The 288358-nt window shown below is 42.6% G+C and overlaps 3 protein-coding genes and 1 long non-coding RNA gene across 6 annotated transcripts; 2 read left to right on the forward strand and 2 right to left on the reverse strand.

Moving 5' to 3' along the window:
* Positions 1-51917: 51917 nt before the first annotated feature.
* Positions 51918-132285, reverse strand: NPR3 (natriuretic peptide receptor 3). Of its 2 annotated transcripts, none has more exons than XM_061393785.1 (8): positions 130922-132285; positions 122540-122662; positions 106648-106814; positions 70677-70812; positions 62822-62916; positions 60934-61069; positions 58792-58876; positions 51918-57786 (listed from the first exon to the last, which is right to left on the reverse strand). In XM_061393785.1, the coding sequence occupies exons 1-8, from the start codon at positions 131676-131678 to the stop codon at positions 57675-57677; spliced, it is 1611 nt and encodes a 536-aa protein (XP_061249769.1). In that variant the 5' UTR covers positions 131679-132285; the 3' UTR covers positions 51918-57674. The 2 variants fall into 2 exon arrangements, with proteins under 2 accessions (XP_061249769.1, XP_061249768.1); XM_061393784.1 differs by having other exon boundaries at positions 58792-58879; positions 130922-132280.
* On the forward strand, positions 131412-177527 carry LOC133233706 (uncharacterized). Its single transcript, XR_009731808.1, has 2 exons — positions 131412-131495; positions 175022-177527. It is a non-coding gene; the product is annotated as an uncharacterized LOC133233706 (long non-coding RNA).
* LOC133233703 (uncharacterized) lies at positions 132278-133506 on the forward strand. Its single transcript, XM_061393786.1, has 2 exons — positions 132278-133103; positions 133285-133506. Exons 1-2 carry the CDS (start codon positions 132531-132533, stop codon positions 133411-133413), a joined length of 702 nt encoding a protein of 233 aa, XP_061249770.1. The 5' UTR covers positions 132278-132530; the 3' UTR covers positions 133414-133506.
* Positions 177528-206432: 28905 nt separating the features above from the next.
* SUB1 (SUB1 regulator of transcription) lies at positions 206433-228438 on the reverse strand. Of its 2 annotated transcripts, none has more exons than XM_061393787.1 (5): positions 228332-228438; positions 225713-225785; positions 222127-222249; positions 211126-211234; positions 206433-209446 (listed from the first exon to the last, which is right to left on the reverse strand). In XM_061393787.1, exons 2-5 carry the CDS (start codon positions 225782-225784, stop codon positions 209367-209369), a joined length of 384 nt encoding a protein of 127 aa, XP_061249771.1. In that variant the 5' UTR covers position 225785; positions 228332-228438; the 3' UTR covers positions 206433-209366. The 2 variants fall into 2 exon arrangements, with proteins under 2 accessions (XP_061249771.1, XP_061249772.1); XM_061393788.1 differs by lacking the exon at positions 228332-228438 and adding an exon at positions 228077-228166.
* Positions 228439-288358: the final 59920 nt, after the last annotated feature.

Here is a 288358-nt window from a genome sequence, read left to right on the forward strand (position 1 = left end):
AAGACTAGAGATCTCTTCAAGAAAATTAGAGATACCAAGGGAACATTTCATGCAAAGATAGGCTCGATAAAGGGCAGATATGGTATGGACCTAACAGAAGCAGAAGATACTAAGAACAGGTGGCAAGAATACACAGAAGAACTGTACAAAAAGATCTTCATGACCCAGATAATCACAATGGTATGATCACTCACCTAGAGCCAGACATCCTGGAATGTGAAGTCAAATGGGCCTTAGAAAGCATCACTACAAACAAAGCTAGTGCAGGTGATGGAATTCCAGTCGAGCTATTTCAAACCCTGAAAGATGATGCTGTGAAAGTGCTGCACTCAATATGCCAACAAATTTGGAAAACTCAGCAGTGGCCACAGGACTGGAAAAGGTCAGTTTTCATTCCAATCCCAAAGAAAGGCAATGCCAAAGAATGCTCAAACTACCGCACAATTACATTCATCTCACACACTAGTTAAGTAATGCTCAAAATTCTCCAAGCCAGGCTTCAGCAATATGTGAACCGTGAACTTCCAGATGTTCAAGCTAATTTTAGAAAAGGCAGAGGAACCAGAGATCAAATTGCCAACATCCGCTGGATCATCGAAAAAGCAAGAGAGTTCCAGAAAAACATCTATTTCTGCTTTATTGACTACGCCAAAGCCTTTGACTGTGTGGATCACAAGAAACTGTGGAAAATTCTTCAAGAGATGGGAATACCAGACCACCTGATCTGCCTCTTGAGAGACCTATATGCAGGTCAGGAAGCAACAGTTAGAACTGGACATGGAACAACAGACTGGTTCCAAATAGGAAAAGGAGTATGTCAAGGCTGTATATTCTCACCCTGCTTATTTAACTTATATGCAGAGTACATCATGAGAAACGCTGGACTGGAAGAAGCACAAGCTGGAATCAAGATTGCTGGGAGAAATATCAATAATCTCAGATATGCAGATGACACCACCCTTATGGCAGAAAGTGAAGAGGAACTAAAAAGCTTCTTGATGAAAGTAAAAGAGGAGTGTGGAAAAGTTGGCTTAAAGCTCAACATTCAGAAAATGAAGATCATGGCATCTGGTCCCATCACTTCATGGGAAATAGATGGGGAAACAGTGGAAACAGTGTCAGACTTTATTTTGGGGGGCTCCAAAATTACTGCAGATGGTGATTGCAGCCATGAAATTAAAAGACGCTTACTCCTTGGAGGGAAAGTTATGACCAACCTAGATAGCATATTGAAAAGCAGAGACATTACTTTGCCAACAAAGGTCCATCTAATCAAGGCTATGGTTTTTCCTGTGGTCATGTATGGATGTGAGAGTTGGACTGTAAAGAAAGCTGAGTGCCGAAGAATTGATGCTTTTGAACTGTGGTGTTGGAGAAGACTCTTGAGAGTCCCTTGGACTGCAAGGAGATCCAACCAGTCCATTCTAAAGGAGATCAGTCCTGGGTGTCCTTTGGAAGGAATAATGCTAAAGCTGAAACTCCAGTACTTTGGCCACCTCATGTGAAGAGTTGACTCATTGGAAAAGACTCTGATGCTGGGAGGGATTGGGGGCAGGAGGAGAAGGGGACAACAGAGGATGAGATGGCTGGATGGCATCACTGACTCGATGGACATGAGTTTGAGTGAACTCTGGGAGTTGGTGATGGACAGGGAGGCCTGGCGTGCTGTGATTCATGGGGTCGCAAAGAGTCGGACATGACTGAGTGGCTGGACTGAACTGAAGGCTGTATTGGACCTGAAGCCTCCTGAATTTCGCCTACTAGCTTTTTTCTTCCAGAGACAGCTAACATAATTTATGGGTCCCGATGTAAAGTGAGTTCCTTGTCCACAAAAGCAGAAAAAAAAGGTGTTTCTTCTGTGGTCTCTCTCTCATTCTGTTAAGGTGGGTTTATTTCTTTTTTATTGGCATATGCAACCCTGCAGTTTGAGGTGAATAGAGAGCTGCATAGGTGTCTAGAGCCTCGTCCCACAATATGGGTTGCATATGCTGACCCTAAACCTCTCTCTACCACATCCATGCGCCCACCAGAGGTAGAAGACAGAAGCAATAACTGGGCCATCCTAGGGAGTGGGAGGCCCCAAACTCGTCCAACAGAGGTGGCAGGAGATAGGAGCACAAGTAAATTAAGGCTCCAAGCCCCCCGTGCAGGCTCCATGGTCCCACTGGACTTCACTTACAAAACACAAATTATAACAGAAAATTAAGAGTTTCAAGATGGCGACCACATGTGGAGAAAAGGGAACCCGCTTACACTATTGGTGGGGATGCAAACTAGTACAGCCACTAAGGAGAACAGTGTGGAGGTTCCTTAAAAAACTGGAAATAGAACTGTCATACGACCCAGAAATTCCACTGTTGGGCATACACACTGAGGAAACGAGAATTGAAAGAGACACGTGTACCCCAGTGTTTATCACAGCACTCTTTACAATAGCCAGGATATGGAAGCAACCTAGATGTCCACTGGCAGACAAATGGATAAGAAAGCTGTGATACATATACACAATGGAGTATTACTCAGCTGTTTAAAAGTATGCATTTGAATCAGTTCTAATGAGGTGGATGAAACTGGAGCATATTATACAGAATGAAGTAAGTCAGAAAGAAAAACACCAATACAGTATATTAATGCATATACATGCAATTTAGAAAAATGGTAACAATGACCCTGTATGTGAGACAGCAAAAGAGACACAGATATAAAGAACAGTCTTTTGGACTCTGTGGGAGAAGGCAAGGGTGGGATGATTTGAGAGAATAGCATTGAAACATGTATGTTATCATATGTGAAATAGATCACCAGTCCAGGTTCAATGCATGAGACAGGGTGCTCAGGGCTGGTGCACTGGGATGACACTGAGGGATGTGATGGGGAGGGAGGTGGGAGGAGGGTTCAGGATGGGAAACACATGTACAGCCATGGCTGACTCATGTCAATGTATGGCAAAAACCACTACAATATTGTAAAAGAATTAGCCTCCAATTAAAACAAATTAATTAATTTTAAAAAATAAAATGAAAATGCCTAACCAAAACCCTCTGGGGAGCTTGAGGTTGTTTAGAGCATGAGGCACCCATCTCCTTGCGTGGCCCTGCTCCAAACTCCAACGTTTCGATTAGTTTGGCCTCGTGTGCCTCAAACACACACACTTGGGCTACCATCATGACCTCATCTAATCCTAACTATGTCCCCAGAGCCGTTCCTCCTAACACCATCACTTTGTGGAGTTGAGTTTCAATATAAGAATCTTAGCAGGACAGAAACATTCAGTCTGTAGCAACTTGGAATCTAAAATAGTCAAATAGTTACAAGGAATCTAAAATAGTCAAACTCATAGAAACAATAAAATGCAGGTTTCAAGGAGGAAATTGGGAGCTGCTCAAGGGTAAACAAATTTCAGTTATTTTATACAATTTTTGTCGTAATAAAAATTAAAGCCCAGAAAGAAAGAAAAAAAAGATGGTGACCACAGAGCAGTAAACTCCAAGCCAGAGCCCATGTGTGGACGCAGGACCTTGCGTAACTTCACTGGGCACCAACTCACGAAGCCAGCCCTGTTTCCTTAGAAAATGGGAAATATAGATGTGAAGCTAAAAATTACAAGCTTCTCTAAACATATGGATTTAGATAAACAGAGGGTACATGCACTCATGTGTGTAGAACTGACTCTTCCCTGTATTGTTCTCTTAAACTAGTTGCTCACATGTAGGATTACTGAGACAAAGATAGAAACTGGGGCTCTGGCTGCGTACTGACAGATTATGGGGTGTGGTGACTTCCAGCAAATCCCATCAAGATACGTTGACTATATATGCTTTGGCATGGGGGATGGGGTGGGGATTACTTCACAATTTTTAAAAACCAACATTTTTTAAATTAAAGCATGCTATTTATGATGTCATGCAGTAGACACTATTTTAAAATGTCACCCTTCATGTTGATCTTAATGAGCGAGGCTGCATCCGGCAGAAGAGGAAAGGAGAGGGGAAAAAGAAGAGAAAAAACAAAAGGAAAAGAAAAATTAAACCTCATCAGGAAAGTATCTTACCTCGAGTCATCATTGCGAAATGTTGCAGTTGCATCTATCGCTTGTTATTGTAATCGGGCAAATGCATCTGGTCTCACACCTTCATTATCCGTGTTCATCCTAAGTCCTGTCTCACTTGCTGCTTTTACTGTGGTTACTTTTATGTATTTTTCCCCCCATCTTTTCACCCTTAAAAAAATTATATGCCCCCTGGATTTTCTGCAGTTCTGCATGATCCCACAATGCTTGGCACAGTGACAGGTACATAGTTGTCACCAGACTTTCTGAAAGCATCAGGAAAATTCAAACAGCTTATATAAGTTGAAGTCCCCCACCCTATCCTCTCATCCTTATGTGTAGCTATTCCTTAATTTATGAGTTTTAGGCAGAATTATATCATAGTCATGAATGAAAAGATAAAGAGACAAATTTGCTGCTGCTGCTAAGTTGCTTCAGTCGTGTCCAACTCTGTGCGACCCGATAGACGGCAGCCCACCAGGCGCCCCTATCCCTGGGATTCTCCAGGCAAGAACACTGGAGTTGGTTGCCATTTCCTTCTCCAATGCATGAAAGTGAAAAGTGAAAGTGAAGTCGCTCAGTCCTGTCAACTCTTCACGACTCCAAGGACTGCAGCCCATCAGGCTCCTCTGCCCATGGGATTCTCTAGGCAAGAGCACTGGAGTGGGGTGCAATTGCCTTCTCCAGAGACAAATTTAGAAATATATATATACACAGAAACACACAAGAGAATGACATTTTATGAAACTGAAATACTTGCAGTATTCAGAGCACACAATAGTGACATTTTTACCGAAATTGCTTCCTAATTAATATCTAAATTTAGGAAATTTAATATGTAATGAAGAAGAGCTTTTAATTGGCAGATAAAACTATGAATATATTAAAAGTTTATAAATACAGTATACATTAAAAAGTTATAAATATTATGTTGAAGCTAACAGAAAATTAACTTAAACATATGTATGTTAAAATATTTTAAATTGAAATGCTTCCCTTTTTCTTAAACCAGAGTTGAAACCAGCAATAACAAATGTAGACAACTGAATACAAGACACTATACAAATGGAGAAAAAATGTTCTTAAGGAGATGTCACCAAACAGTGCAGTTACTACACACAAGTGTCCTGGCCATTTTGAAACTCTGAATATAAATATTGATGTAAATACAATATAGACAGATATAAAGATAAATTATGGATAATTGAAAGGATTATCATCACTGTGTTCTCTGAAAACAGGAGGTAATGTAAAAATACTAATACAAGGTTTATTGAGCCGTGTGAAAGGTTTGCTAGATTATTTAATTCTTCTAACAATCCCAAGGAAATAGAGACTGTTATCTGCTGTTTTGCAGAGGAGGAAACTGAGACTCAAGAAAATGAACTAAGGGACTTCCCTGAAAGTCCGTTGGTTGAGACTTTGCCTTCCAATGCAGGGGGTGTGGGTTCAATCCCTGGTTGGGGAGATAATATCCCACATGCCTTGTGGCCAAAAAGCAAAAAAAAAAAAAAAAAGCTCATAAAATAGAAGCAATATTATAACAAAAATTCAGTGAAGACTTTAAGAAAATAGTCAACATTAAAAAAGAAACAAAAACTTTTTTTTAAGTGAACTAAGCTAGTAAGCAGTGGAACCAGAGCATGAACCCAAGCAACCAAGTCTTGCTTTAGCGTCTATGTTTGTCTACCTTGCAAGATCCACTATCCTTAAAGGCTGGACCACGCCTCCAACTGCTTCTTACCTTGGAAGCTGGCTTGTGGGGCTTGCCAGATTTAGCACATTAAAAATAGAGCATGCTCAGTTGAAATCGAACTTCAGATAAGCAATGAAATTTTTTTTTGTATAAGTATGTTCCAATATTGTGCAGGACATACTTATATTGAAAATGATTCATTGTTTATTTGAAATTCAAATGTAACGTGGTGTCCTATATTTTATCTGGCAATCCTACCAGCTTGCCTTCTCCCAGGACCTCTGAGTAACCATCACAGTTTCTGAAATGACAGCAGTGTGGCTTTTTGAGAAAGACAGAAGAGTAATTATTGATTAAAGTTGGCATCAGGGAACAAGGACAGACCCTATTTCCATAGACAAAATCCCCACTTAATAGCAGCCAGAATGAACATCCCTCTTAAGCTTGCAGACTGGGCCAAACAGCCTCATTGAACCTTTCCTGTCCTAGACCCTGAAAAGCTTAATCTATGTTTACAGAATGAGGGCCTTCTGACCTTCAGACTTCTTACCTTGTAAATAATGATAATTTTTCACTGTGTTGTTTTGAAGGTCAAGTGAGGTTATGTATGTAAACATTTACTGTAAAGGATGTTTTGAGACTCATGTTTTCGGACATATGAAATTAAGAGATTATGTCATTTTTTCCCCAAGAACCAAGAATAAATACTGTTAATCCAAACCACTTTCAGTGAACATGTAAACCAGGAAGCCTAGTATTTAAACAGATTAAGATAAAAACTAACATACTTGAAAGTGTATTTTTTAAAAAGACAGATTTAAATTCTGAAATCAGCTGTACAAATGACTTGGGATCTGCTCAAGCAGTTATGTACAAGCAAAAACAACCTTTTTAATTCTTTATTTCCATGATAACAGTGTCAACTATTTTTAAATAATATGTTATCAAAAGCAAGTAATATTAATAAACATCATCCTTTTGTTTCTTTTTACCTGAAGAGTTACCAGAACACAATTACATATAACAAAGATTTCATTAAAGATGCTAGCCTAGAGTAACATGGGAAGTTCAGTTCAGTTCTGTCTCTCAGTTATGTCTGACTCTGCAACCCCATGGATGTAGCATGCCAGGCTTCCCTATCAATCACCAACTCCCAAACTTGCTCAAACTCATGTCCATCAAGTCGATGACTGGCATCAACATGGGAAGAGGAAAAGTAAATATGTTACACATATACAAGGTAATAATGAAACAAGGAATTTTGAGTGAATATTTTAATTTACCAACTTTTTTCAGATTTTTGCTCTTATTTTTTAGAAAAGTCTTAGTTTTTAAGAAATCCCCATCTTATAAATGGGGATTTCAACTCTGTTCTGCCCAGAAGAAAACATATTTATTAAAAAAAAAAAAATAAAGAAAAGTTCAGTTCAGTTCAGTTCAGAGGCTCAGTCGTGTCCGACTCTTTGCAACCCCATGAATCCCAGCTCGCCAGGCCTCCCTGTCCATCACCAACTCCCGGAGTTCACTCAAACTCACGTTCATCGAGTCAGTGATGCCATCCAGCCATCTCATCCTCTGTTGTCCCATTTTCCTCCTGCCCCCAACCCCTCCCAGCATCAGAGTCTTTTCCAATGAGTCAACTCTTCACATGAGGTAGCCAAAGTATTGGAGTTTCAGCTTTAGCATCATTCCTTCCAAAGAAATTCCAGGGCTGATCTTCAGAATGGACTGGTTGGACCTCCTTGCAGTCCAAGGGACTCTCAAGAGTCTTCTCCAACACCACAGTTCAAAAGCATCAATTCTTCGGCACTCAGCTTTCTTCACAGTCCAATTCTCACATCCATACATGACCAGTGGAAAAACCATAGCCTTGACTAGACGGACCTTTGTTGGCAAAGTAATGTCTCTGCTTTTCAATATGCTATCTAGGTTGGTCATAACTTTTCTTCCAAGGAGTAAGCATCTTTTAATTTCATGGCTGCAATCACCATCTGCAGTAATTTTGGAGCCCAAAAAAATAAAGTCTGACACTGTTTCCACTGTTTCCCCATCTACTTCCCATGAAGTGATGGGACCAGATGCCATGATCTTCGTTTTCTGAATGTTGAGCTTTAAGCCAACTTTTTCACTCTCCACTTTCACTTTCATCAAGAGGCTTTTTAGTTCCTCTTCACTTTCTGCCATAAGGGTGGTGTCTGCATATCTGAGATTATTGATATTTCTCCCGGGAATCTTGATTCCAGCTTGTGCTTCTTCCAGCCCAGCATTAGTTGAACAGAAATCTCAAATATTCAAGTTGTGTTGATCAGCAGAAACAATTTGTTCCTCCAAATTCCTTTGTAGACCACCATACCTCAGTCTGACCAGGGTTAGTCTACTTGAAATCTAACTCCTTGTACTAGAGATTTCTGAAAGAGGAACTTAAGGAACTCTAGGGAGTTTGAGGAGAAATGATGGAGCTATAAGAGGGAAATGGTTGAAGCCTGTGGACCAGAATGTATCCTGTGGCTTCAAGAAGTATGCAACTGAGGAGATAGGGTTGTAAGAAAAAGAACAGAGACCTTGCAAGGCAGGAAAATCTGAATTCTTGCCCTACCTCCACTGCTAACTTGCTTTGTGATGCTGGGCATATCACTCAATCCTTCTGAGCCTCCATTTTCCTATCTTCAAAATGGAGATGGTAACACCTCACAGGGATGTTCTGAGGAGGAAATGAGATCAAAAATACTTTTTAAAGTTGACAAATGGTTGTTATAAACAGCATTCTTGCAATACTCATAAGGGAGTAGAACCTAAAGCCTAGATGCTCAGGAAAGAAGGGGTTCAGTGAAGGGAAATATAAGAAGCAGAATTCAAAACTTTCTACAGTTGAGTACATGTGGGTACAAAGAGAAGAAGCCAAGGATGGAAAGGTGATATAGAGGGCAGAAGAAGAATGATAGTTCCTGAAATTTCTGATGTTAACTGGGATGTACCTGCGTGCATGCATGCTCAGTCACTTTAGTCGTGTCCAACTCTTTGTGACCCTACGGACTGTAGCCCACCAGCCTCCTCTGTCCATGAGATTCTCCAGACAAGAATACTGGAGAGGGTTGCCATGCCCTCCTCTGAGGGATCTTCCAGACCCAGGGATCAAACCCAAGTCTCTTTTGTCTCCTGTATTGGCAGGCAGGTTCTTTACCACTAGCTCCACCTGGAGGCCTGTTAACTAGGACATAGACCTGGATATTATTTATTTATTTTATTTTATTTTATTTTTTTTTAACTTTACAATATTGTATTGGTTTGGCCATACATCAACATGCATCCACCACGGGTGTACACGTGTTCCCCATCCTGAACCCCCTCCCTCTTCCCTCCCAATACCATCCCTCTGGGTCATCCCAGTGCACCAGCCCCAAGCTTCCTGCATCCTGCATCAAACCCGGACTGGCAATCCGTTTCTTATATGATATTATACATGTTTTAATGCCATTCTCCCAAATCATCACCCCCCCCCACAGAGTCCAAAAGATTGTTCTATACATCTGTGTCTCTTTTGCTGTCTCGCATAGAGGGTTGTCATTACCATCTTTCTAAATTCCACATATATGCGTTAGTATACTGTATTGGTGTTTTTCTTTCTGGCTTACTTCACTCTGTATAATAGGCTCCAGTTTCATCCACCTCATTAGAACTGATTCAAATGTATTCTTTTTAATTAGCTGAGTAATACTCCATTGTGTATATGTACCACAGCTTTCTTATCCATTTGTCTGCTGATGGACATCTAGGTTGCTTCCATGTCCTGGCTATTATAAACAGTGCTGCAATGAACATTGGGTTATACATGTCTCTTTCAATTCTGGTTTCCTCGGTGTGTATGCCCAGCAGTGGGATTGCTGGGTCGTATGGCAGTTCTATTTCCAGTTTTTTAAGGAATCTCCACACTGTTCTCCATAGTGGCTGTACTAGTTTGCATTCCCACCAACAGTGTAAGAGAGTTCCCTTTTCTCCACACCCTCTCCAGCATTTATTGCTTATAGACTTTTGGATCACAGCCGTTCTGACTGGCATGAAATGGTACCTCATTGTGGTTTTGACTTGCATTTCTCCGATAATGAGTGATGTTGAGCATCTTTTCATGTGTTTGTTAGCCATCTGTATGTCTTCTTTGGAGAAATGTCTATTTAGTTCTTTGGCCCATTTTTTGATTGGCTCATTTATTTTTCTGGAATTGAGCTGCAGGAGTTGCTTGTATGTTTTTGAGATTAGTTGTTTGTCAGTTGCTTCATTTGCTATTATTTTCTCCCATTCTGAAGGCTGTCTTTTCACCTTGCTTATAGTTTCTTTTGTTCCTGGATATTATCGTAAAGACTTCCAATGTCTGTGCACTCAACACTCAAGTCAACATACGTGTAGCTGGTCTCACACAAGATCTCTTCACACAATTATACCCCCATTTGTGCTGTGCCTGAGAATTGAGTGGAAACAACCCAAGATGGGAGCAATGACTCAGGAGAGAAGAAAGGTCATGGGTTTGAAGGAGAAATATATGATTGAATGTGATAGAGGAAACTTTCCCTAGTGTCAACCAAACCAGATATATGCATTCTGCCTGCATGAGTTCACATTTTGCAACGGTTCCAAATTGGAAACAGTTGGCAGACAGAGAGGAAATCAAGTCAAATTAAATCAAATCAAATTATGTGTTCAGTCTTGCTCTTTCCTCTGCTGCCCTGCAGGTAAGAATGAGGAATGAATGAGATACCAGGTACTGATGCCCCAATTTCCAGTGGATGTGTTAAGGATCATCTGTGTGATTTTCTTGAAGTCCCCTCCTCCATTTGGCTTAGGGTGAAAGAGAGTATTCTCTGCCCCCTACCCCAGGACAGGGGTTATCCCCATCATGTGAAAATCTTCTCCAGGGATGTGCTTCTGCTAATCTTGTCAATCTCCTCATTAATTCATAGCCTTTTTAAAAAGTATATATAACCTCATATGAGCTAATAATAGCAAATATGGATCACTCACTTTGCAAGTCCAGCAAAAACAGTCTGATAGCCTTACTTTGGAATATAGGCATTCACATCTATTGTTTCATTCTTGATTTTATGAGCCTCTAGGAAAACTGAGACATCAAGAAAATTCTCAGTTAACATCCCACTTCATTAGTATATTGATGGAAAAATCTAAAGGAATACACACAAAGCCATGTATAGTGATTTTCAAGGAAGTGGAGGTAATCAAAAGAGACTTTAACTTTCTGCATGACACAGTTCTACTAAGTTCAGATTTGTAGGTGTATGTCTTATTTTGCAATATGAAAAAAGTCATTAATATAAATGTCCCAGGTTCTTAGGTCAAGATATTTACAGGGAATGTTGAATTAAATATAAAGTCCAAGGAGATGACGGACTCTGGTTTCAAGGCATGATGAAGCTCTAGATTCAAAAGATGACATCAGCTCCCTGCCCTCTCTCCCTCCAAAGTTTGGCTTTGCCTTCCTCTGAGTTGGCTTCATGCCCAGGCAAACTATCTCTGTGTGGAAACAAATGGGCCTCCCAGAAGTTTCAAGTTCAGCTGTGAGCGCCAGGAACACCAAGTTTCTTGGTGCTCACCAAGTTGGGAATAAGGAGAGTCTCTCCTTCATAGAACTCATGTTCATCTCCCCCACCCCAAAGATTCTCAGTAGTTCTGCTGGGGCCTCTGGATCTATCATTATGTTCAGGGAGTAGAGCACTTTGATTAGCCAGCCTGAGTGAAGTGGCTACCAAGTGATGAGATATTATAGACTTTATGGCCTTCTTAAACTCAGATCAGATTTGATCAGTCGCTCAGTCGTGTCCGACTCTTTGCGACCCCATGAATCGCAGCATGCCAGGCCTCCCTGTCCATCACCAACTCCTGGAGTTCACTGAGACTCACATCCATCGAGTCAGTGATGCCATCCAGCCATCTCATCCTTTGTCATCCCCTTCTACTCCTGCCCCCAATCCCTCCCAGCATCAGGGTCTTTTCCAATGAATCAACTCTTCGCATGAGGTGGCCAAAGTGCTGGAGTTTCAGCTTTAGCATCATTCCTTCCAAAGATCACCCAGGGCTGATCTCCTTCAGAATGGACTGGTTGGATCTCCTTGCAGTCCAAGGGACTCTCAAGAGTCTTCTCCAACACCACAGTTCAAAAGCATCAATTCTTCGGCGCTCAGTCTTCTTCACAGTCCAACTCTCACATGACCACAGGAAAAACCATAGCCTTGACTAGACGAACCTTTGTTGGCAAAGTAATGTGTCTGCCTTTGAATATGCTATCTAGGTTGGTCATAACTTTCCTTCCAAGGAGTAAGCGTCTTTTAATTTCATGGCTGCAGTCACCCACAAGTAACTGAGATGAAATTGAATTGACTTGTTCATCCCATAAGGTTACCGCTCTTGCTGAACCAGAGATTCAAATTTGTAGTAGCCACTTTACTTATATTATTTAATTTGTCTTCAGGAAACCCTTTGATGTAGGGCAATGGTTCTCAAAGTATGGTCTCCACAATGTTAGCATCCCCTGAGAACTTGCTAGAAATGCATGTCCTTGGGTTCCCCCCAAGACTTACTGGGCCAGCAATCTGTGTTTTAGCAAGTTCTCCAGCTGCTTCTGATGCATACTAAAGTTTGGGGACCACTGATGTAGGAGACATTACCACTAAAGAATTTATTATATGATATCAGATATGGGATCTTTGAGGTCCCTTATAGCTAAAGTTTCTATAATATATTCTTCGCAGTTATCAAAGGTTTGGTATTCAGAGAAGTTTAACCCAGGCACGCCTTGGGTACAGTGAGATTCCATGTCAGATTCTAGTCCTCTGACTGAAGCTAAACCCAGAAGCAAATGGCCCACCCAGACCTTTCCCCAATGCCACTCCATCCTATGAAAAACAATGCAAGGCATGGCCAAGTCAAGGACACCATCAGAAAGCAATCAGCAAAACAGGCAGAAGAGACAAGAGCTTTAAACTTGAGATGCTTTCCTCTCCAAAACATCATGTTCCTTCTCTCTGCTTCACCCAACAGTTTCTGACCGAAGTGAAATCCTTATCTCGGCTTCCAAGAAAGATTTATGACTGAAAAAGAACAGACTTTACCTGGCAGTGGGTGCGTGCGAGGTTTGTTCTCTTTCATGGCAGGCCCAATTGCTCTTTATTTTGCAGATGCTAATATTAGACTCAGTTAATCATGCACATTCCTTTTATTAGGTGAGGAGCTACATTCTTGAAACCACTCTCAGGAAAACAATCCTTCCTTTCCAGACCACCCTGAGTTGTAGACTTGGGGTTTCGGCAGCAGGAGCACCGCTGGGCCATGTGGCAGACGTCTGGGCAGCCCAGAGACATCTGTTCCTCAGCCTCAACCCTTTGCAAGTGGTTCAGGAACTTCCTCTTTTCTTGTTCGTTTGGCCCAGGGTTGCTCCTTCTACAAACATCCAGAAGGTGTTAGTACCACCAGAATATCAGACTTTATTGCCTCTTTTCCTATGGGCAAACTGGCCTGTGATGAGGGCAAGCCTGCTGGCATAGGATGTATTCAATCTACTTTATTTGAAGGTCCTAATTCAGACAAGTTACAACCATCTGAGTTTTGTGCAAAAGCTAAAATAGCTTGGTTAGCTCTCAGTGAATATGTCTTGATTCTAAAAGTCATTTCTAAGTTGATTATTGGCAAATTAGGAGTCAATTTGCCCTAGAAACATTGTGGTTAGATTCTGAGCCAACCTCCAGAATGCTTCCTTAACTCATTTTGTGCCTGGAGTGTAGCAGTCCATTAACAGCACCATGAAATCTCATCACCACGTTCAACACTGCTTTTGAAATAAAAACATGGCAAGTTCCAACTCAGGACATCAGGAAGCAGTTGCTGGGACTCTCCTGTTCCACCATGGTAGTCTGTGGGACTCGCAGCAGTGAGGTGGCAATCCCGTAAAGCAGAAATGGGATCCCATGGGGAGACTTGGAGCGATGGCAGCAACAGAAGCTTAGGGCCTCAGTGAAGTTTGGCAAGCAGCAGCAGACGTCCATTATTTCACGACGGTCCCCATCCTTGGTGAATGAAACAGTGGAGGAAATGGCAATTCAGGAAACAGGAGGAGGGAAAGGTGGCTTCTCACAGAAGTGGTGATGCTCGCAGGGAGATCAGCCTCTGGCTGGGCCTCCAAAACAGGAAATACTTCAGCCCTGAATTAGGAAGTGGTCCATATGATGACCACAGCAGAACAAAAGAGCATGCTGCCAATAAGATCCTACTTCACACACACATACACACACACACACACAAAAGTAAAGATTTATAACTGGCAGATTAATTCAAAATATAAATGCTCCACTACGCTTGAAACGAATTCATCCCCTTAAATCTTTTAGCACCTACTTCTCCACCCACGCCCAGTTTCCATGATCAGACCTCACCCAGTGACCATTTACTGAGTACTTACTCTGTGCCAAGACCAACCTCATGTATCTACTCTTAGTTTGCACAACCTGCAAAACATCTGCTGTGCATTGGATGTAGACTCACTTGCCTCGTTTTTTCCTGCATAACACCTTCGGGGCCTTCTCCCCTCCTTTGCTCTTTCTCTTACCTCTCTAAATTCACTCCATCTGACCAGCTCTCCTAGGGAGACTTGTGGATTCTGCTCATTAAGAATCCTGCTCCTGATCATACCCCAGATGGAGAAGATCCTCTCTGCTCCCCAAACAAGGAAGCAGACCTCAGTCCCTGCTGCAGCCTGATGGTGAAGCAAGACAAACAAAGCCTGCCTCTGTTTCTGTCTGCATTCTCTTTTCTAGGCTCTAACCGCACTTACTTCTTTATACTCGCTTTTTTTCCTTCCTTTCATTTTTTCCCTTGTGTCCTTTTCTTTCCCTTCTTTTTCATTCTTCCTTCCTTCCTTTCGGCCTTTATCCTTGGAACCAGTGCATTCTGCTAAGCGGTGTTGGGGAGTGGGTGAAACGTTACAAGTACACACATCCAATTCACACAGAGAAGTGATGCGGAGATTAGGCTCCAAGTGATGAAAACAAGAATCCAGAATTACATTCCCAGAATAATCCTACTTGAAAGAATCCTTACAGGCATTCATGGAAGTTTCCAGCCTCTTTGAGTTCGTTTACATTTCATAGCTTTTACTTAATTTTCTTCAACTGTCTCTCCAAACATACCTCTTGGGTTCATATATCATTTCCAGTGAAACTTGAATAATATCTGATATAATTCCTATAACTTTGCTAGAATATGAGACAGATCATTCATTTCTTTTTTTAATTTTTATTTTATATTGGAGTATCATTGGTTAGCAGTGTTGTATTATTTTCAGATGTATAGCAAAGTGATTCAATAATACATATACATGTATCTATTCTTCTTCAAATTCTTTTCCCATTTAGGTTATCACAGAGTATTGAGCAGAGTTCCCTGTGTGACCATTCATTTCTAAGCAAAAGTGAAAGTGAAAGTTGCTTCAGTCAGTCAGTCAGTTCAGTCGCTCAGTCGTGTTTGACTCTTTGCAACCCCATGAATCGCAGCATGCCAGGCCTCCCTGTCCAGCACCAACTCCCGGAGTTCACCCAAACTCATGTCCATCGAGTCGGTGATGCCATCCAGCCGTCTCATCCTCTGTCGTCTCCTTCCCCTCCTGCCCCCAGTCCCTCCCAGTATCAGAGTCTTTTCCAATGAGTCAACTGTTCGCATGAGGTGGCCAAAGTATTGGAGTTTCAGCCTCAGCATCAGTCCTTCTAATGAACACCCAGGACTGGTCTCCTTTAGGATGGACTGGTTGCATCTCCTTGCAGTCCAAGGGACTCTCAAGAGTCTTCTCCAACACCACAGTTCAAAAGTATCAACTCTTCGGTGCTCAGCTTTCTTCACAGTCCAACTCTCAGATCCATACGTGACCACTGGAAAAAAAGTTGCTGGAAAGTGAAAGTGAAGCCCCTCAGTCCTGTCCAACTCTTTGCGATCCCATGGACTGTAGCCTCCAGGCTCCTCCATCCATGGGATTTTCCAGGCAAGAATACTAGAGTGGGTTGCCATTTCCTTCTCCAGGGGATCTTCCCAACCCAGGGATCAAATCCAGGTCTCCTGCATTCCAGGCAGATTCTTTACCAGCTGAGCCACAGGGAAGCCCAAGAATACTGGAGTGGGTAGCCTATCTCTTCTCCAGGGGATCTTCCTGACCCAGGAATCGAACTGGGGTCTTCTGCATTGCAAGCAAATTCTTTACCAACTGAGCTAACAAGGAAACCCTATTTCTAAGCAAACCTCTACTTAAAAGGTTGTCTTTGCCATTTCTCAGTCAGCATTGTCAGTGGTGATCATCCTGCTTCCTGATAATCATGATGGTCTGAATCTCCTTAAAATATTAATAGTGGTCCCTGCAACCCTGCTTGCTACTTTTAATTTCATTGCTTCTTTATAAGCATTTATTCATTAAACTGTAAACAAATCTGTTCGAATTGCATGGGGCCAAATGTGCGAGAAATGCTGTAACATGTTATATTCCCAGCCCTCTCCAACCTTGTCCTTATAAGTAAAAAAAAAAAAGTCTTTCCTACTAAAATTTAGATAACAGGTAAGACTTAGAGACAGCATGGACCTAGAGAGCGTATTAAAAGGCAAAGACTTCACTTTGCTGACAAAGGTCCATATAGTCAAATGGTTTTTCCATTTGTCATGTATGGATGTGAGAGTTGGATCATAATGAAGGCTGAGTGCTGAACAATTGATGCTTTCGGATTGTGGTGCTGGAGAAGACTCTGGAGGGTCCCTTGGACTGCAAGGACATCAAACCAGTCAATCCTTAAGGAAATAAACCCTGAATATTCATTGCTAAAAGAATGCCAAATGATGCTAAAGCTGAAGCTCCAATACTTTGGCCACTTGATGCTAAGAGCCCACTGATTGGAAAACACTCTGATGCTGAGAAAGATTGAAGGCAAAAGAAGAGGGCAGCAAAGGATGAGATGGTTAGATAGCATCACCTACTCAGTGGGCAGGAACTTGAGCAAACTCTAGGAGATAGTGGAGGACAGGGAAGCCTAATGTGTTGCAGTCCATGGAGTCACGAAGAGTCAGACACGATTTAGTGAGTGAACAACAACAAGGTTTAGAGGTGACTTTTTCCAGATATGGAATTTTCATTGGGGCCAATGTAAGGTGGAATTTCAGGAAGGGAGCATCCAGGTATGTTCTGAAGCTTGTGAAATATTAATATTATAACATTAAGGTAACCACTTACTGCCCTGGTCTGAGGGCTCTGAGAAATTAGATGAATTGCTAATCACCACGGCTCCTTGGTGGCTCAGACGGTAAAGAGTCTGTCTTCAATGCAGGGGATCCAGGTTCGATCTCTGGAGTAGTAAGATCCCCTGGAGAAGGGAATGGCAACCCACTCCAGTATTCTTGCCTGGAGAATTCCATGGACAGAGGAGCCTGGCGGGCTACAGTTCATGGGGCCACAAAGAGTCGGACACAACTGAGTGACTAACCCTGCTTCCTGGAATTCCAGGGTTTTCTTTTTATAATTTTTATTGGAGTATACTTGACTTACAATGTGGTATTAGTTTCAGGTGTACAGCAAAGTGAATCAGTTTTATGTGTGTGTGTATCTCCATTCTTTTTCAGATTCTTTTCCCATACAGGTTATTACAGAATATTGAGTTGAGTTCTCTATGCCCAATATGTTATACAGTAGGTCCTTATTAGCTACCTATTTTATATATGGTAAAGTGTATATGTTAATCCCAGTCTCCTAATTTATCACTTTCCCCATGTTTCCCCTTTGGTAACTATAAATTTGACTTTGAAATCTGTAAGTTTATGTTTTATAAAAAGTTCACTTGTGTCATTTTTATTAAATTCTACATACAGGTGATATCATGTGATATTTGTCTTTCTCTGTCTGACTTACTTCACTTAGAATGATAATCTCTAGGTCTACTCATGTTGCTACAAATGGCATTATTTTGTTCTTTTTTATGACTGAGTAGTATTCTATCTTGGAGAAGGCAATGGCACCCCACTCCAGTGTTCTTGACTAGAGAATCCCAGGGACGGGGAGCCTGGTGGGCTGCCGTCTATGGGGTCGCACAGAGTCAGACATGACTGAAGCGACTTAGCAGCAGTATTCTATCTTATATATGTACCACATCTTCTTTATCCATTCCTCTGTTGATAGACATTTCGGTTACTTCCTTAATGTCTTGGCTATTGTAAATACTGCTGCAATGAACATTGGGGTGCGTGTGTCTTTTTGAAGTATGATTTTCTCTGGATATGTGCCCAGGAGTGGCATTGCTAGATCATATAGTAGCTCTATTTTTAGTTTTTAAAGGAACATTCATACTGTTCTCCATAATGGTTGCATCAATTTACATTCCTACCAACAGTGTAGGGTGGTTCCTTTTCCTCCACACCCTCTCCAAAATTTATTGTTTGTAGATTTTATGATGATGACCAGTCTTACCAGTGTGAGGTGATACTTCATTGTAGTCTTGATTTGCATTTCTCTAATAATTAGTGATGTTGAAGATCTTTCCATGTGATTTTTAGCCTGAGCGACTTCACTTTCACTTTTCCTTTCATGCATTGGAGAACGAAATGGCAACCCACTCCAGTGTTCTTGCCTGGAGAATCCCAGGGACAGGGGAGCCTGGTGGGCTGCCGTCTATGGGGTCGCACAGAGTTGGACACGACTGAAGCAACTTAGCAGCAGCAGCAGAAGCATGTCTTCTTTGGAGATATGTCTGTTTAGATCTTCTGTCCACTTTTTGATTGGGTTGTTTGTCTTTTTGATATTGAGCTGCATGAGTTCTTTGTATACTTTGGAGATTAATACCTTGTCAGTTGCTTCACTTGCAAATATTTTCTCCCATTCTGAGGTCAATACCACTGATGAACATAGATGCAAAAATTCTCAACAAAATACTAGCTAACCAAATCTAACAGTACATTAAAAAGATAATACTCATGATCAAGTAGGACTTATCCCAGGAATGCAAAGATTCTTCAACATGCACAATTTGATACACCACATCAACAAATTGAAGAATACAAACCATAAGATTATCTCAATAGGTTCAGAAAAAGCTTTTGGCAAAATTCAACACCCATTTATGATAAAAAAAAAAAAAAAAACTCTCCAAAAAGTGGATATAGAAGGAACCTACCTCAACATACGAAGAAGGCAATGGCACCCTACTCCAGTACTCTTGCTTGGAAAATCCCATGGACAGAGGAGCCTGTTAGGCTGCAATCCATGGGGTCGCTAAGAGTCGGACACGACTGAGCAACTTCACTTTCACTTTTCACTTTCATGCATTGGAGAAGGAAATGGCAGCCCACTCCAGTGTTCTTGCCTGGAGAATCCCAAGGACAGGGGAGCCTGGTGGGCTGCTGTCTATGGGGTCGCACAGGGTCGGACACAACTGAAGTGACTTAGCATAGCATACCTCAACATAAGAAAGACCATGTATGACAAACCTACAGCTAACATGATTCTCAATAGAGAAAAGCAGAAAGCATTTCCTCTAAAATCAGAAATAAAACCAATGTGCCCACTCTCACCTCTAATATTCTATACAGTTTTGAAAGTCCTAGCCATGGAAATCAGAGAAGAAAAAGAAATTAAAGGGATCCAAGTTGGAAAAGAAGTAAAACTGTCACTGTTTGCAGATAACATGATTCTATACAAAGAAAATCCTAAAGATGCTACCAGAAAACTATTAGAGCTCTTCAGTGAATTTGGTAAAGTTTCAAGATACAAAATTAATACAAAAAAATCTCTTGCATTTATAAACAGTAAAAACAAAAGATCAGAAAGAAAAATTGAGGAAACAATCTTATTTACCATCACAACAAAAATAATAAAATACCTAGAAATAAACCTACCTAAGGAGACAAAAGGATCTGTACTCAAAAAAACTATAAGATGCTGATGAAAGAAATCAAAGATGACACAAACAGATGGAGAGATATACCACATTCTTTTTTTTTTTTTTTTTATTATTATTATTATTATTTTATTTTATTTTATTTTTAAACTTTACAATATTGTATTAGTTTTGCCAAATATCGAAATGAATCCGCCACAGGTATACCTGCGTTCCCCATCCTGAACCCTCCTCCCTCCTCCCTCCCCTACCCTCCCTCTGGGTCGTCCCAGTGCACCAGCCCCAAGCATCCAGTACCGTGCATCGAACCTGGACTGGCGACTCATTTCATACATGATATTATACATGTTTCAATGCTATTCTCCCAAATCTTCCCACCCTCTCCCTCTCCCACAGAGTCCATAAGACTGATCTATACATCGGTGTCTCTTTTGCAGTCTCGTACACAGGGTTATTGTTACCATCTTTCTAAATTCCATATATATGCGTTAGTATACTGTATTGGTGTTTTTCTTTCTGGCTTACTTCACTCTGTATAATAGGTTCCAGTTTCATCCATCTCATTAGAACTGATTCTAATGTATTCTTTTTAATGGCTGAGTAATACTCCATTGTGTATATGTACCACAGCTTTCTTATCCATTCATCTGCTGATGGACATCTAGGTTGCTTCCATGTCCTGGCTATTATAAACAGTGCTGTGATGAACATTGGGGTACACGTGTCTCTTTCCCTTCTGGTTTCCTCGGTGTGTATGCCCAGCAGTGGGATTGCTGGATCATAAGGCAGTTCTATTTCCAGTTTTTTAAGGAATCTCCACACTGTTCTCCATAGTGGCTGTACTAGTTTGCATTCCCACCAACAGTGTAAGAGGGTTCCCTTTTCTCCACACCCTCTCCAGCATTTATTGCTTGTAGACTTTTGGATCACAGCCATTCTGACTGGCGTGAAATGGTACCTCATAGTGGTTTTGATTTGCATTTCTCTGATAATGAGTGATGTTGAGCATCGTTTCATGTGTTTGCTAGCCATCTGTATGTCTTCTTTGAAGAAATGTCTATTTAGTTCTTTGGCCCATTTTTTGATTGGGTCATTTATTTTTCTGGAGTTGAGCTGTAGGAGTTGCTTGTATATTTTTGAGATTAGTTGTTTGTCCGTTGCTTCATTTGCTATTATTTTCTCCCATTCTGAAGGCTGCCTTTTCACCTTGCTAATAGTTTCCTTTGTTGTGCAGAAGCTTTTAAGTTTAATTAGGTCCCATTTGTTTATTTTTGCTTTTATTTCCAATATTCTGGGAGGTGGGTCATACAGGACCCTGCTGTGATGTATGTCGGAGAGTGTTTTGCCTATGTTCTCCTCTAGGAGTTTTATAGTTTCTGGTCTTACATTTAGATCTTTAATCCATTTTGAGTTTATTTTTGTGTAAGGTGTTAGAAAGTGTTCTAGTTTCATTCTTTTACAAGTGGTTGACCAGTTTTCCCAGCACCACTTGTTAAAGAGATTGTCTTTAATCCATTGTATATTCTTGCTTCCTTTGTCAAAGATAAGGTGTCCATAGGTATGTGGATTAATCTCTGGGCTTTCTATTTTGTTCCATTGATCAATATTTCTGTCTTTGTGCCAGTACCATACTGTCTTGATAACTGTGGCTTTGTAATAGAGCCTGAAGTCAGGTAGGTTGATTCCTCCAGTTCCATTCTTCTTTCTCAAGATAGCTTTGGCTATTCGAGGTTTTTTGTATTTCCATACAAATTGTGAAATTATTTGTTCTAGCTCTGTGAAGAATACCATTGGTAGCTTGATAGGGATTGCATTGAATCTATAAATTGCTTTGGGTAGTATACTCATTTTCACTATATTGATTCTTCCAATCCATGAACATGGTATATTTCTCCATCTATTAGTGTCCTCTTTGATTTCTTTCACCAGTGTTTTATAGTTTTCTATATATAGGTCTTTAGTTTCTTTAGATGGATATATTCCTAAGTATTTTATTCTTTCTGTTGCAATGGTGAATGGAATTGTTTCCTTAATTTCTCTTTCAGTTTTCTCATTATTAGTGTATAGGAATGCAAAGGATTTTTGTGTGTTGATTTTATATCCTGCAACTTTACTATAATCAATGATTAGTTCTAGTAATTTTCTGGTGGAGTCTTTAGGGTTTTCTATGTAAAGGATCATGTCATCTGCAAACAGTGAGAGTTTTACTTCTTCTTTTCCAATTTGGATTCCTTTTATTTCTTTTTCTGCTCTGATTGCTGTGGCCAGAACTTCCAAAACTATGTTGAATAGTAATGGTGAAAGTGGGCACCCTTGTCTTGTTCCTGACTTTAGAGGAAATGCTTTCAATTTTTCACCATTGAGGATAATGTTTGCTGTGGGTTTGTCATATATACCTTTTATTATGTTGAGGTATGTTCCTTCTATTTCTGCTTTCTGGAGAGTTCTTATCATAAATGGATGTTGAATTTTGTCAAAGGCTTTCTCTGCATCTATTGAGATAATCATATGGTTTTTGTTTTTCAATTTGTTAATGTGGTGTATAACATTGATTGATTTGCGGATATTGAAGAATCCTTGCATCCCTGGGATAAAGCCCACTTGGTCATGGTGTATGATCTTTTTAATGTGTTGTTGGATTCTGATTGCTAGAATTTTGTTAAGGATTTTTGCATCTATGTTCATCAGTGATATTGGCCTGTAGTTTTCTTTTTTTGTGGGATCTTTGTCAGGTTTTGGTATTAGGGTGATGGTAGCCTCATAGAATGAGTTTGGAAGTTTACCTTCCTCTGCAATTTCCTGGAAGAGTTTGAGCAGGATAGGTGTTAGCTCTTCTCTAAATTTTTGGTAGAATTCAGCTGTGAAGCCGTCTGGACCGGGGCTTTTGTTTGCTGGAAGATTTTTGATTAGTTTCAATTTCCGTGCTTGTGATGGGTCTGTTAAGATTTTCTATTTCTTCCTGTTCCAGTTTTGGAAAGTTGTACTTTTCTAAGAATTTGTCCATTTCTTCCACGTTGTCCATTTTATTGGCATATAACTGTTGATAGTAGTCTCTTACGATCCTTTGTATTTCTGTGTTGTCTGTTGTGATCTCTCCATTTTCATTTCTAATTTTATTGATTTGATTTTTCTCCCTTTGTTTCTTGATGAATCTGGCTAATGGTTTGTCAATTTTATTTATCCTTTCAAAGAACCAGCTTTTGGCTTTGTTGATTTTTGCTATGGTCTCTTTTGTTTCTTTTGCATTTATTTCTGCCCTAATTTTTAAGATTTCTTTCCTTCTACTAACCCTGGGGTTCTTCATTTCTTCCTTTTCTAGTTGCTTTAGGTGTAGAGTTAGGTTATTTATTTGACTTTTTTCTTGTTTCTTTAGGTATGCCTGTATTGCTATGAACTTTCCCCTTAGGACTGCTTTTAAAGTGTCCCACAGGTTTTGAGTTGTTGTGTTTTCATTTTCATTAGTTTCTATGCAAATTTTGATTTCTTTTTTGATTTCTTCTGTGATTTGTTGGTTATTCAGCAGCGTGTTGTTCAGCCTCCATATGTTGGAATTTTTAATAGTTTTTCTCCTGTAATTGAGATCTAATCTTACTGCATTGTGGTCAGAAAAGATGCTTGGAATGATTTCTATTTTTTTGAATTTACCAAGGCTAGATTTATGGCCCAGGATGTGATCTATCCTGGAGAAGGTTCCATGTGCGCTTGAGAAAAAGGTGTAATTCATTGTTTTGGGATGAAATGTCCTATAGATATCAATTAAGTCTAACTGGTCTATTGTATGGTTTAACGTTTGTGTTTCCTTGTTAATTTTCTGTTTGGTTGATCTATCCATAGGTGTGAGTGGGGTATTAAAGTCTCCCAATATTATTGTGTTATTGTTAATTTCTTCTTTCATACTTGTTAGCATTTGTCTTACATATTGCGGCTCTCCGGTGTTGGGTGCATATATATTTATAATTGTTATATCTTCTTCTTGGATTGATCCTTTGATCATTAGCTAGTGACCATCTTTGTCTCTTTTCACAGCCTTTGTTTTAAAGTCTATTTTATCTGATATAAGTATTGCTACTCCTGCTTTCTTTTGGTCTCTATTTGCATGGAAAATCTTTTTCCAGCCCTTCGCTTTCAGTCTGTATGTGTCCCCTGTTTTGAGGTGGGTCTCTTGTAGACAACATATGTAGGGGTCTTGTTTTTGTATCCATTCAGCCAGTCTTTGTCTTTTGGTTGGGGCATTCAACCCATTTACATTTAAGGTAATTACTGATAAGTATGATCCCGTTGCCATTTACTTTATTGTTTTGGGTTTGAGTTTATACACTGTTTTTGTGTTTCCTGTCTAGAGAATATCCTTTAGTATTTGTTGGAGAGCTGGTTTGGTGGTGCTGAATTCTCTCAACTTTTGCTTGTCTGAGAAGCTTTTGATTTCTCCTTCATATTTGAATGAGATCCTTGCTGGGTACAATAATCTGGGCTGTAGGTTATTTTCTTTCATCACTTTAAGTATGTCTTGCCATTCCCTCCTGGCTTGAAGAGTTTCTATTGAAAGATCAGCTGTTATCCTAATGGGAATTCCCTTGTGTGTTATTTGTTGTTTTTCCCTTGCTGCTTTTAATATTTGTTCTTTGTGTTTGATCTTTGTTAATTTGATTAATATGTGTACCACATTCTTGTATTGAAAAATCAATATTGTCAACATAACCATACTATTCAAAGAAATCTACAGATTCAATGTAATCTCTATCAAATTACCAATGGCATTTTTCATGGAATAAAAAAAAATTGCAATTTGTATGGAAACATCAGTTCAGTTCAGTTCAGTCTCTCAGTCGTGTCTGACTCTTTGTGACCCCGTGAATCACAGCACGCCCGGCCTCCCTGTCCATCACCAACTCCTGGAGTTCACCCAAACTCATGTCCATCGAGTCGGTGATGCCATCCAGCCATCTCATCCTCTGTCATCTCCTTCCCCTCCTGCCCTCAATCCCTCCCAGCATCAGAGTCTTTTCCAATGAGTCAACTCTTGGCATGAGGTGGCCAAAGTTTTGGAGTTTCAGCCTCAGCATCAGTCCTTCCAAAGAACACCCAGGGCTGATCTCCTTTAGGATGGACTGGTTGGATCTCCTTGCAGTCCAAGGGACTCTCAAGAGTCTTCTCCAACACCATAGTTCAAAAGCATCAATTCTTTGGCACTCAGCTTCACAGTCCAACTCTCACATCCATATAAAAGACCTCTTTTACTAGGGCTTCCCTTGTGGCTCAGATGGCAAAGAATCTGCCTACAAGGCAGGAGACCCAGGTTCAATCCCTGGGTTGAGAAGATCCCCTGGAGAAGGGAATGGCAACCCACTCCAGTATCCTTGGTAGAAAATCCCATGGACAGAAGAGCCTGGTAGGCCACAGTCCATGGGGTCACAAAGAGTTGGACATGAATGAGCAACTAACACAGACATAAAAGACCTCAAATAGCCAAATCAATCTTGAGAAAGAAAAATGGAGATAGAGGAATCAAATGCCTGAACTTCAGACTATACTACAAAGCTACAGTAATCAAAACAGTATGGTATTGGCACCAAAACCAAAATATAGATCAATGCAACAAGATAGAAAGTCCAGAGATAAACCCACACACCTGTGGTCAGCTATTCTATGACAAAAGAGGCAAGCGTATACAATGGAGAAAAGATAGTCTCTTCAACAAGTTGTGCTGGGGAAACTGGACAGCTATGTGTAAAAGAATGAAATAAAAACACTCCCTAACACCATACACAAAAATAAACTCAAAATGGATTAAAGACCTAAATGTAAGGATGAATATTATAAAAGTCTTAGAGGAAAACATAGGCAGCACACACTCTGACATAAATCACAGCAATATCCTTTTTTACCCACCTCTTTTGTTGTTGCTGTTCAGTCACTAAATCATGTCGGACTCGTTGTGACCCCATGGACTGTAGCACGCCAGGCTTCCCTGTCCTTCATTATCTCTGGGAGTTTGCTCAAACTCATGTCCATTGAGTTGATGATACCATCCAACCATCTCATCGTCTGCCATCCCCTTCTCTGTCTTTCAATTTTTCCCACTATCATGGTCTTTTCCAATGAGTCCGCTATTTGCATCAGGTGGCCAAGTCCGCTCTTTGCATCAGGTGGCCAAAGTATTGGAGTTTCAGCTTTAGCATCAGTCCTTCCAATGAATATGAGTAACCTCCTAGAGTAACGAAAATAGAAACAAAGATAAACAAATGAGACTTAATTAAACTTAAAAGGTTTTGCACAGCAAAGGAAATGGTAAACAAAATGGAGTTTCACTTTTTAAATGATCAGAATGTAGTTAGGAGGCAGCCTCAGCCATAAAGACCACCTACAACAGGGAATTCCACCACAAGAGACAGTCACTCCACCTTCTATCATCCTGAAAAACACACAAAGCCATGCTCCTCCTTAAGTCACCTGGGAGAACCAAGTCTCTCTTCTGGAAGTCTAGCCAAGGAAAAGAATGTTTTGTTAACCACACTCAGTATCAATTTTGCCAAAGAATTGAAGGTGGGAGGATTGTGGTTTTTGTTTTGGGGTGAGTTTTGGTTTTTAGGGGTGGGTTGTTCATTTGTTTGAGGGTTTTGCATCTGGGTGGTACAGATTCTGGGCAAGTTACATCACATAAGCAACCAGTTTACAATTCTGGATGGTTTCCCTGGAGCAGAAATTCTCAAACATGTCCTCTGAGTTTCTGGTGGGATCTATATCACCTTATACCTAATAGACTTGGCATTTTCAGTCATCCTCTTAACCTGGTGAAATGGAATTTTCCATGTGTCTCTTCAGAGCTCAGAAAGCTTTTCTGAAAAAGAAATTTTCTATAGCCTATTATTTTCAGATGCATTTACCCTAAAATGGACAAGTGATTTAAAACTCTTCTGTGCATTCTTCTGCTCCCATCACCTGGTACTGTGGACCCGAGAGATCGCCTTGCCTTTGCTTTTGGGAACAGGGGAATGCTCTGTGATACTAACCCTCAAGATTAGTTATTCAGTGACCTTATTTGATTTAAAGAGACCCCATTGGTTTTTTGCCTTCAACAAATGGAAACGTCCAGTAGGAAATCCACATTCACTCTTGTGAATGGCAGAAATGCACTATCGACTCTAATCCTCAAAGTCTCTTAGAAACACTAAGTCAAGTTTTCATCTCTTATAATGGTCCCTGGGGAAATCTCCGGCAAAAATTATTTGCTTAGGTAGGCAGGAAACAATTGTTAGTATTTCATTTTGTTTCATTTCCTGAGAGGACTTGGAAAAACTGAGAGACTTCTGCTCCTCTGTTATAGGACATAGAAAAAAAATCAAAATATTCTGCTTAGAATCCACAACAAGCCAAGATTGTCCCAATTCTAAGAAAAAGCCAAGAATTCATTCAGATGAAATCAAATTGTACATTCTAGAGGATAAACTTAAGACAGCATTTTTCAAACTTTTGTTTTTACTGTAACCCACAGCAAAAATATAACTTTTATCATTTACATTCACATATATATTTGCATGAAATATATTTTGTTAAACATAGCTTACCTTTATTACATGCTATAAACTCTGATATTCATCTCTTGTATTCCACTGTATTCAATTACATTTCATTCTTTTAAAAATTCTAGCTGTGACCCACAAAATTGATTTCCCAATCCACCACTCTCACAGTGTGAAAAAAACTCTTAGGGTGGGGGATAAAGAAGCAGTCTTTATCACAAATCCTCTTAGTCCTCTCACTTAGAGGACTAAGAGGATTTCAGAATTTCCCACTGAGGATGTCATTGCTGTAGTTTAGTCACTAAGCTGTGTCCAACTCTTAGCGATCCCATGGACTGTAGTCCGCCAGGCTTCTCTGTCTGTGGAATTCTCCAGACCAGAGTACTGGAGTGGGTTACCATTTCTTTTTCCAGGGGATCTTCCTGACCCAGGGATCAAACTTGCAACTCCTGCATTGCAGGCGGTTCTTTTCTACTGAGCCACCCTGGAAGCCCTTGAGGATAAAATAGCCTCTCTAATTAAAATGTAAATGAACACTGTATGGATAAGAGGTTAAACCTGGTCTGTCATGTACATCTTTATGATTCTGAGTCTATTCCAATACATCACCCCACATCCATCATATCATGCAGTAGAAAAGGAGGTCAGGTAGGATAAGGGAGGAGGTGGGAGTGAGGACGTGAATGCTCCAAGGAAGCAGTGGGTAAAGGGTTTCTTCTGAGGAGGGTGGGGCACCTTGGTGACCCTAAATCTTTGCAGTCTCCCCATATGAAGGTGGGGATAAACCAGGCTGAAGACCTCCTCAGTATACCCAGAGTTCCCTGGCTACCCTCCTCCTCCCCAGCATGTATCTTGGGACAGGAATGGGAAGTGCAGAGGGAACTTCCTCAGGCTGTGGAGCAACCGAGGAGCAGAAGCTCTCACCACCCTGCCCCCAGCCCCACCTCCTTCTCTTACCTCCACTCTTTCTCCCTCTGGGACTACTCATCCCATTCCTCTCCACCTTGTTCACCTTTTCCAATAAGAAGGTTCCAACTCTACCAGCCCTTCTCTGGGCCCCAGGAGCACTTCCTGCCAGTACCACTCCTCTGCCCTTTCAAAGCGACATGTGCATACATCCATCAGAGCACTGCATACAAGGCAGCACCACTGTTCAATCGGTTATCTTGGTTGTTGAGATGTGTGAGCTCCGTGAGGCTCCTATGGCCATCTCTAGTACCCAGCCCAGTGATCACACCATCTGCTCATTCGTGTATTCTTCAATTCAGTTAACAGACATTAATATAGTGTTAGCACTCTAAGTAGTGCAGTGGTGAGCTGCTTTGTAGAACTCATTGTCTATTTGGTAATGTTGTCTATTCATTAATGAATAAATATTTGCAGAATAAATGAAGGGTTGAAGGAGCAAATAAATGAACCCAATATTGCCTCATGTTGTTATCCCACTGCTTCATCATATACCCCCAACCATCCAGGACAGCTTTACCGTTGAGGAAGTCCTGATGCTGAATCAAAGCCTATTACCCTGAAGCTTCTACGTACTAGTCCATAAAGAATCGGAGCAGCTAACGACAGCTGCCGTGTTCCTGTGCCATCTCCTCTCCAGTCTGAACATCCTCAGGGTTTTCAGGGGCTCCTTGAGGCAACTGCATGAGGAATAGCATGGAATTGTTTAAGTTGCCCCACCAATCTTCTTGCTTCCCTCAAAATGCCCTCTGTTTGATCTATAACCTCTTCTGAGCATAACTCCTATAACAGAACCCCGGCCTCCAGGTATACTGACCTCAGCACCTCAAACTCCACATCCACAGACCCAGCCTCTGGCCACATCAGCTTCACTGAAAAAAAAGCGTTCTCTCTCTGACTTAATATTAACAACGTTGACCACACACTTATGCTTGGACTATAGGGGGCTATTTATCCAGAAACTCCCTTTACTTCTTGAAATTTTGGAATTTAAATGGCTCTTTTGAGAACTGCCCTTTTTAAACATGATTCTGTTTCCGTGGTTACAGGAGAGACCTTACCAGGTTTTCTATCAGAAAGCTTCCACAGAATTTTTCTGAGCCTCTCTCAAGTCCAATAGCAAAAGTCAGAAGATTTTTAAGCATTTCGGGGCCATGACCCTGCTCAATACAAAAGGATGGTCTGTAGTGAGAGAGACGAAAACCCAAAGGAGAGTGCCACCCAAAGAGAAGCCAAGACTAGAATGTAGAGAGCCCTGGAGTTCTCGTGTCCCTTGCCCCATTTATTCCTCAAACCCCACTGCTTCCCTTCCTTCTTTCAGTTTGGTTGTTCTTGGAGTCTGAGAGCCGATAAATTCCCTTTCTGCACTTTTGCCTAATTCCAACTGGGCTTCTGTAAGTTGCAACCAAAAAATTCCTGACTAATACAACCCCTAATTTTTTCTTCCTGAGTGTTGCCGTGTAGCTCCTAAACCAAATATTCGCATCCTGTACTTACATATTTTTGAATTCAAAGGCAGGATCTTACATTTACTGCTGTGGAACATCATCTGGTTTTATGTGATTCATAATTCTAGTGTAGCCGGTCACAAATTTGCACACACTACCTTCAGTTGCGCTAAGAAAATGCAGCTTTTGTAAATTTTTGGTAACAGAGCTAGTCACCCTCATAAGACCCTGCTGGGTAGCAAGAAAAAAAATAAATTTTCCGGTAATGATGTCTCATTAAAAAATATTTTTAAGCCAGAAGAAACTGACTCGGTTCTTTTGAGTAAATTTTCAGTCCTTGAGGGCACTCCAGTCCCTTTTCTCCCAGATGCCCACTGGCTGAAGGAATCATGAGACTTTACGATGATGGAAAAGTGGCCCCAAGTCCACATGGCACTCTCTGGTTCCCACTGGTCTGTACCAAGGAGAAGCTTGTCCAGTGTCATCCCTGAGAGATCGATTGCCCCAACTGAGCCTGGAGTTACCTACCACACTGGCATTCCCAGCCGGATCAGTAGCCATTTGCCTCTGGCCACAAACTTGCCATTTGCTATTGTCAAATAAAAACAAATCCAGACTTAGTAAGAGGAGACTTAATCTGAAAGGATTGTTGCAAAAGGGGGAAGGGCTATTGCAGGAGAAGGAGCTGTTGCAATAGGAGGACTTCTTGACCATAAGTCTGCAAGCCTCTCAAGAGTTCAGCAAGAATTTTTCTTTTATAGGCAGGAGTAAACAAGGCTAAAAAGAGCTGGATGACAGGGTGGTGTGGGGGAATAGCCAAGCAGAGAATGTTATTATACCCTGAGGCCAGCCTATTCTCAGGAGGGGTTGTTTGCTGGCTCAGGCTGAGGGCTGGCCAACATTCAGAGACCTGAAGGAAGGAGAGAATCAGAACTCTAACTAAAGGTTGCTTAACAAGTTATTTTGTTGCAATTGATCTGTAGACACAGCCAGTTTAGCTGATCCTTTATGAAGCAAAATGAGACTGTGGCGAGTGTGTGTCTATTCTTGTTGCAGATAAACCAGGTAGCATCAGAGTCTTTTGGGGGACTTCCCCAGAGGTCCAGTGGCTAAGACTCTGCTCCCAATGCAGGGATCCAGGTTTAGTCTCTGGACAAGGAACTAGGCCCCACATGCCGCAACTAAAAAACAACCGTCTTTGCTAGGTCCTATGAGGGAGGGTGTTTCTTTGCAGCGATCCCTTTCCTAGAACACAAAAGGATAGATTTCTTATACTTCACTTGTTTTTCAGGATCACAGGGCTTAGGTGAGGTCTAACATTGTCACTGCAAACTTTTGTTCTAAGCCTTCTCAGCTGCTCCATGTGCCCTCTTTGGGGCATAGGAGAATGTCTGGGCTCTGAAAATGACCTGAACAGATTATAGGAGACCAGTGTGGTGTGTCTGATCCTTCGGTCAGCCTCTCTGTCGGGGTTACCCCACATTAAAAATTACGACTGCCCAGCCCATTGCAAGGCCAGTTCCAGAATTTTGCAAGTTACCTCAGGCTTGTTGTTGTTCAGTCACTAAGTCTCTTTGCGATCCCATGGACTGCAGCATGCCAGGCTTCCCTGTCCTTCACCATCTCCCAGAATTAGCTCAAACTCATGTCCACTGAGTCAGTGATGCCATCCAACCATCTCATCCTCTGTTGCCCCCTTCTCCTCCTGCCTTCAATCCTCCTTAGCATCAGGGTCTTTCCAATGAGTCAGCTGTTCACATCAGGTGGCCAAAGTATTGGAGCTTCATCTAAGGAAACTGATCAATCATCCCAAAATGACTAGGTTTCCCTATACTTATCTGGATATTTGTGCAGCCCTTGAATTTTGGGCTTTGAATACAGTCCCCAAGGCCCTGACATCTGACCTCTGTATCTTATTCTAGCTCTTTCCTCCTTCCCACAGCCCTCTGAGGTTGCAAGTGATGAGCTCTCCTTCCTTTCTTAATGGAAGAGGCTTCCGAGACCTCATACCTAAGTTCCCTCTGCCCTGTTACTTATAATAAAACTCAATGATCTGACACCAAAGCTTGAAGAGGAGCAACCGAACTCCTAGTTGTATATCCAGGAGGAATAAAACCTATGTCCATGCAAAAATCTGTTCAGCAATGTTCAAGCTGCTTTATCCATACTAGCCAAAAAACAGAAACAACCCAAATTTCTATCAACTGATGAATGGATAAGTCAAATGTGGCCTGTCTTACAAGGAATATTGTTTGGCAATGGAAATGAATGAACTGCTGACCCATGTTACCGCATGGGTAAACCTTGACTACTATGCTAAGTGGAAGAACCTGGTAACAAAAGACCACATGTTCTATCATTTCTTTTATATGTAAGTCCAAGATGGGCAAACCTTTAGGGACAAAAGTAGGGTTGCCAGGAGCTGGGGGAGAGAGGGGGAGCCTGCAAATAGGTATAGGGTTTCTTATTGGACTAATGAAAATGTTCTTGGGAGCTAAAGAAGCTTAGACAATCTATTCCTTCTCACCAAAGCTCCTTTCAAAATACTGTCAATCTGTAAACTCAAAACTTCCATTTTGGAATTTATAAATTCAGCATCACTTTTGTCCTTGCACCTCTGCTTCAAAAATTCTAATTTTCCCCAAAGCAAATGGTACCTCTAGAGAAACAGGAGGTCACATACCAGAGAATTAAAATACCACAATTATGTTAAAATAAATGAAAAATACTATTCCCATTACACTAGCATCAAAATAAAAATGGGCCATAATTGTGTCAAATTATTTGCTAACACTCTTATCTCTTTCACCCATAAATTTGAGCTTATCTTTTGTATCTTCATGGAGTCATTTGTAAAAAGAATAAAATCATTGAATGAGATAAAGGAGGAGTTTGGAGACACACCACAGAAACATGTTTGCGAGTTGACAGTGATCCACAGTGAAAATATTGTTCATGTGGAATTTATTCCTATACCAGCCCAAGCAAATCATTTGGGGTTGTAGTGGACAGACAGTAAAGTGAACCCCACAACGTTCCTCTTCTGGTATTCACACCCTTGTATAATCCTCTCCCATTGAATTTGGGCACTACTTGTGAGTTGCTTCTAAGCATTAGAATATGGCAATGGTGATGCAATGTCACCACTTGACTGTTAAATTATGTAAGACTTTAGCTTGCTACAGACTTCCTCCCTTCCTGGCTTTGAAGAGGTAAGTGGCCATGATAGAAAGGCTGCATATCAAAGGGGTGAAGATGGACTCTAGGAGCTGAGGGTAGCCTCTCTGCAACAGTCAGAAGGCAGGTAGGGCCTCAGTCTCACAGTCACAAGGAAATAACTTCTACCAACAATTTGAGAGAGCTCAGAAGAGGCTATTTCTCTAGTCAGGCCTCCAGATGAGAACACAACCTGGCCAATACTTCAATTATTACAGCATGAATCCAGAGAATCCAGCTAAACCTTGATATATATTCTTGACCCATAGAAATAGTAGATACAAATAGCATATTTTATATATATGTATATATATATGTTTATATATATAAATAGTGACAAGGTACATGTATATTGTTTTAAGATACTATGATGAGATTTGTCACAGCACAGAAAGCTAATATAGGGTCATATAGTGAGGGAACCAGAGGCTTCCCAGGTGGTAAAGAATCTGCCTGCCAATATAGGAGATGCGAGAGACTCGGGTTTGATCCCTGAGTCGGGAAGACCTGCTGGAGTAGGAAATGACAACCCATTTCAGTATTCTTGCCTAGAAAATTACATGGACAGAGAAGCCTGGCAGAAATCAGTCCATGGGGTAGCAAAGAGACAAACATGACTGAGTGTGCAACTGCCTGGCTCAGTGAGTGAAGGAACAAACTATTCAGACACGTGCCTTTATTCGGATCTCTGCTTCAAATTATATTGCCTTTTTGGTCTGGTGGCTGAATCAGAACTCAGGACAGCTAAGATCCTATTAAGTTGTGACCAACAATTTCCTTCCTTTCCCTTTGCCTCGTTTTCCTCATTTGTAAAATAGAAGACATCATAGTGGGTGAACTCTAAGGAACGTTTCAACTCGTTTTTTATGTCCTATGGCCCCCAAAGAAGAAGGTACCCTTGAAATGCATTTGAACTGAAGTGAAGCAGAAAAGGATGAAGTTTGGGAACAATGGAACAGAAATGAGCGAGTTTGAAGACTAAAAGGAAATTTAGCTCAGAATAGAAAGTTTAAAAACCCATATACTGATGGCTCCATAGAAATCAATGAAATGCCCCCAACTAATTGCAGATATGATGCTGGCACATGCAGCCAAGTGGGCAATGGGATTAATACTTCCCATCTTGTTTCTATGAACCTCATTCCAAAGATATCTATTATTTGGGAGTTTTGTTGTTGTTGTTGTTGTTTTAATCTAGATCAAATCTTTTCCAGTGAAAGAAAAAACAACTTACCTTTAGCCCAACTCTGAGACTTGGTGTGAGAATCCTCTTCATGTTCTCCACCTCTAATAACAAGCATCGCTCAATTATTAGACCACTGTCATGACTTCTGGTTAGTCGGAAGAGCAGAGCCAATGTTCCTAGAAGTAAACCAGAGTAACAGGCTTATGTGAAATAGTTTTGTGGGTCTCCATTTTCTAATGCTACATAAAGAAAGGCTTTGAATAGTGCTGGATTCTGGGAAGAACCATGGTGAGTATTTTCTAAGATTTCAAAGTCAATGGGGGATAAAACTGAGAACATAAATTCTAAAACCATCATAAGCTGAATGTTGGAAAAAGAGAAGCAAGTGTTCTTTTCAGTGTGGAAGAAAAAAAAAAGCTCATTAGGGTCTTAGAATGAATCTACTCTTACAAGTCTAATCCATGAATAAACTAAGAAATAGAACTTTGCTGAAAAATTCCTCATGGATTTACAAGTTGCTATAAGTCCCCAAGGAGTGGGGTTTGAGCTATAAAGTTGCCTGAGGTACACAAGTCTGTACAGTGTAGTAAGAATTTGGAAACGGACATCTGTCCACAACAAAGACACTACTGATACCAAAAAGCAGACCTATCTGGCTTTCTGTCCCCTGTGTTACATAGTACTTAGTGTGGGTTTAAGAGTAACTTAATGTTGGCTGGCTTAAGAAAGAGGGAATTTTGAGGGGCTGTTGGATGTGTGAAAGCAGAAGAGCCAAACTAGATTTATTAAAAACCCAGGACTGTAAATCATTTAGTTTAATTTTTATCTTAAATTTCTCATGTAATTGGACTAGTGATTTTCAAAATTCTCAACTACCTATTAACATATAGGTAAAACCAGAAAACAAATATACATATACTTCTTTTCCTCTTATCAAATGAAATAATACTATTAAAAAGCCCAGCAATAGAAGGTATCAATAAATGTAAGTTTCCAACAAGGACCTACTGTATAGCACAGGAAACTATATTCAATATCTTGTAATAATGTGTAATGGTAAAGAATCTAAAAAATTATATATATATACATATATGTATGCATGTATCTGAAGCAATTTGCTGTGTATCTGAAACTAACACAATACTGTAAATTAACTATACTTTAATTTTTTAAGTTAAATTTCTTAATTTAAAAATAAAAACAAATGTACGTGTCATCTTCCATTCTGCACTTTATTCAAATGTCCCATAATAATGGATCAATTCTTTGCCAACTCTTAGATTTTATAATGAATTTAGCTGGATGTTAAATGTGCTGTTTTGGATGGACATCAGCTAAAAACACAGTCACAAAGCAAAACTATAGTAAGACAAAGCTGAGACTATTGACTTAGATTGCAGATTATATCAGTCTCTGATGCTCCAGCCATTTGTGAAGCCTGCTTGGTCAAATGCAACATCCCTTTCTTACTCATTTGAGAAAGGATCTAATTTGGAAGACTACAAGAGATAGAAAAATGAGAAATTTGGGTGGGGGGCTATAAGATTGCCATGGTCAAAGTAAAGATTATTTTATCTCTTATATATCTTGATAATTAGACTGAATCAAAAATCAGGAAGCCAATAATTTGTAGTGATCTTACCATCTTAAACAGACAGCTAGCTGCATGCTCATCAGAGGGAAGACTTGAGGGAAATGTTTCATGACCCTAAGATCTCTTCAGGATGGGCTTTTTCTTTTATGAATCTTTGAGTTTATTTAGACTTCCCCCTTAAGCCTGGTTCTCCTTAATAGTTAAACCTTGTATTCCTCCTTGGGCTTTCCCAGTGGCTCAGTGGTAAAGAATCTGCCTGCAATTCAGGAGACACAGGAGACATGGGTTCAATCTCTGGGTCAGGAAAATCCCCTGGAGAAAGGCATGGCAACCCACTCCAGTATTCTTGCCTGGAGAATCCCATGGACAGAGGAGTCTGGCGGGCTATAGTCCATAGGATCGCAAAGAGTAGGACATAACTGAAGTAACTTAGCACACATTCTTCCTTAAACCCCTACAACCCTGTCTCCACACACTGAAATTAGATCATCTTTTTTCAGCTTGTGGCTGACCCTGTCACACTTTTCCTGAGATCCCTTAACAGCTTCCCATTGTTCATTCATTAAACACCAAACCCTATACAAGACTTCATGACTTAAGATGCATTTGGCTGCAAATAACAGAGAACACCCACTCAACTAGCTTAAATAATAGTAATATCACCTAACAAGAAGTCCCTATAATGGTGGCCCCAGATGGGTCATCAGCTTCTTCAAGGACCCAATTTTCTTCCATCTTTCTTTTCTGCCACTGATTTTTTTTTTTTTTTTTAAGATTTCTGACTTATGTTCACCATTGTTTTAATCATGAAGGAAAAATTTTCTTCTTATATCAATCCCTCATTGAATTGTTATTTAAAGTGTCTTCACTTTATCCTTTAATTACAGTGAGGGCATTTTTGAAAGGCATTTTCAAGTGTGAATAAATAGGGTGCATGGGATACATTGCTTCCCTAAGGTGTGTATTTTTGAGAACTACCACCCTGGTCACATAACCAAAAAGTGTCATGGTCCCAGATTAACTTATCTATAAAGTCCCAGCCACCAATGAGTTTCAAGGTCAGAAGCATTCAGTTGTACTTGACTGAAATGTTTAATGGTGTTGGGTCAAGCATAGCATGGCACACTGTTTCCTTCAGGCTATCTCCAATAAGATAAAATATTCATGGATTGTGAGTCATTAATTCTCCCCTTGCCATGTATTTTGTTGTGTTGAATGAGTACAGAGCTGAAACTAAAGAGATAATAAGAAAATAAAGGGGAATGTAAAAGGTTTAATTTCTCATTTCAGAGCCATGCTTTGGAGAGAGTCACACCAGGCAGAAAACACCATGAGATGCCCTCCTTGGAAATGGCATGATGCTGACAGGAACCAGCTTGCCAAGCTAAATCACCAGGTTCTAATCCAATATCAACTGCAAATGAAATTTGATGAACAGAAAGTCTTTTGCAGTAAAAATGCTATGTTGCTTGTAGTTGTTACTTAAAGGTAGCCAAGGCAACCTTTGTGACCTCCAAAAAGAAGCCAACAATCCCGGACTGAGAAGAGAGATCAAGAATGAAAATCAGAAGGTAATGGACTCCTATAGTTCTAGTCTAGTCCAAGCATAAATAAAAACACGGCACAAGAAAAGCAGAAGCCAATACGAAAAGGTCTTTCCATCATTAGGAAAACACACAGAAGGCTTGTAAGGAGAGCTCTATAAAACTTATGTAATGAACCTAGGTGGAATTTGGTGGTGAACATTAATTGAGTGATAATTTTGGATGGAAAGCAAACGTGAACTTTCTAGATGTTTTTACTCTTGATCAGAAAACCCTTAATTTGTAACAACTTTTTTGAATTTTGAAGATTATTTGAATCCCCATCACCACTGAAAACTGAACTGAACAACTAGAGGTTGACTGATGGGATACTTTCAAAACATCCATAATTCCAGAAACTTTATGAAGAAATATAAGAAAAACTTTGCCACCTCACATCCATTAGGATAGCTACTGTAAAAAAAAAAAAAAAATAGAAAATAGAAAATAACAAGTGTTGGCAAGGATGAGGAGAATTTGGAACCCTTGTGCCCTATTGGTGGGACTAGGCAGCTGCTATGGAAAATAGCACAGAGCTTCCTCAAAAAATTAAAAATAGAACTACCATGTCAGGAAGGGTGGCAGTGAGGAGATATCCCTCGTACAAGGTAAGGAGCAGCGGCTGCACTTTGCTGGAGCAGCCATGAAGAGATACCCCACGCCCAAAGTAAGAGAAACCCAAGTAAGATAGTAGGTGTTGCAAGAGGGCATCAGAGGGCAGACACACTGAAACCATACTCACAGAAAACTAGTCAATCTAATCACACTAGGACCACAGCCTTGTCTAATTCAATGAAACTAAGCCATGTCCGTGGGGCAACCCAAGATGGGCGGGTCATGGTGGAGAGATCTGACAGAATGTGGTCCACTGGAGAAGGGAATGGCAAACCACTTCAGTATTCTTGCCTTGAGAACCCCATGAACAGTATGAAAAGGCAAAATGATAGGATACTGAAAGAGGAACTCCCCAGGTCAGTAGGGGCCCAATGATTGGGGGCAGGAGGAGAAGGGGATGACAGAGGATGAAATGGCTGGATGGCATCACTGACTCGATGGACGTGAGTCTGGGTGAACTCCAGGAGTTAGTGATGGACAGGGAGGCCTGGCGTGTTGCGATTCATGGGGTCGCAAAGAGTCGGACACAACTGAGCAACTGAACTGAACTGAATTGAACCATGTGACCCAGCAATTGAAAGCAGGATCTCAAAGAGATATTTGCATCCACATTTATATCAGCAATATTAGCAATAGCCAACCCAGATGTTCATTGACAGATGAAAGTAAAAACAAAATGTGATGTGTTCCCACAGTGGAATATTATTCAGACTTAAAGAAGAAATTCTGACACATACTAAAACATGGATGAACCTTGAGGACATTATGCTAAGTGAGACTAGCCAGTCCCAAAAAGGTAAAAATACTGTATGATTCTACTTATATGAGACATCTAGTAGCCAAATTCATAGAAATAGAAAAAAGAATGGTGGTTACCAGGGCCTATGGGGAGGTGGACATGGGGAGTTGTTGTTTAATGGGTATAGAATTAAGATAAAAAGATTTTTATCTGGAAAGATAAAAAATGTTCTGGAGATCTATTTCACAACAACATGAGTATGTTTAACACTGCTGAACTGTATTCTTAAAGTGGCTTAGATGGTAAATTTTATGTGGTGTGTTTTTTATCACCACCGCAACAAAAAAACATTGCCATTCCCTTCATTGACAATTAACTTCAGGAGAGATTGGATGAGAGGTTTCCTCACAGGTAAGAGGAAGATGGAAGGGGGGAAAGAATATGGAGAATTTTAAGGGCTCTAGACTTGTCCTTCCCTGTAACTTGGATATTACTGAGGCTGCAGAGAATGAAGGAAGAAAGAGCACAAACAGTAACCTTGGATATAAAAGGGATTGAAAGGCTTATGCAAGACCTCCTGTCTACTAACTTCAAGTCTCCTCAATTCTGAATCTCTTGGTAGATCTGCATCTTTTGATGCCACAGACCCACTCCCTCTGTCCTCCTTAGAATCTGTACTACCCGACCTGTCAAAGCAGAGTCTTCATATGCTGTGCCTTTGTCTGTGCTGGGGAGAAGACTCAGAGAAAGTGCTGCATCCTGGGAGCTAGAACACTGGAGCGGGTTGGGACTCGGGAGCATTCTAAGAGTGGAATAGCATGGTCCTTTAGCTTGGAGCAAGGTGATGGTTCAAAACATTCAGGCACAGGATAAGCAAAAAATGAAAAGAAGGCCAGCCAGTGGGTCAGAGTCTAAGAAACAGGAACCAGTAGTCTGGTCCGTAGGCATGAATAGCAGCCTCCCTTCCCCAGGTGGGAAGTGTGACCAACAGACGTAGTCTAGGCAGCAGATACAGAAGCCCCGCACAAAATGTCAGAAAACTCCTCGAAGGAGTAATACAGACCACCCATTACAGAAATTTACCTTGCCTCAAAGACCTTGATTTGGGACGTCATGGTGTCTGACACTTTCTACTAAAGGTAAGAAAGCACATCCATTGTTGATCTCTTTCAGTTCCCTTTACATCAGATTTCAAAGACTTCACTTCTGGTAGTACGGAAGATAGGATTACCTGGAGACTTCCCACTGCAGAACAGTTAGAAATGCTGGATAACGCTAACAAACATTCCTTCAAATGCATACCTGAGCTCACCAAAAAAATCAGTGGAGAGCTCCAGGGGTTCAAAATGCATAAGGAATGGAATGGACGCTGGAGCAGTAGAAGCATGAACCCTGGTACAAAGAGGGTAGGGATTTGCCAGTTTACAGAAACCAGGACTTGGGTTTTCACAAACAGAGAATGAAAGTTTCTGAGAAAATGTGCCATGACTTGGTGTCTCTCTGGTGACCTTGTAGCCTTCTGGCCAGAACCAGCACCCAGATCTTTCTTCCCATTGACTAGTCCTGAGGAAGGACAGGGTGAACTTTCTTCAATGGGTCTTCTGGATATGTTTATCTTTATCAGAAGGCAGAGGGCATTGAAGCTACTTCAGTACAACATAAAAAACCCTAGAGACCCTCAGAGTCCTCTAGCTCTGGGCATTTAGTCTCTCAGGAGCCGTTAGCTCCTTATTGTCTCACCCAGGTTCACAAAGTTGATGGTTACATCTTTCACTCTTCCTGCCTGCCCCACTACCAGGCTCCTAGAGCCTAGAATCTGTAGCCCAGAGGGTCCTGAGACCAGAGCCTACTCTGCCTTAAAAGGAATAGTCAAGACTAGAATGCTCTTTCTGAAAATTACACAATTATTCCTTTTAGAAGGAGGGAGTCTGTCTGCTGTTAAAGCCAAATGTGATGTGTTTCCTTTAAAAAGTCTCCATAGTGACAGTTTTGGTCATGGCCCCCTCAAGTCTGGAACAAGCATCTGGGAGAAATATTGGAGGCCTCAGGACATGGCACCAAACTGTCAGGTCAGGAAACCAGCAAGGCACCTTGGAAGGAAAAAGGGGCACACAGTTACAGTAAAAGCAGAGTTCCTTATCGGTGATGTTCGCTCTCCTCCAACAAGGAATTCCGTGTTTCCCTGAGAAGGTAAACATGAGGTTATTAGCCCTGAGATGACTCACTGAAACGCACCCAGAGTAGCTGTGTGTTCACTGGGAGACCCCCGTTGGCAGCTCAGGCTGTAAATTATGGTCATTCCTAAGAGGTAACAAGAGAGGTTCTGTCAGCTGTGCGATTACTTTGTTTTGGCAGGACACTTTGGAGTCAAGAAAACATTGGCTGGAGTTCAAGGCCAAGATTTTGGATCAGCTGCCACCATAATTTTTCAGAAATGTGATGACTGTTCCTCAAGAAATAGTTTCCTAAGTAGGCTACAGGAATGTCTCCTGTACATGTTCGAATGGGATTTAAAGAATGAAGCCCTTGGGGACCAACGAGTTGAAGCAAGTTACCATGGGCTTCTCAAGCAAAGGGTGAGGAGCCGAGGTCATATTGGGGATCTCCTCCCCAAATGGAGTGAAAGAATTAGAGAGCGATTTTCATTGAGGTGAGCCATGCCTGGACGCTCTATCTTCTACATGATATGTGAGAACAGCGATAGAAAGTCTACCGAGGTTACTCAGATAGATTTCTCTTTAAGTTCTGTGTTATACTAGCAGTGTAAGCTTCCAACACTTCCCCATATCCTGGTTGTATGTGATAATAGTAAAGAGGAGAATCGTGAACATCTAATTTGCCCCATGCCTACAGAGGGTACTGGATTGCACTCACTCTTTCATGCCTATTCACAGTCCTTCATTTGTGCAGCAGAAACCATCACTCATACCTGAAACTTCAGGGGATCATTGCAATCTGAATACCCGAATATGAGTCCATGGCTTGGCTTGGCGCGAAGAACATTCCCTGCTCTTTTTTATTTAACATAACATTGCATCTATGTGAACACCCTATTAACACTGTACATTGAGCTCATCAACAGGAACATTTACAATGTACCTGAGTTCCTAAGAAAGAAAAGGAGGTCAAGTTTGGATGGTTGGAGGTTGGGTATAAACTGAGAGTCGAAAACTGAGTCAGAAATACCATTATGGAAGCACAGATGCGATACCTGTGGAGAACTAAGCATTCGTGAGGGAAGAGAGAAGAAAATGTCAGTCCTTTGAGGCAGCAGCTGGGCCATGCAGATAATAACCTGGAAATTGACTTATTATGTTATTGTATTCATTTTGTTGACTTTATGAGGGTATATTAAAAACACTGTTTGCTCTCTAAGAGATTAAAAAAAGATGGTAGCCAGTCTCAGAGTTTATGTCATTCACACAAATGGTTTCCAAGGTGGAGGCTGATGCTGGGTTTCTCATTTTGTTTAGGAAATTGTATCCATTACTCTGGGCTTCCCCAGTGGCTCAGTGGTAAAGAATCCACCTGCAGTGCAGGAGCCACAGGAGACATTGGTTCAATCCCTAGGTCAGGAAGATCCCCTGGAGGAGGGCATGGCAACCCACTCCAGTATTCTTGCCTGGAGAATCCCATGGACAGAAGACCCTGGTGAGCTCCAGTCCATGGGGTTGCAAAGAGTTTGACACCACTGGAGTGACTTAGCATGCATGCATGCATTCATTACTCTACGGAAGCCCTGAAAATTATCTTTGCTCTACTATGAGTGTTCTTAGATAGCTTCTACACCATGAAATTAAAAGACGTTTACTTCTTGGAAGGAAAGTTATGACCAACCTAGACAGCATGTTAAAAAGCAGAGACATTACTTTGCCAACAAAGGCCCATCTAGTCAAGGCTATGGTTTTTCGTCATATATGGATGTGAGTGTTGGACTATAAAGAAAGCTGAGCACTGAAGAATTGATGTGTTTGAACTGTGGTGTTGGAGAAGACTCTTGAGAGTCCCTTGGACTGCAAGGAGATCCAACTAGTCCATCCTAAAGGAGATCAGACCTGGGTGTTCACTGGAAGGACTGATGTTGAAGCTGAAACTCCAATACTTTGGCCACCTGATGTGCAGAGCTGACTCATTGGAAAAGACTGATGCTGGGAAAGATTGAAGGCAGGAGGAGAAGGGAACAACAGAGGATGAGATGGCTGGATGGCATTACCAGTCAGTGGTGGTTTTGGACCAAACCCAATGGACATGGGTTTGGGTGAACTCCGGGAGTTGGTGATGGACAGGGAGGCCTGGTGTGCTGTAGTTCACAGGGTCGCAAAGAGTTGGACATGACTGAGCAACTGAACTGAACTGAACACTATAATATAATATCAGTACTGAAAATGTCACAAGAGATAGTGGTGTACAAATGATATAGACTGCTTCTTTGGAAGGCCTACTTTATTTCAATTGTTTTGAATTAAATTTTTATTTTCTATATTTTTTATCATGTTCCCAACTTTACCACATGTGCTACGTGATGTGTGGAAGTGGGTGTACATTTAAAGAGGTGGGAAGGGGCTCTAAAAAGTTCAACAGCAAAGTTTCCAATTATCAAATTCCCACTAAATCTTACCCTTTTGTGTCATTCTCCCCATTGTTGTTGTTGTTGCTCAGGCACTTGGTTGTATCTGACTGTTTGCAACCCCGCAAACTGTAGCCCACCAGGCTCCTCTGTGCATGGGATTTCCCAGCAAGAATATGGGAGTGGGTTGCCATTTCCTACTCCAGGGGATTTTTCCAACCCAGGATTAGAATCTGTGTCTCCTACATTGCCAGGCAGATTCTTCACCACTGAGCCACCATGGAAGCCCAAGATTTTAAGTAGAAGGCTTACATGATCAAATTTATGTTTTCAAAAGATTACTGTGACAGCAGGAGAAAGAGTTGGAGGGGATCCAAGAAAGAGTCATTGTGGATGCCAGAAGTCCAGAAAGTAAGCTGTTGCAGTAATAGGCGAGAAATGATGGCAACCACTCTGGCCACCAATGGTAACTAATGACTTAAGTTCGTGTTAGTGCAAACAGAGAAGTGACCATTTCAATAGATACTTCAAAGACAAAATGAAGATCTGGTGATTAACTGAATTGATGGAGTACTGGGGAGATGAACAAGAGCGGGGTTTTTTTCTTTTTTCTTTTTTTTTTTTTGGTAAAAGAGTGGTATTAAGGGCACTGATCCCATCATAGGGGCTGTACCCTCATGCTCTCTTTTAATCCTGATTCCCTCTCAAAAATCTCATCTCTTTTGTCATTCAGTCACTAAGTCGTGTCTGACTCTCCTACTCTTTGCAACCCCATAGACTGCAGCACATCAGGCTCCTCTGTCCTCCACTGTCTCCCAGAGTTTGCTCAACCTCATGTTCATTGAGTCGGTGATGCTATACAGCCATCTCATCCTCTGTTACCCCCTTCTTCTCCTGCCCTCAATCTTTCCCAGCATCAGGTTCTTTTCCAAAGATTCAGCTCTTTGCATCAGGTTGCCAAAGTATCGGACTTCAGCTTCAGCAACAATCCTCCAATTTGCAATGCGTACACAACCTCACCAAGATACTGAGGGACAATTGGGAATCTTAGCTGAGATCACAAAAACATATTCATATTTTAAGGATTTCCATTAAAGGAATCAAAATCTTTGATCTCCCAGCAGACGCTCGGGGCAGAACTCTCACCAGGGCTGTTATTAAGCTGGGAAATTTATCTTAACATTCAAGGTTCTTTTTAGAGCATGGGGTATCTTTCATCTGCTAGTGTAAAAAGTAAAATAGACTTTTGAAACTCTGGTTTTTAGACCTGAGTTTACTGTTTAGTTACTTTACAAGCAGCTTCTGTAGTAAGACAGATCACTACTGATCAGCTTATCATAATAACAACAATCAGGATAGTGACAATCATGCAACAATATGTCCACTCCACTCCACTTAGTGTATCCTTCCAAACCATCATATTGAAACCTAAAAGCAAAATGGCTGTCTGGCGAGGCCTTACAAATAGCTGTGAAAAGAAGAGAAGTGAAAAGCAAAGGAGAAAAGGAAAGATATAAACATCTGAATGCAGAGTTCCAAAGAATAGCAAGAAGAGATAAGAAAGCCTTCTTCAGCGATCAGTGCAAAGAAATAGAGGAAAACAACAGAATGGGAAAGACTAGGGATCTCTTCAAGAAAATCAGAGATACCAAAGGAACATTTCATGCAAAGATGAGCTCGATAAAGGACAGAAATGGTATGAACCTAACAGAAGCAGAAGATATTAAGAAGAGATGGCAAGAATACACAGGAGAACTGTACAAAAAAGATCTTCATGACCCAGATAATCACGATGGTGTGATCACTGACCTAGAGCCACACATCCTGGAATGTGAAGTCAAGTGGGCCTTAGAAAGCATCACTACGAACAAAGCTAGTGGAGGTGAGGGAATTCCAGTGGAGCTATTCCAAATCCTGAAAGATGATGCTGTGAAAGTGCTGCACTCAACATGCCAGCAAATTTGGAAAACTCAGCAGTGGCCACAGGACTAGAAAAGATCAGTTTTCATTCCAATCCCAAAGAAAGGCAATGCCAAAGAATGCTCAAACTACCGCACAATTGCACTCATCTCACACGCTAGTAAAGTAATGCTCAAAATTCTCCAGGCCAGGCTTCAGCAATATGTGAACCGTGAACTTCCTGATGTTCAAGCTGGTTTTAGAAAAGGCAGAGGATCCAGAGATCAAATTGCCAACATCCGCTGGATCATAGAAAAAGCAAGAGAGTTCCAGAAAAACATCTATTTCTGCTTTATTGACTATGCCAAAGCCTTTGACTGTGTGGATCACAATAAACTGTGGAAAACTCTGAAAGAGATGGGAATACCAGACCACCTGACCTGCCTCTTGAGAAATGTGTATGCAGGTCAGGAAGCAACAGTTAGAACTGGACGTGGAACAACAGACTGGTTCCAAATAGGAAAAGGAGTTCATCAAGGCTGTATATTGTTACCCTGTTTATTTAACTTATATGCAGAGTACATCATGAAAAACGCTGGACTGAAAGAAACACAAGCTGGAATCAAGATTGCTGGGAGAAATATCAATAATCTCAGATATGCAGATGACACCACCCTTATGGCAGAAAGTGAAGAGGAACTCAAAAGCCTCTTGATGAAAGTGAAAGTGGAGAGTGAAAAAGTTGGCTTAAAGCTCAACATTCAGAAAATGAAGATCATGACATCCGGTCCCATCACTTCATGGGAAATAGATGGGGAAACAGTGGAAACAGTGTCAGACTTTATTTTTTTGGGCTCCAAAATCACTACAGATGGTGACTGCCACCATGAAATTAAAAGACGCTTACTCCTTGGAAGGAAAGTTTTGACCAACCTAGACAGCATATTCAAAAGCAGAGACATTACTTTGCCAACAAAGGTTCGTCTAGTCAAGGCTATGGTTTTTCCTGTGGTCATGTATGGATGTGAGAGTTGGACTGTGGAGAAGGCTGAGTGCCAAAGAATTGATGCTTTTGAACTGTGGTGTTGGAGAAGACTCTTGAGAGTCCCTTGGACTGCTAGGAGATCCAACCAGTCCATTCTGAAGGAGATCAGCCCTAGGATTTCTTTGGAAGGAATGATGCTAAAGCTGAAACTCCAGTACTTTGGCCACCTCATGTGAAGAGTTGACTCATTGGAAAAGACTCTGATGCTGGGAGGGATTGGGGGCAGGAGGACAAGGGGACGACGGAGGATGAGATGGCTGGATGGCATCACTGACTCGATGGATGTGAGTCTGAGTGAACTCCGGGAGCTGGTGATGGACAGGGAGGCCTGGCATGCTGCGATTCATGGGGTCGCAAAGAGTCGGACACGACTGAGTGACTGATCTGATCTGAAGCCTTTTTAAACTTAGCTGCTCTAAGTTCAGCATTGGAGACTGGTTTGGAGAAACAGCTATGAAACCTTTGAAGAAACGAGCTTCAGTCTGAGAGGTTTGTTCTGCCAACAGTTTTGGTTTGAAGATAACTTGTTAATCCCAACTAGTCAGAATGTGAGGGATCACTCAAAGGAAGGCAAGATGAACTATCAGGAACCTGCATTGGGACACAGGTTTTGTGTGGCCCTTTAAAGAGTCAGCCAGTGAAGATTTACTCAACAGATATCTTTAAGCTCCTGGGATGCACAAAGGAGATGAGCGGAGGCTGGCCCAGAAGACAAGATTTAGTCTCACACTGTGTGTGTGTGTGTGTGTGTGTGTGTGCGCGCGCGCGCACATGCATGCACTCACTCAGTCCTGTCTGACATTTTGTGACCCTATGGACTGTAGCCCACCAGGCTCTTCTGTCCATGGAATTCTCCAGGCAAGAATACTGGAGTGGGTTGCCATTCCCTTCTCCAGGGGATCTTCCTGACCCAGGGATCAAACCTGAGCCTCTTGTATTGCAGGCAGATTCTTTACCATCTGAGCCACCAGGCAAGGTCCATGCCAAAAGACCCCATGGTCTCAGTTTATGGCCAGGCTTCACCCCAGGAACCCAAGAACTTGAGATGTTAAATAAAGCTGCCTCATGAAGATAGTAGCAGCTTTGATTTATTGAGCTTCTGGTCATATCAGGTGCCACGTGAACCCAATGAAGTGGTTATTATTCTCCTGATTGTACAAAGGAGGAAACTGAGGCTTGGGAAGGCCTCACAGCTAGTGAGGTTTGCTAGGCCCCAAAGTTAGTAATAGAAAAGCAGGAATTTAAGCTCTAGAGTCCTCCTTGTGGGAGATCATTTAAGAATATCCCAGTTTTAAAAATTTTCACAAAGCAGAAACATTATGTATTGAATATTAACATTGCAAAACCACACTTGGGGTAATAATTCCCCTGGGACAGGAAATCTTTTATTTCAGAGTCACCTAGTACTTGACAAAGATGGTAAAGGAAGAGAAACAAATCCAAGTGTCAGAGAATTCTTTGAAGACCAGCAACTTGGAAGTTATGATGCTGAAAAGATAAGTAAGGTGGCAGTAGAAGGGATGCTCCACGCGGTTACCTGATTAGCTGTACAAGCAGAGTTTGCAAGCCCCAAGAAAACTGGGTGTAAGAAAATCAAGAGTGCAGGGATCCGGCAAACTGGAGAGCATTTGTCCCATCTCAAAACACTCAAATTTCTTTTTTTTTTCCCTGTCTAAACACTGACTGGCCAAACACATCTGTAGACCGCCCATTCATAGCCCCTGAGACAATAAATGTCACAGAATAGGGTGGAGCTCAGCCTAGCGAGGGTGGATGAGGGAGCTTACTGAGGACCTGGGATGTAAACCGTAGGTGAATGATGCATGGACCCAGTTACAAAGCAAAGCGTTTTCCAAGTGGGAGGAACAGTGGGAATAAAACACTGTTGGCAGGAAAGAGCAAGGAATGTTTAGTAGATGACAAGTAAATCAATTTGAGCAAGTCAATTTCAGCACCATTTGACTGAACAAGAGGTAGTGAATAATAAGGCAATAGAGAGAGACTGAAGGGGGAGGGCTGGGCCACCAGGCACAGAATATGCAATCGACCTCTGAGGATGGGAGTTATTATAGGTTATCAAAGAGGACAGGAGTGTTATCACAGCAGTATTTTAAGGAGACTGACAGGGCAATGGTGAGAAAAATGAGTTAAAAGAGGAGAGCTTAGAAATCAGAAGAGTTAGGAGGCTTCTCCCTGCTCATGTGGGGTGAGGTTATAAAGGCCTTGTTTCATGGCAGTAGAAACAGAGAAGAAGAGATAGGGAATTTGATTGAACAGGAAAGGTAATGAAGAGGGCATGAGGTCTACTGATGGAGACTTAATGTGATCACCAGCCACAAGTAGACTGATGATCCTATCACAAGCCTCGATAGGATCACCAGTCTGCCTTCAAACCCCAGCCTTGCTGTGTAGTAGCTGGGAGACCTTCGGCAAGTTACTTAGTCTCCCTGTGCCTCAGTTTACCCACCTCTAAAATAACGAGGGGGCTTCTCTGGTGGCTCAGACAGTAAAGAATCTGCTTGTAATGCAGGAGACCCAGGTTCGATCCCTGGGTCAGAAAGGTCCCTTGGAAAAGGGAATGACTACCCACTCCAGTATTCTTGCCTGGAGAATCTCATGGACAGAGGAAACTGGTGGGCTACAGTCCATAGTGTTACAAAGTCAGACACGACTGAGCAACTAACACACACACACAAAGTGAGGGGATGACCACAGTCCCGCTTCGTGGGGGTGACATATGGATAACCACGTCTGGTGAAATAAACAATCCCAGTGCAGGTGCTCGGTGCAGGCTTGGCTTGTAGAGTGCTCTCCATAAACAGCCACTGGAATTGGAGGGGGACGGGCACGCAGTTGTTGCTCATGCTTCATTTTCCTTCTGAATAAAATGCGAAGAACCGCTATCAAGGTTACATAACTAAGACACCAGGTGGCAAGTTCTATTTAGATAGTCTCTGGCCAGATTTTTGTCTGAAAGCATCAAATACCTTTGACGGCACTGAAGCTGGCCCCCCCAGGGGAGTATAGCTCTCACACACAGCTGGTGCTTCTCAAGCTTTTAATGGAGCCTATCCACCCCTCCTCCGCCCCACCCCCCCTAGAGGGTGCCCTGCACTGGCTCCTGAGAGAAGGGATGTGGAGGAGGTGACGGAGCCTGGAATGCAGCCTCCCAGACCGGCCTGGCTGACTCCCCGCACTTGGCAGCCTTTGGGGAGACCGCCCTGTCTTCATCTGGTCTCTGGGGCCCTAGGCCTGGGGTGAGAAGCCCCACAGGCGCCAGGAATTCTGGGCCTTTGCTGCGGTCACTTTCCACCAGGCTTCATGATGCCTGGTCTCTCTTTGGCTAACTGAAGTGGTAGTGGAATCAGAACCCCCTTTCGTCTACACTGGCAAATCCCCCCATCCACTGACACACTTATGAGGTGCCGCTGTTGCATTTGGGACAAGATCCCAGCCTTCGCAGGGAGACCAGGGCAGAGGGCAGCCCCTGGTGGGAAAGATGTCCTTCAGGACACCTGAGGGTCCTTTTTCTTGGTGGGATGGGGAGCGGGGGCTGCTCTGACTGATCCCAAAAGCTAGTGTCATGGTCCAGGAGGCTGAGTCCAGGGAGGGGGTCCTCAGGGCCCTCTCAGTGGGGGGTGGGAAGCAGGACATGTGTGACAGGTGTGATGCACTGGTCCAACTGAGGAGAAAACAGGCTTAAATGTGACTGCTCTGGCCCTGTGAGAGTTTTGCAGGCCGTGAGGCTGGAACTGTCCCCTCTAGGCCTTGTCTGGACCCTCTGTCCGGGGGGACAGTGTACAGAAAAGGGACCTCTTTCTCTTCACAGTCTCTGATTTCATCCTCTAAGAGGGCAGGACTAGATATTGTCAAACCAAATTGTCTGGAAAAGCCTCAAAAATGGCCAGCTGAGGGTTTTCCCTTCTTATCCAAAGAAGCGGGAGAGTGTAGGGATTGTTCTGTTGATGGCTTCACTGCATGCTTAGGTTTGAAGTCCTCACAGCAGCCCCATGAGCTCAGCACCGTTGTTACGCAGGTGATGTGAGCCACAAGGGTCAGAACCCAAATATAAACTCCAGGAGGCCGGCTCCATGAGTCCTCATCTATGAAGTGCAAACGACGTGGCTTCAGGAGCTTTAACAGTCAGGGGTGCATAAAGTCTGCAAAAGGAATTCTTTTTCTTGGTTCTCCTTTGGTGATGAGATGGTTTATTAAGCTGCCATTCTTGTAAAGACGCACAATAGCAGCTGCTATTTAAATCAACCTCAGAAGCCCAAGATTTGGGGTTAAGATAAGGCCCTAAATCAATGGTATGCAGAACTCCCAAGGCTTCTTCCAGAGACACAGCCTCCCCCCACCCCTGCCATTAGCCAGTCATGAGGCATCTTTGGCTTATTGTGGAGTGTTGGGTGTTCATGAAAAAATTCAAAATGAGCAGGTTGGAGAATGGAAAGATTCAGGAAAGCCATGGTCCCCAAAGTGATGGAGGAAAGTAGTGGGAATACACTGTGTTATGGACTGAATGTGTGTGTCCTCCTCAAATTTCATATGTTGTAGTCCCAACCCCTAGTGTGGCTGTATTTGGAGACAGAGCCTCCAAAGAAGTAATTAACATTAAATGAGGTCATAAAGATGGGGCCCCATCATAGGAATAGTGTCCTCATTGGAAGAAACACCAAAGAGCCTCCCTCCTCCCCATTCTCTTCCTCCCTCCCTCCCTTTCTCTCTCTCTCCACACACACACACACACACACACACACACACACACACACACGAGAGGCCATGTAAGGACACAAGAAGAAGGAAGCCATCTATAAAGCAGGAGGACAGACCTTACCAGGAACCAAACGGGCCAGAACAATGAGACATACGTTTCTGTCGTGTAAGCCCCAGTGCATAGTATTCTGTTACAGCAGCCTGAATGGACTGAGACAACCTGTGTTTCCTGGAGGTTTCCTGGCCTCACCCTTCATTCCCGCAACACCCACCCACATCCCAGCCTCCCATTCCCACACCCCCACCTGCTGCAGAATCTTCTCAAACTCTGGTACCCAGTGTGAGCGACATCGATGGCACTGCCAGGGGACCTCACTGGCAGTGGCGGCAGCAGCAGAAGCAGGACCTGGGGCATACTGATCCAGCCCTAGAATCACTGTGTATTTCTTGGGCTTAATGTAAATCATGACTAACCTCCCAGAGAGTGAAGCAACTTTTTACAAACCAGAGGTGCCTGCAAATGCTTGAGGCTGTTGACTTGTCCAGGACACTAGAGCCTGAGAAGCATTTTAGAGGGACAGAACTGACTTAGGACCTTGTCAAAGTGGGCAAGGGACACAATAATACGAGTCAACGGGGCCAACACATAGCTATGCGTTGTTCTCAAGCTGCAAAGACTTAAAATATCATTCACAAAGATTTCTTCCCTTACCTGACAATTCAGGGTTTACTCCTCATTCTAATAATATATCCTCTTATTTCTGCAAATTTCCCTTTTCTGGAAAGAAATTCTTGAGTTCTTTCATGGGTATCCCTGAGAGAGCCCAATTCATCACATCTGCTGAACATTCTTGTACTTAAACTGTGGCTTTCCTGGTAAATCAGACAGTAAACAATCCACATGCAATGTAGGGGACCAGGTTTCGATCCCTGGGTCAGGAAGATGCCCTGGAGGAGGGCATGGCAACCCACTCCAGTATTCTGGCCTGGAGAATCCCATGGACAGAGAAGTCTGGCAGGCTACAGTCCACAGGGTCGCAAAGAGTCGGACACGACTGAGCAACTAACACTTCCACTTTCTCTAAACTGGTCCTAGGAGAACAGGAAGTCCTCAGAGAATATGAATATTTGCAGTGTATATTGGTTAAATTATAAACAGGAAAAGGTTTCAGTGGGATGTATTTTTTAATGAGAACACATTGTTATCCTGTGAGCATGTGGCATCCTTGCTTAACAGAAACATTTATAAGAACACATACACGTTTATATCCAAACACCAAATGGAGATATCTTCAATGACCAATTTGCACCAGAAAGAAAATATATTATACAAAACAGGGGTTATATCCACAGTCATTAATTTTCATTTTCTACACAAAACAACAATAAATTAAATCACATTATATGCAGATAGTTCTACTTACATTAGAATAATAAACTGTATGTAGCTGTCAGCTTTTTACTTTCGTTTTTCTACCAGACTCATGGTAAGTGTATAATGTTCGGTAGTCCAATATGTAAATTACTGATGATAATATGGCCCAGAAGACAAGGGCTGCAGAAGTAATTGCCCACATGTCTGTTCTGTGTCCCTTGGATTCGATTATTCACCATGCACAGGGAACAATGCTCAGATTCCCAGGATCCAGCGGAAAGATCTGCACACTCACAGCATCTCCAGGGCGGTAAGGGCACCTCACTGCTGTTTTGTAAGGCACACCACACTACACACTTTAAGATCTTGACATTGAATAATAAATAGGACATCGTGTCTCAAAATCCAAATGTGCCTGTTTCTCAACCTTCTCTGCCTTGGTATTATGTGCTATGACAGCTTTGTTCTCCCAGCAAATAAAAACCACTTCAGTAGCCTATGTTGTGACTTACGCTGGTGAATGGGCCCTTTATTCCTTGCACATAGAAATTTAGGTCTTTAAACATGTGACTCAAAGCAATGCAGCACTTTTTGCTAACTCTTAATTCTGCTTGTTCAAATATGTCCCCTGGGAATCACCGCCTAGTACATCAAAGAGCTATTATAACATATGGATTTTTACTTCTGAGCCTTGGCTCCCATTGAAACCTTTTTACTGTGTTTGAAGTAGCTTAAAATATGAACATTAACAGCATCAGCTGGTTTAAAATTGCTTTGGTATGAATGAACATTAGTGGTTAATGAGAAATCTGAACAAACTCCAATCCGGCACCTCTTGAAAGTCATTTTAATCCTAGGGTCTAGCTATGGGGGCACACCTGCAAGAGACATTTGCGAGAGCTCCACGCTGAAAACTGAAGCCAGTTTTATTGGAATACATGCACATCAGAGGCTTGAACTGCCCCAGGAGCACGTGGTCAAGTTAGGTAAGGGTTCTGATCAAAAGTCAGCCACATTCTTACAGCCGGCACATTGTCTTCTTTCTGCCCTTTGAAAAAGTATGGAGGTCCTACTCACAGGCTGCTACCTGCATGGCATGAAGCTGCTATCTTTGGAGCCATGATGGACAGTGGATGGCGGAGGGGAGAGGGGTGGTAAATATGGCGGCAGCTGGCAACACTGGCCTCTCCCATTTCTTTTGGAAGAGCTTGATCCTGACTCTTCTTGTGGGAGAGGAGCTGAATTACAAGTGGTTCTACAGGTGAACCTATAGGTGATTTGGAATTATAGGTGGTTCTAAAGATGCACTGAAAAAGAAACAAGTTCCTCTGAACAGCACCATCTTGCCCTGTGCTTTCACACTGCTCCCAAAACATATTCCATGTTATTAGTTTCCTATTTTTTCACTAAGGAGGAAATTCAGCTCACCCTCAGCTTTTTCATGAAGCACTGAACCACAGGGCATAACTAAACAAAACCCATGAAAGGGACTTGATTTTCGTTGGTGTTTGGCCTTATGACTGCATCCACTCAGGATCTGAATGCTTTGTGTCCCAAAAAGTATAGGTAGGTATTCCTTTCTGTTTACAGACACTCCCTGAATACCAGTGGCATAATATTCTATTTGGTCTCCCAAAGAGCTTTCACAAAAAGACACTTCATGCTCACTCACAAGAAGGTGGTAAGGCCACTGGACCTACTCTGAATTCCGGTCTCTATCTGTTTAAGGTCTATACAATGGCCTTAATTGCATGGTCAAGGACAAATATCACATTCCCAAAATCAGCAGCAACCAGAAGGGAAGTGGCCAGTTATGGGCACAAAAGGCACAGGAGCTTTGAATTAATGAGTGATCCCAGGATCCTGTGAGTAGGGAGATGTGACTAACATTCCAAAATAAGTCTTTGAATTTAAGGAAGAGGAGAAAAGAAGGCATCAATTTTCCATATGTTTCTCTCCTCCCTGAAGAGTCAAGAACCATTTTAAAGCCTGCAGAACTATGTCTGTGGTTCAGGAAAGGAAAAGCTGATGGTTCTTCTGAGAAATGAGTGTTTACATGGATTTCCTCGGGGAACCTGTGGGGGCAGATATACACTCTATACAGGAAGTTCTTTCTGGATAGAAGTGATCATTTAGAGAAAGCTTTTATTTCTGAGTCCAGCAAAGAAAAAAATCTAAAATAATGATGATGACCATAAAAACCTAGACTTATTTCCAATACCAAGAGTCAATACACTAAAAGTATATACTCATTTTGACCTGTATCGGTGACAACTTATGTTAGACCTGATGAAAAAATACTGATAAAGTATCCCCTTTTGGAATATGAACACCCTGGATTTCAGGGTAATAATTTATAAAATGATCCAACAACTACAGTCTTGTTTATCTTACTATATGATATGTGGCTACTGGCAAAGTGACTAGTTGTCAAAGATGTTAGTGAGTAGTTGTGAGTGCCTAGATGTGAGTGACTAGTTGTCAAAGATGTTAGCAGTTAGAAAATTAAATCCTGAGTTGTAAATCTCCAGAAGTCTTAAACCAGGGTAACCTTGAGCCAAACACCTACAGCTTTAGCAAAGGTTTTCCAACTTTTCATGACAATTTCAAGGAAGAAAGGATAGACAACAGATGTGTAAATAAGCAATCAACCTCAAGAACTGTAGAACTGCTTTAAGATTGGAAGAGAATGGCATCCACATATCATCTCATGATTGGCTCTACCATTTTTAAAAGACTAAATTATCCTTTAAAACTTTTAAGATTTTATGTGGGAATCATAATATTAAGTTTACTACTATTCTTCTACCTGAAATAGAAATAAAAGAGATCTGCTTTAAAAATACTAGAGTTGTTATATTCAAATATCTTTTGATATTGATCTCTAACATAATTCCACAGTAACAAGAGAACATATTCTGCATGATTTCAATACCTCTAGACCATCAAATTTTTGCACCTGGTCTTATGTCCCTGGCTGTGTTCCAATGTCTCCTAGTATATAGTCTATGGGAACTTGAATAGAATTTGTATCCTACTGTTGTGTGAAAATTGTATAAATCTTAATTATGTAAAATTGGTTCATAGTGCTTTTCAGGTCTACTATATCCACCTACTTCTCTGTATATTCATTCTATTAATTTTTGAGAATTTGATATTGAAACTCCAACTAAGAATCTTAATTTATCTACATAAAAAATAATTATAATATATAGTGGAACTACATGTAACTTTGTTCTATATTTTCCAAGTCACCTATAAATGTGTTATCATGCTTTCATAATTTAAAAAATTTTAAAAAAAATTAGAGTTAATCACCCCTATAAAAATTCTAGAAAGGTTAGAAATGTTTCCACCCAAAGACTGCAACCAGGTAGAGAGTTTTTTCCCTGTAATAAGTACACAGGCTCAAATTTAAATGTTTTTTTACAAACACAAGATAATAGAAAATGAGTACTTCTAAAATACATGGAAAATACCACTGAAAAATAAAAATAGAGAGAAATAAACTCTCAATTCACAAAAATAAGACAGATGCAACCCTTCCATTCTGTTTTCATGTTGAGCAGTCCTGAGATGCTACACACTTTGTTTTCCTGGATTTCACTTCCCAAGCTCTCTTCCTATGTTAGAATTTCTGGAGCTGGCCTCTCTTGCCTTCTTTTTCCCTCCTGTTTTGATTCCAGCACTCTTTTCACTGCACTCAGCATGGAGAGCTACAACATAGCTCTTTCAGTTGATCAGAGTTCATCCTTTTATCGTACTCTCCAGCTTCACGCATTCCATTTTTAAACAGTATAGGGGAAATGTGCCTTACACGGAAATAATCCATTCACTCTGACTGGCTGAAATAGAAGAGACAGATGCCCCCAGGGAAGCAAGCTCAGGCCAACTTCCAGGACAGCTCGCACATGCCCCACCTCCACCTCCATTACCAGTGTAAACCACAGCTTTCATCACTACCTAGGAATGGCTCCAATTTCTACCCCCCTGTTTTCTTAAGCTGTCCTATTTTCCTCTTGTAGATGGTCTTTTATAGACATTAGGATAATCTTTAACACTATTTTCCAGATGCTCCAAACATTATTGAGGAAGCACCTTCATGATATCATTATAAGATAGTACACCGATCTGGCAACTTCCCATTCTTCCCTCACTGTCTATTTTCTCCACAAATTATACATGAAAGTGGCAACCTAAGCTTAAACCTACCTATACACAGAGTACTTGGTGCAAAGTTGAGATTCGGCAAATAATTATTCAACCTTGACCAATTCCTGATATCCGTACCCAACCCCTGTTACACAAGTTATTAGTGGATGACTGCAAAGTTCTGCGGTGTTTACTAAAAGGGAACATAGTAGCTGTTTAGATTCCCTCTTTTAACCAGAATCATAATCGTCAATTTTGGTAAAATGTCATTTATTAAATTATCATTTCTATACGTACTGCCAAGTTCTAACTCTCTATAAAGTTCTTCTTGAGAAAAAAAGGTTGCCTCCCTTTATAAAACCTGACTTAATTCTAATAAATTTCATCCTTTGGCCAGAACTGGAAGGAGACTATCCCTAAAATAGCTTGCATTTAAAACAAGTAAACTGATGTATTCCTGTAGAGTCTACAATCCGAACACATTTCTAGATCTCTGTAGTTAAAGCAGCAATTCGTATTGGGCTATGGCCACAGGGAAGAGGGAAACAGGGAGAAAAAAAGAGAGGCATCTTTCATCATTATTGGTTTGCTGTACACATTACCCATGTTTTTAAAATATAAGTGAAATTTAATCTTCAAAATGAAAAAATAGACACATTTTCTAATAGGAAAATATAAGATTAAAATACTTAAAAATAAAATGTTAGTGTGAAATAGGGTTTTTTATATTTTAAAAAGTGAAATAGTTTAGATTTGCTTTTTCTGCATAAATCCTCTTATCTCATTCATAATTACAACTTTCCAGAGTAGCTCTTACAAGACACTGAAAGAGGTGGGGGAAATTCTTCTTCAAACATAAAGTCAGGATGTGAATGCATATATCAGATAGAACAGTCCTTGACCTCAGATCTCTCCACCAGCTCTAGAGAGAGGAATGCTGCATTTTCAACCTTGAGGTTTTCCATTACATTTTCTTCTTCTTGGGGTTAAATCCTTTTCAATAATATCCTATCCTACATGTAAAAATGATTTTATTCTAGCTATAAAACATCTCACTTAAGTAAAACACATTTTATAGCCTTGTGTAAAATGCCCCCAAACGCCACCAAGATATGGAGACCTCAGACTTTCAGAACATAAATCTAATCATATGCCCTTGAAACAGAATCAACATTTAGCAGTGATGTTATATTCTTGTGTTTGTTTGTCATGAGATGAGAGGCCAGCGGGCATATGGTGATTAATAATAGTTCCTGAGCTTCTAAAGAAATTTTATAACAAAATTACTAACTGCTGAAAAGAATGAGTTTTTCAAGAGCGCCCCTTCTATTCCATTGATGTGTTTCATCCCATCTATCTCCTTAAAGAATCTCAAGCCAAAAGAACAGACTTCCTTTTAAGCCACCGAAAAGTGGGATCTGATGGAATCTTCCCGTAACTCCCGATGTTTTCCAACGTTGCTTTCTTCTTGCTGGTTTCGCCTCTCAATGGTTATTCTGTATTTCTTCCTGGGTAGAGGGAAAGTGAATGTAGTAATAAAACCTTACTTGGCTACAAAATACTATGGTTTCTCTTACAAAGAATGCCCTCGAGGGACGTCTGGGTTTGGGTTGATAAATGAGAAGTGACAGACTCTGAAGCCCTGGTCAGAGATTAAAGTGGGATGCCCCAAGGCGCACTGCCCTTATTCAAGGAGGAAAATTGGCCTGCTTCCCCAACACCATAGAACAAGCCTTCCCGTTCTTCCCTGAGTGCCTCACGGGTTAAGTCCTGTCTGTTCTGCCACATTTCTCCCCCCAGCTCCCAGGATATGCCCTAGATAAAGATCAGATGAAGTATACAGGAATGCAATTGTTCCCACCAAGAGTCATACACACCCAGAGTTACATTACCATGCAGAAATGAAAAAATCATGGTCCAATGACTTAATAAGCCTCAAACTCAACCCCCAAAGATTACAAAGGAATGGACAGCCCTCAAGAGGTGAAACTATCAGTATCTTGAACACACATAAATATTACAAGTTTATAAGACTCAGGGCTTAACCACAGTGGGCACGAAGCATATGGGCTCTCAAAGACTGAGCACAGACCTCCTGAGAGAGTGGACTGCTCAGAGTCACTTCCTTCTCTACAGAAAGTGAACTCACCACCTATTTCTGAATTGGAGGAAGCCTGAGCCTGGGGAAGTTGATTTCCCCTTTGTCTAGATTCTGTCTCCACTTATGCATGTGGTGGGTGGGAGGAATTCAGGTCAGAATATTTGTGAGCAAAAGATTGCAATGGTTTTGTGGCCCACAGTGGGATACAGTAGAAACCCTGATCCACTGCCTCATATGCTAACCCCCTGACCACCAAACCAGAGTCACACCAATGGAAGGTTTAGCTGTTTCCACTACCTTGCTTTCTGGGTGAGCACAAGATATGGACAAGTCACAAGGAGGATCGTGCAAAGGCAAATGACAAAGGCAATTAAGGAGAGTAAATTTTAAAACTTTATAAAGCAGTCCTAACCTGAAGAAGTAGAAGGCCATTAGCAAACCAGCTCCTAGTAAGGCCCCCACAACAATTCCTGTCACCGCTGATTCTTCTAGGCCACCTGCTTGAAAAAGAAACATAGATAATCTGAGTTCATTTTGAAAAACAGCTAGAAATGCCTCACTCTGACTTTTCATTCACTGAAAATTTTCATTCATTAGAAGATATTTTGCGGTTTACCATTTGAGGCGAATTTTCCAATTTTCCTTTCTTTTTAAGAAACTTTTTCTAGGCAATTCTGTTCATTGTTGTTGTGGTGGCGGTGGTCATATTGGTGGTGGTGGTGGTGGTGCTGGTAGTTGCAGTGGTGTAGTCGTGGTCATGGTGGTTGGTGGTGGTCGTGGTCGTGCTGGTGGTGACAGTGATGGCATGGTGGTGGTGATGGTCATGGTTATGGTCATGGTGATGGTAGCGGTGGTGGTCATGTGGTGGTGGTACTCGTGGTCGTGGTGGTGGTCGTCGTGGTCATGGTGATGGTGGCAGTGGTGGTCATGTGGTGGTGGTACTCGTGGTCGTGGTGGTGGTCGTTGTGGTCATGGTGGTGGTGGTGGTGATGGCAGTGGTAGTGGTGGTCGTGGTGGTGGTGCTGGTGATTTCGTGTGGGTTTTTTTTGTTGTTGTTCACCAAGTGCAAAGCTTAAAAGCACTTAAGAAAATACTAGATGAACAAACTGTTACAAAAACAGTGAGCACAATGGGAACAGAGCAGGTTCGAGAAGGATTTGAGGACAACTGGAAACTGAAGTTTTCAGATCTATGCACATTCTTTTGAGTTTCCAGTCAGAGAGGACAACCATCTGCACCATGGGACTGAGCCGGCTCCCCTCATTTTCACAGATGGATGATGACACTTCCAAGTGCTGGGAGATTTGGTGAAAAATCTATTGGGTTAATGTTCTGTTTTTAGATGTTCTCTCACCAGAGCCAGAGTTTCACGTCAAAATGTCTTATAAAGCTTTGTGAAAATGTAACAATTTGAAACAATCAAGTTCTGTAGTGTCCCAGATATTACGTAAAAATGATAAATAGCTAGCTTGTGTAGAAGGAGTTTAGGACACAGTCTTTAACACATTCTTGTATTTAATCCTCAAAGCATTCCTGAGAGTTGGGTACATTTCTTTCATTTTACTTCTGAGAAAACTGAGGCTTAAAGAAATGAAGAAATGATCCTGAGGTCACAGTAAGTGACCACGATGGGATTTCAAATCCGGGCCCAGTAACTCCAGAGACTGTGTTCTTAACACATTTATGCCTTTCCACTTATTGCATATACACAGATGCATCACAGTTTGAAGACTGTTCCCAAAACATAAGGAGCACACATGAGTGAGTGAATGAGTGAGTGAGTGAGTGAGTGAAAGTTGCTCAGTCGTGTCCAACTCTTTGTGACCTCATGGACTGTAGTCTGCCAGGCTCTTCTGTCCATGGGGATTCAACAGGCAAGAATACTGGAGTGGATTACCATGCCCCTCCAAGAGATCTTCCTGACCCAGGGATTGAACCCAGGTCTCCCTCATCGCAGGCAGATTCTTTACTGTCTGAGCCACCAGATATTAAAGTGAACCACTTCCCTGAAAGATCGATATTCACTTAATTCTCCCACTTTGCTTATCAAAGGGTCTTTCTAAAGCAATGATGTCAACCACTTTCCCGTTTGTAAGCTTCTTATAAGAACCTCCACTTGCTTCCACATTTATGACAAGGCTACATATTTTACATTTACTTGCTAATTGTAAATTTTTAGGTGTCTAAGGAACATTGTTTGGTTCTGGGTGGGTAAGAGAATAAATAAACTTTGAAACAATAGATGAATAGTGAGTGACATTTAGTATTTGATATTTTAATTTTCCCTAAAAGTATAAAACCTCAAATAATAACAGACTATGGTAAGAGATGTAAAGATAGGAAGACACCTTCTACCATCTTGGAAAAGGATAGAAGGGAAAAAGGACCTAGAAGCCTGTAATGAAGGTGGATGCCAGTTTGTGAACTGTTGCCGTGGATTTTACCACATCAGAGACAGAAATCTGTTTTTTCAGAACAGGAGCTCCTGAATGACCCCTGTGTTATATGGATACTGCAGACGATGAAACAGAGCGAATTAAGTCTCTAAACTTACATGCTTTGCAAGGAGAGCTGTTCGTGTGCTCCACCATTCTGGTTTCATCTATTCTCAGTTTTAAAGGTCCCCAAGGATATTTGACATTCGGCCGCATTTCAAAACGACCTTCTTTTCCAAAGTAATCACCAATAACCTATATAAAAGAAAAAAAATGCACAAACTGAAAGGTCGAAGTTCTCTGCAAAGGAGGCCCAGAGTAGGCCCCCAGACCCTCCAGGCTGACTACAATAGTGAGTTTCTGAAATCTTTGTAAATCAAAGTACCAACAGTGCTTGTAAAGTGAGCATAATTTAGAAAGCACAGGCTTCCCATGGTGGGGAAGGTGGTTATGCAGAAAGCAGTAACCTCGGAAGGTGTGGCTTTCCCCTTGCTCCTGGGAGAGAGTGGTGCCCCTCCTGCCTGCAGGTCAGCCATCTGTCAGGCCCCAGTTTGTTCCAAGAAGAGGGAGTTCACGACCCATCTTATTCCCGGGTCAGTGAAGCCTGACACAGAATTCAAGCATCAAAGAGCCTCTTTAGGAACCTTCCACTGCACCTTCCTCTGGTTTGAAGGCTCTTCTCCATCTTGACTTTGAGGGTTACCTTCTCCTCTCTGTTGAACACATCCTATTTGCACCCCACATCCAAGCTGAACTCTTTTCAGTTAGTTCCTGTGGCCTCTGAAAAATCAGTATTCTTTTATGGCTCAGTTCAAGTGTTACCCTCAGCTTCTGGTTTAAACAACTGTTTCATCAGCTACCGATCCCTGATCTAGCACTACCTTCGCACCCAGGTTCTCAGGATCCACCTCCCTACTGTCTGGACAGCAGCACCCTGCTCCCGGGGGACGGTGACACCCCCTGCCTTCTCTCTCCTGAAAGAGGCCCCACAGGCTCTCATGTTGGAATGAAAAGAATTCTAGATAATCACCAAACTCCAACAGTCACTGGCATGTACTGAGCATGTACCAAGTACTTTACACACATTCACACCTGAGTCCTTACCATGACCCTCTCTATTACTAGCCGCCTTCTATAGAGGAGAGACTGGAATATACATGAGACTCAGATCATCGAGGGTAAAAAAATCTTACAGCGAAGGTAGCCAGTACAGATCCTGGTGGCCTGGCCCCTCCCATAGAGGCCAGGTCCCTGTGGACAAAGAGAAGAACAGCAAGTCCTTCATGCCAGGTCACAGGAAGTGTGACAGCAGTCATCAACCCTGGGTGAGAGCCATCAGAGAATTAAAGAAGGAACTGCATCATCTGACCTCAAACACGGTGGATTCACATCCTCTTTATATATTTATCATGCAAAATTTATATAATACTTCTTCAGATTCCATTTCGTCTGATGCTCATGACCACCATGTGAGGTCAGCAAGGGAGATATGACAATCTCCTTGTTACAGCCGAGGAAGCTGAGGCAGAGAGCTCATACCCGAGTAAGTGTCAGAGACTCATCTCTATGTCCAGGGCATCCTTTTCTTTCTAGTGATGCTATACTGAAACTCCATCATCTTTTGACATACTAATGCATGGTCCAGTTTGTAACTACTCCCTGCCAAAAAAAAAATCTTTTTTTCAAATTTTAAGGGAGGAAATAAATACACAAATTCACTTTAAGTCTCTCATTCAATGACACTGTCCTGCATCTTAGGGCTGAGGTGTGATTCTCGGCCACCTGAAAGGTAGGATGTCTCCACTTAGGATAAACAAGGAACCACTTCCTAAAGCCTTCCCTGATACCCTCAGCCAGAAGGAAATCCCCTCACTTGGAAACTCTCAGTGTTCAGCTCATTTTTATTTGGAAGCTGCTTTGGGGGCAGCTGTTTGGATACCAGGACAAATACATTCCTTGGAATCTCAACAAGCAGAGGAGGCTGGGGTGGAGGTCCCATCTGCTTACCTCCTGGGTACCCGCTTCTGTGTCAGTCATGGCGATCACAGAGAAATCCCCATACCGGTCTCCGTTGGCATCTATGGAGACCTGCCCAGCAATACCTAGGAGATGAGATGCAAGGAGCTCCAGTTGGTTATTTAAAATACCTCTGTCCGCCAACAAAAACAAGAAAATGAATTGACAGGATTTTTTAAACAAACTCATGCCACAGGGAATCTCATCAGACTCGGAGCATTTTTGTTGGCATTTAGAAAGACATTGTAATTTCATCTGTGTCTGCATTCCTAAATTCTTAACATTTCTCCATTTAAAAATGAAAAGAAAAAGAAACAAATGACCTTTTTGGGGGAATATGTTAAAGAAAAAAAAAAAGGCTAAGGCTAATCCTGAAAGCAGTATGCTTATCCCAGAGTTTTGTATTTTTTTTTTTTAAATGCAGAGTAAGAAGCAGAGGTGTAGCACGTTCCGAGACTTGTCATGGGTTCATGTTATCACTGGACAAACATTACAAAGGAAAACCTGTTCCAGGGCCAGGATTCAGTGAATGTGCTTCCGTGTGGGCTCCTTGAATGCACAGGAGAGCAGAGGGCCTGCTTCACAGGTCACGGGAGCCGAGAACCAAAGAAGAGCTAGTTTATCCCACTTGTGTTCATGCATCCATCCTTTGAGGGGCTTTATCTTTGTTTTCCAGTTAAATTGAGATGTAATCGACGTATCTCACTGTGTAAGTTTCAAGAGTCCAGCATAAAGGTTTGACAAAAATATTGTGAAATGAGTTTAGTTAACACTCATCATCTCCTATAGATACAATAAATCATTCATTGTTTATCCAGCAATTACTAGGGGCTGGATTCAATACTGCAGCAGAGGCAAAGATGAACCGGACACAATGTCTGCTCAAGAGACTGGACTAGGAATTTATCTTGTTGGCGCGGGAATCTGACCACCTGCATCTGAATCCCAGCTTTCACATTTCCTAGCTCTGTGACCTTGGGCAAGGATTTAGTTAGACCTCTGAGCCCCAGTCTCCAGAACTGGAAAAAAAAGCAGGATAGTACCTTTCTGCCAAGAGGCTGCTGAAAAGATTAAGGGAGCTAACACAGGTAAAGTACTTGTGGGTTTCAGAGAAGTCAGTTGTTTTCTTCTTTTGTTATTACTATCGCTATGCCTGGAATCTGGGAGAGGACCTAGGATGGTGTCCACACCATTCAGGGGACAGGCTGGAACATCTAGCTGGAAACTCACAGAGGACCCAGTAGAAGAGCAGACCTTTAGTAGACATGTTGGTGAAGCCTCTGATTTGGACAAGCAGCCAGCAGGGTGTGGGAGTGCTCTAGGCAGAAAGGCAGCCTTGCAAGTATTTACAAAGGCACAAACACTGAAAGGAATCAAGGGGACAGAGGGGTTTGGGGGGAGGTGGCTCATGTGTATGGAAGGGAACAGTGAGCTGTAAACCTCGAGCAGGGAGGCCAGAGCGTGGAGGGCCCGGACTGCCACACAAAGGGTTAGGCTTGCTTAGGCTAGCAATGGTGGCTTACAGAAGCTAATCAATAAAAGCGAAAATGTATATATCATCAGCTGATATTCACTATGTCTATATTGTCATTTTCCTTAACTAAGTAAGAGAATATATGTGTCAGCCACATCCTAAGTATTTGTTTTCTTTCATTTTAAACTGTGGCAGAGTTCAGTAGAGTTCTTAATTGGGGTCTCTATTGATTTGGTTCTCACCGGAAATAAAATGAATGTCTGGGAAAAGGAGTCCCAAGGGAAAGTTCCATCCTCTAGTGTGGTTTGGAGAGAGCAAGTATTTGGGTTTGCTCTCCTCTGGGTTGTGGTTTGAAGGCCCTCTGATTTTTCCAGACTTTGGTCTACTTTGCCGGAAACAGAATGGAGCTACTATTCATCCTAATTTGGTTTTTTTTTTTTTTTTTGTCTTCTTAATAGAGACTGCTTACAGAGGATACACGTATCTCAAGCTGGCTTATTCTTGACAGTCTATACAACTTTTAAGTAATGAATGTCACTGAAAAATAGATACAGATGTATCTCCAAAGATACTGGCTGTCCAAAACCATATGCTGTTCTGTTTGGAGGTGTTTATGATGGTGTGTTCTGCTAAGTGTTTTGCAGAGTATTTTATAAGACAAGGTGGCCCTAGTAATCCAAGACCTCATTACGCTTTAAGCTATTACAGTTCTGCCAAGAAATGGGGTGTGAACCCTCAGGGTGGCCAATTAGCAAGTGAGACTTCACCTGAGAGTATTCTACATAAGGTGAGAGCATCAGGCTGACAGCAGAATTTTCCTGTACATAAGTAATTAGACTTCCTACCCTCCTTTCTATTGGCCTGCAGTGGAGCTCAGGGTTTGAGCCACAGTCCTATTTACCCTGTCACCCTGACCTCTCCCACAGTGAGGAAATTCAGCTTCTTCCCAGGCCATTTATTGAAAGTCTTGAGAGTTGGTCATAAGTTTCACGGTAATAAAATCCAAATTTGTCAAATAACATCCAGAGTATTTTTCCCTTGACAACTTAGTGGTCACTTACAGTGACTATTAAAATTTTAATTGTTTTTAATTTTAGAACAGTTAGGGATTTTTTATAGTTCTTTGGGGGTTTACCCTCAGGTTGATCATTGTTTAGCAAATAGAACGAGCTCCCCAAACAATTCAAGGTCAACACTTAGCTTGGCTTCAGTTATCTTTACATTGGACAGATGAGATTCTAAGTTTGGACTGAACTATACAGCTGATTATTCTGGGACTCATTTAGTATTGTCTGTGTAGACCAGCTCTAGAAAGGAAGCCTCAGATTGGCCCACAGGAAAATTTAGTCCATGCCCTTTATGCAAAACTGAGTTCCAGCCATCATGGGCACCTGCCCTTCCCTTAACAACCTCCCTTGGAAGACCAAGAGCAAATGACCACACCATGCAGAGAGGAACAGCTAGGAATGGGATGTGGCCTACCAAGGTTGATTCCACACATGCCAGCTCTCAGGGCATGGGACACAACTTCTGGGAAATTTGATTCTGTCCTAATATGACCCTTGACTGATCCCATTTGACTTCAGCTCCTCAACTAAAGCTGTCAGAGGTCAAGCAAGACAACCCTGAAGGGTTATTTGATTTGTTCACATCCCACAATCTGTTCAAAGTTAAAGCAGATGCCACTCTGGGTTAGAGTAAGACGTGGCATCTACTAAAACTAGCAAGGAGAAATGAAATCCACCAACTGTCACCATAGCTGCTGCCCAGATAATTCTCGCTGGAACCTGACCCCTCTATACCATCTTACCCTTTCTAATGACCAAGAACAAGGTGAGGCAGTAGAGTAGAGGAGAGTCCTAAGTGAGAAACACAGTATGTGCCCCGAATCGAATCTTGGTAAGGCAGACAGGCACAGCCCCAGTACATTCAAGGGCTCAAATTGTTGGCATGATGCAGAACTGAAAGGGCCTTTGTCAGTCATCAGCTGATCCAACCCCTCCTGGTACAGGTGACCAAGGAGAAAATGAAAGGACTGAGGTGACAGTCAGTGGCTAGGATGCTGGTTTTCTGACCTGGTTAGTGACCTGTATGTCAGTGGTCCTCAGATGATATCCATCGGCATTGCTGTTGTTCAGTTGCTAAGTCGTGTCCTACTCTTTGTGACCCCATGAACTGAAGCACACCAGGCTTCCCTGGTGTGTCCTTCACTATCTCCCTGAGTTTGCTCAAACTCATGTCCATTGAGTCAGTGATGCCATCCAACCATCTTATTCTCTGTCACCCTCCTCTCCTCTTGCCATCAGTCTTTCCCAGCATCGGGATCTTTTCCAATGAGTTGGCTCTTCACATCAGGTGGCCAAAGTATTGGAGCTTCAGCATCAGTCCTTCCAATGAATATTCAGTGTTGATTTCCTTTAGGATTGACTGGTTTGATCTCCGTGCTGTCCAAGGGACTCTCAAGAGTCTTCTCCAGCACCACAATTTGAAAGCATCAATTATTCAGTGCTCAGCCTTCTTTGTGATCCAACTCTTAGATCTGTACACACCCTACAGTTTATTTTCCACCCAGATCCCAGAGGGCTCCCTTTTAAAGACTCAAGATAGATCCTGTTTCCCTTGACACCCTCTGGTGGCTTCCATCTCATTCAAGGTCCTCAATGTAGCTTCCAGGCCCACAGAGTCTGGTCCTACTTCACACTGTCTCTGGCTCACTTCACACTGCAACTCCCATACTGCTTTAGCCACACAGGCCCACAGGCTCTTCCCAGGGCATTCGCCACTGTTCCCCAGCTACACTCAGGGTCTCTGTGTTTGCTACTACCTCTAGACTATTCTCTCCTAAATAGCTGTGTCATGTATCTCAGTTCCCTGAGGTCTGTACCCAACTGCCACTTATCAGAGAGAACTTCGCTGAACTCTATTTAAATTAGTAGCCCTACTATATCCCTCCCATAACTTTCTATCTCCCTTAACTTGATTCACTTTCCAGCCCCTGAAGTGGTGTATTTATTCCACAGAAGCTCAGCTTACTGCAAGGAACATCTTTAATTTACTGCTGAGTTATCAGCTCCTTAACCCAGTGCTTACTTCTTGGAAGAAAAGTTATGACCAACCTAGACAGCATATTCAAAAGCAGAGACATTACTTGGCCAACAAAGGTCCATCTAGTCAAGGCTATGGTTTCTCCAGTGGTCATGTATGGATGTGAGAGTTGGACTGTGAAGAAAGCTGAGTGCCGAAGAATTGATGCTTTTGAACTGTGGTGTTGGAGAAGACTCTTGAGAGTCCCTTGGACTGCAAGGAGATCCAACCAGTCCATTCTGAAGGAGATCAGCCCTGGGATTTCTTTGGAAGGAATGATGCTAAAGCTGAAACTCCAGTACTTTGGCCACCTCATGCGAAGAGTTGACTCATTGGAAAAGAGTCTGATGATGGGAGGGATTGGGGGCAGGAGGAGAAGGGGACGACAGAGGATGAGATGGCTGGATGGCATCACTGACTCGATGGACGTGAGTGTGAGTGAACTCCGGGAGTTGGTGATGGACAGGGAGGCCTGGCATGCTGCGGTTCATAGGGTCTCAAAGAGTTGGACACGACTGAGCGACTGAACTGAACTGAACTAACCCAGTGCCTGGCACATAGGAAGTGCTCAAGAATACCTGACGAATGAATGAATACGAGTGAGTGAATATGAAGTTGATGTCCCCAGGGCTCCAGCAACTGGGTGTTCTAATATTGAGTCTCATCCTCATTTTTGACTGATGGCAGATCGGGAAGCAACAGTTAGAATTGGACATGAAACAACAGACTGGTTCCAAATAGGAAGAGGGGTACTTCAAGGCTGTATATTGTCACCCTGCTTATTTAACTTATATGCAGAGTACATCGTGAGAAACACTGGGCTGGATGAAGCACAAGCTAGAATCAAGATTGCCGGGAGAAATATGCCTCACATATGCAGATGACACCACCCTTATGGCAGAAAGTTAAGAAGAACTAAAGAGCCTCTTGATAAAAGTGAAAGAGGTGAGTGAAAAAGTTGACTTAAAGCTCAACATTCAGAAAATGAAGATCATGGCATCTGGTCCCATCACTTCATGGAAAATAGATGGGAAAACAGTGGAAATAGTGGCTGACTTTATTCTGGGGGGCTCCCAAATCACTGCAGATGGTGATTGCAAGCCATGAAATTAAAAGACGCTTCCTCCTTGGAAGGAAAGTTATGACCAACCTAGATAGCACATTAAAAAGCAGAGACATTACTTTGTCAACAAAGGTCCTTCTAGTCAAGGCTATGGTTTCTCCAGTAGTCATGTATGGATGTGAGAGTTGGACTATAAAGAAAGCTGAGCACCGAAGAATTGATGCTTTTGAACTGTGGTGTTGGAGAAGACTCTTGAGAGTCCCTTGGACTGCAAGGAGATCCAACCAGTCCATCCTAAAGGAAATCAGTCCTTTGTGTTCATTGGAAGGACTGATGTTGAAGCTGAAACTCCAATATTTTGGCCACCTGATGCAAAGAGCTGACTCATTGGAAAAGACCCTGATGCTGGGGAAGATTGAAGGCAGGAGGAGAAGGGGACGACAGAGGATGAGATGGTTGGATGGCATCACTGACTCAATGGATGTGAGTTTGGGTAAACTCTGGGAGTTGGTGATGGACAGGGAGGCCTGGCATGCTGCGGTTCATAGGGTCGCAAAGATTCGGACACGACTGAGCGACTGAACTGAACTGAACTCATGTGAGAGGAAACTAGTATTTTATACACCATTAGCAAGAATATGGACTAGTAGACCTTTCTGTAAGCTATGTGGCAATATCTAATGTACTTTGCCTTTTTATACAGTTCATGGGATGCTCACAGCAAGTATACTTTAGTGGTTTGCCATTCCCTCCTCCAGGAGAAGGGGACAACAGAGGCTGAGATGGTTGGATGGCATCACCAATTCAATGGACATAAACTTGGGCAAACTCTGGGTGATGGTGAGGGACAGGGAACCCTGGCATGCTGCAGTCCCTGGGGTCACAAAGAGTTGGACACAACTTAGTGACAGAACAACAACGCACTTTAAAAGGCACCAATATAATTTTGGACCCAGATAGGCCATGACTAAGACTGTTCCCTGTTGGGTGTACTCACAGAAATTCATCAAGATGTGTAACCTCATGATAGCATTTTGCATAATAGCAAAACCTAGACAACTGAAGTATCCATCAATAGAAGACTGGGTAAAGAAATCCTTGTACAGCCAAACAATGGAAAAATGTGGAACCATCATTTTAAAATGTGCTGAATTTATGAGCGCTCATATGGAAAATTCTTCTGCTTGACATACAAGTGAAAAAGCTAAGATGAGGAATGGCATTCCTAGTATGACCCTTTTGTGTAATTTTTTTAGATAAGATATAGAAATGCATATGTGCTGGCAGGAGGCACAGAATATTTTTAGGCTGACTCACAGGAAATTTTTAATAGCCATTACATTGGGGAGAGGGGACTAGGGTGGAAAGGAAAACTTTCACTTTTCATTTTGTACATTTTTGTAGTGTTTAACTTTCCAGCCAAGAATAGTCTCACTCTTGTACAATTTTTAAATGTCAATAAAATTGCTTGAGTGAGGAGATGACATGCCATTTCTTTTGTTGTTCTTATAATTCCTCTGTTCCTAAGAAAGCAACAACCAGTATTCACCATTTCAAAAACTGAAAGGAGAGAGCTCAACTGGACCTGCTCATCATCTCAAACCTCCAGATGTTTGGAACAGAGGAAAGTGTACCTGGGATAATTCCTTCTAAAACTGATCACAGAACTCTTCACAAATTGATTGCTGTGAATGAGGCTTATGACACGTTTAAAGAAGCCTAGGGAAAAAAATAAAATAAAGAAGCCTAGGGGCTTCCCAGGTGACACTAGTGGTAAAGAGGTAAAGAACGCACCCACCAACGCAGGAGACACAAGAGACTGGGGTTCGATCCCTGGGTCAGGAAGATCTCCTGGAGAAGGGCATGGCAACCCACTTCAGTAGTCTTGCCTGGAAAATCCCATGGACAGTGGAGCCGGATGGGCTACAGTCCAGGGGTTGCAAAGAGTCAGACATGACTGAAGTGACTTAGCAAAGAATTGCTGCCGTCAGGAAACAAGGTGCTTCCTATTTCAGTGGGACTCCTTCAAAGCACTTTCATAAGCTTTATCTCATTTAATTTTCACAAGCCTGTGAAGTAGGTCGATCATGACTTATTATCCTTCTATAGCTGGGAAAACTAAGATACTAGCAAGGTCCCATAGTTGTAAGAGAGAAAAACAGAACCAGGAAGAAAGCAACTTGATTGGCAGCAGAATGCTGTGAGCTTGTAGACTGAATCCTCACCTTCAAATGTTCGGTTCCAAGTCTGCTGGATAATTTTCCCTCCATCCTTCTTACTGTAACCAGCTCTGAGTACTTCACGTAAAGCCAGGACGTAGAGGAGGATGGCATCGTGGAATCCTTCAACAAACATGTTCACCTGGAAAGGAAAGCCCAGGTGGGTGAGCCCAGACACCACATGACTCACATTCAGGAATAATGTGAGAGAATCCAAATGGTTAACAGGTTAGGCTCGAAGCACATGGCAATGGCAGAAGTGTGCAGAAGAGCAACTAACAAAGAAAAGGCTACAATTTTCCTGGCACTGGCTCATGTCAGGAAAACTCTTTCCCCATTTGAGTATTTGGAGAAAAGACAAGATATTACCGAAGTTAAGGAAAATGTACCTGTGGGCCACGTTAAGTATTCCAGGTTCAATCAGCCTTTGCCCACGGATACCTCTGAACACATGCCCTCTACTCCCACGTCTGCTCTTTACCTGAAGCCATCTCCCCATTGAGGTCTTCTCCACCCTCACCAACCCTTGTGCTTTCCATGCTCTGAATATGGAGCAGAACTGAAGGGACAGTAGAGATCCATTCATTCATATTCAAATACTACCACGTGCCTAGTTGAGGAGCACAGATGCCTAAGTGTGCAAAGAGGAGTGGGTGTGGCTCTCCCCTCTCTGTCCTCTCTTCTATCAGCATCAGCATCTCAGTTTCTCTCTCCCACTTGTGTTCTGAGTAGTTCCAGTGCATCTGAGTCCTCCCTACTTCCGGTCCCTGCCAAGCTCCAAGGACAAGAGCAGAAACAGGCCGTTGGTTTATCTCGGTTGAGTCCTGGCTCAAGTAAGATAGCCTTTGCACTCAGTAACGTACAACTTCGTGTGAAATTGGAGAAGTCACTTAATCTTTCTGAGCCTGTTTCCTTCTATAAGCACCGTTTGGCAAGTTCTGATACCACATTTAAACCCATTAATGTTCACTGAAGATGAAATAAGCAAATACAATCTTGAAACACTTAAGAGTTACAGATTCTGTAGAAGAGTACCCCCAAATTCCAGCCTTCTTATTTCAGAAGAGTGTGTCAAGAACACAGTTCCATGCAGCAGGGTGAATTGGGTATCCCACAGACAACCACAGGGAAGCCCTGTGAGGGACATTCCTGCCCCATCCCTAGGAAAAAAACCCAGAGGAGGAGAGCCACCTGGTTCAAATACACGAACATTCACAGAAGACATAGCTCAATGTCCAGTTCTTCTCAGTCTCATCCCACTCTGAAGGACTAAGTCCTATATGCATCACAGAAGCAAATATTTCAGAACTGCCAAAGCCGAGTGCTGCTGCTGACAGGCAGGCTAGAATAATGCTTACACAGCCTGGGTTCATACCCAGCTCTGCCACTTCCTGGAAATTTCTGCACCACTCTGGGTCTCAGTTTTCCCCATCTAGAAAATGAGGAAGATAGCCATAGCTATCTCAAGGGGTTGTTGTCATTTTAAATGAATTAGCAGATATAAAATCTGCAAACGTCAGCTCTCACTGTTACCTTTTGTTCTTATCGTTTGGAGACAGAGAATTATAAACCTAAGGATCTTGCTAAGGCTTCTAATTCCTAATAGCAGTGTTCAGAAAATAAGTGATCTACTTACTGTTACAGCATATCTTACTGACCCACTTTCATGGAAACTAAGACTCCCTGTTCATGCTTTCATATCCCAAACAGGGATCTTCCACGATGTCTCATCCTTAATTCCACCCAAGTATGATGAGTGCAGCTGGTCAGTTTTACTGACCCCCTGGGAGAGGCAGAGGTCAGACTAGTAGAGTTTACAGGAGAGCCATCACTTAGCCGCTACACCCAAAGTTTAATCCAAGCCTTGACAGGTTGCCTGATCTCTTTAATCTTCAATTTCAATTATCCTTATCCAATCAATTTCCTTTAATTAAACTAATTAAATGAGAGTTTAGTATCAATTTATCTCCTAGAGCTCTTCTGGGGATTAATGAACAAGTGTGTGTAAAACATCTACAACAGTTCTTGGGACTGTGAAAGAAAATGGCAGACACTGGCTTTATTGCTTAGCCATCTAGCTAAAGTCTCAGGGTCATTATTTTTTTAGGCAAAGCAGAATGGTGTAGAAATAACACCTACTAGTCAAAGATAATTTTCTGCTGATTTGGCTAGACTAATTCAATTTTCCAAAGGAATGAAATTTTCACTTAGCCCATGAAGTCATCATGGCTTGAGAAAGTATGTATGCTAATGAGTTCATGAGTGGACTTGAGCTGCGTGATTTAATCCTCAAGCTACAATAAAAAATATTTTTTCAAAAGATCTATCTTCTCTTTGATAATTATATAAAAATCACCCTGCTATAGCAGGAAGAATCACAGATGGTGGGATATGGTGAATATAAGGTGCTTTTAAAAAGCTCTGATCTAATTGACTCCTTACTTTGAGGACCTAAAGAGCATCACTCTCTCTCAACCTTCTAGAATTCTGGAAGCTTTCCATCTATATTCCTTGTTCTGGGAGCCTAAGACAGCCTCCACACAGACTATAAAGTTTCAGCTGCTAGACATCACCTGTCCACTTCTCTCTCTCCATCTTCTCAAAATCCTAATCCAGAGGCCACCATGCTGCCACTGGCCACCCAAAGCACCAGAATGGGAAGAACAATGATTTGACTGAAAAACGTGAACTTGGATTACCTCCGTCCTAACAGGTTTAAGGGCTTCCGTGGTGGCTCAGACAGTAAAGAATCTGCCTGCCATGTGAGAGACCTGGGTTCGATCCCTGTGTTGGGAAGATCCCCTGGAGAAGGGAGTGGCAACCCACTCCAGTATTCTTGCCTGGAGAACTCCATGGACAGAGGAGCCTGGCGAGCTACAGTCCATGGGGTCACAAAGAGTCGGATACAACTGAGCAACTAATACACACAAACACACACACACATACACACACACAGGTTTAATGGTAGAAGAGAATAGACAGGCTCTGAATACATGTCTGAAAACTCACTTTATCTCGATTTGCAAATGAATCACAAAATTTACTTTCTTTCCTCGCCAAGTAGCTGAGTGTCTCCCTCTCCTGCCAAAATTAGCAGGAGAGCTGCTGGCCCCCAGTGAGGTTCGCTCACACCCCCACCCACTGCGGGGGAGGGTTCTTCACACCTACCTCATAGGACCTCAAGCCAGAAGCAAAGCCCCAGAGACCGTCTTTTCTTAAGGAGAAACATTCTCACATCCACACGTGTTTTTTAATGGGAGGAAAGCCCGTTAGCACATTATAGACACTGCAAATTGGAAGTGCAAATTTTTGTAAAAAGCGAGGGAGAAAAATAAATCCAGAGTATTAAGTTGCCTTTGGAACTCTTTCCACTGGACTTCCAGGCTGAAAGGCTTTGTAAGTTTATCTGATCTACCCCCTGCCTCTGGACAGAACAACACCCAAACCTCAAAATCCTGACTGACAAAGCATGGTGTCATTACCAACAAAAGAAAATAGGATTCCCTCTTCTGACTGACCTGTTCTTGTATTAAGCCTCATTTCTAGCCAGGGCTTCCCTGGTTACTCAGACAGTAAAGAATCAGCCTGCAATGTGGGAGACCCAGGTTCGATCCCTGGGTCAGGAAGATCCTCTGGAGAAGGAAACAGCTACCCACTCTAGTATTCTTGCCTGGAGAATCCGATGGACAGAGGAGTCTAGCATGCTACAGTCCGTGGGGCTGCAAAGAGTCAGACACAACTGTGCGATTAACACACTTTCACTTTCCAGCAAGAAAGAAGCCTTCACTAAATTTGTAAATGTAGCCATTCCCCTGCTGGACACCAAATGGAGTTAAGAGAACCATACAGTCCATGATCCCTAGGAGTCTCCAGTCTCCCTACACAGCACCACCATTCCCCATGGGTGCAGAGACGGATTCCACACAAGGCAGCTGTGAAGTTAACCCCCAAGAGGGACCAGCTCCAGGGTAATAATGATTTGCTTTTATCGTTCAAATAAGATGATCATCATTCACCATCTTTCATTCATTCTGGGGAATTTGCCAGAACAAGGAAGCATGCTCTCCCTTCATTTCATCTCAATTCCCTTGATTTTATCCTCTGGAGTTGGGCTATTCCGTGTAAAAGAAAGCCATTTTTTGCCTTTGACTTTTCTTTCTGATAGTACCTGTTAGCCATGTCTGTCTGCTAATGTGGTTTCTTTTTAAATCTCCATCATGGGGAAGGCAGAATAGAAATCTAGTTCTTTTTCAAAGTGGACTCACAGGTATAGAGAACAAACTAGTGGTTACCAGTGGGGAGAAAAAAGGGAAGGAGAAGTAATAGAGAGGATTAAGCAGTACAAACTATCAGATATGGAATCAGCTACAAGGATATATTGTACAACATGGGGGATATAGCCAATATTTTATAATACCTACAAATGAACTAAAGTTTTAAAAATCATGAACCATTATATTGATACCAGTAACTCATATAACATTGTACATCAGCTATACTTCAATTTAAAAAAAAGGGGCAGAGTTCTTTTTTAACTGAGCATAAACAGTTGCCATTTCTACCATGGCTCCTATAACTGTGGACAGAGTCTTTTCTCATTTCTTTTTGGGGAGACAAATTCATAGGTGAATTCCTCAGTGGCTGTGTTCCAAACAAGTCAGCAGAGAACGCTACATGCCTCAGCTGTTGTGTAAAGCGAGAATGAATAGGCTGGCAGTATCTGGCTCCCAGGGCTGTCTAGACATCCAAGAAAGCCTATAAAGCTCTCAGATGGAGGCAACTGGGAGAAACCTACCAAAGCTGAGTACAGGGGGAGGCTGTCCCAGGGCTTGGCTAGTGGAATCCACATGAACTCAAGTATTCATCAGGTGAATCTACCTTCCTCACCACAAATCAATGGTTCCCAGTGCAAATGAGCAAAGTGGAGGGTGCTGGGCAGCATTTTTCAAGTCTTTTGAAAAAAAGGTGACCTTTAACCTCTCCTTCAGTCAAAGAGGTGGTCAGGGACAAAGACTTTTTTTTAATACTTTTTTAAACTATTTTTAACTGAAGGGTAATTGCTTTACAATATAGTGTTGGTTTCTGCCATACATCAACATGAATCAGCCATAGGGATACCTATGTCCTGGTGTTGGAGAAAATTCTTGAGAGTCCCTTGGACTGCAAGGAGATCAAACCAGTCAATCCTAAAGGAAATCAGTCCTGAATATTCATTGGAAGGACTGATTGCTGAAGCTGAAATTCCAATACTTTGGCCACCTGATGCGATGAACCAACTAATTGGAAAAGACCCTGATGCTGAGAAAGATTGAAGGCAGGAGGAGAAAGGGACGACAGAGGATGAGATGGTTGGATGGCATCACCAACTCGGATATGAGTTTGAGCAAGCTCTGGGAATTGGTGATGGAAAGGGAAGCCTGGCGTGCTGCAGTCCACGGGGTCACAAAGAGTCGGACATGACTGAGCAACTGAACTGATACCTATGTCCCCTACCACTTGAATCTCCCTCTCACCTCCCACAGCATCCCATACCTCTAGGCTGTCACAGAGCATCGGTTTGAGTTCCCTGTATCAAACAGCAAATTCCCACTGGCTAACTATTTTACACATATGTTTCCATGCTACTCTCTCCATTCATCCCACCTTCTCCTTCCCTCCCCTGATCTCATTTCCATAAGTCTGTTCTCTATGTCTGCATCTCCATGACTGCCCTGCAAATAGGTTCATCAGCACCATCTTTCTAGAATCCATATATATGTGTTAAAATATGCTATTTGTTTTCTCTTTCTGGGTTACTTCACTCTGTATAATAGGCTCTAAGTTCATCCACCTCATTAGCACTGACTCAGATGTGTTCCTTTTTATAGCTGAGTAATACTCCATTGTGTATATGTACAACAGCTTCTGTATCCATTCATCAGGGACAGGGACATTGTGATGGCAAGTAAATAAGAGGAGACATGGCCCAGGACCTGCTTCTCCCTATCAGAGCAAGAACAATGGCAGCTTCATCTGGAATGATGAGAAACAAGACCCTGAAGATGAACCTTGTCCTGCCCTCCCAGGCCACTGGATGAGAAAAAATTGGCCTGGGCATGCTGCATGGGGAGGTCAAAGGTTAAAGGATATTAGGCATTTGATGAACACTATGCACGTGACCTCCATACAAGAAACATATAGATACTGTCTATTTTTATGCAATTTTCTTTGAATCATAAAATTAAAAATCTACAATATAGGGTAACAATAAATCAAGTGATATCACAAATTCTTCAACATCAAAAGAGGAGTTCTCACTCTTACTGGAAGACACCCCCAACATCTGCTCTTTTCTATTGGGCCTGCCTTCAGGGAATTCATACTTGGTCACTTGCTGTCTGATTTTAGCCTTGAGGAAACTGAAGCTGAAAACCTTCCTCCCTATCCTAGTGAACTCTGAAGAACACTATCCTCGTGCAAAGGGCAAATGGCTTTCTAACCATCAGACAGCAGATTCAGGAGGGAGCCGAGGTCCAGCCCTATGCTTGGCCAAAGAACCACCGTATCCCCTGGCAGACTTCTTTGGGATGGAAATGGGCCCTAAGTTGATAAATGACTGTCTCCATCCCAGGCTCAGCTCTGGCCCCCAGAGTAATGCCCAAGACTGGTAAATTAACTCAGATCAGCTAGCCTAAAATGTGGCTGACGCCTGCAAATAAAAGCAGATTTTTTTTCTCTTTCTCATTACCTAAAACAAAATGGATCATTAAACAACAGCAGTCCTGAGGAGATCATTAAGTCTGGTTCTGACCCCTCATGCATCTTCCACACTACCGCAATGGGCTGTCCCTCTAATGAAGAGAACAGCAGTGCAAACTGCCCGCAGGTATCACAGTGCTTGCAGATCACATCCATGCACCAACCCCAGCCAGGAGAGCCGCCTGAGAAATGAAGTGGAGGAAAACTGGACTCCTGGAACTGGAACTGGAACTGGACTCCTGGGATTAGTGGGTGTGGAGCACAAGCACAAGAATGACTTTTTAAAATTCTCCCATGGCTCACGCAGGGAATTCAGTCATCTGATATGTGTGCCCTTTGAACGTGTCACACACACATGTCATATAAGGATGCTTCTCCTCACCCATCGCTCTTAAAGGCTTAGTTGAGAAATGCACATTTCTAATGACATAATCGTCCCTGGCTTTCAGGTGATCAAGTGAGCAATGTCTGTCCTTGACCTGGATGTCCCACCTGTGCTCGACCATCTGTGCCTCCGGAAAGCTTGGGGACCCGACCTCCACACATTGCTCTGGTCACTCACTGGCCTCACTTTCCAGGGATCTGAGTTCCTCTGTCAGACACAACATCAAGGTGGGTGAACACACACACCCCACCCAAGGTGGAGGGCAGGGGCAGGGAGCAGCCACCTGCTGGGCAGTAAGGCAGCCCCAAGACATGAAGCAGGGTGACCAAGGCAGAGGGAGACAGAGACAAGGGAACACGGGAGGACAGTGTCTGGCCTCATTGTTTCTGAAAGGCCAAAATCAGAAGGACCATGTAAATTCTAACTTATCCAACTTGATGACATCCTTGACAGCTGATCCAGAGAACTTCAGATAGCTTTCCTTGAATTTCTTGAGTCACCTGGAGATGTGACTAGAAGGAAGAGATGAGCAAAAATCCAGGTTTCATATAGACAGATCACTCAGTCTTGTCTGACTCTTTGCAGCCCCATGGACTGTAGCCCGCCAAGCCCCTCTGTCCATGGGATTCTCCAGGCAAGAATACTGGAGTGGGTTGCCATTTCCTACTCCAGAGGATCTTCTCCAACCAGGGATTGAACCCACATCTCTTATGTCTCCTGTATTGGCAGGCAGGTTCTTTACCACTAGCGCCACCTTTTTGATTCTGTCTTGTATCTTAAAATGAAACCTCTCCTTTTTATTCAAGCAACATGTGGTGAGGACTGAGCTAAGATCCGGAAGCCCAACTTCTAGTTTAAGCAAGCACTGATTTATTCACTCACTGTGAACAGTCAACAGCTTGATTTTGTTCAATTCTTAATTCAGGGTTTCCAACCTGGATTCCATAGAGCAGCAGCATTCCTTAAAATGTTAATAGATGCTTCCAGAAATAGCACTATCATGGTTAAACAAGTTCACAAAATGCCAGATTGAACAAAGTCAAACAGTGCTCTTTACTTCCAGGTTATAGCTATGATATTGAACATCTCCTATATTCTAGGAGCTGAACTTAGTAGAATTTAAATTCTACTGTGTTTAGGATCTTCCCTGATGGCTCAGCGGTGAAGAATCTGCCTGCAATGCAGGAGACGCAAGTTCAATCCCTGAGTTGGGAAGATGCCCTGGAAGAGGAAATGGCAACCCACTCCAGTATTATTGCCTGGAAAATCCCATGGACAAGGAGCCTGGCGGGCTACAGTTCATAGAGTCACAAGGAGTCAGACATGACTGAAGCTACTGAGCATGACAATAGCACGTGTTTAGTCCTTACAAAACTGTGTGAATGGACACTGTTATTATCCTGTGATGGAGACTCTAACATCCTAAACAGAAAGAAGAGATCTTGGTCAGTGGATGGGGTCTAAAGTCCAGAAAATGTTGAGTGGGCAAGTTCTTAAGTAAGGGTCCAAACCATGTCTTGCCTAGTTATGACATCTATCCAACTGGCACATATGTTCAGCCAGCTCATACTTGAAAACAGCTTTGTGCTCTAGTTTCTGTGACAGAGAAAGACAGACAGATAAATGATAGACAGAATTCAACCATATGGAAATCCTGCCATTGGGGTCAATATGGATACATTTGGAGAGCATTAGGTAAAGTAAAATAACCATACAGAGAAAGAGGGAATACTAAATGATCTCACGTGTGTGGAATCTAAAAAAGTGAAATTCACAGAAAAAGAGAGTTAAATGGTGGTTGCCAGTGACTGGCAAGTGGGAGAAATGGGGAGATGTTGGTAAAAGGGCACAAACTTTAAGTGATAGGATGAGTAAGTTCTGGGGATTTAATGCACAGCATGGTAACTATAGTGAACAGTACTGTATTGTAGACATGTAATTTACTAAGAGAGTAAATCTTAAAATGTTCTCACCACCAGAAAATAAAAATCAAAAAGGTAACTACTGAATATATGAGGTGACAGTTGTATTAGCTAACTTTATTGTCATAATCACTTCACAATATATACATATACCAAATCCTTATGCTTGTATACCTTAAACTCATTTGTCAGTTATACCTCATTAAAGGTAGAGGGAAGGAGACAGGTTGCTTATGGAGGTAGAAACTGATTGGAAAAGGACATGGGGAAACTATGTGGTCATGCAAATCTATATCTTATTAGGAGTGGTGGTTGCACAGACATACACAAGGATCAAAGGTGATCAAGGTGTACAATTAAGAGCTTTGGATTTCTCTGGGTATAAATTTTATTTTAATTAAATAATAAAGAAACTAATCTTTTAGATAAATATTAAAATGCTTAAGACAAAATGAGGATGCCTTGGATTTGCTTCACAATTACCAGGGCCTAAAGTTCCAGAAAGGAAAAGGCAATGGCACCCGACTTCAGTACTCTTGCCTGGAAAATCCCACGGATGGAGGAGCCTGGTGGGCTTCAGTCCATGGGGTCGCTAAGAGTCGGACACGACTGAGTGACTTCACTTTCACTTTTCACTTTCATGCATTGGAGAAGGAAATGGCAACCTACTCCAGTGTTCTTGCCTGGAGAATCCCAGGGACGGGGAGCCTGGTGGACTGCTGTCTATGGGGTCGCACAGAGTTGGACACGACTGAAGCGACTTAGCAGCAGCAGCAGCAGAGTTCCAGAAAAACATCGATTTCTGCTTTATTGACTATGCCAAAGCCTTTGACTGTGTGGATCACAATAAACTGGAAAATTCTGAAAGAAATGGGAATACCAGACCACCTGACCTGCCTCTTGAGAAACCTATATGCAGGTCAGGAAGCAACAGTTAGAACTGGACATGGAACAACAGACTGGTTCCAAATAGGGAAAGGAGTACACAAGGCTGTATATTATCACCCTGCTTATTTAACTTATATGCAGAGTACATCATGAGAAACGCTGGGCTGGATGAAGCACAAGCTGGAATCAAGATTGCCGGGAGAAATATCAATAACCTCAGATATGCAGATGACACCACCCTTATGGCAGAAAGTGAAGAGGAACTAAAAAGCCTCTTGATGAAAGTGAAAGAGGAGAGTGAAAAAGTTGGCTTAAAGCTCAACATTCAGAAAACGAAGATCATGGCATCTGGTCCCATCACTTCATGGCAAATAGATGGGGAAACAGTGGAAACAGTGTCAGACTTTATTTTTTTGGGCTCCAAAATCACTGCAGATGGTGATTGCAGCCATGAAATTAAAAGATGCTTACTCCTTGGAAAGAAAGTTATGACCAACCTAGACAGTATATTGAAAAGCAGAGATATTACTTTGCCAACAAAGGTCCATCTAGTCAAGGCTATGGTTTTTCCAGTGATCATGTATGGATGTGAGAGTTGGACTGTGAAGAAAGCTGAGCGCCAAAGAATTGATGCTTTTGAACTGTGGTGTTGGAGAAGACTCTTGAGAGTCCCTTGGACTGCAAGGAGATTCAACCAGTCCATCCTTAAGGAGATCAGTCCTGGATGTTCATTGGAAGGACTGATGCTGAAGCTGAAACTCTGCAAAGAGTTGACTCATTGGAAAAGACCCTGATTCTGGGAGGGATTGGGGGCAGGAGGAGAAGGGGACGACAGAGGATGAGATGGCTGGATGGCATCACCGACTCGATGGACATGAGTTTGAGTGAACTCCAGGAGTTGGTGATGGACAGGGAGGCCTGGCGTGCTGCAATTCATGAGGTCTCAAAGAGTTGGACATGACTGAGCGATTAAACTGAACTAAACTGAAGGTAAGGGTAGGGAAAAGATTAGAGGTGAAATTAGACTTGGCTAATTACGAAGCTGAGTGATGAGAGCATGGAGTTTCACAGTACTGTGCTCTCCATTTTTGTATATACTGAAGGTTTCCCACAGTAAAAAGTTTTCTTAATTAATCCCCTAAATGAATATTCCAGGACAAGCCTGGAAAATTTGTCCACAGTTGCCGCTATAAGAAAATACATAATCATAAGGTCAACGTTCTTGTTTTGTCCAATCAAGTTCTGTTTTCTATCACTGAACTAAAATGTTTAAGCAATAATTTTTAAAGGCATCTGTATATCTCAGATATCAGCTCTAAAGAATGGGGCCTCACACCAAAAGATCAACACGTTCTGAATCCCATTTGGGATCCATCATAATGAACTCATCTAAATCATTCTGGAACCCATGTGAAGACAGCCTTTGGAAACTAGGCAAGTGATGAGTTTCATATGCTTACTAACTACCAGGAAAAACAGTCATTCCTTGTAATTATCCTGAAAGTATCCCTTCAGGTCTACAGTTTTGAGAATTCAGTTACGTCTTCACATTTCAAGGAATGCCCCACAGTCTTCACACGTTTGGATCATATGACATTTTGAAGAGATTGATCTTTTTCAGTCTATTTCATAAGAAAATTAATTCACCTAATTGGGCAACTAAAAGATACCCTATTTCTTTTTTTAAATATTTAGGGCTAACACATTCTGCTTCTGTGAGGAGACTCATTTCTCCTAAGAAAGCTACCAGAACTATGCAGAGTATGCTAGATGCAGATGTGTCTTCATTTGGAATCACGGATAGAACGACACTGAGCTTAATAAATATATTGGCCACAATACAAGAGAGACTCTTGAGCACATGTCTTGCTGCTGCTATGCTGCTAAGTCACTTCAGTCGTGTCCAACTCTGTGCAACCCCATAGGCGGCAGCCCACATGTCTTAGGGAGATGCATTATTTTAACCTCATAGGCATTCCTAACAGCCTAAAAGAATTACAGAATCACAAGTTTACAACTCAGAGGGAACTCAGAGCTCATATAATCCAACCAGCATGTTGTGTAAATGAGAACCTGAAGGCCGTAACAGTTGCCTGATTCACTCAACGTCGCACAGATAGTAAGGATAGAGCTGTGACTGGAACTTAAATCTCCTGACTCCAAATCAGGACCTTCATCATCAGTGTTGATTTGTCTATCAAGCAAAGCATCTCCTTAAAGACCAAACCCATACCCAAGGATATGGCACCAATATGAGTTCTCTAACATGTATAAGATTTTCAAGATGTTTCATGTGTATTAGGAGAGAGAAAAAAAGAAAGAAAAAATTTGCCCCAGCAAACACATTTTTAATTAACTGTCAGGAAAACAGAATCAAAAGTAGGAGGGATGGTGATGTTGGATACCAGATTGTTAAACCTCCAGGGTTGCTTTAAAAAAGAAAAAAAGAAGAAGAAGAAGAAGTAAATTGATCAAAGGGCTTGATTTGTATAAGCCCACTGCTTATAAAGTCAATTTACCATTATATAAGGACTTGTTATATTTTTTAAGCCCTGAAGCACAGAACTTAGAGGGGCTTCCCTGGTGGCTCAGTGGTAAAGAATCTGCCTGCCAAGCAGGAGACATAGGTTCAATCCCTGGGTCAGGAAGATCCCCTGGAGAAGAAAATGGCAACCCACTCCAGTATTCTTGCCTGGGCCATCCCGTGGACAGAGAAGGTTGCCAGGCTACAGTCCAAGGGTTTGCAAGAATCAGAGACAACACAGTGACTAAGCAACAGCAACAGAACTTGAAAGGGGAAAGATCCTAATCAGAGGCTCTGTTTCCAATGAACTCAGATGTCAAAAATCCCACATCAAATATCACTGTCATCCGATGCAAGGACCCTCCCTCACTCCGGGACATAATACATTGAGGAGGCTGGCAGTCAGCTCAAATTCTTCCTCGCCACCCACATTATTGCACTCATACTGAACCATTTCAATGTCCCTGTGCTTTATCCATTCATTCAATATTGTAGCCTCTTGGCTCCCTGACTGCCATTATTTGATGAATTTCTACTCCACTGAACTTCCTCAGTTCACTCTCAGGCACATACCCTGGAACAAAGTTTCTCATAACTGTGCATGCAGCTCACCTGAGAATTTTGTTCAAATGCAGATTCTGATTCAATAGGTCTGAGGAGCAGAGCACTAGGGCTCCTCATTTCTGCAATCTCCCAGGTGATGCTGATGCACTGGTATACAGACCACCCTTTGAGTAGCAAAACCCTAGGTCTTATCATCACCTAGTACTGTTCCACTTTCCAAATTCTTGAAAATCTCTTTTTGACTACAGTCTCCTACTTTTTTCTGCATACAGAACAGATTCTTTGAACTCAAACTTCCGTCCTGCTTGACTCCCCTTCTACACTTGGTTCAGCAGATCTCAGAATGGAGCAATTCTGAATGAAAGGATGAGACAGGTAGACACAGTATTATTCAGCCAGAGGTGCCAATGGGCAACTGGAACTGGGTGCCTGCCACTCCGAGGGAGTCTGGAGTTGGAGATAGAAATGTAGGCGTTATCCACATGGAGATGAGCATCTCATTCAAGTGAGTAGATGTGCTGCCCAGAAAGTTTTGAGAGATAAAAGAGCCAAGGGAAGAACCTAGGAAACATGAATATTTGTGGAGCAAGTGGAAAAGAAGAGTCATGAAAGGAGACCAGGAAGGTCTACAACACAGGCAGACCACTTGGACATGGTGGTGCTTTGGCAGCCAAGGGAGGAGCAACTTTCAAAGAAGAAAGACCTTTCCAAACACCCTCCTCGACAAAATCCCCTCATTCAAGCCAGGTGATTTTGCTTACTATTCCCTAGATGTGTCTGCTGCTGCTGCTGCTGCGTCGCTTCAGTCGTGTCCGACTCTGTGCAACCCCATAGATGGCAGCCCCCAGGCTCCCCTGTCCCTGGGATTCTCCAGGCAAGAACACTGGAGTGGGTTGCCATTTCCTTTTCCAGTGCATAAAAGTGAAAAGTGAAAGTGAAGTCACTCAGTCGTGTCTGACTCCTAGAGACCCCATGGACTGCAGCCTACCAGGCTCCTCTGTCCATGGGATTTTCCAGGCAAGCGTACTGGAGTGGGGTGCCATTGCCTTCTACTGCATCCTATTTCTAAGCTGGGATTCCTGTTATTGGTCTCTCTGAGGAAGCTCTTCTGTACCACCTCGTCTTACCCATCCTTCAAGAGCCACCCACATAAGTGCTGAACTGTCTTCACAGGACACAGTGCCTTGCCTGAAGGAAGCGCTCAGTAAGTGTGCAGTGGTGGGCATTCGATCAAAAACCATCTGCAGGCTTAACTGCATGCCTGGTAATAAGCAGGGTCAAGTGATCAACAAAAATGCGTGTGCATATAGATAGCATATGAGCTATATCTGAAATCTGTCCTACCCAAGGAATTCATAGACATATGGTTACTATAAATATACTGTTGAGTAGATTTCAGTCACTGCTGAGTTACAAAAAAGAAAAAAATGGCCCCAAATTGAAATGACTATGATTTGTAGGGCAACAGTGGGCAAATTAGAGTGACAATTTGATGTAGGACTATTTACTTAAAAAAAAAATGAAATCTCTTTAAGATCTTAAGGATAAGATAAAAACACAGCTGGCTGACTGCAGTGATTTAGTAATTATCCCAGAGATAACTGGGCAAAGGAAATAAATAACACAGGTCCCAAATTTATGCCAATTGTTAAACTGTTCATTATACAAACACACACAAAATCCTTTACTCACTTCCTCCCTACCTTGGGAAGATCCCCTGGAGGAGGAAGTAGCAACCCACTCCAGTATTCTTTCCTGGAGAATCCCATGGACAGAGGAGCCTGGCAGGTACAGTCTAAGGGTTGCAAAGAGTCAGACATGACTGAGCAGGCACACAAAATCTCTACCTCTAAATTGCAGCCTGTGGGAGCAAGATTTTTAGAACCTTATAAAATGAAGTAATTTCACTCCAGGGGGAAATCAGATGATAAAGACTAATCCAAAATAATTTCCTACAGCTTAAGCCACTTTCAAATTTCATAGCCAGAATGAGGGTTGAGCCCCCAGCAATGTTATTCTAGTTCCCCTCTTTTGGCTGGACCCAAAAAGGATGCCACTCAACACTGCTGCTGAACACTGCTTACAGGGCCATGGGGATGCTCTGCTCTCTGCGGTTGGGTCTGTTTTCTTTGGACACCATCACTCAAAACGCTTAAGCTTCTAAAACCCTTTTACAATCATTTTTCACAACGTCCAAGAGCAACTTGGTGTGGTTTTCTCCATTTCACAGATTAAAGTCTTGGGCACACAAGGTGGCATGCCCCGGGGTCATCCATTGTTTTATGCCCATCAATGAACATTTATTGAACCATGACCTTGAACTCCTCCGCCACATCCACAAACACGGACAGCAGCATCTGTGGCCAGGCCTTACAAACCGACTCTGCCTGAGGACTTCCAGAACCTGTGGCTGCTGCCAGCATCAAACACCAGAGTCCTCTGTCAGTGCAGCGGCGAGCGAAACTGACAGGGGCCTGTTGGCCTCCCATCTTCCAAGTTGCAAGGCTGAACACGTGAGATCCTTCCTGGTTCCTGTCAAGTTATGTGAAATGTGGTGCTTTGCTGCTCTATTAGTAAAATGCTAAACTTCATGTAAAGGAGTTAATGTTCAGAAAGCACCACACTGCTCCAGCCACAGGTGGCCCGACTAAAGTAATGTTTCCTGAGTAGAGCTCTCTTGTAGAAAAACTAAACCCTGACATCTGAAAGACTCGCTCATCTCCACCCAAAAGCAAAATATCACCTTTAGATTCATTTACGTTGTCTTCCTTTTCCAGCTTCCTCTTTTAAATGAAATATCCTGGTAATAAAGCTAATTTACTGACCCCTCAATATCTGTGTGGAAATGAGTTCCTCACCAAGTAGAGAAAGGGGGATGCCGAGGCCCTGATGCCCCCAGAGCACAAAGACATCGAAAGGGAAGAGAAAGGCAGAAAACAGAAATCTGAGCTTTCTTCCTCTACAGTTTTGCCTCCGTGCTTCTTTGCTAATAGGTGCAATGGTTCACACTGATATATGTTCTTTTTGGAAACTGAACTGGCAATGTGTCTTTAGTCCATAGTTTAAGTGATTTGACTCTTCTAGAAAGAATGTGCTTCTGCTGATGTAAGGCTGAAACCAATACAACACTGTAAAGCAGTTATCCTTAAATTAAATATAAAGAATTTTTTAATTAAAAAAAAGAAGAGTTGCTTGTATATTTTTGAGATTAGTTGTTTGTCCGTTGCTTCATTTGCTATTATTTTCTCCCATTCTGAAGGCTACCTTTTCACCTTGCTAATAGTTTCCTTTGTTGTGCAGAAGCTTTTAAGTTTAATTAGGTCCCATTTGTTTATTTTTGCTTTTATTTCCAATATGCTGGGAGATGGGTCATAGAGGATCCTGCTGTGATGTATGTCGGAGAGTGTTTTGCCTATATTTTCCTCTAGGAGTTTTATAGTTTCTGGTCTTATGTTTAGATCTTTAATCCATTTTGAGTTTATTTTTGTGTAAGGTGTTAGAAAGTGTTCTAGTTTCATTCTTTTACAAGTGGTTGACCAGTTTTCCCAGCACCACTTGTTAAAGAGATTGTCTTTAATCAGACCCAATCAAAAAATGGGCCAAAGAACTAAATAGACATTTCTCCAAAGAAGACATACAGATGGCTAACAAACACATGAAAAGATGCTCAACATCACTCATTATCAGAGAAATGCAAATCAAAACCACTATGAGGTACCATTTCACGCCAGTCAGAATGGCTGCAATCCAAAAGTCTACAAGCAATAAATGCTGGAGAGGGTGTGGAGAAAAGGGAACTCTCTTACACTGTTGGTGGGAATGTAAACTAGTACCGCCACTATGGAGAACAGTGTGGAGATTCCTTAAAAAACTGGAAATAGAACTGCCTTATGATCCAGCAATCCCACTGCTGGGCATACACACTGAGGAAACCAGAAGGGAAAGAGACACGTGTACCCCAATGTTCATCGCAGCACTGTTTATAATAGCCAGGACATGGAAGCAACCTAGATGCCCATCAGCAGATGAATGGATAAAGAAAGCTGTGGTACATATACACAATGGAGTATTACTCAGCCATTAAAAAGAATACATTTGAATCAGTTCTAATGAGATGGATGAAACTGGAACCTATTATACAGAGTGAAGTAAGCCAGAAAGAAAAACACCAATACAGTATACTAACGCATATATATGGAATTTAGAAAGATGGTAACAATAACCCTGTGTACGAGACAGCAAAAGAGACACCGATGTATAGATCAGTCTTATGGACTCTGTGGGAGAGGGAGAGGGTGGGGAGATTTGGGAGAATAGCATTGAAACATGTATAATATCATGTATGAAACGAGTCGCCAGTCCAGGTTCGATGCACGGTACTGGATGCTTGGGGCTGGTGCACTGGGACGACCTAGAGGGAGGGTAGGGGAGGGAGGAGGGAGGAGGGTTCAGGATGGGGAACGCGGGTATACCTGTGGCGGATTCATTTCGATATTTCAAAACTAATACAATATTGTAAAGTTTAAAAATAAAATAAAATTAAAAAAAAAAAAGAAGAAGAATGTGCTTCCACTTTAAAGAGTTTGGCCCTTCTACTCCATTCAGTGACAATTCAGAAAAAAAAAAAAACAACAACAAAGGAAAGCAGCTTGGCCTTCATTGTGAAACATATTTCCACACGGCATTGCTATTTTAGTTGTGCATATTTGAGTATGTTGTCACCATTATTGCAAAATACCTTTCTAACTAAAATTGCGTTGCTGCACATAACAGTAAAAAACAAAAACAAAACGCAGTGATTGTCACTTGACAGGTCCAAATGAAGTCCACTGCATGGAAAAACCATTTCTCCTGGGTGCTATGGAGCTTCCTTGAACATTTGCCAATTGCACCAGTTCAACAGCAATGAATAGACCCACATCTGCCAACATGTGGGAATCACAAGCAGATGAATGCCTATTTACAATCAAATACAGATGCTTTAGCCAGGAGAGTCCCAACTTTTTTAATATTCTAATTCTAATATTTTAGTATTCTAATATTTAGTAGCACAACTAAAGCTATTTAAAATTACAGAAAGACAATTTTAAAGCATTTTCTCTTTTAGTTCAAGGAAAAAAGTGGGGTTTTTTTTAGATTTTAGGACATCTTTATTTAAATGTGTTTTCCAAGTCGACTGATAATTTCTTTAGCTAGAAGAAAAAAGAGAATGGCTTTTAATAAGCCATTCCTCTTGGCATCCTCATTCTGCCTGATTACATTTTTCTAATAAAACTAATCTTATTGATATGTTGGCATGTGAACACATTATTTTTCTGTTGTTAAAAGTCAACTTGTGGTTTGCTTTTATTCTTTCAAATACAATTAGCAAAGCCCTCCTCCAGTGCCTGAAAGGGTCTTTTCATTTGGACAAATTATTCTCCGGCTGACTTGAAAGGAAGAGGGTGAGGGCACAGGGCAGGGTAGTGTGGGGCAGGTCCTCTATTCTGAGGCAGCCCTGGTAGACACAAAAGCAGCCTGTGCACACTCTCACAAGAAGTGGGGCAGATCCTGCTTGCCTTGGCTGCATTATTTTTTTTTTTTTTCCTTCTTTCATTGGTTTTACTGAAGAGCTAACTGGAAATTTCAGTGAGAGTGTGTGCATGCATGCCAGCTAAGTCGCTTCAGTCATGTCTGATTCTGTGAGACCCTATAGACTGTAGCCCAACAGGCTCCTCTGTCCATGGGGATTCTCTAGGCAAGAATACTGGAGTGGGTTGCCAGGCCCTTCTCCAGGGGATCTTCCCGACCCAGAGATCAAACCCGAGTCTCTTGTGTCGCTTGTATTGGCAGGTGGGTTCTTTACCATTCACACCACCTGGGAAGCCCTCAGTGAGAGTATACAGTTCCAATTAAATGATATACAAGACAAGAGGAGAGGGGCTTCCCTGGTGGCTCAGATCTTAAAGAATCTTCCTGCAATGCAGGAGACCTGGGTCCAATCCCTAGTTCAGGAAGATCCCCTAGAGAAGGGAATGGCTACCTACTCCAGTGTTCTTGCCTGGAGAATTCCATGAACAAAGGAGCCTGGTGGTGGGACACGACTGAACAACTAACACTTTCACTTTAAGACAAGAGGAAGGGAAAGGCCCAGCCAAGATTTTACTGCTGAACTGATAACTTCTCAACTAATGTCACCTCCCACACTGCCTCTGTGCAAAACCAGGGTCAAAACACAAGCTGGATTAGACAGATTTACTGCTGGGCTTTCCTCTCATTGAAGGAAATAACATGTGTACTATTCAACATCTTGGACTTTCCAAACTGCAATGCTTCGCCTATCTAAACAATGATTTATTAAACCCTATCTCTTTTTGAATACTGTGGCTAGATAAGGTGTAGACTTCAGGCCCCCATTTCTTTTCTGAGTGTCAGAGGGAGACCTGGGAGAGAGGGATTGCCCAGTACACATCCTACCTCCCTAACAATACTGCTGTGCCATCGGACATGGCTGGAATATTTGTTTAATTAGTTACATTTTCAACTTTTAAATAAGGAGAAAAAACAAGCTATGGGTGGCCTGCTAACCTCAAATGAGCAAATATCCAAGGTTATAAAATCACCCCCTTTTCAGAATACCTGGTTAGAAATAAAAACAGCATTTACCAAATTCTACCCCAAGTCAAAAACAGAGCTTGCATTAAGAAGTATGAAACTGAATTTGAAAACCAGAGTACCAAGGATGCGGCATTATTTCATTAAAAAATGTACTTTGCACTTTCTCTATAACTACAACACCTTTCTTTGACAATAGCGTCAAAAAACCATCTCTGAGATTAATTGGAAAAATACTTTTTTTAAAAAAAAGCTTCTAATACACTCTTAAAAACTAGGCTCTAATTTTGTCTTTGCAAAACTACACTTGTAGCTGGATCCTTGCAAATGCAAATTGGATGCAGAACATTACAATTACTTAATTTTTGTATACAAAGATGAGTTTTGCACATACAGATGGTTTCAGGCTGCAGAATGATGACCAGTTTGGAGCTGAAGAAAAGTTGGTCATTTGTATTTTAAAGTTGGAGTAATGAAAATCTCCAAGAGACTTTTATGATGTAATGTTATAAGCAGCAGAATGCTTTACTGTAATAATTCCATACCCAGATAGTGACAATGAAGTACAACCTCTAAATTAACACTAAAGTTAGAAAAACACTTTGTACATATAATAATAGAAACCTAGGAATGGGATCTCTGGTCTTACAACAGAGGAAGCCCCAAGAACTAAAGACACCAAGCCAAGGGCTTTCTCAGCCCAAGTCCAGGGTCAGCCTTCTCTCCTACAGCTCCTTTCCCAGCTGGATTGCCTCTGGGTCTAAAACAATGCTGCCTGTGACAGTGGAGATCACTAGGGTACCATGCTTAGTCATGTCCGACTCTTTGCGATCCCATGGACTGTAGCCTCCAAGGCTCCTCTGTCCATGGGAATTCTTCCAGGTAAGAATATTGGACTAGGTTGCCATGGTCTCCTCCAGGGGATCTTCCCAACCCAGGGATCGAACCCAGGTCTCCTGCATTGCGGGCAGATTCTTTACCGTCTAAGCCACCAGGGAAGCCCAACATATTCTGTTCAGAGGAGATGGTCTCTACTACTCAAGGGTGCATTGGAAGATGACTGAATCCCAAGTTGGAACCCTCTAAACAAGTCTATGTCTTCCAATGTTTTCAACTTTTTTCTGATTCTATGAAAGGTGTAAAACCGCTGTCACTGCATCGTGATAAGTTGCAAATAACCCACCAGGACATAAACAGGTTATTTTATGTAAATATCCCATTTCTCAACCTTAAAAGTCAGCCAACTTAGCTTTTTAAAAATCTACTTTAAAACTTAGACTTCTACTTGTGCTGGCATCAGGATTCCTAGACGACATTCTTATCTGTGTTCCTTTTTCAAATGAATCTGGCACAAGAGCTATATTAGAGGAAACACCCCTGGACACAAAGTAAAATGAAGCCTTCCTACATCGGTATGATAAAACTGGAAAAGAACAGCCCTTTTCTTAGTGAGTATGTATTATTGTTAATGGATGTTGCCTCTGTATAGTTCCTTTTCAAGAATCAGAGAGGACAAGCATAACTGTGAGGGTAAGAAAGTAAGCACTGAGCTAATAAATCAGGATTAAGTAGCCACTAGAAGAGAAACTATAACCAAAAGAGAATTTCTAAAGGAATAAGGACATTCTGGACCAAAAGAAATACACTAACTCCCTCTCTCAAACACACTCTCTCTTTTCCCCTCCCTTCACAACGACCACCACTCCCAAAAATAAATAGGATGGCACCACCATCTCTGCCTACTTGCATGGTGCTGAAATCCAACAATCCACAGAGACTGCTGGTAGTCACAACCACTTAACCATACATTCCCTGCAAAATCCCCACGAAAATGACAATGAAATTTTTAAGATGTAAATTTAAAAGTTCAAATAATATAGGAAGGAAACAGTGGATGAGGAGAGTTGATAAAATTTGGAAGTTGGAAAGGGGTAAGTAACTCAACAGACCTGAGAAACCTAAATCCAAGTGTGTGGGGGAGCATGACAGGGAACTCCAACAAGAAGTAAGGAACTCCAGTCTAGAGGTTCTAGAGTTGGAGACACTAGTTACCTCTGGAGGCAAGGATGCAGTGGGGTGGGAAATAATGGGGCTAGTTGAAAATCTGTACAAAGAACATTTAAATGTCAGATCCCCTACTCCCAAATGTTGATGCAAAGAATGTCTGACCAGGAGGGTATAATCACAGCTGAAAATTGAGGTATAAGTGAAAAGCCCTCAGTCCTAAAGGTAAGAGTCCCCCCTTTCTAGGCTGCCAGAATGTAGGGCAGCCTTATGACTCTCAAGAAGATATTTGGAGAACAATTATTTATTGAAACGGACCACCCTAAGAGAAACAACCTCCATATAATCATATTTGAGACGACCTTTTGAAAATGCCAACTTGACATCTTATTGCTGCTGCTGCTAAGTCGCTTCAGTCGTATCCGACTCTGTGTGACCCCATAGACGGCAGCTCACCAGGCTCTGCCATCCCTGGGATTTTCCAAGCAAGGGTACTGGAGTGGGGTGCCTTTGCCTTCTCCATGACATCTTATTACCCTACATTAAAATCTACCACTAGACAAGTTCCCATACACACAGAACTTAGATAAGGATTACCAACAGTTTAAGAAAAGCTTATAATACAACATAGAAAGAATTCAAAAATAATATTTTAAAAAAAACTTGAAAGACACGGGCAATGCAGGAAATAAAATAAAACTTTTTAAAAATATCAACAAATATGAAATGCCTGCAATTACAAGAAGCACCTTTGTTTTATGTGCCCTTGCTGCTGCTGCTAACTTGCTTCAGTCGTGTCCAAATCTGTGCAACCCCATAGACGGCAGCCCACCAGGCTCCTCTGTCCCTGGGATTCTCCAGGCAAGAACACTGGAGTGTGTTGCCATTTCCTTCTCCTATGTGCCCATAGACAGAAAAAATTGTGACAGCCCACCAATAACAAAACGAATCCCAACTTTAGATAAGTTAAAATGTGAAAGAAGTATATTCTTGAACTGATGAAAGGGTATACTCAGGAAAAAAAAAGATATTGCATCCAGGAAACAGGGTTAGTGTATTGGCACTCAGAATGAAAAAGAGGTCTTGTAAATTAAAATTTTGATAGCAAAAATTAAAAATTCTATAGACAGATTGGAAGATAAATTTGTGGCAATCTCAGAAAATAAAAGAAATTGGCAGAGTTGAACAATAAAAGAGAAAATTAAAGAATCAACTGAGGAGACATGACATCCAACTTTAAAATTTTTCAGAAAGAGCAAACAAAGTGATTAGTACAGATTTATAAAGACCCACACCAAAACTCACCATCATGAAATTTCAGAACACCACTGAGCCAACAGTCTACCTATTAGATCTCCAATTTATTTCCCTCCCTACATCTGTTTGCTGTGTTATATCATAGAAGGGTGATTCATCCAGGTTGCATTTCCCTGTCAGCTTATTCTTGGTTCATTCAGCCAACAAGTTCAGTTCAGTTCAGTTGCTCAGTCGTGTCCGACTCTTTGTGACCCCATGAGTTGCAGCACACCAGGCCTCCCTGTCCATCACCAACTCCTGGAGTTCACCCAAATTCATGTGCATCGAGGCGGTGATGCCATCCAGCCATCTCATCCTCTGTTATCCCCTTCTCCTCCTGCCCCCAATCCCTCCCAGCATCAGACTCTTTTCCAATGAGTCAACTCTTCGCATGAGGTGGCCAAAATATTGGAGTTTCAGCCTCAGCATCAGTCCTTCCAATGAACACCCAGGACTGGTCTCCTTTAGGGTGGATTGGTTGGATCTCCTTGCAATCCAAGGGATTCACAAGAGTCTTCTCCAACACCACAGTTCAAAAGCATCAATTCTTTGGCTCTCAGCTCTCACATCCATACATGACCACTGGAAAAACCATAGCTTTGACTAGACAGACTTTTGTTGGCAAAGTAATATCTGCGCTTTTTAATATGCCATCTAGGTTGGTCATAAATTTCCTTCCAAGGAGTTAATGTCTTTTAATTTCATGGCTGCAATCACCATCTGCAGTGATTTTGGAGCCCAAAAAATAAAGTCTGACATTGTTTCCATTGTTTCCCCATCTATTTCCCATGAAGTGGTGGGACCTGATGCCATGATCTTCGTTTTCTGAATGTTGAGCTTTAAGCCAACTTTTTCACTCACCTCTTTCACTTTCATCAAGAGGCTTTTTAGTTCCTCTTCACTTTCTGCCATAAGGGTGGTGTCATCTGCATATCTGAGGTTATTGATATTTCTCCCAGCAATCTTGATTCCAGCTTGTGCTTCTTCCAGCCCAGTGTTTCTCATGATGTTCTGCATATAAGTTAAACAAGCAGGGTGACAATATACAGCCTTGATGTACACCTTTTCCCATTTGGAACCAGTCTGTTGTTCCATGTCCAGTTCTAACTGTTGCTTTCTGACCTGCATATAGGTTTCTCAAGAGGCAGGTCAGATGGTCTGGTATTCCCATCTCTTGAAGAATTTTCCACAGTTTCCTGTGATCCACACAGTCAAAGGCTTTGGCATAGTCAATAAAGCAGAAATAGATGTTTTTCTGGAACTCTTTTGCTTTTTCGATGATCCAGCAGATGTTGGCAGTTTGATCTCTGGTTCCTCTGCCTTTTCTAAAACCAGCTTGAACATCTGGAAGTTCACAGTTCACGTACTGCTGAAGCCTGGCTTGGAGAATTTTGAGCATTCCTTTACTAGTGTGTGAGATGAGTGCAATTGTGTGGTAGTTTGAGCATTCTTTGGCATTGCTTTTCTTTGGGATTGGAATGAAAACTGCCCTTTTCCAGTCCTGTGGCCACTGCTGAGTTTTCCAAACTTGCTGGCATATTGAGTGCAGCACTTTCACAGCATCATGTTTAAGGACTTGAAATAGCTCAACTGGAATTCCATCACCTCCACTAGCTTTGTTTATAGTGATGCTTCCTAAGGCCCACTTGACTTCACATTCCAGGATGTCTGGCTCTAGGTGAGTGATCATACCATCGTGATTATGTGGGTCTTGAAGACCTTTTTTGTACAGTTCTTCTGTGTATTCTTGCCACCTCTTCTTAATATCTTCTGCTTCTATTAGGTCCATACCATTTCTGTCCTTTATTGAGCCCATCTTTGCATGAAGATGCCAACAAGAAGCACTGGTTAAAGAGCCAGAAAGGAGGGAAACCCAGGATAGTGCTCCCTCTCTCTTTGCCTTAGATAGCCTCTCTGGCAGGGCGATGCTTCTTCCCTGCTTCTAGCTCTCATGAGCAGCCTTAACTCTGGAGTTCCTGGTAAAACTGTATTTTCTCTGAGCCTTCTAGCTCTAGATGCAGTAATGGCTCTTTGCTGTTGCCAATCGCTGGCTTGCCTTACTCTTCTATTTGGTGTCTTAGCTTTTCTTATACCTTAAAGTTAGCTTCTCCTACTAAATTCCTTCTGTTGAAATACCTTGTGTAGACTCTGTTTTCCTGACTGGATCCTAACTGATTCAACCAATGATACAGAGAAAGTACTAAATGCTTCTAGAAGTAGAGAAAAAGAAAATAGTATGAAAGAGATAAATAATCATAATGGTAATACCAAAAACTGGAAAAAAATAGAGCAATGACCCCAAAATTTTTAGAGAAAATAATCTTCAAACTACAATTTTATATCCAGATAAGTAATCAATTAAATATAACAAAAAAAATATTTTCTGATTGCATGCAAGGTGTGAAAAGTTTTTCCACTCATACTCTCTTTGTCCTTCAAAACTAAGTTGAAATTCAACAAAGAAGGAGATGTGGTATCTAAGAAAAAGAAGGATCTGGTACAGGACAGAACTAAAGTTTGATATGAAAGAAAGCTGTTACTCTAAACTAGAGCAGGAAGACAATAGGAAAAAAAAAGAAACATCATTTTCTAAAAATTTTGACTGAAGGAATGAGAATGAAATAGTGAGAATTACATGGAAGCAAATAAAAAATCAAGGAAATTACTAACTCCAGAAAAAACAAAAAGCTACGTAGGGAAGGAAATATAATCATAGAATACTACATGATTCTGTTGTAAATACATACATATTTATATACACATATATGTATGTCATAATAATAAAAGTTCTATTTTTTAGTCTTTCTTCAGATTTTATTCTGTGACTATACCTTTAACTGAAAATTATGTCATAAAATATTGGTAGGATGGGTAGTATTGGTAGAGGAAGAGTGTATAAAGGAGTTAAATCTTTTTCCATTTTAGGAAATTGCAACATAATATCAAAAATTATAATATTAAAAACATCAATATAAATAAGCTAGTTTACTATAAAGGGAAACAGCAGGGACCAATAAAAACATTAAGAATTATGGCCTCCAAAGAATGGGTGTTAGGAGTGGAGTAGAGCAGAATGGGAGACTCGTGTTTAAGAGTACTATGAATGTATTTTTAATTTAGTGTAGGTCGTTTTTCATTGTAAGCAATCTAGAAATTCATGTATTATTTTGATTTAAACAACTACAACATCAAGGAAAGAGGGTGAGCTTCACCCAAGAGCAGAGCCAGCTGTTAAAGGGCCAGCCGCTGAATGGGTGTCGGAAGTGCCAAACACAATAGGAGCATGGGGCAAAGCCAAGAGCAGGATTTACAGGACCGGGGAGTCAGGGCGGCTGCCAGACGGGAAAAGATGTCTCCAGCACTGGCTCAGGCTAAACTGAGAAATAGTAGCTGGGACAAATTTAAGTCTCCCTCTTAAAGATGTGAAAACACTGGTAGGTGTAAAGACTAGACTGACTCCCTAGTACAGAATGAAAGTATGATTAAATGAATAGTATCTCTTCCTTCCATCTCAGGAATAAAACAAATGGTTTCAGAATAAGATTAAAAAATAGTAGGGCATTTAGGTGTTTCTTCACTTTCTTCTAAGGGAGTGAGTTTTCAATGTAGCCCTGCTTACACTACACTGTAGACTATCCGTGTGAATAAACAGGGTTTGGGACAATAACAGGTCAAATGATATGCTGACTAACCCTGGTCTAATTCAATGATTCTCACCTTTTTGTGAGATTGATGCCATTAAAAGTCAGATGAAGGCTGCATATTTCTTGAGAGAAATATACACATGTGCACTTACATACAAAATTTTGTACATAATTATAAAGAGTTAATGCACCCTAAGTCATCTACGTAAAGAGGTCATGGAAAGTTGGATGAATTTGGAAGGAGCCTCCTACTAAAGAACTAAGTGAACCCACTCCACTGTGTTTGATTTCATTTCTCTTGAAACATGGATATTTTCACACATGTGCCACATTTGGTCTACTAAAAGATAAATTGTCCAGACTTGTGTGAATGCCGTCAGTGTGTCAGAGTGCTGACACTGAAGTGAATGATGTTTTACGTCCGTGCTGGCACCAGAATTGCAGCCTCTGTAGCTCCCAGAGCTCATGGATATTTATATCCTTGCTCAAGTATTTTTAGGTGACGAAGATCCCACCCAAGATGGGACCATTACATGGTCCAGGATCAAGTTCACAGCCATGCTCCCTGGGGTGCTCAATAAACAGCCTCTGATGACTTAGGACATGATTGTTTACACTTCAGAAGAAAACATGCAAAATAAATCCCAGCAGATGGAGAGAAGACCAAGTCCTGATCAGACTTTGTCTAGTATGTGAAAGAGTAAAGAGACACTGATACCTTAAAAGTGTGTATTTGGGCAAGCGGGGTGCAGGGAAAGGAAGGAAGCGCTCCTGCCTGTGCTGCCTGCCAGGCTCACTTGTAGGGTCTGAGACACTTAATCTCTGGGTCATGGGTTTGCCCTCGTATTGGGCACATTGTTGTTAAAAAGGTCAGACTGATGTAGTGGAAAAAGAAAGTCACTGCACTGGGAGTCAGGGGACGCCACTAATCTTGGCTTGGCCACCACACAGCGCATTCTAAAACCAAATACCAGTGCTCTAGAATTGAAACCATTCGGTGGCAGAAGCCAAACAGCTCCATTAAGACACCCTTGAGTGAGAGCCACTGCACATGTGGGCAACCCAATAAAAACCACCAGAGAAGGCTAGACAGACAGTTGGCGAGCACTTGTCTGAGCCGCTGGAAGCTCTACTGATACTACAGGGCCTCTCCCATGGGACTTTACTGCTAACTTTAGATTTCTGATGCCCCCTCAGATGGCCTTCAGAATCCCCACTATAAAAACCCACTACTAACCCCCCAGTACCATCTCCCACAGTAGGAGTGGATTTGAACTCCTGGCGCTATGCACCTGCTAAGGTCTAAGCACAAGACTCTGTCACCACCCAACAGTGCTATACTGACTGCAATACAGGGGTTACATTTGGGAATGCCACCTCCTCCCAGGCTTCCCTGGTGGCTCAGATGGTAAAGAATCTGCCTGCAATGTGGGAGACCTGGGTTCAATCCCTGGGTTGGGAAGATCCCCTGGAGGAGGGCATGGCAATCCACTTCAGTATGCCTGGAGAATCCCCATGGACAGAGGAGCCTGGCAGGCTATGGTCTACAGGGTCACAATCTATATGGTATATAGGCTCAGGTGGACACGACTGAGCGACAAAGCACACACACACACCTCACCTCCCAGGGCTTCAGTCTTAACCACTGTGTAGGAGGGGGGCTGGGTCTGATGTCTTCCTGTTCAATAATAACTTATTGGCTGCTTCCTAAGTGTCAAGCATATAGTAAGGGGGAGGCAAGAGTAGACAGCTCTCATGGAACTTCCAGTGTGGTAGAGGAAGTCAGAAGTAATTTAAAAATCTCACACACAGGCATGTGGTTACAACCAGAGAGGTAGGCTATGATGTCGAGGAGCAGAGTGCATGAGTTAGTCTGGAGTATCAGGGAAAATGTCCTGAGAAAGTGTTACTTGAGTTAACATCTGAAGGATGAACAGGGGAGCTAAAGAGGACACTATATGCAGGAACCTCAGACACATGGGTTACACTGCTCTGGAATATAAAAAGCAAAAGGAAGGGAAATAATGGCTACCATCCACTGAATATTTACTTAGTGCCTGGCATTGTGTTCAATATATTTAAATATTTATATACAATGCTGAAATTCTTTTAACCTGTCAGTTAAAAATTATTATCTCCACTCTATAGTCAGAAACCTAAGGCACAGTTTCAGAAACATGCTCAAGATAAAAACACTGAGAGGCAGATCAAGGTCTATGAAAAGGAAACTGGCACATTTAAACACTATACTGTCCCCCGGATATAATGGGCCCTATTAAAACATGATGCATCGACTAGATTAGGTTTTCACCAGATTCACTAGTAAAAGAACAAATATACTTTAAAAATACTACTGGGACTTCCCTGGCAGTCCAGGGGTTAAGAATCCACACTCCCAATGCAGAGGGCCCTGTTCAATCCCTGGTCAGGAAACTAGATCTCACTTGCCACAACTAAGAACCCACATGCCACAACCAGAGATCCCACATTCCACAACAAGGACCCAGTACGGCCAAAAAATAAATAAATAAATACTATTGTATCACCCACAGGGATGGTGGAGACAGTGTCATAAGATACAAGTGCTAACAACTAGACATGACAGTATACACAACACCCAAAGCCCCAACAACAGCCCAACCCTGGGCAATCTTATTTTCCATCATATCACACATATACTTACCCAACCACCCACCAGAGGTGAGCGAGACAGGAGCAGACTTTTGACCCAGAAAGGCTAGTTTACAGGCTGTCAATGGCCTGGAAAGCTCCACCCTGACAAACGTGTATAGGTTCAACTGCAATTATATTCTCCAAGATAAGAACCAGGAAATAAAAGAGTCCAAGACTTGATGTAGAGAGAGAGCAGAAATATTATTCCAAGTTGCTTGGAGATTATTAAAATTTAAAAACTCTAGTAATGAAGGAGGTCCAATGATACAAATTCCGATTATAAGATAAATCCATTCTGGAGATGTGATATACAACAAGATGACCATAGTCAACAATACTGTATTGTACATTAGAAAGTTGCTAAAAGAATAGTTTTTATAGTTTCCATCACAAGAAAAAATTTTGTAACTATCCCAGATGATGAGTGTTAACTAAACTTACTATGGTGATCATTTCTCAATATACATAAATATCAAATCCTTATGTTGTCCTTAGACTTATACTGTTATATGTCAATTATATCTCAGTACAACTGGGGTTCAGGGGGAAAACCCTGGTAACACAACTCACCACATTATAAGAGAATAAAGAAAAAATCTGATTACTTCAACAGATGTAGAAAAGGTATTTGATAAAATTTAATCACCTCAACCTACACAGGTGATTAAATTGCATAGAATTTATACCAACACATGCATATATACACACATAAGTACAAATAAAATTGAGAAAATTTGAGTCAAATCAGTGCCTTGTTATCAGTGTCAATACCCTGGTTGTGATGATGCATGAAATTTTCCAAAATGCTACCAATTGGGAAAACTATGGCACCCCACTCCAGTACTCTTGCCTGGAAAATCACATGGACGGAGGAGCCTGGTAGGCTGCAGTCCATGGGGTCGCGAAGAGTCAGACACGACTGAGCAACTTCACTTTCACGTTTCACTTTCATGCATTGGAGAAGGAAATGGCAACCCACTCCAATGTTCTTGCCTGGAGAATCCCAGGGATGGGGGAGCCTGGTGGGCTGCCGTCTGTAGGGTCGCACAGAGTCGGACACGACTGAAGCAACTTAGCAGCAGCAGCAGCAGCAGGCAATATATATAAGGAATATCTCTGTATTGCATCTTAAAACTACATGTAAATTTGCTCTTATCTCAATTAAAAAGTCACTTTAAAAAAAGAGAAAGCAAGAGTTGAAGATGGATGGAGGGAGAGAGAGAGAGAAGGAAAGAGAGAAAAAGAGGGGAGAAACAATCACATTGATAATAAAATTTGGTAAGTTTAAAATATATAATAATAATTTTATTTAAAATTTTTTATTTATTTTTAAAATAAAATTATTTATTTTAAAATTATAATAATAATTGTATTTTATTGCCACTCCATCCTTCCAATATTTAAATATAGCCTTTTAAAATTTTTAAAGCTTCAAACTTTTGCATTTTGAGATCACAAGCCTTCCAAAGACGCCAACCACGTGCTAATATGACAACCACAATGCTAATATGCATGACATGGAGTCAAGGATATCCAACAGTTTATAATGCCTACAATGAAAATGTGTGTCTTGCCATAGAGAACAGAGATGTGTTTGCCAAGGGAGGGGTAGGGGAGTGGGACTGGGAGTTTGGGATAAGTAGATACGAACTATTATATATAGGCTGGATAAACAACAAGATCCTACTGTATAGCACAGGAAATTATAGTCAATATCTGTGGAACCTTAATCAAAAAGAATATGAAAATGAATGTATATATACATATATAACATATATATAACAGAATCACTATATATATATAACATATATAACAGAATCACTTTGCTGTACATCAGAAATTAATAATATAACATTGCAAATAGTTATACTTGAAATAAAAAAATCTGTGTCCAGATCCTTCCCTTAATGTACATTACATGAATCTTAATGTTTTCTGTGCTATTTTTATTTCAATTATCCTAATAAAGGGCATCATTTTGCCAAAACAGAACTCACCAACAAATAAAAATAAAAGAGAACTTCCACTCTTTCCCCAAATCACACTTGAATGGTGATATGAGCAGATACTAAATGTGTTATATGCTCATTTTATTTTTTTCTTTTACTATTTATACACTATTTTGTACTTTGCTGTTATCATTTAATATATCATGCTGGTTTTTCCACCTGAGTACACAGAGATTTGTCCTTATTTTTTACAATTCCATCCTATCCCATTGCATGCATATGTTATAATTTATATAAATAGTCTCTTATTGATGGGCAATTAATTAGATTATTTCCAGTTTTCAGCCATAACAAATAATGCTGCAGTGAATACTCTGTACAATTGTAATGCCAGTGCTTTACTTCAGCACCTGCTTTATTGTTCCAAGTGCTTTACATAGCTAAACGATAAATCCCTAGATACAAATTTGCTAAGTATGTGCCTTTGAACTTTGAAAGATCTTGCCAAAATGTTATCCCTGGTACATTCTTCATTTTAAAGTTAAGAAGAAGGCAAGGACACCCACTACCATTACTTATATTCAATATTGCCTTGGGATCCTAGCCAGTATCCTTAAAGGTTTTTATTTAATTAATTTTACTTAATTTTAATTCAGAATACTTACGTAACTAAGTATGCTCTTAAGCATACTTAAAGGAAGAAGAATCAGAAAGAAACAAAACTGTTACCATTCACAGTTCAGGTGATTGCTTAGGAAATGCACAGTAAAAATTCAGAAGTAATCAAGAGAGTCCACCAAAGTTTCTGGGTTTGAGATCAATAGCCAGGACTGTAAAACTCATGACAAATGTCATGAACAGAAGTTCCAAGTAAGCAGATGAGACAACCCATTAGTACAAACAAGAGAAACAGACCCAGGAAAGAGCTGAGCCTTAAGATGAAGACCACCATGTCTTGCTAGTCTGCTCCAGCATCTCCTGCTGCAGGAGATCAAGCTCTAACCAATGTCAGGCCCCATAGCTCCCTCCTTCATGGTACCCACCACAACCACCTGTCTAAACTAACCCAACAAACATCTGCAATGACACTCAAGACAGCACAGCTAAAACACACATGATTAGAAAGACAAAGTCATTAGGAGGAGCTCCGATTTCTACTTTACATGATCATTTTTATCTATTTATAAGATCCAGGGTGGTCCAGTGGTTAAGACTTAGAGCTTCCAATGCATCAGGCATAGGTTGGATCCCTGGTCAGGGAAATAGGATCCCACATGTTGCATGGTGTGGCAAAACTAAATAAACACCAATGCTAAGTATCAAAAAATAAATAAAATGAAATCTGTTTTAATGATCCCACCATCAAAGAAAAGTAGTATTATAATCTACAACTACAAATAATCTCTAAAGCAGCAGTCTTTGATTGGAATGTATTCTGGATCTCTGTAGTAGGTACACCTTTCAGGAAGATCTTGCCCAGACTACCATTAAAATAGAGACCTGGGTTCAATCCCTGAGTTAGGAAGATCTGCTGAAGAAGAGAACGGCTACCCATTCCAGTATTCTGGCCTGGCAGAATTCCACAGACTGTATAGTCCATGGGGTCATAAAGAGTTGGACATGACTGAGCAACTTTCACTTCACCATTAAAATAAGATTTAATATGTTGAACACAAGATAACTAATGATCAAGAAGATATACCTGGTGGAGCAGTGGAATACCAACTGTCACCTGCTGAATATCATCAGTGTTGGCCAACCTATACTGAAATATTTGAACTTCAACAACTTCAGGAAGAAGACAAAATTTGTCATTAGACAAGATGACACCATTTTTGAGTTTTTAATATGAAGCAGAAAATTAATATGAATTTAGTAAAGCAAAATAGCCTATAATGGCATATGTAAAAGACTCAGATGCTTTCAATATTGGCACAGACCACCTCTGGCAGAACTACTAAAGGAGTCATGATGGCCTTTGTGCCCTTCCATGCTCCTGGGGCAAAGGATTCCGACGATGACAAACGATCATGCTGCCGCTGCTGCTAAGTCGCTTCAGTCATGTCTGACTCTGTGCGACCCCATAGACAGCAGCCCACCAGGCTCCCCCATCCCTGGGATTCTCCAGGCAAGAACACTGGAGTGGGTTGCCATTTCCTTCTCCAATGCATGTAAGTGAAACATGAAAGTGAAGTCGCTCAGTCATGTCCCACTCTTATCGACCCCATGGACTACAGCCTATAAGTTTCTATAAAAAACATGGGCTCTATTACAGAGTGCTAAGTCGCTTCAAGGAGATCCAACCAGTCCATTCTAAAGGAGATCAGCCCTGGGATTTCTTTGGAAGGAATGATGCTAAAGCTGAAACTCCAGTACTTTGGCCACCTCATGCCAAGAGTTGACTCATTGGAAAAGACTCTGATGCTGGGAGGGATTAGAGGCAGGAGGAGAAGGGGACGACAGAGGATGAGATAGCTGGATGGCATCACTGACTCGATGGACATGAGTCTGAGTGAACTCCGGGAGTTGGTGATGGACAGGGAGGCCTGGCGTGCTGCGATTCATGGGGTTGCAAAGAGTCGGACACGACTGAGCGACTGAACTGAACTGAACTGAACTGAAGTCGCTTCAGTCATGTCTGACTCTTTCCGACCCTATAGACTATAGCCCACCAGGCTCCTCTGTCCATGAGGAATCTCCAAGCAAGAATACTGAAGTGGGTTGCTATGCCCTTCTCCAGGAGATCTTCCCAAACCAGGGATGGAACCCAGGTCTCCCTCATTGCATGCAGATTCTTTACCATCTGAGCCACAAGGGAAGCCCGGGAGGTGAGGTGGCTTTCCCAAATGTAACTACCGTATTGCAGTCAGTACAGCAAAGGATTTTCCCAACCCAGGGATGGAACCCAAGTCTCCTGCATCTCCTGCATTGCAGGCAGATTCTTTACCCACTGAGCCACCTGGGAAGCCCCCTCTCTATTACAGAAACCCTACTTCTTTCATAATTCAGACCATGATGTCCAATATGGCAGCCACTGGTCAAGCACTTTAGCTGAATTAAGATATTCTGTGCATTGGAGAAGGCAATGGCAACCCACTCCAGTGTTCTTGCCTGGAGAATTCCAGGGATGGTGGAGCCTGGTGGGCTGCGGTCTACGGGGTCGCTCAGAGTCAGACAAGACTGAAGCGACTTAGCAGCAGCAGCAGCAGTAAGGGTAAAATGGGCTTTCCAGGTGGTGCTAGTGGTAAAGAACCTGCCTGCCAGTGCACAAGATAAAGATGCAAGTTCAATCCCTGAGTCTGGAAAATCCCCTGGAGGATGCCATGGCAACCCACTCAAGTACTCTTGCCTGAAGAATCCCATGGACAGAAGAGCCTGGTGGGCTACAGTCCAAAGCGTTGTAAAGAGTCAGACATGACTGAAATAATTTAGCATGCAAGGGCAAAATACATATTGGATTTCATATAAGAAAAAATATATACAATCTCAATCATAATTTACACTGATTAAATGTTGAAATATTTTTATATCTAAGTGAAATAAAATGTATTATTAAAATTAATTTCACCTGATTTTAACTTTTTCACATGTGACTACCAAAAAATTTTTAATTACACTTGTGGTTCACATTACATATCTAGAAGACAGTGCTGATCTAGAAAATCAAAAGATATTTTAAGTGATGTGTTATATACATGTATATATATGGCATTTAAGACATTAATATCTGTTTATAAGACCCTTTGTATGTCACTGGATAGCAAATTCCTACAAAGACAAGTATGATCTTATAACAATAGTACAAAAGAGGCACCATTCATTGGGTTCCAACTTTTTGACCAGATAGTACTAGAGACTCATTGGAAAAGACTCTGATGCTGGGAGGGATTGGGGGCAGGAGGAGAAGGGGACGACAGATGATGAGATGGCTGGATGGCATCACTGACTCGATGGAAGTAAGTCTCAGTGAACTCCGGGAGTTGGTGATGGACAGGGAGGCCTGGCGTGCTGTGATTCATGGGGTCGCAAAGAGTCGGACACAACTGAGCGACTGATCTGATCTGATCTGACTAAAGATTTCAGCTAGATTATCTATGATCCTCCCACCCTCGTCTAAATGAGGAAGACTGAGGAATTTGCCCTGGATCACACAGTGAGAAGTCCTGCTGCTTAATCCTGAGCCTGGCCTCTGAGCTCCTGACTCCAGTCGGAGTTAGAAGACGCATCTTGGAAGATGCTGAGTAGCAACCACACTCATGAAGTGGGATGCTCTGGAGTACTTCAGTAGGAAACAGCCCGCAGCGGAAAGAGGCAACAACAGGGCCACAAGCGAGCAAAGCAGATGGGCCACGAAGCTAAGACAGAGGGCCTAAAGAAGGAGCCTTCTAAAATCCAAAATACCTTCCTCCACCAAGCTTTGGAAAAGTTAGGCATGCCAAACTTTGGCAATCCTTCATCTGTCTTCTCTCCCAACTTGCTGCTAGCAGAAGAGGTGAGGGAAGTCTCCAGACCTCTGCTTAGCATGACCACAAGCACCCACAGAAAGCAACTTCTCTTCCTGCAGCAGCTGGAAAAGTTTAAGTGAAGGGTGGGGTGATGGGGGCGAAATGGGGAGGAGAGAGGAAGGTTGACCAGGAAACACACACACACACACACACACACAGAGCAACAGTGACATTCAGACCTGAACCTAGGAATCTTTGAATGATTCAGAACGGGATGCTTTATCACATCTGATTTAATTCGACGACTGTTTTGAGGATACTGAAGGTCTAGGCTCCTAATCAAACACTTACGTAATCTTCCTCACTGAGCCCTTGCTTCTCAACAGAACTTTTCACCTCCATGGAAAACTTCTCAAACTCAGGTTTCACTGTCCTCAGTAGAGTGATTGTTTGGAGGGATGAGTACGCTTGCTTAGCTTCAAAGTCGTGTTTGTCTCCTCTCTTCCACGAGCCATCTCCTACGGGAGAAGTAAAAATATTTATAATTCCAAGCCAGTCACCACAAAGGGGCCATTCTCCCTTTTCCACCACGATATGCTTCTGTGTTTCTTTTGGCGGCTGGGGCAGGAGGTATTGTCACAGTTTTGCACTTGGGTGTAAAGTGACAAAGTCAAGATCATCAAGGGAGAAGAAGGCCTCTGGACACGTGTTCCTTTGAAATGTGAGACAGAGAAAAGCACTGTTAGATTCATTGCCTTATAATAACCATGTAACTGGAATTTTAGGCCCTCAAGAATTACAGCACTGCAGGAGTAAGAAGTAGGTTATCCCTTTCCATTCACACTTATTTTTTAAGGAGATCAAACCAGTCAATCCTAAATGAAATCAACCCTGAATATACATTGGAAGGATTGATGCTGAAGCTGAAGCTCCAATACTTTGGCCACCTGCTGCAAAGAGCTGACTCATTGGAAAAGACCCTGATGCTGGGAAAGATTGAGGGCAGAAGGAAAAGGGGATGAGAGGGGAAAAGATGGTTAGATAGCATTATGGACTCAATGGACATTAATCTGAGGAAACTCCACAAAACAGTGAAGGACAGAGAAGCCTGGAGTGCCGCAATCCATGGGGTCACAAAGCGTTGGACACGACTTAGTGACTGAACAACAAATTTACTTATTATTAAATACATAATAATCATACCTAATTATTGAATACCTAATTATTCAATACCTAAAATCAACTATGAAGGTCAACCAAGTTGTTAACATGCTACAATAAACCCGATGCTATGTAGATGTGGAAGGCAAGGATGGCTACATATGAAAATGAATTTATAAAGTACTATAAAATTGGTACTAAAAGAAAAAGAGATTTGAGATTATTGAACTATTTCTCAAATCTCTTCAGGATGAAAAGTAGCTTAGGTGAACTTGAAAATGTATCTCTTTAGTGCTGGCAACATCATAAAGATTATTTATTAGACAAGTTCATCAGTGCATCAGCAGTAACAAAATAAAAATTGCTAGCATTTATTGAGCATATATATATATTATAATAATAATAAAAGCCTCATTATTGAACACTTTAAGGTATAAACTCATTTAACCCTCTCAAGATTGTGTGACTGTGGGTACAATTTCAGTTCAGTTCAGTTGCTCAATCATGCCCAACTCTTTGCAACCCCATGGGCTGCAGCACACCAGGCTTCCCTGTCCATCACCAACTCCTGGAGCTTGCTCAAACTCATGTGCATCAAGTCGGTGATGCCATCCAACCATCTCATCCTCTGTCATCCCCTCTCCTCCTGCCTTCAATCTTTCCCAGCATCAGGGTCTTTTACAACGAATAAGTTTTTCACATCAGGTGGCCAAAGTCTTGGAGTTTCAGCTTTAGCATCATTCCTTCCAATGAACATTCAGGATTGATTTCCTTTAGGATGGACTGGTTTAATTGCCTTGCAATCCAAGGGATTCTCAACAGTCTTCTCCAACACCACAGCTCAAAAGCATCAATTTTTCAGTGCTCAACTTTCTTTATGACCCAACTGTCACATCCATACATGACTACTGGAAAAAAACATAGCTTTGACTAGATGGACCTTTGTTGGCAAAGTAGTGTTTCTGCTTTTTAATAGCTGTCTAGGTTGGTCATATTAATTTTACAGATTTTGGGATACAATTTTACAGAAAATTGGGTATAGTTATCTTCTCTATTTTACAGATAGGGGCTTCTCTGGTGACTCAGACAGTAAAGAATCTGCCTGCAATGCAGGAGACCTGGGTTCAATCCGTAGGTTGTGAAGAATCCCTAGAGGAGGGCATGGAAGCCCACCCCAGCATTCTTGGAAACCAAGGCATTCAGAAACCTGCTGTTCCATGGCTCTCCCTTTCACAAAAGCAAAGGCGAATTACATGGATAAGAATCATTCTTCTTCTCTTTATCAGCACAGGGTAGCAAGTGGCACATGGAAACCACACAGAGCATAGAGGAAGAGGTAACCGGCTCCAATGAAGGAAGTTTCATGCCAGAAAGAGGCATCCACCTGGCCTGAAATGTGTGAATAGGATTTTAATAAGATGAGAAGAGGATGGAAAGGCATGCTTGGCAGAACCTGCAATGGCACAGGCAAAGGTGCAAATGTGTATAACATTCAGTGGGCAGCTGGGAACCTCAGTCTGGAGCAGGAGAAAAGACAGGGACAAAGAATTTGTTTGTGGAGACCTCTCTTTAGTCATAATCCTAATAATAGCAACCATTTATTAATTGCTTACTATGTGCCAGGGAGCTGTTAAAAGATAAATAAGATAGAGCCAAGGACAGAATTCATTAAGGGCTAGATCCGTTCGCAATAAGCACAAGATTAAATTTCAGGCCACCAAACAAAACTCGATGAAGTTGTCCTCCTTCTTGTCCCGGACAAAACCTCCTGAACACTGATGAGGCTACAGCTACGCCAGTGCTCAGAGAGCAGGTGAGTTGTGTGTCACTGTCATTGGCCAGGCCAGGGTCAACCCTGCTGTGTGCTCAAGACACAGACAACATGGCCTTTTGTCAAGGGGCCAAATTTCATTTGCTAGAAAGACCCCAAATTCTAAGAACATCCAGAAGATCTTCAGCCCATGAAGGAATCCATTTCTTCTAGTGCAATCCATGTTTATTGATTCATTTTGAATTGACTCAAGGTATGAAGAGTCAGCAGGAATGATGCTTCTTGGGCAGAGTCAGTGTTTCTCAGCTTTGGGTATGAGTCCTCTCCAAGGGCGCAAGAAAGGAAATAACCCTATAACGTATTCTGTTGCATAATTAGAAAATACACATAGAACCGGAAATAGCAACTATCTCAGTTCCTATGATAATATGGAGAAAAGCATTTTTTTATTTTGAAAGAAGCGAAATTTGGTACAATACAGCTGTCTACCACAATCTTGTTTTCTAGAAAAAAAAGAATGGAAATAAAAATGACTAATAAATGTAAGCCAAATTAAACAGGTATATAGTCACAAGCAAAACTGATACTATGACTTCCTGCTTTGAGCGAGTCTCTTGTTGCATTACGTCAGTAACCTTTCCCATACGGAGCCATTGAAAGCTAGGAAAGCGGAGGTCAGCTTGGCGTGATGCCCCATCAGTGGGGACAAATTTAATTCAACAGACAACTGGGTGCCTCTGGAGATTTACGAGCGGAACAGAAGAATGACATGATTAGACTCATGCCTAGGGAAATAGCAGTGGATTAGACTGGGGAGACACTGAGGGTTCAGAGCCACAGTAATCCAGGCAAGAGGTTACAAGAGGTTACATGTGCGAAGTCACAGCTCCCCACCCAAAAAAAAAAATTGTACATGGGTCTCCGGGTGGTTCAAATCACAGGCAAGTTTTCTTTTCCTTTCGTGTTTTTCTGAATTTAGCAAATTTTCAGCAGCATGTGCTTTTAGAATCATTAAAAGAGGGCGAGCCCTTGAGAATGAATGCAGAGGGCTGTGCAAGAGGAATGTGAAGACTCCACAAGAGTGAGGGAGTGAACGACAGCCGAGAAGGATGCGCGTCACCGGTGATGCCAGAGAGGAAAGGCCAACGGCTGTCAGAGGAAACAGCAGAGCCAGAGGGAGGGGAAAGGGTTAGTGGATGTGGAAATGATAGTGATTTCAGTTAGGGTCATGGTCAATTCAAGGTGACTGACTGCAGAACACCCACATGGCAGCACCAGGCTGCGGCTGGAAAGAGTGGTCTGAAGCCAGCAAGAAGAATGAGGGCTAGAGAAAGTGCTGGAGGTCACGTCCACAGGTCTTACACTCAGAACTCAAGAGGAGAGGGCGGAGGGTGAACATAAACCCTTTGGGGGTGCTGTTTTAATGGGCACAGGAGTGAGAGGAGCTAACAGAAAGCCAGAAGAATGCTGTGCCACCAAGGCTAAAAAACAACAGGGATTCCAGAAAGAAATGGACAGAAGCAATAGGGCAAGAACTAGAGCTGACCTCATATACCAGCCACAGGCCACATGTGTGACTATTTACACTTCAATTAACCAAGATTAAATTAAATTAAAATTTCAGTTCCTCAGTCACACTGGCCACGTTTTCAATGTACAATGATCATATGTGGCCATAACTCCTGTACTGGGCGACACAGAATAGCATCCACCAGCATCACAGAAGGTTCCACTGGCCGGCACTGCTTTGGAGCCACATAAGCGTGGTCTGCGGTAAGGCGGATGGCTTTGGCGGTGAGGGTGTCAGTGGTGACCCAGCACTCTCAGAGGAGTGGTGGGTCTATTGTCTTACTCCTACAGTCATCCTGAACAAGGGATTAAGAAGAGAAGAAAGAAAGCAGCTAATGAGAGGGTAGGCAGAGAAGGTGACTCTGGTAGATTTCTCAGGAATAAATAAAAGTGCATTTGCTTTATTTGGTTTGGTTTTAAACATTGTGGAGGTCCAAGCTTGCATTTGGGCTTCCCAACTGGCGCTAGTGGTAAAGAATCCGCCTGCCAATGAAGGAGGCATGAGACGCAGGTTTGATCCCTGGGTCAAGAAGATCCCCTCAAGGAGGGCATGGCAACCGACTCCAGTACTTTTGTCTGGAGAAGTCTATGGACAGAGGAGCCTGGTGGGTCACAGTCCATGGGGTTGCAAGGAGTCGGACATGACTGAAGCAACTTAGCATGCATGCATGCAAGCTTGCATTTTGTGTGAGAAGGATACAGAGTATTTGTGAAAGAGGAAATATCTTGCTCAGCACCAAGCCCTAGACTTGGCAATCCTGTGGCCAGGTAGCTGGCTCAGGCTGGTGGTACCCACACTGGGATAACCATGTCATCCTGTAGTTCTCCAAACTTACCAAAGACTCAGCACATAGTAAGCCTTTGGTAAATGTGGGCTGAGTGACAAGCTGAGACATCACAGACCACATTCAAGAAATGACACCTGGAGTACAACCAGGATGGCTGCAGAACACTGTGGCTCCTGACCTCTGGCAGCCATTTAAGTGAGAGAAAAGCATCAGCCTCCTTGCCTAAGCCACTCTCTCCAAATGTTACATGCTTGCCTTGACCTTCGCTGGTCCAGTTCCTCCCACCAGTGATAACAGCACCACTTACTGAGCGAAGCCATTGTGAACGGCTTTGCCTAGAGCATTTCATTCTTTAATCCTCATTTAAAAAAAAAAATATATATATATATATATATATACACTCTATAAGAAATATTGAAGTATGATCCCCATGTTACAGATGAGGAAACTGAGGCTTAAACATGCCTGAAGTCACTTGGTTAATACACAGAAAAGAAAGTGAAGTCATTCAGTCATGTCTGACTCTTTGCGACCCCATGGACAGTAGCCTGCCAGGCTCCTCTGCCCATGGAATTTTCCAGGCAAGAGTACTGGAGTGGATTGCCATTTCCTCCTCCTGGGGATCTTCCCAAACCAGGGATCAAACTGTGCACTGCAGGCAGACTCCTTACCATCTGAGCCACCAGGGAAGTCAGGATTCAAACACAAGCCCAGCCTCCAAACACCGGTGCCATGCCTGCTCCTCCTCACTTCATCGTTTAGGATGTTCCAAGACTTAAAATTGCAAATGGGGGGCTTCCCTGGTGGCTCAGTGTAAAGAATCGGCCTGCCAATGCAGGAGACACAGGGTGGATGCTTTGTTTAGGAAGATCCCACATGCCACAGATCAGCCAAGCCTGTGTGCCACAACCCTTGAGCCTGTGCTCTAGAGCCTGGGAGCCACAGCCACTGAGCCCACATACCCTAGAGCCTGTGCTCCGCAACAGGAGAAACCACGGCAATGAGAAGCCCAAGCACTGCAACTCGGCACTTGCCTCTGCTTGCCACAATTAGAGAAAAGCCCACACAGCAATGAGACCAGCACAGCCAAAAATAAATTAAATTATTTTAAAAAATAAATAAAACTGCAAACTCAGTGGGAGAGCAAAAGTGCTTTAAAAAAAAGAGAACAGAGGAAGAAAGATTAGAAAAGGAAGTGTTTAAACGCGGTTTAACAACTGTCACAGTTGAAAGATTCGTGGAGCCCTGTACCAAGGTCACAGACATAAAGTCTTGTGCCAAGGCCCTGTACCAAGGTCATCTCCCAAACAGACCAAGCCCCATAGGAACCGTTGCCCTGAGAATCCTGATCGAAACCAGCCAGCTCCCTGACCCCATATTAGGTAAACATACCCACCCTATAGCATCCTAACCAATCACCTAAGGCCACCCTTCCAACAGGAATTTTCTTTGCCTTGAGGCTACAAAAATTGGCTAATAACCCACAAAAGGTGTCAGCTTTTCCCGCTGTTCCAATACTCAGCTCTCCCTCAAGACCACACAGACCACAAGACTGTGTGAGAATTCTCTTTTCTCATTACTCCAAACTGACTATACCATGCATGCACTCACAATCAGTTGCTCCATCGTGGCTGACTCTTTGTGATCCCATGGACTAGCCTATCAGGCTCCTCTGTCCATGGAATTTTCCAGGCAAGAATACTGGAGTGGGTTGCCATTTCCTATTCCAGGGGATCTTCCCAACCCAGAGATTGAACCCACATCTCTTGCATCTCCTGCATTGGCAGGTGGATTCTTTACCGCTGCGCCACCTGGGAACATATCACTTTAACAACAAAATATAAATCCAATTCCTCCCCAGTTTCCCTGTCATTATCCTACTGTTAGTGAGTCAAGTAATTTAAGTGCATTACCAGCCCTGGGATACTTCCATCCTCACCTTAACTAGTGCACTCTGAGTTCTCAGGAAGTCAGGAGAAGTGCTACAATACAACAGAGCCCCAGACAGGATCACCCAAATGACTTTCCATCTAAACTTACATCCAGACAAGATAATGCCAGGGAATGGAAATGCCAACAAGTGCCATCCAAAACTCTACAGAGCAATATATATCAATTTCACTCTAGATTTTTTTTAAATCTATGCTTTCAATCTATTCTCCATCATTTGAATTCCTTATAATAAATTCAGAACTCCTGTAACAATATAATTGGGGGCAGACCTGAGAAATTTTTTGAGTGCCCACCAAGACAATCAGATAATCAGTAAATATGGGCACACTATCAATATGTTTCTTAAAAAAAATCTCAAAGATTATTTAAATAGAGCCTTTTTCTAACAGTGGTGTAGAGTTTCACGTGAAGACGCACAAGGAGAGGAGGGTGTTGGATAACTTTTCGTGAACATGTGTGTTGGTGGTAGTTTAGTCGCTTAGTCGTGTCCCACTCTTCACAACCCTATGGACTGTAGCCCACCAGGCTCTTCCGTCCCTGGGATTCTCCAGGCAAGAATACTGGAGTGGGTTGCCATTTCCTTCTGCAGGGGATCTTCCCGACCCAGGGATCAAACCTGTGTCCCCTGATTGGCAGGCAGATTATTTACCATTGTGCCACGTGGGAAATGCTGATTCTTAGGATGTAAAATCTCAGAGAAGGCCCTTTGTGAGCAGCAGACTCCAGAGCCTTGGGTAGGTCACTGTGCCTTCCGTAAGATCCTGTTTGCTGCTTCTGCTCTGAGGGGGGAAGGCGCTTCAGGGACTGTAACAAACACGGACAGTTGCCTCCCTGCATCTATTCTCCCATGTCCCTCACTAACAGATTCCTGGATTGATCTGGGGTACCAATGAGACCAGCTAAAAGCACATATTTCCTGCCTCCCCCTTTCAACGAGGGGTAGCAAAGGATATGTAACCAAAAAATAATGAGTGGGGCCTCCAGAGAACCCTTCAAACAGAATTGAGTCAACTGAAAGGATCTCTTTTGCCTCTCATGTTCCCCTTCTGCCTTCCCTAGAATTAAGATCTAATCCCTGGAATTCTAGCCACGAGTTCATCATCTTGAGGATGGATGCCATTCACTAGGACTGAGGTAGCCAAAAACGCGAAAAGGCTTAGATCCCTGATGACTTTATGGAACCTGGTTCTGCCCTGGTTTGCCCTGGTTTGCCCACCTCTGGACTTCTTACAAGTGAGAGCATAAATCTCTACATTTGTTTAAATTACTATAATTAGGAGTCTTGGTTATTTGCATACAGATATACTTCCTAATGCACCCAGGTCCTTATGAGGTATTAGACAAAAGCTGATTAATTTGCTAAAAGAACAATGTATGGCCTAAATCAAGCTATAAAACTACACCACAGGAAAATGTACAGACATATTTTTTTCAAAATTATCATTTTTAAAGTACTATATGTAACTGTTGATGTAAATTGAAATTAATAGTAAATATAACTAACATTTACTAAACACTCATCATGTTCCAAGAAGTTTTCTATGCATTTCACACACACCACACCATTTACTACTCTGCCTGATGCCATGAGATAAGCACTATTATTATTATTAGAAGAAACTAAAGCTTGAGGATGAGGGCAAGGTGATATCAATTTGCCAAGAGCTGGTTTGTGGCACAGCCTCTCAGGCACATTGACAGCTGAGCTCAAAGCCTAAGCAACCAGGCTTTAAAAGGCAAAAGAAAGGGATATAAGCAAAAACACCAAGGATAGCCTTTGAATGCTGGGGACACAGGTTCGAACCCTGTTTGGTGAACTAAAATCCCACATGCCACAGAGCAACTAAGCCCTCGATCAGTGACTTAACAACTATAGAGAAGCTTCCACGTGCCTTAATACATAGAGAATGCCTGAGCACTGCAACAAGGACTCAGCATAGCCAAGTTTATTTATTTAATAAAAAATAACAATAATAAAGACTATTTTTTAAAAAAGAAAGAAACACCAAGGATACTTTGTAGATTGTATCAGAGCACACGGTATAACTCCATGCAGTTAAATTTTCAAGAAGAAAAACTGAACTAGTGAAAAAATAAGCTTTGAAAAGTTGTCCCTCATGTTGATATATGGCAGAAACTGATACAATACTGTAAAGCAATTATTCCCAATTAAAAATAAATTTAAATTTTTAAAAAGTTTTCCCAAAAAGAATGATATAGACGAGATGAGATGGGCCATGTATCAATAATTCTTGAAGCTAATTGATGGATTCATGGGGATTTATTATACTACTCCTTCCATTTTTGTGTACGTTTTAAATTTTCCATATTAAAAAAGCTTTTAAAAGTTAAAAAAAGTTGTCCCCAAATCACCAACAGTAAGTTATATATATATATCTTCTCATTCACTGATATTACACAATGAGAAAGACAAACACTACTTTTGTAGTATTCTGGCCAAAGATGTATAAACTCAACTTATCTTGTGAGACAGTCTACAAAATAACAGACTTATTCAAAGTGTTAGGTCATAAACAACAAAGAAAGATTGAAGAACTATCACAGATTAGAGAAGATTAAGAAGACACAACTCAGTGGACTGAATCCTGGAACAGAAAAGGAACATTAGGAGAAAAAGTGGTAAATTTGAAATAAAGCCTGTAGTTTAGTTCTTAGTATTGTACCAATGTTAGTTTTATTTTGATTAAGTGCACTATGGTTATATAAATTGTTTAAACTAGAGAAATCTGAGTAAAAGGTATACATGAATTCTGTGTTATTTTTGCAAGTTCCCTGTACATCTGAAATTATTTCAAAAGTTTTTTTAATTTGCCAAAAATTACCTGTAAAAAGAGGTTAGGTCCAGAGACAAAGTTGAATTGTTTCCATCTTTCAAGGAATAGTCTTAATGGTACACAAACTGTTCTGGAGCAGAAAAACAATGGAAAGTGTCCCAATTGATTTTATAAAGCTAATATTAACTTGATATTAAAATAGGGCTTCCTTGATAGCTCAGTTTGTAAAGAATCCACCTGCAATGCAGGAAACCCCGGTTCAATTCTTGGGTTGGGAAGATCCGTTGGAGAAGGGATAGGCTACCCACTCCAGTATTCCTGGGCTTCCCTTGTGGCTCAGCTAGTAAAGAATCTGCCTGCAATGAGGGAAACTTGGGTTCGATCCCTGGGTTGGGAAGATCCCCTGGATCTTCCGCCTGCAATATCGCCCTATTAAAATAGGGGAGTACCACCTAAGTTTCCAGTGGTCATGTATGCACATGAGAATTGGACTATAAAGAATGCTGAGTGCTGAAGAATTGATGCTTTTGAACTGTGGTGTTGGAGAAGACTCTTGAGAGTCCCTTGGACTGCAAGGAGCTCCAACCAGTCCATCCTAAAGGAGATCAGTCCTGGGTGTTCACTGGAAGGACTGATGTTGAAGCTGAAACTCCAATACTTTGGCCACCTGAAGCAAAAAGCTGACTCATTGGAAAAGACCCTGATGCTGGGAAAGATTGAAGGTAGGAAGAGAAGGGGGCAACAGAGGATGAGATGGTTGGATGGTATCACCGACTCAATGGACATGGGTTTGGGTGGACTCCGGCAGATGGTGATGGATACGGAGGCCTGATGTGCTGCAGTTCATGGGGTCGCAAAGAGTCAGACACGACTGAGCAACTGAACTGAGCTAAGGGCAAGAAAACTGTCCCATCTCACTCATGAATATAGATTCAAAACTCCTAAATAAAATACTAAAAACTTAAATCGGCAATACATCTAAAAAAAATCATGCAGACTATGTTTAATTTCAAGAATATTATAATGGCTCAATACTAGTAAATTTATTTAAAAGTATAGGTAAAATGTATTTGATAACATTCATCACTCACTTTCAATTTTTTTAAACCACACTTAATAAACCAAGGAGTATTTTAACATCTACTTCTAATAAGATACTAAAAATTAAGTACCACCATTGTTACACAAAATTATTCTGGAGGCTATTGTCAATGGAGTAAAAAATGAAAAATAATATTCAACTATCAAAATGGACAGCTAGCTATTGCTATTATTTGAAAATGATTTTAAAAACTATTAGAATAGAAGGTTTAATACGTAGAATTTCTGTTTCTATGTAACAACTACAAAATGTAATAGGAAGAGGTCAGGATCATAACAACAATCAGAAAACATAAAATGTCTAAGAATGAACTCAGCAAGAATGATGCGAAATTCAAATAAAGAAAACTGCAAAACTTTGCTATATACATAAAAAGAAATTTTAATAAATAAAATAATTTAAAAGTTAGATGATGCAGAATTGACAGAGATGCAGGAAAACAGACATTCTCATATGTTGTTGCAGAAGTGTAAATTGGCAAACCTTTTAAAGGGACAAGTTGGCAATATCCATCAAAAGGTAAATGCATATAACATTTGACCCAGAAATTCTGCTTCTAGAAGCACGTCTTACAGATTGCACACACATATATATATGAATGTCTGTATGTGTATGGGCTTCCCTGGTAGCTCAGCTGGTAAAGAATCCACATGCAATGCAGGAGACCCTGGTTCAATTCCTGGGTCAGGAAGATCCACTGGAAAAGGGATGGACTACCCACTCCAGTATTCTTGGGCTTCCCTGGTGACTCAGACAATAAAGAATCTGCTTGCGATGCAGGAGACCTGGGTTCGATCTCTTGGTTCGGAAGATCCCCTGGAGGAGGGCATGGCAAACCACTCCAGTTCTCTCGCCTGGAGAATTCCCATGGACAGAGAAGCCTGGCGAGCTATAGTCCATGGGCTTGCAAAGAGTTGAACATGACTGAGCAACTAAGCACAGCACAGCACATGTGTACGCACAAATGCATCCCCACAGCGAGGCAACTCAATATAACATTGCTCTTATAATAAAAATCTGGAAACAACAAAAACACCAAAAACTAAAAGACTGATTAAGATGACATATTAGCATTATAAAATACTATGTAACTATACTTAGATAACGTGATCATTTTATTGAAAAATATTTTCCATAAATTCATATTTTTAATGAAATAGACAAGCTGTACACCTAAATATTATCAGTGTACTTTTATCTGGATAGTAGAGTTGCAGCAACTTATTTTCTTCCCTGTGCTTTTCTACATTTCTCAAAATTTCTGTAATACTCATGTATTGTAATGAGCAGGAAAAAGTAATGCAAGCTTTATCCAGAGATGAAAGAAATTCCAGTACCTAATTTTTTGTGTACTTGCATTCTCATGCACTGTCTCCAAATTCTATGCTTGCAGTAGCCAACTTGCTAAACTCAATAAACTGTTTTCATTTTTCACAAATCTCTACCAGTATCTCAATGAATTCAAAATTGTATTCAATAGTGTAGTTACATTCTGATCTTGGGCTAAGAAGCAAAACTGCCACTCTGCTTATGTAAAGAGACGGGAAAGGACAATGATGAGAGCAAGGAGAGAAAAACTGAGTGTTTATCCTGCAAGCCGCAAGTCTTCAGTTTTATCCATTACAGGGGAAAAAATTACTTTTGCTTCAACAACTTTTCTTTATCCCCATGAGAAGTGTGATTTATTACGTTCATTCACAATGATCTATTGCTTCAGATCAGATCAGATCAGTTCAGATCAGTCGTGTCCACAGATCAGATCAGATCAGTCGCTCAGTCGTGTCCGCAAAGAGTCGGACACGACTGAGTGACTGATCTGATCTGAAGCAATAGATCATTGTGAATGAATATTGAAGCAAAAGTAATTTTTTCCCCTGTAATGGATAAAACTGAAGACTTGAGGCTTGCAGGATAAACACCCAGTTTTGATCTATTGCTTAAGTAATTTAAATGCAGAGTTTCAAAGAATAGCAAGGAGAATAAGAAAGCCTTCCTCAGTGATCAATGCAAAGAAATAGAGGAAAATAACAGAATGGGAAAGACTACAGATCTCTTCAAGAAAATTAGAGATACCAAGGAAGCATTTCATGCAAAGATAGGAACAATAAAGGACAGAAATGGTATGGACCTAACAGAAGCAAAAGATATTAAGAAAAGGTGGCAAGAATACACAGAAGAACTGTACAAAAAAGATCTTCACGACCCAGATAATCATGATGGTGTGATCACTCACCTAGAGCCAGACATCCTGAAATTCGAAGTCAAGTGGGCCTTAGGAAGCATCGCTACAAACAAGGCTAGTGGAGCTGATGGAATTCCAGTTGAGCTCTTTTAAATCCTAAAAGATGATGCTGTGAAAGTGCTACACTCAATCTGCCAGCAAATTTGGAAAACTCAGCAGTGGCCACAGGACTGGAAAAGGTCAGTTTTCATTCCAATCCCAAAGAAAGGCAATGCCAAAGAATGCTCAAACTACCGCACAATTGCACTCATCTCACATGCTAGCAAAGTAATGCTCAAAATTCTCCAAGCCAGGCTTCAACAGTACGTGAACCGTGAACTTCCAGATGTTCAAGTTGGATTTAGAAATGGCAGAGGAATCAGAGATCAAATTGCCAACATCCACTGGATCATAGGAAAAGCAAAAGAGTTTCAGAAAAACATCTACCTCTGCTTTATTGACTATGCCAAAGCCTTTGAGTGTGTGGATCACCACAAACTGTGGAAAATTCTTCAAGAGATAGGAATACCAGACCACCTGACCTGCATTCTGAGAAATCTGTACTTAAGTCAAGAAGCAACAGCTAGAACTGGAGATGGAACAACAGACTGGTTCCAAATTGGGAAAGGAGTGTGTCAAGGCTGTATATTGTCACCCTGTTTATTTAACTTACATGCAGAGTACATCATGAGAAATGCTGGGCTGGAGGAAGAACAAGCCAGAATCAAGATTTCTGGGAGAAATATCAATAACCTCAGATATGCAGATGACACCACCCTTATGGCAGAAAGAGAAGAAGAACTAAAGAGCCTCTTGATGAAAGTGAAAGAGGAGAGTGAAAAATCTGGCTTAAAACTCAACATTCAGAAAACTATGATTATGGCATCTGGTCCCATCACTTCATAGCAAATAGATGGGGAAACAGTGGAAACAGTGTCGGACTTTACATTTTTGGGGCTCCAAAATCACTGCAGATGGTGACTGCAGCCCTGAAATTAAAAGACGCTTACTCCTTGGAAGAAAAGTTATGACCAATCTAGACAGCATATTAAAAAGCAGAAACATTACTTTGCCAACAAAGGTCCATCTAGTCAAAGGTATGGTTTTTCCAACAGTAATGTATGAATGTGAGAGTTGGACTATAAAGAAAGCTGAGTGCCAAAGAATTGATGCTTTTGAGCTGTGGTGCTGGAAAAGACTCTTGAGAGTACCCTGGACTGCAAGGAGATCAAACCAGTCCATCCTAAAGGAAATCAGTCCTGAATATTCAGTGGAAGGACTGATGCTGATGAAGCTGAAACTCTAATACTTTGGCCACCTGATGCGAAGAACTGACTCATTTGAAAAGACCCTGTTGCTGGGAAAGATTGAATGCAGAAGGAGAAGGGGACAACAGAGGATGAGATGGTTGGATGGCATCACCGACTCAATGGACATGGGTTTGGGTAAACTCCAGAAGTTGGTGATGGACCAGGAAGCCTGGCGTGCTGCAGTCCATGGGGTCACAAAGAGTCAGACACGACTGAGTGACTGAACTGACCTGATAGCTTAAGTAAGCCAGTATACCAAAGCAGGAAACTGAGGCACATGCTCTAAGGTTTAGATCCCATCTGACTACACCTCAACTGCAATAGCAGGGAAGTGGAGCTCCATGCAAACATGCCATTTGTGATATACACACTTACAGTTTCCCTGTAACTGCCAGTGTGTGGTACCTGAGAAAATGCTCCATGGCCTTACACTGTTGACTTCAGAGAGAATCCTAATCACACTTGGGAGGAAATGCTGTGACCTGTGATCTTGATGACTTAGACAGCCTCCATCGCAGGTACCTTGGGAACTTCTCCAGACCCATTTTAAGGAATTAAATGCTTTGGATCATATCTGTTAGTGGCCCCTAAACATTTTATAAGAGAAATTTAAGAGAGAGTAATCTGGAAGGGAAGCTGGCGTGCTGTAGTCCATGGGGGCAAAGAGCCAGACAAGACTTAGTGAATGAACAACAACAACGATCTGGAAGGAAGAGGGGTTAGTAGCAGCAACTTCCAAAATATTTTACCTCAGTTTACAGAAATGGTTATTTATTTCTCGTTTCACATTATGGTTCATTACAAATATATGTTTGACATGTATAAATATATCCGCAGAAACATGCAATCACATTACTTAAAAGTTTTGTGAAACCATATGTATGCTATGTGTGACACGCTTTGACATGTTCTGTTATGTTGATGTGTTAGTCTATTCCATGCTTCTAAAATTTCCATCCAAATCTCGATAAAAATATTCCAGCAGTCCACCATGGTAGCAACCCAAAGTTGAAAATGCACTGGGAGGAGTCTTCAGGGCCTGGATTTATGATCATTTAGTCCCATAGACTCATAGGTGGTGCTATTTTTCTGCTCTGAATTCTCAGGGGAGAAAAGCTTGAGAATTTAGGAGAAGTGGGAGTATTCAGAATCACAAATTTCCAAAATCCTATCTATGGAAAGGAAATCAACCATGAATACTCATTGGAAGGACTGATGCTGAAGCTGAAGCTCCAGTAATTTGGCCACCTGATGCAAAGACCCAACTCATCAGAAAAGACCCTGATGCTGGAAGAGATTGAAGGCAGGAGAAGAAGGAGGCAACAGAGGATGAGATGGCTGGATGGCTTCACGGACTCAAAGGACATGAGTTTGAGCAAACTCCAGGAGATACTGAAGGACAGGGAAGCCTGGTGTGCTGCAGTCCATGGGGTCGCAGAGTCAGACACAACTGAGCAACTGAACACCACCACCTATGGAAATCATATCGACTGAAACGAGTTATTGGCCCTGTCTCACAACCCCTTTTTGACAGCCTAGCAGCAGCAGGAGGGGAAACCGGAGGCAGAGTTACCATAGAAGGAGCTGTTGAAGAGCTCGATGTTGAAGAAGGCGTAGTCCCCGCTGGTCATTCCGTGCCTGTGCGCCGCCAGCATGATCCCCCGGATGGTGTCGCTACTCGCACACATGATCACCACTGTGGGGAGGAAAAAATGGATGCGTGAAATGGCCCTGCACAGAGGACAGCATCTGATGTGGACCAGGGCTCTGCTAAGGTCCTACAGAATCCTCACAAATTACTCATGAGTTACAAAGGGCAGAAGAGTAACTTGGCAGTGGAGAAAGCTATCTGTCACCACCACAACCAAGTGATGGATGCCAACGGTACCCACCATGTGAGCAGACTCATGAGCCCCCTGCTGTAACACATCAGGAGCCCCAAACCTCAAAACTGGCCACCTCAATCTAATCAGAGGGAAGCAGCTGCAAACCCAATTTGGGAGACAGTGACTAAAACAGTGAACCTACACCCTTTAAAATGGTCACTTTCATGAAAAACAAAAACGGCCTGAGACGTTCTAGACTAGCAGAGACTCAGGGAAACAGAAAGCTGAATGCACTGTGTGATCCTGGATTGGATCCTGGGCCTTAAAAATAATAATAATAAAAGTTTTTCTATAAAGGGCATTGTTGAGACAACTGGAGAAATTTGAATAAGTCTATAAATTGGATAATAGTATTATGTTTGTGTTAATGTTCTTGCTTTTCATAATTCTACTGTGGTTCTATGAGTGAATGTTCTTCTTCTTGGGAAGTGCACACTTCAATTTTTAGGGGTACAAAAGCATGATGACTGTACTTACCCTCAAATAGTTCATAAAAAGATAGCAATATTTGTGCATATATATGTACATGAGTATATATTTGGAAGGGGTAGGGGAGGGAAGGGAGAGATTTGGAATGACAAAGCATAGTGGCAGAACATTTACCACTAGTGAAAATCTGGGTGAAGGCAAGCCAGAGGTGCTTTATACTTTCCTACATCCTTTCCAAAAACACAAGATTATTTCAAAATAAATCTTTTTAAAATACTTCAAGTAAATTCCCAGATTGGCCCAATATAAGATAGTGAGACATGTCAACTGCTTTTTATACCTTACTAGCATAGTGGAGCGGAGAAGGCAATGGCAACCCACTCCAGTACTCTTGCCTGGAAAATCCCATGGACGGAGGAGCCTGGTGGGCTGCAGTCCATGGGGTCACTACTAGTCGGACACGACTGAGCGACTTCACTTTCACTTTTCACTTTCATGCATTGGAGAAGGAAATGGCAACCCACTCAGTGTTCTTGCCTGGAGAATCCCAGGGACGGGGGAGCCTGGTGGGCTTCTGTCTATGGGGTCGCACGGAGTCGGACACGACTGAAGCAACTTAGCAGCAGCAGAAGCAGCAGCATAGTGGTGCTAGTGGTAAAGAACCTGCCTGCCAATGCAGGAGGCATAAGAGAGACGCAGGTTCGATCCCTGGGTCTGGAAGATCCCCTGGAGGAGGGTATGGCAATCCACTCCAATATTCTTGCCTGAGAATCCCATGGACAGAGGAGCCTGGTGGGCTACAGTCCATGGGGTGGCAAAGAGTCGGCCACGACTGAAGAAACTTTAGCACAGCATAGCAAATACATTTTCCTCAGAAAACAACTCGAAGGGTTTTCATTTGGCAAATCAGAGGATGCAGCAGGTGGGACAGGCTTTCTGATGTTTGAGAACACTTTTTTTAAAGCTGTCTCAACACATAGAGGAAATAGTTACCAAGATTCCAGGTCCCTTCCCACACGCTCTCGGTTCACATCCACACTGTCAGAGCCGAGAGGCTTTAAGCAGCTGCAGAATACTGTTCCCTGTCACGTAACAACTACAAGGGATGAAAGGGAAGAGAGACCTGGCCTTCATCCACTTATTTGGATCACTGTCGACGGCCCCTGACCCCCATGACAGCACCCGCTGTGCTTTTCTGCACAGACAGAGGAGAGGAGAGGCCTGGGTGCCATAACCGCATTATCACCACACGCGCCGGCCCCGTGCCGTGTGTTTGTTCTTTGTAAAAGCACGGGTGAGGAATGATGCAGAACAAACTTCAGGCTGTGCCAAAGCCGCCTTGGCAACCTGCGCCAAGGGCCAGGCGCTTGCTGACATTTCGTTTACTGCATAGGTTAATTCAGAGTGTTTGGTCATGACTCTGACATTTCTTACGACATAACAGCTCAGAGTACAGGCTGAAAGCTCTGCAGAGCAAGTTTTTAAAACCATACCAAACTTCTTAAGATGTCTAACTGCGGGAGTAAGTGCTGTTTGTGCCTGGAAATATAGTTATATATCTAGAATAAATAGTCGAATTCCAAGATGTATCAGTAACAAAGTTTTTGAAGAAATTTCTCATTACTCATTGTGACCTAAATGTTTGTTCTGCTCTCATTCGATTCTAGTCCCTTAAATGATAAGAACCTATGCATGTGCGTGAGCTATGTCACTTCAATCAAGCCTGACTCTTTGTGACCCCCATGGACTGTAGCCCACCAGGCTTCTCTGTCCAGGGGATTCTCCAGGCAAGAATACTGGAGTGGGTTGCTGTGCCCTCCTTCAGGGGATCTTCCCAATCCAGGGATCGAACCCACTTCTCTTAGTCTCCTTCATTGGCATGCAGGTTCTTTACCACTAGCACCACCAAGGAAGACAAAAGAGCCAAGGTGTCCCACAAAACAGCCTGGGCTAAGGCTGGACAAGTGGATCCCAAGAGGCTCCAGGAAGCTCTGGCTGACTGTCCAACTGCAGTCATCATTTTTCTTTCAACTGATCATAGTCAAGAGTCTAGTTCTAGATCACTCCCCAACAGGACTCTGTTAGCACATAAAGTGTAGAGTCATTGTTTGGGGAAAAGAATTCTAATAACCTAACTTAGATATTTTTAGCTAATCTGAAATGAAGATTAATTTCAATGAGGACCAAAATAGTCACAAGTATGTTTGTGTCAATATAGACCTGGAGGTGCCAATTAAGGAGCCAAATTGTAAACAGCAGGATGTTAGTAAGGATGCAAGAAGGATGAGGAGGGTCAGCTGAAGGGTCCAGGCATCCAAAGGCATCAGGCCTTGATAACCTGAAGCATCCATGGGAGAGCTACACCTGGCTCAGGTCCGAACAGTCTGTGTCCTCAGGCCGGAGCACATGCTTCCCCAAGCCCTAGATGGGCCGTGCCCTACACTGGCCTGTCACTTCTTTTCTATTTTTACAGCCCTGGCCCATCTCCTCTCTTTCCTCATCACCACCAAGATCAACCCCCTCCAATGGGCACATTCTTTCTTTAAATGTCAGTACCTGTTTAAACTGAGCAAGAGTGACCTGGAGCAGCACTGGGCCGATCTAAACAGTCTGGAATTATTTTAGATCTCAGCCATTTCATGACAAATGAAATGGACATGTGGACAAATGTAGTCCAGCTCTCAAAAGGAAATCCTAACTCCCAACTTCGTGGGCTAGGTATTGTTTTCCTTCCAGAAAAGAAAACCCATAGTGCACACTGTCACCCAGTTTAAGCTGGAGCAAACACTTAAAAACATTGGCCAAGCAGTCAGAACACAGAGTCCTTCTAGATTTGTGGGATGCTCCCCAATCTGTCATGGCTTTTTCATTCATGCCTAATTCAACAGCATGTATTTTTAGCAACACGCCTTTATACAATCTTTTGGAAGGTTTAAAATAGCGTTCACTAAAATAGCTTTCTCTTCTTCTCATGTTTCATCAGTTTACATAATGACTAATTAAACTGCATACTTATAATAAGTACAACTGGTATAAACAGATTTGTGAGAAGTGTGCTGGCAAACCTCAGAAAAGCAAGACTAGCTACCAGCTTTCACCAGCAGCCAAAAAAGTTTATAGAGAAAAGGAGAGCATCAGCTAATCCTGAAAGCTGCTTAAGTGGAGGTCAATTCAGATAATTCCTTCTGTACTTAAATAGATTTAAATTTACGTATTTAAATATATACTTAAGCATATTAAATAAATAAATACTAATTTTGGGGGTCAAATTGTTAAAACTTCTAAAAGAGGAAATGGTGGTGTGAGTCCAAGTTTCCGGATAGGCTTTTGATCATTTTGCTCCATTTTTCCCTCCTTGCTGGAGAACTTGTGGGGTTCCATGTCACCCTCCACTCCCTGATTCCCACAGTGTCTTCTGTAAGTGGCTTCTCCCTATAGCAACACGTTCTTGCAATCACTTGCAAAGACGTGGCTAGAGAAGTCAATTTGGGGACCCCCGAAACAATCCAGGAAGCATATTTGAATGAGGGAGATACCCTTTCACCCATTTCAGCTTTCCATCTGGAGCAATCTCTAAGAGAAGGACACTCCTCATCTCCTTGTGTGCCTTCACTTACCCCCCTCTTCCCACCTCCAGAGGGAAAGGAGGGACCTGTCTGATGGCTGAGTCTAGAAGAGAAAACTGGGCATACTGGACTCAGCCCTTTCTTCCTCTTTGAGGTGCATCTGCTTGCAGAGAGCACACATCATGGGTAACTTTCGCCCTGTAGTGAGGTCTGTCCTGGAGTGGGGTGTGCCGTACTAGCTGTGATTTAGAGGATGACCCAGCCGAATTCATGGGGAAAATAATAGCAGGCAGGCCCTTTTTGGTAACTGATCTAAATCCATGTTCTGCAATAGGTTTTTTATCAATAATAAAAATGATATTTTCATATTCTCCAACTGATGCCTACATCCATCTTCTACTTAATTCTAAACTTAGAAGGGAAAAGAGATGTTTTTCCATGGAAGCAAAGCAAGATATGCCATGTGCTGCAAATTGAAAATATGACAGGAGAAATTTAAAACTAAAACTCAACAGTATTTGGGAGCATCCAAAGAAATAACTAAGTAAGAGGAACTTTTTTTAAATGACAGGTGGTAAATACAAGAAAAGGGATAACAAAAACAGAGTCTTGAATCAGAAAGTCTAACATCTTTGGTTAAAAACTCTGACCAAATGCTCGGTCATTTACCCCAGCCTATTCTAAAAATAAATCACTCTTGTATTGATTAAATGCTTTTATCACCATAGCTGTTATACAGGCCAAGAATAATGACATATTAATAACCAAAAAAGATAGAACTACAGTTCTTCATACAAAAATGTTGTGTGCACAATAATTCTGGTTCTGCATCTTATGATATGTATGACAAAGCAACTGCTCACTTTTATTGCTTGAAAAAATATTTTTAATGCCTCTTTATAAAAATAAATTTATTATTGAGTGTTAAATATTGAGGGCGTAGTTGACTTTTTAAAAACAATGTATGCTCACATGCATGTATTTTAGTGATATACATTGGCTACGACTCGTGAGAAAAAAATGCTTATTATTGACTTTGATATTAAATCCCTAAGAAGAATAAATAATACCCCTCAGTGTTTAATTCTATAGCACACACATAGCCAAATTAAAATTTAGTCATATTATTGAAATGGTGGCATTATTAGTTTAACCCTTTAAGAGATTAAAACTTTTGTGATCTGATTTTAAAGGTGAACTTCAAGTCCAAAAAAAAAAAAAAAAGTGCTAAAAATGTATCTCCAAAAGAGGGAGGAAAAAGACTCCCTAGTTCTATGATGTTTAATGTGGAATTTTCAAAGACAAAAACCGTTCCATTTTATACTTGAGTTGAGCAGAAATCAGAACCACCAAACACTGGTCTGAACAGGCCTGATTCTCACCCCACCTCTGTTTCACAGAGGAGGAAACTCTGAGAAAGTCAGGAAATGACTAGGGCAGGCCCTGCAGCAGTTGAGTGCAGCCGCCAGATCCAAAGGGTCTGCTTCTCACCTCTGGGTTCTCTTCCCACGGTGCGGTCTCACTTTGTGGGAAAGGATATTATCTCTGTAGATATGCCCTGACTGGGGATTCTCTGGCAGTTGGGTGGTAAAGAATCTGCCTGCCAAGCAGGAGACTTGGGTTCGATCTCTGGGTCAGGAAGATCCCCTGGAGAAGGAAATGTCAACCCACTCCATTATTCTTTCCTGGAGAATCCCATTGACAGAGGAGCCTAGTGGGCTGCACACAGTCCATGGGAACGCAGAGTCAGACACAACTTAACAACAGACTACCCTGGCTACCCCCGTTATAACTGGAGTCTGATAGCAGCCCCAGCTCCCTGGCCAGTGAATGCCTGAGGCAGGCTAAGAGCTCTGAAAATTCAAACTCTACTCAGTCATTGTATTGGGCCCCTATTTAACCCATTAACCACTTTTGGTGAAGTAAAGGTGATCAGTAAAACTTAAGAGACCCCCAGAGACAGCTGTTACCAAACATCTTTCTGTCTTGAGTGTAGGGAATTTCTGCTGAGGGAGGAGGGCTTAAGGGGAGAAATTATTTTCATTTTTTATTTCTGAACATCTGCCAAGTCACTGTCAGAAATATTTTTTAGAGTAAAAATGGTAACTTTATCACCTGCAAAACATACGGGTCAGCCAAGCAAACTGTGACCACTAAATTCAAACTTTGAAGAAAAAAAGTAAAGAAACTTGGGAACATCTGCTTTTTGGAATTGAAAAAATAGCCGCCGCAGACTGTAGCCCAAGCTCTTCGAAGCCCTCTAGCCCCACCCCTCCCTACCCCCTGGCTCAGCCACACACCATGTGAGGCCGAGGGGTTCCCGGTGGCCTCGATATGCCCTCATCCGGGCTGACCTCGACCACGAATCCCAGGCCACGTGCGCAGGGAGTCACGGCGGGCACTAAGACCTTCAGGGCGGTGGCAGCACAAACACGTTGGCCAACCGCGGTTCTTGCCGGTAGGGGGACACACCCCCATCCCCAGCCCAAGCTGGGAAGTCTAGCTCCAAGCCCTTGAGAGCCGAGAGCTGAAGAACGCTTTTCGGGGTCTGCAGTGACCTGGGGACTGAGAACAGGAAAGAAGTAGATGTGATTTTCTCGGCCCGGCGTGGCGAATCCGCCGCCCTTGGATACAAGTGCCCTTTTTCATAATCAGCAAAGCCGGCGCCCTGCCTGCTTGGCTGGCAGGAACTCGGCGCAGACAGCCTGGAGTACGAACGCTCAAAACTTGGCCATGCCTCCCCTCTGTCAACACCTCGCGCCTCTTCACTCTAAAGAGTGAGGTTCACTCCGAGTGCGGGGTAGCCAAATTGGGAAGGGGATGGCCGCAGGGCCCTCTTCCGCGGCGTCTTTACCCTCTCTCACCTGTTCCCGAGACCCCTTGCCTCCGGTTGCGCTGATCCCATGGCCAGCGCCCAGGTGACCAGCCGTGCCAAGTCGTAGGCTAGCCCTGCGCCTGGCTCTGCCCCTCTCCCCTTCCGTCTCCCCGCGTGGGTAGTGGGGAGCTTTACTGGGATTGCGCCACTGACAATCCAGGCGCGTGAGCGCTGAGCGGGAGCCGGCGGGATCCCGCGAGCGAGCGTTTGCACCCCAACCCTGACACTGGTAAGGAGGGAACTGCGCTATGCTGGGTTCTCCGCCCGCCTTCGCACAGATCTACTGGGCAGTAAAATGAGCCGCATTGGGGGCTTCTGCGATTCTGTATCCGTGACCACCAACTTCTCCTCCCATCCCCTAGAACCACAGCCACTATCCTCAACCTTGAGCTCCAAACCCCCACAGACCCACAGAGAAAACTAGAGAGGGAAAGGAGGTCCAGTGCCCGCTTCTCCAGCGCGCGCGCTCTCCCAAAGCCTAGCTGCTGGCGCACTGGAGACCACGACGCTGAACGCGCAGGGGGCAATGGGTGTCACCAGGGTCCAGACACTGCAAGGCATTTTTTATGGAAACCACAGAAGCCCGTTTATACGGGGCTGGAGGGGCCATGGAAGGAATGAGAAGGCCGATACAATGAGTCTTTAAAAGAAAGCTGAGGTCTGTGGAAGGAGCAGCAAGGGAAATCCGGAGACCGGAGCTGACCATGAGGCGGCGCGCGGGCTGTGGAACTCAGTGTACGCTTCCTCGCTAGGAGCCGGCGCACGTCGGAAAAGGACCCGGTAACAAGTTCTTTGGCCCTTGTCACGCTTTGAGACTGTAGTTGGAGGCGGGTTCCCACAGTGAGCCCCTAACTCGGCGCCGGACACAGAAGAACGAGAAAGAAAAAACCCAAGAGGTTTGACAGCACCTGTTGGACCAGGGCACGAGCCCGGGAAGTCTGCCTGCTCACATGCCCCACCCACAGGCTTCATCACTTCCCCAGGACCCTCTACGTACACCCCACCATAACCATGGGTATGGTCGAAGGTCGTCGCAGCCAGACTACGCACACTCGGGCGAGTCCCGGTGGGCGCTCCCTACCCTGATCCTCAGTGCAGCAGGGAGTAGTGGGGTCTCCAGGGGAGCCAACAGGCATGTAGGGAGAGCCTCGGAAAGGGGCTGGGTTAGGGCCCGGGACCCGGGGCGCACTGCTGCTCACCTCGCTCACTGGCCTGGATGTGGCGCACGATGTCCTCCAGATCCAAGTCTTTGGTCTCATCGAAATTGTAGGCGGACGTGTGCAAGCCTTCCTCCTGGAAGACCTCATGGACCCCCTCGAGGGTGAAGAAGCAGTTCCGCTCCAGCTTGTCGTCGCTGTAGACCAGCACGGCGCGGCTCCACTGGTGGTGGCGGAACAGGGCGAGCATCATCTCGCCCATCTTGGCGTACGAGGGTGCCACGCGCGTAAGGTGCGAGTACTCCGTGTCCTTATGCTGGAAGCCGGCTGCCAGGGCCCCGGCAGACAGCATGGGGAGGTCCCAGTGCGACGCTAGCCGAGCCACCGGCGCCGCCGCGTACTCGCACACCGGCCCCAGGATGAGATCCGGCTTGGCTCCCCGCGCCGCCGCCACGCGGTCCACCAGGCTGAAGAGTGCGCGGTTGCCGCAGTCCGAGTCTTCGTAGGCCACCTGGAAGCGAGTGCCGGCTGGCAGGAGCCGCCGCCCGGTCGCGTTGCCCTCCACGCTGCGCAGCGCGTACTCTATGGCCGGTCGCACCCGAGCAAGGGAGAACAGGTAAGAGTCGTCCTGGGGCAACAGCACCAGAACCTCGATCTTCTGCGGCGGCAGTGCCTCTCTCTCCCGGCGCCCGCGGCCCGGGCCCGCGCCCCCGCTGCCACCGCCGCCAGTGCAGTCGGCCAGTAACGCCCAACCGAGCAGGACGCACGCGGAGAAAGTGAGCACCAGTAGGGACGGCATCGTGCCGCAGGAAAGCGCCTGCCCTCGCTGCGGACTCGCCCTCTGCCCCCCACCCACCCTACCTCTTAACTCCCCACTCCTCTCCGAGGTTCCTGCGCCCCCTTGGGCGCTCTAAGAAAAAATAAAAGAATACCCCCTTCACTAACTCGCCAAAAGAGAGGAAGAGTCCTCCTTTGCAATGCCACTCGTTTAAAAAAAAAAGAAAAGAAAAGAAAAAGAAAGAAGACAGAAAGAAAAAGAAAAAGTTAACTGGGTGTAAACCTGTACTCCTATAGTATATTTATATATATACTTTTTATAAATACATAGATTAGCCCTCCCTTGATATATACTATTTTGCTTAGAGGTGGCTTCTTATATGGGCGTTGCTAAGGTTGCTTTGGAAAGAGCATTTGTAAAAGAAGAAAAAGTTAGACTTGTCCAAGTGCTTGTAATTGACGGTGCATCTCCCTCGCGTTTGATCTCATTGATTCGCGCCGGTTCCCGGATCCATAACCCGCGTTTAAATAGCGTGGCAGCGGCGGAGCGTGTTACCACACAAGGCGCGCAGAGGCCGGGCTGGTATTTCCAGCGGGTGGGGAGGGTGGGGGTGGGGAGCAGTGGGGGCTGGGCTAGGGGAGTCTCTTATTAACATTCTTACATCAGGACTCCTCCTCCCCGCACCCCTACTCTTCCCACCCCTTCCCTGTCCCTCACTCCCACTCCCCGCCAGTCCTTTTGCGTTTTCCTTAAAGCCGCAATCGCTCACTTCTACAGCCGCGGAAGCCCCCACAAAGCTACACCGCCACCAGGGTCCCCGCCTCTCCCTGGCCCGGCACGCGGCAGCTCTGTCTCCAGCTCCGGGCTTTAAAAATGGAAATGTGTTTGAAAGTAAAGAAACACGCGCAGACACACACACACACACACACACGCCTTGCAAAAAAAAAAAAAAACAGGATTAAGGGAAAGGGATGGCCCCAGAAATTGGTGGTTTGGTTGACAAACAAACAAACAAACACCCTAGGTCCCGTTTGCTCTCACCTCTCTCTCACTCCAGCCACAATCTCTCCAGACGCGCCTACTTGGGACGGGCTCTCGACCTTCGCGGTCCCCTGGCGCAAGGTCAGGAAACAGGGACCAAGGTCCGGGGCAGACGGCTGGGTCGAGGGCCTGGAACGCCTAGCTGCCGGGCGTCCTCGCCCCACTTCTTCCCCCGCTCCCCACCCTTGGCGGCCACCTCCCCGCGAGCCCCGCGGGTTCCCGCCGGAGTCGCCGTGCCGCGCGGGATCCAGTGTCCCAGCGCACCCACATCTCCCGCGGCGCGCAGCGAGCAGAAAAGCGAAACTTGTTGCTTCCAAAGGGAAAAACGGTTCTTCTGAAGGTAGCAGAAAGCTTGAAAAGCATCTCCAAGGCGTCCTCTGGGCTTTATGTGCTAAGCTAAGCCAGGTAACTAAATAAAGAGACCTTCTCCCTAAAGCTTCACCCCTGAGGGTCCCCCGGGTGCAGGCGCGTCATCAGCGGCCATCCGTGCGCTCGGAAATCCCAACGCTTCTCCCCGGTGCTCCGGATCCTGCAATGCGGAGGAAGGACCTGCGGCCAAGACTCAGTCGCTTGTCACTTGTCACAGGCAGGCACAGCAGCGGGGGAAACGAGGATGGACACGGTCGTGGAGAAGTTGGTGGCCGGAGGAGCTTCCCCAGGGTCCGCCGAGCTGCAGGGCAGGTTCAAAGGGAACTTGACCCTTCGATCGTGGTAACGCGCCGAGGTCATTTGCAGTATGAACGTGCTATATTCGATTGGTGAATTCTGATATTTAAGTCCCACAAATTAAAATAAATTAGAAAATGTTTTCAAAGGTCTTTCATTTGACTGGGCATCCGTGTCCACAAATTTCTATTCGTCTTAGACCAACGCCCTCTTTCGGCAGAAACTTGTAGCCGACTTGTATCCCCGATGCCATCATCCCGAGTTCGCTTTTTTGGTCTTTTTTTTTTTTTTTAGTTTTGTTGAAAGCCGAGGCCTCAAAGAGCAATCGCTCTCTTTTATGAGGATGAAAAAGGTAAATTGGGGCTTCCGGAGATGTTACAACTTGAGGCATCAGCGCTCATCAGCCTCACCAGCACCCTCCTTATCGCTCTTTCTGGCACCATAAATATAATGATGAGTAACGTTTCACCCTGCAGGGCTTTTAGATTTTGCACTGCGATCCCTGAATCTTCAAGTAGGATCTTCTAACTCCTGTGAAAACTTTCATTTATCTTATTAGAGCTGCTAACCGGCAATAAACGAGGCATCCGTATACAATTTAATTCCACAAAAAAAACGTAGTTTTCACACACTGGAAATTAAGATTTAGGGCTTTTCACAGTGATTAAAAAAAAAAAAATCCCCCCTGAACTCCTAGGAAGGAAAGAGAGAGAAAGAAGAAAGAAGGAACGGAGGGAAGGAAGGGAGAGAGGGAGAGAGAGAGGCTAAATCCCGAATTCCAAGGGTCTTAATAGATTTCGAAACTGGTTGCCAGGAGACGTGGAGGAACCAGGGTTTGCTATTACTGTTCGCTCTGCTCTGTGTCTGGGGAACACTGGCCAATGGCGATTTGATGCTGCGCATGGTGTAGCATAGCTTAGTCGGAAGGGCTGGGGTGACCCCGGGCAAGAACGCCTCTCCCCCTGCAGGCGCTGCCCATTCGCGCCAAGGGTCACGGGCAGGGCAATGCCTTTACGGTGGAGTGAGTATCACAGCCTCTGAGTGGCCTTTGCATCAGAGTTCTCAGCTTCCAGTTTGTCATTCAAGAGCCCTGACAAACTAAGCCCTGTAAGGGAAGAGCCCCCAAACTAGGCAGCTGAACCAGAGAATCCAGTGCTCAAAACATCCCTTACATTTTTCCATTGAGCAGAAATTAGGATGTCTTTATTGAGGTATAATTGACATATGACATTATATTAACCTCAGGGATATAACGCAATGATTTGATATTTGTATATACTATGAAATCATCTCCACAACTCTAGTTGACATCATCACCATGTAGTTAGAAAACAAAAATTTTGTGTGATGAGAACTTTAGTATCTGCTCTTCACAACTTTCAAGTATGTCATATAGCGTTACTAGCTGTAGTCACTATGCTGTACAGTACATTGCCATGACTCAATCATTTTATAGAAATTAGGATTTTTTTTTAAGTTTTTCAAATGAAAATAGGCACAAGATTATAGGAAGAACTGCCAAGTAATATAAGTATATGGACTTAACATTATCAGTTTATTCTCTTTCCATCAGACTTACCCTGGCAGCTGAGAGTGTGTGTGAGTATCATGGAGTTCTCCAATCTTATGGCTGGAAAAATTTTCAGTTCAGCTCAGTAGCTCAGTTGTGTCCGACTCTTTGCAACCCCATGAATCGCAGCACGCCAGGCCTCCCTGTCCATCACCAACTCCCGGAGTCCACTCAAATTCATGTCCATCAAGTCCATAATGCCATCCAGCCATCTCATCCTCTGTCGTCCCCTTCTCCTCCTGCCCCCAATCCCTCCCAGCATCAGAGTCTTTTCCAATGAGTCAACTCTTCGCATAAGGTGGCCAATGTATTGGAGTTTCAGCTTTAGCATCAGCCCTTCCAATGAACACCCAGGACTGATATCCTTTAGAATGGACTGGTTGGATCTCCTTAGAAGTCACCTAACCTGAGACATTTTGCTCTCTACGTGAGGAATCTAGGCCAAATAATATAAATGTCATACTTATATGCCTCTTCACCCCCTGGAAGATAATTTTTAATGGCACTGAATTAGAAATGAATATTTATTACAGCATGTAAAAAAGGGTTGGGAACAAAGCTTAATGCCATTTAAGAGTAACACATTTTATATCAAAAATTTATTTTATATGTTGCTATTTTGAAAACTTGCAGCATAGTAAGAAAGATACTAATAGATTGTAGTCTAATTTTTGCAGCATCATGATCATAAAGATGAATCAAACCATGTAGGTAGGAAAAAAGAAAAAAGGAGTAACTCATGCCTTGGACTCGATTTTTAAACATTATTCTCTTCAGTTCTGTAAAACACTGAAATGGGAGGCAAGAGTGGGAGAGAGAAGCACTTCTTTTAACGTTCAAAAGATTACTAACCTTTTCACTCAATGCATTCTTTCTGACTACAATTCCAAATGAAAACAAAAGAAAGTTACAGGGAAATGCTGCAAAATAAAATTAGCCAAATGAAAAGCAATGTTAGCCCTAAATGTGATATTATAGAAACCAACACACTTTTAATAAGATTTAGATCTCTTGTCATCAATATCTATAAATCTTGTTGTTTAACTTTATTATTAAAATCAAGTGGCAAGTTTTCTATGAAGTATTCAGCTGTTTTTTTCCATCTGTGAAATGAAATCATGTCTCTATGGCATTACTCTGCCAACAGGAAAAACAACATTCTATAGGGAACCTCAACCAGCCATTGTTTGAAATATACATGCCATCAGAACGAAGTTTTCTCCACCAGTTGTCACAGTCTGTACCATCTCCCTCAGAAGCCTGGCTGCAATTTCTAAAGTGACTTTCAAAATGACTCTCCTTTTCCTTGTTAAGCCAGCCCTGAAGTCATATTGAAGAATAATGCTATGAAGCCTGTAGCCCACAAAGAAAGTATCTTATGGGAACAGAATTGTTGAAAACACACTTCCCCCTAGAGGCAGAAAACATGAAAGAATATTACATGTAATTCAAGAAGATTTCTGTAATTCAATGAGTGCTGAGATTTTGTTTTTAACATACAGTTGATTCTTTAGAGAGAGAGAGATGGGAAGAAAATCAATAAATGGCCAAAAAATTAAATTGAAAACTTACCTCTAGGTTTTAGCTTTCCTTAGCAGAGACTTTGTTAATTTATCTCTTCCCTTCTTTTATACAAATCTACAGTTTTTTTTCCCAGCACTATAATAATAGCAATTACATATATTTATTTAAATTTAAACTTATGATTTAATTTCATCAGAAAATGCAGTTAAGTGTGGTCTCGAAGGACCCTTTTGAAAATGCAGCTCCAGTAGATTTAGCTCCTTATTGCCAGATTTGTTTCTGTATTACAATGTATTTGTAACTGTCCTCCTCACTTTCCATCAACCGCAATCTCTCTTCATTTCTTTGGAAATCTTCTGAGATAGAATGACATTAGAAACATTTCTGAAAAATGTAGAACTCAAATGTGATTTAGTCTGAATTTCTGGCATGAGGTTTTCTGGGACTGGCAAGCTACATCAAGAATTCTCACCATTGATTTATATACCAGTTATTTAATATAAATCATGAGATTCACAAAGATAAGTGTATGTGCCTCAACTCCATCCATGCCAATTCTGACTCCATTTAATTGGTTTACATAGTTGTACATGGCGTTATGTCAAAAAGGACTTAAGAAGGCATGTAAAAATATGAAACGGGATTTTAGAGAATTTTCCTCAGGGCAAAGTGCATAGTCGTTGCATCCTACTCTCTTTTTTTTCTTAAGGTTTTACTGACTATTCCAAACTTCAGCAACAATCACTTCTCCCATCTGAGTTCCCACAGCATCCTTTGGGGTCGTGATCACATGTGATTTTATTTCCAGAAATTTTATTTTCATTTACAAGGAGCCAGTCTGGGTGGGGATCCAGTTCTCAGGGCAATATCCTGTGGGAATAAAAGGCATTTAGAAGTCTCACAATGTGTCCCAAGGTTATCTCCTCACCTATCTGCACTTTCGGAGAAGGCAATGGCACCCCACTCCAGTACTCTTGCCTGGAAAATCCCAAGGACAGAGGAGCCTGGTAGGCTGCAGTCCATGGGGTCGCTAAGAGTCAGACATGACTGAGCGACTTCACTTTCACTTTTCACTTTCATGCACTGGAGAAGGCAATGGCAACCCACTCCAGTGTTCTTGCCTGGAGAATCCCAGGGACGGGGCAGCCTAGTGGGCTTCCGTCTATGGGGTCGCACAGAGTTGGATACGACTGCAGCGACTTAGCAGTAGCAGCAGCATCTGCCCTTTAGTTTTCCCTTTCCCTCAGTTTTCCCCTCCTAAAATGGAGATAATAATCTTGTCCTGGTGTTGTAGAAAAGCCAGAAAAATAAAAAAAAGATGTGCAGTGCTTTGTGTAAGTAGGAAATTAATAAATAGCAGCTGTTATTACATTCCCTTCAATGCCTGGTGAAGAGCACTATACCAAGTAAGTGTTTGAACGATGTTCCATAAATTCATCATGGAATGAATGAATGAATGAATTCAAAACCCAAAACCAAGATGACTTATGCATACCTTGTTTGGAATTATCTATTGCCTGATCACAACAGACTTTACTTAACGCTCTGTAATAGTGGCCTCTTTGGAGGAACTCTTTTGGCAGATCACTTTGATGTTAGGTTTCCCTGGTGGCTCAAATGGTAAAGAATCTGCCCGCAATGCAGGACACTCAGGTTCAATTCCTGGATGGGAAAGATCCCTTGGAGAAGGGAGTGGCCACCCACTGCAGTATTCTTTCCTGGAGAATTCCATGGACAGAGGAGCCTGGTAGGCTACAGTCCATGGGGTTGCAAAAAGTCAAATATGACTGAATGACTAACACTTGATGTTGGCCCTAGATTCCCAAACTGAGACATTTCCTGGTAAGCTTGAGACAGCAGCTTGTTCAGTGTTCTGTCCTCTACATAGTAGGGCAAAGAGAACAAGAGCTCATATTTGCTACCCCACGGCTGCCCTTCACACGTTTGTTTTTTTTTTAAATAGAATATTATTTATGTATTTATTGTTGTTTAGTTGCTAAATTATTTTTGGCTGTGCTGGATCTTTTTTAAATTTATTTTTTAACTGAAGGTAAATTGCCTTACAATGTTGTGTTGGTTTCTGCCATACAGCAACGTGAATCAGCCACAATTATGTATTATTAAATATAATTATGTTCGCTCCCTCTTGAGCCTGCCTCCCCTCCCCCTACCCTACCCCTCTTGGTCATCACAGAGTGTCAGGCTGGGCTCCCACGCTATACAGCAACTTCCCACCAGCTATCTATTTTACACATGATAGTGTCTGCTGGTCAATGCTACTTTCTCCAGGAAACCCTCCTACATTGTTGGTGGGAATGTAAACCGATACAGCCATCATGGAGAACAGTATGGAGATTCCTTAAAAACTAGGAATCAATCTACAACATTACCCAGCAATCCCACTACTGGCATACACCCTGAGAAAAACATAATTGAAAAAGGCATATGTACCCCAATGTTCATAGCAGCACTATTTATAATAGCCAGGACATGAAAGCAACCTAGATATCCATCGACAGATGAATGGATAAAGAAGATGTGGTACATATACACAATGGAATATTGCCTGCGTGCATGCAAGCTCAATCATTCAGTCGTGTCTGACTCTTTGCAACCCCATGGATTGTAGCCCACCAAGTTCCTCTATCTCAAATGGTAAAGAATTTGCCTGCAATGCAGGAGATCATCTGCAAGGTAGGAGACTCAGATTCGATCCCTGGGTTGGGAAGATCCCCTGGAGAAGAGAGCAGCTACCCACTCCAGTATTCTGGCCTGGAGAATTCCATGGACTGTATAATCCATAGGGTCGGACACGACTGAGCGACTTTCAGTGTGTCAAGGATGGTGGTGTTCTATAGCGTAAACCTATTGCATCAGACATTCACTTGTTTTTGTTCAAAGATATGATCTGACCCAAGTTATATTTAAATCTGTGTGATAGTCAATCATAATAGTCAAATGTGCAATGTTTAAGAGAAACATTATCAGGACAAAAATAGATCAAATTTCACCTTGTGGACATCTTATTACATTTTGTGAAAATCAAAAAATTGTATAAAAACTAATTTTCCTGTTATTATTATGCCATGATATTGAACAGTTAATACTCCAAATTAATCAGCACTGAAATGCTGGGCTGGAAGAAGCACAAGCTAGAATCAAGACTGCCGAGAGAAATATCAATAACCTCAGATATGCAGATGATACCACCCTTATGGCAGAAAGTGAAGAGGAACTGAAAAGCTTCTTGATGAAAGTGAAAGAGGAGAATGAAAAAGTTGGCTTAAAGCTCAACATTCAGAAAACAAAGATCATGGCATCTGGTCCCATCACTTCATGGCAAATAGATGGGGAAATAGTGGAAATAGTGTCAGACTTTATTTTGGGGGGCTCCAAAATCACTGCAGATGGTGATTGCAGCCATGAAATTAAAAGATGTTTACTCCTTGGAAGGAAAGTTATGACCAACCTAGATAGCATATTCAAAAGCAGAGACATTACTTTACCAACAAAAGTCCGTCTAGTCAAGGCTATGGTTTTTCCAGTAGTCATGTATGGATGTGAGAGTTGGACTGTGAAGAAAGCTGAGCACCAAAGAATTGATGCTTTTGAACTGTGGTGTTGGAGAAGACTCTTGAGAGTCCCTTGGACTGCAAGGAGCTCCAACCAGTCCATTCTAAAGGAGATCAGTCCTGGGTGTTCTTTGGAAGGAATGATGCTAAAGCTGAAACTCCAGTACTTTAGCCACCTCATGCGAAGAGTTGACTCATTGGAAAAGACTGATGCTGGGAGGGATTGGGGGCAAGAGGAGAAGGGGATGACAGAGGATGAGATGGCTGGATGGCATCACCGACTCGATGGACGTGAGTTTGAGTGAACTCCAGGAGTTGGTGATGGACAGGGAGGCCTGGCGTGCTGCAATTCATGGGGTCGCAAAGAGTCAGACATGACTGAGCAACTGAACTGAACTGAACTGAACTGAATCCACTAGAATGTAAACTCCATGAGAGCTGGGATTATTTTTTTCCTTAATCCTCCATGATGAAGTAAGCACTCGAAATTTCACTTTACCAGTAATAAACCCAAAGAATGCAAGTTTCCTATAAAACAGAATTTAAAAGAGAAATAATAAAGCAGTGAAAGGAAAAATATAATTCAAAGAGAAATTAGCTCATATTTATATATTCATAGATATAACTTCTAAAATAATTTTTTAAACATTCAGATATCATCATGTTGTACTTATGATTGCACAAGCAATATAAGAAGCCAAAGATCCTAAATACTAACTTCAAGAGATCTTCATACATTGACATACCAGCACCTCATCACTCATACCTAATTTTTATTTCCTTGCTAAGAGAAAAATCAGTATCCTAAAAAATTTTTTTAAATCATTATCTTTTATAATGCTATGAACAGTAATTAAAGATGATGAGGAAAATTTGTGTTACCATCATGTGCAATGTTGTGAGATATAGTTTTTTGTTTCTTTCCAGCAAGTACATTCCATGAGGTATTAAATCTTGGATAGCTGATGCATAAGACTAAAATAGAATAGTATGCCATGAGGAAAACATCAGGAAAATTCCTGACATTTGCCCTCTCGTATTTTTGGTGATCAGGTTGTGACATCAGATTTCGCCCTGACATTAGTGGAGAAAACTGTTTAATCAAGCTAACATTGTTACTTCAATTTTTGGTAACTCCTCTAACATTAAATGCTCTTCTTTTCTCTTCATCCTTCCTACAAAATTATTCCCTTTTCAGTCTTTCTGTTCTTTTTCCCTTTACTAACTGCCTGGGGAAAATAGTAAGAGTTATTTTAATTTGAACCCTGTTGCTTTTGGAAGTCTGGAGGTAGAATATGGAAATGACTCTCCTCTTGGGTAATCTCTCATATTTGAGTGTATATAAATGTACAAATTGTCTCAAATTGCGAGTCATTCATGTTCTAGTGAATCACCTTGGGGTTTTTGTTTAACTTCATGTACACATTTTTTAATTAACCATATCCTCCATTCTTGGCACATTCATGATCAATCTGCAAGGTTCTTGTCTTATTTCAAGTTCTCCCTTCATTTCTTCCTTCACATTCCATATATGCCATAGATATAAGTCTGTATTCTTGAAAAAGAGTGTTTCTTGTGCATGCATGTGTTATTCCAGTACAGAAGTTGTATTACGCTATTTCTTATGTTCGCATAGAGTATCAAGGATAGATCTTAACAAAACTATTAGAAGAAAATTCTACATCATTACCTTTGTTTTACTTAATTTTTAGAACTGCTCATCTCTTTTTTCTAACTTTAGCATGGAATAATAGTCACATATAATCAGACATATTTAAAGTGTGCAATGTGATGAGATGATATACTGTTGTTTTTACCGGGGAGGTGAGCACTGGGGCCTCCCAGTGGCCATGTTGCTGGCCACCTCAGGTTGTCTCTAAAGGGAGGGCGTATACTGAGGCCCTCAGCGTTTTAAAACTTAGTTTTATTACTTTTGAATACTGATGTGTTCTACCACATTTTACTTGTTCATTCTCCTAGGTTTTTTAAAATTAACTTTTATTGGAGTATAGTTGACTTACAATGTTGTGTTAGTTTCAGATGTACAGCAGAGTGAATCAGTTATCAGTTGAGTTCGGTCCCTCAGTCGTGTCCAACTCTTTGCAACCCCATGAGCTGCAGGCCTCCCTGTCCAACACCAACTCCTGAAGTCCATCCAAACCCATGTCCATCGAGTGGGTGATGCCATCCAACCATCTCATCCTCTGTCGTCCCCTTCTCTTCCTGCCCCCAATCCCTCCCAGCATCAGAGTCTTTTCAAATGAGTCAGCTCTTCGCATCAGGTGGCCAAAGTATTGGAGGTTCAGCTTCAACATCAGTCCTTCCAATGAACACTCAGGATTGATTTCCTTTAGGATGGACTAGTTGGATCTCCTTGCAGTCGGAGGGACCCTCAAGAGTCTTCTCCAACACCACAGTTCAAAAGCATCAATTCTTCGGCGCTCAGCTTTCTTTATAGTCCAACTCTCACATCCATACATGACCACTAGAAAAACCATAGCCTTGACTAGACGGACCTATGTTAGATGGAATCAGTTATACATATACATATAACCACTCTTTTTTAGATTCTTTTCCCGTATAGATCATTACAGAGTATTGAGTAGCGTCCCCTGTGCTGTAGAGTAGGTTCTTATTAGTATCTGTTTTGTGTACAGTAATATTTGTTGTTGTTGTTGTGCAGTCACTCAGTCGTGTCCAACTTTTTGCAACCACATGGACTGCAGCACACCAGGCTTCTCTGTCCTTGTCAGTCTCAGTCTCCCAGTTGATCCCTCCCCCTCTTCTCCCTTGGTAACCATAATTTTGTTTTCTGCATCTGTGACTCTATTTTTGTTTTGTAAATAAGTTCACCTGTACCATTTCTTCTAGGTTCCACATATAAACAATATCATATGCTATTCGTCTTTCTGTCTGACTTACTTCACTCCATGTGACAATCTCTAGGTCCATCCATGTTGCTGCAAATGGCTTATTTCACTCTTTTTGCAGCTGAGTAGTATTCTATTGTGGAGAAGGCAATGGCACCCCGCTTCAGTACTCTTGCCTGGAAAATCCCATGGATGGAGGAGCCTGGTGGGCTGCAGTCCATGGGGTCGTGAAGAGCCGGACACGACTGAGCGACTTCACTTTCACTTTTCACTTTCATGCATTGGAGAAGGAAATGGCAACCCACTCCAGTGTTCTTGCCTGGAGAATCCCAGGGACGGGGGAGCCTGGTGGGCTGCCGTCTATGGGGTCGCACAGAGTCGGACATGACTGAAGCGACAGCAGCAGCAGCAGTATTGTATTGTAAAAATGCACCACATCTTCTTTACCTATTCCTGTCAATGGACATTCTTGTTGCTTCTATTTCTTGGCTATTGTAAATAATGATGCAATAAACATTGGGGTGTGTGTATCTTTTTGAATTATGGTTTTCTCTAAGTATATGCCTAGGGGTGGGATTGCTGGGTCATATGCTCTATTTTTAGCTTTTTAAGGACCCTCTACACTTTTAGCATCATGTTTTTAACAATTTACACTCCTATAAACAGTGTAGAGGGGTTCCCTTTTCTCCACACCCTCTCCAGAATTTATTGTTTGTAGATTTTTTTGATCATGGCCATCCTTACCCGTGTCAGGTAGAATCTTACTGTAATTTCTATTTGCATTTCTCTAATAATTAACAATACTGAGCATCTTTTCATGAGCTTTTTGTCTAGCTGTATGTATTCTTTAGAGAAATGTCTATTTAGATTTTCTGCCCATTTTTTAAGATTTATTTTTGATTGAAGGATAATGGCTTTACAATATTGTATTGGTTTCTGCCATACATCATCATGAATCAGTTACAGACATACATATGTCCTCTCCCTTTTGAACCTCTTTCCCACCTCTCACCCCATCCCACCCCTCTAGGTAGTCACAGAGCACCAGATTTGAGCTCCCTGTGTCATACAGCAAATTCCCACCAGCTATTTACATATGGTAATGTATATGTTGGACTGTGAAGAAGGCTGAGCGCTGAAGAATTGATGCTTTTGAAGTGTGGTGTTGGAGAAGACTCTTGAGAGTCCCTTAGACTGCAAGGAGATCCACCCAGTCCATTCTGAAGGAGATCAGCCCTGGGATTTCTTCGGAAGGAATGATGCTAAAGCTAAAACTCCAGTCCTTTGGCCACCTCATGCAAAGAGTTGACTCATTGGAAAAGACTCTGATGCTGGGAGGGATTGGGGGCAGGAGGAGAAGGGGACGACAGAGGATGAGATGGCTGGATGGCATCACCGACTCGATGGACGTGAGTCTGGGTGAACTCCGGGAGCTGGTGATGGACAGGGAGGCCTGGTGTGCTTCGATTCATGGGGTTGCAAAGAGTCGGACACGACTGAGCGACTGATCTGATCTGATCTGAATGTATATGTTTCCACGTTACTCTCTCTACTTGTCCCGCCCTCTCCTTCCCGTAATACGTCCGCAAGTCTGTTCTCTATGTCTGTGTCTCTGTTGCAGCCCTACAAATAGTTTCATCACTACCGTCTTTCTAGATTTCATATTCTGCCCATTTTTTGATTGGTTTGTTTGTTTTTTGATATTGGCCAAGCTGCATGGCTTGCTGGATCTCAGTTCCCCTACCAGGAATTGAATCTGCCACAGGAGTCACAGACCAGAATCCTAACCACTAGGTGATCAGGGAATTTCCATTCTCCTAGTTTTTGGTGCCTGTGTTAGTTCTCTGCCACAAGAAACTGCTCTTTAAAAATCTTTATCTGTGTTCCCTTATGGACTTACATGAGCGTTTCCCTGGAGTATATGCTGTTTCATCAAAGGTATATGTGTTTTTACTTTGGTTACTATGGCCTATTACAGCAGAAGGGCAGCATCGATTTACACTCCCACCAGCTAGCTCTACATGAAGGCTTCCTTCAGGAACTTCTTTACAAAATTTAGTATGCTTCCAGTGGCTGTTTGGTATGCCTTAATTTCCGAAATGGAGGGCCACAATATCCTCAGATCCTTCATAACTTCATAGTCTGTCTTCTAGAGGAAAAGAGAATTTGACCAAAAGTCCTAGACCTGACCTTTAATTGTCTGAATTAAGTCATCTACCTCAAGCCGTCCAAACACTGTGGCAAAAAGAATCACATGTGAGAATTAAATAATTGATTGCCGTGAGTAAAATCTTAGTGTTCTTACCTAGGGTGAAATGGATGCTGAGTGGCCAAAAACAACAAGTGCTCATTGAAGAATATATTCTTAAAACTACAGCCTTGTGGTTAGGGGATATGATCAACCCATAACCCTAACCCCAGCCATAACTTCTCTGAGCAATATCCAATAAGTCTCAGTTTTCTGTTTCTACATAAAAGACCACCTCAAAATGTAATGGCGTAGAACAGCAACCATTTATTTACTCATAATTCTACAAGTGAACTCGGCTGGGTGGTCCTTCTGGGGTTTTTGCATCTACAGTTTCTCATGTGGTTACCATCATCTGGTAGTTTATCTGGGGCTGGAAAATCCAAGAGGGCCTCACTCACGTTAGCTGGGGCTAACCTCTCCAACAAGATTGCCTGGGTTTCTTACACAGAGGTGATCCAAGAACACAAGCTTCAGTACAAGAGCACATAGCAAGTCTCTGACCCAACATTTGCTGATGCCTCATTGGTCAGAGCATGTCCCATGGCCAAGCCCAGAGTCACTCGGGGAAGGAGGTACATAAGGGAAGGAGTACCAGATACGTGATTCATTGCTGTTGCTGTTGTTAGTCACCAAGTTGTGTCTGAGTCTTTGAAACCCAATGGACTATAGCCTGCCAGGCTCCTCTATCCATGGGATTTTCCAGGCAAGAATACTGGAGTGGGTTTTCACTTCCTTCTCCAAGGGATCTTCCCAACCCAAGGATCAAACTTGTGTCCCCTGCATTGCAGGCAGATTCTTTACTGATGAGCCACTAGGGAAGCCGTCTATGATTCATTGGTGGCTGTTAAAATAAGAATCTACCAGGGACTTCCTTGGTGGTCCAGAGGTTAAGACTGCATGCTTCCAAAGTAAGGGGCCCATGTTCCATTCCCGGTCAGGGTACTAAGATCCTACATGCGGTTCTACCAAACAAACAAATTTTTAAAAACTTTGAAATTTGCATATGCAAATTTTTGCATATGACTTTTGCATAGTCACAATTCAAATACTATTGAATTGTGCAAGTAAAGAAAGTGAACTGTATGGTATGTAAATTATAACTCAATTAAAAAAATTTTTTTAATCTACCATGCTAGAAGACAGATGTTTCCATGGCATACTACCTTACAATGGTGAGTTTTATTGAGAGTCACCTAAGGAAGAGATACAACTTCCTGGCCAAAACCTGAAACCAAGTAGGACAAGCCCAGAGAAAAAAGTTGGCTCTTCTGGCTTGAGACACCCTGGGAGGCTGAAGGAGCACTGAGGTGATGGGTTCTAAGATGACAGCTCCCCATGCTGGATGACATGACATGACAGCTCCCCATCATGGATATTCCAGAAAGGAGCTCAAGGTACAGACAGAATACAGGCAATGTGGCTTTGGGCTTTTGCCAGCTCTTTAAAGCTGAAAGACATCTATTGAACAGGTTTTCTGAGCCATGGAAGCAATCTATGGCAAACACAGCTGCTGTCCATCCAATGTTCATTCTTCCCTTTGTCCTTAGCACCCCATTTTATTCAAGGAAGCAATCTTCTCTGCTTAAAAACTGTACTGATGAGCCTCCCTTGACACTTAGCATGGCCATGTGAAACAAAGTTTGACTAATCAAATGTAAGTAGAAGTTGTTGGGTTAAAGTTTCAGGAAGGTTGTTTCTAAAGGTAGGGCATAGACTGAAGCCTGTGGTCCTTTCTCTTCTTCCTACCTGGAAAATGTACATGATCGCTGGAGCTCAGCAGTCATATTAGACCTTGAAATGAACTTGAGAATGGAACCCTTATGCTCAGGATGGTGGAAAAGAAAAAAATCAGCGTCTGAGTCCCCAGTGATAGACCTGCAGGCTTCTTTTACAGGAGTGAATCAACTCACATTTTTTAGTTTTTGGTCAATACATATGAACCTAATGCTAACTTGTATATCAAAGTAGGTTGAGTAACTTGTATTATGTAAACTGGGATATTTGTATGGCTTTTTAAAACTTGCTTTTATTTTCCTTGTGTTCTTTCCTGTTATACCAAAAAGTTTTTTGAAGATATTCCTCACTGGTGGGTCTATAGACACCCCCTCCCCCTCCAGATTCACTCTTAGTTATTCAGATGGGAAAGATGACCTGGTCTAGAAGCTCCCTCCCAGTCACTCCATTGCTGTTCAGAAGACTCATAAAGTGCCTGTGCTGTCAGGAGCAGAGTTCATGCATAGCCTCCACAAAATAGACTTCGCCTTTTGACTCAGACAGTAAAGAATCTGCCTGCAATGTGGGAAACCCAGGTTCAATCCCTAGGTCTGGAAGATCCCCTGGAGAAGGGAATAGCAACCCACTCTACTATTTTTGCTTGGAAAATCCCAGGGACAGAGGAGCCTGGCAGTCTACAGTCTATGGGGTTGCAAATAATCAGACATGACTGAGCAACTAACACTTTCATTACTTTCACTTTGGCAAAACCGAATTAACTAGTGCTATTGTGAGTACCCAGTTTGACCGCAGCAGGGACCATTCTCTGGGTGAGCCATTCACCTCTCTGAAGGGAGGCTAACTACACTGAACCCTTTCCTCTGGGTAGCAGTGTATTTTCACTGAAATGTACATTTATTCTGTATTTAGATTCGTCTCCTCACAATGCTTTTGCCAGCTCCACTATCTGTGGAATTACTGTCCTGGTATCCCATACACCATCCCTTATGACCAAAGAATTAACTTAACAATGAAAAAAGGTAGGTAATATTCTCATTCCCGTGAGATCTGCAGATTTTATCATATACTCACCACTGATCAGAAGCAGAAGGTTTTCAAGTATGTAGGAATGACCTATTTGAGTTTCAGTCAATACACACTGCTATTGCTCCCAGAGCCAAAGTACATGGATCTAGGAATGAAGAAACAGAAATGGGATTCACCTTTCGTTATTACTCGTCAGTCAGTTCAGTCATGTCATGTCTGGCTCTTTGTGACCCCATGGACTGCAGCACACCAGGCTTCCCCGTCCATTACCAATTCCCGGAGCTTGCTCAAACTCACGTGCATCGAGTCAGTGATGTCATCCAACCATCTCACCCTCTGTCGTCCCCTTCTCCTCCTGCCTTCAATCTTTCCCAGCATCAAGGTCTTTTTAAATGAGTCAATTCTTCGCATCAGGTGGCCAAAGTATTGGGAGTTTCAGCTTCAGCATCAGTCCTTCCAATGAATACTCAGGATTGATTTCCTTTAGGACTGACCAGTTAGATCTCCTTGCAGTTATTCCTAATGACCCACTTTCAAATTTTACGCTCCCATCTCTGTGCCTCTGGGTTCTGCTGGTTTTGAACCTAGGAAGGAATGATTTCACAATTGACAGTGGCTACTCGGGATCTTCATACCAATGGGTAAACAAGCAAAAAATGGGATAAGTCCTAAACTGGTCCTAAATTGGCCAGAAAGATTGATCCTGACTGTCAAGGGGAACTCAGTATGCTGAAACACAGTGTGAGCAGGAGAAATATGAATGGAATCCAAGAGCTCCCAGGAGGGGCCTCCTCCCACATCAATACAAGTGATAAACAGATACAGGAGCATATCTGAGCCAGGAATCAGACTCTGTGAATTAAAGGTTGGGGCCAACTCAGTGAGTGAAGAGCACTAACAAGCTGAGATACTGACTGAAGTCAAGGAATCCATGGCATGGTGAAGTCCCTAAACCCAATTACAATCTCCTGACTTGGTACAGATACAAGGGACTTAATCTCTACTCATGTTTCCATCCTCTTTCTATCCCATGTATGTTTCTGTATTCTACCTATTTTCTGCTTTTCTTTCTCTCTGTTTGCTCCACTGTCATACTGATGACTTTACAATGTGGTCCATCAGCTGTGGAATATTGAGATGGGAACACCACAGAATTAGAGAAATAATGGACCCTATCAAGAAATCCTGGGACTTCCCTGGGGGGGTCCAGTGGCTAAGCCTCCAAGCTCCCAGTGCAGGGAACCAGGTTCCATCCCTGGTTGGAGAACTAGATCCCACATGCCATAACTGAGGGTTCTCACGCCACAACAAAGACCCGGTCCAGCCGAATAAATTTTTTTAAAAAAGAAATTCTGATTCAGAATCCTGTTACTATGACCAGTGATGTGATTTGAGTTGTTCTGTGCATTTTTAGGTACATAAGGACTAACTCCCTGTGTTTGGTGATTTTCTTGTTTGGCTGTGAGATATGGGGATATTATTGAGGGTGAAAATTGAGAGGCCAAGGTACTGGCTGTAATGAATATTCATCAGGCTTTTTCACCCCCTAACAGCCTCCCCAGCCTCCACTCCTCTCAATTTTAAAGTGATGTAGGTGGAATTCAGTGCTCTGCCTTCTGCTGTGGAAGTCAGGTCACTTTTCATTTATTACAAAATGTCAGTACATGCATTTATTTTTCAACATATACTAAAAGTATCATCATTGTTTAGTTTCTAAGTCATGTCTGACCCTTTTGCAACAACATGAACTGCTCTTCTGTCTGTGGGATTTCCCAGGCAAGAATACTGGTGTGGGTTGCCATTTCCTCCCCCAGGGGATCTTCCCAACCCAGGGATCAAACCCATGTCTCCTACATTGTCGGGCAGATTCTTTACCACTGAGCCACCAGGGAAGCCCATCAAAAGAGGTACTGCTAATCACTGCAGATGGTGACTGCAGCCATGAAATTAAAAGACGTTTACCCCTTGGAAGGAAAGTTATGACCAACCTAGATAGCATATTGAAAAGCAGAGACATTACTTTGCCAACAAAGGTCCATCTAGTCAAGGCTATGGTTTTTCCAGTGGTCATGTATGGATGTGAGAGTTAGACTGTGAAGAAAGCTAAGTGCCAGAGAATTGATGCTTTTGAACTGTGGTGTTGGAGAAGACTCTTGAGAGTTCCATGGGCTCCAAGGAGATCCAACCAGTCCATTCTAAAGGAGATCAGTCCTGGGTGTTCTTTGGAAGGAATGATGCTAAAGCTGAAACTCCAGTACTTTGGCAACCTCATGCGAAGAGTTGACTCATTGGAAAAGACCCTGATGCTGGGAGGGATTGGGGGCAGGAGGAGACGGGGATGATAGAGGATGAGATGGCTGGATGGCATTATGGACTCGATGGACATGAGTTTGAGTGAACTCTGGGAGTTGGTGATGGACAGGGAGGCCTGGCGTGCTGCGATTCATGGGGTCTCAAAGAGTTGGACACGACTGAGTGACTGAACTGAACTGAACTGAATAATTAAGAGGAAAGGGCTCTACTCCTGAGGGTTTCTGTTGTAAGACCTAAAAAATGAGCATGGAATAGTCATAGAGTGAATTCCAAGTAAATTACTAACATGTCAGGTTTTTAGAATTCAGCCAGTCCCATCCTTTTATTTCACAGACACGAGAGCCTCACTAGTTCAATGCATGCCCAGTGCCACCCAAGGAAGCAAAACCAAGAACTAAGGCATCATGACTCTGTCATTCCTAAGGAGGATACATCTTCTTGTCTCATCATACATTACGTTATTGAGAACCTTGAGCATTTTTGTTCTGAGCCTGAAGTGTGTGGGGGTGTTACTCAGTGATTGTTGAGTATTTGACCTGATTTTCTAAATGTTCTCAATTCTGAATTTTATCAAGTCATTTTTTTTTACAAAATCTCAAAGCTCATTTTTTTTTAGGAAAAGATGGTTTTAATTTGGTTTTGATTCTATCTGATTTATCCTCTCCAAGTGAATCACTTGTTCTTCAAAGTCCTTGTGTTCCCCACTGTCATCGTGAGTAGCCACCCTTCTATTTCTCAAGGGGAGTTATTTTTAAGCTGCTAGAGCTACAGAGATCAAATGGAGCCTTTGGTTGACACATCTTTTACACGGCCAGTTACTGGGCTTTGGAGAAAGATTCACGTTGTGTAAAATTTGCATTGAGGGAGTCGTATTTTCGTCACAGCTATTAAAGATGAGGAAGCAAAATAACAGATTGTTTTCTTCTTTGAACAAGGAAAAACCATGAAGATCTAGCTCAAGAAAACTAAAAAACAAATTTCAATACCCAAAAGGCATTCTGTATTATGGAAGAAACTTTGCCCACACAGGGCTTGGGCAATCCTAAAACCTCAGAAGCACAACGGACCCTGTCTGGATGTTGCTATAAACTGGGAAAGCATATTGAGAATAGGCATAGAATTCGAACCCCAGGCAGCTTTTGGATGCTTACAGTTAAGGAGAGAAAGAAGGTGTTCTAAAATGTACCCGGAATTTGTTTCAGTCAGGTGTGGTGAGGTGATAAGGGGCTTCTGAGGTGGCTCCGTGGTAAATAATCTGCCTGCCAATGCAGGAGATGAGATGAGACACGGGTTCAATCCCTGAGTCAGGAAGATCCCCTGGAGAAGGAGATGACAATACCCACTCCAGTATTCTTGCCTGGAGAATCCCATGTACAGAGGAGCCTGGTGGTCTACAGTACATAGGGCTGCAAAGAGTTGCACACTACTGAACATAACTGCCTTTGAAAGTACAGTTCACCGCTTACATTTCCCAAGTAACGGGGTTTGACACAGCCCCCAGCACCACGTGGGGAAGTACCAAGTCAGTCAGTGGGTCAAGAGAGAGGAGAAAAGGAGAAAGTATGAAAGAGCTTTTATTGTCGTTTCTGTGGGAAGGAATGGGTGAGGCAGGGTTGGCAAGTTTGAACAAGCATAGAATCGAATCATTTGAATAATTAATTTTGTAACAGGATTCCAGGCTGTAGGAGTGGTCTCCTATTGTCCAGATCTCAATTTTTAAGGCAGGGAAATTGGTTTCGTGTCTAGTGGCTGGGGACAGGGCCCTTGGATGGATTACTGTACACAGGAAAGTTCCGCTCACAGGTGAGTTGCTTACCATCTCTAAGAAGCAGTTCATCCTGGCGGGGCAAGTCTCTCTCTAGACAGTAAGACCACTCCAAGATGTCAAAGTATCACAAAATAAAGATATGATTAATACAGAAGGCATCTATTGAGCAAGTCATTCTTAGGCAAAGTTAACCAAAAATAAAATATCATAGTAGAGCTCTTTGATATTCATTGTCATATGGGAAAAAAAAAAAAAACAAGCAAGACAAAAATCTACAAAGTTTGTGGATTTTACATGTGCTTTTGTCCTGGACATTGATCAGTGCTGCTAGGATATATTACTGAAATAATCCCCTAAATGACCAAAGTATAATTAAGTTCAGGAAGTTTAACATTAGTGTAAGGAAAGACTAGAGATCTCTTAAGAAAATTTGAGATACCAAAGGAATATTTCATGCAAAGATGGACACAATAAAGGGCAAAAATGATATGGACCTAACAGAAGCAGAAGATATTAATTAAGAAGACGTGGCAAGAACACACAGAAGAACTATACAAAAAAAATCTTCACGACCCAGATAATCACAATGGTGTGATCACTCACCTAGAGCCAGACATCCTGGAATGCAAAGTCAAGTGGGCCTTAGGAAGCATCAATACGAACAAAGCTAGTGGAGGTGATGGAATTCCAGTTGAGCTATTTCAGATCCTAAAAGATGATGCTGTGAAAGTGCTGCACTCAATATGCCAGCAAATTTGGAAAACTCAGCAGTGGCCACAGGACTGGAAAAGGTCAGTTTTCATTCCAATCCCAAAGCATGCTCAAACTACCACACAATTGCACTCATCTCACATGCTAGCAAAGTAATTCTCAAAATTCTCCAAGCCAGGCTTCAACAGTACGTGAACCGTGAACTCTCAGATGTTCAAGCTGGATTTAGAAAAGGCAGAGGAACCAGAGATCAAATTTCCAACATCTGTTGGATCATCGAAAAAGCAAGAGAGTTCCAGAAAAACATCTACTTCTGCTTTACTGACTATGCCACACCCTTTGAGTGTGTGGATCACAACAAACTGTGGAAAATTCTTCAAGAGATGCAAAAACCAGACCAGCTGACCTGCCTCCTGAGAAATCTGTATGCAGGTCAAGAAGCAACAGTAAGAACTGGACATGGAACAACAGACTGGTTCCAAATAGGGAAAGGAGTACATCAAGGATGTATATTGTCACCCTGCTTATTTAACTTACATGTAGAGTACATCATGAGAAATGCTGGGCTGGATGAAGCAGAAGCTGGAATCAAGATTTCTGGGAGAAATATCAATAACCTCAGATATGCAGATGACACCACCCTTATTGCAGAAAGTTAAGAAGAACTAAAGAGCCTCTTGATGAAAGTGAAAGAGAGTGAAAAAGTTGGCTTAAAACTCAACATTCAGAAAACGAAGATCATGGCATCTAGTCCCATCACTTCATGGCAAATAGATGGGGAAATAGTGGAAACAGTGGCTGACTTTACTATTTGGGGCTCCAAAATCACTGCAGATGGTGACTGCAGCCATGAAATTAAAAGATGCATACTCCTTGGAAGGAAAGTTATGACCAACCCAGACAGTATATTAAAAAGCAGAGACATTACTTTGCCAACAAAGGTCCGTCTCATCAAGGCTATGGTTTTTCCAGTAGTCATTTATGGATGTGAGAGTTGGACTATAAAGAAAGCTAAGCACCAAAGAATTAATGCTTTTGAACTGTGGTGTTGGAGAAGACTCTTGAGAGTCCCTTGGACTGCAAGGAGATCCAACCAATCCATCCTAAAGGAAATCAGTCCTGAATATTCATTGGAAGGACTGATGTTGAAGTTGAAACTCCAATACTTTGGCTACCAGATAGGAAGAGTCAACTCATTAGAAAAGACCCTGATCCTGGGAAAGATTGAAGGCAGGAGGAGAAGGGGACGACAGAGGATGAGATGGTTGGATGGCATCACCGACTCAATGGATATGAGTTTGAGTAAACTCTGGGAGTTGGTGAGGGACAGGGAGGACCGGCTTGCTGCAGTCCATGGGGTTTCAAAGAGTCAGACACAACTGAGTGACTGAACTGAACTGAACTAAAGGATAGATGGATGCTTTACCTTTCTCTATATCAGTTCGAAATATATGTCTCTATTTCCTTCCACATCAGTATTTTTTCATTTAAAGGTATATTACTTTTCTGATATCAATTTTCTTTCTTTCCTAAGTTTGGGTTTAATTTAATAGAATAAAAATTGAAATGTGTTTATCAGTAAAACCTATCAGAGTAGCTAGGAATTGAAAACAATCTAAACATATGTAACTAAAAGATTAAGTTAATCATGAGACATCCATACAATGAAAAATGAAACAGACATTTAAAATAATGTTGCTGAAGAACAATGAGTATTTTCAATCTACTTAATGAAAAATGTAAATTGCAAAGTTTTGTGTTCTCTGTGATCTAGTTTTCCGAAGAAAAAGAAAAGTATTTACATGCATTAAAAAAAGTTGGGGAGGGGCTGGGAGGATACTGAGGGTATGCACCATGATAGACTCCAAGTTATATGGGTTGTGAAGTTATAGTTGATTGATTTTCTTCTTTCTCCCATATTTGTATTCTTAAAATTTCTATATGAAGTATGTATTATTTGTATAAAAATGAGGAAATAAAAATGTTGTATTTTTATTATATTGGAGTTTCTTTTCCCAAAGTCATTTTCTCTTACTGCTGGTTCTGTCGGGTCACAAGGCTCCAATGGCTGGGCAGCTGGGGTCACAGCATAGACCCACTGCAGAGACATTTTTTATTCCGGGCCCCATTTAAAGTAGGGGGGGGGGACAGCAAAAGTCTGTCCCTCAGTCATAGCCAACTCTTTGCGACCCCATGGACTATAGCCTACCAGGCTTCTCTGTCCATGGGGATTCTCCAGGAAAAAAATACTGGAGTGGGTTGCCATTTCCTTCTCCAGGGAACCTTCCCGACCCAGTGATCAAACCCGTGTCTCCTTTGCTGCATTGGCAGGTGGATTCTTTACTGCTGAGCCACCAGGAAGAAAGTGAAAGTCACTCAGTCATGTCTGACTCTTTGCAACCCCATGGACTAGACAGTCCTTGGGAATCTCCAGGCCAGAATACTGGAGTGGGTAGCCTTTCCCTTTGCCAGGGGATCTTCCCAACCCAGGGATCAAACCCAGGTCTTCCACATTGCAGGCAGATTGTTTACCAGCTGAGCCAAAAGGGAAGCCCAAGAATACTAGAGTGGGTAGCCTATCCCTTCCCCAGCAGATCTTCCCGACCCAGGAATCAAACCAGGGTCTCCTGCATTGCAGGCAGATTCTTTACCAACTGAGCTATGAGGGAACCCCTAGAGTCACCAGAGAAGCCCTATTCAAAACTGGTGCCCAAATGGAATGTGCCTCCAAAACACACAGAGCCTCACCAAGCTTTATACTTCATTCTTAGTGGTGAGAGAGGCAGGGTGCAGCAACAAATCCCTCACTGTAAAAGAAGTATCCCCAAATACCTGGATCACTGGACTCTAGAAAGGTACTAAGATAGCAAAGTCCTAATCTTTCTTGGGGCTTACTTTTCATGCTTGGGCATGCATGTGTCTTGCCAAGGCATTCAAGGAATTTTTCTACTTCCTGAACATCAAGTCCCATTAGCATAATTCCATCTACCATGGAATATCAAAATAACCATTCTTTCTCCAAACTATACTGTGATAGCAGAAGAACTGATAAATATGGAATGTGATATATATTCCAAACAACTTGGATAATATACCATGCTGCCAAACCAGGGCCAAGTCTAGTCAACATGTGAAATCTGGAATCCTGTTGGAATTTTGTTGTTGTCGTTTAGTCTTTCAGTTGTGTCCAACTCTTTGCGACCCCATGGACTGCAGCACACCAAGCTTCCCTGTCCTTCACCATCGCCCAGAGCTTGCTCAAACTCATGTCCATTGAATCCATCCAACCATCTCCTCCTCTGTCATCCCCTTCTCCTCCTGCCTTCAATCTTCCCCAGCATCAGGGTCTTTTCCAATGAGTTGACTCTTCCCATCAGGTGGCCAAAGTATTAGAGCTTCAGCTTCAGTACTTCCAATGAATATTCAGGACTGATTTCCTTTAGGATGGACTAGTTTGATCTCCTTGCAGTCCAAGGGACTCTCAAGAGTCTTCTCCAACACCACAGTTCCAAAGCATCATTTCTTCGGCGCTCAGCCGTATTTATAGTCCAACTCTCACATCCATACATGACTACTGGAAAAACCATAGCTTTGACTAGATGGACCTTTGTTGGCAAAATAATGTCTCTGGTTTTTAATATGCTATCTAGGTTTGTCATAGCTTTTTTTCCAAAGAGCAAGTGTCTTTTAATTTCATGGCTGAAGTCACCATCTGTGGTGATTTTGGAGCCCAATAAAATAAAGTTTGTCACTGTTTCCATTGTCTCCCCATCTATTTTCCATGAAGTGATGGGACCGGATGCCATGCTGTTTGTTTTTTTGAAAGTTGAGTTTTAAGACAGCTTTTTCACTCTCTTCTTTCACTTTCATCAAGAGGCTCTTTAGTTCTTCACTTTCTGCCATAAGGGTGGTGTCATCAGCATATGCCCCAGTGTTAATAAATTCAGGCCAAAAGAGATTTAATTGTTGTCCTGTTTGGTGTAATACCTTCAGAATTCACTCTCACCAGGATCTCAGGCAGCTCCCCAGACTCTTGTCAAGTCCAATCAGTGACATCTTACACCTGTGTATAAACTCTCTCTTCAAAGACTGGCCTTCATGCCTCTCCATCAGAACTAAAAAAAAAAAAAAAGAACTCTTTTAGATTTTAGCTCTTGTTTCAGGTCTAGAGGCAGAGTAGTGACCTCCTTTGGGAGACAGCACCAGGTATTTCCATATCAAAGACTTTAAGCTGCAGAAGGTTTGTTCCCTTGGGGGAGAGAGGTAGGGTTTCCTCTGCCAGAAAGGGAGTCAGGGGAATTTATAGGTTCAAAGTCCTCAACCATGCTGATCACTGTAGGATCCTAATGTCTTCGAGCCATGGCTCCTGTCTCACTCCAGTCCCACCAATGCCTTTCAATTCAGTTGTTCAGTCGTGTCGTGCCAGGCTTTCTTGTCCATCACCAACTCCCAGAACTTACTCAAATTCATGTCCATTGAGTAGGTGATGCTACCCAACCATCTCATCTTCTGTTGTCCCCTTCTCCTCCCACCTTCAATCTTTCCCAGCATCAGGGTCTTTTCAAATGAGTCAGTTCTTCGTATCAGGTATCCCAAGTATTGGAGTTTCAGCTTTAACATCAGTCCTTCCAATGAATATTCAGGACTGGTCTCCTTTAGGATGGATTGGTTGGATCTCCTTGCAGTCCAAGGGACTCTCAAGAGTCTTCTCCAACACCACAGTTCAAAAGCATCAATTCTTTGGTGCTCAGCTTTCTTTATAGTCCAATTCTCACATCCATACATGACTACTGGAAAAATCATAGCTTTAACTAGATGGACTTTTGTTGGCAATGTCTTGTCTCTGTTTTTTTTTTATTTTTATTTTTTTAATTTTATTTTATTTTTAAACTTTACATAATTGTATTAGTTTTGCCAAATATCAAAATGAATATGCCACAGGTATACATGTGTTCCCCATCCTGAACCCTCCTCCCTCCTCCCTCCCCATACCATCCCTCTGGGTCGTCCCAGTGCACTAGCCCCAAGCATCCAGTATCGTGTATCGAACCTGGACTGGCAACTCGTTTCGTACATGATATTTTACATGTTTCAATGTCATTCTCCCAAATCTTCCCACCCTTTCCCTCTCCCACAGAGTCCATAAGACTGTTCTATACATCAGTGTCTCTTTTGCTGTCTCGTACACTGGGTTATTGTTACCATCTTTCTAAATTCCATATATATGCATTAGTATACTGTATTTATGTTTTTCCTTCTGGCTTACTTCACTCTGTATAATAGGCTCCAGTTTCATCCACCTCATTAGAATTGATTCAAATGTATTCTTTTTAATGGCTGAGTAATACTCCATTGTGTATATGTACCACAGCTTTCTTATCCATTCATCTGCTGATGGACATCTAGGTTGCTTCCATGTCCTGGCTATTATAAACAGTGCTGCGATGAACATTGGGGTACACGTGTCTCTTTCCCTTCTGGTTTCCTCAGTGTGTATGCCCAGCAGTGGGATTGCTGGATCATAAGGCAGTTCTATTTCCAGTTTTTTAAGGAATCTCCACACTGTTCTCCATAGTGGCTGTACTAGTTTGCATTCCCACCAACTGTGTAAGACAGTTCCCTTTTCTCCACACCCTCTCCAGCATTTATTATTTGTAGACTTTTGCATCGCAGCCATTCTGACTGGTTGTCTCTGGTTTTTAATATGCTATCTAGGATGGTCATAACTTTTCTTTCAAGGAGCAAGCGTCTTTTAATTTCACGGCTGCAGTCACCATCTGCACTATTTTGGAGACCCAAAAAATAAAATGTGTCACTGTTTCCACTGTTTCCCCATCTATTTCCCATGACGTGATGGGACCAGATGCCATGATCCTGGTTTTCCAAATGTTGAGCTTTAAGCCAACTTTTTCACTCTCCTCTTTCACTTTCATCAAGAGGCTCTTTAGTTCTTCTTCACTTTCTGCCATAAGTGTGGTGTCATCGGCATATCTGAAGTTATTGATATTTCTCCCAGCAATCTTGATTCCAGCTTGTGCTTCTTCCAGCCCAGCATTTCTCATGATGTACTCTGCATATAAGTTAAATAAACAGGGTGACAATATACAGCTTTGACGTACTCCTTTTCCTATTTGGAACCAGTCTGTTGTTCCATGTCTAGTTCTTACTGTTGCTTCTTGACCTGCATACAGATTTCTAAGGTGGTCTGGTATTCCCATCTCTTGAAGAATTTTCCACAGTTTGTTGTGATCCACACACTCAAAGGCTTTGGCATAGTCAGTGAAGCAGAAGTAGATGTTTTTCTGGAACCTCTTGCTTTTTTGATGATCCAGTGGATGTTGGCAATTTGAACTCTGGTTCCTCTGCCTTTTCTAAATCCAGCTTGAACATCTGGAAGTTCACGGTTCATGTACTGTTGAAGCCTGGCTTGGAGAATTTTGAGCATTACTTTGCTAGCATGTGAGATGAGTGCAATTGTGTGGTAGTTTGAGCATGCTTTGGGATTGGAATGAAAACTGACCTTTTCCAGTCCTGTGGCCACTGCTGAGTTTTCCAAATTTGCTGGCATATTGAGTGCAGCACTTTCACAGCATCATCTTTTAGGATCTGAAATAGCTCAACTGGAATTCCATCACCTCCACTAGCTTTGTTCATAGTGATGCTTCTTAAGGCCCACTTGACTTCACATTCCAGGATGTCTGGTTCTAGGTGAGTGATGACACCATCGTGGTTATCTGGATAAGGCCTATACCCTAGGCTAAGAGGCCTAGCAAGTGTGAGTATTGCACTGACTCTTTAACATTTCATCCTTCACCCCGCAGTTGGACCAACACTGAGGTTACATTGCCATCTGGTTCCTGATGAGTACCCGTTCTTTTTAAATTAATTTTCTTTGGAGTATAGTTGCTTTACAATGTGGTGTTAGTTTCTCCTGTGCAGCAAAATGAACCAGCCATACATACACAATTTCCCCCTCCCTTTTGGACTTCCTTCTCATTCAGGACACCACAGTGCATTAAGCAGAGGTCCCTGTGCTATACAGCAGGGGTCCCCAGCCTCCAGGATCTAATGCCTAATGATCTGAGTTGGAGCTGATGTAATAACAATAGAAACAAAGTGCATAATAAGTGTAATGCAATTCAATCATCCCAAAACCACCCCCTCCTGCTCCAGTCTGTGGAAAAATTGTCTTCCATGAAACTGATCCCTACTGCCAAAAAGGTTGGAGACTGCTGCTATACAATATGTTCTCTATTAGTTATCTATTTTACGAATAGTATCAAGACATAAACATGGAAATCAAATATATGGATACCAAGGGGGAAAAGGGTGGGGAGGAATCCGGAGATTGGGATTGATGGGTAAACCCTGTGAGTATTCTTAAATCTATGTTCAGAGGTTTCCATTTCTCTCGTATCATCTACGGTTGTCAGAAAAAGCCGGTGACTCCACAGTCTTTACAAACATTACTGTCGCCATAACAAGTAAGTCCTATGGCCATTTGATCTCCCCATGCCTTCTCTCCTCCACCTGCACTTTACTTGTGGATACCACTCCGTGATGATTCAAGTGGTCATGATCCACTCCAGGCTACGAGCTACCCATGGCCCATATCCCCTTGCCTTGTTAAGGAAGCAGTCTCTGTGCTTCTTGAACACATACACAACCCAGTCCCAAAATCTGTTTCAAGGATCTGTTTTCTATGCATAAAGTGAGCAACTATGAATTATCACCAGGTGTTGTCTCTTAGTTCAATAATCCCACATAGAACACCAGAAATAAAACACAGATGGCAAGAGTCCCCTCATTTTAGAGAGGCCAGATCATATTACATCACTTTTCAGTCTGAAATGTCTAATCTGTCATTCCCTGGCTAACATATCTTCTCTCTCCATCCTCACTTGGCTATCACTTAAACATTTCCTTGAGGGTACTTAATTCCTTGCTTTCTCCCTAAATTGAATACCAGTGTGCCACTTCAAACAAAGTCAGTGCTTTTTCCAAGAAGAATATGAATGGATTTAATTTCTTTGATTATTTTAGCAGCCCCAGCATGTAGCTCAATGATGACTTCATAAAACATATTAAAATTATCATAATCATCGGAATTCCCTGGCTATCTAGCAGTTAAGACTCCGAACTTCTACTGCAGAGGGTGCAGGTTCAATTCCTGGTCAGGGAACTGAGATCGCACATGCTGTACAGCACAGCCAAAACAGATAAATAATAAAATTCCCCTCCAAATTTATCATAATCTTTAGACACTGAATGTTTACTACATGGTTTATATACTTTGTATCATTTAATCCTCACAATACCACAAACTGGGGTCTCCTGCATTACAGGCAGATTCTTTACCAACTGAGCTACCAGGGAAGCCCATATACTATTATTAAGCCCCATTTATCTACAAGGAAACTGAGGCTTAGAGAGTTTAAGTAACATGCTTAAGGTCACACAGCTAGGAAATGAAAAAAACAAGCTCTATTTGATCCTAAGGCCACGAGGCTCCACAGCTTCTTTCAATAGTGTTTATAGAATGAGTAGCCAGATGAGGGGCTTCCCAGGTGGCTCAGTGGTAAAGAATCTACCTGAAAAGCAAGAGACTCAGGAGACGCAGGTTCAATTCCTGGGTCAGGAAGATCCCCTGGTGAAGGAAACAGCAACCCACTCCAGTAATCTTGCTTGGGAAATCCCATGGACAGAGAAGCCTGACCGCTACAGTTCATGGGGTCACAAGTCATACACAACTTGGCAACTAAACCACCAACCAACCATGGTTTTTCCAGTAGTGTGAGAAATGTGAGATGTGAGAGCTGGATCATAAAGAAGACTGAGCACTGAAGAAATTATGCTTTCAAATTGTGGTGCTGGAGAAGACTCTTGAGAGTCCCTTGGAGTGCAAGGAGATCCAACCAGTCAATCCTAAAGGAAATCAGTCCTGAATATTCATTGGAAGGACTGTAGCTGAAGCTGAAGCTCCAATACTTTGGCCACCTGATGGGAAGAGTCGACTCATTGGAAAAGACCCTGATGCTGGGAAAGATTGAAGCAAAATGAGAAAGGGGCAGCAGAGGATGAGATGGTCAGATAGCATCACCAACTCAATAGAGATGTATTTGAGCAAACTTCAGGAGATAGTGGAGGACAGAGGAGCCTGGCATGCTACAGTCCATGAGGCTACAAACAGCCGGACAAGACTCAGCAACTAAACAACAGTAGGAAAACCACAGGGATAGTTAATACATTAGGCTCAAAAGGGACATGTAAGGGAGAGACCACTGGAAATCAGAAGAGAACTGGGTAGAGACCCCCTGAAGAGACCACCTTTAGTTGAGAGACACAGCTAGCCCAAGGTGACCTTGAAGGGAGAGAGCCAGAGGAATAAATATCTGAATAAGTATCAGACACAATTCAGAGACTAAACCACCACCAGCCAGATAAGGAGCCCCAGTAAATGCTACCTACAGTGTTTCCACATTATTTTATTGACCCCAAATAAAATTTCCTGGCATTGTCACTAACCCTTTATATCAGACTTCACTCTTATATCTCCATCAATGGTTACTTGTTAACAGACACCAACTCTGGCTAAATTTATCAAAGATAAAGGGATTTGTTGAAAGGTTAGGTTAGTCCACAGACTTTAAGTGGCAGCTGACCAGCAAATCTTGGAAAGGATCAGAATCCAGGCAAAACCAGGGAATAAAGGAGCAGGAAATAACAGACGGCCTCTTAAGACTTCCATTGTTGGGATGAATCAGCTTCAACTATTTTCAGTCCTCATGTCACTCTGCTTCAAGCTTCAAATTCCAGGGAGAGTCTGACTGACGTCATTTGGATCCCCTGTCCTGCCCCAGGCCAGGGGGTGGGGGGTGGAGGAAGGATGGGGCACCGTGATTGGCAGCTCCACCAAGACTGCATTCCAGAAAGGAAAACAGAGGGACAATAACCAAAAGAGGCTTCTCAGGTGCTAGTCTGGCAAATGCAAAGTATCTGCTGCGATGACTTTAACATGTCTGTGATCAGACAGAACGATTTATACACTTGAAAATATTCAAAGAATTGCACAATAGAGGCATTTCCTAAAGAAAGGGTCCAAAGTATTAAGAGCACTGCTTCTTCAAAGGACCACTTTTAATAAACAAAATAAATGAAAGGTTATAAACGAAATACTCTCATGGATCATCTAGTGTTGTCTTAAATTACTTTTACTGCAATGTTACTTTGATGTGTGCCAACATAAAACTAGGGGTTAAAAATCCTTGGATTTATGGCACTTATAAAATCATAAAGCCACATCAAAGTTTAACATTCAATTCAAAGAAAATGACAAACCAATACAATTCAAATTACTCACATAAGATTTGACAGGTGCTGTTTTTCTGAAGCTAAGCTGTGACTCGTAACGTGAACGTAGCACTGACCGCTATACTATGGATATTCTGGAGTTCAGCACGGCTGTACCACTGCATGCCTTGTGATGACGCAATTCCCTCTTATTTATCCCTTCAGTCTCCTGGGAAAGCTTGGGACAGCAGGACCAGGTCATTGCTTGGCCTTCGTTTGGTGTGATAATAGTTGTGCTCTTTTCTTATTAGCCCATGATAATTACAGTGGCGTTGCTGGATGTTAATGAATGAAGAACACAAACGAAAACAGAAGCATAGAAATTTTTGGCAGTACTCAGTTATGATCTGGTCACTCAGATGATCCATAATATGCTGATATTAAATTTTTGAGATACCTTAGAAATATAAATGCAACTTTTAAACTATCTAGTGGAGGGACTTCCCTGGTGGTCTGGGGCTAAGACTTGATGCTCCCGATGCTGGGTACCAGGGTTTGATCCCAGCTCAGGGAGCTAGATCCCATAAGCTGCAATAAGCATTTGCACGCTCAGCTAAGATCCTGCATGCCATAATGAAGATTTTAGATCCAAAGTCCCACAACTAAGACCCAGCATAACCAAAAAATATATACATATATATTAAAAAAAAAAAAAAAACTAATGGAGAATCTGAGACTATGTCCTTGGAACCCCAGAAATCATGACCCTCCCCCGAGTATGAGAAACAGTGGTTTAGGTCAATGGCATCATCCTTGGTATAAATGTGTACCCTCCTAAGATAAACCCTTTGAAGGGTATAACAATGATTTGCTGCTATAAATTGCTAGATATGTGTTTGGTGTAAAATTTCCACATGCATTCTGATAGTTCTTAAGCCCTTGATATCCTGCAAATGTATTTTAAAAAGAAAAATACCTTACAGCCTTCTGATAACCTCTATTAAGTAGGGGAAAGCTCTAATTTCCAAGCTTTTATGTACATAAATATATTCATATATATTTGTTAAATTGTATGAAAAAGCATGCAAATTGAGTTCACAAGCAGAGGTTAGTATTCAGATCACCCTTCTAGTTATTAATTGCTAATAATTAGCTATTCTCCTGAGTAAATACACATATGGGAAATTTTACTATCTAGTGACTATGAAACACAGTGTTTAATGTTGAAATATTTCTCATCCAGTGAGACTAAATGACATTCTGTTCTATTTTAAAAGATCAACCCAACATAACCAAATTTTACATGCACTGACATTCTAAAAGTTACTTCAAATTATATGGCTGAGTTACGCTAAGAACTACAGCATCTTTCCAAAAAGGACAGAGTACAGATAGTTATGAAGAAATGCTTTTATATGTGAGATAAGAGTACCCCAAGAATATTGACATTTTGCATTATATTTCTAAAATAAACCCAAAAAACTATATATTAGCATGTTGTGGATTATTTGGTTGACCACCTATGTTATAACAATGAGAAAGCTTTTGATTTTCACCAGTAAAATCAGACTATTTAATTTATGATTTGGAGAAGACAATGGCAACCCACTCCAGTACTCTTACCTGGGAAATCCCATGGACAGAGGAGCCTGGTGGGCTACAGTCCATGGGGTCGTGAAGAGTCCACACGACTGAGCAACTTCACTTTCACTTTTCACTTTGATTCACTGGAGAAGGAAATGGCAACCCACTCCAGTGTTCTTGCCTGGAGAATCCCAGGGATGGGGGAGCCCGATGGGCTTGCCATCTATGGGGTTGCACAGAGTCAGACACAACTGAAGGAACTTAGCAGCAGCAGCGGCAATTTATGATTATGCCTTATTTACAAGTGGATTGGAAACATGAACAGATACTACTGAGAATATTTCAGTGAAGAGTAACTCTCAGATCATCCATATAGGAAAAGGCAATCTTGTGTGCACTGATTCTAAAGGACAGCATGATTCTGATGACAGATTAACAGAATTCAGTTCAGTTCAGTCACTCAGTCATGTCCGACTCTTTGCAACCCCATGAATCACAGCACACCAGGCCTCCCTGTCCATCACCAACTCCCGGAGTTCACCCAGACTCACGTCCATCGAGTCAGTGATGCCATCCAGCCATCTCATCCTCTGTCGTCCCCTTCTCCTCCTGCCCCCAATCCCTCCCAGCATCAGAGTCTTTTCCAATGAGTCAACTCTTCGCATGAGGTGGCCTAAGTACTGGAGTTTCAGCTTTAGCATCATTCCTTCCAAAGAAATCCCAGGGCTGATCTCCTTCAGAATGGACTGGTTGGATCTCCTTGCAGTCCAAGGGACTCTCAAGAGTCTTCTCCAACACCACAGTTCAAAAGCATCAATTCTTCTGTGCTCAGCCTTCTTCACAGTCCAACTCTCACATCCATACATGACCACAGGAAAAACCATAGCCTTGACTAGATGAACCTTTGTTGGCAAAGTAATGTCTCTGCTTTTCAATATGCTATCTAGGTTGGTCATAACTTTCCTTCCAAGGAGTAAGCGTCTTTTAATTTCATGGCTGCAGTCACCATCTGCAGTGATTTTGGAGCCCAGAAAAATAAAGTCTGACACTGTTTCCACTGTTTCCCCATCTATTTCCCATGACGTGATGGGACCAGATGCCATATCTTAGTTTTCTGAATGTTGAGCTTTAAGCCAACTTGTTCACTCTCCACTTTCACTTTCATCAAGAGGCTTTTTAGTTCTTCTTCACTTTCTGCCATAAGGGTGGTGTCATCGGCATATCTGAGGTTATTGATATTTCTCCCTGCAATCTTGATTCCAGCTTGTGTTTCTTCCAGTCCAGCGTTTCTCATGATGTACTCTGCATATAAGTTAAATAAGCAGGGTGACAATATACAGCCTTGACGTACTCCTTTTCCTATTTGGAACCAGCCTGTTGTTCCATGTCCAGTTCTAACTGTTGCTTCCTGACCTGCATACAAATTTCTCAAGAGGCAGATCAGGTGGTCTGGTATTCCCATCTCTTTCAGAATTTTCCACAGTTTGTTGTGATCCACACAGTCAAAGGCTTTGGAATAGTCAATAAAGCAGAAATAGATGTTTTTCTGGAACTCTCTTGCTTTTTCCATGATCCAGCGGATGTTGGCAATTTGATCTCTGGTTCCTCTGCCTTTTCTAAAACCAGCTTGAACATCAGAAGTTCACGGTTCACATATTGCTGAAGCCTGGCTTGGAGAATTTTAAGCATTACTTTACTAGCGTGTGAAATGAGTGCAATTGTGCGGTAGTTTCAGCATTCTTTGGCAATGCCTTTCTTTGGAATTGGAATGAAAACTGACCTTTTCCAGTCCTGTGGCCACTGCTGAGTTTTCCAAATTTGCTGGCATATTGAGTGTAGCACTTTCACAGCATCATCTTTCAGGATTTGAAGTAGCTCAATTGGAATTCCATCACCTCCACTAGCTTTGTTCGTAGTGATGCTTAACAGAATTAGCAGTAGTCAAAATGCTAAGTTTGTGAAAAATGTCTACACAGAAACCTCCTCTTAATATTTAGCTTCATTTCACAAAATACAGTCATCATTAATTTCCACAATCAGGTATTTAAAGGATTTACCTTTAATAGGAGTACGTTCAGGGTAATTTTACCCTGACATTGACATTTTATATCTCTGTATGAAAACTCCCTTGATGAATTTGGTCATACTGAAAAAATGTAGGATTGGGCAAGTTTATTTGTACAATTCAAAATGAGTTAAGAAGTAGGTAATAACAAAAAAAATTTTCTAGAGGTTTATATATTATCTCTCACTTTTACAGTAGCTTATGAGTAAAAATTACAGTAACTTATAAAAGAAAATTAGATAATTTTTGAAATATCAGAAAATCTCTGGATGATCCCCGGATTAGTTGTGAGCAACAAACGGAGGAAACATCTTGCTGAAAGTGTCAAGCATTTCCTATCTGGATACGATGTCTTCATTTCCTATCTGGATACGAATCCGTTTATAAGCATCATGTGATGAAGTACAATGGGTGGGCTTTAAGTACAATGGGTGGGCTTTTAGTACAATGGGTGGGCTTTGAAACCAGCTCGGTCTGGGACTGAACACAGGCACTGACATTTATGAACTGTGTGGTGTAAAGCATGTTCTTAACCACTCAACTTGTTTCTTTATCCAGGTAAAAAGGGTGATAAGATTTACCTGTAGGAGTTAGATGACTTGATTTCCTTTTTGGCTTTCTTATTGGTCTGCAATCTGACACATTATGTGAACTCATCAACCCTACTTATCTTCAAGTGAAAATGAAGGCTTTAGTGGTGCTCAACAGAACATTATTTCCTTCCATCCCAGGGTCATCTAGAAAAGTATGGGGTGATTTTTTTGTTGTTTAGTCGCTCAGTCATGTCTGACTCTTTTGTGACCTCATGGACTGTAGCCTGCCAAGGCTACAAGGCTCTGTCCATGGGATTTTCCAGGCAACATTACTGAAGTGGGTTGCCATGCCCTCCTCCAGGGGATCTTCCCAACCCGGGGATCTTCCCAACCCAGGGACCAAATCTGTGTCTCTTATATAAGTCTCCTGCATTGGCAGTCGGATTCTTTACCTCTAGCACTACCTGGAATGTACCAAACCTATGTGATGTATCCTGTTTTTCTTAATATATAGATGATGAAATCTACCCATAGCTCCAAGGATATTTTCCTTCCAGTCTAGGTGTTGTGAATTATGTTTGTGTCTGTCTGCTTGTTTATGTGTGTTTCCAAAATCACAGAAAAGGAGTACAACATAAAGATGAGAATCAGACACCACCTGTTCTGAATCCCTCCCCATCTGCCTTCAGGGCACAGAGCCCCGCACACCCCACCACCACACAAGGTTTTTGAAGCTTCCGCTTTTTAGCATCCAGGCCAGACTTACCCAAGGCCTGGGGAAAGAAGGACATTCTTCCCGCTCCTCTTAAGGCTCCCACCTCCTTCCCCAGGACTAACCTCTACTCAGGACAACTGGTGGTCAGACTGCCCATTCCTTTCAGGGGAGACTCCATCCTCTCCCCCTGGGACTGGATGTTGTTCCTTAGCCCCCAAAGACATCAGAACACATTCTAGATCAGTACATTTGCCAAGAGGGTTATTCTCTCTTCAACAACACCATGTGGAGTCCCTTTGCTCCCAGCAAAGTTCCTTGACCCTGACACAGTCTCTCGTGTCTCTTGCCGCACAAGGGAAGGGAATGTGTGGCCCGTGTGTGCAGCCAGGCTCTTCAGGGTCTCCACTCAGATATGGTAGCAAGAACACACATCGCTCCAATATCTGGAATATCATGTCCTGGGTCCAGATCTAGAAAGCCCTCCCCTTCCTGGAGGGAAGAAAGTGGGGAGGCAGCCTGGCCCAGTAACAGCCCTTGTGTGTGTGATTCCAAGATGATTTACCCCACAGCCCTCCATCCCAGAGGAGGGTCACTGCTCCACTTTTCATCACTAACAGCTATTCTGACTGGTTCTCCCCAGAGCACAGGGACAACTTAATACATTATCAGAAGACTGAAAATGACAGTTTTTCTAGTTTCAGCTCAAGTGTTGGAACATGTAGGCTAGTATATCAAGCAGGATCAGTTGTTCTAATCTAACAAATACACGCTGACTGCCCATCATGTACTAGGTACAATGCCAAGGCTTAAAAGATAGAAATAGTTACCTAAGGAAAGCTCCAGACTCAGGAATAAACACGTATGGAAATTCAGTCAGGAGTTCCTGGTATACAAATTCTGGCAATAAACCTTGATTGCTATCCAGCTCTTTGGCAAGCCTGAGAATTTTGATTCCAGTAAACCCAAGTCAATCCACAGGCATATTTAGATAAGGAAGAGCAGGGGTGGAAATGGGACTGTTGAGAATAATAAACAAAGGTAAATCACAGGGCATTTCTGCAGGGAGGACAGCAGGAAGATACAGGAAGCTGAGAGAAGCCTATTTCCTTGGGTTTGTGCTCTGGCATCATACAGAAGGAAGGGACTAAGACATACATAAGAGGGCTTGACAGCCAGGGCTGAGCAGAGGCAGGAGTTGCCAGGAAGGCCAACAATGTAGCACGTCTTCAAATCAATGCTACTTTTTAAAATGGCTCAGTGATTATTGGGTGAGGTGAGGGTTAGGGGCTTTTCATTATTCAAAAGTACATATAACTCCTCTTCTTCCTACCCCCCTCCTCCTCTGCTTCCCTTCTCTTTCCTCCCAAGACTTTCAGGTGAGGCAGAACAAGGTGGCTTGTGCACCAGAAGAGGAAAGAGCCTCAATGGCCCAGAGCAGGTGTCAGAGTTCAGCAAGGAGAACGCAGCACACACACAGTCCGAGAGGATACAGAGCTCTTGCACAGGGAGCAGAGGGAGGAGGTGCCAGGTGGGGCACTGAGGCAAGGCTGAGAAGGATGTCTATGTGGAAAGGCAGCCCAGCAAAGGATGTCCGCATGCGGTAAGGAGAGCCTCTGGCAGAGAAGGGATGGTAGCGTGTACAAATACAGTAAGGTTGATCAAAGGAGCAAATAAAGTAAAGATAATGGAGCCTGGTTGTTTGTGCAGAAGAAAGATGCAAATATGGAAAGGAATAAATGAGCTCAGTGGATGGATTGGAATTGGTGATATGGATGTGAAGTCACAGTTTTCCATAAATAGGTAGATATATCAACAGATGGGGCTTCCATGGTAGTTCAGCTGGTAAAGAAGACCCGGTTTGATTCCTGGGCCAGAAATATCCACTGTCGAAGGGATAGGCTACCCACTCCAGTATTCTTGGGTTTCCCCAGTAGCTCAGATGGTTAAGAATCTGCCTGTATTGTGGGATACCTGGATTCGATCCCTGGGTTGGGAAGATCCCCTGGAGGAGGGCATGGCAACCCACTCCTGTGTTCTTGCCTGGAGAATCTCCATGGACAGAGGAGCCTGGTGGGCTACAAACCATTAGGTCCCAAAGAGTAGAACATGACTGAGTGACTAAGCACAGCACTGCATAGCAATAAATACAGATAGAGGTGTGTGTGTCTGTATATATATATATATATATATGAATAGTATATAAGAAGTGTGTGTGTGTGTAGAGACAGACAGACAGACAGAAAAGCTATCCATTAAAAGGGCCTGGAGCAAAAACACCCCAATAGAAATGAGCACACCTAGGGTTCTTGGATTCCAAACACCAGCCTCCACTGAAAGAAACCAAGGCTCTTTGAGGAAACAGCAGCTCCAGGCTGGAGCGGGGAAAGTGGACGATAAGCCTGGATCATCTTATGCTAGAAAAGGCAAGAAGTTTTCAAAGAATGGGGGGATGCCCAAAGGACACAAAATCCAGCTTGAATGGGAGCAAAACAAGGCTAATATATCAAGATAAATTACGGTAGTAATAGTTTATTACCCAAACATATATGCCCCTGTTCACACTGATAAATCAATCACTGAATTATAAATTAATAGGTACAGGTATTTACATAGTGTCAGACTCTCTCCCCACAAAATACTTATTAATTACAAAGGGGAAAAGAGAAGTCTCAGTCGTAAAGATTAACCCTGTGCTGCACTTGCAAATTTTCTGAGTGATTGTCCAAAATCATGTGGACGTGTGTATATGTGTGCAGGCTTCCCAGGCGGCGCTGGTGGTAAAGAACCAGCTTGCCAATTCAGGAGACACAAGAAATGCTGGTTTGACCCCTGGGTCAAGAAGATTCCCTGGAGGAGGGGATGGTAACCCATTCCAATATTCTTGCCTGGAGATCCCCATGGACAGAGGAGCCTGGTGGGCTACCGTCCATAGGTTTTTCACACAGAGTTGGACACAACTGAAGCGACTTAGCATGCATACATATATATGTGTGTGTATGTTATATTTATGTATTATGTATGTGTGTATTATATTTCTAAAGTACATGTAGAAACACTAAATCAACTCTAATCGAAACAGAGACAATGATCCAAACAAATTCAACAAAGACTTGTCCAGGTTTTATTTCCTTTTGGAATTTTCTAATCCTAGATGATTATTGGGAGGTGTATTAAATAATAAAAGAAATTCATCATGCATTCCATCCATAGGAAGTTCTAGGTGCCATGCTTTACTGAGTTTCAAAATTCCTGTTGCCTGGGACTGCTGATGTTCCACTGACTGGATGAGCTTGCACGGGGCATTGCAAAATTATTTAGGAGACATAACTTGGCGCTACTGTACTTCTACTCAAGGGTGCCATCTGTGTGCACAACCAATTTACCATTGCATCACTGTGTTGTCATGCTGCTTGAACCCTGTATGGATCACTGGCCCAAGTACATGCCTGCCCCACCACCCCTCCCCAGTCTCTGCTGGGGACATCATGGTTGGAACCTCTCTGGGTGAGTGGGAGAAATGACTCAACAGTCCTGACTCTAAGACTATTTGAGTAGACATGCAGAAACAGATGCCAAAAAAAATGCCTCTTATTGTACATGCTATCTCAGCAGACCCAAGCCAATTGCATACTTACTGTTGCAAGTGCAAAGAGGCACTTACAAAATTCTATCAAGCAAGGGGTTGCACGTTTAAATTGTTTGTAGCATATTTACTCTTTTAAGATGTATATAAAACACTAGAGATAATCCCTCTTAGAGCTGCTATGTATGGTTGGGAAGGTTGTGTACTGCAAAAGGGCATGTGGCCAGTTGCATTCATGTCCACCCAGAGAAAAAGATGCATCTCAAATTTTGCACAGAGGAGCATTATCTTTACTTCTCTAGAGAGCAACTACAAAATGTATAAGAACGGTTGTATGTTCACTTCTGACTGCACTTTTGGAACTCTCAAAATCTTGTTTTTCAACTCTAAATTCTCCTTCCCCACAAACTGTCAAGAATCTCATCCTTGTAATTTGGGAGAATTGGAGAAATAGTACAGGATACTTGCAGAGTAAAGACTGTACATAGTACCAGGTGACTAGAGAATAGGCAGGAAGACTGGATTAAATTTCTAAGTGACAGTTGCTTTCATATTTACTAGTAGCATTTTGTATAAGATAGAAATGTAGAACTGGTAAGGTTGGATTCTCATCTTAGTATCTGGATAAAGTCATATTCAAAATTGAATATTATCAGGGTGAAGAAATTCTGAATTCAATATAAACATTTTATCTAGCATATGTCTACATCCAATTCCATGGAGAAAATTAATATCTGTTACATAAGTCCCTGGAGGAAAAATTCTGGAACATTGATCCTGCTAAAGCAAGTCCTTGCAGTAATTACCATACTAGCAAGGGCTTCAGTAAGAATTACTCTAGATAGAGAAACTCCCTTTACCCCCCTTTCCATGTAGAATTTTGTACAAAAGGAAAACAAGAGAATACATTCTCATTAACCACGCTGTTTAGAAAGACAAATAGGAAAATTACTAATTATATAATAATTGAAGAGTTGACATTTGATTACTCAGATCAATGTTTAAACAGGGTAAAGTGTTGAAAAACTGAATCATTCATTGGCTCAGTATGTAGTCTGACTCCATGATGAAACTAGTTCAAATTTCTTTTTAACATTTTATTATAGAAAAAAAAAAAAATCTGATTCCTTAGAAAAGACCCTGATGCTGGGAAAGAAAGGAGAAGGGGAAGACAGAGGACGTGATGTTTGGATGGCATCACCAACTCGATGGACATGAATTTGAGCAAGCTCCCAGAGTTGGTGATGGACAGGGAAGCCTGGTGTGCTGCAGGCCATGGGGTCAAAAAGAGTCAGACACAACTGAGCAGCTGAATTGAACTGATAGAAAAGAAAAGTTGCTTTCAAAAATAACCCAAATAACTATGTCTTATGCTTAAATTTTTAATTATTGCTCTATTATTAAATATTTTAAAATATACAGAGGAGTATGCTGCTGCTGCTGTTGCTCAGTCACTTCAGTCGTGTCTGACTCTGTGCGACCCCATAGACGGCAGCCCATCAGGCTCCCCCCGTCCCTGGGATTCTCCAGGCAAGAACACTGGAGTGGGTTGCCATTGCCTTCTCCAATGCATGAAAGTGAAAAGTGAAAGTGAAGTTGCTCAGTCGTGTCCGACTCTTAGCAACCCCGTGGACTGCAGCCCACCTGGCTCCTCCATCCACGGGATTTTCCAGGCAAGAGTACTGGAGTGGGGTGCCATTGCCTTCTCCAACAGAGGAGTATAGAGAATAATAAACCCATGGTCCCAACCACTTAGCTATAACAAATATTTCCATTTTTCCATTTTCACTTGGAACCCAGTTCCATTTAGAAGCTGGGGTGCTTCCATACCAAACATAATTTTACACTTGTACCTCCTATGACTGTAAACAATATAATTCTATAACTTGGTTTTTTTTCACTTTACACTATATTTTAAGTATTTTTCCATATCAATATGCATACTTATAAGCCATTCATGCTGATCACTGTAGGGTATAGCAATAATTTATGTGTCCATTCTGCTATTGAAAGAAATTTTAGTTACTTTCAGTTTTGTTTTTGTTTTTTTTTTTTACTTTCAGTTTTTCACTGTTACAAACAAGACTTTGGTAAATATTCTCATGCATTTTTCCTGGAGCACAGCCATGAGAGTTTTTCCAGAGAGATTTATCCATCCCAGTTGCCTTTCCATAAAGGTTGCTTAAGTATAGCAATTTATATGGCTGTAACTAGAGACTAGAGGTTGCTGAGAAAGTCTCCCCTTCATGGAGGAAAACACAATGGTCAGGGAAGGTTGGGGTGCTTAGGGCCTCTCCCACATGCAATGGCTCTCACAGAAGCCCCCCAACTCGGGAAATAGCATGGCCCTTCTACCCACATCCTCCCAAAGAAGGAGACCTCATACGTCCAGGGTGTGCAGCTCTCATCCTGCAAGCACCCAGAAAGGTGCTTCTAAAATCTGGAACGGACCAATGGAAGCACCGTGACAATGACGGGGTACATGACAAAGGCCAAAGCTGTCTGGAGGTTCACAGGTGAATGGCAGCTGTGGACTCTCACCAATGCTCCTCCCCACAGAGGTCCACTTCTAATCCTCAAACACTGTCAATGTGTTTGCTCACACAGCAGAACGGATTTTGCAGGTATGATGAAGCGAGAAACGTTGAGAAGAGGTGATTATCATGGATTATAAAGGGCTGGGGTCCAAGGTAATCACAAAGGTCCTTATAAGATGGAGGCAGGAGGTTCAGAGTTAGAGACACTGGAAGACGCTGGGCTGCTGGCTTTGAAGATGGAGGAAGGGGCCAAGAATCAAAGAATGCAGGCAGCCTCTAGATGCTGAAAAGGACAAAGAAAGGGAGCCTCCCTGAGAACCCGCAGGAGGAACACCGTTCAGTTCAGTTCAGTTCAGTTCAGTCGCTCAGTCGTGTCCGACTCTTTGCGACCCCATGAATCGCAGCACACCAGGCCTCCCTGTCCATCACCAACTCCCGGAGTTCACTCAAACTCATGTCCATCAAGTCCATAATGCCATCCAGCCATCTCATCCTCTGTCATCCCCTTCTCCTCCTGTCCCCAATCCCTCCCAGCATCAGAGTCTTTTCCAATGAGTCAACTCTTCGCATGAGGTGGCCAAAATATTGGAGTTTCAGCTTTAGCATCAGTCCTTCCAAAGAAATCCCAGGGCTGATCTCCTTTAGAATGGACTGGTTGGATCTCTGTGCAGTCCAAGGGACTTGCAAGAGTCTTCTCCAACACCACAGTTCAAAAGCATCAATTCTTCAGCGCTCAGCTTTCTTCACAGTCCAACTCTCACATCCATACGTGACCACTGGAAAAACCATAGCCTTGACTAGACGGACCTTTGTTGGCAAAGTAATGTCTCTGCTTTTGAATATGCTATCTAGGTTGGTCATAACTTTCCTACCAAGGAGTAAACGTCTTTTAATTTCATGGCAACACAGCCCTGCCCAAACCTTGATTTCAGTCCAATGACTTTAACCTGTTCTCATCTCTGACCTCCAGAACCATGAGATAATAAATTCATGTTTGTTTTTTTTCCCCAGGTCTTCTGAGTTTGTGGTAACTGATCACAGCAGCAGTACGAAACGATCAATTGACAAATGTGGACCAAGTCTCACAAACAAGAGGACCCCACTCCCTACCGATCCTGACAACAAAGTGGCTGACACGAAGACTGCCCTGAAGACTGCCAGTCAGAACCGAAGCCACTGGCACCAAGGGCCCCGTGTGTATCACTCTCTGGTATTTGACAGCCCATTCCTGCAAGGGGTCCATGGTGACCTTCAGATGAGTGGGCATAGATGGTCGAAGCAAATCAGAGTGCGGTTTGTGCTGACTCTCCCTTATAGGAACTGGAGGAAAGTCTCTTGGTATCACTTGGCTCCCTAGTCAGTCCCAGATTTTGAAATCTGAGGCATTGTTCTCTGCCTCCTTTCTACATTTGAGGACTAACCTCAGCCTCCTGGGCTCCAGCCCAAGTGGGCATGTCCAAACCTGGCTTTGGGCAGCCTGTACCTGCTCACCAAGATTAGACCTCTGCATGCTGACTCCTGGCCTGTTTCCTCTGAACATATCTTGTGTTTCATGACAAAGCTGGATCTTGCTGCCCCATTCCCTGGGCTTCTGACCTGGTTTTGTCTGTCCTTCAGCTTGGCCTGTCCCCTGAGACGTGGACCTTGGCCTGAAAGTCACACCTTATTCTAACTCTGTGGCTTTCATACAAAGCACTCTTCCCAGCTAGTTTCTTCCACCTGCTTAGTTTAGCAGCCCCAATCAAAGGAGGATATTTCTCTTCTGACACCCGAAGAGTAGCTGCAATGAGCTAACAACCTACTCCGGTGCCTGGAAATATGTGGGCCACTATTCATACATCTCCCCTGTGATCTTATAAGACCATGGGTTGTGTCAGAGCTCAGAATGTCAGTGCCTCAGGCCTCTTCTGGAAAACACACCTTCTTTTAGAGAACTGCTCCCATCACCCTATAAGGACCCTGTTGACATAGCGGGTGTGGCTAATTGTAGTTCTCCACTCTCCTGGCCACAGTATTGGCACGTGAGCTGAGCTCATTAGAACACCCCACACTCCTGTCCCCACATTGGCCACCTGACCTCAAGTCAGGGACTAGTCAGAATTCTTCTGCAGAAGGTTTTTTAATAGAACATTAAGGGGGAGGAGCATTTTGTAGGAAGGAGGTGAGAGGGCGATCTCAGAGGTAGGAGCTGGGTCTCTAATCTCATGGGGAGAGCTGAAGAGAATGAAAGAGACTCAAGGGTACAAGAGTCACAGAGAAATTAAACTTTAACAGCATTTAAGTCCTTGGAGACACACAATGAACAATGGTTCCAAGTGTGGGCTTGGAGTCAGACTGCCTGGGATGCAACCTCTCTGAACCTGATCTTCCACTTTTGTAAAAAGAAGATAATACTTGTCCTTAACTCATGGGGCTGTGGTGAGGTTGAACAAATTATGAATCTGTTGAATGGTGCCTGGCACATGGTCACTTCACGATAAACACTACTATAAGCTGCTCAAGCCAGCCATGAGGCTACCTACCTCCACCTGTGCCCTGCCTTTGATTTGGTTCCCCAAGCTATTGGTTTCTAAGCTGATGTCTGGTCTCTATCATTTGCAACCTGAAGAGCACTGAGGAATGTAGTCATTATTTCCCTGAATTCTATGAGATGCTCTAGGAGAAAAATTTTCCATAGTTGCCCCAAATTTGGACAACTCTAGGATATTCATTCGGAGAAGGCAATGGCACCCCACTCCAGTACTCTTGCCTGGAAAATCCCATGGATGGAGGAGCCTGGTAGGCTGCAGTTCATGGGGTCGCTAAGAGTCGGACACGACTGAGCGACTTCACTCTCACTTTTAACTTTTATGCATTGGAGAAGGAAATGGCAACCCACTCCAGTGTTCTTGCCTGGAGAATCCCAGGGACGGGGGAGCCCGGTGAGCTGCCGTCTTGGGGTTGCACAGAGTCGGACACGACTGAAGCGACTTAGCAGCAGCAGCAGCAGGATATTCATTGGGCTTTGTCTATTGCTCTCCCTCTGTGATAGTCTCATTCTATTTTAATATATTAAAGGCTCTGAGTGATACTATAATTAAAGAATCAGTTGAACTTTTTTCAACCCAGCACCTCCCAAACTTATTTAACTTTTGTACCCTTTTTCTATCCTGTGACCTTTTTTCCCTTATTCTACAAAATTAGTGGAATACACTTCTGTGTAAGGAACAGTACATAAAGATGAGAAAACTGAAGAATCTGCTGAGTAGCAGGTTGAACACAAAACTACTTAAGTCTAAAATGTATGTTCTTTCTGCAGTTCTGTGCACATACACACACACACAAGTACCGTTAAATCACGTGGAAGTTATATGTTAGACGTTCTAGTTGTAAGTTGACTTTTCCATTTTAAGTGTTACTTCCCTGGAGAACAGAGTTTTAAGTACTTGCTCTTGCAGATCTGTATATACCATGCAAAATTAAGTAGGATTAAACCCTGTTAAGACAATTTTGAATAAAGATTATATGAGACACGGAATGACCTCTCTTTTGAAAAATGGCAAGAAAGATGGTTTTCGTTTTCTCGTTGGCAGAGCCAATTGTGGAAGAAACAGTCACTCGGGAGATGTTTTCACTACAGCTCACACTCTCAGTACCTTTGTCTTCATTTGCAGAATGGCCAAATTATTACACAAGTACTCATATTTCCCTCTGGGCTGAATCAAGCTTCTGATTATTCAAAGCTGTGTGTCTTGAACTGTAGGTCAAATCTGAGCAATGGTTATTATTATCATTACCATTTTTATTGTTATGGATTCATAGTGTTGGACCCTAAGAATTGCCAGCAGGAACTTTGGGACCAAGGGAGAGACTTGGTTCCCTCTGGAAGCCTTACACTCTAAATTAGACTGAGTTGTATAACGGTTTTAGGCATCTGATATGGGACTTGCCAAATTTCATGGCTTCAGGCACACGGAATGCACATCCCTGTTCCAGGGAGGCTAAATATTTTTCCAAATCAGTAGATAAAACAAACTCCCTGACCTCAACTTGCTGCCTGGCGCCTGGAGTCCTGAGTAGCTGATGAAGAGTCCTGTCTGCTATCAAGTGACGGGACATACTCAGACTGGCTCCTGCCCTCGGGACCTCGTGGTACCTGATCCCGTCTCCATCTTCGGAGCTAACATTTTGGCCACAACTTCAAGATCCAAGTCCAGAGGGCAATGGGCCAGGGTTAGATACCATTAAATGCCATTGAACCAGCCTTGAAGGGCAACTGTGACTTCTTGGGGCATGAGGCAATGTGCTGCCGCTGGGGGCCGGTGAAAGCTGGGGATCGCAGACCCCGGGGAGATCGCTTCTTGAACGTCATATCTGAAGTGGAGAGGTGGCCACACCACTGTCTCGAGTAAATATGATGCACAGGTTTTAGACCTTACAGAAGCCAACCAAGCAGGGAGTAAATCCATCCAAGGGAACCTGAAGCTTCTGACCTGAGACTTGGTGGGGGCGGATTCCGTAACTACTCGACAGTGACATCTGCTGGCTGAGTTAGGCACTGCCACCTCGCAGACAAAACTGAATGAGCTAAGCTCTGAAGACTCAAAGGAATGCTAAATGAAGGGAGTGGGGGAAGTTCCCACGGGTGGTTAGAGAGAGGGAAAGAGGTGTGGGGGGGTGCGGGAAAGGGAGAAAGACAAAGCAGAAGGAAGATGGCGGAGATTTTAAAACATGGCAACCCACTCCAGGATTCTTGCCCGGAGAATCCCCATGGACAGAAGAGCCTGACGGGCTACAGTCTGTGGGGTCGCAAAGAGTAGGACACGACTGAGTGACTAAGCACAGAAAGTGTTACAGACAATAAAAATTCATCTCATAATATCACCAAAGCCTTGGAGTCTTTTCCAGGAGAGATACTGGCCCTGCTAGGCTCTGTACCAGAACCTTTCTGTGTTTATCAGCTCATTCGGGGCTTCCCTGGTGGTTCGGATAGTAAAGAATCTGCCTGCCAATGCAGAAGACACGGGTTCCATCCCTGGGCTGGGAAGATCCCTTAGAGAAGGAAATGGACTCCTATTCCAGTATTCTTGCCTAAGAAATCCCAGGGACAGAGGATCCTGACAGGTTACAGTCCATAGGGTCGCAAAGAGTCAGACACGACTTAGCAGCTAAACAACAACCGCTCATTACTTTGAGGTTTTTCCTCCCAGTCATTTCCATTTGCCCTTCAGATTCCTCTGCCTTTGCATCAGTGTACAAATGCCTGCTTTTCTCCCCACCTTCTCCTCTCCTTACCCCCAGTTCAGTTCAGTTCAGTTGCTCAATCATGTCTGACTCTTTGCGACCCCATGGACCCCAGGGAGGCTTAAGTTTTTCTATAGACAAGAGGCAGGCAAAGGACATAGGGGGAGGGGGATTCTGTTCCTAGAAGGCTCCATACAGTTCTGCTCAACTACAACCTCACATCCTACTTCATATCACTGTGGATCAGTTAGTGACTCAGGTCCCAAAGAACACATAACCCCACATCTTTCCAAACTGCTCTAAACCACGTAGCTACTCTTCTCATCACCAAGACCACTAAACTGGCCTCACTTCTAATGTGGGCTCCTTCAGGGCACTGTTCACCCCACTGCAGGTCCTGACAGTTCACCTCTGATGGCTAGGAGGACACCCATTCCCACTCTGCATCCTTTAAGACCTACCTGGTACACTGCTACGCATACAGGTGATTTAGTCGCTAGTTCAGTTCAGTTCAGTCACTCAATCGTGTCTTTGCGACCCCAAGAACCACAGCATGCCAGGCCTCCCTGTCCATCACCAACTCCTGGAGTTCACCCAAACTCATATCCATTGAGTCAGTGATGCCATCCAACCATCTCATCATCTGTCATCCTCTTTTCCTCCTGCCCTCAGTTTTTCCCAGCATCCGGGTCTTTTCCAATGAGTCAGCTCTTTGCATCAGGTGGCCAAAGTATTGGAGTTTCAGCTTCAGCATCAGTCCTTCCAACGAACACCTAGGACTGATCTCCTTTAGGATGGACTGGTTGGATCTCCTTGCTGTCCAAGGGACTCTCAAGAATCTTCTCCAACACCACTGTTCAAAAGCATCAATTCTTCAGCACTCAGCTTTCTTTATAGTCCAACTCTCACATCCATACATGACTACTGGAAAAACCATAGCCTTGACTAGATGGACCTTTGTTGACAAAGTAATGTCTCTCCTTTTTAATATGCTGTCTAGGTTGGTCATAACTTTCCTTCCAAGGAGTAAGCGTCTTTTTAGTCCCTAAGTCATATCCAACTCTTGCGATCCCATGGACTGTAGCCCACCAGGCTCCTCTGTCTGTGGGATTCTCCAGACAAGAATCCTGTAGTGGGTTGCCATTTCCTTCTCCAGGAGATCTTCCTGACCCAGGATCAAACCCAGGTCTCCTGCACTGCAAGCAGATTCCTTACCAACTGAGCTACCAGGAAAGCCCATTCAAGTAGCCCTTGATAAATGTTTACCGTAGGAATGAATGAATGAGAGGCTTGTTTTAATTCTAGGACATCAGGGCATTGAAAAGGTTTTGCTCATAGCTATTACAAGGCCCAAATACTCAAAACTGAAAACATGGAAATTAAAATTTCTGAAGAAAAACTGAATCTCTCTTCCTGGCCTTTTGTATCATTGTTTGTTTGAAAACAAACAACAACAACCATAAAAACTCCTTTTGGAAATTCATCTCGACTGAGATCACAACACAATGCTCTAAGTTTCTGTAATTTTCTGTTTAAGGAATTCAGTGAGTTTAAGTCCTTCAAAATGCTCAAAGATGACTCCTGTGCACAAGGGTCAGAAGTTGAATCATAAATTGGCATCATCTCCCAGAACTCAGACCAAGGACCTGCTTTGAAGAATCACAGCAGAAGGCTAAAAATTATAGCGTCAATTGACTCAGGAAAATACGTGAAATCCTGGTGGTTTGCTGCTAAAATTCTCCTTTTTCTATCAGTTTTCATTTGGTAGATAAAATGCATGTATGAAAGATAGCCTTTTTTGAACATAGTCACAAAGATTAGATGCACATGATGTCTAGGTATAAATACGCCTTTTCAGCCCCTTCATGTTTGCTGTGGAACTCTGGGGGAGCCTACAGGGATTTTAGGATTTTCGTGTTGTCTGAGACTGTTAAGTAATTATGAAAAATAAACTCTCCAAGCAAGATCTGATTGAATTATTTGGTCTCCTCCTTCTTGGCTCCTGTATTGTGCTCATAGGATGTCTGTCATTTGGAAGGAAGGGTGATGCAAGATGGAGTAAAGTCACGACCATCCAGGACCTCGAGAGGAAGATGGCACATGAGCCATGTAGTCCACCAAGAGCGCCCAGCACACTTGGGTACTTGTTCTGGAGCACTGGGCAGGTAGCCGTGATTCACCGTGGTGCCACACACATGGAGACCAACGGGTGACGATTCCCAGCAAGGGGTCATCCTCTTCCGAAATCTTGAGGAGCCTCCTACATGGGGATCGATGCCGAGGGGTGGTCACTGCTGGCGGGTAAGTGGGGAATAGGGAAAAATAAATAAAAGGAGTTTAGAATTCTCTCTTGGGATAGAACTTAGAAGCTTTAGGTATCTTTCCTACCCAGGAACCAGGCAGCAAGGCAAGTCACTCCAGTGAAACCATTAACACGGACAATGTGGCCAAAGGATGACGTGCTTCCTGCTGTACTCAGTAACTCTCAGCTCTTTGTCATGTCCTAAGTCTTAGGAAAGCTTCTCTGCAGTGACACGAACTCGGCCGTGCTGTTGGTCTGAGTGGAAGGGTCTTGCTTCCCTGTTCAGGCCAGTTTTGTTAAAGGGGGAACAAGACTCCCCACCCGTACCACTACCCGCCCCCACAGGTGGAGTTGGGGGTGCATATGAGAGAGCCCTCATGTGACAGTGGGACTTGGGGGACAAATATCAGGGCTATTGGATCTGACTGTTCCTCCTCTCCAGGAAATTCTGTCCTCACCTTGAATGATAGCTTTTTGTTTATTTTATAAAATCAGGGGCAGGGAGCAATTACTCAAAGACACCACATTTTCCCAGATGAAATGATCTGATATATAAAATGAAAAAAGTTGTTACAGACTGAACTGTGTCCCCCTAAAACTCAAATGGTAGAACCCTAACCCTGCCCCCATGACGGGAAATGCCTAGTCACTCAGTCGTGTCCAACTCTTTGTGACCCCATGGACTGCAGCCTGCCAGACTCCTCTGTCCATGCAATTTTTCCGGTTAAGAATACTGGAGTGGGTTGCCATTTCCTCATCCAGGGGATCGTCTCGACCCAGGGATCAAAACCGAGTCTCCTGTGTCTCCTGCACATGGGCAGATTCTTTACCACTGAGTCATCAGGAAAACCCTTGAGGGGAGATAGGACTTTTACGTGAAAGTGAAAGTCATGTCCAACTCTTTGTGACCCCATGGACTGTAGCCTGCCAGGGTCCTCTGTCCATGGAATTCTCCAGGCCAGAATACTAGAGTAGGTAACCATTCCCTTTTCCAGGGGATCTTCCCAACCCAGGGATTGAACCCAGGTCTCTCTCATTGCAGGAGGATTCTTTACCATCTGAGCCACCAGGGAAGCCCTTTAAACAGGTGATTAAAGTCAAATGAGGTCATAAGTCTCATAGGACTGTGTCCATGTTTCCGTTTATTCACCTGGTCTGTGGTGTTTTGCCATGGCAGTCCATGCGGACTAATCCAGAAGGCAGGACTGATCCAGAAAGCAAAAACTGATCCAGAAGGCAGAGTAATCCAGAAGGCAGGACTGATCCAGAAGGTTCTAGAACATGTCTTGCCCTTTGCTGAGGTGCCTGTTAAAACTTGGGCTTTCCTCATAGCTCAGTTGGTAAAGAATCTGCCTGCAATGCAGGAGACCTGAGTTCAATTTGTGGGTCAGGAAATCCCCTGGAAAAGGACATGGCAACCCACTCCAGTATTCTTGCTTGGAGAATCCCATGGACAGAGCCTGGCAGGCTGCAGTCCAAGGGGTCACAACAGTAGAACACGACTTAGCGACTAAACCACCACCACCTGTTAAAACTTGACCTCTTTACAGGCTAGTGTAAATTCTCCAAGGACTGACCCCCTGGAGAAAGAAGCATCTAACAAACTTGCTATTGGCTTGAACAAAGACTCCTGGAGGAAAGGCACTCCCTGATTGAAAGACAAGAGCAGTTGTGTGGTTTAGCAGCATTTCCTTTTCCAGAAAACATCCACATTTTGAGGGAGAATCAATTCTTGTATCTGTAAACACCTCGATGGCTTTTTGCAGATTTCTCAGTAAGCTCTGTATTCTTGCCTGCATCCTGGAGGGACTTTCAAATGCTTAGCTTGTTGCCCAGAAAACACTAGCCCTTCGGCTATTATTTGTCAACTTCAGCTGAACTTCAGAAGAAAATATCAATGACTGCATTTCTGAATTCTGAACTTGGTGAGGGCAGGAATGAGAGTGTTGGATTTATTCCCCTGTCCCCGCCCCCCCCTGCCCCCGCCCCACCCCGGGGCACTTAATAGAGGGCATGCATTTGTCTTTCAGTAAGTGTTTGTTTAGACTTGACCTTTAACAAAACAAACACCCAGCCATTTGAAATATCTAGTGAAGACTGCTAGTTAGTTCTTTTCACGTTTGAATGAGCTTTTCTCATGTGTGCCTCAGTTTGACTCAAGTTTCTCAATCTGTTTCTCTTTTTTTCTTTTTAACATTCCTGGCGTTATGTCAATAGAACACTATAAAACAGCAGTCTTAAGACAATCAGCAGAACATCTGAGTCACAACTAAGACCCAACCCAGGAATTTGAAATGCAAATAAACCATTTTTTTCCTGAATTTTCTAAATCAGAAGTACATAGTAAATACAATCCAGTAATACAAATGGTTAAAGAGACTGGAACTTTAACTTAAGCTTTGTTGTTGTTTTTTTACAGTGTTGAATTCATAAAACACTTTCTGCATGATGCTGTTTACTTTCAATAATTTGAAAGCTATCTCTAACCCTTGTGAGTCAGAAGAACAGACTGAATCAGAAATGCAATAACTTTGATCACATAACAGCACAATGATCATATGTTAAGGTAAGTGATGTCTCTAAACTGTTTTCCCTTCATCCATTGGTGGAGGTTGGTGGTTTAGTCACTAAGTTGTATCCAACTCTTGAGACCCCATAGACGTAGCCCTCCAGGCTTCTCTGTCAAGAATACTGGAGTGGGTTGCCATTTCCTTCTCCAGGGGACCCTCCCAACCCAGAGATGGAACGTGCATCTCCTGCATTCAGGTGGATTCTTTACCACTGAGCCGTCGGGAAGCCCCTTCATCCATTGCTTTTGCTGAAATGCTTGTGTTGTTACTTTGAGACATCTCCCCGTACCATGATTTTGAAGTCATACGATAAGGATTTGTGGGGTCCACACTGGGGCATGGAAACACTTCTGCTCTTCCTTATCTGTGAATGAAATGTTGACACATACAACTCAATGATCCTTGGGGAAAATCATTGCTTCTAATTTAAACTCCTTCACGTTTGGAGGCTGATTCCTATTGTTCTCTGTCAGCCTGTGCACACACTGAAAACCCCTCTTGACTTTTGACCCTTAAAAAAAAAAAGAGCAGCTTGTGTTTTTGTTTTGGGGGGTTGTTTTTCTCTCCTGCCACCATCTCCTTTGTTTAGTCTGCCCATTTCTAGACACTCATGCCAAGTTCTGGCCTCTTCCAGTCCACATTCCTACAATCTCCTCTCTCCACTCGGAAGCTGACCACATGGAAGTTGTTTCAAGTGCAGTGGTTTGGTTCATCTGCAGAATTTGAAAACTAAGGGCTTGTGGGCTCATCTAACATTAAATTTTTAAAATTCAGGGACTTCCCTGGTGGTGCAGTGGTTAAAACTCTGTGTTTCCAATTCAAGGGGCTTGGGGTTCAATCCCTGGTCAGGGAACTAGACCCCACACGCTGTAACTAAGACTCAATACAGACAAATAAATAAATATTAAAATAATAATAATACAAGTAAAAAATAAAATAAAAATTCTTTATCCGTGTCAAAAAAAAAGAAAAAATCTGGCACCCCTGGGCCAACCTCTGGCCAAAGTGGAGTAGCAGCTGCTCTTTAGACCAGGCGTCCACTGCTCAGTCTAACCCAGACCCCACCGATCCCCTAGCGTAGCCGGCCCCCAGCTCATTTTGCTTCCCTCTCTGGTTTCTGAAGGCCTTTGAGTCCGAGGCCTCTTATCTGCATCCAGGGTTGCTCTGTGGACCAGGGGAGGACAGTAACACCCACCCACATTCCAGGTCACTAATCCAAACCTGCACAGTCCAGCACGCCAGCCACTGGCCTCACTGAGTGTTTAAAACATGGCTAAGGTGGCACAGACAGATTTTAGTTTAATTTTTTTATAATGGTTTAAAATAATAGCATATTGGTCAGTGCAGGTCTAGACCAAGAGAGATCATAAGATTGAAAGACTTTGTTACTCACACAGGACTGTTGCTCTATTATTAAGCTACTTAACTTCTCCGAGTCTCAATTTTCTCTTCTATGGAAAGGGAAGATATCAGTAACAGCACTGTGGAAGTGAAATGAGCGTCTCCTATAAGCGCATGTACGGTAAACAATGTATAAGAGATCTTTCTTGCTTTTCTCCTTTTGGGAGCCTAGGCAAGCAGTCGGGCAAGCAGCTGATCAAACTAGCTGGTTCTGTGCTGCAACCAGCCATATTCCCTCACACGTTTCCTTTCCACACATGAGAAAATTGAGGCTCTGAGAAGTTAAGCAGCTTGATAAACGCCCCCATGCTCATGAGTGGCAGACATAAGACTGAAATCCAGGTCTCCTGACATCAAATTCGATGGTGATGTCACAGGTGAGGACATTATAAAAAGAGAACACTGCTGCTGCTGCTAAGTCGCTTCAGTCGTGTCCGACTCTGTGCAACTCCATAGACGGCAGCCCACCAGGCTCCCCAGTCCCTGGGATTCTCCAGGCAAGAGTACTGGAGCGGGTTGCCATTTCTTTCTCCTGGGGAATCTTCCCAGCCCAGGGATAGAACCGGCATCTCCTGTGACTCTGGCACTGGCAGGTGGATTCATTACCACTGAGCCACCTTGGAAATCCCTCACCCAGGGCAGAGCTGAACTTAAACCCCCACTGACAGCCCCAACATGCTGCCCTTTCTGGATCTTTCACTCCCCAGACAGACATGTGTAGGGAGAAAATACATGTTTTCTTTACTCAGTTCTCTCCTTCAGCCTTTCAATTTGTTATTTCTTTTCTGTTTGGAATCAACAACTGAGCAGTGATAGCCTAAGTAGACTTCACCTTGTCCTTGACAAATCAAGAGAAGGTGTAAAGGACAAAGCAAGTGGGATGTGACTGAGAAGGGTGGGCAGTGGGAAGGCTGGTGAGGTCTTGGCCGAGGACCTGCTGTTGGCTCCACGCCTCCCACTGCGTCTCCTCAAACCCAGGTACTTAGAGTGCCTGAGGCCTGGGGGGACCTGTGGTCTGGGTTGACCTCACTGCCCTTACCTTTGGACGGATGGCTCACCCTGGGCCTTGACCAGAAGCTGCAAGAGTGGGTGGGAGCAAGACGGAATTTGGAAGAAATCTGGGTTTGGAATACAATCTTTGAGCACACCCTCTCTCCTCGGCTTCCTGGGAGCAAACGCAAGACTTTGTTACAAATCATAAACGTATGAACAGTGAGAGGGAATTGCTCGTGGTCTTGGCTGTGCTGAGGTGAGTTAAGGGTCATGGGCAGGAGCACGGAAGTGTTGGGGCAGACACAGCCCCATAAATGGAGGACGTAACTCCCTATACAGCCAATAAGGTAGTGATGCTGTAATTAGTAAGGGGGTCTCTAGGGAGAATGCCCAGGAAATTGAGCCAGCGTCCTAGGGAGACTTCCCCCACACAACCCCTGGGGACCCCCAGGTGGATTTTACCTGGAAACTGATGGGTTTCCTCATGTCAAAAGAAGTGTAGATTCCTATTTAGCTCTCAAAAAATAAAACTAGATGACCTCCCTGAACAAGAAACTCCAGCTTGATGTATGGAGAGTTACTTCAACTTCCCCACTTCCAAAAATAGAATTGTTTGTCTCATGAAGTCACAGTGGCCTTCCATTGCTTCAAATGTTTCAGCACAAAGCAGATCTAATGGGCGGGTCAGACAAGGGGTCCCTGGGTTGGGTGTGAGCTTTGGCTGGTTGACCTGTAAGGGTCTTATATAAATTAGAGAATATTGGAGCTAGAAAAGCACATCTTCAAAAGTAATCCTGGGACTTCTCTGGCGGCCCTGTGGTTGAGACGCTGCACCTCCACCGCAGGGGGCACGTGTTCGATCCCTGGTCAGGGAACTAAGATCCCTCATGCAGAGCAACAGAAGGAAAAAAAAAGTAATCCTTTGAGACAGATTGTTCTAAAGCTTCAGTCCACTTTTTTTCTTGACAACTAGACTTCTTTGTCTGTCTTTACTGAGCTAAAAGGCATTTCTCATCCCAATGCCTGCTCCACAGACACCTCTGGCAACAGAGCTTCAGTTTTCAATGTCTCACAAATCTTAGAGTCAGCAAGTTTCATGGAAATCCTCAGAAAGTAAGTTAGAGTCCACGGCACACCTCTGAGCACGTGAACGGGGTGAGGTTTCTTGAGTGTGTGGGGATGTGAGGAGAACCAAGAATAAAAGGATGCTTCTCTTCATGGCACCATCACTGACTGATCAGCTCTGAAGAAAAATCATGAAGAGAAAAGGAAAGAAAGGTGTGGAACTGGTTCTTGCATTCATGTCTAGAGCACAGAGGAATCCAGTCAGGCCTTCAGTAGGACCTAGTTTGTTGCCTGACAGCAAAAAGAGACTAGGTTTCACAAAAGTCTAAAGGTCTAGTTATACAAGGTCTTAGGTAATAGGCTTATCCTCTGAAAATATTAGGTTTACATTTTTGTTTTCAGTTTTGGATAACTATAACCAAAAAATATAGATGATAAATGTTGGTGAGAACGTAGGAAGGTTGGAATCCACATACATTGTTAACGTGCTGCGTGCTGTGCTTAGTCACTCATTCGTGTCGGACTCTTTGCAACCCCATGGTCTGTAGCCCACCAGGCTCCTCCATCCATGGGTTAGGCAAGAATACTGGAGTGGGTTGCCATTTTCTCCTGCAGGGGATCTTCCTGACCCAGGGATCGAATCTGCATCTCTTACAGCTCCTGCATCGGCAGGTGGGTTCTTTACAACTAGTGTCACCCGGGAAGCCCTACGCTGCTACCAAGAACATACAATGTTTCAGCCACTTTGGAAAGCAGTTTGGCATTTCCTCAAAATGTTAAACACACATTGTGTTAACATGCATTTGTGCATGCTAAGTCACTTCAGTCATGTTTAACTCTTCGTGACCCTATGGACTGTAGCGCACCAGGCTCCTCAGTCCAAGGGATTTTCCAGGCAAGAAGGGTGGAGTGGGTTGCCATGCCCTCCTCCAGGGGCTCTTCCCGACCCAGGGACTGAATCAGTGCCTCTTTACGTCTCCTGCATCGGCAGGTGGGTTCATTACCCCTAGCACCACCTGGGAAGCCCTGAGTTAACATATGACCCCACAATTCCACTCCTAGGAGATACCCAAGAGAACTGAAAACATGTATGCAAAAACCTACAGACAAATGTCCATAACAACATTATTCACAACAGCCAAACAAACCAAATGCCCATCAACTCATAAATGAATAAACCAAAGTGGCATATATCCACACAGTGGAATATTATTTGCAATAAAAAGGAATAAAGTACCGATAAATGGTATAATATGAATGAGCCTTGAAAACTTTAGAAAAAGCCAGACCCAGAAGTTTGTACTTTGGGGAATTCCATTTATATGATATGTCCAAGATAGGCAAACCCAAAGAGACAACCAACAAACAGGGAAGTGGCAAATGGCTGTGGGGAAAGAAGAGGCATGACTCCTCTTGGGTACAAGAGTATCCCTCCATCCAGCACGTCATACCAACTAGAACACTTTTTCTCTCCATTTATCCTGTGACTGGCTTCTCCATGAGGTCTCACCTCACTTGTCATGCATACAAAGTCCTTCTCTGACCAGTGGAACTAACATTGCTTTCTTCTCCAGGCTTCCATCCCTTTATGCAGTTGAATTTTTGCACCTCTTCTCATTTTCCAAAATTCTCCAGTGTATTTGTTCATTAGCTTGCTGTCTGTCTCACCCACTAAAACTTCTCTGTCTGATACAGAGGCCACATTTCAAGAGTTCAGTGGCCACATGTGACCAGCAGCTGTTGCCTGTTGTGCAGAAAGCATTGCCCGCACCTCGGGAAGCTCTCTTGGGTAGTGCCGCACTAGTGTAAGCACCCTCAGAGCAGGGTCCTAATTTTCTTGGTCACTGCAAGATGTCTAGCATCTAGAACAGTACCTGGCACACGGTAGACTCAGTAAGGAATAAGCAATGACAATGAACTGAATGAATGAATGAACTGGAAGTGGAAAGGAGATAAGGGAATGCTGAAAACAGCCTGAACAGGACAGAAAATAGGAGTAAGAAAATGAGACATTTGTTCAGATTCTTCTCACCATTCTCTGCTTCAATATTTCATGCGGAGACTGTCAACGATGATGGTCTCCATAGAGGACATTTTTTCTTAATTTCTTTCCTACATTTTCCTGTTGCAGAATGTGTCCAGTCTTATAATTTGACACAAAATAGCATACCACTGTGAAATACATAGAATGCAGTGAAGTTTATGGATTTAGTATTAATTTCATTATCTCCAATCTATTCAGTGAAGAGTACTACTAACAAGGTAAAAATTTAGTTTAAAAAGAAACTTTGATGGGACTTTCCTGGTGGTCCAGCAGTTAAAACTCTGCATTCTCAGTGTAGGGGTTCTGGGTTTGATTCCTGGTCAGAGAACTTGATTCCACCTGCTACAGCTAAGACCCACTGCCACCAAATAAATTAAAAAATAAATAAATAAATAAATTTTAAAAGAGCCTTTGACTCTTGAAGAATTTTTAAATAATCCTTTGTTTCATCAAACTTACAATCTAAGAATTGCATTTATTTTATAGCTTTTTTCTTTTACTAATATTGAATGCAAACTCCAAGAGATGGTGAAGGACAAGGAAGCCGGGCACGCTACAATCCATGAAGTCTCAAAGAGTCAGACACGACTTAGTGACTGAACAACAATAACGAGACTATAAGATAAAAATAAAATACTAAACAAGGTAGGTGACATTCCCTTGTTTTCCCAGTTCGCTGTTGTTTTTTGTTTTCTTTTGGTTTGGTTTGTGTTTTGTTGAGTTTGGGGGGTTTTTTGCAAATTTTTACCCAAGATCTGATTGTAACTTTGCTACCACCTTCTGGCAAAATAATGAATATCTTATTATCCTTAATTAGAATTAATTTCCACAATTTTGTTTATTTGGTATTTTATGTTTATTTTATCCACATCTATCATAGCTAAAACCAAAAGCTGTTAAAAGGGAGGCTTCCCTGGTGGCTCAGTGGTAACTAGGCAATACCACCTTAACCAAGCTGTCAAATTTGGCACCATTTAATGGGACAAATAAACATCATGTACCTCCTGATAAAATGTACCAAGATAGTTACTTCCCTACTTTGGTATCCTTGCCAAAAATGCAGAATTAAATGTATCAGCATACATCAGATAACTCATATTGAGAGATATTCTACAAAATAACCAGCCAGTATATCTCAAAATGTCAAGGCCCAGAATGATTGAGTAGGTGTTTCAAATTAGAGGAGACCCAGGAGGCAAAATGAAAAAATGCAAAAATGTGTGATCCTGGATTGACTCCTGGACCAAAAATAAGAACATGATGGAATGATAACACAATTTGATTAATGTCTGTAAGATTACATAACTGTACTATATCGGTATTAGTTTTCTGATGTTTATAATTATATGGTCATTATATTAGATACTGACGTTTTAAGGGCTTCCCTGGGTCTAGTGGTTGAGAATCAGCCTTCCAAGGCAGGAGACACGGGTTGGATCCCTGGTCCAAGAAGATCCCACATGCCCAGAGCAACTAAGACTTGTGCCATAACTATTGAGCCAGCGCTCTAGAGCCCGGGAGCTGCAACCCACTGAGTTCACGAGCCACAACTACTGAAGCCCAAGTGCTAGAGCCCTTGCTCCCAACAATGAGAAGTCCTTGCGATGAGAAGCCAGAGCACTGAAAGGAAGAGTAACCCCGTTTGCCACAACTAGAGAAAGCCTGTAGCAATGAAGACCCATAAATCTTTGAAAACAAAATTAAGGATCTGAGTGGAGTGCTTATAGAAATCTATAGTGTTGCTTCTGTATCTTTTTAAAGTCTGAAATTATTTCAAAAAGAATTTAAAGGTTTTTAAACTACAGATTGAGGTCTGTAGGGCCCTCATTAAGCCTCTGAGTTACTGTCACTTATAGAATTCCTGGTCACTTTCTCCTTATGTCTCAAAGATGACTTCACCCACTCAATATCCTAGTCTTTCTTTTCCCTGACCTATTCATCTAAAGCAAATTTTCTGCCTCTTCTCGGCCATCTCTGAAATCTTGAATTCAAGTACCCAAATTATAGCTTTTTACCCAAAGTCCCAGTCCAAAAATTCTTTGAGTTCACTGAGACATCCAGTCCACTAATAATACCATTTTTCCAGTATCCATCACCTACCCCTCCCCCCCACATCATATACTACCCTCCTCCTTTACCCAACTTCCAGATCCAACACTTAGATATTCTCTTGCAAACACTCAACTCCCTTGGCCATCTCAGCTTCTGTTCCACTCACCTGCAAGACTCAATACTCCTTAAACTATCTACAGAAACAGCTAACATTGCTGGTGGGGAGTTGGGGTTGGGGGGTGTGGAATCTTACAAACATGCCTACTGGCCCATTTAAAACCACAAATACAAACGGACACTAATTCTCAAGTGGAAACTAACACAACCAGACACCCTCTTTTCAAAGTCTCAGTCCCAGTATTGGAATCAAGATCTTTGGTTATATTTCATTGCTGGCATTCCAATAATCATTGGGAAAGGAAGACAGTCAAAGTGTGACACAGAATGTCTTTGTGATTTATTTCTTTTTCATCCAGATAATTGTATTGTATTGTCATGATGCAAACAGAAAAAAAAATTTTTCATCTAGACTTTGTAAAATGAATTCCAATCTTTCACATCTTTTTTTTTTTTAATTATTATTATTTGCAGGCATCACCCAGATCACCGTCTTCTTAGAGATTCTTTCTGACATTGCTCCAAGATCATGTCCCAAATTCAGAAAGAACACTTGGAAATGATTTGTGTCTGTCACGTAAGAGATACCTATTTGGTCTCCAGCCTGTTTGGTACCTGGATTTCTGAAGTGGTAAGTGTCTTGCTGTTTGCTAATGAGATGACTGGGAGCTCCTGGACAGCCTCAGGGTGGGGGCTGATTGCCAAGGGAACCAAGCTAGTGATTAGAGAGTTGGAACTTTAAGCTCCACACCTTAATCTCTGGGGAGGAGAGATGATCAAGTTAATCACTATAGGCCAACGATTTAATCAGTTGTGTCTACAGTAATGGGGTCTTCATAAAAAATAAATGAAAATAAACCCTAAGCGAAGGGGTGTGGTGAGCTTCTGGGTTGTTGAACACATGGAGGTGCCAGGAGGCCCTGTTCTCCACCCTGGGCATCTCCTCCATCTGGCTGTTCCTGAGTTGTATCCTTGTACAATGCACTGTAATCTAGTGAGTCAACTGTTATTCTGATTTCTGGAGCTGTTCTAGCAAATTATCAAGCCTCTAGTTTATAGCTGGTCCATCAGAATCACAGGTGACAATCTGGACGTGTCAGCATCTGAAGTGGAGGAGGGAAGTCTTGAGGGCCTGAGCTCTTAAACCTCTAAGATCTGACTCTAATTCCAGGCAGTGTCAAAACTGATTTAAAGGACCCATAGTTGGTGTCTATAAATAACTGGAGAATTGCTTGCTGTAAGGCAGGGATAAAAATTCGTATTACGAGACCAGACGAGTTTTTCCACACCAGTTTTTCCCTAACACCAGTGCCTAACACAAAGCGTGGTACTGGTCCAAAATGAATTAAGTACAGAAACTGAGAGTAGGTGCCCAGAAACACTTTACAGGAACTTGACATTGGTGCAACATCCAAGCTTGGGGTCAGCAGCAAAGGGCGGAGACCACTCAGGTATTTGTCTCCCTCTCAGGGGGAGCTGCCGGAGAAGGCAATGGCACCCCACTCCAGTACTCTTGCCTGGAAAATCCCATGGATGGAGGAGCCTGGTGGGCTGCAGTCCAGGGGGTCGCTAAGAGTCAGACACGACTAAGCGACTTCACTTTCACTTTTTACTTTCATGCATTGGAGAAGGAGATGGCAACCCACTCCAGTGTTCTTGCCTGGAGAATCCCAGGGACGGGGAGCCTGGTGGGCTTCCGTCTATGGGGTCGCACAGAGTCAGAAACGACTGAAGCGACTTAGCAGCAGCAGCAGCAGCAGCAGGGGGAGCTGCAGGCCTGAGCCAAGCAGGAGTCACAAACAGCAGGACCTGGAGCATATGCAAAAATCTAAAAAATGTAAGCATTTCCTTTTATAACCTGTAGTTTTGACAATGATGTTGATTTTTAATCAGGTTGTTTTTTTCAGTTTATGGTTTTATACTGCCACCTAAATTGGGAAAATAATTTATATTGTTTATTAGCTTGTTTATTTTAAAAGATCTAATAGGAATGTTTACAATCATGATAGTAGATAAATTTTGGCAGTTTGGTTATTTACCAGTCTTTTTTTTTTTTTAGTTTGAAATACTTTGCAACTTTCAGAAGAGTTGCAAGAATAGTACAAAGAATCCCCATAAAACCTTTAACCAATTTTTAATATTTCACTAATCTGCTTCATAATTTTGTGTGTACTTATTAATATAAAATCAGATGTTCTAGTATGCTTATTGATGGAACAAAAAATGTGAATGACATAAAAGCTAATGGTTTAACATCAAGAATATTATCTTTATTATATGATTCTTTATTATATGATAATACAAAAGCTGATCATAAACAACTATTATCATTTGCTGAAGTACAGTGGTTACTGAAATGGGAAGTTTTGCTAAGAATGTTTGAACTCAGGAACAAACTCTTAATTTTAAAAGTTGGTTTCTTAAGTGGAAAAAGAATTTGAAAAGGAATAAATACATGTATATGTATAACTGAATCACCTTGCTGTACACCTGAAACAAATACAACACTGTTAATCAACTGTGCTCCAATATAAAATAAAGTTTAAAAACATAAAAATAAAAGTTTGGTTTTGCTTTTTAAAGATATAATTTAAACAGCTATGTTTACTTATTTGCCTGATAGCTTCAGTACTTTAAATGATGTTAATGCTTTCATGCAACTTTTTCAATGGCAAATAAGATCTAATGGTTATAACTTGGAAAAACAAAATTTATAAACTGTAATAACATTTGCCATAACTTAACATTTATCAATGAATACTTTAGATAATGGATGGAATGTTTTTAATTATATTTTCATCAAAAGATGCAAATGTATCTTGATTTCATTTCTTTCATCAATATATGATTTACTTTTAACTATAACAATACAGAGTGAATTGTTAGAATTGACTACTTACGAAGAATTGAAGCTCAGTTATGGAAATATAGCTTCACTTGCTTCACTATACATTAAGGTAAAATGTAGTATCTTGAACCTGTCCCTGTGAACTGACTTCTCTACTATATATGTTATGAAAACAGAATATAGGAACAGTTGATATATACATTAATCCCTGTCAGTAATACTGTCATCAATCCAATTTAGATTAGATAAGTTTTAATAAGTGAGAAACAAGTTCATTTAACACATTAAAAGCCTATTATTTCTACACAGTAAACATTGATACACATTTACATCAAATACTTGGTACAAAACTTAAACAATGATACATATAGTGTTTGTTCAACACTTCATTCGGGCATTTAACATGAGGAACTAGAATCTCACTCTGTTTAGCTCTGTTTACACTCGCAGTGAATTGTGTGTACAGTTATTTTCTTTGCCCTATGTTCTGTTTGTTCTGATTATAAAATGCTGTGTGTTGACTCCTTAAAAAATCGCAACTTGTGTTTTCTGTGTACTTTTATATAACTTTTCTAATAATTTTTCATTGTATTTTGCAAATGTATTGGCCACAACCAATTGGAAATGACGAATGTTTCACTACAGATAATTTGTGCAGCATGGCTACGCCTTGGACATTCCCTAGATTACCACTAGATGGTGACCAAGGATCTTCTCCCTGACGGCTTGCATGATCTTTGGAATGGCTCCTCCAATTGAGAAAGAAGGCATTTCATGTGCTAAAGCTTCTCCAGTGTAGTCTGGCAGAATTGTCAGACCTTTCCTATTTGTAAAGCCCATACAGAAGGCAATTCAGTCTCCCTTGTATGGAATGTGCTGCGTGCCAAGTCACTTCAGTTGTGTTCAACACTGTGCAACCCCATGGACTGTAGCTCGCCAGGCTCCTCTATCCATGGGATTCTCCAGGCAAGAATACTGGAGTGGGTTGCCATGCCCTCCTCCAGTCTTCCCAACCCAGGGATCAAACCTGCGTTGGCAGGCAGGTTTTTTACTACTAGGGCCACCATATGTAAGTGTTGAGATTGACTGATACAAATGAAGATATGGATGTTCACATTAATATGTTTTGCCAATTGTTGATAGGCTTCCCGCATGCACAGAAGCTTAACCATAGACCAAAACAATTGAAACAATTGCCATCACATCTGCCCATGACACTTAACTGCCACTCGCTCAGGAACCACTCACAGAAAGTTCCTGTATTTAAAAATAAGCTGTAGGAGTTCCCTGGTGGCCTGCTGGTTAGGATTCTGGACTGTCACTAACTGCCATGGCCCAGGTTCAATCTGTGCTTGGGGAATGGAGATCCTGCAAGCCATGTGGTATGGCCAAAATAAATAAATAATAAAAATAAACTTGATGCTATTACAAAAGCACAAATAAAATATGCCAAAGCTTCCCATTTATGAGAACCCAACCCTGATGAGCCTCCATAATCTACAACCAGAGCAATTCATTCCTTCAGCCACTGGAAGGGTGATAAAGACCTGCTTATCACCATTTTCATAAACTGCCAAGGCCTTTAGCTTTCAGCACATTCCTCCCCTGTAAAAAGACCTGTACCAATGGGGCAGAGGAGGCTTCCCTGGTGGCTCAGCAGTAAAGAATCTGCCTGCAATGCAGGAGAGCTGGGTTGAATCCCTGGGTCACGTATCCCCTGAAGAAAGAAATGGCAACTCACTGCAGTATTCTTGCCTGGGAAATCCCATGGACAGAGGAGCCTGGTGAGCTACAATCCATGGGGTCGCAAAGAGTCGGACAAGACTCAGCGACTAAACAACAATCATGGGGCAGACAAGAAGAATGAAAACCTGTCTGTGGCCAAAAGTTTTATCATCCCCTGTAATAAATTATTCAGGCTTCCAGGTCAGCCACTTGTGGCTGGACTCCTGATGTCCAGCTTGGTTTTCCTGCCTTGGGGACTTACGCTGTCCACTCTTCAAGATGGCCAACATCTCCTATCACCTTTCGAGTGAACAGGAGCTTCCTCATCGCCTTATCTAATTCTGACCTCATCTGTTTAAGCCATCTGGCAACCAGCTTTGGGAGTTGAACATGCTGGAAACCTCTGTCAAGGGCAGTGTGTGGCAGACTGGCGGCCCCTGGTAATTACCCCTGCACAGCAGAAGGCAGTCACCCACTGATGGCAGTAGTCACGTTCCCCTGACAGCCATGAGCCTCTTTGGTACTGAGATGAGACAAAGAGAATATGTAGCCGTGTACTAGAGAGGAGGTTTGCCTGATTAAATTAAGGGGTCCAAACTTTGAAAAACTCTTCCTTCTTGGATTGATGATTCCTAGTTGATGATTTTAGGAAATGTTTACTTTTTTAAAGGTTTTTAAAATTAAGTACCATTTATTTATTTGGCTGTGTTGGGTCTTCATTGCTGGGCAGGCTTTTCTCTAGTTGCGGTGCACGGGCTTCTCTTATTGGGGAACACAGGCTCTAGGGCGTTCAGGCTTCAGTAGCTGAGGTACCCAGGCTCCAGAGCTCAGACTCAGTAGCTGCGGTACATGGGCTTAGTTGTCCGGTCACACGTGGGATTCTCCGAGACCAAGGATCGAACCTGTGCCTCCTGAACTGGCAGATGGATTCCTATCCACTGTGCCACCAGGGATACCCAGGAAATGTTTACTTGTGGCCATTGATATGATTGTTTTTAGAAGCCACATAGTGCAAGAGGAACAAACACTCTAAGTGAATCAAGTCTTTTGCAAGGTCAAAGACCAAGGTTTAAAGACATATTTCCTTTGATTCTAATCTAGAGGTCTGGGCAACAGAGACTCTTCATCCCCAAAACAGTTCTCTCTGTTAACTGTATTTGCCAATTACCAGTCAGTTTCCCGTTAGATTATTCACGAAAGTGTGGGTAAAGATCAGGAAAACCAGAGGGTAACCATGCTCTAACCCTGGGCTACTAATAATAGAGGAGCTGTCACATCCCACCACCAAAAGGTGAAGGACAAGAGCAGTTACGGGAAACCCAACAGAAGAAACTCACAGGCAAGCAGCAGTGATGAGAAACACTGCCAGCCCGATGTGACCCCAACTCCACCTCACTTTCCTTCCATCAGGGGCCAAATCCAACCAGAAACAAGAGAGCACAGCCTACTGATATAATCTATCAATATCAGCCTCCCAGGACAGAGAACAAGGTGCAATGGGTCTGGAGAGATAGAACATATTGTTATGTACATATATGTATACAAGTATATGTGTGTGCATCTGTGTCTCAGTCTGTGTGTGTGTACATATGCACTCCAGAAGACAGGTAGGTGGGTAGGCAGAGATAGATACATAGACAGGGATGAGACAGAGACAGAGCTAGAGCTACCACCCAAGACTTTTTGCCTTCAGCATCCTTTCTGGTCCTTCACCTAATGGAAAAATCGAGCCCCTGTCACAGAGGAGGCGTGAAGTTCTATCAGCTACCATGTCAGTACTAGTTGCTATCCATTTTCTTATATTCCCATCTAGAGAAAGGGGAGGGAGACAAGAATTTACACAAAACAGTTATGATACTCCTGACATCAAAAGGCCTCTGTTGCTCGCTGTAGCTGCCTTTTCCCACGGCCCATTCTATGTGCCCCTTAACCTTTCCCAGCATCTTGGCTGGATCAGGATTACTTACCAGATGGCAAGTCCAAACTCTTCATTGCTACAGTGTTTGAGTCCTTTTCTCTAAAGGTCATTGCAGTTTTTCACTCACCAGGACAACTGATCAAGGGAGTATAAAATATCAATAAATGCCCAAGACAATTCATCAAGGGAGTATAGTAAATGATCAATAAATCCCCTGGTTTCCAAACATAGTTCTCCACAGCCATCAATCAATTCAATCTTACAAAACCTCCCTTCTCTGCCTCTGATTGGTCAGTGGCATGAGAAGCCCAAGAGGGCAACTCCACTGCCAATACATGGGAACCATTCTTCCCTTCCACACTAGGTCCCCAAAACTTACATGCTTTTCAAAGACTGCATAGAAAAGATGAGGGAAGAAGGTATTCTAATTTAAAATGGAGAGGCCTGGCAATCCCCACCTTAACTAACCTAGCAACCAGAGTAAAACAGCTTGGCCTGAGGTGTCTTCCAGTGTGAGACATGAAGTGCAAATCCTCACCATGTATCAGCAGTGTTCCTCACCATGTATCAGCAGTGTTCCTCACCATGTATCAATAGTACTGTTCCTCACCATGTATCAGCAGTGTTCCTCACCATGTATCAGCAGTGTTCCTCACCATGTATCAATAGTACTGTTCCTCACCATGTATCAGCAGTGTTCCTCACCAGGTATCAATAGTACTGTTCCTCACCATGTATCAGCAGTGTTCCTCACCAGGTATCAATAGTAGTGTTCCTCACCACGTATCAGCAGTGTTCCTCACCACGTATCAGCAGTGTTCCTCACCATGTATCAATAGTACTGTTCCTCACCACGTATCAGCAGTGTTCCTCACCATGTATCAATAGTACTGTTCCTCACCATGTATCAATAGTACTGTTCCTCACCATGTATCAGCAGTGTTCCTCACCATGTATCAATAGTACTGTTCCTCACCATGTATCAGCAGTGTTCCTCACCATGTATCAATAGTACTGTTCCTCACCATGTATCAATAGTACTGTTCCTCACCATGTATCAGCAGTGCTCCTCACCATATATCAATAGTAGTGTTCCTCACCGTGTATCAGCAGTGTTCCTCACCATGTATCAGCAGTGTTCCTTACCCCTGTATCAATAGTATCCCTCATTCATTTATCAGTAGCATTCATCACCCATGTATCAATAGCATCTCACCCATGTATCAGTAGTGTTCCTCATCCATGTATTAATAGTATTCCTGCAAAAGACATTTCACCTGAATTGAGCCACGAGGAAACAGACAAATCCAGAATGTGGGATATCCTACAAGACACTTGGCTTGGACTCTCTTAAAAAAAAAAAATCAGTGTTATTGAAAACATAAATAGTAGGTAATTACTCTATATTAAAAAGACTAATAACCAAATGAGTGTCATGAACCTTGACTAGATACCGCATCAGGTATCTAATTGTTAGGGGAACAATTGGGGATATTTAAACTGATTTTTAGGTAAAATTACCGAATTTTTCTAAGTTGTGAGAATAGTGGGATTTGGTAGAACAAAGTCTTTATTCTTGCGAAAGAAGCTGAAGTTCAACGGCTCTCTTCAGGAAGAGCATAAGCACAACTGTCTGGACCATGAACTTATCTACTGTTTCTTTCCATGGAGCCCCGCTTTTATTTCCAAGAACAGCTGACAAATTATGATTACTCTGACTTGTAGAGTTAGCAGACATTTCTCAAAAATGAACAAACTGAACCCAACACTTCAAGGAAAACAACAGATAGCATTTGTTGCCAATGGTGTAACTCAAACTTTTAAGCAAAAACTACAGTGCAACTGACCTTTAAGAAACTACCACCTGTCAAGTTTTGTGGTTGTTATCAAAGTGAAAGTTGCGCAGTCGGTCCGACTCTTTGCAACCCCATGGACTATACAGTCCAAGGAATTCTCCAGGCCAGAATACTGGAGTGGGTAGCCTTTCCCTTCTTCCCAACCCAGGGATCTAACATAGGTCTCCCAAGTTGCAGGCAGATTCTTTACCAGCTGAGCCACAAGGGAAGTCCAGTTGTTATCAAACAGTATCCATAATTATCGAAAACTCTATTAAAATACTGCTCCCTTTTGCAACTACGCATTTCTGGGAGGCTGAATTTTTTTTCACATACTTTGACCCAAACAACATACCACGAATAGTTCAGCCAAAAAGAGAGAATGTTCAGTGAAAGAAGCGAATAGGTGAAGGATATAATGGTGTTTGTTCCTTTTACTATTTGTTCAACTTTTCTGTAGGTTAGAAAAGTTGCAAAATAAAATGTGTGGAGGGAGAAATTCAAGTCCAAGTTCATGGGGATGGAACACAAACATTCGTAAGTGGTCACTAAATAGAGAGGCCACTCCCATCTGTGTGTGTTAGACCCCCTGGTCTAACACACTTAGCAGCTACTCCCCCAAACGCTCTCTAGGCTCCTCCAGTAGACTGGAGAAATCATCAGATATGTTCCTCTGTTTCTATAGGGTTTCTCCAGGAGAAGCCCTGGAATCCTAGCGGAAATGTTAGGATCTAATGCTGGTTATAGAACTGAAGGCAGCAGCAGATGGTGTGGCCTGCTTCTGCAGGCAACAGAGGTCCAGGGAAATCTGGGGCCCAAATGGCATCTCCTTTCCCAACCAGTGCCCTTCACAGGTTCACAGGACTGGGCATTAATCGGTGCTACAACTCTGCAGTCCTTACAACCATCCTGGGCTTATCCCAGAACCACTGTGACCACAGATGACGGACCCTTTCAAAGCCGCCATTGAGGCTCTCTAGCTCCTCATGTGTCTTAATGTTTGTATTCACAGCTTTTACTTTTTCTTTCCTGGAGACCTGGGTTGGAGACCTGGGTTCAATCCCTGGGTTGGGAAGATCCCCTGAAGGAGGGCATGGCAACCCACTCCAGTAGTCTTGCCTGGAGAATCCCCATGGACAGAGGAGCCTGACGGGCTACCGTCCATGGGGCTGCAAAGAGTCGGACATGACTGAGTGACCAAGCGCAGCACAGGTGCTTTCCCGAGAGTGTCAAAAGGGAGGTGTCTGCAAAATCTTTAGTTAGAGCTAGCTATATTCATTCAGGAGCCACAGCCATTTGGTCTACAAAGTCTTGCTCTCTGACTAGAAGCTTCCATGCTACCACACTACTAAGTTTGAGTGGCTGTAGCCTCACCACATACCACAGTTAACTCTTGTCCCATTGCCCCCACCCGTCCTCTCCACATCTCAGATACAATTCTGAGTATCAGTTTCCTGGGGTCATTTCTGGAGCCTATTACTGTAGCAGTCACAGTGCCAACAGGAAAGCAGGTGGTACGCTCAAATCACAACTTGAGCAGAGTTTGAGACTATTTACAAACATGAGTAGACTACAGGAAAAAGCAGAAGCAGCAACAGACTTTATTTCCTTGAGCTCCAAAATCACTGTCGACAGGGACCATAGCCATGAAATTAAGACACTTGCTCCCTGCAAGTAAAGCTATAACAAACCTAGACAGCGTATTAAAAAAGCAGAGATACAACTTTGCCAACAAATCCGTATAGTCAAAGCTATGTTTTTTCAGGCCCTCCCAGGGGCTTTCCTGATAGCTCAGTTGGTAAAGAACCTGCCTGCATTGCAGGCGACCTGGGTTCGATCCCTGGGTTGGGAAGATACCCTGGAGAAGGGAAAGGCTACCCACTCCAGTATTCTGGCCTGGAGAATTCCATGGACTGGATGCTACATGGGATCAGAAAAAGTCGGACACGACTGAGCAACTTTCACTTTCACTCCCAGGTGGCACAGTGGGAAAGAATCCACCTGCCAAATAGGAGACTCAGGAGACGCAGGTTCGATCCCTGGGTCAGGAAGACCCCTGGAGAAGGAAATGACAACCCACTCTGGTCTTTTTGCTTGGAAAATCCCATGGATAGAGGAGCCTGGCATGCTACAGTTCATGGGGTCACAAAAAGTCAGACACGACTTTGTGACTAAACCACCAACCCACGATTTTTCTAGTAGTCATGCACAAATGTGAGAGCTGGATCATAAACAAGACTGAGCACTGAAGAATTGAAGCTTTGGAATTGTAGTGCTGGAAAAGACTCTTGAGTCCCTTGGACTGCAAGGAGATTAAATCAGTCAATCCTGAAGGAAATCAACCCTGAAATATTCATTGGACGGGCTGATGCTGAAGCTCCAATACCTTGGTCACCTAATGCAAAGAGTTGACTCACTGGAAAAGACCCTGATGCTGGGAAAGATTGAAGGCAAAAGGATAAGGGGGCAGCAGAGAATGAGATGGTCAGATGGCATCACCAACTCAATGGAAATGAATTTGAGCAAACCCTGGGAAGTAGTGGAGGACAGAGGAGCCTAGAGGGCTACAGTCCATGAGGCTGCAATTTCCTGGTGGGGTTCTGCACTGGCCAAAGTCAGCCAGGAGCCAGAAAGCAGGGGAGCCTGATGCCATGTCTGTTCAGGCTAGCCAACCAGGGCCAGAGTGGAGAGTGGATCTGAAGGTGCCCAGAAGACAGTGCATGCAGTGTAAAGAGCCTCTAGGTTCCAATTTCATGCCCATTAAAAAGGTGGGAGGAAGAAAATCAAGTCTGATTTTACATAATTCTCCTCTTTCCCAGTATCTTTAATTAGTTTACAATGTTGTGTTAGTTCCAGGTGTACAGCAAAGTTATACGTATATCCACTTTTTTAGATTATTTCCTCATAAAGGTCTACAGAGTATTGAGTAGAGTTCCCCAGTATCTTCATGACAAATTGTAAGTTTTTCCTACATGATCACAAGGCCTATGGTACCTCAAGTTGGTGGCCAATAGGAAATCCTAGTCACCATGCACAAGAATAATTCAACCTACCTGTTTGGGGAGCTGTGGCTAGGCGCAACATCTAACTGGAGCAAACCAATACCAACTTTCTCAGAGTTTAATCTTGACTAAAGGGTTCAGCGAAGTCATCCACCCTGACACGCTACCAGGTGCTAAGGACACAAGTGTGGACAACAGCCCCTTCTACCGCGGCTGGGAATGTGGGGAAATTATTTTTTTGTCTGCACTGGGTCTTCATTACTGTGCTCAGGCTTTTCTCCAGTTGCGGCAAGAGGAGGCTTCTCTGGTTGCAGAGCTCAGGCTCTAGGGCACACAGGCTTAGCTGCTCTGAGGCGTGTGGAATCCTCCCAGACCAGGGATGGAACCCATGTCCTGTGCAATGGCAGGCGGATTCTTAACCACTGACCTACCAGAGAAGTCGGGAATGATTTTAAGAAACTCTGAACAAGATGTGCTGGGTTAGGCGCTAATTCTACCTTATAAAAACAGTGAAAATCAAGATGAGGGTTACTTTGAGAGGGGCCATTGCTAAATCAATGACCCACAAGTCAATTCTGCCATCGTTCAAGGTCTATACTACAGGAACACAGGTAAACACAACCTCAGGTTTCGGAATGAGCCAGATGTGGATTGCAATTCTGCTTCTTCCACTTACTGTGTTGCTGTGACCAAATCAACTGTTTTCTGGAAACCTCAATTTCTACCTATAAAATATGAGTAACAAAAGTAACTCCTCATGGAATGACGACTATTAAATAGAAAAATTAGATTCTCAGTATCTGACATTGTCCATACTTCTCCATCTTGGCACTCAACAAATGGAAGTTATGCCACTGATAGTTTACAATAAGAGATGTTTTAAGGGGGATAAATTTCCAATACTTACAGGAAAGATGTAAGCACTCCATAGGTTTTTTTGCTGCCTAGAGATTGCTAGAGTTAAAAAGGTTTCAAAAATACAGACTATAATGTATTTTTTAATTTCTTTTAAAGTTATCACACCCATTAACCTTCTGGAGGCAGTTTTCTAGTGGAAGTGGCTTGCTGACAATACTACTTTGAATACTTCTTTTACAGCAAGTAATAGCTTTCTTTCTACTTAGAAATTCAAGAGCCATTGTTATGGGACTCCAATGTATTGAAAATATTCTCAACTGTTTCTAAGAGCTTTCTCTGCCTACCAGTTAATGACTCTATAGTGAGCAAGAAGCATTTCTCCATATTCAGGAGGAAAAAAGTGTCATAGATCAAAAAAGAATCTACTTATTAGTGCTTAGATACCAAAAGACCTTTGTTTCTGAACCAAGTTTTAAGGAAAACCATATGGCTTCTAAAATTATTTTTCAGTTAATAGTCTTCAAACCTCACCACCAAAAGGTACTTTCGAGCCTAGATCAAGGGCTGAAATTCTTAAATTCCTCAAAATCCTCAGATTTCTGCTATATATGTCTTCTCACTACCGTTTCATCTTTTTGGATCACTCAAAGTGTGAATAAATGAAAATGCTTTCTATATTCCAAGGCCAACTGTGAACAGAGGCAGCAGACCTCGAAGGTTCGTGACTGGCTCATGCATCAAGTTTGACCATACTGCCCAAACAGTGTTGGACAAGTCCACGGTCTAAACTTGAGAAGCTCAAGTGTGTGTGGTGTGTGTGTGTTGGGGAGTAGCAGGGAGTGGTTTGACAGCCAAAATGATCAGATTTCTGATGTCAAAACAGGGTCAAGTACATAACAAATTTTTTCTTTAAAATTATTAAAAGTACTCACAGTTAAGGTTGCACTGAGGAGTAAGTCACCAGAAAACAAAAGTGGAAAGTAACTGAAATTGCAGCTGAGGTCAATTCAAACATGCACTGAAACCAGCCAACTCTGCACATCAGATGCTGCACACACTTTCAGTCACACATCTGCCCCTGATTCACATGCTTCCACAGCCGCCCATTCCATCTTTCATTCACAACCAAGCTGTCTCCAACGCCTCAGTCAACCGGCTTCTAGGCCTTGTGCACCCTTGAGAACATCACTCAGGACCTACAAACTACCAAATCACCAGAGATGTCAATGTTGTAAAAGTGAAGGAAGTGAAGAACTGTGTCAAAGTGGAGACTAACAACCAAATGGGTTGTAAGCTTTTCCTATAAAGACATTATTGGAACAACTGGCAAAATTTGAATGCAATCTCTAGGTGAAGGGATATATGAGAATTCTCTGTATTGTTCTTGCAATAACTTATTTGGGAATTAGAAGGGGGCCAAACTGGAACTTCACATCACTTATGAGACACAGGAGCTACAATACACAGTATTTTAGCTAAGTTCTGGGTTGGAGGGTAGAAGCCCCTCGCATACAGCATTCTGTTATCAAGGTAGGATATAGTATCCAACTGCTGCGACTCAGGGAAAGTACTTATTTTCTACCAGAGTTTTTAAAAGTAAGTGGCCTAAATCATTTCCAAGCTAAAATAAGTTGCCAGACAAAAAAAGTATTCAAACTATCAAGAGCCAGACAGTGAAATAAGGAGAGAAAGGAATGCTTCATTTGAGGCAAAAACAGTAGTCCTTGTTAGTCCAGGACTAAATGGCTATAACGGGAGGTCTGGGAAGATATGAACTCTGTGATGAACTGACATGAGGTCAGGGGGAGTCCTGTGTAGCAAGATCTTTGACACAGAGGGCCGCAAGTCTTGAATAAACTACTATATTGTAAATAATTCTGCATGATATTTTAACATTTCATGTTTCTCAAACTCCTTATCTAAACCATAACTGCTTTGAGCCATACCACAAAACTGCAAGGTCAGTGATTAACTGTGTAGATTCCAAGTACTATTTTCTTCCTGACTGGATTTTTGAGTCAATGTTTTATTAAAATTTACAGTTGATCAAGTGGAACCTTCAAGAGTTATAAGTAATCTTCCATGGATCTCTCTATCCCAGTGTAAGTTTCTCTAAATGGAAATTTAAACAATGAGAGATCTTAACTAAGCAAAACTACTAATCAAGAAGGGAAAAACAGTCTTTATAAATTAATTATAATAAGGAATAATCAGACCGCAAAGCACTCACACAGGTAAAAGAAGCCATGTACACCTTAATATTTTTCATTTTTCCATTTGGGTCAAGTAAATGAAAACAGAAAGGACCTTACCACCCAGTCCCAGAGGTCCTTAGAAGATTTAACACTCAAAGGCTAATTCACATTCCAAAGCATTCACACAGAAAAGGTGTCCTAGTTAACAAAACCTATTCAACAGATAACTTAGCCATTCACCTTCGGGTCTGTGAAACTGGGATGACACAGAGGGCACATTTCTTGTTTTTATTTCAACATTTAAAATATTCACAGATGCAGTATTATATTCATTGACATCTCCATGGAAGATGTACCAAACAAAGCAGACAGGTATTCCACAAGTACAGGATTACATATTTGTTAACCATGTGAATGTTTACCACTAGAGTTTATCTAGAAAAACACCACTTTAAAAAAGAAAAAAAAGCAAAAAGTGTTTTGAGTGTTTCTCTGAATTTCCATAAAAAGTGAGCTGCAAATAATTTCAGGAGACATCCCAAGTATTAGCACTTTTAAATTTCAGAATTTCATAGTACTCTTCTAATATACCCCCATCAGGAACACATAATAGTTAATACTCAGTTCTTTCACTTTTCCCCTCAATAGCCAAGCCAGGATGTACCCTTTTTTCCTGTCTTTCTTCCTAAACACGTTATGCAGAATAGGCTGATCATCACAGCATTTTGACTGGCTAATGAGGTAGGAGCATTCTTTTTTCAAAAGAAGTTCTTAGGCATTTATGAAGCAAAACAAGAACAAAATTATAAGAGTATTTTTCTAGTGGTTGTTCTTTAAATAAAATGCCAAGAGCCCTGGAAATTGGTCAGATGCTACTTGTAGTTTAAAAAGACATAGAAGAAAAATTCATTAGAGAGGCCCTACCACTGCACACATTCAAGGGCTGGCGTGAATTCAATTAATTTTGGCATCACTAGGTAAGAAACCATTGCCTCAAAATGCCATCCTTTCTTCCTGGAAGAAATTTTACCAAGAAGGTAAAGTTGAAACAGAAAACATTAGCCTATCTTTTCTTTCCAGCACAAGTTATTTTCTCTTCTTTTAACCCAGTTCTCATCCCTTTCTAAACACACACAAGATTGATAATTTCTGTATATTATATATTCAGTAATATATCAAAATGAATTTACCAAGAACCTTACCAAAAATCTGCCAGAGAAACACTCCTTAGGTGAAAGTGTTAATGATAATGTTAAACAGCTAGAAAATGCCTAGGTAACAGATTTCAGCACCATCTCTGTACTAGCAGATTGTTTCAAAATGCACATACCTCCTAATTTCACATAAATCTAGGAAAGTTACTCATTATTCCCTTTTCATTTATACCAAAATCAGAGTTATATGTTCTAACTACCCTTTCTGTATATATAATAAAGAATTTACAAATCTACCCAATTCAGTTACTCTGTTCCCAAATGACGGGGAAGTTTTCAAACAAGTATGATTTGTCTAAAATACGTATTCTGAACACTTTGGTACCTATTATGTGATATAGGCTAAAATATCAGAAAGGAGGATTTATTTCCTCAATTAATGCACATATTAGGGTTACTGCTTTAAAACATTTCTAAAAATATCTTTAAAATGTCAAAGAAACATAGCTGCCATAAAAAAAACTAGTAACTCCATGTGGCCTGGCAGATGGTTTTTGAAATAAGTCCTTGACAATTCTACTATAAAATGTTTTAGACGTAGTAATCAAACTTGGTATTATAGTGCAACTCACTGATATGGCAGTAACCTTTTGCAATTTGCTACCAAATGTCAGAAACAATTTTTCACGTCTTTAAACCTTTCTTTTTAACTGTTCTATCTAGAACTATGTCCTGTCAATGAGATTAAAATATCAGTACGTCATCGTCTAGGCTGAAGAGAATTCCTTCCTCTTCACTGCCCCCTTAATCTGTTACAGTTCCTTTACATTCTAAGGCACACCATGCCCTACTTATTGCTACAAAACCCCTGAAATCTGTGCCTCAGCCTATTTCTGCTTCATCATTATGGCTCAATGAAAATCAATTCAGAGTACCTGCTAAAACTTAGTTAACATTAAGTCTAGAATGTCATTGTCCAGTAGATGAACTGCAAAATAACCAAGTCTACTGAAGCAAAGGCCAAAAATCACAAATATTTGCTCAATATGCTCTTTCCCCTAAAAACTGACATTTACTATGACAGTTAAGCTCAGTGGTATCTCAGGCTGTCCATAATCCATACTCAATGTTATAAAATGTTAGGCCAGTAAGCTTTCATAATTTCTATTAAATCCTAGTCTAATGTAACAATATCTGATTTTATAGACATCATCCCATGGTGAGTATGTATAATAAGTGAAAGCAAATCAGACACCTAAGTTATTATTTTCTGCAGACTAAGCAATAAGATAACTACACAGAATACTACAGGTTATGACATACATTTACTTGCTCGGAGTTTTCAAACAAGCCATGTTGTTTATCAAACTATATCTCCTAATACTTAATACAGTAGAATTAGTGATTGTAGTTCTCATATATTTTACTTATAAGTACCTTATTGAGATAACAAACATTTTGACAGCTTCAGACTTTCCAAATTAGCACAACATATTCAAGAGAAAGAGCAAAGGCAAAATGAAAATTGAACATGACAAGATAGTTATTAGAAAGAAACAGAAGTGAAGAAAAAGGGGGAAAGTGAAATATCACTGAGGTCGGGGGAAAAAAAAAAATTAAACAAGTCCAGACATCTGATTAGAACAGATCAACTATGAATTTCACAAGTCAAAAGTTGATATATTCAATGCAAAGCAAACCCTTTTGAATGGAAAGGCTGAGCTAAAACTAAAAGGTAGATAAACTGTTATTTTTGGCCTTAAACAGTACCAACTCTTCTGATCAAAGAAGGCCACAACAGTTAAGATTGTATTACTTGATTTTATTTTACACTAGGTGGTGGACACAAAAGCAATCCTCCTTAATAAAACTGACAATTAGCTTCACTCAGAACATTTTTAATAATGCACATTTAAAAAAAAGTATTCATCTTACAAATTGTTCTGCAATCCAAATATACAACAGCTTGGAAAACAATGTTTAGAAAACAAAAGCCAATGTAAAAAGACAGAGTAAAACAACTAGAACAGTACAGGTTTTATATGGCTCTGATTTTACAGTTTTCTTACTGCATCATCAATGTCAGAAATCTGTTCCTTCAGCTGGCTCCATTGTTCAGGATTTAAAGATATACCTAAAAAAATGTTTAAAAATCAAAAGTTGAAAAATCTACTTAAGCTTTCTTGAGGATTTTCTACTTCCAACTAAAATACTGTTTTATCAAAACTGCCATTTCAAATGGCACAATGGCACACCAAGAATCAAATCTCTTACATTTATTTGTCATATTCATCACAATTACCTTTGTAGGTCATCCTTCTATCCAGTTTTACTTTCAACACCACATCCTACATAATGCCTATTACACCCAGTGAGAATAAATAATGATCTGAAGATTTGGCTCACAAACGCTTACAAACTAGCATTTTTTGGCTAGTTTGTAAGCTAGCCATACATGGCCAAGATTATATTGGTTTGTGACACCCCATTTCTACAACCAGCTGTTTCCAACATTTGCTCAAAATTTCCACAGGAATTCAGCGTGAATGACTTTGTGCTTTCTTCCAGAAGCACTCATTTCACTCTGGAAAAGTCCCTGAGACATGGGCCAAACACAACTTCTTAGACCACGCATACTAGGTTAAGAGTGCACTCTGGAGTCATGCTGCCAAGGTTCAAATACCAGCCTCACTGTCACTAACTCCATTAAACCTCAGTTTCCTCACCTGTAAAAAGATGCTTATAACGCAAATAGCTGTTGTGAAAAATTCGCCAATGTGAATAAAATCTCAGCGTATCACCTGACAAACATTTTAAAAATTAGCTTATGACATGTTGTTCCTATTTAAGATAAAAAGTATGAACAGAAAGTACTTTGTACTTTAAACTTCTAGTGTTCTATTCCTTGACACATATAAAGAAAGAAACTAGAAGTGGAAGAATTAATAAATTTCTCAGAAAACTGCTAGGAGGCTGTGGAATTAAGAAGAGGGAGGAGAATGTGTTGGGACGACACTGAGGAAGGATTAATCAATCACTTTAGTAAATGTTTACACTAACAAGAAATTTGCCATTGGCTACATTGGGGCAACTTGAATGATCAATCCAAAAGTGGCCTGAAGAAGAAAAGGGTGTGAAAACACTAAGGTTTTAAGTTTAATAAAGTCAAAATTCAATGAGGCAAACATGGTGCTTTTCAAAATGGCATGCAGGCAAAATAGAAAAAAATAAGGAGGCATTTTTCATTAGCTAAGGATCAACCTAAAGCAGCTAACTAGCCAAATATAAGGATTTCTATTGGTACATAAATGTTCTCTTGCTATTTCGTGAAAGAAAGTGTGCTTTTGTGATGATGTCATGCTTGGGACTGGATGAAGCACAAATGGAGGACAAAGTAGTTAAAGGATATCACCCTAGAATATCCTTTGGAAATGAATCAGAAGTCAACACTGTAAATCAGGATTTTCCATTCCTGATGCTAAACTTTCCCAATGTTCCCACTCTAGTTAGGAACTGAGATAATCTTCTTAAAGATACATTCAAATTAACAGTAAAGTGGCAACCAACTGAAGTGATATTAGGGGTATTACTGGGGGAGGAGGAGGTATTTCAACAGCTATATTTAAGACATCTCATAAAGTAAGTTAAATGTCACGTCCAAAAAGGCTATAGAAGACAAAGAGAATCAACTTGAGAATCTTTCAGTGCCAACCTATTCACTGCCAACATTATTTCAACTTCAAATAAAGTCCAAACAATTTCAAGCTTACATAATTCCAATATTAGGACCAAATTTAGGAAATTAAACCTTACCTTTTCTTCCTGGTTTCATTTCACCTTCGGCATCCATCCAATATTCTCTGATATCAATTAAGACTTTCCCTTTGAAGTCCCGAACACTAACATACCTCATTTTCCCAATCTACAATAGAAAAAAAAAAAAAACATATAACAGCTGTTCAACAATGATATCCATATTTATATTCTCACTTGCTGCACACTCACTCTACTTTTAATCACAAAAATAATTACAGTTCTCAATATCAACACTACATCAAAGGAGCTATCACTGTTCAAAAAGAAATCTTTCTAAGAAGATGAAACAAAGTACATCTCACATTTCCAATCATTTTTACATTAAATGTGGGACATACATTAATCAAGTTACTTGGCTTCAAAAGAGAAGGAAATACTGCCACATGGTATAACATGCATGAACCTTGAGATCTTATGCTAAGTGAAATAAGCCCATCACAAAAAGCTTCATACTGGATGATTCCACTTAATATGAGCTACTTGGAGCAGTCAGGTCATATAGAAAGTAGAATGGTGGTTACCATGGGCTAGGGATTGGGAGGGGAGAAGGCAATGGCAACCCACTCCAGTACTCTTGTCTGGAAAATCCCATGAAGGGAGGAGCCTGGTAGGCGGCAGTCCATGGGGTCGCTGAGAGTCGGACAAGACTGAGGGACTTCACTTTCACTTTTCACTTTCATGCATTGGAGAAGGAAATGGCAACCGGCCGGGAGCCAGCATGAGGAACTCCACCCATGGCAAAGGTCATGAGGAAGGAGGCTCGGCATACACAAAGGCAGGATAGAGCCTCAGGAGTCCCCCCTGGATATTCTCGAGCATCTACCCCCAAAACCAGAGTCTGCCTACTTTACTGCTTTGTGCTCTCACCTCTGACTTTACGGGGGGCTGTCCCCCACCACCATCTCGCTGTCTCTGAAAAAGAGTTAACTTACAGCTCCAGTTAATAACGTTCCTGGGCATAATAGGAGTGTTTAAATCCAAACCCCTCAGATGACTCTCTAACTTGCCTGACAAGTTTACCCGGACTCCTACAGCTATGCATAGGATTGTTTACAGTCTCCCAACCACGAGAGGCACGGGAAGCTTAAGATATTCAAATAGCTTAGAGCCTCTCAGAGAGTTAGAAGCTGTCAGAATAAAACTAGTAGAAGATTTCATCGATGAGCCAGTGCTCGCTGCCCAGTTTCCACATCCCGTTTTGTATCCTTGAATGTGTATTAATTAATATAGTTGGTATGTAGAAAAAATAAGTAGGTGGCCCTGGTGTTAGCAACTTTAGACCCTTAAGGTAATAAATTCTTTCCTTTGTTGTAAACCCACTGCACCTCTGCCCTATAGGAATGCAACTTTATCTAACACCTTTGGAGGACAGCGCCAAACTTTAAAATAATTACTCTTAGAGAAAATAAGTCTTATGGTTGACAAACCTTTGTCAGAGTCATAAAATGTTAACAGGCCTTCTGGCCAGAAGATGATGTAAATCACCTAAACCATTTGTACACGATAAGTTTGCAGAAAAGAAACCCTGGTTTCGATAAGGATCAAAGACTGATGACGTTGCATGATTTCACACCCCCTATTATCCTCTATGTGCAACTTATGGTATAAAAGCCCCTGTTGAAAATAAAGCTATGGGCCTTGCTCACTGAAGCTTGGTCTCCCCATGTAATTCTTTCTTTCACCTTCTGGCTGAATTTCCATCTGGAGCGCGGAGGCCCGCCAAGCCTACTAATTTTGCCTGGGCGTCTAAGGTCTGACCTGGGAGGCCTTAGTGTCTCCTCTCCCTCGGGAGAACGGGAAGACGCCTGTGGCCTACGTGGGTGGTGCAAACTTCTTGTCTTGAAGTTTTATTGGTTTTCCACATAAACCAAGTTATTCAGCCTCTTTTCTCCACTGAATTTTCTCACTGAGCTATCCCTATTTAACCACACTTTATATTTCTAATTAATACTCAATTAAGCTATTGTTTTGCCGATGCCGTCTCCCCTTCCAATTCCCTGAATCCACCGGGGCAGGACCCCGGCAGCAACCCACTCCAGTGTTCTTGCCTGGAGAATCCCATAGACAGGGGAGCCTGGTGGGCTGCCGTCTATGGGGTCGCACAGAGTCGGACACAACTGAAGCGACTTAGCAGCAGGGATAGGGAGAAAGGAGGAGTTGTTATGTAATAGTTTTACAAGATGAAAAGCTCTGGAAATCTGTTTCACAACAAATGTGAAAATATTTAACATTACTGTATGCTTAAAAATGGGGAAGATGGTTAAGTTTTATGTTAAGTATTTTTTTTACAATAAAAATCATGAGAAAGCAAAATCTAGTACAAACTACAACCGTAGGAATCCACAGACTCAGCCAGCTACACTGGTTTAGCAACCATTCTAAATGTAAGAATCCAGAGTTCCAGTCAATGGGAACAAGAGAGCTTTTTCTTTTAGACATTCATTTCAAATGACATTTTAATACACTCTGCTTACAGTCTCAAACTGAGAACTTAGAACTTTTCATAGAAAACTATTTTTCAAAAATCTTCTATTGCTGCTTAACTACAAATGGCACAGGGAAGGAAAAGCTTTTACTCCACAGCGTCTACAAGCACCTTCAAACGTATCTTATGCTGCTGTAATGTACTGTCTAGCACTTAAGCTAAGAAATTACACTTTCTAATCAAAACTTCTACTATCTCTACCTACCTCTTACCCATTTTAAACCTACTCTTCAATCTTACTAACTTAAATAAAATACTAGCAATGATTTTGTGCCTAAGACACATCAAAAAGTTCCTTTCCTTACAAACCTGGCTCCCTTCATTATTAATCCCTTTTATTGGGATTGTGCTAACACAAGTACACACTTACGGCTTTCATCTTGCCTATGATCCTCTCAAGCTGCTTTTTCTTATCTCAGATCTTATTCATTTTGCTTTAGTTTTTCATTCTCAAATAAGTTTCTTGTCCTGTTGGTGTGACCCCTACTTTCAGGGTATGTCTCATGCTTTGTGGAGAAAATACAGTCCATTGAGTATGGTTAAATGCCTTAAATCTCTTACCCACATCATGAATTCATAAGTTCTATACCTTTTGTATCCCATTTCTTGCATATATAGTTGACTCTTGAAACAACGCAGGGGGGTTAATCCAAGCATAAATTATAGTCAGGCCCTCCATATCTGAGGATTAAACCAACCACAAACCATGAAGTATTTAGTATTGAAAACTATCCATGTATAACTGGACCCAGGCAGTTCAAATCTGCACTGTATTGTACATTCTTTCCCTTTCCATTGGTTTCACATCTACCATTTCCAAACATGTTCTGTCTTCCCTTTCTAAAGTTACCAGTGATCTTATTGTCAGTATTAATGGCTTATTTTTTAGTCTTCTTTGTATCCCTACTGCCTGTCATATTGGGTTCCCAACAAACTGTTTTAATGGATGAATGAAATAAGACCAAAATAATTATCACAGTGAAACTCTCAATAGTGATTTATAATACTGACTTCAACGAATTGACTTAAATGTAAAGTCATCTTAGGTACCTATAGCACTGAAGTGAACATCATTTCATTCTGGTTTTGTGGTAAACCCATGTGACAGATGAATAGATATAATTAAAATACACTAAAAACCTCCAAAATTAATACTGATTGGGTAAGTCAACTCTGCATTCAGTGTGGGCTTGAGCAGTAGAAGAGACTGCAAGTGGTGGAATCTGACCTTGAAAAACTACAAGCCATTAATTAGGGAAAAAGTGATGAAATAGACAAAGGAAAGGAGAAAATACAATACTGATGAGATTCAAGGATAGGCTGAATAGATGGAGCGAATACTGAAAAGGACTTGAAATGCCAGTAAGATAGTTCTGAAGCCTTTATATAGGTCTTTGGAATAAGAACCAAAAAAGAAAGAAAAACAAAGGAGAATAACACCACCTTTGCTGCAAATCTTCCTTATATTACTGAGAAATCTGATGTAGAAAACGGTTACAACTTTAAAATCTCACTAGGAAAAAAAGTTAAAGATCAAGACCAAAAGCAATCTACTTTTAAAAAGAGACAATGTAAGTATATGAGTGGCATTTTACAGTCTTAAATTAATAATAATAATACTCCGTTATTTTATGTAAACAGCATGGTACAATACAGTTCACACTACACACTGTTGGCTAGCTACGCTAACTTCTACCTCGATCCCTGGAAACTTCTCATAAGCTTCCTCATCCACAATTTCAGTGATGTGCATAATCCTTTTTTGTTTGCCAAAGTGAAAGTGAAAGTGAAGTCGCTCAGTCCTGTCCGACTCTTTGTGACCCCATGGACGTAGCCTACCAGGCTTCTCGGTCCATGGGATTCTCCAGGCAAGAATACTGGAGTGGGTTGCCATTTCCTTCTCCAGGGGATCTTCCCGACCCAGGAATCCCAGGTCTCCCGCATTGGAGGCAGATGCTTTAACCTCTGAGCCACCAGGGAAGCCCAAAGATGAACTTAAAGAGGTATTTTCTTCCTCCCAAACATGGCTGACCATCACATATTTAAACCTTTATGATTTTACAATTTGAAGTCCCTAAACATTTTTCAAATAACTTGTGATTGTAATAAATAAATTATTTAAAGTAGGGAAAAAGTATAGATTAATAAACTGATACTAAAATTTGGCAAAAATGCTTCAGAGAACACCAGCACCAAAGAACTGTGCGGGTGAAAAGGAAAAGAAAGCCTGATGACACAGAATGACACTGCTCCACCAAAATCTGAAACTTACTGTAACCAAAACTTACTGTGCATTTTGTATACTCTCCCTTAATAAATCCAGCGTCTACTTTAACACAAATCTCCAAATAAAGATGGACCCTACAGAAATCTGCACTGTGTTTATTCTGTAACTTTTCATTCTCCCAGTCCAAAGCAGCAAATCCACAGTGCACACTTTCATTCCAGAGCTTAAGTGATAGACATTACAGGAAAAGAGAGAACACCTTGCCCCTGACATCAGGAATAAACAAAGGTGTCTGCTCTTACCATTTCTTTTCAATACTGTTCTGGAAATAATAGCAATAAAGTAAGAAAAAGAAATGGATGATATAAAAGCAAACAAAATCATCAACAGAGAAAATTCTAACACATCATTAAAAAATATATACTTAACATTTATAAAATACAGAATGTTATCATTTACATATATTATGTAATACATATATTTTTAGCAACGAATGACTAGAAAATGTTAGGAAACAATACATGTGAGATAGAATCAAAACACACAAAATGCTTTGGAATAAATTTGACAGAAGATATACCAGAAAAATTACAAAACAGAAATTCAAAAAGATCTAAATTAATGGAGAAAGATACCAATATGATCAAGTTGTAGATTTTTTCCAAACTGTTCTTCAGCTTCCCCAATTCTAATCAAAATCCCAGTAGACTTTTTGATAAAAACTGACAAACTGATTATAAAATGTGTATGTAAATACAAAATACACAGAATAGCAAAAATAATAATTTTGCTATTATTGTTTGCTAATAATAATTCTGAAGGTGAAAAACAAGAACAATGTTAAAGGACTTACACTACCTGACTGCAAAATTCACCATAAAAGTACAGTAATTAAGACAGTGTGGTACTGAAGACAGGCATATAGATCAATGGAATACAACAGAGTTTAGAAATAGGTATTTTATATATTTACTGATTTTCTTTATAAATATCCAAGGTGAGTCAACAGGAAAAGAACAGTCTTTTCAACAAACGGTAATAGAACAACTAGATTATCTGTACAGGGGTGAAAAATGAGTCTCAACAACTACCTCACACTACACACAGAGAAAACTAATTCTACTAGTTTTCTAATGAGCAGACCTATTCTATTAGTGACCTATTTCTAATTAGTGACCTATTCTCAAAAAATGAGTAGTATTTTTTTTTTAATCTTGTCTTATGGCTAATGCTTAAAATTCTCCAGGCCAGGCTTCAGCAATATGTGAACCGTGAACTTCCTGATGTTCAAGCTGGTTTTAGAAAAGGCAGAGGAACCAGAGATCAAATTGCCAACATCTGCTGGATCATGGAAAAATCAAGGGAGTTCCAGAAAAACATCTATTTCTGCTTTATTGACTAAGCCAAAGCCTTTGACTGTGTGGATCACAATAAACTGTGGAAAATTCTTCAAGAGATGGGAATACCAGACCACCTGATCTGCCTCTTGAGAAATTTGTATGCAGGTCAGGAAGCAACAGTTAGAACTGGACATTGAACAACCGACGGGTTCCAAATAGGAAAAGGAGTTTGTCAAGGCTGTATATTGTCACCCTGCTTATTTAACTTATATGCAGAGTACATCATGAGAAACGCTGGACTGGAAGAAACCCAAGCTGGAATCAAGATTGCAGGGAGAAATATCAATAACCTCAGATATGCAGATGACACCACCCTTATGGCAGAAAGTGAAGAGGAACTAAAAAGCCTCTGGATGAAGGTGAAAGTGGAGAGTGAAAAAGTTGGCTTAAAGCTCAACATTCAGAAAACGAAGATCATGGCATCTGGTCTCATCACTTCATGGGAAATAGATGGGGAAACAGTGGAAACAGTGTCAGACTTTATTATTCTGGGCTCCAAAATCATTGCAAATGGTGACTGCAGCCATGAAATTAAAAGACGCTTACTCCTTGGAAGGAAAGTTATGACCAACCTAGATAGCATATTCAAAAGCAGAGACGTTACTTTGCCAACAAAGGTTCGTCTAGTCAAGGCTATGGTTTTTCCTGTGGTCATGTATGGATGTGAGAGTTGGACTGTGAAGAACGCTGAGCACCGAAGAATTGATGCTTTTAAACTGTGGTGTTGGAGAAGACTCTTGAGAGTCCCTTGGACTGCAAGGAGATCCAACTAGTCCATTCTAAAGGAGATCATTCCTTTCTTTGGAAGGAATGATGCTAAAGCTGAAACTCCAGTACTTTGGCCACCTCATGCAAAGAGTTGACTCATTGGAAAAGACTGATGCTGGGAGGGATTGGGGGCAAGAGGAGAAGGGGATGACAGAGGATGAGATGGCTGGATGGCATCACTGACTCGATGGACGTGAGTCTGAGTGAACTCCGGGAGTTGGTGATGGACAGGGAGGCCTGGCGTGCTTCGATTCATGGGGTCGCAAAGAGTCGGACACAACTGAGCAACTGATCTGATCTGATGGCTACTCCAAACAATTTTAATTTAGATTTTAGATTTGTCTTTGGTAAAGTGTACCTGATAACCCAGATCCTTGAAGATTCTAGCAATCTCTAACAAAGTTCCACTTTGGAAGCTATTTTCTCGGCATTTTCTTGGTAAATGAAAAATATAGAAAACATACAGTACTATTTTTAAAATTAAATAAAACTTATTACGAATTTACAAAATACGAGAGTAACTGATTTTCCTTTTAAAAACCCCATCCTGCACCTTTCTAATAAATTATCAAACCATTATTACTAATAAAGTCCTCATTTTATATAACCAATGTACTCACTCTAATGTGCTTTGGATTCAAATTAAAAGTCAGTATTAACCACCAAACATACCACTTCAAGGAAAAAGCTCTAATGGCAATGAAATTAAATGTATTACCTCTTCAATCAATCAATCCTAAAGGAAATCAACCCTGAATATTCACTGGAAGGACTGAAGCTGAAGCTCTAATACTTTGCCATCTGATGAAAGAGTCAACTCATTGGAAAGGACCCTGATGCTGGGAAAACTTGAGGGCAGGAGGAGAAGGGGACAACAGAGGATGAGATGGTTAGATGGCATCAACTCAATGGACATTGAGTCTGAACAAGCTCCAGGAGACAGATGAGAGGACAGGGAAACCTGGTGTGATGCATTCCACGGGGTCACAAAGAATCAGACTCGACCTAGCAACTGAACAATAACAATTCTTAGAATGCCTACACAGACTACCTTCACAGACTAGATCTTGAAAAGTCACTCTGAAAGTAAGGCCTATGTCCCTCCCAGAGGCACTTTCAAAAGAATGAGGAGTCTATAAATAGCCTTTCAGGCTTGAAGTGAAGTGAAGTAGCTCGGTCGTGTCCGACTCTTTGCGACCCCTGTCCCTGGGATTCTCCAGGCAAGAACACTGGAGTGGGTTGCCATTTCCTTCTCCAATGCATGAAAGTGAAAAGTGAAAGTGAAGTCGCTCAGCCGTGTCCGACTCTAGCGACCCCATGGACTGCAGCCTACCAGGCTCCTCCATCCATGGGATTCTCCAGGCAAGAATACTGGAGAGGGTTGCCATTTCCTTCTCCAGGGGATCCTCCCGACCCAGGGATCGAACCCAGGTTTCCTGCATTGCAGGCAGATGCTTTAACCTCTGAGCCACCAGGCCCTTTCAAATAAAGGTTTAAGAAGTGAACTCACTTTTTTTTGGTGAGATAACCTCCCCATAATAAAAGAACTAGTTTCCCCAGCCTGCTCTAATAGAATAAAATCTTTAAACGTGGGTACTAGTTTATCTGTACAAACAAGGGTAAGGTACACAAGATAAAATCCACTAAGAGGCTACAGAGGCTCTATTATTATCCAAGTACAAGTAGGCATATAGCTAACAGAACTGATCAGAGAAAAGCCCAAGATAGTTGCCAAGTAAATACTTGAAAGAAGTCTGTATCTTTAGTATAAACATTAAGTTGAAATATTCCAAAGTAGTCCTTCATTCCACACAGGAGGAACGGCTATGAAAGGAAGTGATACTCTCTTATAGATTTTACATTTCATTCTGCCCCTTAAAATAGCTTTCCAGTGCACTTAGGAGAAAGTTCAACTCCTAAAAACAGCCTCCCAGTAGGAAAGCCCTGCAAGAGCTGACCCTTCACCTTCTTTACCAACTAGACCTCCTACCTACACTCTCAGCCAACCTTCCTGCACAATCCAAGCTCCTTCCCACTTCAAGGCATCTGCACAATGCCCTCTACTTTGAAAATGCTTTCCTCTCCCCCACACTTGGCACAGCTGGCTGCTCCTTTATGTCGTAAGCTTCAAATGTCACTTCCTCAGGAAAGATTCTGAGCATTTTCTCACTCATAATCATCTGCACTTTTAACTTCTTAGCCCTTATCATAGTTTTAATCATATTATCTACTCAAATAAATGAGGGCCCTTTCATAATTCTTCCTTACAAACAGCAATTTACGTTCTCTATCAAATTAGTCTACTGCTAGTACCTCTAAAATATACAAAAGTCAGAAGACTAAAGCCCATAAGTAAATAATCTGCACTTTGTCATTTTTTTACATAATTTTTAATTTTAAAATGTATGTATTTAAAATGTACAATTTGATTCAATATTCAGACACTCAGAGTGAAAAAACTACTAGTATATTCAGGCTAACACATTACCATTTTTTGCATGACTGGTACATCTGAAAATCCACTTGCTGCTGCTGCTAAGTCGCTTCAGTCGTGTCTGACTCTGTGCAACCCCATAGACAGCAGCCCACCAGGCTCCCCCGTCCCTGGGATTCTGCAGGCAAGAACGCTGGAGTGGGTTGCCATTTCCTTCTCCGATGCATGAAAGTAAAAAGTGAAAGTGAAGATGCTCAGTCGTGTCCGACTCTTAGCGACCCCGTGGACTGCAGCCCACCAGGCTCCTCCGTGCATGGGATTTTCCAGGCAAGAGTACTGGAGTGAAAATCCACTTAGTACAGTTCAAATATTCAATACAGTGTTAAGTACAGTTATCATGTGTCTTATTTCTTAATCCAGACATATAACAAGGCAAAACTGAATAAAAACATCCAATTTCTAGTTTCCCATTCTCACCTTAAACCTGGTACTCTGTCTTTCAAGGACATCACTAACTTTTCAAAAGAGTGCACACACACACAAGCGCCTCGCTTTCTAATAAAAACATGTTTGCATTCTCATCTTGTCCAACCTTCTGGCTTCAACTAATACTAACGTCTTATCTTTTTTATGTTCCCACAAAACACTTACTTTTTTCTTGCTCCCATTACCACACTCTTCTTACTTTCCTTCACCTTCTCTTACCTATATCCTCTTTTTCCTTCCATCCTAAGTTATCACAAGACACGTACTCAGTCCCCTCCTCTTCCCCCTCTGGTTTATGCTTACTTCAGTGGAAGGCTTCAGTCAACCGTACTAATGTTTCCCACATGAACATTTCCCAACTAAATGCTCCAGGTGGTGAAGGAAAGACACTTTACCACACTTATAGTCAGGTCCCAAAGGCCAAACTTAACCACCTTTGCCATTTGTCAGTGAAACCATCTCTACTATCTCAAATTTGAAACCAGTCTTCACTGATTGCTTCATTCTTGCAGTCCACTCTTCCTCACTAGCTCTCTTAATCATCACTATTCCATCTGCCAGGAAAACCATCTAAGCCCTTATCACCTCACATCAATTTATCATCACTGCCTCTCCCATAAATCCTTCTTGTACCACGATGCCAATAACAAGTCTCCCTAAAACAAGATAAGAAACCCAAGGGAAAAAGCTGTATCAGTAATTTCATCAAAGCCCTCTAATGCATTTCCCTCACTACTCAACCTTATTTCTAACCCCCCACCCCACCCAATATATAAACAGAAGGCTCATTTTCTCATTTACCTTTTCTGTTATCAAGCCAAAATTAGGCAGGTCATATTGCAGTCTCCCCTCTAGTAATGTCCTATCCACACTGCACAGCCCAATGCTAGACCTACCTCCTCCAATGTGCTCTATAAATGTGCAGTTTTCAATCTTTATTTTTTTGATTCCTCTAACTTTTAAACTCCCTGTGTTTTAAATACAGAAAAACCACAGAACTCTAGATCGTAACAAAAATCTAGCATCATATAAATTGCTTTCATTTCTACCAACTTCTTCTTATATTTCAAGGACTATCCTTAGTCAAGAGAATAATATACAGAAGAGATTAGTAGGCATTATCAGATGAGGTACTTTTCATATTCTTCAGATCAAGTTGGGTAACACTTCTTCTGGATTAAGGAAATACCAGTTTTACCTGAAACATGTTATCATCTCTGCTGCTGCTGCTCTGCTTGGAGGATGACAGCGCTCTGGAAGTTTCACCAGTTTTTTGCTTCTTTACAGGTTTTTCTGGAGCAACTTGCTTTTTCCTCTTTAGCTTGAAAGAAAAACAAAAACATGGTTAAAATTCGCATAAGAACAAAATGTATCTCAGCTTCAGAAGATTGCATTACTTTTTAAGACTTAGAGGATCAAAAGATTACCTTAATAAAAAATCATAAATATATACACAGGCAAGTTTTAAGTTTTCCCTGACAACAGAACTATGCAACTAACATACCACTGTTATCTAGTACAATGTTTTCAAACTTTTGGGCTTCTTGGAAAACCAAGATACTTCAGGCATTAGAGTGGTATTCACCAGACCAACAGTTATATTATAGATTGGGATCCCACATAAAATTTCTCTGTGAGGAAAAAAAGACTGAGGGGGGCTACTGTTGCTTTTAAATGCACTTAAAACTTTTGGAAACCACAAGTCTATTAGTTATTTTTTACAAAGAAAAACATACTAATTAGAAAGACAACAACCAATTTATGATTATTTATGCCTGCCTATTCCAAAAGGGACTGGGACTTCCCTGACGGTTTAGTGGTTAAGACTCTGTGATCCCACTGCAGGGGGCCAGGGTTCAATCCCTGGTCAGGGAACTAGATCCATCCCACATGCCATAACTAAAAAAAAGAAGAAGAAAAAATTCTGCATGTCGCAGGAAGACAGAAAATCCCAAGTGCCACAACTAAGACCCACTGCAGCCAAATATATAAAATACCTAAAAAAAAAAAAAAGGATGAGAAAACCAAAAGGGACTTAAATTGGTTCAGGGAGTTTGAGTAGGGAAAGCTAAGAAAGCTATTTTGTACTGGAGACCAGGGGTCAACAACTCATCACAAAACTTCCTCATCACAAAAAAATCACTTTAGACAGCAATGTGTTAGACCAGCATTCAAAATCAAAAGGTTTTAAAAGCAGCATTACTGTAAAAGCTTTTTATATAGACTCATTATTAAAAAAAAAAAAATGAGTCTATATAACAAGCTTTTCATGTTCAAAAGCAGAGACATTACTTTGCCAACAAAGGTTCGTCTAGTCAAGGCTACGGTTTTTCCTGTGGTCATGTATGGATGTGAGAGTTGGACTGTGAAAAAGGCTGAGAGCCGAAGAATTGATGCTTTTGAACTGTGGTGTTGGAGAAGCCTCTTGAGAGTCCCTTGGACTGCAAGGAGATCCAACCAGTCCATTCTGAAGGAGATCAGCCCTGGGATTTCTTTGGAAGGAATGATGCTAAAGCTGAAACTCCAGTACTTTGGCCACCTCATGCAAAGAGTTGACTCATTGGAAAAGACTCTGATGCTGGGAGGGATTGGGGGCAGGAGGAGAAGGGGACGACAGAGGATGAGATGGCTGGATGGGATCACTGACTCGATGGATGTGAGTCTGAGTGAACTCCGGGAGTTGGTAAAGGACAGGGAGGCCTGGCGTGCTGCGCTTCATGGGGTCGCAAAGAGTCGGACACGACTGAGCAACCGATCTGATCTGATCTGATAGACTCATTATCTTGCCTGGAAAATCCCATGGACGGAGGAGCCTGGTAGGCTGCTGTCCATGGGGTCACGAAGAGTCAGACACGACTGAGCGACTTAACTTTCACTTTTCATTTTGATGCATTGGAGAAGGAAATGGCAACCCACTCCAGTGTTCTTGCCTGGAGAATCCCAGAGACAGGGGAGCCTGGTGGGCTGCCGTCTATGGGGTCGCACAGAGTCGGACACGACTGAAGCGACTTAGCAGCAGCAGCATTCTCAAAAAGAGCCAACAGTCCATGAAAATCGGTAGAGTTCCCAATTCAAACAGTAGAGGGCAGTCATGTTCCTTGAAGTGAAGTGAAGTGAAAGTGGCCAACTCTTTGGGACCCCATGGACTATACAGTTCGTGGAATTCTCCAGGCCAGAATACTGGAGTGGGTAGCTGTTCCCTTCTCCAGGGGATCTTCCCAACCCAGGGATTGAACCCAGGTCTCCAGCATTGCGGGAAGATTCTTTACCAGCTGAGCCACCCCCTGGTTCCCTAAACCCAACACTGGAGTGGGTAGCCTATCCCTTTGCAGGCTGGTGGAGCTTCCCGACTCAGGTGGATTTTCCTGACCCAGGGAATGCAGGGGTCTCCTGCACTGCAGGCAGATTCTTTACCAACTGAGCTATCAGGGAAGCTCCTTAGTTCCTTAGTGGAAGGTATAAATTATTACTGTTTTACCAAATTATATGATACTAGGCAAAATAAAATGGATATATTTATGTACACAAACTTAAAGAGTGGATTCATCTAATGGAAGTACTTGCACGATTAATGGTACTATTTGGGATAAATAGCAAAAATTAGCTCACTAAGCAATTACTCTTTTTATCAGTTCTGTATAGCCCCTGTAGACTGGTGCATTCCCTGCACGTAAAAGCTCAGTAAAGAATCTTTAAATCAATGTGTTCAAATGATATACTGTGTGCAAATTAAAAACTAAAAGACATTTCCTTCTCAAATATAGCTATGCATGCTCTTTGAAGCTTTTTTCAATCTTCCAAGCGAAATTATGATATGTATTTCAAGATTCTCATAGAAGCTCTCTTTTAACTAATACTATTAACTGAGCTCAGAACACAATTATGTAAGCTACTAGGAGATAAAGGACAGTTCTGTGTGGAAGAAGCCCTCACTACAGTGTGAGATGCTCAGTTAAGCAGAATGCACAGTTAGGCTTACAGCACAATTATCATCTAATGCAGAAAAACTCTTTTCTATCAAAATGGGTAATTTCATGCTAGCTTTGCTGAGTGCTGATTTAACTAAAAGGAGAGGATCAGAGTAAATAACATTCTAATTTAAAATGTACCAAGCCAAATTTTACGTAATCTTCAGAGGCTGGATAAACAAGGCTAAGAAGACTATCAAACCGATACCTGTTTTCAAAAAGTTCATATAATATGGCTCAACTACTATACAGAATGGGCTTCCCAGGTAGAAAATCTGTCTGCTAATGCAGGTAGAAAATCTGCCTGCGAATGCAGGAGACTCAAGTTTGATTCCAGGGTAGAGAAGATCCCCTGGAGGAGGAAATGGCAACCCACTCCGGTATTTTTGCTTAGAAATCCCACGGACAGAGGAGCCTGGTGGGCTACAGTCCATGGGGTTGCAGAGAGGCAGACATGACTTAGAATGCACAAGCACTATAAAGAATACCTACAGTTGAAGAAGCCTACTAAGCAATAGCTAATAGTGGCTTTGGCCTAAACTTAGTGCTATTCCCCCGGGGTCTAAGGTAGTGGTTGTAAGGCTCCTAAAAAGCCCCAACAGGAAACTTTGAAGTCAGAAAACTTGCTCAAGTCTGACTTCAGGGCGTGGCCTGCATGTATACCACAAGTATCTAGGCATTTCAGTCAAGTGGGTCAGGGGCCACCTGCACTTTCAGAAACATCCATCCAGGCTCTCATTTTAAGGTTTGCTGTCCTTCAGAACCAATACTGCTGAATTAAGTACCACAAAAACAACCTGGTGTAGTAATAGTCACCTTTTTGTCAACTTCACTGTCAGAATCGCTACCAGAAGAGCTTGAAGAAACAAGTTCCTTTGACTTAGGCATTCTGAAAGAAAAATACATTATGTAAATAATTCATAAACTTTTTCATTACCTTCAACTTAACTCTCCCCCAAAGAGTCAAGAAGTTCCACAGTTCATTCCACCATTGTGTGGCACTGGAGTTGTTACACTGAGCACATGCTATAGAAGTTATGCTCTAATCTAAAGCTCTTCCATGTTGAAAATAACATGCAGAGGGAAGAGTTCTAAACCCAGCAAGGAACTAAATGTCATACACATCTCATACTCCTACATCTCTTTCTTTCTCAAAGTCAGTGGGTCTTTTTATACTTCATTTTAGCAGGGTTAGATGCTTATGGATAGGAGTTAGATGTTTACAGATAGAGTAAATTGCAAAGAGACAGCTGACAGCAATCATTGTCAAACCAGGAAGAAATATGAACAATTCTCAGTATTGCTTTATATTTCCTATCAATACAATTATTCATTGCAGGAATTAATCCCAATGTACACATAGCATGGTGGACAACTGTACTATATAGCTGTCTGTATCTAATTAGTTTTACCATTATAATCATACTTTTCATGTTCTGTATAGGTTAATTTTTTCGTTTTGACCAATCAAACGAGCAAGTTCTGATTCAAAGTTATACATAATTAACATTCACTTACATTTCACACTGATTTTCTACTCTGAAATATAACTAAAATTTGAAGAACCTGCTTATGGGAGGGGTAAATCCTTTCCTCCAATTCCTACTATGAGCCTAGTTCCCTAGATTTTGGATATCCCCCCAGACAGAGGTACATAGGCTAGTGTCTTCCCTGTGGAGTTTACAGAGTGCTTGAACCTAAAGCAGAGTCTTGTGCCTCTATGTTTCCCAAATTTCAAGGAATTTCATGCTCTACCTCTTTTCAAAGCACTTGTAATACCAAGTGGTAAAACTCCATATATTTTCATAGCAAGTATCTTTTGCTCCCGACACCTCCAATTCAGAAGAGACTGAGCCCTATTAATTTCTATATGCCCTCAAGGGCCCAATGTACACAACAGACACTGTAAATGTTTGCTGAATACATGAGAAAAAAAAAAGACTTCAAACAACTATAAATAATTCAGCTTTGGACTAAACTTGCATAGCAATGGCATTCAATGTGTCTCACAAGAGGAGGTCAAGGTAAAAGAAATTGGGCCATCCCTACTCTAGCCACTAAATTCAAAAAGCTCAAACCATGCCACCCAGCCATGTTGATTTTAACTGGCAATTTCTTGACAACAAGAAGAGTAAATTCAGAGGGGAGCCAGCAACGTTTACAACCACAGTTTATACATTAACCCAGTTACTGCTCCACTTTACAGCCTCATCTCCAAAATCAATGTAGTTGTTTCTGTATGCTAGCTGCTAATAATGCCAAGAAGCTTTTTTTTAAGGTAATTAAATTGAACATAACCTATTTTTTACTTTGAAACGGTCAAGCATAACTACACCATCTGCTCATTAAAGGTGCCTGGGGTGGCTAAGATCATTTCAAAGAACCGCCTTGTGTTTAACCCAAATAAGTCCCTCCGTCATGAAAACCAGGTAGTGGTAACTAAACTATTCTTTGAACTACTAACAAAATATATTTTCACTTTTACTTAATGAGCCTTTACTGTTCGGGAGCGGGGAGTGGGGACGGCGTGGCTCCTAATTCAGGCAAAGTAATACTGAAAGCGCTCGTGCGGAATATACAGAAATAACAAAAACAGCTTAAAAAAAAAAAAAAAGGAAATCGATCTTTGATAAAGGCCTGGGTGAAGAAGGATTAGAAAATAAGAGGTAAAGATAAACGAGAACTAAAGGGCACTAGAATTCGGTACAACACGAGGGTGGTAAGCACCCAAACGGGGGAAGCGGGTCCCGGGATGCCAGCAAGCCGCCCGAACCCCGGGACTGGCGATGGCTGGGGCGGTGGGAGACAGGTTGGTCGGAGGGGGCGTAGGAGGCGGCGAAATGCAGAGGAGACCGAGTGGGAAGAGGAGGGACTTGCACCAAGCGCCATTTTCTTCCCTCGAAGAGCTCACTGCCCCCCAACACACCAGCCATTCACTCCTCCACCCCCGGACTCCCCCGCCGCACCCCCGGCCTCCTCCGACCCGGTCCGCTCCCTCCCGCCCCTAGAGCGTCCCTGCTCCGGGGAGAGGATGAGGACCCCAGAGACGCAGGCCCCGCACGCGCCCCCGCCCGGGACCGGGCCGCTGCTGCATTGTCCCGGGGGCGCCCCGGGCCCCTTCCCGTGGCTCCTCGGCCCCGCCCGGCCGCACCCGCCGCCCGAGATCGCCTCACGCGCTACCCAGGGGCCGTTCCCGGGAGCCAGCTTCAGGCGCCAAGGGGCCTGAAACGTGTGGGGCTCGTAGTCGGGGACGGAGGAGGGGGTCCGGGAAGGCCGCGGAAGGGAAGGGGGCGATCAGGCAGCGCCGCCATTTCCTGCGGCCCTGGCCGACAAGGAACCCGGGCGTCAGGCGGATAGCGGCCCAGCTGGGAAGGTAGGGGTCGGCTGAGCGGTGCTTCGACGGGTAGGGGTGGGGGCGGGGTCCCGTGCACTCACGCTCCGCTCCAGTAGCCGAAATGCCTCCTGCTCTCTCACTAGCGACTGACAGAGAAACGGAAGTGACGACAGCAGAGAGACGCCGGCCCCGCCCCGCTGAGACTACGCACACGCGATGGGGCGTGGCTTCCTCGCCAAAAACCGACACCGAAACCCTTTCCAGGGCCTTAAAGGGCCCACCCCTCATCCTGAAGTGACACCGGGAAAGATGCAGCGGAGATTGGATTTGACTGTGAGTGAAAGAGGGGACGAATTAAACATGAATGACGAGCACCGATGGTTTTTCCAGTAGTCATGTATAGATGTGAGAGTTGGACTATAAAGAAAGCTGAGCACCGAAAAATCGATGCTTTTGAACTATGGTGTTGGAGAAGACTCTTGAGAGTCCCTTGGACAGCAAGGAGATCCGACCAGTCCATCCTTAAGGGAATCAGTCCTGAATACTCATTGGAAGGACTGATGCTGAAGCTGAAACTCCAATACTTGGGCCACCTGATGCGAAGAACTGACTCATTTGAAAAAACCCTGATTCTGGGAAAGATTGAAGGCCGGAGAAGAAGGGGACTACAGAGGATGAGAAGGTTGGATGGCATCACTGACTCAAAGGACATGAGTTTGAGTAAACTCCGGGAGTTGGTGATGGACAGGGAGGCCTGGCGTGCTGCAGTCCATGGGGTCGCAAAGAGTCTGACATGACTGAGTGACTAAACTGATGAGCACCGGGCTTTGCACTTGTTCCGTACATGTTTCTTGTATTAAAGTGAAATGTCTGAAAAAAGATCTGAAAAAGTACAACACTTCTGGCCCATTTTCCAAGAAATGATCCTTGCCCACTACCCCTACTCTGGTATTTGATCCAGGCTGGTAGAATTCAAAGGAAGGAAGCCACAGTCATAACGTTTAATTCTAGAAAGTGCAAAAAAGTCTTCCCAGAAGTCCTTACCACACACCCACACACTTATTCCTAAACTGAAGTTCTGGGAACTCCCTGGAAGTCCAGTGGTTAGGACTTGGCACTTTCACTGCCAGATGCCTGAAGTTCAATCCCTGGTCAGGGAACTAAGATCCTGCACGTTGTGGGGCAAAAAAAAAAAAAAAAATGTACCTAAACTGAAGTTCTGCAAATGTGAGTTCACAGAAGGCAAGAGATATCCGTGCCATAAGCAGGAATATGACTCATAGAGTCTTTGAATTTATATTTAATTAATGCCTATTATAGCCAAGAATACATATTCAACACACATTTATCAAGCATCCACTATGTTCCAGGCACTGCAGTGAGGCACTTCACATATAACACTCGTCCTAATAAGCACTTTCCAGTGTAGAAATGATTGTTCTCTCCATTTTATAAAGAAACCAAGGGTTTACAAGGTTAAATGAGTTCTGCTGTAGGTGATACAGAGAATGAGTCATGAGTCAAACCCTGGATGCTGCAGGCTGAGGGAGACCTCAAACACTCTAGCCCACTTCTATGCATGCAACATCAGGCTACATGACTACTTCTTAAAAATGAAATACTTGCTGTCTAGTTCCTTTTATGCAAAGCACAAAAAAAGCAAAAATAATCCATAGCGATCTAGGTCAGGTTAGCCTCAGGGGACTATCACTTGGAGTGAGTATGAAGGAATCTGCTGGGATGCTGAATATATCTTGGTCTGGGTGGTAATTAGATGAGCATTGTTCAATTGCTAAGTCATGTCCGTCTCTGTGACCCCATGGACTGCAGCACTCCGGGCTTCCTTGTCTTTCACTGTCTCCTGGAGTTTGTTCAAACTCATGTCCATTGAGTCGCTGATGCTATCCAGTTCATCCTCTGCTGCCCTCTTCTCCTCTTGCCTTCAATCTTTCCCAGCATCAGGGTCTTTTCCAATGAGTCGGCTCTTCACTTCAGGTGGCCAAAGTATTGGAACTTCAACTTCAGCATCAGTGCTTCCAGTGAACTTTCAGGGTTGATTTCCTTTAGGATTGACTGGGTTGATCTACTTGCTGTCCAAAGGACTCTCAAGTCTTCTCCAGCACCACAGTGCAAAAGCATCAATTTTTCAGCTCTCAGCCTTCTATATGGTCCACTCACATGTGTACGTGATCACTGGAAAAACCATAGCTTTGATTATACAGACCTTTGCTGGCAAAGTGATGTATCTGCTGTTTAATACGCTGTCTAGGTTTATCATACCTTTTCTTCCTAGGAGCAAGCATCTTCTAATTTCATGGCTGCAGTCACCATCCACAGTGATTTTGGAGCCCAAAAAAATAAAGTCTGCCACTGTTTCCACTTTTTTCCCATTTATTTGCCATGAAGTGATGGGACCGAATGCCATGCTGTTCGTTTTTTTTAATGTTGACTTTTTTTTTTTTTTAGAAATTCATTGAACACATTTTTATTGAGCACCTACTATGTACACCAGCCACTGACTCAGATGCTGGTGGTACAAATACAGCAGAAGAGAAAACAGACAAAAACCTCAGCCCTTACAGAGCTCCTGAAGCTTACATTCCTGTGAAATTAAGGCAAGAAAATTAATCCATGGAGAAAAGGACAGGTTATGAGCCAAAGAACAGTTCCTCTGAGGAGTTACAAAATGGATCCCTATTCTTGAAGTCATAAAGAAACAATGAAGTCCCTATGGGGTCAGTCAAAAAGACACGGCCCTGCTGAGCTCCCTGACCCAAGTCTGAGAAAGTAAGGGCTCACATTCTCCCCTTTACTACAATCTAAGGGTGGAGGTCAATGCACCGTGATCTCTAGGAGGTCCACAAGGCCATGTAAGAGTCTTATCTCCAAACCAGAGGAAAGCAATGGTCCTGCAAATTTGTTTCAATCAAGACAAGAGTCTCTCAAATATGAAATTCAATGAAGATGAACAAAACTGTAAGTAATAAAAAAAAACAAAAGAACCATGAAACAAAAATTGTTCACAGCATAATAATTGAGAACATAGAAAAGATTTTTGCCTAAGAAAATATTTAATCCTTAGCCCAAAGGTAATAAAATAGAAAATTACTATGAACTAGGGTGGCAATTTTAAATACACTCAGATAATTTTGATTTTAAATGTTCTGCTTTTCTAAAGTAAGACAAACTTGAAAGTATTTAGTCAAACTTGGTTTTCTGAAATGGTTTAATGTACAAGCCATTTCTTGATTGTCTCCTAATGATTTATTTAGTACCGTCTGAGCTCCTGCATCCTCATTGTTTAATCAGGCCCCAGCCTCTTAATATTCCACCAAGCCTGGACTGGTTTGGACCCAGACGTGGAACAGAGTGATTCTTTTGATGTTTACATGTATCTGTGTGTCTCCATTTCAAAGTTAAGTGTACATGGTTTAGAAGAACTTATTTTATAAGCACTCCACTTGGGAGACACATTGAGATTTAATGAAAGCCATATTCTCCTAGATAATGATGGTCTGTGTCAGCGTCTCACCTGAAAGGGGAATGTGGAAGCTCAGGGTTCATATGTTGGTTGTTCTGGTTTTTATTTGCTCGATTGTGCCTGTAATCATATCATTCAGAAACCTAAAGTGCAGACGCATCTTGCTCTTAATGTGTCGTGTTGAATCCTACCTAACCCCATTTCCGCAGCTCCCTACTGTGACTGCATTCAAAAATACTCCTCTGTCTCCCCACTGAGATGCTTACAATTTATTGCCTCTTAATAAGCAGTGGTTCTACTGCTTGATTGTAAATTGCAGTTGTATTTCTACTGAGTAAAGGAACCAGAGGTACAACACTGTGAGGATTTCCTGCTACTTACCTGGTTTTGCTTCCAGCTGTGTGAATATTTGGTTCTTGCTATATTGTATAGTAATAGCTTTCCAAACTGAAGATTCGTGACTAATTTTTTGGTATGGGTGATGCTGGACTCTTTATCATTTGAAATGTTATTCTACTTTTACAGTAAAACCTCACTGATTCCTCCTGGAATTGAAGATAATGACTTAAAGTTGAAGAGTTTGCTAAAGCAAATTAATTGTACATAAGGAAGCCTGATGGGTCTGAACTACTTAAATGCTTTTTAAAAATCACCCTTTTTCCACTTGATATGCATAGTTTCTAATCACTCTCGTCAATTATATTAAAATACCCTCCATGACGATCTTTATGTGGCCACACCTTTATTTAGATGCACTGAATTTGCGCTTTATACCTGATAGATATACACACATATTTAACGGAGGATTTAAATTGTTTTTTTAATTTATGAACATTTTTCACCTAATCAAACTTGCCTTGCCATAATGAATTTTTAATTAACGATGTTTTATTGTAGCTTATTTTTCTCTCAGTGCATCTTGCTGAGTCTGAGTCTTGCTGTAGTCTGTTTCCATTCTGCTTTTCAAATTATTTCTTTCATTTACAGTCTCTTAAAGCCAATGAGCCCTGTTCTATTTTGTGAGGGCACAAAGACTTCTAGGAAACTTGTACAATGAATGTTGAGTTTCAAGCCAGCTTCTTCACTCTCCTCTTTCACCCTCAGCAAGAGATAGGCATATATAGATGTAATGCATGCACGCATGCATGCTAAGTCGCTTCAGTCATGTCCCACTCTGCAACCCCATGGACTGTAGCCCACCAGGCTCCTCTGTCCATGCAATTCTTCCATCAAGAATACTGGAGTGGTTTGCCATGTCCTCCTCCAGCGGATCTTCCCAACCCAGGAGTCAAACCTCCATCTCTTCTGTCTCTTGCATTGGCAAGCAGGTTCTTTATCACTAGCACCACCTGGGAAGCCCATTCAGATGTAAAATTTCATTTGATACTTGGGTATTTTACAATATATAAGATAGACTTCAATGAGAAAAATGAAAAAGTCAAAAATAAAAATATGAAAATTAAACTGTAAAAAGATGAAGCTCACTCAGGAACCACTGTTCCAGCATGGTAGCTTGCAAGCCTGGAGTTTACACACCCAAAGGTAGTTAGGGAAGCACCCTCACTGACTATGACCAGCCAACTAGAGTTCCCTTGGGGCCAGTAGTGCCCTGGGGCTTTGTAGGAGGTGTTTGATTGGACTGAGCTTATGTAGTGGGGTAACTAGAGGATCATTGGGTGGCCTGGGCGCTGAAAGCTATGGATATGGTTCTCTCTGGCTATGGAAAGACAGAGTCCAGGAAACTGGGTGGAGTCATTTGACTCATGGTATCTGTTCCCTCCCCTCCAAGACGGGCTTCCCAGGTGGCACTAGTGGTAGAGAACCCACCAGGTGATGCAAGAGACATAAGAGACGCAGGTTCCATCTCTGGGTCTGGAAGATACCCTGGAGGAGGAAATGGCAACCCTGCTCCACTGTCTTAGCCTGGAGAATCCCATGGACATAGGAGCCCGGGGGACTATGGTCCATGGGGTCACAAAGAGTGGGACAAGACTGAAGTCACTTAGCATGCACACTTTCCTCCAAGATAGAAAGAGCTACACCTCTCTTTACTCAAGTTCAGGAAACTGCCCAAAGGTCCTTCCCCAGTTTATTCCCTCATTTCATAAACTGTGTATTGAGCATCTACCATATGCCAGAACTGCTCTGTGCTGAGAATTCAGGAATGAACAAAACTGACTGGTTCACTGTAAACTCATGGAGCAGACAATAAGCAAATAAAGAATTAAATAGAGATGGTAATTTCAGATAAGTGCTATAAAAAATAAAAGAAAAACAAGATGAAGTAGTAAAGAGTGTTGGGGTGAAGTTAATTTAGACCCTGAAAGGGGTGAAATGGGAGTATTCAGGCAGGGACCCTAATGAAAAGAGACAACCAGGCTAAAATTTAGGTGCTAGGAGTTCAAAGCAGAGAAAGCAGCATGTGTTAAGGCCCTAAGGTTGAGACGAGTTTAAATAACAGCATATTCTCCTGACGTAGAACCCCACTTGAGACCATAGGCTGTACAGAGGAGGAGCCCACACGGCAGCTCCCCAGGCTCAATGCCAGGACTGCCCAAGCCCCAGGAAATGCCAGCTCTGCAGAGTTACCAGAGCCCAGTTCTAGCCTTTCTCCAAGATCCAAGACGGCACCACTGCCTCTTCCTCCTCACTCATCACTCCTCTTAATTAGCACCAAGGAATCCCGAAGCTTCCCTCCTGTGGGTTCTGTGCCCAGAGGAATAGATTGTGTTAGCCAAGGGTTTGTTCTTTGAGGTATCAGTATATGTGAAATGGGCTTCCCTGGTAGCTCAGCTGGTAAAGAACCTGCCTGCAATGTAGGAGACCCCAGTTCAATTCCTGGGTCAGGAAGATCCCCTGCGAAGGGATAGGCTACCCACTCCAGTATTCTTGGGCTTTCCTGGTGGCTCAGCTGATAAAGAATCCACCTGCAATGCAGGAGACCTGGGTTCAGTCCCTCAGTTTGGAAGATCCCCTGGAGAAGGGAACGGCTACCCACTCCAGTATTCTGGCCTGGAGAATTCTATGGACTGTATAGTCCATGGGGTTGCAAAGAATCGGACACAACTGAGCAATTTTCGCTTCACATACATGAAACGGTACAAGACTCCGTGTAACTGTCAAGTGAAAGCTACAACCACAAATACTATAAAATTTCACAGAGACCTGGGCCTCTGAACTGGAATAGACTGAGAATGCTTTGAAGAGGAAAACAGCCTTAAGCTTGACCAAGGGAGAGGAGAGAGAACCTTTGAAGTGGGAATAGAGGAAGACTCTGAGCTAGGTATGACCACGAAATGAGTAAGGTACATTGAGAGGCTATGAGCAGTGGATTCTATCAGTGTAGAAAGAGAGCATGGAGGAACAATAGGAAATTCATCTGGAAAAGCAGAGTGAAGCCAGATGGCAGAGGGCCCTTAATGAAGTGCAAGGAGTTTGGATTTTGTCACATGGTAAAAGAAAGGACTGAGATGCGGTTTGGGGTTCAGGGCAGGCAGCCCTAAAATGTGCCACTTTGTTGCATGGATTACTTTAAGTTAAAATAACTTAAGAAACAGCTAATACATGAAGGACATTCTGACCCTCCTTTGTCCACTTGTGAGCAGGAAATAAATCTCCCATGTGAAAAGTACCCTCCCTGGAGCAAGAGATAGAGAGGCATCCTTTATCACCAGAGACAGGGACTTCAAGGCCAAGAAGTTGGAGGAAAAACCTTGTTACTTCTTTACTAATTCCCAAGCCCAAACTTTTTTGTCTTGTCAGTTCTTCACAAATTTATTTTTCCTTTGTCTAAAAAGGATTAAAGAAATTGCCCGCTTTGGTCACTTCTTTAAATCTCCTATTCTATAAGCTCCTGCACATACAAATTAAATTTGGTTTTCTCCTATTAATCTGTCTTGTGTCAATTTAATTATTAGACCAGCCAGAAGAACCAAGAGGAACAGGGGGGAAATTTCCCCTCCTTGATAGGCTGAAAAAAGAAGAAAGAACTGGAAACTAGACACTCTACAGAGGAGGTGGTTCTGTTACGGTAAGATGTGATGAATTCCTAGAATATCAGAGTCACTTTCATTTGCACGTGGCCCGAGCTGATGGGTTTCCCAGATGGCCCTAGTGGTAAAGAATCTGCCTGCCAATGCAAGAGATGGAAGAGTTGCAGGTTCGATCCCTGGGTCAAGAAGATCCCCTGAAGGAAGGCATGGCAATCCACTCCAGTATTCTTGTCTGGAGAATCCCATGGACAGAGGAGCCTGGCAGGCTATGGTCCATAGGATTGCAAAGAGTCTGACTGAAGCAACTTGGCACGCATGCATGCCAGCTGAGCTGTCTGTGCCCCTGTCCAGGTCCAACAGAGGGAGCACTAGGAGTAATAAGGGAAAGGAAGGTCTGTTCTTCTAAACTTAAACCGCTGGGTCCAGATAATTCTGCTTTGAAATTCATTTGCCTGAATGCAGAGAGGAGAGAGGCAACCTTCCTTCTTTGCCACTGATTATTGCACAGCTGTGGAACTGTGTGGTCTCAAGGTGGCCACCAAAAATAAACTCCTAGGTCCCAATGTGCAACAGGAAAGGACATGTACCTAGGAGAGAAAGGAGGCCATGGGCCCAGCAGGATGACACTCGGTAAAAACAGCATTCCATAGTGATCAGCAGGCCCTGGATCCATCTCACTCCCTGCAGCAAGTGGTCCAAGAAGAGTCCTCTCAGGGCCACTATGGCAGAGAATGTATGGGGTGCAGAAGTCCAGAATATGAAGAGGGAGGACAAGTGGAGGGATGTTCAGAGATTTGGCAAAATAGAAGCAGAATCCTGAAGAGTTCAGAATACAAACCTGAAATGGCATGGAAGTCTTGGGGTGCGGGGTGGGGGGGTGAAAAAAAAAGGTGAACAATTTTTCCAGGAGTCACATATGGATGTGAGAGTTGGACCATAAAGAAGGCTGAACACCAAAGAATTGATGATTTTGAACTGTGGTGTTGGAGAAGACTCTTGAGAATCCCTTGGACTGCAAGGAGATCAAACCAGTCAGTCTTAAAGGAAACCAACCCTGAATATTCATTGAAAGGACTGATGTGGAAGCTGAAGCTCCCTCCTCCAGTAAGAGGAGAAGGGGACGACAGAGGATGAGATGGTTGGATGCATCACTGACTCAGTGGACGTGAGTATGAGCAAGCACAGGGAGAGAGTGAAGGATAGGGAAGCCTGTCGTGCTGCAGTTCTTGGGGTCACAGAGTTGGACACAGCTTAGTGACTGAACAACAACAATGGAGCAATTAGATCCATGGTGCACATCCAGCCCACCCTTGGAGGAGAAGGCAGTTAAATCTTTTGGGGGAGAAGGAGAGGGTCTGTGTGAAGAGTTAAGGAAAAAATAGACTACCAAAGATGGAGTCAAAGTCTGAGCATTAATGTGAAAACATCCCTCCCGAAACTCTTTTCACCCTTCTAGTGCTATTTGACTTTTTTAAAAATATAGGCAAAAATACAAATTAATTCCTTAAAAAAACATACTTTATGAAACTCCAGAATCACTGCAGATGGTGACTGCAGCCATGAAATTAAAAGACGCTTACTCCTTGGAAGGAAAGTTATGACAAACCTAGAAAGCATATTGAAAAGCAGAGACATTACTTTGCCAACAAAGATCCATCTAGTCAAGGCTATGGTTTTTCCAGTGGTCATGTGTGGATGTGAGAGTTGGACTGTGAAGAAAGCTGAGGGCCGAAGAATTGATGCTTTTGAACTGTGGTGTTGGAGAAGACTCTTGAGAGTCCCTTGGACTGCAAGGAGATCCAACCAGTCCATTCTGAAGGAGATCAGTCCTGGGTGTTCTGTGGAAGGAATAATGCTAAAGCTGAAACTCCAGTACTTTGGCCACCTCATGCGAAGAGTTGACTCATTGGAAAAGAGTCTGATGCTGGGAGGGATTGGGGGCAGGAGGAGAAGGGGACGACAGAGGATGAGATGGCTGGATGGCATTATGGACTCGATGGACATGAGTCTGAGTGAACTCCGGGCGTTGGTGATGGACAGGGAAGCCTGGCGTGCTGCAATTCATGGGGTCGAAAAGAGTCGGACACGACTGAGCAACTGAACTGAGCTGAACTGAACTGAAAGTAACCATGCATGACTACAGCCTGCCAGGCTCCTCAGTCCATGGGATTTTCCAAGTAAGAATACCGGAGTGGGTTGCCATTTCTTGTTCCAGGGAATCTTCCCTATCCAGGGATTGAACCCTTGTCTCCTGCAAGTCTCCTGCATTGGCAGGAGGATTCTTTTCCACCAAACTACCAGGGAAATCCATCCTTCTTGTACTTGCTGGTTTTTTTTTTTTTTTAAGTGCCTCTAGCTCAAAATAATGTTGATGTCAATATTAAGGCATATTTTGGGATGACATATTTGTTTTCCTTCAAAATCATGCTTAATGTTCCAGGTAAACCAAGCAGGCATAAATGAACATAGAATCCTCTGCACCTCCATCCCTTGTCCCTTTAACAGAAGTTTTCATTCAGTCTGTGTCACTGAGGGGACCAAGTGGTGTGCCTGTGGTAGGTTTGGGTTTCATTTCTCTGAGCCTCAGGAGGTGGAGAATGGTTAAGGAAGTATGAATTTTTAGAAGCAGGGAGATATGATGCTTTGCATGCAAATGTAGCTGGTTCCATTTTCCTGGGTTGTGGTTCCTGGCAAAACTATTAGGAAATCTTTGTTCAGAAGTGATTTCTATTATTTTTAAGTAAATATAATGTCAAAAAAATTTACATTTGAGTAAAAGAGAAAGGAGAAATCTTATTTACAGCAAAATAGGATTGCAGTTGCTTCCAAAACCTGCATGTATTTCTACAGGATGGTGATGGGAGTTGCTCCTTTCACAAAAAATTCCTAGAGGGAATCTTCGGATATGAAAGGACTAGAGTTCCTGGTTCAAGTCTGGGTCTAGAAACAATGGATAATGCAAAAAGAAGGCCAGGGGGCTTCCCTTGTGCTACAGTGGTAAAGAATCTGCCTGCCAATGCAGGAGACACAGGTTCAATCTCTGATCTGGGAAGGTCCCTCTTACCTCAGATCAACCAAGCCCGGGAACCACAACTACTGAGACCACATGGCACCAAGTACTGACCCTTGCTCCCTAAACCTGAGCTCAGCAACAATAGAAACCACTGCAATGAGAAGCGCTCGCACCACAGCTAGAGAGTAGCCCCTACTAACCACAACTAGAGAAAAGTCCACACAGCAGCGAGAACCCAGCCCAGCCAAAACTAAGTAAATAAATTAAAATTTTTAAAAACAAAAAAAGGAGCTAGGGACTTCTCTGGTGGTCCAGTGGTTAAGACTCTAACTTCCAGTGCAGGGGGTTTGGGTTCGAGCCCTTGTCAGAGAACTAAGATCCCACATGCCTGGTGGTGCCACCAAAAGAAAGAGAAGAAGGCTAAGGAAATGAATTGAAATTGGAGTATCCATAGGTAGACCAGAAAGGGAGGCGGTTTGGGGAGCTGAGAGGAGAAGGAAAAGAGCTAGGGAAAGCACTTAGTAACCACGGAAGACCAGAACTTGAGGAAGAGACGGCTATCAAGAAACTCCTAGAGACCTGCTAGAGAGTTTGGGGAAACTTTTAAACGGTTCCTCACACTTCATTGCACTGTTAATACCTTCTATTACTCATTCCTCCCAAAACTTCAGGAAAAGATTTAAACAAGCAGCAGGATATTATTTTGAAACATGACCCATTTTGGCTCCAGTTCCCAGCACTTCCTCCCTCCTGACCCTCTCTCCCCCACCCCCACTTTCTCACTCCCATCATTCCACAAAGGGAAGAATGTCAGAGCAGAGCAAGGGGGTCGGATTCTTGGCTTTCAGCTTTCAAAATCTTAGGATTCCAGGCATAAATTACAGATTTAAAATAACATGTAATTAGTCACATTCTAACCTGTCTGCCCCTACTCCCACCGGAGATTTTCCCACTAGGGAAATCTCCCACTAGCAGATTTTCTCTAGTCTGCGAGAGAAGAGAAATGGAATGTCTTTAGTGCCTTTGAGAAGCAGTTGTTCTCTGTCCCCAGGCCAGCCCTGGGGGAAGATCCCCAGAGAGTTTGGGGATTGGGAGCAAAGCAAATCATTGCCTATCTTTCCAGATGGGCACCCTCTCGGAGGTCCTCTGTACCCCCAGGGTGTGCGTGGAAATGTCTATGTGACACGTCAAGGATGGCAGGCCTAAGGCAGCCTCGCTGAATCCTGGAACCCCTCGGGGTGCTGTAGCACTCAGCAGGATATCTTCCTCACTCGCCAAGAGTAGCAAAGATGTGGCACCAACAGCCAGAAGATCCTGACAAAGAGATCTCACCAGCCTTGATCTGAATAGAGTGGACAGAAGAAAGAACATATCAACAAACGCCAAGATGAAGAAGTAAGAAGGACAAAAACCAGACAGTATGATCCCTTTTTCTTTTTTGATCATGCAACAGGGCATATGGGATCTTAGTTCCCTGACCAGGGCTCAAACTCACAAACCCTGAGTTGGAAGTGCAGAGTTTTAACCACTGGACCACCAAGGAAGTCCAAGTGAGGTCAATTTCTATTTGTGAAAACCAAAAAAAGTCTCAGATTCATGATGGATGAGTAATTAAGACATTTATAAAATGAAGTCTTTATATGGATCACTAATTTGCCTTAGTGACAATTCAAAAAAAGAGGTGGGTGTAAATATGTTATTACTGTTTGAACAAGTGCATCACCTCCCAAGGAGACTGCTATGGCAGACAGTACATAAAGGTATCATCTTGCTTAGGTAAATTTTTTGGATTGCTCATAACTTAACAGGCATCCTATGTTGCTAGGCCTGTGGCATATGAAACCAATATGAAAATCTAATCCAAGCGTTCTCCTCTTTAGCTGGGGTCTGATGCAAGAGTTTACCTGGCTGGGTAACCGTCACATCCGTAGGGAGACTGTTCAGAAGCACCACGTGAACTATCGAATATAGGAACCAGTACGTTAGTCACAGTGATTAGAAGGACAATCCAATCTGTCAAGGTCTTTGCTGAAACAAGAACTCAACCCACCAACAGCCCTGTTAAAGACACTTAACCCAAGACCTAAATGATGCCTGTGTTGAGAAAACTCAAAAAAGAAAAAAAGAAAAAAAAAGAACAATCAGGCAACACTTTAGAATACTGGAGTTCAGGATGTCTGACTCTGGACCATCACAGAAACCAACAGCTGAGGGTCAAGATGACAACGCCACTTTCCCTCACTCAGAACTGTGGTCTTTTCAGAGTACAGTCTCTTTAGTAAACATGTTGTTCAAAAAAATCAGCTTATTACTTTCAGTTTCAAAAATTCAACTATGATTAACCAAGGAAGACAAGTGCATCGCTTCTGGTGTCTCTGTTTTTTAAAAGGCCTACTTTTTAGTAACACTTTTTATATGTGACATGCTTGTTCCTCAGTGACTTCTGCTAGATTATCAGGCCTAGACTGTAAGAACTAAATAGTTTTGCTCTTCCACAGTAGGGTTCAGGCTATTGTTAGTTTTATATCCCCAGTAATGCTGAACTTGGAAAGTCATGTGTAAGTATGTATAAGTCATGTATAAGTCAGACTAGGGTATAAAACCAATGAGGAAAACATGACCTGCACACAAAGGGACATAGCAAAGTGAAGAAATCAACACCATCACTTCTGTCTTATTTATTTTTGATGAAAAACATGAATGAATACTTTTTCTCGCCCTATTTAAAAGGCTACTTTAGAAATAATGCAATTTGCACAATGTGGATGGACCGAGAGATTATCGAACTAAGTCAATCAGAAAGAGAAAGACAAACACCATTAAATATCACTTATATGTGAAAAGAAAGAAGGATTAGAAGTGCCCGAACTCTATTATTGTCACTCAGAACTGATATGTGGGGGACTATATAGAGTGACAGAAAAATGCTGAAGAGCAGAGACCGGAGGCCAAAAGTGGTCTTGACCAGAAAAGGGCTGGGGCAAGTCATTTCACCTCTTTGACCCTCACTTTCCTGTTCTGTCAAAGGTCGGACTAAATATTCCATGTGATTCAAGACAACTGTGTAACCAATTGTAACCAATGGGCTGTTTTTATTTTCATTTTTGTTTCTTTATTCTGCCAGCAAGTTTTATTTTGATTGTTCCTCTTTTTTTTAACGTTTTGTCATTGAGTTACTTACATCCACAATTAAGCATCTCTTTTCTGTATCTATTCATTCTCAGGCACCAGGTGTTAAAATAATGGAACTACAGACATAACCTGTTTTGTTGCATTTCACTTTATTGTGCTTTGCAGACATTGCATTCCTTACAAATTGAAGTGTGGGAACCCTGCATTGAGCAAATCTATCGATGCCCTTTTCCAATAACATTTGCTCACTTCATGTCTCTGTGCCATGTTTTGGTAATTCTCACAATATTTCAAACCCTCCACCAGCAAAAACGTTACAACTTATTGAAGGTTCAGATAGTTAGCATTTTTTTCTAGCAATAAAGTATTTTAAATTAAGGTATGTACTTTTTTAGATATAATGCTATTGCACACTTAATAGACTATGTATAATGTGAGCATGCAATGCAGGAGACCCCAGTTCGATTCCTGGGTCGGGAAGATCCAGTGGAGAAGGGATAGGCTACCCATTCCAGTATTCTTGGGCTTCCCTGGTGGCTCAGCTGGTAAACACTCTGCCTGAATGCTAGAGACCTGAGTTCGATCCTTGGGTTGGGAAGATCCCCTGGAGAAGGAAAAGGCTACCCACTCTAGTATTCTGGTCTGGAGAATTCCATAGACTGTATAGTCCATGGGGTCACAACAAGTCGTACATGACTGAGTGATTTTCACTTAGTGTGAACATAACTTTTATATGCACCAGGAAACCAAAAATTTCACATGACTTGCTTCATTGTGATATGCAATTTATTGCAGTGGTCTGGAACTGAACATGAAATATCTCTTGAGGTTGGCCTATCTTTCGATTTTGATGCAGTGCACACTATTTCTTGTTCCTTCTAAGTTGACAGCAGTCCGCACCCTTAACGAAGGACCCAAGCCGGAAGGATGCCCTCGTAGCCACAGCAGGTGCAAAAGAGAACTGGACTGTTTCAGCGTAAGAGCAATGAACCGTCTCCAGAATAAATACAGTACGGTGATTAACCTTTTGAAACAATGAACCAAGCAGAGTAACACAAATACTAAATTGGGCTGACTTCCAGGATGACCTTTCTTTAAGAATGTAAAGTAGGCAAAGATGTATCTGCTTCTGCAGCTGTCAATCTGAACAGAATCAGACCAACTCCCCCTATGACACATCCCATCCGGTTGGACAGGTGTGGAAGGTAGGCATTCTTAGCCAAGAAGAAGAAGTAGGCTATTTTCACTTTGACTTGCCCTTCTTTGTATGTGCCCAAAATAGAGCTATTTATAAAATGTTCTGAAGTAAACGATTAATACAAGTGAGGAGCTTTCGAGGCACCCTCCTGAACACTGGTTCAGTTTCTTCTCTTGCAGCCATAAGAGCTGCAGCGACTGCCAGCAGGAGAACAAGAAGGAGGTCGGTGCAGGTGAGAGGAATGTGGAAATTGGAGCTCCGCCTCCCAAACTCCCCAGGGAATCCTCTCCTGGCCTTGGAGAAGAGCCCCACAGCCTCACCACTCCACAACAGCTCCCTCGTGTCGTCTTCAATACACAGCCAGGATTACTACCAACGTCATTATGGTGCTTGTTATTATTCTGTCTTTTTATTACTCTCAGGTGGGGGAAGCTGACATCCTGAGCTTAAATGTGGGACGCCAGTGATCATGCGCACACCCTCATACTAAATTAGGTTATCAAATTGTTGAATAAACAAGGACTGCTTCTGTATAGTAAGGGCCAATAAAATCAATAAATACTGAGTGGGTCCTATGAGCCAGATATTCTCAGCCATTCTGAGATAAAGGTTATTCATTCAAAAGATAATTAAAGTGACTGCTAATTGGGTATATGGCTTCTCTGTGGGATGATGAAAATGCCCCGGAGTTAGTGGTGATTTCTGTACAACTTTATGAATACACTAAAAACCACTGAGCTGTATGCTTTAAAAGGGTGAATTTTATGGTATGTGAATTATACAGATCTCAGTTTTTTTAAAGGTAATTAAGGAGTGGCTAGTATGTGCCATAGGCACTGTGCTAGGAACTGGGTAAAAAATATTAACTCTTTGAGCCTCCTACTGTATGTTGGATACTATGCAAAGTCCTTTTATTGAATCTTCATAAGCTCCCTAAAAGGAGGGAGTTTTAGTATCCAATTTTATAGCTAAAGAAATGGATGTAGAGTCTTTTGCTTAAAATCAAAATTAGGTAGAATCACATGAAACTGCTATTTTGTAGACTACTTTTCTGTTCAAATGTCAGTTTCTTAGAGCTGAATCTAATAAGTACCTCTATCTGTCCAAGTTCATAATTACATACACCAGAAAACTACTCTAATGAGACTGCTAAGGCACTTCAGTCATCTCTGACTCTTTGCAACCCCATGGACTGTAGCCCACTAGGCTCCTCTGCCCATGGGATTCTCCAGACAAGAATACTAGAGTGGATTGCCATGCACTCCTCCAGGGCTAATGAGATTAGGCATTTGTAAAGAGCTAGAAGATGGTAAGGACCTAGTTTCCTGAATGACAGCGTGCTTCTATTGTGTGAGGCCACAGAGACTTTGAGTTCCATCTGCTGGGGTACCTGGCACCACTCATCCTGACCAACACACCAGGTCTACTGGACCCCAGAGCCTGTGCTGTTACTTGGTAATATGCCCCTTCAGGTTGTTTAGGACTCAATGAGAGATCCAGGCACAGTGTACTAGAATACTAGAATCAAAGATAGAACAAGTCCCACAAGAGTGGAGCCAACAATGAATCATAGGATTAACAAAACACAGAGCACAAAAAACAGGGGCTTAACCAAAGAAGGGGCTTATTCTTCTCACAAAGCAAGAAGACTAGAGGTAAGCAGATCAGGGCTAGAACACTCTGATTCCATTAGGGACCCAAGGTAAGTCTACCTTTCCCCTCCGCCATTCTTAGTATGTGGCATTCTGAGAAGATAAGTCCAAGGACAAAGGAGCATGCCAGATAAATCAACCTCAGCTTCTCTTCTAAAGAGCCTTCTCTCAAGTCTCTCCCAGAAATGACCAGGGCAAGAAGTATCCATGGCTGCTTGTAGCCTTGAGAGAGACCGTGCAGTGTGCTGATTTTTAAGATAGTCACATTTACCACCGTATACAAAATCAGAGCTCTGTTTGTAATGGAAAGTGGAAAGTGCACACCTAATATTGTCTGCTTATTTATAAAGGAGGAAAGTTCAAAAGCCCAATAGGCAAGTTATTTGCAAAAGCCTATTACGTGCTTCAGTGCTGAAGAAGCTGAAGTTGAACGGTTGTATGAAGACCTACAAGACCTTTTAGAACTAACACCCAAAAAAGATGTCCTTTTCATTATAGGGGACTGGAATGCAAAAGTAGGAAGTCAAGAAACACCTGGAGTAACAGGCAAATTTGGCCTTGGAATACAGAATGAAGCAGGGCAAAGACTAATAGAGTTTTGCCAAGAAAATGCACTGGTCATAACAAACACCCTCTTCCAACAACACAAGAGAAGACTCTACACATGGACATCACCAGATGGTCAACACCGAAATCAGATTGATTATATTCTTTGCAGCCAAAGATGGAGAAGCTCTATACAGTCAGCAAAAACAAGACCAGGAGCTGACTGTGGCTCAGACCATGAACTCCTTATTGCCAAATTCAGACTGAAATTGAAGAAAGAAGGGAAAACCACAAGACCATTCAGGTATGACCTCAATCAAATCCCTTATGATTATACAGTGGAAGTGAGAAATAGATTTAAGGGCCTAGATCTGATAGATAGAGTGCCTGATGAACTATGGAATGAGGTTCGTGACATTGTACAGGAGACAGGGATCAAGACCATCCCCATGGAAAAGAAATGCAAAAAAGCAAAATGGCTGTCTGGGGAGGCCTTACAAATAGCTGTAAAAAGAAGAGAAGCGAAAAGCAAAGGAGAAAAGGAAAGATATAAGCATCTGAATGCAGAGTTCCAAAGAATAGCAAGAAGAGATAAGAAAGCCTTCTTCAGCGATCAATGCAAAGAAATAGAGGAAAACAACAGAATGGGAAAGACTAGAGATCTCTTCAAGAAAATCAGAGACACCAAAGGAACATTTCATGCAAAGATGGGCTCACTAAAGGACAGAAATGGTATGGACCTAACAGAAGCAGAAGATATTAAGAAGAGATGGCAAGAATACACAGAAGAACTGTACAAAAAAGATCTTCACAACCCAGATAATCCCGATGGTGTGATCACTGACCTAGAGCCAGACATCCTGGAATGTGAAGTCAAGTGGGCCTTAGGAAGTATCACTACGAACAAAGCTAGTGGAGGTGATAGAATTCCAGTTGAGCTATTCCAAATCCTGAAAGACGATGCTGTGAAAGTGCTGCACTCAATATGCCAGCAAATTTGGAAAACTCAGCAGTGGCCACAGGACTGGAAAAGGTCAGTTTTCATTCCAATCCCAAAGAAAGGCAATGCCAAAGACTGCTCAAACTACCGCACAATTGTACTCATCTCACACTCTAGTAAAGTAATGCTTAAAATTCTCCAAGCCAGGCTTCAGCAATATATGAACCGTGAACTTCCTGATGTTCAAGCTGGTTTTAGAAAAGGCAGAGGAACCAGAGATCAAATTGCCAACATCCACTGGATCATGGAAAAAGCAAGAGAGTTCCAGAAAAACATCTATTTCTGCTTTATTGACTATGCCAAAGCCTTTGACTGTGTGGATTACAATAAATTGTGGAAAATTCTTCAAGAGATGGGAATACCAGACCACCTGATCTGCCTCTTGAGAAATTTGTATGCAGGTCAGGAAGCAACAGTTAGAACTGGACATGGAACAACAGACTGGTTCCAAATAGGAAAAGGAGTACATCAAGGCTGTATATTGTCACCCTGTTTATTTAACTTATATGCAGAGTACATCATGAGAAATGCTGGACTGGAAGAAACACAAGCTGGAATCAAGATTGCCGGGAGAAATATCAATAACCTCAGATATGCAGATGATACCACCGTTATGGCAGAAAGTGAAGAGGAACTAAAAAGCCTCTTGATGAAAGTGAAAGTGGAGAGTGAAAAGGTTGGCTTAAAGCTCAACATTCAGAAAACAAAGATCATGGCATCCAGTCCCATCACTTCATGGGAAATAGTTGGGGAAACAGTGGAAACAGTGTCAGACTTAATTTTTCTGGGCTCCAAAATCATTGCAGATGGTGACTACAGCCATGAAATTAAAAGACGCTTACTCCTTGGAAGGAAAGTTTTGACCAACCTAGACAGCATATTCAAAAGCAGAGACATTACTTTGCCAACAAAGGTCCGTCTAGTCAAGGCTATGGTTTTTCCTGTGGTCATGTATAGATGTGAGAGTTGGACTGTGAAGAAGGCTGAGCACCGAAGAATTGATGCTTTTGAACTGTGGTGTTGGAGAAGACTCTTGAGAGTCCCTTGGACTGCAAGGAGATCCAACCAGTCCATTCTGAAGGAGATCAGCCCTGGGATTTCTTTGGAAGGAATGATGCTAAAGCTGAAACTCCAGTACTTTGGCCACCTCATGTGAAGAGTTGACTCATTGGAAAAGACTCTGATGCTGGGAGGGATTGGGGTCAGGAGGAGAAGGGGACGACAGAGGATGAGATGGCTGGATGGCATCACTGACTCGATGGACGTGAGTCTGGGTGAACTCCGGGAGTTGGTGATGGACAGGGAGGCCTGGCATGCTGCGATTCATGGGGTCGCAAAGAGTTGGACATGACTGAGCGACTGATCTGATCTGATCTGATCTGATTACATGGGTCAGCCAGAATTTGAACCCTGGTTTGGTTGCTTATAAACCAGTACTTTTAACCCTGGGCAACACTGATCACGGAGTACGTGGTCTAGAACACCATGTGTACTATTTACTAAACTACAAGGATTGTGTATTGGTTCCCTGGTGCTGCTGTAAAAAATAGGCATAAACTTAGTGGTTTAAAACAATACAGATCGGGACTTCCCTGGTGGTCAGTGGTTAAGAACCCACCTGTCAATGCAGGGGACACAGGTTTGATCCCCGGTCCGAGAAGATTCCACACGCCATGGGGCAACTAAACCTGTGCACCACAACTACTGAGCCTGCGCTCTGCGACAAGAAAAGCCACCGCAATGAGAAGCCTGAGCCACTGGCTGCAACCAGAGAGTAGCCCCTGCTCACTACCACTAGAGAAAACCCGCGCACAGCAACGGAGACACAGTGCAGCTAAAAACAGATAAAAATTTAAAGACAAAATCACAGATGTCTTCTCTTGTAGCTTCGGAGTCCAGAAGTCTGAAACCAGTCTCACTGAGCTAAAGTCAAAGTATTGACGGGGCAGCTCCCTTCTGCAGTCTCTGAGGGGAGAATCTGTTTCCTTGTTTTCCTCACTTCTGGCTTCTGGAGGCTGCCCACATTCCTTGGCTCATAATTCCTGCTCAAATCACTCCAACCTCTGGCTTCCATCATCTCCTGCTTCTGTAGTCAGATTTCCCTCTGCCTCCCTTCTATAAGGACATCTGTGATCATCTTAGGAGCCCATCTGCATAATCCAGGATAAACTCCCATCTCAAGATCCTTAATCACATCTGTAAATCCCTTCTTTTACCACATAAGGTAAAAGGCCCAGGTTCCAGGGATTAGGACATGGCCATTATTTTGTTGTTCTTGTTCAGTTGCTAAGTCATTTCCATATCTTTGTGACCCCATGGACTGCAGTACACCAGGCTCCTCTGTCCTTCACTCTCTCCCAGAGTTTGCTCAAATTCATGTCCATTGAGTCGGTGGTGCTATCCAACCATCTCGTTCTCTGTTGCCCCCTTCTACTCTCGCCCTCAATCTTTTCCCAGCATCAGGGTCTTTTCCAATGAGTTGGCCAAAGTATCAGGGCTTCAACTTCACCATCAGTCCTTTCAATGAATATTCAAGGTTGATTTCCTTTAGGACTGACAAGTCTGATCTCCTTGCAGTCCCTTATTTAACCTACCACAAATAGTAAGTTAGAAATTAATAATGTGCCAAGAAAAAGAGGATGACAACGTTGGCAAGTACCTTAAATAAGGAACAAACTGAGCACTACAGGGATTCAGAAGGTCAAAAGAAAGATACTGCTTGTATAGTCAGAAAGAGGAGTATATAAATGATTTGGAAATGGAAAGATAGTACAGACAACTTAGAGAACCACATAAAATAATCCTGGAATAGGCTCGGTGAGAGCTGGGAAGAAGAATGCGAGGCTAAGAGACCTTGTTAGGGTTTATTTCCAAAGCTGGACAAAAGGACGTTTGCCGTCACTCACAATCCTGGGGAATTTCACGTTTTGTATCCTCCTATGTCCTGCCAATGGCATGAGGCAGCTCCAGGCCCTTGTGAGGATTGGGCAATCTCAGGGTCAGGACTAGAATGAAACAAGAGTTGCCTGGGGCACTCTCAGACAGGTGCTACCCTGAACCTGAGCTTTCAGGACCTTGAGAGTGAGTGTCTCCGTGAATTTTGTGCCCTGAGCAAACCACTCTCTCTTACTTTAGTCTCAGCTCTGGAAGCTTCTAGATAAGCAAGGCTTGCTTAGGCTCTGAGGAGTACAGCAAGGCCTAAGCCACATCAAGAAAGATATTGTAAGCAGTGTACTTTATCAAACTTCCTCCATCTTGACTCCTGACAGACACCTTTATTTCTGAGTCTAGACAATTTTAATGGAAGTGAAAGAGGAGAGTGAAAAAGCTGGCTTAAAACTCAACTTTCAAAAAACAAAGATCATGGCATTCGGTCCCACCACTTCATGGTAAATAGATGGGGAAACAAAGGAAACAGTGACAGACTTCATTTTCTTGGGCTCCAAAATCACTGCAGATGGTGACTGCAGCTATGAAATTAAAAGATGGCTTGCTCCTTGGAAGAAAAGCTATGACAAACCTAGACAGCATATTAAAAAGCAGAGACATTACTTTGTCAACAAAGATCCATATAGTTAAAGCCATGGTTTTTCCAGTAGTCATGTATGAATGTGAAGAGTTGGACCATAAAGAAGGCTGAGCACCGAAGAATTGATGCTTTTGAACTGTGGTGCTGAAGAAGACTCTTGAGAATCACTTAGACTACAAGGAGATCAGTCAATCCTAAAGGAAATCAACCCTGAATATTCACTGGAAAGACTGATATTGAAGCTGATACTTTGGCCACATGATGTGAAGGGCTGATTCATTAGAAAAGTCCCTGATACTGGGAAGGATTGAAGGCAGGAGAAGAAGAGGACAACAGAGGATGAAATGGTTGGATGGCGTCACCGACCCGATGGCATCACTGACATGAGTTTGAGCAGGCTTCGGGAGTCGGTGATAGACAGGGAAGCCTGGTGTGCTGCAGTCCATGGAGTAGCAAAGGATCGGACACGACTGAGCAACTGAACAGCAAGAATGACAGTTTTGATGAGGCAAGGCATCCCCTCACCCAGGGGAGCCCTCAAACAAAAGCTGGATGTCTCCTGCCATTTGCTTTAAGTTCACATTCTTTAAATTTCAAGTGCCTTTTTTAAAAAAAAAAAAAAAAAGGTAAAAGGAAGCCCCAGCCTGATGGAGTCTTCCCCGAACTGGGCCTTGCACACATCTCTCTGAGGACCAAAGGAGGCATGTAGGAAGCCTGGCCATTCACACACCCGTGTGACCTTGACCCCTTGGACTGCCTGTGCACAGCTCATTGGTTGATTTAGGGGCAAAACAGAGCAAGCTTGGAAAGACAAGGGTTAAAAGTAGCGAAGTCTAAATAGGAGTATTTGTTTTTATTCCTTTTAAAAACGTGCCGTTTCTCCTGAGGAGGCTGTCCTGGAGAAAGGAGAAGAGGGGCCAAGAATGCAGGAGAAAGAGAGAAGCCAGGGATGTTTGTAATTACACCTTAAGTTCATGTTTCCCACAAGGCTGGGAAGAGGGGCCCCTCTGAAGAATTTGTTCTTGGGAATGTTTTCTCAACCCTGACAGTGTTGATATGGGGCCAGATAATTCTTTGCTGTGGGGGCTGTGCACTGCCGGCCGTTTAGCAGCAACCCTGGTCTCTCCTCACTGTGGCATCCCTCCCCCAGTCCTGAGTGGTGCATTCCCGGGTGGCTCTGGGGTGAAGGAGACACAGGAGACGAGGGTTTGATCCCTGGCTGGGGAAGATCCTCTGGAGAAGGAAATGGCAACCCGTTCCAGTATTCTTGCCTGAAGAATCCCATGGACAGAGGAACCTCTCAAGCTACAGTTCATGGGGTCACAAAAGGCAGACAGGACTGAGTATACACACACAGAGAGTCACAAAAACCAAAACATGTCTCCAAACATTGCCAAACACCCCCCTGCGGTGAGGGGGGGTAAGTAGTCTCTGCTTGAGAATTCCACTTTTGGGGGGTTGCCAAGGATTTGGTTGACTTAAGCAGAGTAACTTGCCCATTATAGGACATTCCTGTGAATTCTGAATGAGAAGAAAGTATTCTTTCTATGACATATCACAGCATAGTAACTCATTCTAGTCATCCTAAAATGATATCTAAAAGAATATTACAACTGTTTATTTTTATATATTATATGAGATCTCTGACTTAGTAAGGAGGAAGGATGGAGAGGCCCTGCTATACCCTTCACAAAGACTTCCAAACACCACATAACTCTCCGTCCACAAAACCTCACCCACAAACGTCCCCTCATCCTGTCCTTCTTGTCTGAAAAGTGATGTCAAGGGCTACAACTAATTATCTTTTAAAATTTATAATTCAGGGAATTTCAATGAAAATCATCATAGATGATTTATAGATGGTAATTTTTTATTACCATAGATGGTAATTTTTTAAAGTGCTGAATTATATATATATAGTTCAGCAAAGAAGTTCAGCAAAAATAATACATATATATATATACACATATATATACACATACATATAGTTCGGCAAAGGAGATATATATAGTATTGGGCTTCCCTGGTGGCTCAGAGGGTAAAGAATCTGCCTGCAATGCAGGAGACCTGGTTCGATCCCTGGGTCAGGAAGATCCTGTGGAGAAGGGAATGGCTACCCACTCCAGTACTCTTGCCTGGAGAATCCCATGAACAGAGGAGCCTAGCAGGCTACCATCCTTGGGGTCACAAAGAATCACACAGGACTGAGCAACTAAGCATGCTATTGCTTGTATGTTGCTATGGCAACCCACCTATAGGTACCAAAGATAATAGTAAAATGGATGGTGCCAGTACAGCTTCAAGTGCTTCCACATAGTCATTTCACTGGGTGCAGGAAAGTGATTAGTAGCATGTCTTGTGCATCTGGCATCTATGATGGTTTAGGGATAATGGTCCCTTAACTGTCTCTGTGACCAGAGAGGATGTGCAAGGGGAGAAACTGCCTGTCAGCCTATCCCTCTCTGCAGCCCTTATGTCCTGTCTCATGGCTTTCAAGGTAATCACATTGCTCAAAAGTAGGCCCTGGCCCACCAGGCCCACCTTCTCCCTCTGTCCCTGTTCTAGCCCAGTCCCCTCCCCTACTAATTCTATCTGCAGCTCCAGCTCTGCGGCTCTCTCCTCTCAGGAGCATCAATTTCAATTGCATTAAGCCAGCCTCTGAGCATCCGTATAGCACTTCCCCTGCTGCCTCCCATACAGCTGGCCTGGTGATGAGCTCTGGTATAGAACAGACATGGGCTGTTGTTGCCTTGACCATCTACCCCATGAATAAGTCTGGGAGGTGGGCTGCTATATTGCAGATTCCCCACAAGAGTGGGAGAAACAAACAGTGTCAGAAGGATGAATAGACAGAAAGCTATAATGGGGGAAAGGATACAGTTTTTTTAAAAAAGGTTCTTTCAAAGCAGGCTGCTATAAAGGTTCCCGGTACTGTTTAAACTGGGCTATCAGTGTGCATTGTATTTCCTCCCATGCCTCCTGTTGGTTTTTCCTGCAGGCTTATCCTCAATGAGATCAGGCCTGAGAGCAAAGCCACCCCCACCAGCTATAAATATCCTCGCTGACACCAAATTATAGAAAGGCCATGTATGTTTGGACTTAAGGGTAGTTGTATTAGGGTTCTCCAAAGGAAACAGAATCAATAGTGTGTGTGTGTGTGTGTGTGTGTGTGTGTGTGTGTGTGTGGAGAGAGAGCAGGAGGGAGGGAGAGAGGGTGTAGTGAGAGCAAGAGAGAGAGATTGATTTATTTTAAGGAATTGGCACACATGATTGTAGGGGATGGCAAGTCTGAAATCTGCAAAGCAAGCTAGAGACCCAGGGAAGAGCTGATACTGCGGTCTTGAGTACAAAGGCAGACTGCAGGCAGAATCCCCTCTTTCTTGGGGAATTTCTGTCTTTGCCCTTAAGGCCTTCAGCTGATTGGATGAGGCCCACCCACATTATGGAGAGTAATCTGATGCTCTCAAAGTCAACCAATTTAAACATTTATCACATCTTAAAAAATGCCTTTAGAACAACATCTAAACTGGTGTTTCATCTAGACATGACCTATTTAGGTTGACACATAAGACTGAACATCAGGGCACTCCTAAATTCCTACCTAGTGGAATAGGACTAGATTCAATGGGACTTGAATCAGAGCTGAAGTACAGGCAAGCTGTTTCTAGGGAGTCTCTCTGAAATGGTCTGGGTATGGGGAACCTGTAGATTAATGAGAGGCTCTGCCTTCCGCATGCCTTCTCCACTGCCATCTTGTTCAAGGCTGCTCCCGACTGCTTGCTGGTCTTTATCACTCATTCAAAGTCAGGAGGGTGAGCTTCAGCCTTCAAGTTGGGTCTAGTCCAAAAATTACTGCAGTGCCAGTGCAAGAAGCCTCGTGCCTTCTCCACTGCCATCTTGTTCAAAGCTGCCATTCCCTTCTCCAGGGATTTTCCCAACCCAGGGACAGAACCTGGGTCTTCTGCATTGCAGGCAGATTCTTTACTGTCTGAACCACCAGGGAAGCCCACCCAGTTATCTAGCAATGGTCTCTTCCAGCTCTAAGACTCTGATTTCATGAGCCTACTGGCATGTGGTCTCTGATTGCAGGACACTCCACCTAATCCATGGCCAATCTGACCCATATTTTAAGAGGGAGCATTGTGGACAGCTATTATTTATTATTCTACCTATTCATGTATTACTTCAATAAATTTGTGCCTACTCTATGGACGAGAACCTTCTGTGGTATTAGGACAGATACAAAGATATTAAATACAGTATCCTGACTTCAGGAAATTTAAAACCTGGCTGGGTAATGAATTGGTTAGGATGTATTTGACTGCAAACAGAATTCCTGATCAATGATGGCTTAAGGCCCCTAGATCTTTGTTTATCTGCAACCTCAAGAAGTTTGGGGGTCCACAGTCCTGGAGCCAGTTCTGGGTTTCAGAGATATCCACTCTTTTCAAGGACACAGCCTCTATCTAATATCCTTTTGGCCTCTTATCCATAAGTTTGTCACCTCACAGTCACATGGTGGCTGTTACAACTCCAAGCTGTATATCTTCACACTAGTACACTGAGAAGGAAAGTAGAAGGCATAAGGAAAGAAAAGAGTTTTGCAAGATAGGCTCCAATTTTTTTCTCAAGGAAAAAAATTTGCCAGGTGCCCATCAAAAGACTTCCCCTATATCTTCTCACCTGGAATTGGGTCATGTGCCCAACCCTAGTCTCATCTTGAAGAAGGGAGATGGGTTCCATAACAGTTCATCTCTGGGTACCTCTAGCTGACCAAAAAGTCAGGGACTTTCCTGGTGGTCCAGTGCTTAAGAAGCATGAATCAGCAATACAGTCCTAGATTAAGCAAGAATCAGCCTTGTCAATAGGCCAACTTTCTGATCCTGGCCCCCACCTCTTCCTGTCTCCTTGTACAGTGCTTGTTAAGACACAAGCTAGAGGTCTGGGTTCCTTTTTCCCTCTTCTGTGAAAATAGCAATGGAGAGGATGGAAGGCATCTCGGTGAATTCTGTGTCCCTTCCTACTTACAAATCCTGCGCCAGTTCTAGATAGCAGAGTAAAAGTGTATCACAGAAGATAACTAATGTGTCAGATGCGGGCCCTGGCATTGTCTGTCCTTTACCTCTGAAAGTGGAGCCCGTCCCTCCAGCCCTGCAAGATCAGGTTAACTTCATCCTCCGATTAACAAAGAGGCTTCAGAATGAAAGGTAGCTCACCTGGGCTTTGAACTCTGGCCTGGACATATTTGGTAAATCCCTGGCATGTCTCAGTTTCCTGCCCTCTCAGGTGGCAGCGATTGTATCTACCTCACAGGACTGTTGGAAGGACTAAACCAGAGAAAACACACTAAGAACTGAGCACAGTGTCTGGCACATAGTAATTAATTTAAAATCTTGAAGTTAAAATTACTATCTTACTTCCCTAAATGGATTCTAAGATTGAAGCAAGGATCAGGACTTCCACAGTAGTCCAGTGGCTATGACTGTGCTCCTAGTGCAGGGGGCCTGGGTTCCAACCCTGGTCAGGGAACTAGATCCCACACGTGGCAGCTAACTAAAGATGCATGCCTTAACTAAAGATCCCACATGCCTCAAAGAAAATCAAAGATTCCTTGTGCCACAACCAAGACCCAGATAAACCAAGTAGTTAAAATTAAAAAAAATTTTTATTAAAAGACTGAAGCAAAGAGTATGTTTACTATCTTGCTTACATGTTTTCTTTTCTGACAGCGCCGCCCCCCCAACTCATCTAGCATGACATGTCAGATGGCCATTGAGAATGAATGAATGGGATATTATTCGGCGCTAAAAAAGGAATGAAATTCTGACGCATGCTACAACATGGATGAAACTGGAGGATACTATGCTATGTTAGAGAAGCTAGTCACAAAAAGATACATACTGGATGATTCCACTCATTTAAGGTACCTAGAATAATCATTTTCATGGAGACAGCAGAATGATTTCTGGTAGTTGGTTTTTCCTGGTGGTTGCCAGCTGGGAGGAGGGAAGAATGGAGAACTGTTTTTTAATGGGTATTGATTTTCAGCTTTGCAAGGTGAAAAGCCTTCTGGAGATTGATTGTACAACAATGTGAAAGCACTTAACAATACTTAACTACACACAAAAATGGTTACAATGGTACATTTTATGTTAAATGTATTTTACCATAACTGTAAAAAAATTTTAATGAATGAATTTTTTTAATGAATAAAATTTTTAATTCATGCTGCAGTATGAATGAACCTTGCAAACATTAGACCAACTGAAAGAAGACAATAACGAAAACCCTGCATATTGTATGATTCTGTTTATCTAAAATGTCCAGAAGAGGCAAATCCATAGAAACAGAAAGTAGATTTGTGGTTTCCAGAGGTTCAGAAAACTACTAAAACTGAAAACTACAGCTACTAAAAACTACTGAAGTATACTCTTTAGAAGGCGACTCTTTTGGTATGTGAATTATATTTCAATAGAGCTGTTTTTTAAAATGAATGAACAAATGAGATTCTAATTATATCTGGATTGTTGGGATCATTTTATTTCAGCATCAGTTCCAGAAGGGAGGTTTATCCTGAATAATTTGGATCAGAAATGCAGAGAGAAAAAAAAAAAAAAGAAATGCAGAGAGGTTTAGACAGGTCTTCTTGGCAATCCTCAGCCTGGCAGCCCCATCAGCCTTTGAGATTTGCTGCCTAATGACCTGATGAGGGTTGCCAGCATACCCCAGGCTTCAGTGATTGACCGCAGGGCCCTCATCTCCCTGGAGCCACTGGCTTGTCTAACGGAGGAGTCTCCTCAGGGCACTAGGACTGTACATCTCTTCCCCTAGAAATGCCCTGCTGGGAATTCAGTTTACTACTTGCCGTTATGATGATGTAATTTCATGCTACTCATTGATAATGTGCAAAACAATCACAAGAGCATATAAACAAACAGATGGTGAGCACGCTCCTTGCAGAACACCAAAGGCAAACTTGAGAGGATTTCTTTGTTTAATCAGTTTCGCAAACCTGACACAGTCATCCCAGATGTGCAGCAGAGCATGTGCAGCAGCTCGGAAGTGACAGTGACACATCCAGTAAAATGGATTGCCAGAACCATTCACCGGGAAGAACCCAAAGGCAATCAGGAGCCGGAGAGTGGAATTACCATTCACTAACAGGCCTTTATTCCCATCCGTGATCCAAATGCCTCATGCTTAAAATACCGTCTGTCCCCCTAATGCATTTTCATACAGCGTGTAAATCTCAAGTTGCTTCTCCTGAAAAATAATAATACTCCCAGGAGGAGCCCGTGAGACTTCTTCAAGCAGTTCTGTGTGCTGTCATCTGGTGGGCTAACATAAAAGATATGTGTAGGGACGTCCCTGGTGATCCAGTGGCTAAGACTCCATGTTCTGAATGCAGGGGGCCTGGGTTTGATCCATGGTCAGGGAACTAGATTCCACATGCCGCCACTAAGAGTTTTCACACCCCAACTAAAGAACCTCATGCTGAAACTTACACCTGATGCAGCCAAAAAAAAAAGATAGTTTCTGTCTAGTCCCCAAGACTGCCACCCTGCACTACACCAGACCCAGTGTTAAATTTCTCTAACAATCTGAATGGGCTTCTAGAACTAGTCTTTGAAAAATTAAGTTGTTGTTGAAGTTGTTCACTAAGTCATGTCTGACTCTTTGCAACCCCATGGACTGCAGCATACCAGGCTTCCTTATCCTTCAGTGTCTCCCAGAGTTTGTTCAGACCCGTGTCCATTGAGTCAATGATGACATCCAACCATCTAATCCTCTGCTGCCCCCTTCTCTCCTGCCCTCAATCTTTCTCAGCATCAGGGTCTTTTCCAGTGAGTTGGCTCTTCACATCAGGTGGCCAAAGTATTGGAGATTCAGCTTCAGCATCAGTTTTCCCAATGAATATTCAGGGTTGATTTACTTTAGGATTGACCAGTTTGATCTCCTTGCAGTCCAAGGACTCTCAAGAATCTTCTCCAGCACCACAATTCAAAAGCATCAGTTCTTTGGCACTCAGCCTTCTTTATGGTCCAGCTCTCACATGACTACTGGAAAAACCATAGCTTTGATTAGACAGACCTTTGTTGACAAAGTGATGTCTCTGCTTTTTAATATTCTGGCTAGGTTTGTCATAGCTTTTCTTCCAAGGAGCAAGCATCTTTTAATTTCATGGCTGCAGTCACTATCCGCAACCCAAGAAGAGAAAATATGCCACTGTTTCCACTTTTTCCCTATCTGCCATGAAGCAATAGGACCAGACGCCATGATCTTAGTTTTTTGAAAGTTAAGTTTTAAGCCGGCATTTTCCCTGTCCTTTTTCACCCTCATCGGGAGGCTCTTTAGTTCCTCTTCTCTTTCTGCCATTGGAGCGGTATCATCTGCTTAACTGAGGTTGTTGATCTTTCTCCTGACAATCTTAATTTCTGAAAAATTAAGTACTTGAAATCTTTGTCTTTGAAAAATTAAAACTTCAAAATTAACAGTGCTTTCCAATAGCTGGAATGCCAACATATGTAAACAATCAATGTGCTCAGCATGGGTGCTCAGTCACTTCAGTCATCTCTGACTCTTTGCTACCCCATGGACTGTAACCCTCCAAGCTCCTCTGTCCATGGAATTCTCCAGGCAAGAATACTGGAGTAGGTTGCCATTTCCTCCTCCAAGGGATCTTCCTGACCCAGGAATCGAACCCAAGTCTCCTATGTCATCTGCATTGCAAGCAGATTTTTTTTTTTTCCCACTGAGCCACCAGGGAAGCCCAAAATGATCAACGTAGGCTGCACCCACTCCAGATAATTACTGGGTTGGCCAAAAAATTCATTTGGGGGTTTCCTTGGTGGCGCAGTAGATAGGAATTTTCCGGCCAATGCAGGGGACACAGGTTCCATCCCTGGTCTGGGAAGATTTCACATGCCACAGAGCAACTAAGCCTGTGTGCCACAACTACTGAAGCCCTCCCACTATAGAGACTGTGCTCCCCAAGAAGAAAACTCACCACAGTGAGAAGCCTGGGCACCACAACAGAGGAGGCCCCACACGTCACAACTAGAGAAAGCCCACTGGCAGCAATGAAAACCCAGTGCAACCAAAAATAAATACATAATTTTTTTTAAGTTCATTTGGGTTCTCTCATAAGATCTTAAGAACTTTTCAGTCAACCCAGTATTATAACAGGCATAGTTTTGTTAATTGCTGATCCCTCTTTTCTGAGACATGGATACATTCTTCAAGTTCCAGCAAAGAAAGGCAATCTTGGGCCCGACCAGTTTTGTCTTCTGAACCCTGGGTCCCTTTCTGCAGTCTCTTGTGGATTCTCACAGCAGTACAAAAGGTTCTGCCCATCCTTTTAGTTTTTAGCCATAGAATGTGAGTTGTCTTTGTTCTCTGCAGTTGCTCTTTTCTTCTTTTTAATTGAGATATAATTTGTATACCATAAAACTCAGCCTTTTAAAGTATACAATTCAGGGGGGGTGAGTATATACACAAGACTGTGCAGCCATCACCACTACTAATTTCAGAATGTTTTTGTCACCGCCCGCCCCCCCCCACCAAAAACCCCATGACCAGGGACTTCCCTAATGATCCAGTGGCTAAGATTCCATGCTCCCAATGCAAGAGGCCCAGGTTCAATCCCTGATCGCAGAACTAGATTCCACATGCCTCAACTAAAGAGCCCAGGAGCCACAACTGAAGATCCTTCATGGCACAGCTAAGCCCCAGAGCAGCCTATACCCAGTAGTAGTCATTCCCCCTCCCTTCCTTCCCCAGTCTCTGAACACCAGGCATCCATTTTCTGTTTCCTTCAACTTTATTATTCTGAACATTTCATCTAAATGGAATCATACAACATCTAGTCTTTAGTGACTGGCTTCTTTCACTTCCCACAATGTTTTCAAGGTTCATCCATGCTGTTGCATAAATGAGTGCTTTGTTCCTTCTATGGCTCAATACTATTGCACTATATGAAGTGTCATATTTATCATCTATCCATCACTTGAGGGACATTTAGTTTGTGTCTACTTTGGGGCTACACTGAATACTGCTGGGTTTCGGGTGGACATGTGTCCTCCTTTCTCTTGCCTCTGTGACTAGGACTGGATCTGATGTGTCACACAGGGATCCTGTGTTTCACTTTTCTGAGGAACTCCCTGTCTCCCACAGCAGCTGCACCATTCGGCACTGTGGGTACTCCTTGCCATGGTAGCGCTTGGGCCCTTTCTTGGCCTCTGCATTTTGTGCTCCTCATTACCCCACCTGATCTGCAGATCCCTCTTACAACACACCTCCAGGTTCTAGGCTCTTGTTTCCTCCTCCTGTTTTCCGGCTAGATCAGGTAACCTGCCCCAAAGCAAAGAGAAGGGAAAGAGAACATAAACACCACGAGGGCCCTCTGGAGGCCTAATGTACCCCATGCTTTATGTGCACAAAGTAAGACCATAGGTGTCCCCACCTAACTGCCTGGAAACTGAAGCCTGGGCTAGTCTTACTGGTCCAATCTGCTTCCCAAGTCTCCATGGCAATGGTTCTCAGAACCATGCCACAGAATCTGATGGTGCTCCAGAGGCTCAGCAAAAAAAAAAAAAAAAGGCTTTTTCTGCCAAACAATTCCCAAAAAAGCCATTCCTCACTTTTATCTGTCTCATATTTTGAAGCTCTAGTAATCTGTCTTAATTCACAGCTTGCCCAGGACTTAGAACAATATGTGGCTTACAGTAGTTGTTCAATAAGTATTTGTCTAGTAAATTAATTTTTCTGCTAAAACTTTGGCAAATCATATGCTAAGGCACTGACTGACTATATGTCAAAAATTGCCCAACAGTACTTTTTAAAATACACTTCACTGGGCCCTGCTGAATCAGCCTCTCTAGGATAGGCATTGAGGTCATTATTAGCAAATCTCCCCAGATGATGGTGATGGAGCTTTCTGAAGATCCTAGTCTGGAGGACTTCCCTGGAGGTCCAGTAGTTAAGACTCCATGTTTCCAATGCAAGGAGCACAGGTTCAACCTCTGTTTGGGGAACTAACATGCCACATGCCACAAGGCCAAAAAAAATTCACTGCATAAACCAGGGACATGGAAAGCTAAGAGCAAAGATAAACTTACTGGAAAAAAAAAAAAAAAGAAGACCTTAGTCTGGGTGCCATTGGTGTGAGAAATGGTGTCTTTGTCTGGCCACAGAGCTAGTGACTCTTATGGCTCCCCTGCTCCTCAGGCCTTATGGGTTCTCACTCTGGTCCAGAGTCACGGGTCAGCAACCACGTGGTCAAGGGTCGCTTTCTGGATCCACTGGCATTACAATCCAGGTCAGTCTTACCATATTCCTCTACTTTAGACCTGCTTTCTTATTACTAAGTAACAGTGATTAAAGCCAGGCTAGTTTGAACACCAGAAACTTCCCAGGGCTGCAGAAAAGAAACTCACCACTTCTACTCTGTAACTCTCTGCTCACCACTTCCCAACAACTTGAGGGACAAACACTGGCCATGCAAGCAAGTATAGGGTCAGTCCCCCTCCTCCCTCCACCTATCAGAAAAGGGCAGGAGTTCCCACAGGCTCGGTTCTTCTTTCAAAGTCAAGGCTAGTATAGAAAGTTGCAATGTTTTTTTCCACTGACAAGGTACCCAGAGAGTAAAAAGAACTCCTGACTCACCTTTACTTGTTTGCTCAAGTTTCACTTCCTCTTTTCTCTCAGAAGGAAGAAGGACTTTTTTCGTATTAGCACATTTAAAGATTCTCTAGAGCTGTCCAGTTATTGATCTACTGTCAGAGAAGCCCCACAGCTGAGGAAGACGAGGGCACAGATGGAACTGTCCCGTAAGGCAGAGAAGAGGTAGCAGTAAGGGTGGGAGTAGGCGGCTGGGGAGGGAAGAAGAAGAGGGATCCGGGAGGCAGAGTGGGTTCAGATGACCACTGGGTCACAAAGCACAGTGTCCATGACAGTGTCCATATGTGTGTGCTAAGTCGCTTCAGTAGCGTCTGACTCTCTGTGACCCCATGACCCATAGCCCGCCAGGCTCCTCTGTCCATGGGATTTCCCAGGCAAGAATACTGGGGTGGGTTGCCACCTCCTTCTTCAGGGGATCTTCCCGACCCAGGGAATGAATCACCATCTCTTCTGTCTCCCGCACTGGCAGGCAGGTTCTTTACCACTAGCACCACCTGGGAAGACCCTATGAGGGTACAGCAATGTCCAGTTTCAGCGCCAGTGAACCACAATCACCAGAAACCGGAGCAGCAGTCTCAGGGCGGCCTCACAGGTCTGCAGAGGACCTTTGCCACTCAAAGTGCAGTCCTCCAACCACCAGCAGATCTCGTGAAAAATGTAGAATCTTAAGTCCCACCACCCGACTGAACAAGATACCTGTGTGATTTGAACACACATTAAATGGTGCTCAGAACCAGCTTGAGAATAAGCACAACTCAGGAGTAGATGACGCTGCTTCCAGATGTTCAACTGGTTTAGTCTTGGGCAGTTGACATGAGCTTCCCCGCTACATGTGTACAGAATAATATTTTGAAGCCTTAACTGATTTGTCCACCTATTTTTCTCTTTGCCCATTCCCCATTTCCAGCAAGTAATCAATTTTGTGCCTGTAGTCTTTTGGCAGGGATAGGAGAGATAACGGACAGCTATAGAAAAATGAGAGAGATACCCTGGAAAAGAAGGAAATGGCATCCCACTCCAGCGTGAAAATCCCATAAACAAAGGAGCTTGGTGGGCTGCAGTCCATGGGTTCATAAGAGTTAGACACAACTTAGCAAGTCCAACATGACTCAGCGACTAAACAACTACAAACATCATGGTTAGAATGCACCTATGTGATCAGGAGCAGTCTTAGGGGCTTTCTGTTACTGAAGTATTTCACACGCATGCCAGCAGCAGTGTGAGAGCAGAGGGCAACGCAGCAGTGGAAGAGTTGAGTCCGTGCCTAAGATCCTGGACTTCTATCAACCTGTGTTCTTCATCTGTTGCTGTGTGTTTAGTCTCTCAGTCGTGTCTGACTGTGACCGCATGGACTGCAGTCCGCCAGGCTTCTCTGTCCATGGGGATTCTCCAGGCAAGAATACTGAAGTGGGTTGCCATGTCCTCCTCCAGGGGATCTTCCCAACCCAGGGATCAAACCCAGGTCTCCCACATTGCAGATGGATTCTTTACCAGCCAAGCCACCAAGTCTGTTGCTGTGCCTTACTCTGTATAGACAATAAAGCTGATCCATGAGTATAAAGTGGAAAAAAAAGAAAAAGAAAATGAGAGAGACAGACTGATCCCAGACAGCAGCTTCTGAAAACCTAAAGCCCAGGGTGGCACTGAATGCTTAGAAGTGGGTTTGGGGGAAAAGGAGACTGCTCCACACCAAAAGAACATTGCTTCATTCCAGGGGAAAGGAGAGACAGATAGATGCCACTGGACAGATGTCCCTGAGGCCCAGAGACTGAGGTTGTGAGCCCTGACCAGGGCAGAGAGGAAGCACCAATCTCAGGCGATTCCTGTGCCCTCCTAGAAGAGCATGGCCCCAGGACGTGAAGGAACCCAGCGGACAGGAGCAAGGGGTGTCCCGGGGCAGCCTGCCTGAACCCATGTGTAGGAGGCACAGTTCGGGTGGACACCTACCAGACCCAGGCCTGGAGGGTCACCCCGGCCTTCACTGCCACCACCACCACGCCTTGGGTCTCACAAGTCCTGCAGATGCAGATTCAACTCAAACAAATGGCAGATGCCAGTAGAAGGGGCGTGTGAAGGGTGAAGCCCCAGAGGATTAGGCACTTGGAATCAAGTTGTTATAGAAAATAAAGAAAGCCAGAATGCGCACCAAACATTGTGCAAGCCACATGGAAGGCTGATAGGATTTTAGCTCAAAAACAGCCTCCAAATGACCCTTTCCTAGGGCCCCTCACATGGCACCTCTGAGGCAGCCACCCCTCTTCCCACTACCTCCAAATTTTCACTTCAGAATCCCCAGTTTTGCTCCCCAAATATCTTATTTTCTTTCTTTTTTCCCCATTTTTTTTTGGTCGTTCTGAGTAGTGCACGGGATCTTAGTTCCCTGACCAGGGATCGAACCCATGCCCTCCGCAGGGAAAGCACAGAGTCTCAACCATTGGACCACCAGGAAAGTCTCTCTTTCTTTCTTTTTCTTTTTTTCTTCCTTCCCTTCTTTCTCCCTCCCTCTCTCTTTCTTTTAGTTTCCTCAAAATTGCCTTTAATGGCCCAGTAGGAACAACCTCCATAACCCTTTTGAATAAAGATCATAAACAACAGGGGAGAAACAGCACTTCTCCCTTGACCCACTTCCTCCCAGGGAAGGGAGAAGCCAGTTTTTCAAAACACACAGCTTGACCTTCCCTCCCTGGAGAGAAGAGAAGTCTGAGTGAACACCTTCCCTGGTGAAGCAGACCTGAGATGCTCCTGGCCCTGCAGAGAAAGGATGCAATGTTTCCTCATTAAAACAAACTGATAGTCAGTGGTGAGCTGCTATGTAGCACAGGGAACTCAGCTCAGTGCTCTGTGATGACCTACAGGGGTGAGATGGAGGGGGTACGAGGGAGGTTCAAGGAGGGGACATATGTATACTTCCAGCTGGTTCACTTCGTTGTACAGCAGAAACTAACACAACATTGTAAAGCAGTTACCCTCCAATTAAAAAAATAATAAACTGAGCTTTCCCATCTACTTCCCAAGTATTCTCACCAAGGTTGCTTTTAATGAAGTCAAGGTGAAATCCGTGTTATCTTTTGGGAAAAACGCCAGCTAATCACAGCAAAGATGATTCCTCCCCATTTCTACCCCTCTCACCTTCTTCAGTGACAAAGGTCAGCATTCCTAACCATTCTGGGCCTTTGCGACCTGAAATATCTACCCCCCAAAAGACTAATGCCTACTGAAAGCACTTGCCCTGTAATCGGTCCTGGAAGTGAAACTTGTGCTCGCGTTCCAGGAATAACAGTGACTGCTAGTGGCAACGGTGACCCAACCTCCTCCTTCCTGAGCGAGGCCAGGATGAAGATAGAAACATCCTGAAGGTAAGAGAAAATCCCCCTTTCCACATTCTCCAGTCTCTATGGTTTCTGGGCAGGAACTTCTCCTACTCAGTCCTAAAAAAACAACAGGCTCTGCCTTTATGCCAGCCCTGCACCTCCACACTTGCCCTGAGCCTCTACTTGGCAGCGTACACCAGTGTGTGTGTGTGTGTGTGTGTGTGTGTGTGCTCAGTCGTGTCTGATTTGTTGCAACCTCATGGACTGTAGCCCTCCAGGTTCCTCTGTCTATGGAATTTTCCAGCCAGGAATACTGGAGTAAGTTGCCATTTCCTACTCCAGGGGATCTTCCTGACCCAGGGATCCAATACGTGGTTCTTGTGCCTCCTGCATTGGCAGGCGGATTCTTTACTAACTGTGCCACCTGGGAAGCCCCTGCACCAGTGTCTCTCTGGAGAAAGCAGTGGGTGGCTCCTCCTGCCTCCAAACCCGGCAAGATCTTTGTTCCCTCTTTCCCAGTCTCAAAGAAGTGAAGCAAGCTCTCTGAAACTGGGTACAGACAGCTAACTTAAGTGACCCAGATTACAACCACTGTCCTCTGCCTGCCCGCCACTTGCTCTTCCCTTTTATCATCTCTCAGAGGTACCTGTGGGTGCCTTTCAAGCCTCCTGTTTCGGCTGCAGCATCTCTATTATAGTATGACCTCACGCACTATAGTGGGACAGCCTACTGTAGGGGGCCCATTAGTTGTAAGGTCGCTGGATGGAGAAAGAGAAAAGGAAATAAGGCACAGAGGGAAGAAACTGTGAAATGGGAATAAGAGATGACCACCCAGTCCTGGCCCTGGATACTTCATGTCCTGCTTCCACACTTCCTGAAGTCTGACAGCCCTTGGGTTCAATAAAGTATCATTGTGCATCATCCCAGCATCTTCTGTCTCCATCGGAGCTACATGACTCCTTCACTGAAAGTATCCGTCTCTCTCACAAGGATCCAGGATCTCCTTGACATCAGGGATCTTTTTTTATTCATATTTGTAACTTCAGCCCTGGATGAAGAAGTGTGGCACAGAGAAGGTGATTCAAATGTCAACTGAATAAATAAAAGGACAACTCAATTGTCCCACATTATCCTTGTGTTTCATGACCAAAATTGTTAGATACTATGTTTGTGCTTTGCACGCACACACAAATATTAAACATCTTTTCTTCCATTCACAGTTTAGAGTTAAATAGAAAACTCTTTTATAAATGCAGTAAACATAGCTATCTTCTTAGCACAGGTGTTTTTTTATGGCTGCCTAGAAACAAGGGCTCATGGGACTTCCCTGTGACTCAGTGGTTAAGACTCTGCCTTCCAATCCAGGGGATATATGTTTGATCCCTGGTCTGGAAATAAGATCTAATATGCCATAGGGTGTGGCCAATTTTTTTAATTTAATTACTGAATTTGAAAAATAGAGACGAGGGCTCTATGCTGGTGCTCGTGCTTTGGTGGAATCTCACACAGGGCCTTCAAGAATGAGTCATTGCCTCCCTAGCTGGCATTCTCCCTCTGGCAGCAGCATCTGTGTCCTGCAGTAGATGTTAAAAATGCCAGACCAACAAATTATCAGGATTGATTGCAGCAAGATCACAGGCAGGTGACCCTGTCTTGGCTCCTGGGCCCTGCTGTGGCTCCTGCTGAGATGCTCTGAGAAAGCAGGTCCTTCTTAATGATGGAAGAGAGGATGGGAAGCCCCCTGCCTTGCTGCTGGAGAAAAGGACTAGTAAGGATATGATGCTCAGAGCCCAAAGTGATTTTAAAACCATGAAGGCAAATATCACCAAAATCCTGAGAATTGCAGAGCAAGAAAATAAAAGAGCCTGACTGCCTAACAAACTGTCATAGACTGAGAAATGACCTTAAGATGCCCATAATCTAATACCTAGAACCTGAAAATCTTACCTTGTGCATCCGTGCGTGCTCAGTTACTCAGCTGTGTCTGACTCTTTGTGACCCCAGGGACTGCACCCAGCCAGGCTCCTCTGTCCATGGGATTCTCCAGGCAAGAATACTGGAGTAGGTGGCCATTTCCTTTCCCACGGGGTCTTCCCGACACAGGGATGGAATCCACGAGTCCTGCATTTCCTGCATTAGCAGGCAGATTCTTTACCACTGAGACGCCTGGGAAGCCAAATCTTACCTTAGGTAAGGAGAAGAACTTTGCAGATGTGAATAAGTTACAGGTTTTAAGATGAAGAGATTATCCTGAATTATCTGGGCAGGGCCTAAAGGCAGTCATGAAGGTCCTTAAAAGAGGGAGGCAGAGGGTGATTTGAGTACAGAAATAGAAAGCAAGAGGTTGGAGTGATTCAAGGAAGGGACCACGAGCCAAGGAAAGCAGCAGGCCTCCAGAAGCTAGAGAAAGCAACGAAACAGCTTCTCCCCTAAAACCTTCAGAAAACAATCCAGCCATGCCAACTGACTGGAATCCAGTAAAACTGATTCCAGACTTCTGGTTTCCAGAACTGTAAGAGAATAAATTTGGTTGTTTTAAGCCATCAGGTTTGTGACAATTTGTCAGAGCAGCAACTTGTCAGCAACAACCTAACACTGAGCCCACCCTGGGAACTCCCTACCTCTGGATTTCTTGTGAAATGACCTCGTTTTTTAAATTCTGATGTTTTTAAGCTATTTTTCAACAAGGCTGGTTGTTGCTTATGGCCGAAAGCATCCGAAATAATATTTGTAGCATTAGCAATGGCAGTTTGGGTAGGGATATTATAGGATATTGGTTCCACTGTAACATAGAAAGAATTTAAATACATATACAGAGAGGGAGCTGGTAGGACAGTTCATGCTCAAGAGCTTTGCCCAGAACTCACCTTCACGTATCTAGCATATTGAGTACCTCACATTTAGTTTACTTTTAGTGTTGATCAAATAAGTAGCAATGTTTTTTGACTATCATTCAAGCATGTCTTATTGCTCTGCCATTTTTGTGGTATTGCTCTCATGCTCATGGCGCACATGACTTATCATCACTTCAGTGGAAAATCGGCCAAAGTGGGGACTTCCCTGGTGGTTCAGTGGTTAAGAAACCACCTGCCAATGCAGAGGACAGAGGTTTGCTTCCTGGTCCAGGAAGATCCCATATGTCACGGAGCAACTAAGCCCATGAGACATCACTACTGAAGCCCACGTGCCCTAGAGCCCACGCTCCACAACAAGAGAAGCGGCCGCAAGGAGAAGCTGGCGCACAGCAACGAAGACCCGGCTCAGCCAAAATATGAGTAAATAAGTACCCAGCCAAAGAGAAGAGGGACAGGTCCCAAGATCAGGGCACCATCTGGAAAGTCGAACTTCCACTCACAGAGCAACAGTCAAAACTGGTCACAGGGCTATGCCTACTACGTGTCGGAGAAGCTGGACGTCTTAATTCCAAGGTGCCCAGTTACAAACTCAGAAAAAGAAAAGGGATCACATATCATGGGATACCAAATGGTCTGTTTCAGGAGTTCTGTGGACAGATTACAGGCACATTCAAATTAAAATCAAGAGTTAAATGCAGTCCAGACCTCTCCTGGTCTGCTGCCCTGATTTATGATTTTTTTTTTTTTTTGGTAGCAGCAGAACTTTCAGTGTGTAAGAAAGATACCAGCAGTGGTGCCCCTCCCCCTTACCTTTCCCTCATCATCTAGGGCATCTCTTTGGAACGTTGGTGTTCTAAGAACCCACTTTGAAATGATGCATTTGCTCTAAAAGGAAGCAAAACCATACTACCAGACACAGTGATTCTTGGGGATTCCCAAGGCTGCTGAGTTTATTTCTCCTGTGAGAAACCCCCAAACTTTGGTATAGGAACTGGACGAGCCCTGCTTCTGCACTCAGAGTTTGCTCTATTTTAGAGTCACTCACAGCCAGAGAAGCAGAAGCTTGCGCTCTGGGCTCAGCAAGCGAGAAGCCATTTTCAGTTACATTCCATAGCTTGCAGAACTGTCTGGGGCCAGAGTGAATGCTGGTTGCCATGGCACTGCTTTAAATCATGTCTGTGCTGACACTGTCACATGCCGTTCCCATACATGGGGGCCACATCTGTCTCTTCCCACTGTTGCTTGATGCTTGAGCTTTGCACCAAGAATAGAGATATATATGAGCAAGAAACCAAATCCATGTGGTTGCCACACCTTCTACCTAAATAATATATAAGATAAACGGATTGGAGATATTTGAACTAGGAAACAAGAGATCTGGGTTCTGCTCATAGTCCTCTGCTCTGTAGCTTTGGGCAAATCCTTTAATCTGTAACTTTGCTTCCTTACCTGTACAATGAAACAGATGCGATAGCGGGTCTCTGAGGTCTCCTGACGTCAGCAGCTCTGCGTCCTGTGTGTGGTTTCGAAGCTGCAGAGATGAGCAGAGCTCTGCAGAGGAGGAACATCAAAGCGTGAGTGAGGCAATTCCAGTAAGCTGTTGCACAGCCCTCTCTGTGCTGTTTCTGAAACTGTTCTCCAGCACCTCCGGGCTGCTAGAGATTTGTTTTGAGTCAATTCCCTGGCAAGATGCCACTTGTCAAAAGGTCCCTTCTGAGGTACTAAGGGGTCTGTTTTCAGCTTAGGGTTGAATCATTATTTGCCTTGGAACTGATTTCTTCTTAGGATAGTCCCTGGTTCAATGCTCAGGACTTTGGTTCCTAAAACTGTTAGACCAACCCCCCTCCCGCCACCAAGTAAAGTCAATTTTAAAACTAGAGAAAGGGGACTTCCCTGGCTGTCCAATGATTAAGACTCCATGCTTCCACTGCAAGGGGCATGGGTTCAATCCCTCGTCAGGAAACTAAGATCCGCATATCAAATGGTGTGGCTGAAAAAAGAAAAAAATTAACAGTAAAACCAGAGAAACATACACATGTGAGGCTAACCTCTGGACCCATTTCACAGAGTAGCATCTCACGGGACCAAGAGAGCTGAGAGGAAGCAGTTCTAATACTGTCCAACCAGTGTGCCGCTGGTCTCCCTGGTGGGATACAAACGTCTTTATGTTTCTGCTTACGTTGCCCTGACCTCTGCCCGACCCTCATCTGTTGTTTACAGGGACAGACTCTCAACTTCAAAGTCTCATCCTTACCCCGCTTCAGTTATTTCTGGGAATCCCCAGATAATGTCTCGTGTACATCCACAAAACAAAAATATAAGCTGGGAAGCAAGGGTTACAATAGGAACAGGGTGTCCTAACATTAAAACAGCTTCCCTGGTAACTGAGATGGTAAAGAATCCACCTGCAGTGCAGGAGATCCCGGTTAAATTCCTGGGTGGAGAAGATCCCCTGGAGAAGGGATAGCATCCCCTGGAGATGGTAAATAATCTGCCTACAATGGAGGAGACCCTGGGTTGGGAAGATACCCTGGAGGAGGGCATGGCAACCCACTCCAGTACTTTTGCCTGGAGAATCCCATGGACAGAGGAGCCTGGAGGGCTACAGTTCATAGGGTCACAAATCTTTGGACGTGACTGAAGTGACTTAGCACACACGAAAGCTATCTCATCATAGCTCCTGATCTCTATAACCCACTGTTATTAGAATTTTCCTTGGACTAGCTTTACTATTTTGCCGTTTCTTTCACTGAATGAGTTAAATATATATCACACATGTTCACTATATGTTTGATGACAGTCATGCTTTTAACTCTTGGACATCCTTCAGCATTCATTTAACAAGTATTTGCTGAACAATTATTATAGGCAAGGCACCACACAAGGGGGCAAGGCATGTAACAGAGAACAAGGTAGACAAGGTCTCTGTCCTCATGAAGGCAACATTCTGGAAGACAGAAAACCAGTAATAAACCAATCCCTTATAGACTGTGATTAGGGCAATGAAGAAAATACATAAGAAGCCAAGACAGAGATTAATGGGAGGGGCAGTCAAGAGCGACCCCCTCCTTCCTTGAAGGACATTAAGCTGAAGGAGACATTAGCTGGGACTTGAAGGAGAGGACCCAGTCCTGCAAAAAAGGGGAGGAAAAGACAAAGGAAATGGCAAGCACAAGGACCCTGCTGTGGAACCAGGTTCAAAATGTCCCAAGAACTAGAAGAAGGCCATGGTGGCTGGAGAAGAGTTGATCCAAGGAAAGATGGCCCAAGATAAGATCAAAGAAGTAGTGTAGAACTTAGGATCTAAAGTCAGGATTTGTCATTTACTAAGAACTAAGGTAGGAAGTGGACTTCCCTGGTGGCTCAGACAGTAAAGCGTCTGGCTACAAAGCGGGAGACCCGGGTTCAATCCCTGGGTCAGGAAGATCCGCTGGAGAAGGAAATGGCAATCCAATCCAGTACTATTGCCTGGAAAATCCCATAGACAGAGGAGCCTGGTAGGCAACGGTCCATGGGGTAGCAAAGAGTCAGACACAACTGAGCTGTATTCATAAGGTAGAAAGTGTTCACCACCCAGAAGCTAGGCGACCCTTGCATCTTATTTTATTACATCAAATGTTGGGCTTTCTTTTAGCTTTCTCAGTGTTAACATCTTACATACCATGATTGTTGTTGGTATTCAGTTGCTAAGTCATGTCCAACTCTTTGCAACCCCTTGGACTTGGCACACCAGGCTTCCCTGTCCTTCACCATCTCCCCGAGCTTGCTCAAACTCATGTCCATGGAGTCAGTGATGCCCTCCAGCCATCTCATCCTCCGTAGTCCCCTTCTCCACCTGTTCTCAATCTTTCCCAGTATCAGGGCCTTTTCCAATGAGTTGGCTTTTCGAATCAGGTGGCCAAAGTATTGGAGCTTCAGCTTCAGCATCAGTCCTTCCAATGAATATTCAAAGTTGATTACCCTTAGGATTGACTGGTTGGATCTCCTTGCAGTCCAAGGGATTCTCAAGAGTCTTCTCCAGCACCACAATTCGAAAGCATCAGTTCTTCAGCACTCAGCCTTCTTTATGGTCCAGCTCTCACATCCATACATGACTACAATCCATGTGCTGCAGTCCATGGGGTCGCAAAAAGTCAGACACCACTGAGAGACTGAACTGAACAGTATTATTAACTAAACAACCATTTGTTTCAGTTTCCCACAGAATCATTTCTTCTGGTCCAGGATCCATTTCAGGATCCCATTTTGCATCATTTGTCATGTCCCCTTAGTCTCCTCCAGCCTGTAACAGTTCCTCAGTCTTTTTTGCTTGTTTCTTTCTTTTTTTGTTTCTCTTGACTTCAACAGTGTTCAAGAGTACCCGGTATTTGATAAAATGCTTCTCAGTTTGGATGTGTCTGATGTCTTCTCAGAATTAGACTGAGGCTATGGGTTTGGAAGAAGAAAACAACAGGGAGGATATGACATGTCTTCTTTTAACATAGATACAACTTAAGACCTGGTTGTAGGACTTCTCTTATAGCTCAGTAGTTAAGAATCTGCCTGCCAATGCAGGAGACAAGGGTTTGATCCCTGGTCCAGGAAGATCCCACATGCCATTGGGCAACTAAGCCCATGTTCCACAACTAGAGAGGAGCTCCCACTTGCCACGACAAGAAAAAGCAGGAGCACAGCGCCACCAAAAATAAACAAACATTTTTGAAAAAGAATGTGGTTGCAAATTGTCCTGTGAAACTCAGGGCAAGTGGCTCGTGGTAAAGAACCCGCCTGCCAGTGCAGGAGACCTAAGAGACTAGGGTTCAATCCCTGGGTCAGGAAGATCCACTGGAGGAGGCCACAGCAACCCACTCCAGTATTCTTGCCTAGAGAATCCCCTGGAGAGAGGAGTCTGGCAGGCTATGGGCTACAAAGAGTCAGACACAACTGAAGCGACTTAGCACACAAGCACACACTTGGGGAAGAGGGATTTTTGTGACATTTAGGCAAAGAAGGGGAAGGTTCCTGTAACTGAAGCTAGGGAGAAGGATCCAGAAATCAACATGTGACATCATTCTGGATGTTGGTCCCAAACCCAACCTATCCAATTATCTTGCAAGTTGAAGTCACTGATTTCAAGGAATCGTCAGGCAAATAAGTAGGTGAAATGCTGCAAATTCATCATTTGCACCATGATGCTCCTTATCACTGGGTCAAGAGTCTTAGCTAATGTGTTACAAAGAGTAGCATGTTATTCCTATTAGGCCAGCCATTACCAATATTTAATTTGTTTTCACTATTGAAAGCAGTGATTATGTGCCATCTGAATTGCCACCAGATATCCAGACTGTTTTTCCACTGTCTCTTGGCCTCTAATCTTTCCATGACACATGCACCCAAAACTTGGTTGGTTAGAAACAAAACTCTTAGGGGGACTTCCCAGGTGGTCCAGTGGCTAAGACTCTGAGGTCCCAATGCAGATGACCCAGGTTTGATCCCTGATCAGAGAACTAGATCCCACAGGCCACAACTGAGACCTGGGGCAGCCAAAAAAATAATAGTAAATGAATACATTAAAAAAGAAAGAAAGCAAAACCCTTCATTAAAAAGAAGAAGAAAAGAAACAAAACCATTAGAAAGCTCACTGGTAGCCTAATGGTTAGGATTCTGAGCTTTCACCGTCCTGACTCGGATTCATTCCCTGGTTAGGGAACTGAGATCCTGCAAGCCACACCTCAAAGCCAAGAAAGGAAAAAAGAAGGAAATGTTGTGGTCCTTCCTAAAGTTACTAGGACCATCATCTACCTAGTCCCCTGAACTAGAAAACTAGTTGTCTTTGACTTTTCCTCCTTTGTTACTTCCCATGTCTAACTGCTGCTAAATCTGTCTCTTTTAAACCATTTTTCTCCCACTTGCATCAAATACTTTACTTCATAGCTTCATATTGGCCCAAACTAACACTATATTCCATCATCCTTGTTTAATCACCCTCCAATCCATTCTCTGAAGCATCACTGGGACTTTTTAAAATGTAAATAAGCAATGGGTTACCCAACATGTAGAGCTAGTGTTCCCTGCCCTGGTTGGGTTGGGGCTGGGTGAGTGGAGCCTGTGGACTCATCAACTCCAGCTCTGAGCAACCTCATCTGTCTAAATCTCATCATTTTCTATTATCATTTCCTGGCTCATTTCACATCCTGTCTGCCCCACCCTGCTCCACTCCAGGCCATGCTGTATTTAGATTGCAGTTACTGGCATAGTAAAGTGAGAAGTAGGACATGAAACAATTCCAACTCCAAAAGAGGAACTGCCTCCTTAAGACAAAGGACGTGCCCCTTCTTGGGTGGAGAAGGTTCAAAGTATCGGGTTTCTCCAACAAGGTCCTACTGTATAGCACAGGGAACTCTGTTCAATGTTTGGGGGCAGCCTGGATGAGAGCGGAGTTTTGGGGGAGAAAGGATACATGTTTGTATATGGCTGAGTCCCTTTGCTAAAACTACCACAAAATTGTTATAGTCCACCTGAAACTATCACAATGTTGTTAATCGGCTATACTACAACATAAAATGAAAAGTTAAATGAAATAAAATAAATTTTTTAAAAGCGTTGGGTTTCAGAAGCCTTTGAGGGTTGAGATATTACCCACCCCTCCCTTTTTTTGGTTGATCTAATTGATCTCCTTGATTTTTTCTAATTTAACTTTTTTTATATCACGGCATACTATAACCCATACTGTCTCTAGGTCATCATGCCAAAGTTTGTGCTCTTACCCAGAGGCACGAATTTCTATCACATCTCTGGACTATTGTCTGTGCCACTTCCTCTGAATGATGTGTTCCCATGGACAGAGGAGGCTGGGAGGCTGCAGTCCATGGGGTTGCTAGGAATTGGATACAACTGAGCGACTTCACTTTCACTTTTCACTTTCATGCATTGGAGAAGGAAATGGCAACCCACTCCAGTGTTCTTGCTTGGAGAATCCCAGGGACGGGGGAGCCTGATGGGCTGCCATCTATGGGGTCGCACAGAGTCAGACACGACTGAATCGACTTAGCAGCAGCAGCAGCAGCAGCAAGATCAGTTAAGCCCCACAAACGTGTGGGTACATAGTTCACACCAGGCTCTAGCCCTACACTTTCTGCCCACCCAGTGTCAACTCCAAGTGGCCTGGTCCAAATGTCACCTCCTACACAAATTTTTCCTTGACTTCATTTGCCCAGGTAGATTTAATGGTTTCCTCATTCTCTTTTCCCACACAGTTTTTTTATACATGAAATAAACTCTTGACATTCATAAATTTAGCATTCCTAGTTTAGTCAGTTCAGAAGCAACTCTATAAAATGAGTCCATAAAGTGTCATCATTTGTCATTTTGCCAAAGTATATGTGGGCACCATTCTCCCTGAAGAGCTGGTGAGCAAGAGTGAGTCACCTCCTCTTAGAAGCCTTTCCTGATACTCCATCCCACTCAGGTTCAGCCTGATGGCCCTCTGAATCTGTTCCGGCTCTAAGTGAATTAGGAATACAACATTTAATCACTTTGCACAACAAAGATCTGAAGGTGGGTGGTTTCAGAGTTCGCTTAGCTCCTCAGCAATGTCAAGGGTCTGGGTCAGGATTTTTGTAAGTCTCTCTGCTATGTCCATACAATGACAATATAACAGCAGCTCCACACAGCATCTCCTCATGTGACTCTACTCAAAGTGGGATAAAAGGACTGGACTCCTGCCATTGCACTTTTTCCAAGGAAGCAAAAACTCTTCCAGAAAGTTCTCCGTAGGCTTCCTCTTGGACTTCATCAGCCATAACTTAGTGGTGTGCCCAACCATAAAGCAGAAGAGATGAACCAAGCAACCACACTCAATTTAGATTAGTGGTCCTCAGGCCGACAGGAGCAGCATCACCTGGGAACTCGTTAGAAATACAAACCTGAGGCCTCCTAGACCTACGACTGAACCAGAAATTGAGGGGATGAGGTCCAGGGTTCTGAGTTTTGAATGTCCTCGATGTGATTTTGATGCACACCAAAATTTGAGAATCACTGGTTTGGATCTAACATGGTTCACCCTGATCCCAGGGAAGGGTTCACCTACCTGAGCCTCTTGCCTCCTAAAACAAAATCAGGATGCTATGAACTAAGAAAGAAGAGAAGGATGCTGTTGGGTATGCATCACCCCTCTATTATTTCCATTTAAAGTATCATGAATTACATTATTTATCCATCGATTTTTTTTTTTTTTTGCCCAACTCCCTAACCCACCTGTAAGCTTCTGAAGAGTATGAGCTTTGTCTTGTAATCATGTTTCTATCCCAGCACAATAAAAGGCACTCAAGTAAAGCTTGCTGGGCAAACAAAGAAATATTAAAGAGATCTCTCCTTTCTAATTGCCCATCCCCTTCACAGATACTTCTGCTGCTTTGCACTCAAGGAACATTCATTTTCACATCAGCTCATGTCAGTGAGCCAAGAGCAGGCTCTTCCCAAGGATCTGAGAACAGTTATTCTTTTGCACATGAGTGCAAGCGGACAATCTGGCTTTCCGCACACACATCTTGGGCCTTTACGACATTCATTTCTTTTCAGGGGCGTCCTCGGAGAACACTGCTCTACAATAACACAGGACTGAACACATCGATTGTTCAGCTGAGTTCTGGCTGCTGACTCCTGGCTGGCAGTCTTTCTTGGAGGCAGCTGTGTCCTCCGAGTCAAATATGACCTGGAAATAAGCCTGCGAGCCTCGTCCTCCACGAGAGCTGCATAGCAAGAGGCAGTGGCATAGCAATTACACTGGTTTTGTTCTGCCCCACAATAACCTTGACCAGCCACTTTCCTGAGCTTTCTGAAGCCACTTGTATTAGGTAGGACCCTTTGAGTTGCAAGTGACAGAAACCCAAATGCAAAATGGTGAAAATAGAGGGGTGGGAGGAAGACTACAGGCACATGACTACAAGTCTTGGGTTAGCATTCATTTCAAGCTGGATGCAGATGCTCAGAGAGCATCCTCAGAGGCTTCTCTCTTCATCACACAGCTTGATGGCTTCTACTTGGCCCTTTTCTCAGGACAGCTTTTACCAAACAAGCCAGGAGCCACTTCAGACTTATGTCCCAGCCGTTGAACACCTGCAGCAGAAAGCAAGCCCCTCTTTTACAAAAGTGACAGCCAAGTCCTGGTACTACAGTTCTGTACCTACACTGTTAGCCACATTTAACATGACTCTCATCATCCTAACAAGTCACATGGACATTACAACCATGGTGACTGCTTGTTTAGAGCAGGGAACCTGGGTCGAGTGAGGGTCAGTCTCACTGACCACATGGCCTGGGAATGAGAAAAGATGTTGTTCAGTCGCTCAGTTGTGTCTGACTCTTTTGAGACCCCATGGGCTGCAACATGCAAGGCTTCCCTGTCCTTCACTATTTCCCAGAGTTTGCTCAAACTCATGTTCATTGAGTCAGTGATGCCATCCAACCATCTCATCCTCTGTTGTCCCCTTCACTCTTTCCCAGCATCAGGGTCTTTTCCAAATGAATTGACTCTGCATCAGGTGGCCAAAGTATTGGAGCCTCAGCTTTAGCATCAGTCCTTCCAATGAATATTCAAGGTTGGTTTCCTTTAGGATTGACTGGTTTGATCTACTTGCAGCCCAAGGGACTCTCAAGAGTCTTCTCCAGTGCCACAATTCTATGTTCCCATGCAAAATCACAGGAGTGTTAGCAGAGGAGGGGGAATGACTACAGAGGAGACAAAATCCACGCCTGCCCCATCTACCTCTCTTCCTAACATTGAGTCTGCCAGTCACCCTTCCATGCAAAAGGCACCTGCAGGCATGCAGAGCTGGGTGCTGTTTTTCCAAAGCAAGGAAGAAAATACAGTGCCTCCTAAAGACAAATGGCGCAGACTTTCTCTTTCCCACTGGCTTGAAATAGCTCGCAGCCCTACTGAGCAGGGCTGGGAGGATGGCACCAACCACCTCCCTCTCTGTAATTTAATCTCCCGAGCACCTGCCCCGAACATTCACTCAGCCCGCACCCCACCCCTCCTCGCAACGTTTCTTGGCCTGCTTTGCTGTCTTTTGTAATCATCAGTTAACATCTGTGATATTTTATATGTAGCAGGAAAGATTTTTTTTTCTCCTTTACCCTTCTTCCTCCTGGATTTGCATATAAAATAGATCAGAATAACAAAATGAGGCAGACATGATTCTTTTTTTGGGGGGGGGACTTGACTGCATTTTTTTTTTAATTTAAATTTATTTATCTTAATTGGAGGCTAATTACTTTACAATATTGTATTGGTTTTGCCATACATCAACATGAATCCACCACGGATTCATGCACAGTGTACACGTGCTCCCCATCCTGAACCCCCTCCCTCTTCCCTCCCCATACCATCCCTCTGGGTCATCCCAGTGCTCCAGCCCCAAGCATCCAGTATCATGCATTGAACCTGGACTGGCGATTCGTTTCTTATATGATATTATACATGTTTCAATGCCATTCTCCCAAATTATCCCACGCTCTCCCTCTCCCACAGAGTCCAAAAGACTCTTCTATACATCTGTGTCTCTTTTGCTGTCTCGTATACAGGGTTATCGTTACCATCTTTCTAAATTCCATATATATGCGTTAGTATACTGTATTGGTGTTTTTTTTTCCTGGCTTACTTCACTCTGTATAATAGGCTCCAGTTTCATCCACCTCATTAGAACTGATTCAAATGTATCCTTTTTAATGGCTGAGTAATACTCCATTGTGTATATGTACCACAGCTTTCTTATCCATTCATCTGCTGATGGACATTTAGGTTGCTTCCATGTCCTGGCTATTATAAACAGTGCTGCGATGAACATTGGGGTACACGTGTCTCTCTCAATTCTGGTTTCCTCGGTGTGTATGCCCAGCAGTGGGATTGCTGGGTCATAAGGCAGTTCTATTTCCAGTTTTTTAAGGAATCTCCACACTGTTCTCCATAGTGGCCATACTAGTTTGCATTCCCACCAACAGTGTAAGAGGGTTCCCTTTTCTCCACACCCTCTCCAGCATTTATTGTTTGTAGACTTTTGGATCATAGCCATTCTGACTGGCGTAAAATAGTACCTCATTGTGGTTTTGATTTGCATTTCTCTGATAATGAGTGATGTTGAGCATCTTTTCATGTGTTTGTTAGCCATCAGACATGATTCTTCACGCAGTAACCTAAAGATCCCTTGCGCTTTCTTAGTGGCTCAGATGGTAAAGAATCTGCCTGCAATGCGGGAGACCCAGGTTCAATCCCTGGAGTCAGGAAGATCCCCTGGAGAGGGGAATGGCTATCCACTCAAGTATTCATACCTGGAGAATTCCACAGACAGAGGAACCTGGCAGGTTATATAGTCAATGAGATCAAAGAAAGCTGGACACAACTGAGCAACTTTCACTTCGTTTCACTGAAGATCCACAGCCCTTGAGCCGGGAAGTGTCGCTGGGATCCTCTCTCCTGTCCCAAGCAAAGGACATTTTCGAGGACTCTCCATTCCTTCCCCCAGCACTCTCCTGGCACCAAGCCCCAGATCCATCCAGGGAAGAACCAGAGGAAGCTGAGGGACTGAATTCAAACTGAAGGAGAGAACAATGGGGGATGGGCCGGAAGAGCCACAGTGCCAAAGTAGAGGAGATGAGAAATCCAAGGTGGGGAGAAAGTGAAGGCAAAGATTTCTTTACTGTCTTCTGCTGCTGCTGTGTCACTTCAGTCGTGTCCGACTCTGTGCAACCCCATAGACGGCAGCCCACCAGGCTTCCCCGTCCCTGGGATTCTCCAGGCAAGAACACTGGAGTGGGTTGCCCTTTCCTTCTCCAATGCATGAAAGTGAAAAGTGAAAGTGAAGTCACTCAGTCATGTCTGACCCTCAGCGACCCCATGGACTGCAGCCTTCCAGGCAAGAGTACTGGAGTGGGGTGCCATTGCCTTCTTCGTACTGTCTTCTAGGGGACCTGAATTTTTCCATCTACAAGTAGGAAAGTTGCAGACATATGTGAGATAGAGTCTTAAATCAATGACAAAATCAATGACTTAGCTGCTCCCCACCCACCCCCCACCACCTAACTTTGGCTAGAAGTGTGAGAACTAATAGGATGACTTAGAGGGTGGCCAGTAAAGAAAGATGAAGCAATCTGGCTCAAACAGCTCTAAACGGAGGTTTTTCACTACAGGGAGGAAAACCAGCAGAGAAGCTGGTAAAACAGAGCAGAAAAGCCACCCCCAGATCGCCAGCCCACCTCCCGGGGGGGCCTCTAATGGACATTTTTCCACACTCCACATCTGTGCTTCATCAGCACAGATCCATGTGTAGCATGAGTCAGACAGCTACTTCCTTTCCAACACGGGTAAACCGATAGGTTCATGTGTTTATTCATGTCCAAAGCATTCAACTAGTACATTGTAAAATATGATGCATCCAAAGAAGGAACATTTTACTGATTTTTACATCTCTAGGGAATTCATTTCTCAAGTAAATACACTTCTTCTCTTGTGTCGAACCTATAACCCTCCCCTACACATTGTATATTATGAGTTCTTTCCAAGGAATTTACTGTTTCCTTGCAGCTTAGTGAAAGCTGACTTCTCTATATTTGGTTTTCTTCCTAGGAGACCTTTTTTTCTCCCTAGAGACCTCAAAGTCTCCTTTGATTTTCTCCCTCCCTTCCTGACTGCTGCTACCTTCTCTGTCTTCTGTGTATGCCTTGATCAGCATTCCTGGCCGACAAGAACCCTCTCTAGCTAGTTTATGCAGAAAGAGATTTATTAAAGGATATTAGGTACCTTTATGCATCCACTCTAGGGAGGAAACCATCCCTGCAAATAACCTCACTATTGCCACCACAGGCCACTAAACATCTCAAACCAGGATTCTCTTTGTAATTCCAGGGCTTGCTACTCACTTCATAGACATCTTACATTTGCTTTCTACAATTTTCAGCAGATGGTAAAATCAGCAGGTATCTGATTCTAATATATTAATACACTAATAACAATTTTTAATCATTTTTATTGAGGTATAATTGACATATTAACATTATGATAGTCCCAGGTGTATAACATAATGATTCGATGTTAGTATGTACAGCCAAATGATCATCACAATAAAACTAGCTAACATCCATCATCATACATCGTTACAATTTTTTTCAGTATATTAATGACAACTTTTTTACAGAAGGAATTCAAGTGCTTTAGCAGCAGCATGTATCTTTTTCTGAATTGTTGTTGCTCACTCACTAAGTGGTGTCCAACTCTTCGTAACACCATGGACTGCAGCATGCCAGACTCCCCTGTCCTTCACTATCTTCCAGAGTTTGCTCAGATTCCTGTCCATTGAGTTGGTGATGTTATCTAACCATCTTGTCCTCTACTGCCCCCTTCTCCTCCTGCCTTCAATCTTTCCTAGCATCAGTGTCTTTTCCAATGAGTCAGCTCTTTGCATCAGGTGGCCAAAGTATTAGAGCTTCCGCTTCAGTATCAGTCCTTCCTATGAATATTCAGGACTGATTTCATTTAGGATTGACTGGTTTGATCTCCTTGCAGTCCAAGGGACTCTCAAGAGTCTTGTCCAACACCACAATTCGAAAGCATCAGTTCTTTGGCACTCTGCCTTCTTTATAGTCCAACTTTCACATTCATACATGACTACTGGAAAAACCATAGCTTTGACTATATGGACCCTGTTGGCAAAGTGATGTCTTTGCTTTTTAATACGCTCTCTAGGTTTGTCATAGCTTTTCTTCCAAGGAGGAAGCATCTTTTAATTTTATAGCTGCAATCACCATTCACAGTGACTTTGGAGTCCAAGAAAAGAAAATATGTCACTGCTTCCACTTTTTCCCCATCTATTTGTCATGAAGTGATGGGCCCAGATGCCATGATCTTAGTTTTTTCAATGTTGAGTGTCAAGCCAGCTTTTTCACTCTTCTCTTTCACCCTCCTCAAGAGGCTATTTAGTTCCTCTTCACTTTTGCCATCAGAGTAGTATCATTTGCATATCTGAAGTTATTAATACTTCTCCCGACAATCTTGATTCCAGCTTATGCTTCACCCAGCCCAGTATTTTACATGATGTACTCTGCATATAAGTTAAATAAGCAACATGACAATATACAACCTTGACATACTCCTTTCCCAATTTGGAACCAGTCCATTTTTCCATGTCCAGTTCTAACTGTTGCTTCTTGACCTGCATACAGATTTCTCAGGAGGCATGTAAAGTGGTCGGTATTCCCATCTCTTTAAGAATTTTCCATAGCTTGTTGTGATCCACAGTCAAAGACTTTAGTGTAGTCAATGAAGCAGAAGTAGATGCTTTTCTTGCAATTTCCCTTGCAAATGGTGGCAGTTTGATCTCTGGTTCCTCTGCCTTTTCTAAATCCAGCTTATATATCTGGAAGTTCTCAGTTCATGTACTGCTGAAGCTTGGCTTAAAGGATTTTGAGTATAACCTTATTAGCCTGTGGAATGAGCATAGTTTAACAGTTTGCCATTGCCCTTTTTTGGGATTGAAATGAAAACTGACATTTTCCAGTCCTGTGGCCCCTGCTGAGTTTTTCAAATTTGCTGACATGTTGAGTGCAGCACTTTAACAGCATCATCTTTTAGGATTTGAAATAGCTCAACTGGAATTCCATCACCTTCACTGGCTTTGTTCGTAGTAATGCTTCCTAAGGCCCACTTGACTTCACACTCCAGGATGTCTGGCTCTAGGTAAATGATCAAACCATTGTGGTTATCCAGGTCATTAAGACCTTTTTTGTATTGTTCTTCTGTGTATTCTTGCCACCTCTTCTTAATATCTTCCGCTTCTGTTAGGTCCATACTATTTCTGTCCTTTATTGTGCCCATTTTTGCATGAAATGTTTCTTTGTTATCTCCAATCTTCTTGAAGAGATCTCTAGTCTTTCCCATTCTGTTGTTTTCCTCTATTTCTTTGCATTGTTCATTTAAGAAGGCCTTCTTATCTCTCCTTGCTGTTCTCTGGAACTCTGCATTCCGTTGGGTATATCATTCCCTTTCACCCAGGTGAGATGTCTGAGGATACCTACCTGCACTGAGTCCAGTAAGTGGAAGCTTCTCCCACCCCTGTGCCCAGAAACATGTGGACCAATCCCCCAGGCCACCTCTGAGGTTCATGTGAAGCACATCGCTCTCAGCTTTCCCATCTTTGCTGCTGCTGAGAAAGAGACCATTCATCCTCTGATCTTTAAAAGGTTCTGCTGATCCTTAAAAGGTTCTGCTGATCCCTATGGTGAAAATCTGAGAAGCCATGCAGGAGGGAGAGATTTGGAATCAGCAAACACATCCCTTTTTATGGTGTATTATGCTTTGCAATTTACTAGCTGAATGTTGTGCAATATTTGCAAAGCTACTGACAACTCAGAAAGCTTTCTCTGTATTCTTTCTTCTGTCTGTATAGAAATGCAAATAGAGCTTCTATTCCAATTAGGTAACCTGAGTGCACACATGAATTATCTACCACCTCCCCTGAAATGTGACATCTGAATGACAGTAAGAAGAGCGAAAGAGAGACATCCACAGTGAAGAGGTTTGTGAGGCGTAAGAAGGTGGGGGGTCAGGGGCTGCACCTTGAATAAACATAGAGGGTTTGACTCCCAGGAGGAAGCTTGCAGCTCAGAAGTGATCTATGTCCAGGTGGACAAGCCTAAGCAGCAATGACCAAATACCAGCTAGGTTTACTGCCTAGCCACGTGTCATAGCCAGCAAGAAAACAGCCAGCTCAAACAGCCATAGACAGTTTGTTACTCATGGTGCAGTGGCAGCCATGTTTGCACCAGGTCTGCCTGTCCCCCAAGCCTCATGGGGCGATGCAGAGCCAGCCGGGGAATATACTGCCCACAAAGAGGTCCACATTACACTGAGGCAACCCTCAATCCTATAGTGAAACCACTAGTGAACATGCCCTGCCCTACCTCTGCCCCTGGGGACAGTATCTGAAACAAAACTGTCCTCCAACCTAGAGACATCATCTCTAGCTTCCAAGAATATGTGCTGTGCAAACAATCTTGAAACAGTTGTCTGGACAAAACCGGTCATAAGATGTGTAGAAATGCCATGGAGAATGTCCTCCCCCCATCTCGTAGGAATGACAGAGGCAGATGGAAAGGTGAGGAGGAAAAGGAATCAGCTGCAGGCCAGGAAAGGAGGGGCTGGCTAACCAAGTAGGCAGTGGAGAGTGTGAGGCTGGTACCTTGGCACCCCCTTGAATTCCAGGGCCAATGCAGGGGATTTTGCCTGATGAGTTTTAAAGCTCCTATGGGGTAAGACGCTTACTCCTTGGAAGGAAAGTTATGACCAACCTAGATAGCATATTCAAAAGCAGAGACATTACTTGGCCAACAAAGGTTCATCTAGTCAAGGCTATGGTTTTTCCTGTGGTCATGTATGGATGTGAGAGTTGGACTGTGAAGAAGGCTGAGCACCGAAGAATTGATGCTTTTGAACTGTGGTGTTGGAGAAGACTCTTGAGAGTCCCTTGGACTGCAAGGAGATCCAACCAGTCCATTCTGAAGGAGATCAGCCCTGGGATTTCTTTGGAAGGAATGATGCTAAAGCTGAAACTCCAGTACTTTTGCCACCTCATGCCAAGAGTTGACTCATTGGAAAAGACTCTGATGTTGGGAGGGATTGGGGGCAAGAAAAGAAGGGGGCGACAGAGGATGAGATGGCTGGATGGCATCACTGACTCGATGGACATGAGTCTGAGTGAACTCCGGGAGTTGGTGATGGACAGGGAGGCCTGGCGTGCTGCGATTCATGGGGTCGCAAAGAGTCGGACACGACTGAGCAACTGATCTGATCTGATCTGATGGGGCACTTACTGGTATCTCAGGATGTTATGAAGTGAGGATAAGCTATACAGAACAAGTCAAATAGGGGCTGAGCTATTAGGGATGGACCAGAGTCATCAGGTTTCAATGACACTTGGAGAGATGCTGAGTACTGTGGAGATGTTCTCAAAACAGAGCCTTCCTGTGCAGTTCCTGCCCCCCAGGTGATGACTCAGCTCCCACTTCTTCCTTTAATGAAGCACTCTTATTTCTGCGTTCCCTTCAGGTGAGGGTTAGCTCCGAAATCTCTCTCTCCTCTCCTCCCCTGGAGATTTTCACCTTCGAGATTCAAGGTAGATGAAGTATGGAGGAGCAAACTGTGGTTGCATATCAGAATGTAAACCTTACCAGCTTGACAATGGGAAAGTAAAATTACAATGTCAGAAACTGAGAAGTAGAGCATGGAGAGAAGAGTTTAAGGAAAAGACAAGCGTTTGAGGATTTTAATAAAGGGAGGCGTCAAGAAGGTGTTGCTTAAAATCACTGGAACTAGAAAGATTTAAGTCTATTACTTCATGTTACAACAGTAGCCACTAGAGGAACTAAAAATAACAAGATACCTCCACTGAGAGAGGAGTGTCAGTAGGCTAAATCCTTATCATTCACAGCAGGAAGTCAAGAGATAATGTCTAAAGTTGATAAACCAAGAAATAGCAATGCAAGCATAGTATTTAGACATACAGAGGTAATTACCTAAAAACGGAAACCAAATAGCTGCCTCTGAGTAGCAGAGAATATTCCCGGGGGAAATGTAAATTGGTGTAACCACTATGGAGAGCAGTATGCAGGGTCCTTAAAAAGCTAAAAATAGAGTCACCATCTGATTCTGCAATCCCATTCCTGGGCATATATGTGGAGAAAACTAATTCTAAAGGATACACCCACCCCAATGTTCACTGCAGCACCATCTACAATAGACAAGACATGGAAGCAACTTAAATGACCGTTGAAAGAGGAATAGGTAAAGAAGATGTGAGATGTGTGTGTGTGTGTGTGTGTGTGTGTGTGTAAATGAACTATTGCTGACATAATAAAGAATGAAACAGTGCCATTTGTAGCACCATGGATGAACCTAGAGATTATCATACTGAGTGAAGAAAGTCAGTGAAAGACAAATATCACCATGATATCATTTTTATGTGGAATCTAAAACAATGACACACGTGAACTTATTTATAAAACAGAAATAGGCTCATCAACATAGAAAACAAACTTACGCTTACCAAAGGGGCAGTGGGGAGTGAGGGATAAATTAGGGGTTTGGAATAAATATAAAAACAGAAAGGCTCTCAGCCACTTCTGAGAGAAAGAGCTCTAATTTTCTTGGATCTTCAGTGTCAGGAGTCAGAGGGAGAACAATCCCTTCCCCCTATAAAAACGGGGACAAAAATAAAATCTGAGTTGGAAACTCTGAGTGTGAACTAACAGACCTTCCAAGGAACCTACAACTTACAAAGCATTGTGAAACTTCAGAGACTTCAAGTCATTGTTGCAGGGGAACCCCACACATAGAAAGGTCCCAAGCTTTGCTAATGCTCTGCTGTCACCACCTTGAAATTCTTAATAATTTTTAAACAAGGGCTCTGCATTTCTATTTTGTACAAGATTCTGCATATGATGCAGCTTGTCCTGGCCAGGGCAACTGACTGTGCGGAGCATGAAAAACCGACCGCTCTAAGTGGTTATTTCACTGGAAAAAAAAAAAAAAGTGGTTTCAATTGAAACAAAGGGTATATAGCTCAGGGGTAGAACATTTGACAGTAATTTACATAAATCCTTTCCTTAAAGGAGAGATTCTCTTTTCTGCTTCTGAGATGATCTGACTTCACAGCAGGGAAGGCCCTGGAGGAGAGTCAGAGTGGGCATGAGTGCCCGCCCACAGGCCCTGGGCACTTTTCACTGTGATCTGAGGGCTGCTTACTGCCAACACCTGCCTCAGGAGTCCTCTAGCCATAGGAGGCTGCTTGGGCTCCCCTCTGAGTGCTGGAGAACAGAGGGTTAGTGGGCAGGGAACTCACCTTCCTCACCTCTCTGAGGCCTGTTCTGCTACTCCCAGTGCTCCCTCAGGGTGTCGGCTCCAGTTGCCCACAAAGATTTGCTTGCTGATGTGCACTTTATGGCTCCCATCCTCTCCTCATCTCACTTCTCCATTCCCCCACTGCACTTTCCTGGGATTACCTCCTGAATAAAGTACATGCATCCAAGTCCTCATTTTAGGATACCTCTGGTGGTGGTTTCCAGCAAATTTGGAAAACTCAGCAGTGGCCACAGGACTGGAAAAGGTCAGTTTTCATTCCAATCCCAAAGAAAGGCAATGCCAAAGAATGCTCAAACTACCGCACAATTGCACTCATCTCACACACTAGTAAAGTAATGCTTAAAACTCTCCAAGCCAGGCTTCAGCAATATGTGAACTGTGAACTTCCTGATGTTCAAGCTGGTTTTAGAAAAGGCAGAGGAACCAGAGATCAAATTGCCAACATCCGCTGAATCATCGGAAAAGCAAGAGAGTTCCAGAAAAACATGTATTTCTGCTTTATTGACTATGCCAAAGCCTTTGACTGTGTGGATCACAATCAACTGTGGAAAATTCTGAAAGAGATGGAAATACCAGACCACCCGATCTGCCTCTTGAGAAATTTGTATGCAGGTCAGGAAGCAACAGTTAGAACTGGACATGAAACAACAGACTGGTTCCAAATAGGAAAAGGAGTTCATCAAGGCTGTATATTGTCACCCTGTTTATTTAACTTATATGCAGAGTACATCATGAGAAACGCTGGGCTGGAAGAAGCACAAGCTGGAATCAAGATTGCCGGGAGAAATATCAATAATCTCAGATATGCAGATGACACCACCCTTATGGAAGAAAGTGAAGAGGAACTAAAAAGCCTCTTGATGAAAGTGAAAGTGGAGAGTGAAAAAGTCGGCTTAAAGCTCAACATTCAGAAAATGAAGATCATGGCATCCAGCCCCATCACTTCATGGTAAATAGATGGGGAAACAGTGGAAACAGTGTCAGACTTTATTTTTCTGGGCTCCAAAATCACTGCAGATGGTGACTGCAGCCATGAAATTAAAAGACGCTTACTCCTTGGAAGGAAAGTTATGACCAACCTAGATAGCATATTCAAAAGCAGAGACATTACTTTGCCAACAAAGATTCGTCTAGTCAAGGCTATGGTTTTTCCTGTGGTCATGTATGGATGTGAGAGTTGGACTGTGAAGAAGGCTGAGCACTGAAGAATTGATGCTTTTGAACTGTGGTGTTGGAGAAGACTCTTGAGAGTCCCTTGGACTGCAAGGAGATCCAACCAGTCCATTCTGAAGGAGATCAGCCCTGGGATTTCTTTGGAAGGAATGATGCTAAAGCTGAAACTCCAGTACTTTTGCCACCTCATGCCAAGAGTTGACTCATTGGAAAAGACTCTGATGTTGGGAGGGATTGGGGGCAGGAGGAGAAGGGGACGACAGAGGATGAGATGGCTGGATGGCATCACTGACTCGATGGACATGAGTCTGAGTGAACTCCGGGAGTTGGTGATGGACAGGGAGGCCTGGCGTGCTGCGATTCATGGGTCGCAAAGAGTCGGACACGACTGAGCGACTGATCTGATCTGATCTGGTGGTGGTTTAGTCTGATTCTTGAGACCCCATGGCTTCCCTGTCCATGGGATTTCCCAGGAAAGAATACTGGAGTGGGCTGCCATTTCCTTCTCCAGAGGATCTTTCCCACCCAGGGACTGAACTTGGGTCTCCTGCAGTACAGGCGAATTCTGTACCATCTGAGCCACCAGGAGAGCTCCAGGATACCTCTGGGAGGACCTAAAGACAGCAAGTCATTTAATCAAAATCCAAAGCAGGTTCAAAGAGTGCTGGGAATGACAACTTA

This window comes from Bos javanicus, chromosome 20, assembly GCF_032452875.1.
Source record: "Bos javanicus breed banteng chromosome 20, ARS-OSU_banteng_1.0, whole genome shotgun sequence".
Classification (NCBI taxonomy): domain Eukaryota; kingdom Metazoa; phylum Chordata; class Mammalia; order Artiodactyla; family Bovidae; genus Bos; species Bos javanicus.

Excerpts from the sequence above, each read along its gene's own strand:
- NPR3 (XM_061393784.1), bottom strand. The coding sequence starts at position 131,678 with ATGCCGTCCCTACTGGTGCTCACTTTCTCCGCGTGCGTCCTGCTCGGT. Across the intron at positions 70,813-106,647 it reads GGCTCAGTGAGGAAGATTAC|GTGAACATGTTTGTTGAAGG; the intron begins GTAAGTGTTTGA and ends TTTCCTTTCCAG. Across the intron at positions 61,070-62,821 it reads CAGAAGCGGGTACCCAGGAG|GTTATTGGTGATTACTTTGG; the intron begins GTAAGCAGATGG and ends TCTTTTATATAG.
- LOC133233703 (XM_061393786.1), top strand. The coding sequence starts at position 132,531 with ATGGAAATGTGTTTGAAAGTAAAGAAACACGCGCAGACACACACACAC. Across the intron at positions 133,104-133,284 it reads TATGTGCTAAGCTAAGCCAG|GCAGGCACAGCAGCGGGGGA; the intron begins GTAACTAAATAA and ends CACTTGTCACAG.
- SUB1 (XM_061393787.1), bottom strand. The coding sequence starts at position 225,784 with ATGCCTAAGTCAAAGGAACTTGTTTCTTCAAGCTCTTCTGGTAGCGAT. Across the intron at positions 222,250-225,712 it reads ACAGTGAAGTTGACAAAAAG|CTAAAGAGGAAAAAGCAAGT; the intron begins GTGACTATTACT and ends TTTTCTTTCAAG. Across the intron at positions 211,235-222,126 it reads GAGATGATAACATGTTTCAG|ATTGGGAAAATGAGGTATGT; the intron begins GTAAAACTGGTA and ends TTTCTATTGTAG.